Below are 228,682 nucleotides of genomic sequence, written 5' to 3'. Positions count from 1 at the left end.
GTATATATATATATATATATATATATATATATATACTCAGACACATGTATATTTTCATGTGTGTATATAGTTTTAAAAAATTGTACCTATAATTTCATTGATGTAATCTTAGAGAAATGCTTGGAATATAGGGAGGCTAGATGGCTTTTTTTGAGAGTTACAACACAGTGTGTGTTAAGAGTGAGATTTGGTTATCAGTTAGGTTTTCCTGACTCCAAGGCTGGGTTTCTAGCTACTACACACACTGCCTTTCAGAATACTATGTGCTGAAGTCATATCGCATATTATGGCTACTTGTGTCTTATCTATAAGTTCCCTGAGGACTGGAAGTCTTAGCTTATCTGGATTTTTAAAACTCCCCCAATACCAAGCACAGTAATCACTCTAGATAGTAAGCAATTAATAAATATATATATAATTAATGTGAAATGAAGCTCCACAAGCCTTCCCTGCCAACAAAAAGTCTCATCTTTTTTCCTTTAGTAACTGAAAATTTTGTGCCAATTAAGGGGGCAAAAAAAAAAAACTACTGAAGAGAAACAGTTGTGACAGCTGTCCTGCAATTCATGCAGGGGTCATACATGATAAAATGAAAAATACAGAACAAAATAGAGCCACTTATGTTGTCCCCAAAATTCACTTTCTACAGAAGTTAAGTCAAAAATTCTCTCATGACACAGGGAATTCAGAGAGTCAATTCAACATTTAATCAATCAATAAACATTTGTTAAATGTCTACTATGTGCCAGACACTGTGCTAAAGCACTAGAGATAGAAAAATAGACATAAGATAATTCCTGCCCTCAAGAAGCTTAAAATCTAATGAGGGTGACAACATGCAAACAAATAAATACAAAACAAACTATATATAGGATAAATAGAAAATAAATAACTGAAGGAAGGCACTGGAATTAAAAGGGACTAGAGATTTCCTGTAGAAGGTAAAATTTTAGTTAGGACATAAAGGAAGCAAGGGAGGTCAGTAGTCAGAACAGGTATGCTAGTGCCCTAAGCCTGCTGGATACATGCCCACTAAGGAAAAGATGCTAGGGGCCAGGTAGCTTGTATCTACACAGGGAATCTATGACTTCCTACTTCTGCTCTATAGTCAGCTTCCTCAGAGAAGATTTCAGACCACTTAGACCTACTTGCCTGCCAGTATCTTGTGTCTTCCATTTCCTTTTGGGCTTAGTGTCTCCTGAGGATAAATTGCTAGGAGTCAGATCAGGGAGTCTTCCAACTGCCCCAAAGTAAACACTTTTATCTGTGCCAGCACAAGGAAACTTCTGTCTCAGGCTACCAGCCCAATCTCCCAACTGGGATATGGAGAGTCCACAGTGCAAAGAACAACCCTCCATTTGATTTCAGGCTCCCTATCTCCTGCAGTACCTTCTTTGAGGGCAGAAGAGTAGTATCCTCCACTCAATGATGAACATTTTCACACCTGGCCATATCCTTCAAAATTCATTGGTTTGGAACTCCTGAAGATCTTCATCTATTCCACACACCCTACCACTTGATTCCACATCTCCATCACCTTCAACCTTCCTATTCTGAAGTTTAGTTCTAATTCCACCCAATCCTTCCACTGTTTCATAGGCAACAAAGTTCCCTTCTTCTTAAGTCTTTTCCTCTCCTACTCTTTTCATCTATTAGCCCTTACTGAACCCCGACTTTCTCTTAATGATATAATCTCCCTGGTCACCCTCATTTGCACTGGCTACACTTTTAATCTCCTTAGCTCCCTGGTCAAGGTGTGGTAGTTGGAGTACTGTTTGCTCCCCAAGGACACCAATAGGGTTCTCTCCCACCATTACTCAGTAATCTCTCTTCCTTTGAAATTCATACTATTCCTATCTACTCCCAATCAAAGTCCTGGTAGCTGGTGTGTGTGTGTGTGTGTGTGTGTGTGTGTGTGTGTGTGTGTGTATGTGTAATATTCTGTTTCAACCACCCTAATTGCTCTGTTCTTCAACCTACTCACCTCCACATCCTTCCTCCAACCTTAGCTACACCCAAGGATGGTCATACCTATCACCCATCACCCATGGTGATATGCTACATTCATATTTAAGAATTCTAAAATTTCCGTATGAGACCACAGTCTATTGGTTTTTCAGTTCTCCCTTTCTCTTCCCTTACATAACTCTACTCTCCATCTTCATTATGACCTCCAATCTCTTGACTCTTCATTCCTCCCCAAGTCATCTTCTCTGCCCTAGTCACTCTCTCCTCCTCTTCCCTTATTCATCTCTTGGTGAACCAGTTGAACTCTACACTGTTTTTCTGTCTTGAATTCCTACACCAATTATGACCTGTCAAGTCTCAACCTTGGATCACTTTGACCATTTGTTGCCTTCACCCTTACACATGATTTGCTGAATGAAGGTAGAGAAAATCTCACAACCATTTTCTGACTGGGTTCATTATAAATTTATGTTATAGAATCTCAACTGCTAATAGATGATCCTACTTTATCAACTCACTACCTTATTCTCCACAATTCTTTCAAAAGTTCTCATGCCTCCTCAAACTTCCCATGACTCCTTCTCCACATTCTTTCCACTGGGAATCTTTCCTCATATTTTACAGAAAAAAAAAATTGAGGAAGCCATTCATTGTGAACTACTCTTCTCTCCTCTTTCTCCTCTTTTATCACTCATATCTCTCCTTCTCCTATCTCCTCCTTCACCTGTCTCACATGGTGAAGTGGCCTTACTACTTATCAGCATTAACCACTTTACTTGTTCAAGTAATCCCATTTTGTCCTGTCTTTTTCAATTGTCCCCTCTGCCATCCCTACTCTTTCACATATTTTCAGTCATACTCTCTTTACTGGCTTATTTCCTACTGCCTACAAACTTTGGCCTTGTCAATTCTATACCTCCCAAAATAAACAAACAAAACCCTTATTTGATCTTTCCATCTCCAAAAACAATAATTCTATATCTGTCTTTTGTAGCTAAACTTGGAAAGGTCATTCATAATAGGTATCTCCACTTTCTTCTTTTGTTTTTGTTTTTTACAATTTAGTATTTTATTTTCCCCCAGTTATATGTAAAAATATTCTTTAACATTCATTTTTAAAACTTTGAATTCCTGATTCTATCCCCTTCTCTGTCCTCCCTTTTCCCCTCCATGGAGAATGCAAACAATTTGATATAGCTTAAATTGTGTAGTCATGCAAAACATTTACATAATAGTCATGTGAAAGAAAACATAGACCAAAAGGGGGAAAACCCTTAAGAAAAATTTTAAAAATAAAAAAAAAATACTTCAGTTTGTATTCAGACACCATCAGTTCTTTCTGTGGGTACAGATAACATTTTTCATCAGAAGTCCCTCAAAGTTATCTTGGAATATTGCATTGCTTAGAATCATTATATCATTCACAATTGATCATCTTATAATATTGTTGTTACTTTGTACACAGTACATTTAACTTTGCATGAGCTCAAGGAAGCCTTTCCAAGTTCTTCTGAGAGTATCTTGCTCATCATTTCTTATAGCACAATAGTATTCCAACATATACTATAACTGTTCGGCCATTCCCCAATTCATAGGTAGCCCCTCAATTTCCAATTCTTGGCTCCCAGAAAAAAGCTACCGTAAATATTTTTGTACATATAGGTTTCTTTTTTTTTTTTTAAATCTCTTTTGAGATATAGACCCAGTAGACTCATTTTCTTCTTAATCTCTTAAAATCTTGTTTCTGACCATATCATTTCACCAAAACTGTTCTCTCTCTCAGAAGTTCCTGAAGACCTTTCAGAAGACTTTACATTATGACTGATCTCTTACATTATGACTCTATCTCCTTTGCTGGATTCTCCTGGATCTCCTCCAGATCATGCACTCTAACTATGGGTATCCCTCAAGGCTGTGTCTATTCTCCCTTTATACTATTTCTTGTTGATCTTATCAGCTCTCATGAATTTAATCACCATCTTTATGCTGATAATTCTCAGGACCATCTGTCTTGTACCAGACTCAATTAATCTCCAATCTCACATCTCCAAAAGCTTTTCAGACTTTTTGAACTGGATGTTCAGTAGACATCTTAAACTCAATGTGTCCAAAACCAAACTACCTTTCCTCCTCCTCCCAATTATTGTAGATGGTATCACCATTCTCCCAGTCTTTCAGACTCACAAACTAGGAGTAATAGACTCCTCATTCTATCTCATTCCCATATTCAAGATATTGTTCAGGCCTATAGAGTTCACCTTTATAACATCTCTCAAATATGTCCCAATCTGTAATACAGGCTCTCATTAGCTCATACTTGGATCGATACAATAACCTGTTGCTGGGTCTGGCTATCTCAATTTCTCCCTATTCCAATTCATCATCCAATTAGATATCAAAGTGATTTTTTTAAAGCATAGTTTTTTTTTGCTTTTATTATTTTATTTATAAAATTATTATTTTATTGTTTATTATTGTTGTTATTATTTATAAAATTATTGTTATTATGCATTTTAAAAGCATAGAGACCATGTCTTTTTCGCTCTTTCTTTGTCTCTCTCTCTCTCACACACAGACATACACACAGCAGTCAGTAAATTTCAGGGACTTCTTATTGCCTCCAGGAGAAAATACAAAATGCTATTGAAATTCAAAGCCCTTCATATCTTAAGCCCCTTTTACCTTTCCAGGCTTCTTACATCTTACTCCCCCACATGAATTTTTTGGTACAATGGGCCAATGTATTGGCCTCCCAGCTGTCCCATGAACAAGATACCCCATCTTTTAGGGCATTTCTCTATCCCCCAAGCTCCTTCACTGAACTAGTATTATGCATTGAGAATATATGACACAAGAAATATTTCCTGTCCTTAACAAGATTCCAGTTGAAATTTTGAAATATACATTTCCCAGAGTTGATAGGCTAGCAGGGAAAAAATTAGCTATTTTCTAAATTAAATTGTATCTTTAAATAAAGTTTATTTTTTAAATAAATATTTTTAATTTATTTTTCCCTTAATAGTATTTCATAAAGATAGTTTTTATAATTACATATAGTTTTTATAATAATTTGATTTGATAATATTTTGATTTTGATTTTTTATCCCTTCCTCAGCTCCACCCTCCCCAAAACAGCAAACAATCTGAAAAAGATCATACATGTACAATCATATTAAACCTATTTCTACACTAGTCAGGTTGTAAAAGAAAAATCAGAACAGAAGGGAAAAACCATGAGAGAGAAAAAAATGGAAAATAATATGCTTTGATCTGCATTCAAATTCCCTAGTGCTTTCTCCGAAGAGGATGACATTTTCCATTATGAATCATTTAAAATTGCCTTAGATCATTATATTTCTGAGAAGAACTAAGTATATCAAAGTTGATCATCACCGAATACTGTTGTTACTATGTACAATGTTCTCCTGGTTCTGCTCACTTCACTCAGCATCAGTTCATGTATTTCCTGGTTTTTCTGAAGTCTGCCTAGTCATCATTTATTATAGAACAATAACATTTCATTATATTTAAATAGCACAGATTGTTCAATCATTCCCCAGTTGATAGGGAATTTCCTTGATTTTGAATCCTTTGCCACCACAAAGAGAGCTTCTATAAACATTTTTGTACATGTGGGTCCTTTTCCTTTTTTTATGATCTTTTTGGATATAGACTTTGTAGTGATATTGCTGGATCAAAGAGCATGAGTTTTTATGGTTCTTTAGGCATAGTTCCAAACTACTTTCCAAGTTAAATAAAGTTTAAACACTCCTTGAAAAAAAACAGATAGCAACAAAAAAAAAAAAGAAAGAAAGAAAGAAAGAAAGAAAAAACAGATAGCATAAGATATCTTATTAAGTTTAAAACCACATGGCCTGGGATGTCCTTTTTGAATTTTTTCCCCTTTATGTGCTATTTCTCCCAGTAGAATGTAAGCTCCTTGAGGCAGTAACTGTTTGGTTTGGGCAGTTTTTTGCCTTTATATCCACAGATCTAGCATATTGCCTTGCATGTTGCATTATTGATGGTAGATTCTATTTTTTCCTTGAAAAAAAGTCCTAGAAAATTTACTTTTATGGTTTAAAGCATATAGAGATAGGAAGTAGAAGACAGAGGGAGGTGGATGGTAGGTGATTATTAGAAAGAGATAGGTAATTAAGAGTTCTGGGTTCATTGATTTCTGAACTCAGTAGGTAAACCAATTTCTGGGACCAAGAAAGGTCAGAAAGCTCATATGAAGGTAACTTCCTTAAGGAGTCAGGATTCAGAGGAGTTTTAGTAAAGAGTATAAGATAATGTCCATTAACTGGAGAATGATAAAGCAAAATGTAGTACTCTAATATTATCACATCATATGTATGATGAATTTAGAGAAGAAATTTAGGAAAGATGTCTAGGATGCAGAACAAAGTAAGCAGAATTAGGAAAACAATAGACACAGTGACATAAATAGAAAGAATAATCAAATAAAACCAAATTCTATGTACTTATGATTAAGTTTTCTCCTTCTCCCCACAGAGTTGAGAAAATGTAACTCCCTGCTTCCTTTAGAGGGGTGGAGTACTATGGGTGGGGATGTTGCAGATGCTGTTGGACAATACAATGTTTGAGTTTGCTCAACTATTTTCGTTGAACACATAAATAAATGTGACACAGGTGCAGGTTATGTGTACGCTTGGTGGGTATCCCAGGTGACTTGAGGTTCTGTGATAATCTCCCATGAGATTACAGAGAGACATTCAACTATAATCCAGCACAGTTAAACCACCTGCTCCAAAGAACTGTACACAAAAAATCCCTTGATGATTGGATTCTAAATTTCTGTTAAGGCAGGGATTCTTCATTATTTTTATGTCATGGCAGATTGAGGAAAATTATATCATCTTTCTCAGAAGCATTTTTAAATGCTGAAAATAAAATATAGAAGATTGAAAAGGAAATAGATTACAATGAAATATAGCTCTCAAAAATATATTTTTAAAGTTCCATGACCCCAAGTTAAGAAGAATCTTTACCAGAGGATGAAAAGATATATCACTCCAAACTATTGAGGAGAGAAAACCAATGGATCTAGTTCTCATTCTTCTTCTGGGAAGTCTCCTGTCCTCATCAATCATAAGATTCAGATAAACAGTTTATTAACACAGCAGCCTCAATTTATTTAAATAATGAAAATGCAAAGGTTAACTGGATCTACTTGGACCTCGCTACCTGAGCATATCCCAGAATCCAATTCTTGGCCCCAGATTGGAATAGGAAAAACAAAGAAGGTGGGTGGTATTCCAGAGGCTCTGTCTCAATAATCTTCACTTCACTTGGGAACAAAAGGATGTGAGCATTCGCGACATGGTGAATAAAATGGGGAAAAGGTTGAATCTCAAGGGCCTTAGGAGGAAAGAGAGAGATTCAAACCTGGCAGTCTAGAGGCAATAACAAGTCCCCCTATGATCAATGGGGTATGTTAGGAATGGCAATTATCAGGGAGATTTCACTGCCTTTAGCTATTTTTTCCAGGCACCATGACTCTGGTAGGGTTTGGGGGGAAGGAGGACTAATGAAAATAATAATAATAACTAACATTTATCTAGCTCTTATAGTGCCAGGCACTATACAATTATGGTCTCAGTTGATTCTTCACAATGACCCTAGAAGGTAAGAGCTGTTATTATCCCCCTACTACAGGAGAGTAAACCAAGGCAGAGAGAAATGACCAGCCCAGTGTCACACAGCTAGTAAATATCTGAGTTGCATTTGAACTCATGTAATAAGAATAATGATAATGTTTGCTAGCATTTATATGGTACCATGTGCTAAGCACTGTGTTAAGCAAATTACAATTATCAATGACCATGGGAAATAAGTGCCATTATTATCCCCATTCTGTAGAGGGGAAACTAAGGCAAAAAAATAAATTTTAATTGTCCAGGTAACATAGCTGGTAAGTGAGATCAGATTTGAACTCAGGTATTCATGACTCCAGGCCCGGCACTCTATGAATTGCACCACCTAACTACCCAAATGACAATTCAGAGCAGATAAAGAAGTCTGGCTTGAGCACCGTAGTGTGGGCCCTAGACATGTAGGAGAGAAAAAGCATTAAAAAGTTGTGACATTAGGGAAGACCTCCTATAAGAGGGGACTGAATTCAGGCTGATTTCAGAAAAGCCTGATGCTGAGTGAAGTGAGAACCAAGAGAATATTGCACACAGTATTATCAATACTATGGGATGATCAACTGTGATAGACTTGGCTCTTCTCAACAATGCAATGATTCATGACAATTCCAATAGGCTTGGAACAAAAAAATGCCATCTGTAACCAGAGAACTATGGAGAGTAAACATGGATTAAAGCAGAACTTTTTTGTCTTTTTGGCTGTTTTCTTTCTCATGATTTTTTTCCCCTTTAGGTCTGATTTTTCTTGTACAACATGACAAATATGGAAATATGTGAAAAAGAACTGCACGTATTTATCCTATATCAGATTGCTTGCTGTCTGGGAAAAGGGGAAGATAGGGAAGAAGGGAGAAAAATTTGGAACACAAAGTCTTACAGAAAAGAATTTTGAAAACAATCTTTACATATGTTTGGAAAAATAAAATATTATTGAAAATTAAAAAGGGGGGGGGCAATCAAAAAACTTGGCCAGGATCATGAGTGCCTGAGGCCAGATTCAAGCTCAGGAAACTGAGTCTCCAGATTCCAAGCCCAGTGGTCTATTCACTACACACCTAGCTACCCAAATTACTTAATTCTTTTCCTTATGATTTTCTTTTTTTTCTTTCTCCTTAAGCTCAATGAGGGTTGAACTAGATCATCTGTAAAGATCCTTTCCAATTCTAAAATGTGATTCTATGATTGGAGATGAGGGAGCAAAGGGCCTTTCTTAAATGAAATCACTGCCCCTAAAATCATATTACCAGAATAGAGATGATACAAGGTACCATCGAGAAACCACATTTTAGTCTTTAACCTTGTGGTGTTCGTGGGAGGAAAGTCCCACCTGCTGGCTGGACTGGGAATAGCTACCTGTTTCCTCCCCCTTCATCGTTAAAGAATGCAGAGAACTAGAAAACTGGAAATAAGAGACTACCTGTGTCAATAAAAGGAATTTACTGTCCATCCATTGGGGAAACAAATATCCTATTACCAAGTTTATCACAATTCTTGACAGCATAGTAATAAATACTTGTTGACTATTATTGTGCCTTAAGAAAATATGTAAATGAAGAATTTCCTTGTGAATGATTAAATAGTAGCACATAAATATTATGCTGTTATAAGGAAATTATGAACATGAAGAATTCAAAGAAGCATGGGAAGATTTAGATGGAAGGATACAGAGTGAGGTTAAACAAAATCAGGAATACTGTACACAATGACTATAATAATGTAAATGGAAAGAAAAATTGAAATGTCTATCATTATAATGACCAAACTTGACCCCAGAGAAGAGTTCATATACCTTCTGCTCTTATTTGTGGAGGTGGAAGACTCTTAGTGCAGAATATTACATATCCTGTCAGACATGATTGTGGCGTTGGCTGGTTTTGCTGAATTGCTATTTTTCTTTAATTTTTGCTCTGTTACATAGGATGAATTGGTGGGTAAGCATAATGGGGGAGAGGTGATAAGATTCAGAAATTAAGTCAGGGTGTTTTGGGAAATGTTTAATAAGTCTCTCACTTTTAAATTCAATCTGCATTATTAGCATTTACAGCATTCCTTTCTTAAATCTGGAAATCAGCCCTAGTTTGTAACATTAGTTGATTTCCAAAGAGTACTCTCATTGAAAATTTAACAAACTGGTTTAAAAGCTGGTATCCCTGAATGAAAGTGATGTAAATATAAAATGTAATTTTGTTTTTTTAAAGATTTTTCAGATTTTTAAGAAAGTAATTTCCTTTTTGTTTTCTCTTAGGAAAAATGGGAATAGTAGGTCTAGCTACAACCTAAGTAGCCCTCTGGGATATGGAGGTCTAAGAGCCAAAAGAGTCCCACAAAATTCAACCCAGGAGCCAAAATAGTGGCTACCCTAACTGGAAAGTCTTGCTAATTCACATTGAATTTTTAGGGAGTGTTTATAATAACTTCCAAGGGTGAATTGCACAGTGGATAGAGTGTAAAACTTGGAGTCAATAAGACCCTAGTTCAAAACCTCTGGGAAATGTTTCTCTTTTCTTTGGTGAGGAAAGGAACTATGGGTAAGCTATATGTCATTAGACACTGTGTGATCTGGGCCAATCACTTAACCTCTCTCTGTACTTTTAAGTGGTATATAATAGCATCTATCATACAGAACTGTGGTAAGGATCAGATGAGTTAACATATTTAAAGTGCTTTTTGCAAACCTTTGTGGTTTGGTCTTGTTCAACTCTTCAAAATCCCATTTGGGATTTTCTTGGCAACAATACTGCAATTACTTGCCATTTTCTTCTCTGGCTCATTTTACAGATGAGGAAACTGAGATAAATAGGATTAACTGACATGTTCAAGGGTACACTTCTAGTGAGTGATTGAGGCTAGATTTGAACTCCAGACCCACCCTCTGTCCACTGTGCTATCTAGTACTTTAGAGTGCTATTATAAATGCTGTATTATCAGTCTCAATATAAATTACTCATTTTTAGCTCAGTTCAGTCCATTGGAATCACAGAAAAACTAAAAGAAAAAATGTATGGTTTATTTTTAGAGTTGGGAGGGACTTTGGAAATAATCTTGACTAAATCCCTCAATTTACTAATGAGGAAGATAAGACCCAGAGTGCTAACACAATTAGTGGTTGAGCTATTATGAGAACCCAGGGTCCTAACTGGACAATGACCTAGTACGCTTTCCACTGGAACATCCTGCCTGACTTAATTACTTGGCATTTTGAGGGTTTCTGCCTTACATAAAGGCAGCTAGTTAACTTGGGTGGGTATAGTGTCAGTCCTAGAATCTGGAAGACCTGTGTTCCAATGTGGTCTCAAACACTCGGATGCTGTGACCTTGGCCAAATCACTTCACTTTTGTTTGCTTCAGTTTCCTCAGCTGTAAAATGAACTAAAGAAGAGAATGGCAGACCATTCCAAGTAACTCTGTCAATAAGACCTCAAATGGGGTTAAAAAAGTTGAGCATGACTGAAACAAATGAACATATAGCTCTTCTCTTTATGGAAATATTGCCAAAGTAATATGAAAATATGTATGTAAATATTGCCAGAGTACATAGAAGAGTGAAAAACTTGTGACCCTCTCTTCTGAAACAAGTTTACTTTACTACTAACAGGTAAAAATTCTTTCTCAAACACCTGTTTTGATGAAAAGAACACTAAAGGGTGGATAACTATTTTTGCAACTGTAATGAACAATCTTGGCTCCTGATGAAATGCACCTTCATTTCATTAGTGAGATGGACTATGAACAAGAAATGCTGCATGTATCATCAGACAGGACTGCTGTATTGGTTGTTTTGACTAATATTTCTTTGTTATAAGGGGAGATACACAGGGTGGGCAATCAGGACAATAGGTGGGGTAATATCCAGAAATAAGTGTATAGGTTTCTCGTTCAGGATTACAGTTTTTAAAAAATTTTTATGCAATGTAAAAACAAAAGATGTCAACTAAATTAAAAAAAAAATAGAAAAAAAATTTCTGCTTTAGGATCCATAAGTACCTAGGAGTATTCTGACTGGAATCAGAAGAATCTTTAAATTTTTGTTTTATTTTTGTATATCAGATCCATTCTTTCATTGTTACACTGAATTCTTATTAAAAAATAAGAAATTCTTATTTCTCTACCAGTGAGATCCACATATGAACTGTGCCTACTGCCCTAAGTAATTGACTTGCTAAAGTCACAGAACCAGGCAAAACTTGAATTGGTATATTCCCAATCCTGAGTGGAATCCTTATCCAATGGGCCAGATTCAGTATCTTAGAATTATATAATCTTAGCTCTGTAAAGGACCTCAGAGGCCGTGTAGTCAGTATCGCCCCAAAAGTAGAAATTTCTTCTACAATAGCCAGTCCCCAGTAAATGATCAGATTGTCTCTCTGCCAATTTTGGGGAGCTCATTACCTTCTGAGATAATCTTATCCATTTCTAGACAATTCTAAGTGTGAGAAAGTTCTTCCACTTAGTAAGCTGAATTCTTTCTTCCTATAATTTCCACCCATTGGTTCAATGCTGCTCTCAGAGGCCAAGGAGGCCATGTTTAATCCCTCTTCTACTAGTCAATCCTTTATTTAAAGACAAAGGTCATATGCCCCCACTAAAATAAATAGACCAGATTCTTCTAACAGTATGATATATTTGTATAATTATTAGCCAGGAATATAAGACTAAAAATCAACAGTCAAGTAGAAAACATATTGGTTATGTCTGTTTTTCAGAAAAGATCCTTAGGGCAGAGAAATAAAAAAACAAAATGGGTACATGAATAAATAAGGTGAGGCCGGGTAGCCATCTGGACCGGCTGGCTGTGGATGGATGACATCTTTCTGGTAGATTCTTGTCTGGGATGCCAGTGCTTTGGATAGGCCTTTCATTCTGTTCCACATTCCACACCCACCAGAGTGATGAGGCTGTTATTTCTCCCCCATGAGGCTCCTTGTCTTAGAACAAACACCAGTGTAGATTTCCTCATCAGAAACTTTTTACAAAAAACGATCACCAGGTTTCCGTTGCACTGGGAGGTAAGAAAGCAGGCAGGAGAGAAAAACTGTGTGTTAAGCAGTAGTATAAGTTAATAGTATTAGTTCTGTATTAGCTAATAGTAAGATTACCTTGCATTTGGAAAAACATCTTATATACTTTTCTATGCTCTTTTGTGGGCAGGAAGGCTCTGAATCAGCACTCATGTGCTCATTCCATAAATACCATTATAGCACAATGAAATTCTCTGTATTAACAAAAGCCTCTTAAACCTCAGAGAATGACTCAAACAAAATAAAAACAGGATAAATTTCTAGCAGAAGAGAAGAACTGTGAAGGAGGGTTAGGGTGGGGGAAGAAGAGAATAATAATAATAATAATAGGTATTTATTAAGTGCCTACTACATGATCAAGATCTTTACAAATATTATCTTATCTGAGAATAAAGGCAAATTAAACCATGAAGCCCTTACATTCACAACAAAATGCAAATAATAATAATTAGGATTTTTCATTATTAAATAAAAGCTTTTTATTTTCAAAATATATGCAAAGATAGTTTTCAATATGCACCTTTGTGTTACAAATTTTTCTTCCCCCTTTCAACCTACCCACTCATCTAGAGAGCAAGTGATCCAATATATGCTAAACATGTACATTTCTTCAATACATATTTTTACAATTATATGTAGATATATCTATATATATGCTGCATAAGAGTAATCAGATCAAAAAGGGGGGAAATGAGAAAGAAAACAAAAAGCAAGCAAACAACAACAAAAAGGTGAAAATACTGTGTTGTGAACCATATTTAATCCCCATAATCCTCTCTCTGGGTGCAAATGGATCTCTCCTTCACAAATCTATTGGAATTGGCCTGAAACACCTCATTGTTGAAGAGCCAAGCCCATCATGGTTGACCATTACATAATCTTGTTGTGGTGGTGTAGTGTTCTCTTGGTTCTGCTCATTTCACTCAGCATCAGTTCATGTAAGTCTCTCCAAGCTTTTCTGAAATCATCCTCCTGATCATTTCTTATAGAACAATAATATTCCATTACATTCTTATCCCATAACTTATTCAGCCATTCTCTAATTGATGGGCATCCAGTCAGTTTCCAGTTCCTTGAAAAAGGGCTGCCATAAACATTTTTGCACATGTGGGTCCTTTTCCCTTTTTTATGATCTCTGGGATACCGACCCAGTAGAGATACTGCTGGATCAAAGAGTATATGCACAGTTTGATAATCCTTTGGACACAGTTCTAGATTGCTCTCCAGGATGGTTGAATCAGTTCACAACTCCCCCAATAATGTATTAGTCCTTCCAACATTTGTCATTATCTTTTCCTGTCATCTTAGTCAATTTGAGAGGTGTGTAGTGGTATCTCAGAGTTGTCTTAATTTGCATCCCTCTAATCAATAGTAATTTAGACCTTTTCATAGGACTAGAAATGGTTTTAATGTCTTTGTCTGAAAATTATTTGTGCATCAAATACTCCCTAGCTGAGAAAGTCCTTTGAAGTTTGTTAAGAGAATTTATAACAAAGCTACTATTGGAAGCATCTGGTGATGTAGGAGATAGAATGTTGGTCTTGACATCACCAAGACCTGAGTTCAACCACAGCCAAATCCACTCTCTCAGTCTCTGTTTCCTACAAAATAGGGATAACAAGAGCACTTGGTTTTTGTGAGGATTAAGGGGGATACTATATGTAAAGAGATCTGCCAGAGAGGGCTATATACATGTTGCTGAAGTCATGAAAAAAAATATTTCCACATTAGTTATACAACCAAGCAGCACACCCATGTAGCACCCAAAATTATTATTCTTTGCATTAGCATAAATATGATAGGCTACTTCAAAAGTCCTTAAGGGAATCCTGGGTGTCCTTTGTCTATATCCTCACATAGCATAGGACTATGGTGTCTTATACATATGCTGTTAACGACCTGATTTTGGGGGAGAAAGACCCTGTGATTCAGTTCATTGTGAAGGAAAAGCTTCCCCAGCAGCCTTTGTGAGATAAATTCAGGATTAGAACTAGAAGACATGCTTGTTTTTTTCTCTCATTTTCTTTCCTTTTTGATCTGATTTTTCTCATTCAGCATAATGTGAAAATATATTTAGATTGCACATTTAACCTATAATGGATTACTTGCTGCCTAGGGGAGAGGGGGAGAGGGGAAGAGGGAAGGCGGGGAGAAAAATTTGGAATACAGGATTTTGCAAGGGTGAATGTTGAAAACTATCTTTGCATGTATTTTGAAAAATAAAAGGCTATTGTTTAAAAAAAAAAAAAAGAACCAGAAGGCAAATCTGGCCATTCCTATGAAGGAGGGAGCTAGCTGGTATCATAGGGCTTTGTGTACCTCGCCTAGAATTATGAAGATCTGTGCTCTAATCTTGCCTGAGATACTCACTAGCTTATGTGACTCTGGGTAAATCATTTGACCTCTGTCTGCATTATCAATTGCAAAATAGGAGTAATAATACCATCCACCTCCCAGGGTTGTTGTGAGGATCAAATGAGATCAATCACATTTGTAAAAAATACTCAGTACAATGCTTGGCACATTTTGTTATTGTTCTGTTGTGGAAGTCATGTCTGACTCTTCATGACCCCCTTTGGAGTTTTCTTGGCAAAGATACTGAAATGTTTTGCTACTTCCTTCTCCGGCCCATTTTACAGATGAGGAAACTGAGGCAAGCAGGATTAAGTGACTTGGCCAGAGTCCCACAGATAATAAGTGTCAGATCAGATTGGAACTGAAACTAAGTGTTCCTCACACATTCTGTGCACTATGGTGCCACCTAGTGCCCGCTTGATACATCCAACACACTTAATAAATGCTCATTTTCTTCTTTCCTTTCATTGAGGCAGGAGATTGGATCACGCTGAAAGGATGACCCTAGGAAAATGTTTGGAGACAAATAGTGAAGGGTGGCTTCCTCCCAGGCAAGGTTCTATAACTCAGAGGGCAGAGAAGGATAGAGGGAGAGAATAAGGGGACACTAGATATCAAATACAAGAATGGTGCTTTTTATGAACCTTAGTTAATCTCATTCTTCGAATATAGTGAAGTTTTGTATTTGGTTTGGTATCAAAAGCCCTGGTTCACATGCTGACTTTGACACTTACTTTTTGTGGTCAGTTCATAGATATAACCACACAAACAAAAGCTATATGGGAGGGGGTCCTTAATAATTTTTAAGAGTGTAACAGGATCCTGAGATCAAAAAGTCTGAGAACCTATTACACTAAGAAAAGCAGTTTTGCATCTTCCGTCAAGGGTCTGCTCCTTTTTCATGGAAATTCAGGCTTTCTTAGGAGTCTCCTGACATACACTCAGCTCTCCCATACCCTCTGTCTCTCTTGAGTCCCAACTATTAAAATAGGGGCACTGCTTAATTGTCTAACATTTATGGCTTGATGTGGAAATATGTTTTTTCATATATTCATATGTATAATTTTTGTTATATTTCTTGCCTTCCCAATGGATATGGGAAGAGTTGGAGAAAGAAAATTCAGACCTGAAAATAAAAATGAAAACAAATAAAAAAGAATTATTTGTATTATTTTAGAGCAAAGTAATTCTGATGGTTGTTTTAGAATGGTGTTCAATTCTGACCTTTTATTCTTTTGCTGCCTCTTCTTCACCTTCCTCTCCTTGCTCTTCATCTTCTTCTTCGTCTTCTTCTTCTCCTCCTATTGCTCCTCCTCCTTCTTCTTCACTACCTTCTTCTTCATAATCTTTCTTCTGAAAGGCATAATGAAACTTAATGAAGGAAAAGCTTCCTTTATCAGGATCTGCCTTTCCCCAAGGCTGCTCTGAGTGAGTAGATTTTTTGGCAAGGGATTCAAAGTATTTGATAATTCACAGAATCCTGAAGATAGAGGGGACCCTGAGGCTATCTAATCCAAAATACATATAAAAATGAATTCTCTCTACAACATGCTGGAAGAGAAGTCATCAAACCTCTGCTTGAAGACTTTGAGGAGGAAAACACACTATCTCAATGCAACCTATTCCACTTGGGACAACTCTGTCAGGAAGGCTTATTTTAGAATAAGCCCAAATTTATCACTTCTACTCCTCACTGCCTTCAGGTTCTGCCTTCAGGTGCCAAGCATCTCTCTTACTCCTTCCAAGGGTGTGTGTGTGTGTGTGTGTGTGTGTGTGTGTGTGTGTGTTTTGAGAGAGACAGACAGAGATACAGAGACACAAACACAGAAACACACAGAGAGTCTGAGATAAAGAAAAGAGAGAAGAAAAAGAAAGAAAAGAGAGGTAGGGAGAGATGGATAGAGAGAAATGGATGGATGGATGGATGGATGGATGGAAAGAACATTTATTAAGCATATGTTCCAGACACATGTTAAGTATAAAAACAAGAGGTTCCTTACATTCAAGAAATTCAAATTTAAGGGGCAATGTCAGCACATAAAGAAGAAATGAAAAGAAACAGAGCTAGTGATAGAAAGATGACAAAGAAATTACAATAAATGGTCATATGATGGAGATTTAAGGGCCAGATGTATAGCTTTGTAGACAAGAAGACTGAAACTGAAAAATATTGGTCCTGAGGTCTCCCCTAAATGTACTCAACAAAGGTTTAAGGAACTACTCAGAAGAAACCTTTGAAGTCAGTTTTCTCATGGTTGAAACATTCTTTCTCTTGTGCTTTAATCACTGATCTTCCTGGCTAACTTTAAATCTCAATTAAAACCCACCTTCTACAGGAATTTTCTTTCCCTAACCCCTCTTTTATTTTTTTTTTAAATAATTATAACTTTTTATTGACAGAACCAATGCCTGGGTAATTTTTTTACAACATTATCCCTTGCACTCGCTTCTGATCCGACTTTTCCCCTCCCTCCCTCCACCCCCTCCCCAGATGACAAGCAGTTCTATACATGTTAAATATGTCACAGTATATCCTAGATACAATATATGTGTGCAAAACCGAACAATTCTCTTGCTGCACAGAAAGAATTGGATTCAGAAGGTAAAAATAACCCGGGAAGAACCAAAATGCAAACAGTTGACATTCATTTTCCAGTGTTCTTTCTTTGGGTGTAGCTGCTTCTGTCCATCCTTGATCAATTGAAACTGAGTTAGATCTTCTCTTTGTCGAAGAAATCCACTTCCATCAGAATACATCTTCATATAGTATCGTTGTTCAGGTATATAATGATCTCCTGGTTCTGCTCATTTCACTTAGCATCAGTTCATGTAAGTCTCTCCAAGCCTCTCTGTATTCGTCCTGCTGGTCATTTCTTACAGAACAATAATATTCCATAACATTCATATACCACAATTTACCCAGCCATTCTTCAATTGATGGGCATCCATTCATTTTCCAGTTTCTAGACATTACAAACAGGGCTGCCACAAACATTTTGGCACACACAGGCCCCTTTACTTTCTTTAGTATTTCTTTGGGGTATAAGGCCAGTAGTAGCACTGCTGGATCAAAGGGTATGTAGAGTTTGATAATTTTGGGGGCATAATTCCAGATTGCTCTCCAGAATGGTTGGATCTGTTCACAACTCCATCAACAATGCATCAGTGTCCCAGTTTTCCCGCATCCCCTCCAACATTCATCATTTTTTTCCTGTCATCTTAGCCAATCTGACAGGTGTGTAGTGGTATCTCAGAATTGTCTTAATTTGCATTTCTCTGATTAATAATGACTTGGAGCATCTTTTCATATGACTAGAAATAGTTTCAATTTCTTCATCTGAGAATTGTCTGTTCATATCCTTTGACCATTTTTCAATTGGAGAATGGCTTGATTTTTTATAAATTAGAGTTAATTCTCTATATATTTTGGAAATGAGGCCTTTATCAGAACCTTTGACTATAAAAATATTTTCCCAGTTTATTGCTTCCCTTCTAATCTTGTTTGCATTAGTTTTGTTTGTACAAAGGCTTTTTAATTTGATGTAATCAAAATTTTCTATTTTGTGATCAGTAATGGTCTCCAGTTCATTTTTGGTCACGAATTTCCTCCTCCTCCACAAATCTGAGAGATTAATTATCCTACGTTCCTTAATTTATTTATAATCTCGTTCTTTATGTCTAAATCATGGACCCATTTTGATCTTATCTTGATATACGTTAAGTGTGGGTCCATGCCTAATTTCTGCCATACTAATTTCCAGTTATCCCAGCAGTTTTTGTCAAATAATGAATTCTTATCCCAAAAGTTAGAATCTCTGTGTTTGTCAAACACTAGATTGCTATAGTTGACTATTCTGTCTTGTGAACCTAGCCTATTCCACTGATCAACTAATCAATTTCTTAGCCAATACCAAATGATTTTGGTGACTGCTGCTTTATAATATAGTTTTAGATCAGGTACAGTGAGGCTACCTTCATTTGATTTTTTTTTCCTTAATTCCCTTGAGATTCTTGACCTTTTATTCTTCCATATGAATTTTGTTGTTATTTTTTCTAGATCATTAAAATATTTTCTTGGAAGTCTGATTGGTATAGCACTAAATAAACAGATTAATTTAGGGAGTATTGTCATCTTTATTATATTCGCTTGGCCTATCCAAGAGCACTTAATATTTTTCCAATTATTTAAATCTGACTTTATTTGTGTGGAAAGTTTTTTTGTAATTTTGCTCATATAATTCCTGACTTTCCTTTAGTAGATAGATTCCCAAATATTTTATGTTATCAACACTTATTTTCAATGGAATTTCTCTTTGTATCTCTTGCTGTTGGATTTTATTGGTGATGTATAAAAATGCTGAGGATTTATGGGGATTTATTTTGTATCCTGCAACTTTGCTAAAGTTATGAATTATTTCTAATAGCTTTTTAGTAGAATCTCTGGGGTTCTCTAAGTATACCATCATATCATCTGCAAAGAGTGTTAGTTTGGTTTCCTCATTATCTACTCTAATTCCTTTAATCTCTTTCTCGACTTTTATTGCTGAGGCTAGTGTTTCTAATATAATACTGAATAATAATGGTGATAGTGGGCAACCTTGTTTCCTCCAATTTATGGGAAACTTTCAGTTTTTCTCCTTGCATATGATGCTTATGACAGTTTTAAATTATTCCTGACTATTTTAAGGAAAATCCATTTATTCCTATCCTCTCAATGTTTTTATTAGGAATGGATGTTGAATATAAAACAATATAATAAAATAAATACCCTTAAATTTAATCTATTTATGAAATTTTTTCTCATCATTGAGATAATCATTGTTTTTTTGTTAATTTTTATTATTGTCTTTGTAATAGTTTTTCCAAATTGGGATTCCTTTAAATCCTATTTCAAATGTTTATCTTGGGTAATGTTCTTAATTTTGTAAATTTTATTAAATTTTTCAATTTCTTAGGGAGTTGGTTATAATTTTCTTTTCTTTTTCAAAATGGATTTATTATCCTCTGTTAAAAAATTCTGGGACAACCTATTTTTTAAAATTTTTTCATTATTAATTTTTCAAATTTTGGTAAATTACAGTAAATCCATTTCCAATTTTCTTGGGGTTGGTTAAAGTTTTCTTTTTTTTTTTCTAAAAATTTTATTCTTTCCCTCTTTTTCCTTTTTTTAAATCCCATTTATTTAAGTTTCAAATTTTTGGCTGGTTTTAAGAACCCAAAATCATTTTTTTTTATAAATTTTTTCCCTTTTTATTTTTTAAATTTGATTCTCCTTTTTTTTTAAAAATTTTTAAATTTTCAGTGGTTTTTTGAAAACTCGTTTTTAATTTTTTCTTTTTTCTTTCAATTTTATTGCTCCCAAATTTTGGTTTGACCTTTTTTTTCCTTTTTAATTTTAGGCTAGAATTATGATTTCCCTTTTTTACTTTTGCCCCCTTTGGCTGCATCCCACACATTTTGGTATGACTTTTCATTATTGTCATTTTCTTGGGTGAAGTTATTAATTATGTCTATGATTTGCTGTTTCACCCAATCATTCTTTAGTATGAGATTATTTAGTTTCCAATTATTTTTTGGTCTATTTTTTATTGAATGGCTTTTTATTGAATATAATTTTCATTGCATCATGGTTTGAAAAGGATGCATTTACTATTTCTTCCTTACTGCATTTGAGTTTGAGGTTTTTATGTCCTAATATACAGTCAATTTTTGTATAGGTTCCATGAACTGCTGAGAAGAAAGTATGTTCCTTTCTGTCTCCATTTAGTTTTCTCCAGAGATCTATCATATCTAATTTTTCTAGTATTCTATTTACTTCTTTGACTTCTTTGTTATTTATTTTGTGGTTTGATTTATCTAATTCTGAGAGTGAAAGGTTGAGATCTCCCACTATTATAGTTTTGCTATCTATTTCTTCTTGCAGCTCTCTTAATTTCTCTTTTAAGAATTTAGATGCTACACCACTTGGTGCATATATGCTTCATTATCTATGCTACCCTTTAGCAAGATATAGTGCCCTTCCTTATCTCTTTTAATTAGATCAATTTTTGCTTTTGCTTGATCTGAGATCAGGATGGCTACCCCTGCTTTTTTGACTTCACCTGAACCATAGTAGATTCTGCTCCAATCTTTTACCTTTAATCTGTATATATCTCCTTGCTTCAGGTGTGTTTCGTGTAAACAACATATTGTAAGATTCTGGCTTTTAATCCATTCTGCTAACCGCTTTCTCTTTATGGGGGAGTTTATCCCATTCATATTTATGGTTAAAATTACCAATTCTGTATTACTTGCCATCTTGTTAACCCCTATTTATGCTTTTCTCCCTTCTTTCCCTCTTACCCCCCCTCCTCAGTATTAAACTTGTGAGCACCACTTGCTTCTCACAGCCCTCCCTTTTTAGTATCCCTCCTCCCACCTTAGAGTTCCTCCCCTTATTTTACTCCTTTTCTTCACAATTTCTGTATTCCCTTCTGTTTAGCTTATTCCTTCCCCTTTCCCTTTTCCCTTCCCACTTTTTAATGAGGTGGGAGAAGTTTCACCATAAATCGAATATGTCTAAAATTATTCTCTTTAAGCCAATTCTTATGGCAGTAAGATACACACTATATTCATCCCCCTCCATTCTTTCTCTCAGATATAATAGGTTTCTTTTGCCTCTTCATGAGATGTAGTACCCCCACTTTACCCTTCTTCTGGTACAATTTCCTTTCCACCTCTAGTTTCTATAACAAGGTAAACATGTATTCTTTATATATCTTTATAGCAGAAATATAGTTCCCAAGATTTCTTTTTACCTTTTTAGGTTTCTCTTGAGTTCTATATTTGCAGATCAAACTTTTTGTTAAGTTCTGGTTTTTTCATTAAAAATAGGTAAAATTCACTTATTTCATTGAATGTCCCTATTCTTCCCTGGAAAAAAGATGCTCATTTTGGCTGGGTAAGTTATTTTTGGTTGCATACCAAGTTCCTTAGCCTTTTGGAATATCATATTCCAGGCCCTTCGATCCTTTAATGTGGATGTTGCTAGATCTTGGGTAATCCTTATTGTGGCTCCTCTATATTTGAATTGATTTTTTCTAGCCGCTTGCAGTATTTTTTCCTTCATCTGATAGTTCTGGCATTTGGCCACTATATTTCTTGGTGTTTTGATTTTAGGATCCCTTTCAGTGATCAAGTGATCAATGAATTCTTTCAATGTCTATTTTACCCTCTATTTCTATGACTTCTGGGCAGTTCTCTTTGATAATTTCCTGGAAAATAGTGTCCAGGCTCTTTTTTCATCATATTTTTCAGGGACTCCAATAATTCTTACATTGTCTCTCCTAGATCTATTTTCCAGGTCTATTGTTTTCCCAAGAAGGTATTTGACCTTTTTTTCCATTGTTTCATTTTTTTGGTTTTGTTTGACTGATTCTTGGTGTCTCCTTGAATCATTCAATTCCATTTGTTCAATTCTGATTTTCAATGAAGTATTTTCTTCACTCACTTTTTAAATATCTTTTTCTAATTGTCCAATTTAATTTTTAAGTGAGTTGTTTTGTTCTATGGAATTTTTTTCCATTTTGCCAATTTTATTTTTTAGAGAGCTATTTTCTTTTTCCAATTCACTCATTCTATTTTTCAAGGATTTGATTTCTTTGTCCACTCTATCTCTAAATGAGTGGGATGACTTCTCCAGACTCTCTTGCCAAGCCTCCCTTTTCTTTTCCCATTTTTCTTCTAGCTCTCTTGTGAGAGCCTTTTTAATTTCTTCTATGAGAGTCATTTGTGTTGAGGTCCCTAATCCCTCTTAATTTCTTTCTGTTAATGATTTACTATTTGTTTTGTATATACCTTACTTTGTATATATGTATTTGCATGTTTTCTTCTTCATTATGAAGTAAATTCTTTGAGAGCAGGGACTATCTTTTGCTGCTTTTTGCATCCTCATTGCTTAGCAAAACATCATAAGTGCTTAATAAATGTTTATTGATTAATTGATTGATTGAACTCTATGAGTTTGGGCTTTGGGCTTAGAGGATGTTTTAGATGCATGTCTTAAGAAGACATCTGTCCTATCTCTATGAAGGGGGAAACTCTCTCCATCACTTAAGATTTTTCATTCATTGATAAGTTCTTTTGTAAGAGGAATCTAAATTTATGCTGGATATTCTGCTGGTCAATTTCTGAGATGCTTAATAATGAAACCTCTAGCCTATGATCTGAAAGACACACTCCTCTCAAGCAGACTAATACAATTCCCAAGGAACAAATTGGTGGAACAAGGAAGGTAATATTTTTTCTGTTACCTTCTATATAAGATGATTTTTAAGGTCCATTCCAATTCTGACATTTTTGGCACTGGACATCACTGAATCAATTGATACCTCATCCTCCCTTTGCTCAACTTCTTCATATTCCAAATTAGCTACTGGACACTTTCAGAAAAAGTAATGGTGGAATACAGGGTATGGGCAATCCAGTCAAAGCTCTGAGCCTCAGAAAGTTGACTACTTAGTGTGAGAAAAGGGTTTGGACAAAGAAGTAGGCAGAATAAGGGGCAGGAAGAAGTTGATACAAATTCCTTTTCCTTCCTTCAGAATCTTTTGATTATGAAAATCAGTCATAATGAAGTGGTTTTCCTCATTTGAATACTTTACATTACCTTCCCCTTTTCTTTTAAAAAATATTAAAAACCTTTCCAATAAGCCTCCTGGTCTGATATTCCCCAAGGTGGCAAATTTGGCTACCCTGTTATCTCAATTAAAGAGTCTCTATTCCAACACTGATGTATTTGGTTTATTTCAGGACAATGAGGAAAGAAACTCTCAATTTAACATTTTTCCTATTATGTCTTTCTCTATGCTGCCTTTCTCACAAAAAGCTCAGAACCCATTCCTATCTATTACCTTGTGCATTATTAGAATATTCATTTCTTCCATCAGTCAATAAGCATTTAAAAAGTGTCTAAGTAGGGGATGCAAAATTATAGAAAATTTGCAATTAAATTAGAAAATTAACAAATTGGCTGTGATTCCTGATAACGACTGGATTAATTACATTCCATTTTTCAGAGAGGTAAATTGAGGACCTATAAGACTAAGATCATTTAGAACATCAACAGACTTTCCAAGGCTATCCTTCCACCCCTTTGAATGTCCCTTTGGGCACTTACCTTTGCTTCAGATTTCCTAAGAGCAGCTTCTTTCCTCTTGATCTCATGATTGATAACATCAAAGTATTCCGTCTCAGTTTGGGCCAGCAGCTCTGGCCAGTTGACTTTAACTTCATCCCCTTCTTCATCCTTGACTTCAGACTTGCCTTTTTCTTTTAGGCGCATCTCTCTGTGCCGGGCTTCCAGGATCTTTTCTCGACGAGTTTCTCGTTCAAAGATCTAGGGTACCCACAGAAAAAGGGGGAGTAACTGAAGTGATTCAGAAAGGTGGGAGGAGAGTGTCTTTATGGGAAGAAGTTATCTGAGTGAATAAATCATATACTTAGCATAGTTAGGATTCTCAGAGCTAAAGGTTTTTAATTTGTATAGGAATATTTCTTTGGCTACCTCCTTGCTCTAGGGTGGGACTGCAGATCCAGAGTTTAGAGGTGTGCAGCTACCTGGAGGTCCTGCTAAGAAAAGTGATCACAAAGGATCAAAGAATATTAACACCTGCATACCTTTTGATCCAGCAGTGTTTCTACTGGGCTTATATCCCAAAGAGATTTTAAAGGAAGGAAAGGGACCACATGTGCCTAAATGTTTGTGGCAGTCCTCTTTGTATTGGCTAGAAACTGGAAACTGAATGGATGCCCCTCAATTGGAGAATGGCTGAATAAATTATGGTATATGAATGCTATGAATATTATTGTTCGGTAAGAAACAACCAGCAGGATGATTTCAGAGAGACTTGGGGAAATTTACATGAACTGATACTAAGTGAAATGAGCAGGGAGATCATTGTGCATGACAATAGCAAAATTATGCAATGATCTAATTTGATGGACATGGTTCTTTTCAACAATGAGATGATTCAGGGCAGTTCCCATGAGCTTGTGATGAAGATCTATACCCAGAGAGAGGACTGTGGGAACTGACGGTGGATCCCAACATAACATTCTCACTCTTTTTGTTGTTTGCTTGCATTTTGTTTTCTTTCTCATTTTTTCTCTTTTGATCTGATTTTTTTGTGCAGCATGATGATTGTATAAATATATATACATATATTGGATTTAACATATTTTAACGTGTTTAACATATATTGGATCACTTGATATCTAGGGAAGGAGAGGGGGGAAGGAAGGGAAAAATTTGGAACAGAATGTTTTGCAAGGATCAACGCTGAAAAATAACTCATGCATATATTTTGAAAATAAAAACCTATAATAAAAAAAAGAATATTAGCACTTGGAGATCAATACAGTTATCCTTTCCACATCATTGTGGTTGGCATAAGAAATTAAATGGGAATTTAGGGGTTGTTTTGGAGAAGTCAAAGAGGAACAGTGACAACACTGAACTAAGGACCAAATACCCCAAATTTTACAATAAGGTACTGTAAACATCCCCCCAAAGGAAAAAAAAACACATCAGATTTCTTCTCTGTAAAGAAGGGAATGCCAAAAAAATTTATGTGGATTTTTCAGAATGAGGGGAAGCCATGCCTTTAATTCCTGACATGTGGAAGGGATGATTATATAGTAATAGTGGAAGGAAATCCAATTTGGAGTCAGAGGCTGGGGTGTAAAACTTCAATCTGCCCTTTACTGCACCTGTGACCTCTCTGAGGCTCATTTTCCTTATCCATTAAAAAAAAAAATGAGGGTATTAGGTCTTAGATACTGCCACTGGAACTCGTAGGCAAATATATAAAACCCTAGATCCACATGGTGATGAAGAGTGATAAATTGTTTTGTTTTGTTTTGAAAAGCAATTGGAATTATGTGACTTGCCCTAGATCACATAACTGGTAAGTGTTAAGTATCTGAGGTTGGGTTATGAATTCAGGTCTTCCTGACTCCAAAGCCCATGCCATCTAGCTGCTTTGATAAATTGATAATAAACTGCCAGTATTTAATGACTATCAATATGCTGATTTTAAAAAAAGGGTCCTTGAGACCCACATTGCAAAAATGTTTGTAGCAGCTTTTTTGTGGTCATAAAGAAGTGAAAAATGAGTAGATTCCCAACAATCTGGGAATGGCTGAATAAGCTGTGGTATATGAAGGTAATAAAATATTATTGTTTTATAAAAAACGATGAACAAGCTAACTTCAGAAAGACTTTGAAAGATTTATAAGAACTGATGTTGAGTGAAAGAAGCAGAACCAGGAATACACTGAACACAATAACAGCAAGAATGTGCAATGATCAATTATGAAAGAGTTGATTCTTCTCAGTGGTTCAGTGATCCAAGACAATCCCAATAGACTTTGGACAGAAAAAGAACTATGGAGATTGAATGTAAATTACAGATTATGTTCACTTCTTTTTTCTGTTTTTTTTTTTCTCTTCCATGTTTTTCCCCTTTGTTCTGATTTTTTTCTCTCAACATCATTCATAAAGCAATGTGTATTACAAATATATATTTTTTTTAAATTGGGGGGGGGGGAGATCCTTGTGTTCCAGATCATGCCTGGAGGAAGAAGGATCACTAAACTGGATCAGATTTTGTCAAATGGAAAATAACAGAACAACCATAACAATGCTGGTTTCAAGGAGAAGAACTTGAAACATAAATGTACATTTTTTTTTGTCACTGTGCATGACTTTTTTGGTTCATAGCATAGTATCAAATTTAAAGTGTTTTTAAATTTTTTAATATTGATATTCCATGAAGTCAAATTTTCTGTTAAAAGGAAAATCCATTGATGATGGGATATATTTCTATTTTTGTAAGTTTCAATCATGAATTTCTGGTAAAAGAAGAAACCCAGGTTGATAATAAAAACCTAAAAGAAAGACTTCATTTGAAAAAAAAAAAAACATGAATTGATGCTAAATGAAATGAATAGAACCAGGAGATCATTATACACAGCAACAACAAGACTATCTGATGATCAGTTCTGATGGACGTGGCTCTCTTCCACAATGAGATGATTCAGACCAATTCCAATTGTTCAGTAATGAAGGCAGTCATCTACACCTAGAGAGAGGACTATGGGAACTGAGTGTGGATCACAACAAAAGCATTTCCACTCTTTCTGTTATTGTTTGCTTGCATTTTTGTTTTCCTTCTCAGGTTTTTTCTTTCTTTCTAGATCTAATTTTTCTTATGCAGCAAAATAACTATAAATATGTATACATATATTGGATTTAAGATATATTTTAACATATTCAACATGTATTGGACTACCTGCCATCTAGGGGAGGAGGTGGAAGGAAGGAGGGGAAAATTTGGAGCAGAAGGTTTTGCAAGGATCAATGTTGAAAAATTACCCATGCATATGCTTTGTAAATAAAAAGTTATAATAATAAAAAAGGAAAAAAAGACATTTGATTAGATGACTTCTATGGTCCTTCCCAGTTCAAAATCTAATCTGGTGCATCTCCTCGATTTACAAATGGGAAAACTGAGACCCAGAGAAGAAGGTCTGAAGATTATCTAGCTAGTTAGCAGCAAAATGGGGATCTCTTGCTTTCCAGCACATTATTGTTGGTTTTTTTACTACTTTATAGGTGACTACTTATACATTATTGTCACATGTGAATTCTGTTTTCACTGAAGGATTTACCTAATTTTTTTAAATCAGTTTTTCAACTTCAAATGTATCTAGGACTCTTGTCCTTGCATGGTAAATAGCCTTAAGGCCTCTTTGGGCACTTACTGATGACATGGTATTCTTCTCATTTCTCTGGAGGGTACATAGTCCCTCAGAGACTTCAAGAAGGGTTGCTGTCCCTAGTCGGGATCCACAGGCAAGGAAACAGCCATTATCTTGCACCTTGAGGCAAGAAAGGGATTCATCACACACCTACGGCCAAACAAACATTTCAGAATTATAAATCAGTCAATTAATAAACATTTATTAAGCACCCACTGTGTACTGGCCACTGTACCAAATATTGCAGATACAAAGAAAGGCAAAAAGACAGTCCCTGTCCTCAAGAAGCTTATAAATCTAATGAGAAGAGACAACATGCAAATAACTGCACAAATAGGAAATAATTGATAGAGGAGAAAAGTCCTAGAATTAAGAGAGATTGGGAAAGGCTTTCTATAAAAAGTGGGATTTTAACTTGGACTTGAAGGAAGCCAGGGAAGCCATGAGGTGGTAGAACATTTCAGGGATGGGGGAGAGCTAATGAAAATAACATTTAATAAAGCATCTTTAAAAACTTACAAAGCTCTTTGTGTACATAATAGGATTATTCTCCAGCAACTTTTCATGATAGCTTCTATGGTTATTATTATTTTATTTTTATTTTTTAAAGTTTATTTATTTAATATTTTCCCCAGTTACATTCAAAACAATTTTTTACTTTGTTTAAACTTTTGAGTTCCAAATTCTTCCTTTCCCCCTCTCCCAGACCCATTAAGAAATCATATGTGAAGTTATACAAAACATTTCCATAAAAATCATGTAGTGAAAGATCTCCCATCCTAATTTTAAAAAAACCTCAAGAAAAATAAAACTAAAAAAAGAGAATATGATTCAATCTGTTTTCATTCACAATCAGTTTCTTCTCTGGGTTTTTCATCATAAGTTCTTCAGAGTAGTTGTGTATCATTGTACTGCTGAGAATAGCAAAGTCATTTACAGCTGGTCATCCCAAAACATTCCTTTGTATACAGTACATTTCACTTTGAGTCATGAAGAACTTTCCAAGTTTTTTTCTGAGAACATCCTTCTCATCATTTCTATGGATATAATTTTTTTTAACCTATAAATTTATTGGTAGTAGTAGCAGCTCCCTATACCAGGTTAGAACTTCCTCCACCAGTTGTGAGCGAATCCAACCATTCTGGAGAGCAGTTTGGAACTATGCTCAAAAAGTTATCAAACTGTGCATACCCTTTGATCCAGCAGTGTTACTACTGGGCTTTTATCCCAAAGAGATTATAAAGAAGGGAAAGGGACCTGTATGTGCACGAATGTTTGTGGCAGCCCTTTTTGTAGTGGCTAGAAACTGGAAACTGAATGGATGCCCATCAGTTGGAGAATGGCTGAATAAATTGTGGTATATGAATATTATGGAATATTACTGTTCTGTAAGAAATGACCAACAGGATGATTTCAGAAACGCCTGGAGAGACTTACACAAACTGATGCTGAGTGAAATGAGCAGGACCAGGAGATCATTATTTACTTCAACAACAATACTATATGATGACCAGTTCTAATGGACCTGGCCATCCTCAGCAATGAGATCAACCAAATCATTTCCAATGGAGCAGTAATGAACTGAACCAGCTACGCCCAGAGAAAGAACTCTGGAAAATGACTAAAAACCATTACATTGAATTCCCAGTCCCCATATTTATGCCCACCTGCATTTTTGATTTCCTTCACAAGCTAATTGTACAATATTTCAGAGTCTGATTCTTTTTGTACAGCAAAATAACGGTTTGGTCATGTATACTTATTGTGTATCTAATTTATATTTAAATATATTTAACATCTACTGATCATCCTGCCATCTGGGGGAGGGGGCGGGGGGTAAGAGGTGAAAAATTGGAACAAGAGGTTTGGCAATTGTTAATGCTGTAAAGTTACCCATATATATAAACTGTAAATAAAAGGCTATTAAATAAAATAAAATATATAAAAAAAAGAACTTCCTCCATCTATGCCAATCAACACCATTTTTTCCTGATCTTTTGACAGAATGTATAGTTTTATGCAATTTTCTGGAGGGGTAAAAAGTTATCTGCTCAGGGCCATGCAGTTAATAGGTGTAGGAGGAAGGATTTAAACACACACACACACACACACACACACACACACATCTGTTCCCAGCTACTATAAACACACACTTGTCCCCATCATTAGGCAGTCCCAATTCAACATATGTAAAGATAAGTACACAACCTTGAGACTGAGAGCAGGGTCACTTTGTTTGAAAACAAAGTCCCAGATATCCAAAGTTCCATCCATTTTAGTTGTGAAGAAAACAGCTGGTCTCTGTGGGCTCCAGGCTCCATCAGTTAAATAAGCCATGTGGTATCTGTAAAAAAAAAAAATTAAATAAATTACAAGACTTTCAGGATTCATGGTGTTGTTTTTGGTTTTGTTTTGGTAATAGATTGATTGTTTCTGGCAGAATTCTACTCTCAGTAATATAAGAACTTAGGCAGCTAGGTGGTATAGTATGGATAGAGCACCTGGAGTCAAAAAGATGTGAATTCAAATCCAGCTTCAGACACCTACTAGCTGTGTGACTTTTGGCTAAAGTCATTTCACTCTGTTTTCTTCATTTTTCTCATCTGTAAAATGAGCTGGAGAAGGAAATAACCAAAAAACCCCAAAATGGGATCATGATGAATCAGACAGGATTTAAAAACAAATTAACAACAACAAATGTGAAAAATTACTGAAGTTGGAGTCCACTAAAACTTCTCATTCTTTTCTAACAGAGTGAAGGTAGTGTCATGGCTAGGACTATGAATCAGGAAAAACTGGGTTCAAATCCTACCACAGACATTTCTTGGCTATCATAACTGAGAAAATCATCCTCTTTAGGTCTCATTTTCTTCCCCTATAAAATGAAAATAATTCCCTCTCCTCTGTGGTCTTTTCCCAATTCTAAAACTATAATTCTATGACTTTTTCACAAAAACTGCATTCTATCTATATTTTTCCTAGTCTTGAGGGGCTAATTGTTTTGAACCTATATTGTTGTTCAATCATTTTTTTCAATCCTGTTCAACAATTTGTGAACCTATTTGGGGTTTTCTTGGCAAAGATACTGGAGTAGTTTGTCATTTCCTTCTCTAGCTCATTTTACGGATAAGAAAACTGAAGAAAACAGGGTGAAATGACTTTTGCCCAGGGTCACTGGACAAGTCACAGCTGGTAAGTGTCTGAAGTTAAATTTGAACTCAGGAAGATGAAAGTTCCTAACTCCAGGTCTGAATGCTATCCACTATGCACCTAGCTACGCTTTATATTTACTAGTATTGAGTTTTGTCTTGTTAGCTTTAGTTCTTCCTTCCTGTTATCAGGATCTCCTTGGATCCTGAAGATTCTGTTTTTGACAATATTAGCTATCCTTGCCAACTTTCTGTCACCAGAAATTTTGATCAGCATACCATTTATGTCTTTATATTGACAATAAAAATATTGAACAGGACAGAACCAAAGATAAATCCCTTTGGCTGCCACTCCAAGGCTCTCATATTAGTCATGTTGTGAAAGAAAACACAAACAAACAAACAAAAAAAAAAAAAAAGAAGAAGAAGAAAGAAAAGCCCCAAACAAAAAACCAAACCCAGAATAAAAATTTTTAAAGTGAAAAGTGTGCTTTGATCTCCATTCAGTCTCCATCAGTCCTTTTCTTTGGAAGCCCATAGCATTTTTCATCATTAGTCCTTTGGAATTGTATTGGATCATTGTATTGCTGAAAATAGTTAAGTCAAGATAGCTAGATGGTATAGAAGATATAGCACTAGCCCTGAAATCAGGAGGACCTGAGTTCATTCTGGCCTCAGACTTTTAAGTATCTCACTTCCTAGCTGTTGTGACACTAGACAAGTCATTTAACCCCAATTACCTATCAAAAAAAAAAAAAATGAAAACAGATAAGTCATTCACAGTTGATCATTGTACATTATTCTTCTGGTTGTGCTTATTTCACTTTCTATCAATTCATTTAAGCCTTTCCAAGTATTTTCCAGATATATTAGACAGCATAGTATCTTGGGAAGAGTACTGAATTTGAAGACAGAAGATCTCAGTTCTTATTCTGACTTTGTTACTAATTATTTGTAACAACCTTCTTGAGACTTCAGTTTTCTCATTTGCAAAATGAGCCTGTTGGAATAGATAACATCTAATATTCCTTTCAGCTGTAAATCTATGATGATTTCCTCTCCAGACACAATGTTTTCTCAGACTTTTTTCAGCATCATTTGCCACTTTCTATATTTATCTCAAAAAATTATCCAAACAATTCCAGTAGATTTTGGATGGAAAATGCCATCTGCATTCAGAGAGAGAACTATGGAGACTGAATATGAATCAAAGCACAGTATTTTCTTTTTTTTTTTTTTAATTTAATAGCCTTTTATTTACAGGATATATACATGGGTAACTTTACAGCATTAACAATTGCCAAACCTCTTGTTCCAATTTTTCACCTCTTAACCCCCCCACCCCCGCCCCAATGGCAGGATGACCAGTAGATGTTAAATATATTAAAATATAACTTAGATACATAATAAGTATACATGACCAAAACATTATTTTGCTGTACAAAAAGAATCAGACTCTGAATTATTGTACAATTAGCTTGTGAAGGAAATCAAAAATGCAGGTGTGCATAAATATAGGGATTGGGAATTCAATGTAATGGTTTTTAGTCATCTCCCAGAGTTCTTTTTCTGGGTATAGCTGGTTCAGTTCATTACTGCTCCATTAGAAATGATTTGGTTGATCTTGTTGCTGAGGATGGCCTGATCCATCAGAACTGGTCATCATCTAGTATTGTTGTTGAAGTATATAATGATCTCCTGGTCCTGCTCATTTCACTCAGCATCAGTTCGAAAGCACAGTATTTTCAATTTTTTTTGTTTTTTTTTCTTTCTCATGGTTTTTCCCTTTTGCTCTGATTTTTCTTGCACAACATGACAAATAAGGAAGTATACTTTAAAAATTGCATATATTTATTTAACCTATATCAGATTATTTGCCTTGGGAAGGGGAAAAGTAAAGGAGGGAGGGAGAGAAATTTGGAACACAAAGTCTTACAAAAATGAATGTTGAAAATTATCTTTACATGTATTTGGAAAATAAAATACTATTGAAAATTTTTAAGCAAATTAGGAGAACTAGGCATAGTCTACCTCTCAGATCTGTGGAGAAGGAAGGAATTTATGGCCAAAGAAGAACTAGAGAACATTATGAAAAGCAAAATGAATAATTTTGATAATAATATATTAAATTTAAAAGGTTTTGTACAAATAAAACCAATGCAGACAAGATTAGAAGGGAAGCAGGAAACTAGGGGAAAAAATTATGTCCAAGGGTTCTAATAAACCTCTTTTATAAAATATATAGAGAACTGATTTTTTTTTTTAAATTGTCCACATAAGGAATTAGAAACTGAGTGGATGCCCATCAACTGGAGAGTGGCTGAATAACTTAAGGAATATTATTGTTCTATAAGAACAATCAACAGGATGATTTCAGATTTCAACTTGGAAAGACTTATATGAACAGATGCTAAGTGAAGTGAGTAGAACCAAAAGAACATTGTACACAGTGGCAACAAAATTATCTGAAGATCAACTCTAAAGGACTTGGCTCTTTTCAACAAAGAGGTGATTCAATGGACTTCTGACGGAGAGAGCCATCTGCCTTCAGAGAGAGGACTATGGGGACTGAATGTGATCACAATACAGTATTTGTGCCTTTTTTGTTGTTTTGCTTGTTTGTTTGCTTTTTTTTCTCATTTTTTTCCCTTTTTGATCTGATTTTTATTGTGCAGCATGATAAATGTGGATATATATATATATATATATATATATATATATATAAGAATTACACATGTTTAACATATATTGGATTACTTGCCATCTAAGAGAGAAGAGTTGGGAAAGGGAGAGAGAAAAATGGAATACAGGGTTTTTGCAAGAGTGAATGTTGAAAACTATCTTTGCATTTTTTCTGAAAATGAAAAGCTATACTATTAAAAAAATTTAAATTAAAAAAAGATTTTTTTAAATAAAATAGGTGTTTCTAAAAAAAAATTGTCCACAACAGAGTAAAACTATAATATCTGAAAAGAGCTGCTAAGCACCAAGCTCACACTTAAACAACAATTTAAGGAGCCTATATGGTCTGGACTATCTATTACAATCTCAAACTTCTGCATTTGACTCAGAAATACAAAGGCAAATTTTGTTGTTATTGTTCTAGATTTGATTTTTGGAGCTACTAGTTTCAGGAAGACATTTTGAACACTCAAGTTTGGGGATCCTCAAAAGATGTACTCTGTATCATTCCTGCAATGGCTCCCAGACAACTTTTCAGGAGCATTACTCCAAGATGATGAAATACAACTTGTTCCCCACAGGAGTACCTGAACTACATGGTGAACTTCCACTCTGCCATCCTTAAGGTTTTATGTATCCTTGGCTGGTTTTGCCAATCATTCAATCCAGACCTACTGATTCAGGTGAAAGACTAGGGTTACGGTGTTTGATTAAAAAGAGGCAGAGAGAGCCAGAAATGGAGAGCCAGCTGAGAAATCAAACACAAGAGTCACAAATGCTGTGTGTGAGAATGTTGTTTGTCTTTCATTTTCAAAGAGGATTAATAACATTGGGAGGAGATGATTCATTGATGAATTAGATTTAAGTAAGGAGCTGCACTAAACTGTTAACCTTATTCTGTCTCGCAGAATCATCAAAGTCCAGAGGCAGGATAAAAGATGAAGGCCTAAAAGGCATGATACCTTCCATGTCTGACCAAGCTCTTAGCAGTGCCTGCTTCTGTCCCCTTCATGGCCATTGGAACAAATTGTTCTCATCTGTCCATTCTATCAGAGAATTTTGGTAGATATGTTTGGGGTAGACATTACCCTAATTTTGTATTCTATGATCCATTGAATACTCTGGACTCCTTGCTATTCCTTGAATAAGACATTTAATCTCTTGACTCTGGACATTTTGTCTGGTTGTCCCTCCTCTCCTCCCCTAGCCCATCCTAGAATTTCTTCCCCCTTCATCTGTACCTCCTAGTCTCCCTGGCTTTTTTCAAATATCAAGTAAATTTCACCTGTATGAAGTTTCCTAAATCTTAATGCCTCTTTTCTGAGATTATCTCCAGTTGATCCAACATATAGCTTTTTTGTTTTATTTTATGCTGTCTCCCCCTTAGATTGTTAGCTTCTTGGGTTCAAAAATTGTTTTTGTCTTTCTTTGTATGTCTTTGTATGCCTAGTATTTATTTAGTATATACCTTATAGGTTAGTATATAGTGCTTAATAATAGTTTACTTGTCATTTATTTGTTATTGTTGTTTAGTTGTTATCAGGAGTGTCTGATTCTTTGTGAATCTATTTGGGATTTTCTTGACAAAGACACTGGAGAGATTTGCCATTTCCTTCTAGCTCATTTGACAGATGAGGAAAACTGAAGCAAGCAGTGTTAAATGACTTGCCCAGGATCACACTAGTAAGTTTCTGAGATTAGATTTGAATTTGGATCTTGCTGACTCCAAATTGGACACTGAGTAATCTAACTGCCTTTGGCTTTTATGCTGAAGTTTAAATTTCCTAGGATCTAGTCTCCCCTAGTTTCTGAGAGAAATAGCTAAGAGTCACCTTCCTTGAGCTTCTGGCTTATTTTTCTGCCTTAGAAATACTGTGGAAGATCATCTTGAGGGGGAGGAAATAATCAATATACTCAGGCTAGGGACAGACTTACTGGCACCCATCCCTGCCTATGGGTTGATGGATCAGTGAACTCCTGTTGGGGATGATGGATAGTGTGTGATAAACATTGCTTCTCTCTCATAGATGGAACTCACATCTTGTTAATTAGTAATAGCAAAATTTGCTGATTTATCTACTGACTGAGCTGCCCAGAACAAAAGTGGAATAAAAAAAAAGGTAGATTTCTTACTGGCCTAATGAATATTGCTTTTTTCTGACTCAGATTAATCTGGAAACAGTACTGGGCACTCAGTTCAAGAAGGGAGCTCTTGGTGACAGATGGAGTACCAAGGTAGCAAGTGGGAATCATACTAGCTGATATAGCCCTTGTGAATGCTTCTGCACCTAAAGATGCCAAAAAAGGAATGGGCAACTAAGGGAAATGGGTGGGGTTTGGTGTTATAATAACACTGATAATAATAGCATGTATTCAGTGCTTTAGGTATATAATTTCATTTGATTCTCACAACCCTATGAAGTAAATTCTATTGTCATCCCTATTTGACAGATGAGGAAACCAAGAGGTAAAATAACTTGCCCAGGAACATACAACAGAGGGAATATCCTTCCTTAGAAGGATTTGAACTCCAAGCCCTGTACTCTATTCAGTCTATCATCCTCTGAGATCACTTTTCATTGACATTGTATAGCTCTTGTATGTACCAGGTTATTTACTTATTGTCTCTATCATTAGAATGTAAGGTCCTTGAGGGCAGGAGTCATTGTTTTGCCTTTCTTTCTGTCCCTGTTGATAAGCACAGCTCTGATATAAAGGCGGTACAGTGGATAGAACATTTGGGACCTAGATTCAAAAGGACTTGAGTTCAAATCCAGCTTCAAATATTTATTAGCTGTGTGACCCTGGACAAGTCACTTAAAGACTTTTGCCTCAGTTTACTCATCTGTCAAACAAACTGAAAAGGAAATGACAAACCTTTTTCTTTGCCAAGAAAACCATGAATGGAGAGTTGGAAAACAACTGAATAACAGAACAACAATGACATAAAAGAAGAACTTAATATGAGATCACTGACTTACTGAACAACAATTGATTTCAAGGGGACTTACAGCATCTCTCAGACTGCAAGAAGCATTGGTCCAAAGATGGCTATAACCTTAACTATAGCACCGTCTTAACTCACCATTCTTCCATTTCAGGCTACTAGGAAGGAGAGGGGAGGGAAGAAGAAAGAAAGAGACACAGAAACAGAGGGAGGGAGGGAGGGAGAGAGGAGCAGAGAGAGAGAGAACTTTAGATGTCAACTTATCCCAACCCAACACATAAAGAAGACAAACAGATAGGCAAAGAGATACAAAAAGAGCGGGAGAGGGAGAGGGATAGACAAAGAGACAGACATAAGGGGAGAGGGAAAGGGAGTAGGAGAGGGAGAGGGAGAGAGAGAGAACCACCGTTAGATGTCATCTTGTCCCAACCCAACACATAAAGAAGACAAACAAATAGGCAAAGAGATACAAAGAAAGCAGGAGAGGGAGAGGAAGAGACAAAGAGAGAGACAGACATAGAGGGAGAGGGAGAGGGAGAGAGAGAGAACCAACCTTAGATGTCATCTTGTCCCAACCCAACACGTAAAGAAGTTAAATGACTAGTCCAATGTCCCACAGTTAGTAAGTTACAAGGCTGAAATTGGGATCTGGGCCCTTTATTTCCAAAACCATCATTTCACCATGTTCCTTGAGGATATATAAATAATTTAGAAAATATTGAAAGAATCTAGAATATATTATGAATTCAATTCTAATAAGCTACAATTTTTATCAGTTTTATTCAATGAAATGCTTTTTTAAAAAGTTAAATTTATTTAAACTTTAAAGTTTAGTTTAATTCATAACAAAAATCTATCTTCTTCTTCCCATAGCCCCTGCCTCCATTAAAGAAAGAAAGAAAGAAAAAATCCATGTAACAAAATATATACAGTCAAGTAAAATAGATTCCCTATACTGGCTATGTCCAAAAAAAAAAAAATTGCACGGAGTAATTCCATGGAGTAGAGAAATGGAAAATGTGAGAGATCACAGGGAATATAACCCTTTCCCATCTGTACTGCTCAGGGAATTGGAAAGGAAAATAAATAGATGGATTGTTTTTCTTAAAGAAAACCAAAGACAAGAGGAGATGTCTTGTGATGTCTTGACTTGCAAGTGAATGTAAATGGGGCAGGGCTGCACAAAGTCATCAGCCTTTCTGTCTCCTCCAGAGTCATTGGGAGTCCAGTAGAGCTGATGGCCCCAATGTAGTGGGAGACCCTAGTCTTTTTAAACTAAGATCTTTCTCAGGTCTCAGTTTGTCTGAAGCAAAAGCCTTTCAGTGATTAAAAGCTAGGCAAGAATTGAGGCAAAAGGTGGCCTAGTTTGCCTTCACAAAAGAATCAATCTGGGAAAGCAAGATCCTCAGAGTTTCTGGCCAGAACAAAAACAATGGCTATTTACACTCACTCTGCACCATCAAATCCCTCACAAAGAGCAAGAGAGACTTGGGCTGGGAACTATAATTGGCCAATCAGTGAGAGACAGAGTGATTTGGGTTTAAAGGCATAGTTAAGTAACTCCATTTGAATTCCAAAGGGTTTTTATCAAAGCCTAGTTTTCCAGAGCTATATTTCAAGGAGACCTAAATGAAAACTATATGAGACAAAAAAAAAAAAAAATTCATTGTTACAGTTTTAAAACAGAACAGAACAAAACACAAAACAGTGACAGAATAAATAAGAGTCCGAAATTTAGTCCCCAATGCCCAAGATATTTTGTTAAGTATAAGTGATTAAAAATTATATTTCTTTGGACAGAGCATCTATTTGTAAGGGTATTCCTTACTAGTGAACAGAGGAAGTAGAGGAAGAAAAGCAGGAGGAAAATAAGGAAGAAGAGGAGGAGAAGGGAAGAAGGAGGGGGATGGAAAAAATGATAAGGAGGAAGAGAGGAGGGAGAAAATAGCTATATTGCCATAGTTTTCAAAATAGATGAGGAGAGAGGAAGAAAAGGAGAGAGGAAAAATGGATAAAAATGCTCATCCTGGACACTTTGGGAGGTGGTAAATAGTAGTACATTGATTTAGGAATTTTTTTTCAAGTAGCTGGATATTATTCCAGCTGATTGCTGTACACCCTTCCTTCTCCAAAAGGACCAATGATAAAAGTGAACACTAGATAGTATATCCTTTCCAACATCCCTTTCTTGATATGGGTACAGATGGAGTTGGGGTAAGGGCTGATTGTAGTAAAGGGAGATTTAGAACTAGAAATCTATAAAATGAACAGGTTGCGCTAGACCAGGGATTCTTAACCTGGACTTAAAAAAAAAAAAAACTTTTAATAACTATTTCTTTCTTTTTTTGTTTGTTTGTTTTTGCAAGACAATTGGGGTTACACAGCTAGTGTTAAGTATATGAGGCCACATTTGAACTCAGTCCTCCTGACTTAGTGCTCTTCACTGTAATAATTGTATTTCAATATAATTGGTTTTCTTTGTAATCCTAGATATTTTGGTTTCTGTTTTTAAAATTATTCTTCTGAGAAGAGAAGCTTTGGCCAAACAGGAAGGGTCCATGGCACGCACACATTAAAAATTAAGGACACCTAGGTAAAGCATCTCTAAGATTTTAGGATTCTAAGTTTTCCATTTTATAGAGGGTATGTCCTAGGATTCAGAGATCCAAAGGTTCTAGGGTTCTAGCCTACCCGACCCTTTCTTTGCCCTCCAAGGCTCTCAGATCTACCTACTTGGTCCACATGATACATGACTCCCTGCTTTCCTCAGACCAGATGCGGGCTGTCCAGTCACCAACAGTCAGGAAATTCTTGGGGTAGAAAGGGTTTCTTTGCAAGGCATAGATGGGGCCGTGGTGCCCAGAGAAGGTACATACAATCTTCTCAGCGGCAGTCTTGGCTTTTCGGTTGCAGGAGATCACCGTTCCTTGCTCAGTTCCCACCATGAACTTGGTTGGCTGTAGTTGGGGGAGACATACCATGGAGTTATGACTCAAGATTCATCTTGTACAGAGTGTATTTTAGATCTCACCTCATGGCTTTGGATGGGTCTTTGTTCATGTTCTCACACACACACCCCCCGTCAGAATATTCTCCTCTTCCTATTCCAGCTCTATCCATTCCTCCAGATCTTTCTCAAGACAAAGTCATTTCAAGCCCTTTAAAATTATAGATTAAGACTCAGAAGGGATTGTAGATGCTGTTGAATCCAGTTACCTTATAATAGCTGGAAGTGACATACCATTTTAAGGTTTGCACGGTGTCAGACATATATTATCTCATTTAGGTCTAACAAACAACAACTGCTTTGTCATGCTGTTATTTTATATTGTCTAAGTTTTATTAGTCCCGTTTTATACCTGGGGAAATTGAGGTTAACATGTTAAAATGACTTGCTCAAAGTCACATATCAAGTATCTGAGGTAGAATTTGAATTCAAGTCTTCCTGACTCCAGACCCAGCATTCTGTGCACCATGACACCGCCTAGTCACCTTTCTCATTCCTTCTAAAACTAGATTGTATCATTCATTTTGAGACAATCATATTGAATTATTTCATGTAGATAGGTCCTAGTTCTCCAAACACAGTATAAGCTCTTTGAAATTAAGGTGCTTTATTCCTTCATGTGTTTTATTCCTTCATCATCTTCCCACAACTAACCTGATGTTATAGATTATTAATACTCAGACTCTTTTGTTGGATGAATGGACCAGTCTTTGTTGTTAATAAGTGTAATAATAATAGTAATGGAGATGGCATTTATATAGCTCTTTAAGGTTTGCAAATGGTTACATGTACTAACTCACTTGTTCCTTTGAACAATCCTATGCTATTATTATTATTGTTATTCTCATTTTTCAAATGATTTCACTGAGGCTCAGGGATATGAAGTGATTAGTGACCATCAAGGTTAAGAATGAAAAGGAGAGAGAAGATTAATTTACATATCTTATAGGTGGTATTGGAGCTGACAGGGGTAAACCCTGACACTGTCCCCCTTGACTTTTGGGGGAAGCAATGGGGATGAACGCTGAAACTCTCCTCTGACAGAGGAGCCCTTCAGGACAGTTAAGTGATTTCATTAAGATTAGCCCAGCTCTCTCAGTAGCTGGAACTCAAGTGGTCTCATTCAGCTGGAGATCTCGATCTGATATTTCTAATGAATGAATTAGCCCAGGACCACTTCCAGTAGCTCTAACTCCTAGTTATTGAGTGGCTTGAAACTCCCAAGATAAGTACTTTTTTTTCAACTGGAAATCTAGACCTGGGGAAAGTGACAACATTGAAGGAATCTCATTCAATGGAAGCCCTACCCCTAGACTGCCAATAAAAAGACAACTCTGAACCCCAAAACTTTGCAGAAGTCCGAAGTAGGAATTATGCTTTGCCAACAAAGCTCTCTTTTTGGCACAGCTGCCTGCCAGGACTCCTGCCCACTGTGAAGAGACACTCTTCTTAGTGATAACCTTTTGTTATTTCTCTGCCAGGACCTCTTGCCACTGAGGAGTCTGTCTTCTTAGCAAAGCTGGCTTCTCGGTGCCAATAAAAATCACTTTTGCCATTCAGACTTTTTGGGTTTGTGAATTCTTTCACAGTGGACCTGCACCGACCAGAGGGGATTCCCACAACTCTCTGCACTACCACTAATTGCATCAGAGCCAACAAACTGTGCTGGGGGTAGGGGTAGGGTACCCACTGCCAGTGGATGAGCTGACAGAGGCTCCTTCAACAACTTGATCTCATTCATCCGACTTGGATACTCATGCCTTCTCCAGTCTTGCTCTTTGGCACAGAAGTTATGTTAGAGAGTTTGCTTATGTGTGGTCCCAGTGTTTGCTTCTTCTGAATGAAGCTCTACTATTGATTGCTGAGCCTGCTTCCTCCCTTAAGTCACAAATTCTGTTTTTCTCTCTGTGTCTTTCTCTGTGTCTCTCTCTTTCTTTGTATATTTCTGTCTCTGTATTCCTATGTTTGGAGTGTGTATCTTTCCTCCTCAAAAATATGACTCTTTTCAGATTGCTTGCTGTCTTGGGGTAAGAGAGTGAGGGAGAAATTTTGGAACAAAGTCTTAAAAAAATAAATGTTTAAAACTATCTTTACATGTGGCTAGAAAATAAAATACTATTGAAAATTTAAACAAAACAACAACAAAAACAAAAACAATGTCTCAAACCCTTTTGAACTGATTCTCCAAATGCTAGATAGAGTATCTTCTACTATCGCAAGTGGGAGAAGATAAGGTAGAAATTCCTTCTTGTTCCCCTATGAATGGGCTTCCTCCAAAGATAGGTCCCAGACACTATTTTCTCCACCTCTTTAACCTGAATTCTCTCCAGGGCTTAGCTATTTAAAGCCCTGTAGAGGCACAGCCAATTATTACTTGGATAATCTCAAACTATCCCTCTAATTCCATTTGAGTAATGTGTCATGTTTTATAAAGGGAAAACAATATATTTACACCTTTTAAACATATCTGAACTTCTTCAACTATGACTATATCAACTGAACTGGGGTTAGGATAGGGAAGTAAATCTCCCACTCCTTACAACTACTCCATTTTCTATTCTCAGGAAATCAACTAAGGTGTTGTTTTGTTTTTAACATGTCAGATACTAAGTTAAATGCTTTACAAATATCCTTTCATTTAATCCTCACAATATCCCTGTGAAGTGAGTGCTGTTACTATTTCTGTTTTACAGTTAAAGAAACTGAGGCAAACAGAGGTGCCCTGAGCCACATAGCTCAAAAACTTCTGAGGCTAATCTATGTACTCAGGTCTTTGAGGTGCTTTGGCAATGTCCCAGTGGCACACTTTAAAAATAATACATAAATCAACCTTCTTTTACAAGACTATAGGACTACTATAGCTGATTGGCCTAAATATTATACTGCACAAGTGAATTTGGAAATGAATATACTAACTACCTTGACTTGCTTGAGCTCCCCAAATATCCAGGTAACCAAGAAGAGCTGTATGAGTACTAGTTGATAAGCTAAGATACAGAATATCTTGACATATCAACAGTCCTTTGCAGTGACAGAATTTTTCCAGTTTGACATACAGAAAAACAGTCAATTAAGGTTGAAGCAGACCCTGAGCCATTTGATGGTTTATGGACCTTTAAGAGACATCCTTATCTTCAGAATAGTTATGGGGTTCTCAGATATTTTATGGTTTATGGAAACATCCTCTTATCTTATTGTTTGTGTTCAAGTCTAGAACTGTCAGGATTGCTTATCAAGAATGCCTTCTAACTCAAAGGGCCATAACTCTGATACTTAGAAATCCTTACTCCCCTTTTTTCCTGGATCTCACCCATACCTCAGGAATTTGGGTCTCTGCCTCATTCCTTTCTAGGATCTGCCCAGTTCCTGTCTTTCTTCCCAGTTCCTTTAGTTGAAAACCATGTATAGTCTCCCCATCCATTACTTAATTGAACTGTTCATCATTATGTCAATTGCTCCCATGTACATGCCTCATTTACCTGTTTAATAAAACTCTTCTTTAATTTTGCAGGAAGACAATTGTCTTCCTCTGGTTTTCTTCCCCTTAGGGAAAAGGGGGATTCAGAACTATATCATCTGGGTATCTTACCCCTTTGAGGGAAAGAAAGGTTTAAATTCACAAAAGAAAGCATCTTTTATAATATGCTTTATAATGTATAATATTTCCAAATTCATAGTTATACAATTTTACCAAGTAGACATCATTTTACAAAACTATCATGGGTTACTATTTTTCTTTGTTTTTGTAAAGATCTTTTCCCACTCAAAGATAATAAAGAGGGAAAAAAGAAAAAAATAAAATCTAGCTTTCCTATTCAAAGAGAAAACATGATCCCCACAATGCTCCCAGAAAACACAGAGAGCTTCTTATAGAAATTAGACACCTGGGGTCAATTGGAAGTCATTCCCTCATCTTCTGATGAAAAAACTAAACTATTTTCATGTGAAAATTCCTTTGGGTCCCAACCACACATACAAAAAAAGCCCAAATACCTCTAGGGATCACTGAAATACGTTAGGAATTCTAAATGAAAGTCTATACTCACTCCTCTAACTGAAGATCTAGATTCTAATTTAGAACAAGCAGACTAACTTAAAAAAAAAAAAAACTCAGAAAAGGAACTTCAAAATGATTAAGCAGTTTGAGTTAATTATTCAGAATTTCTAGGGCATCAGGCAAACTATGCTATGCATCTGCAGTCCCTATGGATCTCAGACAAGCATTGGGATTCATGTCACAAGGAAAAAAGCAGTCTAAGCTTCAAAAAAAGAATATAGAAAAGGTATATACACACACACATATAAACATAAATGATGTATTTGTGTGTGCGTATGTATGCATACATATATTTATTATTCAATTGTTTTCAATTCTGTGTGACCCCTCTCAAAGTGTGTCTCTCTACTCCTTCAACTCTGTTTCAACTACTCTGAACTGGACTCTCCAACCACTGCAATGAGAAGTCTCCCTCATCTACACCATGGTGGATGGAAGGGAGAAAACAAAAGTCCTCTTCTATCCTTCTCCCCTTTTGTAGAAGTCTCTTCCATAGGCAGCTCCTGCCCTGCCCTGTCAAACTCTTGAATTCTCTCTGGGGCTTAGCTCTTTAAATCCCTGAGAAGGTATGGTATGACAAATTACTGTTTAGTCAATCCCAAGATACCCCTCTAATTCCATCAGAGAGCTATGTTCACACTGCACTTAATAAAGAGATACCAAGATGTTATTCCCTTGTTAACACATTAAAACATTTTCACTTGTAAATACATTAGCTGAGCTTTGGAGAAGGGGAATCATGGGGAGAGGTGGGACTAAACTTATTTAAAACTGAGAAAAGTAGGATCCAAAGAGATGAAATGGTTTACTCAATTTCAGATCTTTGAAGTCTTCACATTCTACTGTATTACTTCATTTTAATAACTAAAGGGTCCGAAGAATTTTAAGAGTAACATTCCAAAGCTCCCAGCTCACTGGTCATTTAGCCTATGACCTGGGCTGTAGGAACTGTGTTCTATTTCAATTTTAGAAATTAGGAGATTAACAGATTCATAGAGATTAGGAGGGTAGAATAGACCAAACTGGCCTGACAATACCCCTCAGCTCATAAGGTCGTAAAGATTAGAAATTAAGGAGAAGCTATAGCTAGGAATTCTATTCTTTGGGGGCAAAATCCAGTTGACTTTCAGGGGAGTTTTATCTAAGACTTGACTACTATTCTTGGTTGAAGTAAACTGGAGACAGAGGTCTTTGGAAGGCTGAAGAAGTAGAAAGTAACTGTATTCAAAGTGACATGAAAAGACTGTGAGGATAGAAGAGGTGGACTCTGAATTTTGGGGAAACATCTCCCTAGAAAAAGTCATCTTAAAGGTAAAAAAAAAAAAAAGTATAAATACTCTAAGGTTGGCAAGGACAGGATACGCCTTACTGATTCTTTATCAAAGGAGGCTTCCATTATATTAGCGATCTCCAGCCCCATTAGGATAAAAATAAAATTAGGATGAACTATAGATACAGTGGATAGAGTGCTAGGTCTGGAGTCAGGAAAACCTGAGTTCAAATCTAGATTCAGGTACTTTCTAACTATGGATAAGAAAAAAATGGTTTTTGGGGTTTTTTTGGATGTTATTAGTCTCTATTTTACTTATCTGTAAAATGGGGATAATAATAGCACTCACCTCTCAGGGTTGTAGTAAGGATCAAATGAGATTATATTTGTAAAGCCCTTAGTACAGTACCTGGCATGAAGAAGGGGCTTAATAAATGTTTATTCTCTTCCTTGCTGGTAAGACTAACCCAGGGAAATGCATTCTCTCTCTAGGACAAACTTAACTCCTAAACTTAAATAAAGGTGAACATATTTTAACCCAAAGATTAACATATTTTCCCCAAAATCACCTGTCATTTTATCTCTATCCTTCAACTCCCCAAATAAGGAAAGTGATTGAATTACTTCATTTGCTAGACTCCTTCTTGACCTATTTCCTTAAGGTTTTGTAAATGTTTTCCCTTTGTTGGAGTACCTTGCTATCCATCTAAAAACTGCCAATCAGCTGATGCTAACTAAACTTTTAATCTAGTCTTGCTTCCTGATTTGTTGACCCACAGTTAAACAGTCTAAGGTGGGAGAAATCACTGCTTGGGAAGAATTTAGGATCTCTGGATTGAGAATTCTATGTCCCTCTTAAAAAAGAGGGAGAGAGAGAGAAGAGAAATTCCCTAACATGGTCCAAGTGATGAATTTCTAAGAAGGAGAGAGATGACCTGGTGTTCTTTTGATGGCAACAAGGCTCTGGATGGGACAGATTGAATTTTAAAGGAACCAAGGGAGTTGCTGATGAAGGTGGAAATAGCAGCTAGCAGTAAAACATTTGCTCATTTCTTCTCTTGGTCTTATATTGTTTTTTGTTCTTTGCTCTCAAAGAGGACCAATGACATCAGAAAAGTGATGTCTTGACTTGCAAGTGAATTGGATTTAAGTGAGGTAGAACTATGCAATATCATCAGCCTCATTGCCCCCCTTCCAACCCTCCCCTCTCCCCAAGCTGGATTTAGAGACAAGATATAGATCAGGATGACTGTATCCCTTGTATATCAAGGAAGTGAAAAAAGGAGCAGGCCATCTTTAAGAGATGATGTCAAGAGATAGAATGTTTTAAGGAGAAAACTCCAGAAGAGAGAAAAAATACAAGATGAAGACTTTTAGGATAAATGGGGAGTTCACTATCCTTCCAGGAGGATTCTATAACACTGGTCAGAGCTAAAATGAATCTGGATAGGGAAGAGTATGGGGTGAGATCTCTCTATACTAAAGTTTGATTGAATGGAATTCACCTGAGATTAGAGATTCCTAGTAGGGTTAGGTTGGATAAAGAAGTTAATCTCATTATCAGTAATTTTTAAGACACTAGACTTTTTACTTTTTAAAATCAGGATTTTAGAAGAATGGGAGAACTCTGGATTTCCTCAAGACACTGATTATTAATAATAATTTCTCTCATAACCATGACATATGTGTAGATGTATATACACACTTTTATATATGCAAATATATCTAAGATATGTCTATATACACATATGTCAGGGTCACATAGACATATACTACTAGAAATAATATCTCTCTGTACACACACAACACATATATGATGGTCACCAATTTTAACATCAGGAACCCACGTATTAATTGTGTGTGTCAATATATGTCTACATATACACACACATATGTCATAGTCACATAGATATATATAGAAAGACATAAAGACATGATCATATAGATATAATGCATCTAAGTATAAAGACAAAAATACACACATAATACACATATATGCCATTGTGTAGAAACATACATAATACACATATATGCTACTGTGTGGAATGGAGAGATAAAGTGAAGAACTTACAGGAATGTTTAAATTCTTTTTCTGTATTTTTTATTATTTCTATGTCTCTGTGACCTGCATAAGTACGGTGTGTACAAGCCAATATTTACTTAAAACTAGATATAGATTTACTTAACCAGAAATGATGACATTTTTCCTTGTTCAATGTTATCAATATTTAGATTATTAAATGTCATCAGTGTTAGAATCCTAGTGTTAACTCAATGGAATTGATACAATGCTTATTGGTTCACACATTAGAGCAAATCCTTACAAGGTGTTAAGTCACTAGTATTGATAGAAACAATGCTTGTGTTTGCACCTTTGAGAGTTCACACATTGGAGTTCACAAGTTCTGGAGATTCACAAGTCAGAAACCCACAATCCCACTCTCTCAGAGGAGGAGTCAACCTTTGGGTTCACACCTTTAAGAGATCATATATAAAGAAGCTCTTAGAGCTTCAGTAAGTCAGTCAGTTGAAAAGATTGAGAGGGGAGCACTCTGGAAGATTGAGAAGCCACGAGTCAGAGTTGAGCTAGAGGCAGAAGCTGGAAGAACTAAAAGACAAGCTGCAAAAGCTCTTGGAACCAAGGAGGGAGAGAGGTCTCTAAGAAAGCCAACCGGGGCCAAGGCAAGAGATAAGACTTGGAAGGAGAAAATAAATGTTTGGATTTTATCAGCTGGCTGCATTTGAAGTGATTATTACTTGAACTGAAACTAAGGCTGCCTCCAGAAAACCTCCCCAAGAAACCTACTCCCAGAGAGAACCATCATATATTATATAAAAGAAGAGAACACCACACGTCAGCTCAGTAATCTGAAGTTTAAAGGTCTGACTGATGATTCCTCTGGGAATCAGGGAAACAAAGCATTCTGTTCTAATCTGCCTTTGGCACCAATGTTTAACATTCAATTAGGAGAGAAGGCACCTATTTCTCAATGCTCCCCAACCTGTGATGTATTCCTTTGTAACCAAACCTATAAAAACTGTATATCTTTCCTAAATCTTTAGCCTTTCTACTGCAAGTTTTCTCTCTTTCCTCCTTGCAGTGGAATTGCTTATTCTCATGAGAATAATTAATTTTTCTGCTTTCTACTGAGTGATCTCTGAGTAGTCATTATGGGTAAGGGTCTTCTACATCCCTCACACCACGGTCACCAATTTTGACATTAGATATTATTGAATTCAGTGTGTGCGTGTGTGTGTGTGTGTGTGTGTGAGTGAAAGAGAAAATGAAGGAAAAAGTATCAACAACATATAGAATAAATCTTTCACAAAAGTCAATGACTGGAAAAGTGGTTTGATTTCTTTTTCTCCCACTTTATAGAAAGTCTTTTTGAGAGGAAATGTCACATAGTAGCCACAACATTGGCCCAAGAATCCAAAAGTCCTAGCTCTGCTATCATCTGGTTGTAGACCAGTTCTGATAATACATGGTTGCCTAACAGTTGATAATCTTATATTCTAGCTCCTGATTTCTGTAATTCATTCACATGGAACAAGACTGATTCCCCAGTCTGCACCTCCTTATATAAGTTTCTTTGCATCTCAGCACCAGAAAGAGCTTGTTACCCAGAGATATGTGTGCCCTAAGCAACCATGATTACAGTTCATGGGGAAGTACCTTATGTTAGTTACAAAAAGCTCCTCTCCTGGAAGCATCTTATATCAATTAAATCCCAGGTCTGATGAAAGCAACAATAACAAAAGAAACAAAAACTTTGAATTTGTTGATTTGTATACATGTTATATCTCCATCCTCCTGAGTAGGTTGTAAGAGATCTTTGAAGGCAAAGGTTATTTTCACTTTTAAAATTTGTATCACTAGTGACTAGCAGCATGCCTGCTGATATGGTCCATCCTTCCTCCATTTCCCTTTCCCAATTTCAGCATTACTAAAGACGATTAGAGAAGAAAAGGGAAGAACTCACCATAGTTGCCTCAAACTCAAGGGTGATGGCTCCCAGAGCATTTTCTAATATCCCTTTCCTGGAGATATCCATGATCAGGATCTCTGTGGGCTCATTAATTTTTCGGATATCCCACCACATGACCTGAGAAGAAAGCGGGAAGCAAGGAATGATTCAGGAATCAAGAATACCTTGGTGCCATGGCTCTTAACTTTTCATAAATGAACAGAATTGTTTATGGCTCTTTGCTAAGTTTGTAGCTTAAGTTGTGAAGTATAGGAAACAGATCCTTCTCTCAAACACTTTACTATTTAGGTGGAAAGCCAAGTCATATAATAGACTGGAATATATGGGGACCATATTTTAGCCAAGATCTTGATAATAGAGAATCTAGAGGAATGCAATCAGGATTGTATTCAGTATGGAGTAGCAAATGGAGTTCAATCGGGAACTCCTGGATTCAAATCCCATTTCAGATATTTGACAGTTTGTGATATCTTAGACAAGTCATTTAATTTCTCTGTGTCTGTTTCTTCATCAATAAAATGAAAGGGATTGAACTCAATGACCTCTAAGATCCCTTACAACATTATCTCACGATTCTCAGATCGGTTGAAGGAATGAAGAAGAGATGATTTAAGAGGGATATATATAATAGATGTCTTCAAATACATGAAGAACGGCCCCATGGAAGATTAGACTTCTTTTTCTTGACCCTAAAAGGCAGAATGAGGAGAAACTGGTAGAAGTTTTCCTAATAATTAGTTATTCAAAAATTAAATGAATAGCCTCAGGAGATTGGTGGAACATTCTTTCTATGTAAATCTTCAATCAAATCCTTGATAATCAGTTGTTGGGCATAATATATGAGAAGATTTTTTTTTCCAGGTATAGGTTTGATTAGATGACTTCTGAGGTTCCTTCCAACCATGAAGGTTTGTGACTCTTATGAGTAATAATGATATGTATTTGGGATTTACAGAAGGAATGCACCCCAGTAGACTGAGCTACTAGAGACAGTCTTTTGCCTTTGTTTGAATTCCTAATGGCTATCACATTCATAGGTCCTTAATGTTTAATTTAGTCAACAAATAGTAAATTATTTAAAATTTATATAAATATGTATTATATATTATGTTTAAATATATTAACACAAATGTATATATGTATATAAAATTTATTAAAATTTATTTAGCCCACTGACTGACTTTTTAAGAAAGTAGAGTTTGAAATATAGGAAAAATTGTTGGGGGAAATCAAGGTATTCCACTTGAGGCTTTAGGGTGTTGGCAGAGGAAAAAAAGAGAAAAAACATCCTTAGTAAAAGTAGAGAAGAAAACAGATTTGAGGACAGCACATATTTTTGATGACAGTGGAGATTTCTCTAACAATGTGAAAAGATGAGGAATATAAAGAAATGGAAAAATATGAAATAATGTAAAGAAATCAATTAATCAAAGAGAAAGGATTATAGAATCTTAGAAATCATCTAGTTGTATGCCCTCATTTTACAGATGGGAAAATCAAGGACTAAAGAAGGATAGTGATTTTTCCAAAGTCACATAATAAGTACTAAAACTCAAATAGAACTTAACCTTAGAACTACGATTTCAGGACTTTGTCCATCATTTTAAGGGGTTAATGGACAAAAAGGGGGCAAAGAACTGATTAGTTACAAGTTTTTAAAAGTTAGTTGTAATACAAGGCTGTATTGGAATGTTGGACCCAGCTTATTCCAGTTTTGCAGAACCAGTTGTTAAATTTTCAGTGTGAGTATTTATACCTCAGAAACTGGCACTGTTTTTGATTGCCTAGACTTTAGAAATTAATACTGTAAAGAAAATGTTAATTATGTAAGCACACTTAAAAGTGTGTTGTATGTACTTTTTTTTTTTTTGAGGCCAGTTCTTAAATTTCTACCAGCACATCACTGGTTGTGGGTATAAGTTTAGTTGGTTTTGTTATTGTTTGAAATTCAAAGTTAATTCCTTGACAGGAGAGGAAGTACTACAAAAATGAAAGGAAGAGAAAACAAGAGAGAAAGAGAAAAAGCAATCAAACAACAAAAAAGAAAAGAATGGAAGATTCACATTGGGAGGTTACAGAAGTAAAATAGGAAAGGTAGGCTGAAACCAGATTTTGCTACGCTGAGGAGTTTGGATTGTATTTGATTATAAGCAAAAAAGAATCAATAAAGGTTGACAAAAGATTTCTGGGGGAGAAATGTCCCTGCAATACTATCTGAAAAACTATTTTCTTTATGGGTGATTTCAACTGGCATTTCAAAGTCCTGACTACCAGGCTGGTCAAGGAGAAGAAGATGGCTGGCTAACCTCTGTCAAAAATCTAATTCCTTCCCTTTTACTTCATTACTAGTATTGAAAGTTAGATGGACTCAGTCAGTACCTCATTGTTCTCAGCCCAGTTTACCAATCAGTGTTGAGGGATGATCTAGTGGGACAGGAGATGAAGAAGTAGCAGGTACAAAATATCCAGGTACCAAGGAGTGGGAGAACATTCAGAATCTAAGTAATTCATACCAGCAAAAATTTACCATGGTCACAAAGGATACCCTTTATTGGAATGAAAATGTTTACAAGCTAAATGAAAACTAATTAAGCAATGTACTGTGGGTGAAGTGGAGAGAGAAAAAGAGGAAAATAAGGGCAGAGTCTAGGAAGTTAGGAGAGTTTAGGGAGGAGCTAGGGTGGATCATAATGGAGAACAAACAATATGAACAGCTGCAGAGTGAGTGAGTAGCCCCTTGAGAAGGTTGAATCTGTCTTCAAGACAGTCTTAGGAGCTGGTCTACCTTTGTGTGTGAGCATGGAAAAAGGATGGGTTGATTTAAGTTCTGACAATGGAGGTGGGATGGACTGATTAAAGTCCCTACTCCACATCAGAGACACCAAGACTGCAGTGTTTTATAGTACCTGCTCTTTGTCACCTGCAAATTGCTTGGGGAAGAACTGAGATGGAAGGGCCTAACCTTTTTTGTTGAGGTGAACTTCTCTGAATTGTCTTTAAAAATAAAAATAAAAATAAATAATAAATACATTTTAAAAAGAGATAAAAGCTGCCCCCACCTTGAAGTCAAGGATCAACCCATCAATGTGTTGATACCTTGAAGAAATTATAATAAACTCCTTTTAATTTGCTTTGTCCCGAGTTTTGTCTTGTTAACTAGGGTGAAAAACCGAAATAAAGAATTATTCTTTCAACACTAGGAATTCCAGCATTCAGGAGTTAGCAAGGAACTTTAGGGATGAATGAGTCCAATGCCCTTATTTTTCAGGTAATGCATTTCACAAAACATTTATTGACTAATATGTGCCCAGCACTGTAATGGTCACTGAAGCTACAAAAAAAAAAGACAAAAGATAGTTCCTACTCTCAACTTACAAAAGATTGATAAAAAAAAAAAAAAAAAAACCACTGAGATACCAACAGGTAGACCAACATGCCCAAGGTCATATTTAAATGGCAGAGCCAAAATTTGAAGCCACATCTTCTAACTGAAAATCTCTCTCTTTTTACTAAACCACAAACAGACCCACATCAGACTGGTGTTCTTTAAGTCTTCCAGGAGCCTGCGATTTTATAAGCTTCCTGGTTCTGTTTTGTCCTTTCTTTAATATCAAGGGGAAGTTTTGTCTTATATGTGGTCTATTGAACTCTCTCCCTGTACCCTATCCATTTTTCCCTCTTACCTGTCCATCAGTGGAGGCTGAGAAACATTCTGTTCCTGTCTTCGACTGTAGCCACAGGGCACCAAAGACAGGATCCCTGTGGCTGAACTCAATGGTGGACAGCTCCGCCACCAGGCTGCCCTTCCTGGTATCCCAGCAGGCTGGAGGCAGAGAAAGGGGGAGGAAGGGAGAAGAGAAGAGAGAACAAGGTTTAAGGAGGGGAAGAATCTAGACTCTAGAACAGAGTGATAGTAGAATCAGGGGAGACAGAAGTCAGATACTTTCACTTTATAATAGTCTCTAAAATAAAGAGTGTATGTGTGTGACTAGGGAAGATAGAGATGAATTATTCTTTTTCTGAATTAATTTTATAGATTATGAAGAAATCCTTCTGCATTTGAGGATAGAGAGCTGGCCTTCGTATCAGGAAGATGCAAGTCTTACTTCCCTGCCCTTTGTAGCTGTGTGACTCTACAACAAATCATTTAGCCATTCCAAACCCCAAGCAACTCGCAAGGACTTTAAGTGACAAATTCCAGATGAGATATTATTTGCATCTTGAAGGGAGTTTCCACATTGGGAGTTCCCACATACCATTAAAATTACAGGTTTGAAAAAAGGGGAAATGATTTATACAAAAATATAAGGAGCAGTTCTTTTTTTGTGGTGGCAAAGACCTTAAAATTGAGGGGATGCTCATGAATTGGGGAATGATTGAGCAAGTTGTGGGATATGAATGCAATGGAATACCATTACACTACAAGAAATAATGAATGGGCAGATTTCAGAAAAATCTGGAAAGACTTATATGAACTGATGCAAAATGAAGCAGAACCACGAGGACATTGTATACATTAACAACAATATTGTAAATGACAGGTATTCTCAGCCAAACAATGATTCAAGACAAACCCAAAGGATAAAAAATGCTATCCACATTTAGAATAACTGATAAGAGTCTGAATGCACATTGAATCTTTTTTTTTTTTTTTTCACGTTCTTGTGTATGTGTGTTTTCTTTTGGTCTGTTTCTTCTTTTACAATTTATGTCATACATGGTTGTACTTATATAACCTTTATCAAACTGCTTACTGTCAAGGAAGGGAGATAAGAGAGACAGAGAAAATCTGGAACTCAAACTTTAAAAAAATGGTAAAATTTGTCTTTACATGTAATTGGAGAAAACTACTATTAATTTTTTTAAAAGAGTAATTACAAATTTGAAACCCCTAACTATCACTATCAAAATGTGTATGTGGAGAAACATACATACACAAAGAGAACGGAGAGAGGGACAGAGAGACAGACAGAGAGACTGAGAGGCAGGGAGAGAGAGACAGAGACAGAGAGAAAGACAAAGACAGAGACAAAGACAGAGAGACAGAGAGAGACAGAGACAGAGAGAGAGAGAGAGAGCGCATTCCTGAAAAGAAATCTATGGTCTAAGCATTACCTAAAGTATGAATGCCACCCTACATAACCCAATAATTGGCCATCTAGCCCTAACTTGATAACCTCCTGTGTCACCAAAGATACTGTTTGTTAAAACAACATATTCAATTTGTGAGCAGCTTTTGTTGTGCCACATTTTCTTTTAATGTCCTGACCCAATTTCCCTAATTTTCCCATTTAGTTACTCTGTCTGAGGTTATAACCATTTCCTCTTAATGTTTGATAGGATAAAGGTCTTATATCTTAGGCCTTAGGCTATAGTTATTCCCTCTTAATGTTTGATGGAATAAAGGTCTTTATCCATTTTAGACATCATTATTATATCTGGAGCCTCTCCAGTACCTCCATTATGTCATCCTAGGTGCCTGCCCTCATTAGGTTATCCCCATCCAGGTACCTCCCCCATTATGTCATTGTTAAAAATCTCTCAGTTGCTCTGCCCCAAAACCCCAGGCTATAATCATTCCCTCTTAAATGGTTGATGAGATAAAGGTTTTATATCTTTGGGTTACAATCATTACTTCTTAATGTTTGACAGGATAAAGGTTTATCCATTTTAGCATCATTAGAATGTCAGTAACCTCTCCAGTACCTCCCTCCATTGTGTCATACTAGGTACCTCCCCCCATTAGGTTATCCCCATCCAGGTACCTCCCCCATTATGTGATTGTTCTTGTTATCCCATAAAAAAAGCTAGCTCTCTGATACTTAGGGCTGGATTCTTTGAGATGATAGTGTCCTCCAGCCCTGGAACTGAGACCCATTTGGTCCCAGTATATCTCTCCATTTAATAAACTATTAAATTTCTCTCTAATCTCTGTCTTGCTCGGTTTCTCCGGCATTACAGAATCTTGTATTTGACATTCACGGCTGGACTCTTGGAGACGATAGTCTCATTCAGCCCTGGGACCAACCATGAATCCAATTGGTCCCAGTAAATATCTTCCATTTAATAAATTATTAAATTGTTCTCTAATCTCTATCTTGCTCAGTTTCTCCGGCATTACACTTTAAGTTATAGAATCATAGTTTTAGAACTAGAAAGGGCCTTAAAAGTCACCAAGTCTCACCCTCTCGTTTTACAGATGAGGAAACAGATGTTTGGTAATAAATGGGGATGTCAAGATTTGGATTCAGTGGGCAGCTAGATGGTGCTATAGTGCAGTGATAGGATTAGAGTCAGGAAATCTCATCTTCCTGAGTTCAAATCTAACCTCAGGCACATATTAGGTTATGTGACTCTGGGCAAGTCATTTAACCCTGTTTGCCTCAGTTTCCTCATCTGTAAAATAAACTGGAGAAGAAAATGGCAAACCACTCCAATATCTTTGATAAAAGAAAACCCCAAAAGGCCTATAAAGAGTCAGTTGTGTCCAATGAAATGACTAAACAAAAACAAATTGTGACTCCAGATTCAGATCTCTTTATACTATTCTATCTCTTTATTCTATCTTTATTCTATCTCTCAAAAGTCTTGGTCAGAGTATGCTAAATTCTGATTTGCTATAAAGTGCAAACCTTGATCCTGGTTGTGAAAGAAATTGTTATTTTCTGTTATGTTAATATATTTAATTAGAATTCAGGTTCCCCCCCCACACACACACACACTTTATTTTCTCATTTAAGGACCAGCCCCTATAAGTCAATCAGTCTTTGAAAGTCATTGCTAATAGATGAGATTGCCTTCCTCCAGGTATATGCCTTGCAATCTTGGATAGGACCATTCCCAATTCGAAGACTTTACAACAGAATCTAATCTAGGTGAATTTTTGCCCTTAGGAAATAAGCCCCAGTCCTTAAAATGCTCCATTAGAATTTACTGTGGTCCACTTTATGAAGGAGAAAACCACCCAGAGGGGCCTGAATGGAGATACATTCCTTTGTCCAGAAGACTGAGAACCTTCTCTGCATGATCAAGTCTATTCTCTGCAAGATCTAAGACTTTTATCCATCCCCTCTTTAACTGTTTACCATTCAGGGTTGATTTTCACTTTTCAGGAGCATCAACTTTTCCAAGAGTATTTAAGCATTCTGTGATTTCCATGGCTTTGTTTTTGGTTAGTGAGAAACATGTCTGATCATCAATTTATTATTGGCTATCCAAATACATTATTAATTATTCAGAAACTTTGTTACTCAGGCTTTCCATTCTCCTCACTCCTTTGACTCTGAAGAGAAGAAATTTCGTTCTCTTTTCCATATGGATCAGGCTCATTTTTTTTTTCCTGATGGGTTGTGTAGCGTATGTACAAATATTATTTTTTGCCTGCTTCCAATATGTCATATGAATTTCTTTCTTTTCTTTTCTCCCTCCCTCCTTCCTTCCCTTTCCTTTCCTTTTTTCTTCTTTCCTTCCTTTTTCCTTCCTCCCTCCCTACCTCCCTTCCTTCCTTTCTTTCTTCCCTTTTCTTAATTTCTCTTTCTTTTCCTCTTTCTTTCCTTTTCTTTGTCTTTTTCTTCCGTTTTTCCTTTATTTTTTCTCTCCTTTTCTCTTTCTCTATTTTTTGTTTCAGGGAAGTGAGTATAGATAGATACCTACTTCCAGCCATGTAGAGAGTCTTGCACTGTATGATAATAAAGAACCCTCTCACTGGCTGCTGAACTGGAAGAGCTGATGACTCAAACGATTTTTTTAAAAAGATGATATGGTTTCAGGCTGGAGTGCCTCAGTTTTTCCTTTTTATATAATAAGATGTGACTCCAGAAAGATGTGAGGAAGAATAGGATGCTTGTCCATCTCAATTGAATGGTGATCTTTCCCATGGGGCAGCTAGGGCTACGAGACTTATCCAGGCTCCTAGATGCCTTTACTCAATGTATTTCTTCTTTATTGATCTTAAAAGAACAAGTATTTGAGATAGAAAGTGTCCAGGGGATCTTGTGAGTTTCCAAAGGTCTGTGACTGCAGCATAAATCCATCAGAACAGCAAACAGAAGTATCCACTGGCATGGCAGTGGTACCGTCCATTGGAACAATAGTAATTGACAGAGGGGAAGTTTCTGCATCATAGAGTTGGTCCACTGCCAAGAGAGGGGCCAAGCCAAAGTTCCAGGAGCAGCTAACTGAATGGTGAAAATGCTCATTGAAATGTGAAATGCCTAATTGGAAGTATTGCACAACTGCTTTATGTTCTGATAAGACTCAAACCATTAGTCTCCCAATGGGTTGTAACCATAGTTCTAAGTTCAATTACTGAATGCTGTTCTAATCATTCTTTTAATGCCCTCTGCAATTCTTTTATGCTTAACATCTCTCTCCATGCTGGAGTAAACCATTGTTCTTATTCCTTTTCAATAATGTATATTGAATGCCTCTTTTCCTATTCCTCCTATACATGCTACAAAAAGTAACATTGTGCTTAGGATGCCAAGGTTGGGGCTTAATGAGCCAAGAACAAAAATAAAGGGAGCCTAATTCCCCTAACTGGAGGTTAGACTTCCCCTAGCAATGGACTGGTCCATACCCAAATGCCTGATCATAGGACTGAGAGAAGTGGAGATCCCAGCACTACTCCTACCCTGGACTCTGAATTTCAGTATGTGTATACAAGATGTAAGAAGCCTCTAGAAGATGGTTATTATATTTTCCTGCAAAATCTCTTCTCCTAGCTAAAACACTTCAGTTCGTTCAACATCACTTTGTGTTCTTCCTACAACATAGGATCCAAAACTGGCCACTATATTCCAGATGATGTTAAACTAGGGCAAAATACAAGTTGACTCATCTCCCTCATTCTAGGCTTTCTGCTTTCATTAATGCCTCTTATTGGCAAATTAGCATTTTTCTCTACTATCATGTCACTCTTAGAGAGCTAGCGGTTTACCCACTCTTCCAGATCCTTTTCACATGAATTCATATTAAGACATGTCTGCTTGTGAAGTTAACTTTTCTTTTTTTAAACCAAGCATTCCAGTTTTATTCCAGCTTGTTGAGGTATTTTGGGATGCTAATTCTGGCATACTAGCTATTTCTTCAAGTTTCCTGCAATCTTCAAATGTGAGAAGTATGCCAGCTATTGAGAGATTTACTAGCTATGTGACTCTAGGCAAGTCACTTAACCCTATTTGCCTCAGTTTCCTCATCTATAAAATGAGTTAGAGTATAGAACCCTTAAGACGGCCCCAACACTAGAGAAAGAGAATAGCAAATCATTCCAATAGCTTTGCCAAGAAAATCCCAAATGAGGTCACAAAGAAACATACATGACTGAAAAAATGACTGAACACTCTAACTACATGTCTAAGTTAAATGGCATAATGAATCTGGAAGTCCTTAGTTCAAATTCTGCCTCAGAAAAATACTAGCCATGTGACCCTAAATACTAATCTGTAAAATTAGAATTGTCCTCTTTCAGTGGATCAGATTTAGTTGCAAAGGACCTTTAGAGGCTATTGAGTTCAACCTTCACTCTACAGATAGGAAAATGAAGCTCAGAGCTACTAAGAACAATTAATAATATATTACTATGTGCTAAGAGTTAATGACCATTATTTCATTTGGTCTTCACAATTCTGAGAAGTAGGTACTATTATCCCCATTTTACAGATGAAGAAACTGAAGCAATGACTAAGACCAATTTATTCATTAGATCACCTAGCTGGTGATGACTTGTCAGTAAATGAATTCAGGTCTCGGTAAATACATTCCATCACACCATCCACTAAACCATGCTGCCTTTCAGAATGAGCAAATAACTTTAGCCCAATAGTATATGAAACCTCCCAATGATGCTCCCTTAGAGCCTCAACTCTGAGACTTGCTACCTCCTGAAATGGAAAATAGGGTCATATTTTCTCTGATTCAGAACTGAATCTACTAAGTTATGATGACTATCTAGTACATTCCCAAATCTTCATTGATCAGGATAGTCCATAGTCAGGGCGTGATGATTTGACCAATAATTACCATGCAGCTCTGAGGTTCAAGGTTCTCCAGTTTTTTATACTTAGAAGTTCTCCCCGGAGGTCTATGCGAATGAATAGTTTCAGGAAACCAAGGAGGCAATCTAAAGCATGGGACAAGTTTATTGTCTTGATTGGTTGCAAAATTGCTTTTTCTAGTCTTTTCATATGCAAACGAACTACTTAAAGCCTCCAAGCTTTTGTGCAAATGAGCCTACTCCAAATTTTATGTCCTTTACCAGGAATATAAAGATCCATGTTTTAAACAGGCTCCATCTCTTGTTATTATTCAGTCTTTCAATTGTGAACATTTTGTTCATGGGATTTTCTTGCCAAAGATACTGAAGTGGCTTGCCATTTCCTTCTCCAATTCACTTTACAGATGAGGAAACTGAGGCAAACAGATAAATGACTTGCCTTTCTGTGAGTGTATGAGGCCAGATTAGAATTCAGAAAAGTGTCTTGCTGACTTCAATGCCCTGCACACTAACCACTGTACTACCTAGATACAAGTATCTGAGGTTGAATTTGAATGCAGATCTTTCTTACTTTAGGTCCTGTACTCTATTCATTAGGCCCCCTAGCTGCCTCTATCTCTTTTTTTGTTCAGTCATTTCAGTCATATCTGATGTTTTATGACCCCATTTGGGATTTTCTTGGTAAAGATACTGGAATAGTTTGACTTTAGTTTGACATTTTCTTCTCTGGCTCATTTGACAGATGAGGAAACTGAGGCAAACAGTGACTTGCCCAAAGTCATACAGTGTCTGAGGCCAGAGGCTGCCTCCACCTCTACTTCTATAGGATGCAAATTGCAACAGGAATGAGAGGATGCCCCATATTCCTTTTTGTCTACTTAGGACTAATAAACATGCCTTAAGATGGAAAGAAAAACTTTTACCAACCTAAACTTTCTCTCTGGTCCTATTTTCCACTGCTGCTTCTACAAGAAACAATTCACAGTATTCCTCACAATCATTGGGTGATTAACTAGGTTACTCTCCCTTTCAGTTTTACCCCAAGGGAAAGTGCACTTTATTTGTCTTTAATAGTAATAGCAAAGTTTTTTTTTTCTTAGAATTGAGCTGGGGGAGACCACTTAGTCCAAATCCATTTCATAGATAAGGAAATGAAGACTAGAAAGATGAATTATTAGTAGATGGAACATAGAACTAGGAAGACCTGAGTTCAAATCTAACCTGAGACCCTAAATTCGCGCTTGACAAACCACTTTATTATCTTTGTGCACTCCCACTGGAGGCTCAACCTGAGTGAAGCAGAAGCTTCAGAAGGACCAGTCTCACCCACACCCAGTCCAGTGCTTGCCTGGCCTAACTGCATTTTGAAAATGGCCATGAAAAGCAGCCAGATACAGTAATTAAAGAACAAGCCTTGAGGTACTGAATAAATAATGACAAAATGACTTCAGTTTAATATTTTAAAATTCTTACCAGTTATTTGGTAAATGAGATTTATGCAAACTCTTCCATCACTGAAAGGAGAAGGTATGTCTGGACATAAAAAAGAAAACAGGAATAGCCCAAGGAAGTTTATCTTGATGAAGGGAAAATTACTGGAAGTCTCCCCTCCCCTCCACTTTCTGAATTTTCTCAGAATTTGCTCTCTAACATTAGCAACCCTTTTGTTAAATATGAACTCATGGCTTTGAGGGGTGGTAGAGTACCTTGAAAGGCTAAAAGGATATGGAGTGTGCCATAAAGAGGCACTCACAGGGTACCAGTTCCTAGACTTGAACCTGGAAAGCAGGAATATGCAAAAGGTATGGTGGGGAAAGGTACAGAATAGACTACAAATTCAACTTGAGTTAGCCAAGTGATATGGCAGTTCCTTCTGAACATCCCCCCCTTCTCCCCAAAAACTAATATAATCTTGAAAATTAGGAGGAGGCTGGTTTCCAGAAATAGGGAGGTGATAGTCCCAGGGTTAAATCTCATTTGGACTATGGCTTTCAGTTCTGGGCACTAAGCTTAAGTCAATAATCAATAAACATTTATCAAGCTACTTTGGGACAGACATTATGCTAAGTGTTGAGGAACAAATACAAATAAAAAAAAAAAAACCAGACAGTTCCTGCCCCCAAAGACCTTACAATCCAATGGTTTAAGTATTTTAAGGACGATACTGATAAGCTGGAGAGGACCCAAATGAGGGCAGCCAGGAGGGCCTCAAACTATAATGTATAGTCAGTGGTTGAACAAAACATGTTTCTGACTGGAAGAAAAGAAGACTGGGATGGTAGGATGAGAAGAACCCTGCAGCAATGGGTAGGAGTGGCAAAGAAGCTAATTTAGGAGAGACATCAAGAAGGACTTCCTAATAATCAGAATTGCCCAGAAATGGAATAAGCCACCTTCAGAAATGATGAGTTAGTTTCCCTTCTTTTAAGGCCCTTAAATAGAGGTTGGATGATCCCTTGTCAATTATAGGAGGTTTGCCTTTGGTGTACAGTTTAGACTAAATGACTTCAAGGTCCCTTCCAACTTGCAAAATGTGATTTTGTAATTCTTTCACTTTTTAATGTAGTGCACAGATTTTTCCAGTGGTTCTATTGCCTAGCTCCTAGGAATCTCGAATTCCCTCTAAATACAATTACATAAAACCAAAAGCCATTCTCTGATAGATAAGCAACCAAATGATATGAAAAGTTTTCAAAAGAAGTGCATGCTATGAACAATCATTTTTAAAAATATTACAAATCATAACAAGAGATGCAAATAAAAATATCTATAAGATTTCACCTAAAACTCAGCAAATTGGCAAGATAGCAAGGAGACCAATGATAAAAATAAAGACTCCATATACAACCAAAATATTTAAAGCTGTGTTTTTTGCAGTAGGGGAAAAAAAACCTGGAAAGAAACTGGATGCTCATTAACTGGGAAATGGCTAAACAAATTATGATGAATGAATGGAATGGAATATCTGTGTGCAATAAGAAACAAACATGATGAAAACAAAGAAACATGAGAAAGCTTATATGAGCTGATGCAAAATGAAGCTAGTAGAACCAAGGAAATGATGCACACTGATTACAGTGAAGTAAATGTAAAGAACAACAAAGCAATTGAAACCAAATGCTGTGGAATTATAATGACTAAGCTTGTTTTCAGATGATAAAATATGAGAAGGTAATTCTTTTCTTTTTTTTGGCAGAGATGAGGCACCAAAGATATGGAATACTGAATATAATGTCAGACAGTTTCAAGGTATCAGCTTTGCTGAACTTTTTAATTTTTTTTTTAAAGTTTCTGTCATATAACAACAAATACTATGCTGTTATACTGCTAGGCCCAAGGAATTTATGTAACCAACCTCTCCAGTACAAGGTCCCTTTCAACTCTATGCTTATGCATAAGAGAGGATCAGGTTTAGGCCTGGGAGACTAGAAAAAGATTAGGGTCTTCCTGGCACTAGATGGCTCCACAGACCCTCATCCTTAGGGACAGTCATTTAAAGCTTATCTCTAGAGTCTACCCCAAAAGGGGAAATAGAAAAGGAAGGAAGGAAGAAAAAGAAAGAAAGAAAGAAAGAAAGAAAGAAAGAAAGAAAGAAAGAAAGAAAGAAAGAAAGAAAGAAAGAAAGAAAGAAAGAAAGAAAGAAAGAAAGGAAGAAAGGAAGGAAAAAAGAAAGGAAGGAAAAAAGGAAGGAAGGAAGGAAGGAAGGAAGGAAGGAAGGAAGGAAAGAAGAAAGGAAGGAAGGAAGGAAGGAAGGAAGGAAGGAAGAAGGAAAGAGGGAAGAAAGGAAGGAGGGAAGGAAGGAAGGAAGGAAGGAAGGAAGGAAGGAAGGAAGGGAAGAAGGAAAGAGGGAAGAAAGGAAGGAGGGAAGGAAGAAAGGAAGAAGGGAAGGAAGGAAGAAGGGAAGGAGGGAAGGAAGGAGGGAAGGAAGGAAGGAAGGAGGGAAGGAAGGAAGGGAAGGGAAGGTAGCAGCAGCAGCTGGAGCTTTGAATTCCAATCTAAAGCTAACTTAGGCCAGTACATGTACTAGCTGCCATGTTCAAATAGTTCACTATTTCTACCAGGGTGAGGGAAGCCATACTCCTCCCTTACTTCTCACAGAAAAAGCAAAAAAAACCCTCAAAAATCATGACTCATTTTGCAGGCAGGAAGAGAGATGTCTATAGAGTGGAGATAATTAACTCCAAGTCTACTGAGTAGGCCATTCTTTCTGGCTTAGTCTTCAATCCTGTCTGATGCAGCTTAGAGGCAGTCTTACCTGCTAACCTGAGCAAAGGACAATACAGGATTTGCTGCTTCATTCCATAACTCTTTCAGCATGGAGCCAAGCATTTCCCTGAAAATTATCAAGGGTATTTAGTATATGATTCATGGGACGGTTTCTGCAGGCCCAGTACCAGGCATTCTGCCAGGAGCCATGAAAAGGGAAGAAAAGTAAGGCAAGTAGTAATTTTGCAGTTATCATGTCCTTGATGGTACTTGCCAGTGGAGGACAGCAGAGGTTTGGAGACCAGGAGCAGAAACAGGGTGCTGATTAAAGAAGGATAAAACATGCACAGACTATGAAAAACCAGCCAGGGGAAGTGAGAGCACATCAGGCCAAAATACCAGACCGGAGGATAGAGAGATATCCAAAGTACAGCTACATTATCTATTCTTGTTTCCTCCTTGGTCTGGAGTACCATGTGGGAGAAGAAAAAAAACAAACAACAAAAAAACCCAGCTCTGACAATTTGCTTCTGACGGTGGGGAAGAAGAATATGTGTGGAGAGAAAAACCCAATCCTTCCAGTTGCAACTGTCATGGCCTGTTCCTTTGAATGAAACAATTTACCACAAATTTCTTTTAAGCCTAATAAGTATATTTTGAAGTGGGGGTAATGAGCCAATTAGAAAGAAAATATTTCTTCAATATTGTGTAACAAAGGCTCCTACCTCATGTTACAAGAGTAGTATTTCATAGTATATATGTGTATCTCCACTAGATAGCCTTTTGACCTGAGAGAGAAAAGTTAATATAAAGTGAGTTTGCAAGCAGAGTAATGTGTATGTGTAGAGGTAGTGGCTGGGAGGGATAACAGGATTCCAGTGCCCCTCTAAAGTTTTGCCTGGAATTAGAGGACTTCTAGAACCATAAAAACTCTACTCACTCCCTTATCTCCAGACCTCCAGACCCATCTCCTTCAAAAGGAATCTTCCTATATCATATTGCTGAAATAATCAGGATTATATTTTTTCTTCCTCTTCCCCCTGCCCCAGCTATATCTCTAAATTGAACTTTGGTAACATTTTTCTACTCCCCTCTCCCCCAAGAAAATGCTCCATGCTATCTCATTTTATTTATTTATTTATTTATTTTTTGCTAAGGCAATTGGGGTTAAGTGACTTGCTCAGAGTCACACAGCTAGGATGCATTAAGTGTCTGAGGCATGATTTGAACTCAGGTCCTCCTGACTTCAGAGCCAGTACCATCTAGCTGCCCCCTATCTCTTATTTAAAAAAAAAAAAATACAATGAATTTAAATGAATTTTGCTTAGGGAATTTAGGGATACCTCTTGGGGTGAGTGGGTAGTTAGGTAGCAAAATGGTGAGCACTGGGCTTGGAATCAAGAAGTCTTATCTTCCTGAGTTCAAATTCAGCTTCAGAAACTTACTGAGTGGCTGTTCTATTTTCCTCACTGGTAAAATGAGCTGGAAAAGGAAATGACAAACCATTCTAGGATCTTTGCCAAGAAAACACCAAATGGAATCAAGAGTAGACATGCTTGAACCACAGCAGCCTGAGGTTAGTGGAAGCATCTTATGAATCCCTGACTTTACTCATCTTCTATGTGTCTGCTTATGAGCTCCGGAAACTCCCAGCCTCCAGGTTTTCTTTGATACTAATAAATCCTTGGCTCAAATTGGCATTTATGTTTTGACTTGAGGTAGAAGAAGTTTGGCCCTAGGCAAGTACTAAAGGAGAAATGGGTAGTTAGTTGTTGAGTGTCCCCTTACCAATCTGCCCATTGTAGCAGCCTCCAATCAGGACATGTGCATCTTTGGGGTTGTACTCCAAGGTCACAAGGGGAGAAGATGGCTTCAGGGTGATGTCTGGTTTATTAGGATTTTCTATTAAAAAAGGGGAGAAAAGGTGACATTTAAATTATGAAGGCTTGAGAGATGGGGAGGAAGAAAATCTTAATTAAATTAACTATTGCCTCCAGGATCACATAAAAAATCCTGTTTACATATAAAGCTCTTCATGACCTGGCTCCTTTATAGCTTTCCACTCCTCTTAAACCTTAACTCTTATAATCACTGCTACTTGCAACACTGCAATTGGATGGCTAAGTGGTACCATGGTACATAGAGTGCTGATCTTAAGAGTCTGGAAAAACATCTTCCTGAGTTCAAATCGAACTCAAGAAGCAGTCTTCCTCAGGACTTAGGAAGATGGTTTTCCAGATTCTAAGACCAGCACTCTATCCACTGAGCCACCCCGTTGCCCATAATTTAGAATAGAAAATGTTATCTGGTTCTATGTGTGTCAGTGGTGTATAAACTCAGTAATACCTTAAAAAAAATCTCACTAATACAATAACATTACCTGTTCAAAGAAGTGGCTTTCAACGGGAGTTATTTTCCTTCAGCTGAGGGATGTTCTATGCCCAAGACTTTGGGGTACCGCCCTTCCCCTCCCACTCCCACCAGCCAAGCTGCAAGATTCTGTTGTGTTCTTTCCATTTCTTACCCAGGTCCCAGATGAATGAATCATAGCTCATGTTTGCATCAGCCCGCTGGAAATCCAGACAGCAATACGACACAGCTAACTTACGGTTTGCATCAGGGTGCCAGGACAGATGGCTCGCTGTACGTTTGATTTCATGTGGGTCCCTTTTGAGTAAAACAAAATCACATGCAAGGTCAGGCTTCCCCAGTGGGTAACAGAAGGGGAAAAACATCCTGCAAAGTCTGACTCTTGGGATGAACTGTGTCACTTCTCCATTAGTAAGGCTGGGAGGGATGATCAATGGGTAACCCAGCTTTCTTTAGCTCTTTAGCTTTCCTCCTGGAAGCTAGATGGAGCAGGTATGTGTGTAGAGTATTAGACTCGCAGTCAGGAAAATCAAATCTATCCTTAGACATTGAAGGTATGAATGAGAAAATCACTTTGCCTTTCTGGATTCAGTTTCCTCATAAAATGGAAATAATAATAGCATCTACCTCTTAGGGTTGTTTCAAGGATCAAATAAAATATTTGTAAAGTGTATTGCAAGCCTAAAAATATTACATAAATGTTAACTATAATTATTGTTATTATTACTATAACTTTATTAGTTATATTATATATAATATAACTATATATATAATTATATTATATATAATATAACTATATATATATAATAATTATATTATTACTACCTATAGTAACATTATTACTATAATGGGCCAGATCTCAGACTATATTTGTCCTGCCATCTATGAGCAATATTTAGACAACCCATTGGGGCCCAAAAGTATTACAAGAATTAAACCAAATGGAAGATGTTTTTCATAGGAGTAAAAACATAACTGACCTGAGCTTCTACTGGTCATGCTGCCTAGTGGCCTGACACTAAGAGAATGCTTCAAGTCTTCATGGATTCAGTTCTTTCCATCATGATTAGTTAAAAAGTCAGTCAACAAATATTTATAAATCACTTCCTATGTGCTAGGCACAATCAGTTGGCAAGTAGACTTATTCAGAGGCCAGAAACTCCTTTTAAATATACAGGGAAGCTCATTCCAACCAATTTATTGAGCTGTTCAGAGAGTAGTGACTAAACTTTATAAAGTAGTTGGAAGGCCACTGTAATTTATTTTTTAATTCTGAATTTCCAGAGCACCTTGAATGGCTTCCAAGAGCTTTTTATGATCAATTTTTAAACTCAGTGCTTTGGCATTTGGAGTGCAGGAGAAAATGCAGACTGGACTAGATAGAGAACTCTTGGCCTTCAAATTTCTGATGGTAGTTGCATTAGAGATTCCAATTATAAGGCATTTCAACCAATTAACTCAGATTTAACAGATTCAAACTTCTAAAGTCTGTAAAACATAAAGCTGTGCCAACAATGAATAGATTAGGAATGAATGTAGAGCTTTATAAAACAAACAAACAACCTTTTATTCCACAAAATAACAAAATTGTTTGTAAGCATGGTTTTAATTTTAGGGCAACTAAGGTGGCAGCATGGATAGCGTAGCCAGCCTGGAGTTGAGAAGACTTATTTTTTTGAGTTCAAATCTGATCTAGACATATACCAGCTGTGTGATGCTGGGCAAGTCACTTAACTCTGTCTGCCTCAGTTTCTTTATCTGTAAAATGAGCGGGAGAAGGAAAGGGCAAACCACTTCAGTATCTTTGCCAAGAAAAGCCCAAATGAGATCATGAAGAGTTGGACATGACTGAAAAGATTGAGCAAGAGCAACAACACATGGTTTCAATTCTCATTTTTATGCAGATGATCCTTAGATTTATGTCTTCCCCATCCTCCTATCTTGAATCTCTATGTGCTTATTAGACATCTCAAAATGGATTAAATTCAACATGCTCCAAACTGTTCATTATCTTTCCTCTCCCAACCTTCCCCTACTTCTTAATTTCCTATATTACTGTTATCACTCTATCAGACATCTCAAGGGTCAAACTCAACTCCTCACTTTTCCCCATTCCCTAATTATAAGGGTCAATGGTTAAATCTTATCACTTTTTGCAATATTTGTCACATGTATCCCTTTTCCTCTGACACTGGAGCAGGCCCTCATCACCTCATACCTAGACTATTGCAATAATCTTCTGAAAGATCTCCCTCTCTCTATTCTGGTACATTTTTTCTACTCAGTTGTTAAATTAACCTTCTGAAAATACAGATCTGACCATATCACTCCTACCTTCCCATTCAGTCATTTCCAGTGGCTCTCTATCACACACAGGATCCAATGTCAAATCTTCCTTTTGGCTTTCCAAACCTTTATAATCTAATTCCTTCCTACTTATGCAGTCTTTTCATATCTTAGTCCACTCCCTGCATCTTCATTCACTCCCAATCACTCTACCATCCAGTGACACTGGTTTTCTTGATGTTCCTCTCAAAAGACCCTCTATCTTTACTCTGTGCATTTTCACTGATCATCCCCCATGCCTAGAATGGGAATGCTCTCCATCCTCATCTTCATCCATTGGCTTCAATTTTCAGATAAAATCCCATCTTTTAACTAGAGAATATTATGAAATGCCAATTAGATCATTTTGATCAAACAAAACTAATGCAGGTAAGATTAGAAGGGAAGCAGAAAGCTGGAGAAAAAATTTTATAGCCAGTTTTTTTGATAAAGGCTTCATTTCTAAAATATATAAAGAACTGATTCAAATTTATAAGAATACAAGTCATTCCCCAAATGATAAATGGTCAAAGGATATGAATAGACAATTTTCAGATTTACAAATTAAAGCCATTCTTAGTCACATGAAAAAAAATTAGAGAAATTGATTAGAGAAATGCAAATTAAGACAACTCTGAGGTACCACTTCACACCTCTCATATTGGTTAGGAGGATAGGAAAAGATAATGATAAATGCTAGAGGGGATGTGAGAAAACTGGGACACATGTATTGTTGCTAGAGTTCTAAAATGATCCAATTATTCTGTAGAACAATTCAGAACTATGTCCAAAGGGCTATCAAACTGTGCATATTCTTTGGTCCAGCAATGTCTTTTCTGGGCCTGTATCCCAAAGAGATCATAAAGAGGGAAAAGGACCCACATGTGTTTTTAAAAATGTTTGCAAGCAACCTTTTTTGGTAGTGGAAAGGAACTGGAAACCAAGTAGATGCCCTTCAGTTGGGAAATGGCTGAATAAGTTATGGTATATGAATGTTATGGAATATAACTGTTCTAAAAGACATGATCAGCAGGATGATTTCAGAAAGACCTGGAAAGACTTATATGAACTGATGCTAAGTGAAATGAGCAGAACCAAGACACTGTATATAGCAGCAAGAAGATTAAGTAACCATCAACTGTGATGTATGCATCTCTTTTCAACAATGGGGTATCAAGGCAATTCCAATAGACTTCTGATGGAAAAAGACATCTGCATTCAAAAAGAGAACCATGGAGACTGAATGTGGATGGAAATTTAGCAATTTCATCTTTTTTGGTTTGTTTTTTTTCTTTCTCATGTTTTTGTCCTTTCTTTTGGTGTAACTTTTCTTGTACAACATGACAAATATGGAAATATGTTTAAAAGAACTGTATGTATTTTAACTTATATCTGATTGCTTGCTGTCTTGGGGAGGAGTGAGTCAGAAAAAAACTTTCATAAAAATACATGTTGAAAACTATATTTATATATATTTAGAAAAATAAAATACTATTGAAATTTATAAAAATAATAAAATAAAATCTCACTTTTTACTGGAAGCCTTTCCAGGTTCTCCCTAATTTTAACACCTCTTCTCTGAAATAACTCTCAATTTATCATGTATGGATCTTATTTGGACATAACTGTTTGTATGTTGTCCCCCTCATTAGATTGTGAGATACTTGAGAGCAAAGATTTTTTTTGGAGGGGAGGGGGGAGTGTTTGCTTTTTGCCTTTTCTTTCTATGTGCAGCACTTACATAATAGACACTGCTAGGTGACTCAACTGCTCTAGGTTGGCTCTTTTCTCCCCCTAGCTCTGTGAATAGTTTTAAAACATTGTTTTCTAAAGGGAATTATTGAATGTGTATAAGGGTGGGGATAGGTGGTATGGGATGGTACTAGATGACCACTGAAATCTCTTCTACTTCTGAAATTGTGTGAGTCTTCAATTACAGGGAAAGGTATCTTATCATTTCCAGATAGGAATGAGTCCAGTGTGATCTCTTCCTGAGAGTTTCTATAGTTCCTATAGAACATGCGGTGGTTATTTAGTCACTTCAATCACATCCAACTCTTCATGACTCCATTTAGTGTTTTCTTGGCAAAGTAGTTTGCTATTTCCTTCTCTAGCTGATTTTTACAGATGAGGAAACTGAAGTAAACAGGGTTAAGTGGCTTACTCAGGGTCTCACAGCTAGGAAGTATCAGAGGCCAATAATATTTCCATCCTCCCATTTTATCAGGCAAATATTTCCTAATAAGATTTTAAATTATTTGAGGACAGGGGCCATGCTTTCTACATCTTTCACAGCAATTAGTCAAATGCCTGAATGTGTATTGAGAAATTCAATATATTTTTTAAAAAGAAATCTGTCATGAATTTGTACATACATTAATATCTCTAGAATTTCAATTATAATCTCAATTTTTACTATAAAAGTATCTATTTAGAGCTAGGAGGTATACAATCTTTTCTGTGTCATACACCCTTGTGACTGCTGAAATCTATGGACCCTTTCTTGGATAAATATTTTAAAATGTATGATGTAAATTATGTAGGATTACAAAGGAAATTAATTAAATTAAAATGTATTATCAAATATTTTTAAAACAACAAGCTTGTGGTCTCTAAGTTAAGAACTTAATGAAATAGAACTAGATTGTGGGATCTGGAGAACAAGATGTGGATTCACATGCCACTTAGACATTTTAGGGTGTGATTACTTCTTTTAATATCATTTTTCTCAAATGTAATATTAGAATAATACAACTCTTAATACCTATCTCACAAGGATTTGAGAATCAAATAAGATAATTTCTGAGAAATATTTTTTAGGTTTTAAATACTTTATGTTTTATGATTATTATGCTTATTAGAGAGAGGAAAGAAATATTCAAAAAGACTATGATGACTAAAGTAAATATGTATTAAATAATAATAAATTTTTAAAAAACAATTAAAAATACCAGAGTTTGAAGCTAGGTCGACAAGCTTCAAATACAGCACCCTTTCCACAGTTCACACAGCCTCCCCAAACTAGGCTTATCACTCCATTTCAAGGAGTCTGGAAGCCCCTTTCCTGAATTTTTGAATCAGTTCAGAGATAAGAGTATACAACTGTCCCTGCTCCAAGTATTTGTGTTCTTACTTATCTGTTATTCTGTTAATATGACAGACTTCACATAATGAGAAGAGACATTAAAATATAGGTAGTCCAAGAGTTCTTAACCCTGATGTCCATGAACTTTGTTAAAAAAATTTTTTTTATAACTATATTTCAATACAATTGTATTTTTCTTTGTCCTCTTAAGTATTTTATTTACTAATTTTAAAATATCCTTCTGAGAAGAGATCCACAGGCTTTTGACCAGATTGCCAAAGGGGTCCATGGCACTAAAGGATTAAAAAGCTCCAATCCAAGACAACCCAGACTTTTTTTTTCCTTTTCTTTTTAAAGAAGGCAATTGCAATTACTTATTTATGGTCACACAGCTAATAAGTGTGTGAGGCTGAATTTGAATTCAACTTCTCCTTACTCAAGGTCTGATGCTCTATGCACTGAGCCATCTAGCTACCCTAAGTCTTTAATTTGTCAGAGGAGAAAACAGAATCCTAATGGTTGTTATGGCTTGATTTACTATAGATAAATAGCTTACAAAGGATTGAACTAAGGTTTGAATCTGGGGCTTCTGACTCCAAGTCCATTGCTCTTTCTCCTTTGCCACTTGCTTAAAAATTGCTTCTTTTGTGTCCTTAAAGCCTTTGTATATTTATTCTATCCCTCCATTTAGCCTGTATTTTCCCATGACAAGTTACCTTCCTATGATGAAAACCATATTAGACTGTGTACTAGACCTGGAGTCAGGAAGACCTGAGTTCAAATTCTGAACATTTAAATGACTGTGTGACTGTGGACAAAACATTTCATTTCTCTGGGCCTCAACTTTCTCTTCTGTAAAATGAGACAATTGGGCTCAATAGCCTCTGAGATCCCCACTAGATCTAAATCCTGTGATTCTCATGGTTCTCTGTCAAGAGTTTCACATTAAGTTCTCATGGTTGACTGATGAGGGCTCCCTATTCACTGGTAGCACCTCGTCCCTGGAGTACATGTGAGGGAAATCCCAAGATTAGAGAGAGAACTGGTTCTGCTGTGGATACCTGAAAACGTTGATGGTTTTGGCTGAAAGAATCTCATCAGACACTTCTACTGCATCCTCTTCTTCAAAATACTCCCCATAAATATCAATGGCATTGTTCTGTTTAATGCAGTGCTCCATCACCTGGGACACAGAGAACAGCTTCCATCATTCTTTTCATTCTATTCAGGTTTTGAAGAACAAAGACCTAGAGTGAAGGGGTAAAACTGGAGGAGGGGATATTTTTTGATCAGGATGCCCAGAAACTATTCAAGATAATGTCTAGTGCACTATGGAGTTCTTCTAGCTGCTGAGAAATGAGTAAAGGAGGGAGAAGGGGAAAAAAGTTAAGTCTGCTTTCTGAAGAGTGGTTCTGGAGTAACTATATAAGAATTAAGATGTCCTCTCCTTCCTTCCTCCTTTCCTTCCTTTCTTTTCTTTATTTTTCTTCCTCCTTCCTTCTTTCCTTCCTTCCTTCATTCTTTCCTTCTTTCCTTCCTCCCTTCCTCCTTCCTTTCTTCCCTCCTTTCCTTCCTTCCTTCCTTCCTTCCTTCCTTCCTTCCTTCCTTCCTTCCTTCCTTCCTTCCTTCCTTCTTTCCTTCTTTTCTTCCTCCCTCCCTCCCTTCTTCTCTTCCTTCCTTTCCTTCTTCCCTCCTCCCTCCTTCCCTCCCTTCCTCCCTCTCTTATTTTCTTCTTGCATTCCTTTCCTCCCTCTCTCATTTAAAGACTAAGTCTCACTCAGGCTAAGTGCAAGAGTTATATAAAAATTCCATTATTAATTGACATGAGAACTTTGGCCTACTTCCCTTTGCCACACCTTGGGCAATAGTTTGGGCATCTCAACTCTTTCCCCACATACTTCTTAGGGACTCACCATATTGTTCTGAAATTAGTGAGGACATCCAATTGGTTAATCTCATTGTAACTCCGAACTTTGGAGTTCCAGAGAGCCAACAATCTATCTCCCCAATAAACGGAATTATAGGTATGTGCCAAAATGTGACTGACATTTATTTTATGACTGTGAACATAACATATTTCTCCAGTAGAATGTAAACTCCTTGAAAATAGGTATTGTGTCACTTTTATATTTGTATGCCAGCTCCTACCATGGTGCCTAGCACACAGTAGAGACTTAGAAAATTAAATTTGTTGATTGATTGTGGATCCCTTAGGAAAAAGAGTTCCTTTATAACTTTTAGAGTCATCTTTGCAGAACTGGGGCACTAATCATTAAAATTTATTATGGAATTTCCTGCTAACTCTGATCATCTCTTGGGATAGGTCTGGACAAAGAGTGGAGAATGGGATAGTAGAGAGAAGGAAAAAAAAAAAAACTTTTCATCTCACATAACCAAGCTGCAGGATGGCATTGATATAATTTTCATCCTTTTCCACTTTCTTCCGGAATCGGATTGTCTGCTCCAACTCTAATGGGTTCACATCTTTGGGCCAGCCCCCTTCTAAGTGATTAATTCCTCGGGTCTCCATCTCAAATCTCTCTGTATTGACCTATAAAATGCAGAGCAGGAGGTAAACAAAACCAAAAACAAAACATTAAAGTTCAGGTTCACCTCACATCCATCAAAATGGCAAACAACAAAAAAAATTGAAACAGTCAGTTTTGGAGAGATTGTGGAAAGACAGTCACACAAATGCTTCATGGAGCCGTAAACCAATTCAACTGTTCTAAGTAGTAATTTGGAATTATGGGAGAAAAGTCACTAAACTGTTCATTCCCTTGATCTCAGTGGTCCTTATGCTGGGAAAACAGCTCAAGGAGGTCTGAGACAGAAGAAAGATCCCACATATAACAATAATTATGTGGTAGTATTGAGTTCCTTTGAGGCTTGAGATAAAAGATTGCTTTGCTTCAGCAAGAGCTCATTTGAAAAACTAGAATCAATGAGATACCCATTTGCTAGAAAACAAATTATGGTATATGCTATAGTGAAAATTTTTTTATTATGGTGAATAGAATATTATTAAGGAATGAGAACCATGAGAAATTTTTTAAAAATTGGAAGACATGAAGTCATGCAGAATGTGAAAGAAAAATAGGAACTCCAATAATTTCATTATATCTTGATGAACTAATAATGCAGAAATCAATCCCCCAACCTCATGGTGGTCTAACATTTAAAAGTCCCCAGCCCCTATTAATGGACATGTTAATACAGATGGTCTCATCCACTGCTGTAACAACTACTTTCTGTGTTTTAAATAAGAGACCCTGCTGTTTTGTCTGAAAAGATTGCTTTCACAATTATAAAAGCATTTGGTCTCTTTTTTTGTTTCTTGCTCTTGAACAGGAAATGTTTTCTTTTTCAGATTATAAATCCTTCCACTTGCATTCTCAATTACAAACCATCCCCTTCCCTACCCTCCTTTTCTCCTTTGACTGGCCTCCTTTCTCTACCACTCCCTCTCCTATGAAATTATGTTCCTATCCTAAGATGCCCTAGGATGCTACTTATTGGTTAGTACGCTGAGTGATTCTGTAATGTTAACAAAAATCAAATATTTATTATTGGCAAAGACAGATTACTTAGTATGCCAATAAATCTCTTTCAGTTTGGTCTCCTATTTTTGATCCACAATCACTGGAGTCTTAGTGATGGGTATTTCTCTTTCAGAAGATAAAGAGAATTCCCCCACAGAAGCAAAGAAAGCAGCACCAGAAGAATAATATACACAATGATGACAATAATATCAATGAAAACATCAAAAGGCAGGTAACTAGGCAAAGAACATCCTTGGTTCCAAAGGAAAGAGAATGTATTAAAGACCTATTAATACCAAGGCAAATGTTGCATAGGTGCTCTGACATGGTTACTTTATTGATTGGTTTTTCTCAGTAGCTTTCTTTGGCAGTGTGGTGTAGTAAATGGAAAACTTGCCTCAAAGCCTGAATTCAAGTCCTTCCTCTGACACATACTGGCTTTGTGACACTGGATAAATCACTTAACTTCCCAAAACTCTAAGCAATTCTAAGATGATAAATTACAGAAAATGTGCTGATTTTCACTGATGGAGGGAATTTCTTCATCGGGTATTTTTTCTGAACCAATGAAATCATAAGAATAGCCCCTGTCCCCAAACCTAAGGAAAGATTGGTTCAATGTGTGAAAATTGAGAAATTACATTATATTTTATTTGAAGGGATCATTAAAAACATACAAAACAAACCCAAACACTGAGTTGACTCTACAAAAACACTATTAGAAAGTTCAAGATTCCCTCTCCTCAAAGGTGTATGAGATGGGGGAATGACTTTCTGGTCCTGAAAAGGGTCTACATGACAATCATCATGGGAATAAGCACATGAGAAAACAAGAAGTAATCTTGCTACCTCTCCACTCTCTCCATCTACCCAAGTCTTGATGACCATACCACCCCACACCTTCAAGTAGACCCTGACTCATGATGGGGAAAGATGTTACCTCATGCTCTGACATATCATAGGAACACTGAATTCCTCTGTCCACAGGATCGCGTACAATAAATTGTTCATTAAGTTCTGGATTGGGCGGTATGTCGATGCTCAGCTCTGCCTGTCGGTCGCTGAAATTGCATTGCTTCCCAAACTCACTGCGTCTCTTCACATAAACATACACGATCTCCATGGTGGTGACTACAAGTAACAGTACAACAATAATAGGAAAGTTAAGAAGAGGGGAACCATTAAGGGGAAAAATAATGAGTTTATTTTGGGGCTTGTTGAGTTTGAGATTGAAGTTTCAATTTCTTTTTAGGAAAAACTAACTTAACCTGAATAAGATGGAGCATTAGGATACTATTCCTTTTACATCAGGTTTAAAACAAGCGAGGACGCTGACTTAGAATCCCATGACATGGGACACACTGACAGAGGATTGCTCTGCATGGCATTGAATTACTTCAGAAAAAAATGCATGATGTGCAAAAACTAGAAAAGCCACCCCAAATGTTCGTAGATACTATTTGTGTTTGACCTGTGACAGAACATTCTGAGCCATTATTGGTCTGATTAGCCACAGTCAGACACACTGACTTAATTCTAACATAATCATGAAATTTTGGTTCCCTTTCAGAAGGAAGCAAAACAATCAACTGACCCCAGTTGGGGTTTTCTTGGCAAAGACACCGAAGTGGTTTGCCATGTCCTTCTCCAGATCATTTTGTGTGCATTCATGCTTGTATGTGTGCATGTGCATGTATGTTTGTGTTCAATTGTTTCAGTGTACAACTCTTCTTGACTCCATCTTGGGGTTTTCTGACAAGGATACTAGATGAAAAACTGAGATAAACAGGTTTAAGTGACTTGCCCAATGTCACACAGCTATGAAGTATCTGAGGTCAAAGTTGAACCCAGGTTATTTTGACTCCAGACTTGATTCTTTATCTACTGAGCCACCCAGCTATCCTTAATGCTAGTTCTGTTGATAATCTCCAATTATTATTACAGATTTTTTTGTACATAGTAGTTTGCATGTTGTGTCCCTCATTAGACTTGTGAGCTCCTTCAGGACAAGGAGTGCCTTTTGCTTTTCTTTATATCTCTAGCATTAGGGCAGTGCCTGGTACACAGGTCGCACTTCCCATGTTTATTGATTGAATGGACAAATTACTTAATTTTTTTCTGGACTTTAGTATAAACTGGAGAAAGAAATGACAAACCATTCCAGTCTCTTTTCCAGGAAAATCCCATCATGAAGAATTGGAGAAAGCTGAAAAAACTCAACAATGACAAAAAAATTCACATCAACTTTAAATCTAGGATCCTATTATTCTCATGACAACCCTGAAAGTTAAATATTATTGTTATCACCATTTAACAGATGAATAAACTGGTTCAGAGAATTTGATAATAATAGTTAGCACTTAAGTATCACTTTAAGATCTGTAAAATACATTACATATATTTTCTAATTTGATTCAAGAAACATCCCTATGAGGGAGGTGAGATTATTATCCTCATTTTACAGATGAGGAAGCTGACGCTGACTTTCATGGTAGAGTAACTTGTCCAATGTCTGTAGTGGGATCCTAATCCAGATCTCCCTAATTCCATATCTATTGTCTCACTAAGGAAGAACCAGAGATTTATGGAAATTAATGTCAAAATTATTTTCTTGTTTCATTTATCACATTGGCACCAATTCTTTAAAAACAAATAAAATAGGGGGCAGCTGGGTGGCACAGAGGGTAGAGCCCCAGTCTTGAATTCAGGAGAACCTGAGTTCAAATCTGATCTCAGGTCCTCAGACACTTAACACTTCTTAGCTGTGTGACCCCAGGCAAGTTGCTTAATCCCAAGTGTGGAAGAAAGGGAGGAAGGGAGGAAAGAAAGAAAGAAAGAAAGAAAGAAAGAAAGAAAGAAAGAAAGAAAGAAAGAAAGAAAGAAAGAAAGAAAGAAAGAAAGGAAGGAAGGAAGGAAGAAAGAAAATGCCCCAGCAACATGGCACACATTCCCTGTCCTATAGGAGCTGAGGGCTACTAGTTGCTAGTCATTACAGAAGAAATATGTGTGTTTACACAGGCTCTCCTTTTAAGACAATTATTCTGAGTCAAAACTTCTATGGATTTCACAAAACATAATAGAACAGTTATCCTTCAGTACAAAAATTTCTTTTGCAGAGATACTATTTTTAAAAGATTCAATTTCATAACTTAAAGCTCCCCAGGCCAATGATAGGAACATCTGACAACAGCCACACTATGCCCTCTTTCAGAACAAAGACAGAGGCAACATTTAAAATCTAGGCATGAACAGTTACCAAAACCATTTATTTGGTATTGGCTAAGGAACAGAGTAGTTGATCAGTGGAATAGGTTAGGTTCAAGGGACAAAACAATCAACAACTATAGCAACCTAGTCTTTGACAAACCCAAAGACCCCAGCTTTTGGGATAAGAACTTACTGTTTGACAAAAATTGCTGGGAAAATTGGAAACTAATATGGCAGAAACTAGGCACTGATCCACACTTAACACTGTACACCAAGATAAGGTCAAAATGGGTTCATGACCTAGGCATAAAGAATGAAATTATTAATAAATTAGAGGAACACAGGATAGTTTACCTCTCAGACCTGTGGAAAGGGAAGGAATTTATGACCAAAGAAGAACTAGAGATCATTACTGATCACAAAATAGAAAAATTTCGACTATACCAAACTGAAAAGTTTTTGTACAAACAAAACTAATGCAGACAAGATTAGAAGGGAAGCAATAAACTGGGAAAATATTTTTACAGTCAAAGGTTCTGATAAAGGCCTCATTTCCAAAATATATAGAGAATTAACTCTAATTTATAAGAAATCAAGCCATTCTCTAACTGAAAAATGGTCAAAGGATATGAACAGACAATTCTCATGGATGCCCGTCAGATGGAGAATGGCTGAATAAATTGTGGTATATGAATACTATGGAATATTACTGTTCTGCAAGAAATGACCAATAGGATGATTTCAGAAAGGCCTGGAGAGACTTACACGAACTGATGTTGAGTGAAATGAGCAGGACCAGGAGATCATTATATACTTCAACAACAATACTATATGATGACCAGTTCTGATGGACCTGGCCATCCTCAGCAACGAGATCAACCAAATCATTTCTAATGGAGCAGTAATGAACTGAACTAGCTATACCCAGAAAAAGAACTCTGGGAGATGACTAAAAACCATTACATTGAATTCCCAATCCCTATATTTATGCCCACCTGCATTTTTTATTTCCTTCACAAGCTAATTGTACAATATTTCAGAGTCTGATTCTTTTTGTACAGCAAAATAACGGTGGTCATGTATACTTATTGTGTATCTAATTTATATTTTAATATATTTAACATCTACTGGTCATCCTGCCATCTGGGGGAGGGGGTAGGAGGTAAGAGGTGAAAAATTGAAACAAGAGGTTTGGCAATTATTAATTCTGTAAAGTTACCCATACATATAACCTGTAAATAAAAGGCTATTAAATAAAAAAAATCAAAATAAATCACAAAAAAATAAAAAAAAAAAATCTAGGCATGACAGTGCCCAGACAATCAAAGTTAAAAGCTAGCTTGCCTGCATTCATGAGGCCCAATCAGCCCCATTCTCCCAAATTTGCTGGTCAACCTTGTAAATGGGGAGGTCAGCCTCTCTTTTATTTCTCTGAAGTAAAAACCTATGGGTAAGATTCCTAACTTGTGGCACAATGCCTAGAGCTAGGGCCTAAAAGAATGGTAGAGATACTTCCCCTTCCTTGGAGGAGTTTACATCCTAAGTCAGATAACACTGAGGGGAAAAAAATTCTATCAAGCTTGAGTTTTCCTACTGTTTGTCTAACCATCTCATAGTCTCCTTTCCCCTCTTGTTTCCTTTCTCTCTCATTCTCTCTTTTAATAAATTCTTCCCTCATTCCCCATATTAGACTGTAAATTCTTTGAGAATAAACCTCAAAGAGTTTACAATCTAACATGCGGAAGGAAGAAATGTATACTAATAACTATAAAACAAGGGAAAGTGAGAATAACAAAACCACAGATATTCATCTAAAATCTACTATGTGCTGTGGCAGCTAAGAGGTACAATATATAAGCCAGCCTCACACATTTACAAGTTGTGCGATCCTTACCTCTTTTTGCCTGTTTCCTCATCTATAAATAAGGATATTAACACCTATTTCCCAGGATTATTGCTATTATCACTCAAATGAGAGAGAATAATTGTAAAGTGCTTAGCACAGTGAATGGCTCAGTGCTTAATAAATAATAGCTATTATATTATTGTTGTTGTGCAGAGTACTGTGTTACAGACATAAAGACAAAGTGTATATCCCTCAATATAAATTGCCCTCAAAGAACTTATATTTTGCCAAAACAGCAGTATTTTCAGACATGTAAATATTAATATAATATGTACAAGATAAATACAATAGAGGATAATGGGGAAGGGAGACCAGAGTGTAGCTTGCAGCTGGGTGGATCGGGGAAGGCTCCCTGTAGGAATTGAGCTGAGTGAACTCCAAAGGAAACTAAAGATTCTGGGAGGCACAGGTCAGGAGGTAGTGCAAAAGGGAAATAAGAAACACAAAGGAGAGGTTTGGACAAAGGGCTATGAGTCATCTGTAGAAAGAATGATTAACTTCCATGGGGAAAGGGGAGAGGTCTGAGAAGTAGGAAAGGAGCAAGGAAGAGAGTAGCATCTGAGTTGAATCTTGAAGAGATTTTAACAAAGGGAAATGAGGGGAAAAAAGAGTTTTTATAGACCCGTGCTTCAGTCTGAGCAAAAACATGGACATGGAAATATGCAGGATGTGAATAGGGGGTCCAGAGCAGTCAGAATTTGTTAGGAATGCAAAGTAGGAAAAGGAAAAATAGCCTAAGATAAGATTTGACAGGTCAATGGAGCCATATTATAGGTGGTTTTGAATGCCAAGAAGGCAACAGAGAATCACTGAAGGTTCTTTAAAGAGATTGTTTAAAATATTGCCTTGAATTAGGGATTAGAGAGGGACACAGAGTCTGGACACAGAGTTATCGCTTGGGGGGCTCATTCACACCCCAGGCCAGACTGTTACTATATCAGAGCAAATTTTCCTTCAGTGGAGCAAAGGTACCACCAAATTTTACCCGGAAAACTCAGCCACTTTGAACGAAACTGGTGCTGGGGAGATCGGGAATTTGTGAAGGGGGAAAATGTGAATGGAGGTGATGAGAAAGTGATTATATCTGTCCCATGCCAGATGAAGATGGAAGGGGAAATACCTCCGGGATCAAAAAGTTAGTTTCCCGTTTGGCACTTGAAACCTCACAACCCTGGCCTTGTCTCCAATCTTTTTGGATCCTCCATTATCCCGGTCTTTGCACTGGCTGTCCCTCAAAGATAGACTGGCTTTACTTATTCCCTCCGCTTCCTAAAATCAATTCCAGGCTTCCTTCGAGGGAATCCCCCTTCCTACAATGCTCCTTTCCCGTTCCCCACTTCCTAGTCGCTTATAAGAACCTTCTACTGTAAGATACCTCTACAGCTATGCGATATGTACCCTAACGGGTCCCTTATCTATTTCCATGTGTCTTTCAAAGGATGTAAGCTGCTTGAGGGAGATAAAAAGAACAATGTTTGCCCAGAAACCGAAAAGAAAGGAGTCTGATTTAGGGGAACTGGCAGAAAGGAGAGGGCTAGGTGGTTGAGGAGGCGGAGCCGATACGCCTAAATCTTGAGCTAATCTCTCAAGGGTGAGATGTCTCAAACAGAGCCTTTACAATCCCCCTCGTCCCTCCTCCTTACGGAATTTATTGCAACGCTATTAATTTATTACAATGATTGTGACTCTCAAATACTGACCCTCTCGGTGTCCCTTCCTTTTCACCCCCGCCGCCCTTCCCTTACCCTCTCTCTGCTCCGCCCGCCGGTGGGGACTAGACGGTCCGGGGTCTTAAGGGCTTCTCAAACGGCTGCAAGTTGCAAAGTTTACACGTTGCCTAGCAACCCTGGCCGGGGCCAGCAGAAAGAAAGAGGAGTCCCAGAGGCCACGTGACGTCCCCCCAAGTTGCTCGGTGGGGAGGCTGGGTGGACACGTAGTCATCCGGTCAATAAGTAGGCATTTATCAAGCACCTGCTCTGTGGCAAATACTGCTTAGCCCTGGGGGTTATCAAGAAAAGTAAAACAAAAACACTTCTCAAAGTGGGGGTTGGGGGAGAATGTTGAAAGGAGTAGAATGCTGGGGAGTTGGCATGTTGTGGCATTTCTGCTTTAAAGAGAGCTCCTGGAATAGCATCTTTGGTGAACAGAGATTTGCAAGCAGGACCACAGATTTAGAGCTAGAGGAGACTTTTGAATCCATGTAATCAGCTCCTCATTTTACAGAAGCTAGAAATGAGGTCACTTGCCCAAAATTAGAGAAGCAGTGCCTGCAGCAGGCATTGAAACTTCCCAGTCTAGTGTCTTATCCCCGTGGTGCATTTTCTCTCAAATATTTGTTGAGGATCTGGTATTTTCCATAAGACTTTAAAGTTTGCAAAGCACTTCACCTGCATTAAGTCATTTGAATCTTTCAAAGTAAGCAACAGGAATATCATTATACCCATTTTACTAACAAGAATACTGAGGCAGGTTACTGGATTTGTCCAAGGTCAGACCATTACCAAGTATCACAGGCGGGACTAGAACCAATTCCTCCTGATTTCCAATGTGGCAAATGATTCATATTATCTCTCACCAAGGGGTTATTCACAATGTGAAGATGTTAAACTTAGAACCAGAGGATTTGGGCTAAAATTTTGTTCTGGTTCTTCATTTCAATTCCTTGAAGCCTCAGGTTCCTCATCTATATGAAATAGTTAAGACTAAATGAGCTCTAAGTGTCTTTCAGCTCTGAATTCTATGAGATATCCATAGAAATGATGGGCTGCTTTGCCCAAGGAATCTAGTTGGGTAAGTGGGTGTAAATCTAAAGAGCATAAGGGAAAGAATGTAGAACTCAAAAGTTTTTTTTAAAAATTGTTTTAAATGTAACTGGGGAGAAATATTAAATAAATATATTTAAAAAAAATGAATGTAAGGAGCAGTCCAAAGCAGCTTATGAGAGAATCCTACAGGCTCACGGGTCAGGGAAAGAGTAAAAAGATCTTTGAAGTTGACTTTGAAGGATAGGACTTGGGACAGGGAAATGGAGTAAGATGTTTGATTAAAGGAAGATAGGAATAGAGAAAACATAGAGAAAAATAAGAAGCATTTAGCATAATGCTTGGGCACATTTTTGTTGTTGTTTAGTTATTTTTCAGTCATGTCTGACTCTTCATGATCCCATTAGGAGTTTTCTTGGAAAAGATACTGGAGTGGTTTGTCATTTCTTTCTCTCTCTCACTTTATATAGATGAGGAAACTGAGGCAAACAGGATTAAATGACTTGTCCAGGGTCACTCAGTACCTGAGGCCAGAAATGAACTGAAAGATAAGTCTTCCCCGATTCCGGGATCACTGCTCTATCCACTTTGCTACCTAGGAGAATGAAAAAGTATCCATTCTATAACTGAAATGACTAAGTTGAACTAGGATATTCTAGTAATAGAATATTTATCTTGAATGTATTGAATCATTTACATGTCTTCATTTAGAATGTAAACTCCTTGAGGTAAGGAACAAAATTTTTTCTGGCCTTTTTGTTGTATGATTGCTAATCATATTAGCATATTGCTGGCACATAATAAAAGCACTTAATAAATACTTATTGGCTGGCTGGACGACTGATTAAAAGATCTCCAGTTCTAATAATTTTGCAATTGTTTGGATTGCCACAATTTCTAATGCCTTTCTCTCATTCTGGAGTCCTTGAGGTTAAATGTTACTGATCTTGTGATTCAACACCACAAATATATTTCTGACACATTTTTCTTTCCTATTAGATAAATACTCTGTTCCTGAATTGAAACTTTATTGACAGTAATCTTGCTTTGTAATTTTGAAGTAATAGCTTAAAATTCTCTAGAAGTCCTTTCGAAAGCTCTATGAACCCTACTCTTCACTTTTAATTTGAGATTCTGGGCTGGAAAAGAAAAATCCATGGTCAAAAATATTCCAAGTAACTGATTGATTAATTAATATGTAACTTCTAGTGCATCTAGGGCAGCTAGGTACAGTAGTGGATAGATTGTCAAGAAACCATAAGTTTAGATTTTGCCCCAGAAACTTACGTAAGACTCTGAGCAAGTCACTTAACTCTTTCAGTTTCCAGACCTGTAAAATAAATTGGAGAAGAAATGACAAACCACTCCACTATTGTTGCCAAGAAAACAACCAAATCAGGTCACAAAGAATTGGACACAATTGAAAAACAATAATAACACATCAAATCCCCTAAAATACAATGTGGAGTAACTTATTTTCAGCAGTGGAAAGATAGCATTTTGGAGTCTGAGTACTCTGGTTAAACCTTTGTCACTTAAGTCCTCCCTGTAAAAGTTGTGTAGTATATTGGAGAGTAGGACTGAACTTGCATTCAAGAGAAACCTGGAATTGAATGCCAGCTCTAACACTTATTAACTCTAATTCCCTACGCAATGATTGAATTTCTCTCAGATTTAGTTTTTTCATCTGCAGGATTGTTGTAATCAAATGAGGTACTTTATAAAAACTTTAAGTATTATATAAATGTCATCTATTATCATTACCTGTCTTACAAAGTTGCTGTGAGAAAAGTGTTTAGTCTTTTTAAATAGTATTTTATTTTTTTCAATTATATGTAAAAATTTTTAGCACTTACTTTTACAAAATTTTGAAGTCCAATTTTTTCTCCCTCCCTTTTTCCCTTTCTCTCTAAAATAAGAAATTTGATGTTTTATATATATGAAATCATATAAAACATATTTCCATATTAGTCACAGTTGTGAAAAAAACTGAAAAAAGTGAAAATATAGTATGCTTTGATTTGTATTTAGAGATCATCAGTTCTTTATATGGATATGGATAGCATTTTCTTCAATGAGTCCTTTGAATCTTGGATCACTGTATTGGTGAAAAGCACTAAGTAATTCATGGCTGATCATCACACAACACAAGTTACTGTGTACAATGTTTCTTGGTTCTGCTCATTTCACATTGTTTCAGTTCATACAAATCTTTCCAGGTTTTTCTGAAATCTATTTGTTTTACATTTAGATTTTACATGTAAAACATTGTTTTACATTGAATTTTAATGGTATTTCATTATATTTATGTACCACAACTTGTTTAGCCATTCCCCAATTGATGGGAATCTCCTAAATTTCCAATTTTTTTTCACCACTACAAAAAGAGTTGCTATAAATATTTTTGTAAATGAAGGTCCTTTCTTCTTTTGGGGGGATTTATATTACAGACCTAGTAGTAATATTACTAGATCAAAGGGTATGTACAGTTTGCTTGCCCATTGGGCATAGTTCCAATGGTTCAGAATGGTTGGAACCATTCACAGCTCCACCAATAGTGCATTAGTGTCCCACTTTTCTCACATACCATTCATTATGCATAATTTTCCTGTTTTCTCATATTAGCCAACTAGATAGGTATGAGATGGCACCTCAGAATTAAAATAATTCTACATTTTTCTAATCAAAAGTCATTCAACTATTTTTAGCCATATGAAAAGATGCTCTAAATCATTACTAATCAGAGAAATGCAAATTAAGACAACTCTGAGATACCACTACACACCTCTCAGATTGGCTAGGATGACAGGGAAAGATAATGCAGAATATTGGAGGGGATGAGGGAAAACAGGGACACTAATACATTGTTGGTGGAATTGTGAATGCATCTAACCGTTCTGGAGAGCAATTTGGAACTATGCTCAAAAAGCTATCAATCTGTGCATACCTTTAGATCCGGCAGTGTTACTATTGGGCTTATACCCCAAAGAGATGCTAAAGAAGGGAAAAGGACCTGTATGTGCAAGAATGTTTGTGGCAGCCCTGTTTGTACTGGCTAGAAACTGGAAAACGAATGGATGCCCATCAATCAGAGAATGGCTGAATAAGTTGTGGTATATGAATGTTATGAAACATTATTGTTCTGTAAGAAATGACCAGCAGGATGATTTCAGAGAGGCCTAAAGAAACTTACACGAATTGATGCTGAATGAAATGAGCAGGACCAGGAGATCATTATATATTTCAACAACAACACTATATGATGATCAGTTCTGATGGACGTGACTCTCTTCAACAATGAGATGAACCAAATCAGTTCCATTCCCCGCCCCCCCCCCAAAAAAAGAATTGTTTTAGATCATTGTATTGCTGAGAAGACCAAAATCTATCAAAGTTAATCAGTTAATATGTGGTTAAGGCCAGATTTGAACTCACAAAGAGGAGTGTTCCTGTTTCCATACCTGGAACTCTATCTATTGCAGCATGAGCATAGAAAGTACTTAATAAATCCTTAAATTGAAATGAATTGAACTAAATTTCTTAGATCCATAAAAAATTACAATCTAATTTGCTCCAAAGCAAAACCCAATGGGACTACTGCTGCCCCATCCAAACCACTTTCCTACCATCTTCCCTGAGCCATGGACGCCAACAAAGGTTGGACATGAGAGAAATTAAGGTTGGATGTGAGAGAAATTAACTGAGGACTGTGATAAATAGAATCATTGCATTGTGTAACTAGATAACTACCAAATTCAGATGAAGCTTTTAAGTAAAGAAAAACGCTCCTCCCCAAATAGGCTTTTGTTCTGATTTTAGTTGCAAACTGCTTTCCCTCACTCCCATCTCTAAATGTGAGTACACAAGACTAGTTTCAGTTTTGACAGTTTTCAGATATATTCTGGTAATGGGGAAAACGGAATGCTGAAAGAAAAAAAAAAACTATTCATCTTTATTATTATTATTACCTGAGTGGTACCCCCCCCAGCACAAACATGACATCATAACTCTCATGTCCAGATTGGCAACAGACCCACTTCCCAACCTCTGCCCTTTTCATATTGGCTCCAACCTGGTTATACAATGCAACTGAGGAAATATAGTGTCTCTACTGGGTGTTGGGCTATTCCATAATCAACTGTTTACAATAGAAGGTTTAGTAAAATTTTTCCAATGATCCTGACTTGAAAGGGGAGAGCCTCTGATTGTTTAGTCTTGCTCAAACCAGGCTTTAGACCACTTGGTCAAACTCATGACCAATGACTAGGAATCCAACACATCCCTCAAAGTTTTCTCATATATCTGCTGTGGTACCACTCCCATTTCCCTCTCAATTTAGGTAATCCCTGCTTCCAAATTAATGGCTACTACCTTAATTTCATATACCTCTCTCATAGCAGGTGAAGATATCTATAAATCAAGCAAAATAGTATTTCTCAGGAATCAAATCTTCATAGGAGGATCCTATGGGATTAGTGGAAGGGACAAGCTATCAAAACTTGACCTTAATGTCTTAGTCCTTGGCAGAGTAGCAATCTATTCATGAAGGACACTAATATCTATGAAATTTAGAAAGTTATAATTTTTAATTTATCATTTCTTTTAATTATAAACACCTCCTGTGACATTTTATTAAAGAAGTTATCTTGTGTTACTGATTCATAATAGGCCATGCTCAATGAAAGTTAATTTATGATCCTGTTTGATACCTTCAGTAGCTCAATGCTACTAAAGATCCAGTAACAGCTTTTCAAAAGTAATATGGTGGGACTGCTAGATGGTGTAGTGGATAAAGTAGCCCTGGAGGACCTGCATCCAAATCTGGTCTCAGACACTTATTAGCTGTGTGACCTTAGGCAAGTCACTTAACCCTGATTGTCTCAAAAAAAAAAAAAATGTAACAAGTGGCTAGTTGAGAGAATTTGCAACTCCAGTAGCCTAACATTATTTTGCTCTGACCCACTCTACTAGGTGTCTGCCAAAGGCTCTACTCAGGTTTTTTTTAATGGACAGAAACCTTCAAAAATTTGGGTTCCAAAGGATCAGAAGAGCCCAGAGAGAGAAAGATGGCTGGACAACACACTTTAGGTCTTTTCCTCAATAGTATTTTATTTTCCCAAATACAAGTAAAGAGAGTTTTCAATATTCATTTTTGTAAAACTTTGTGTTCTAAATTTTTCTCTTTCCCTCCCTCCCTCACCTCCTCCCTCTCCAAGACAGCAAGCAATCTAATATAGATTAAATATGTGTAATTCTTTTAAACATATTTCTATATCTGTCATGTTATGCAAGAAAATCAGAAAAAGAGGGGAAAAAACACAAGAAAGAAAAAAAAAAGACAAACAAAAAAGTGAAAATACTATGCTTCAATCTACAATCTTCATAGTTCTCACTCTGCATGCAGATGGCTATTTCCATTTAAAGTCTATTGTAATTTCCTTAAATCACCACATTGTTGAGAAGAACCAAGTCCATCATAGTTAATTATTGCATATTCTTGTTGTTACAATGTACAATGTACACCTGGTTCTGCTTACTTCACTCAGCATCAGTTCATGTAAGTCTTTCTAGGCTTCTCTGATATAGGTCTGCTTGTCATTTCTTATAGAAGAATATTTCATTTCATTCATATACCATAACTTATTCAGCCATTCTCCAACTGATGGACATCCACTCAATTTCCAGTTCCTTGCCACTGCAAAAAGGGCTGTTATAAACATTTTTGCACATGTGAGTCCTTTCCTCTTTTTTATTATCTCTTTGGGATACAGACCCAGTCCACTTTAGAGCCATATCTAGGCCCCACTCAAAAAAGATTTGAAGATGACTTGGTAAAAGATAGAGGGGTGATCATCAGAATATCAATGTAGGGGATGTGGATTCTTTAAAGCCTTAGGAATCCAGTAAACATCTGAGCTTTTTTTTTTTTTTTTTTTTTTTTTTTTTAGATTATGTGAAAGTGAGTATTAGTAGCTTATTCCAGACTTTTAGATTCATCTGGGTTCTTCCCATCCACAATAACTCCCTATCTCCAAAGTTTGAATTGTCTGAATTATGTGTTTTCTTAGGATTGAAGCCCCTCAAATAGACCAGGACTTCTTAAATCTTTTCCACTTGTGACTGTTTTTGCCTAAGAAATTTTCTCCTGACCTTGGGCATATAGGAATATTAATAGGTATACAGATCAAACATTTACTGATAATAAATCACAATTTTGTGACCCCCCACATTCAGTTACATGACACCATATACATGATCCAAGAAATTTTGATATAGATCACTATCATTGTAGTAGTTTAACGATAATAATTCATATTTATATAGTACTTTTCTTACAAGATGAGGTACAACTTTAGTTATGTAGGATTCCTTACCATGGGTATGATACTTATTGGTAAAGATTTTACCAAAGTTCTTATGTATGAACAGGTCTTAGAATTTGGGGTAAAGTTCCCCCAAAGGGGAAATGAAATATGGAACATTTAGTAGAATAATAAAGATTTTCCAGGATATTTCACATGTTCACTTACAAGCTAAATATAGTCTTGATAGCACATGAACTTTATATGGTTTTATGGTATGGTACCCAAATTAGTCTGCTATAGTCTTTGTACGTTTTTGTCTCTGTTCCTATTCATAATGTCCAGAGTAGAATATGACTACTTTTTATAGATTAATATCTAGCTAGTTGTCTTAAAAAATTTCATTCCCAGTAGAATCCAAATTCTTTGAGAGCAAGGAATGGTTTATTTTGTTTTTATCTTTGTATCTCTCATACTCAGAACAGTGCCTTGGGCATGTGTTTAATAAATGCTTACTGAATTAAAAAAGAAAGAAAGATATAGACCACTATCCAATCTAGGACCTCAGTCACCTTAGCTTCATCCAACCTGGTCAACCTTATGTTGACCATAGAGTGATAGGTATCAATTCCCTCAAGAAGAGAAGGCAGTTTTAGGTTTCTGCCCACCAGAATGTGGCAATATGAACTAGAATTCATGTAGTTTTGGGAAAGAATAGCGAAGCTATACTAGATTTCTTGAATGCAAACTGCTCTTGACTAATATCAGATATAGAAGAGAGGAAAAAACCCCCACAAAATTCTCATCCACTATAAGCCATTAGGTACCATCTTCCTAATTTGTGGGTTACAGAGGGGTTGTAAGGGAAATGGGTATAGCAAAGTATTCTGGTATTTCTCATCTCCTTCACTTGAGAGGATACATCTTTCATCCACCTAGGAATCTGGTCTAGTTTCATGTTAACTACATAGGATAGCTCAATCACTCCAACCTCTAAGCAGTTGGAATTCCAAGAGTACACAGAACACTTCCATTTACTACAAAAAGTAGTTATCATTTTTGAGCAGCTTGTTCCTGACATTACAGGGTGCCACATGGTATCACACATAATTAGGATAACTCAGGGGGACCTAGTGAAAATGAGACCTGAAATGAAAAGCATTTGGTAAATCTCAGATTTCCTGCTGAAATCCAGATGCAGGACTAGCTGTTATCTTAGGCTCTAATTAACTAAAAGTAGATTTTAGCTTACTGCTTTGCTGGGGTCTACACTCATTTTAGCCATTTGAAGTTACTTCTTTGATTTTGTATGTCAATACATTGAAGACAGTGATAAATTGAGTGGATAGGTTATACAGAGAAGAGAATGCTGGGACTGGAGTCAGGAAGATTCATCTTGAGTTAAAATCTGACTTCAGATGCTAGCTGTGTGACCTTGGACAGGTCACTTAGTTCTAGTGACTTTTTTTCTTCATTTGTTAAATGAGCTAGAGTAAGAAATGGCAAACTACTCCAGTATGTTTGCCAGGAAAATCACAAATGGAGTCACAAAGAACTTAATAGAAGTAAAAATGACTAAACAACAGTGATACATTAGTATTTGTCCCTGGGACTCCCCACCAATTTAAAAACCATGCTGAGTATTCTTCATAAAGTCTTTTTTGATTTCTTCTTTTCTCATCTCACCACCATACCTAGAGAGTAGTGATTCCTCTCATTTTGCTTAGAATTCTTATGTACATATACATGAGTAAACACACACATATGTATATATACACATATGTAGCCATTTCTATAAAGCTATGAAATAAAATAAAATATACCTTATCTCCTTGACTAGGCTGAACAATTTTTGATGGTAATGAAGAAGGGGGCAGCTAGGTGGCACAATGGATAGAGCACCAGCCCTGAAGTCAGGAGGACCCGAGTTCAAATCTGATCTTAGACACTTAACACTTCCTAGGTGTGTGACCCTGGACAAGTCATTTAACCCCAATTGCCACAGCCAAAAAAAAAAAAGATGGTACTGAAGAAGTATCAAGTACATCCAGGTACCAAGTGATGGGAGAGCAGTTCACAATGTGAAGAATTCACAGGAGACATTTGTCACAGTGACAAAGGATACCCTTTATTGACATGAAACAGTCACAGGTTAAATCAATAATGATTAAGCAAGGTGCATGGGGTAAAGATGATAAAATTGGAGGGAAGTGAGAGAAGTAAGGTTAGTCTAGTAGTTAGGAAGGAGTTAGGATAGAATTAGGGAGGGGACAGGGAAGGACTTAAGAACAAACCTGAGTGTCAGCTACATGACCAGCTACATGGTGAGAACAGCTGCATGAGAAAGTTGACTCTGTCTTAGGTATGCTAATCAAGACAGTCTTAGGAGTTAGCTTACCTTTTTTTGTGACAATAAGAACAAGATGAGTGATTAAAATTCTGACAGTGGAGGCAGAATGGACAGATTAAAGCTCCTGTTCCACATCATTAAGGGAAAGGTTTTAAGTATCTTCCATAATCATTGTATTTTTATAATACTAGTCTCCTAGCATCCCAACCTGGAAAGCATTGTGATGGAGAGGTCAGACTCTAGAACAAAGAATGGATTCTGGTCCAGAATTCACCAGTTCATTGTTATCTTTTGAATTTGGCTTTACAGTTTTCTAGGAAGAGAAGGTCAGAGATCACTTTTTTGTTTAAATTAATTTTTTTTCCAAGAACAAAAATGTAATTTTTTTCCTCCCCTCGATTAACTAAGAAAGAACAGTTCTCTCTTCCTACTCCCATTCCAAACATGTATAGTTAAATTAAAATAATTTCCTACATTGGCCATATCCAAAGGACAGGAGACCATCCAGTCACTTTTGGCTATGAAGAAGGAAGAACAGAAGACAAGGTTGCTCAGTGGTCCTATTCTGGATGTATGACAGCTGGTCCCCTGACTTCTAACTCACTTTGAGTTTCAACTAAAATTCAACCTTCTATAAGAAGTTTGTCTCAATTATGATTAATGTCTGTGCTTTCTCTCTGAGATTATCTCCAATTCATTTTTTTATATATACTTTTTTTTTTACTTATATATATATCTTGTATGTACACAGTTGTTTGCATGTTGTAACCCTCATTAGATTATAAGCTCTTTGAAGGAAGGGACTGTTTTTGCCTTCTTTGGATCATGAACACTTTAGCACAGTGCTTGGCACATAGTAGATGCTTAATAAAAGTTGAGTTAACATAACTTGACTCTTTCTGTAATTTGAATGTAATGTGTAGAAAAATAATGATTAAAATTGCTGGGCATAAGAGAAACACCCCCAAATGAGTGTTGTTTGGTAAGGACACATATGCACCAAGCCTCAACATATTCCTCTCCCTTCTCCTCCCCTCCATTCACAAGATCTATGCTAGGTAAGGTACCAGTCTTCCACTAACTGCTCACAGAGACTCTATCTCTCCCTTCCTTCCAGTGGGGAAGGGAAGAAGTTGAAGTGAAAAAAGGCTGATTCTGCTTTCCTGGATGGCACTGTGATCCTTCCAAGCCAAGTGAAATATTCTGTCACCTATATTACTATCCATCCTATCATTCATATTGCTTTCTTCTAAACAAAATGAAAATGTGGCAGCTGATAATAATTGTGTAATTAATACTGACACAGGTCGAAATTTGGGAAAAGATTTTTTTTTATCCCTTTGGTCCTTTAAAGAACTAGAGAATAGGGGCAGAGTGGATAGATCTGAATAGTCCTGAAATCAAGAGGACCTGAGTTCAAATCTGGCTGCCCCAGACACTTAACACTTTCTAGTTGAATGACCCTGGGCAAGTAACTTAACCCCAATTCCCTCAGCAAAAAAAAAGAAAGAAAGAAAGAAAGAAAGAAAGAAAGAAAGAAAGAAAGAAAGAAAGAAAGAAAGAAAGAAAGAAAGAAAGAAAGAAAGAAAAAGAAAAAAAAAGAGAAAGAAATAGGAAATAGCTCCTCTTAACTGAGGGCTGAGGTGTAAGGGGAAGAGTAGATACCAATTCCTTTAGGAAGTATCAAAAACAAGAGGACCATATCAAGAGCATCATACCCCTAGGCAAACACAAGTTTCCATTAATTGAGAAAGCTCATGTAAAGTGTCACAAATTATATACCCCCCTACACCCAAGTGAGATAAGTCTTTGATCCTTAAAGGGAAGTTGAGGTCAGGCAAGGTCAGCTTCACTTGGGATGCCCATCCTTTTGGAAATACCTCTATTATAATTGAGATTATTTTGCATCCAAAAGATGTGGATGACAGCATTCTCTTATACCCACAAGTTTTCTATTCTGAAGGGATACTAACCATAATAGGTGGAATTGCACTCCACTGCTTACAGATAAAACACTCATTCTTGTCACATTCAATAGATGTTCAAGAATTGATTCCACATATCTTGCTTTGAGGGGCTTAATAAAGGCCTTCCTTATTCTTTATTACAACTTTGAAGGAAGAGGCATTTCAAATACATGGAGAGTTTTTATGGCTATAAAGAAACTCCCTACCAAAACACAAGGAATAATTTTTTATCTTTGGGAAAATAAAATCAAGAAAGAATAATACAAGGTAACAAAGATAACTGAAAACCTACAGTTGGAAGATTAGTTAAGATTTACAATAAAGATATGATGTGTAGCTGAACTACTTACCACTAGAGAGGGTGAGGGGTCTTGAAATTTTCAGAGAAACATAAACATTAATGGATAATTGATGACAATGAATTTACTCAAGCAAGTTACAACAAAGTTTCTACAGTTCTCCTTACAGATAGTATGCTAAGCTTTTCATTGAAATACACTTTCCCATACTTTCTTCTAGTCAGCAATACCTAATCTACCAAAGTCCTTTGCAATAATTCCAAAAAGAGACACAACCTAGAGAGTCCTAATTCCACATAAGGATCTAATAAACATTTAAATGGATAAATAACCAAAGGCTTACATCAGCTTCTTCTGATCAATATATTAATTTTAAGAAAGCTCAACCAAATCTGCAAAGCACTTTATTGGCAATTTGAGAGGGAAGGAAGATAAGATGGGCAATTCTTTGCTTTTCAAACATACATTTAAAGTGATTTCATTGACAATAAGGGCCCTTACATATTGTTTAATATATGGTAAAGCATGCATAAGTTTTCAGGAACAAATATATTAACTACAAAAGAAAAGGGAGACCAATTTGGATCAATACTAATGACTACTTATCCAACATAAACTCTTTTCTGTCATCTTCAGGGTCATCTTTTATAACAAATTTGGTAATATTACTAGGGGCCTAGAGGTCTCTGGTGGCAATGTTTCCTCTCTTTATTTTCCAAAGTTATAAATAAACCATACTACCTGAGCAGTCAAACACTGAGCATAGAAAGTAGAGTTTAATAAGTAGTTTAGGGGAGTTGTTAGGCAATAACCTGAATTCTCAGAGACTGTCAGTTCCTGGACAGGGAAAACCACTTAGGATTTGAGCTCTGAAAGAAATGACTCTCCCAGGGAGTAGCTTCAGGAGTCAGCAACCCGAGTTTAAAGTCACCCAAGAGAACAGGGTAGAAAAGCTATAGGATCAGAAATATTTCTCTATATTCAGCAGGAGAGAGGGCAAAGGTAGGTCATGAAGATGCTCTGAGACTTTGCTAAGAAAATAGTGATTTTGGGGATCAAAACAAATTTCCCAAAAGAGCCATCTGAGATTAGTCTTGAAGAAAAATTAAGGACTTTAAGGGGCAGAAGTGAGGAAAGAGCTTATTCTTAGCATGGGGGACAATCCATACAAAGGCCCTGGGGCAAGAGATGGAATGCCAAGTTTAGGGGCTGGTTTGGCTGAACCATTCATAAAAAGAAATAAAAAGAAATTTTTAGAGGAAAAAAAAATAAGAAAAAAAGAGAAATAGAAAGGTAGGCTAGGTTCAGATTGTAGAGCTCTTTAAATGCCCTAGCATTTAAAATTTATATTTTGTTACATTTCTATATAGATAATGGATGCAGATATACACATATGTATGTATGTATGTATATGATGTGGTTCTGGGTAGCTAGATGGACATTACCAGAGAAAGCTTGAAGCTAAGATTATAATACTCCCTGAGGCAAGTAGTGAAGGGGACTGATGGGATTCAGGTCAGCTTTACAGTCCCAGTCTTGTGGAGGTCTTAGGAAATCCCACTTTATTGAATCCAATTAGAAAGCCAAGTTATGATGTCATACTCCCTAGGTTAAATTTCTCCAACAAATCTTTCCATGATCCAGGCCATCTTTGCTGAATCCCTTTTGGAGTTAGCTCATCAATCAATGGTAAATCCTCTTCCCTTGTTAACCCCTTTTGGGATTAGTCTGCTAAACTCCTTGGAGGATTTAGTCTGCTAATCAATGGCATACTCCCACCTCATGGTGTATATTCCCTTTCTCCTGGTTAGTAATGAATTCCACTAGGGAAATTGTCTTTTCACTTATTAATTGTTAAAGCTCCTTTCCTTGCTAACTGTATGCTCTCTGGAATCTATTTCACATTTGCCATTCCTGGTATCTATTTTACCTCTTCATTTTTGTCCATAACTTCTCCTAAATAAAGGTACCTTTTGACAAAGAAAATGCAATTGTAAATTCTTCACATGTGCGTTGTATTTTGAACTAGGAAATGTTATCCCAACCTCATCATTTGGTGCCAAACTCATCATGAATGTGAGTGTGTATGTGTATATATAAAATCTATTTATCTATTTGTCAAGTCTTGAAATAAATCAAAGCTGTGAATTGATGAATAAAACATCTTTAACTGAAATAGATGGTGCAGTGGATAGAGACCAGCCCTGAAGTCAGGAGGACCTGAGTTCTAATCTGGTCTCAGACATTTAACACTTTGTAACTGGGTGACCCTGGGCAAGTCACTTAACCCCAATTGCCTCAGGGGGAAAAAAAAGAAATAAAAGCATAGCAAATCTGCCACCTTACAGGATGCCAATTCCAAAATTCAAGCAAAAGCTTCCTATACATTTAGGAGGCAGGGTGAGAGGTAGCAAGACCTAGTCATGAGATTCCAGTGGCCCATGGCAATCCAGGCAAGGAAAGCTACTTCACTTTAGCTGCCTTCTGTGAATCCCAATGGAAGGGGGTGAAGGCACTAGAAGTTCAGGTTGGGTTTCCCTATGAGGCAACATCCCTGAGTGGGGGGGACTTAGGATATGATTCAGCTCAACCTAATCAAGAGTAAATATCTTAAGAATAAGAATGTAAGGGTATTATTAAAAGGATTATTTAAGGGAGTGGCAGTCCATGATACATTTGGTATTAACAATGTATGTATATATGTATCTATCTATCTATCTATAAATAATTTCTCCCCCTGGAGTGCAAGCTCCTTGTGAGTGGAATGCAAGCTCAATGTGAGTGAGTAACATGGTAGCAAAAATAAAAAACAAAACAAAACAACAACAACAACAACAACAAAAAACAACCAAACAACCAAACAATAAAAAACTAACATAATTTGGAGTTGCATAGTTTCCACCAGGAAGAGAAAGGTGATAGTTTTCCTTTACTCTACTTTTATCGGATCTCATCTTAATCATGGCTTTCCATTCCGGAAACTATAATTTTGTAAAAGAACCAAAATGACATCACGATGTTATGTAATGCCGGAGAAACTGAGGCAGGAGAGAGATTAGAGAGTTTTTAATATTTTATTCATTAGCGAGCATAATTAACTGGACAGGACTCTTGTCTCAAAATATCCAGTCAGACAGAGATTAGAGACCAATTCAATAGTTTATTAAATGGAGAGATATACTGGGACCAATGGATCCATGTTGGTCCCAGGGCTGGACGAGACTGTCATCTCAAAGAATCCAGCAATCAATGGGAGAATCCTAAAGCCTTAAATACCTTTAACAAACAAAGAAAAGGGGAAAGAAGCAGGAAAGTTCTTCACAGATCCATTTGGCTCTGTTAGGATGGGGGGAGGCTATAAATTCTTACTAAAAGCCAGAGTCAGGATGTCTGAATAAACAGAAGTAAATTCTTGAGGACAGAAGGATTCAGGAAGTCTGATCTCCCCCTTATCTTGAGTCTTATATTATCAATTTATAACCTTAAAGCAGATGGTCCTCAGTCTTAATGGACCAGAGGGGGGTTTTACAACTAAGGGGGTCGAGGCAGAACTGAGATAGAACAGTTCAGGGAAACTAGTGCAGGGAAACTGAGGTAGAACAGTTCAAAGAGATTGTGGCATAGCAGTTAGAGTCAAGTTAGTGTGTCAGACCAATATGAGCTCAGAATGCTCTGCCACAGGTTGGTCACAAATAGCTCCTATAAACATTTGGGATGGATTCTCTGACTTTGTGCATCTCATAATTCTTCTAAGTTATTTCAATTCTGCTTTACTCATAGAACACAGCATCTTCTCTGATGAGGGTATGCCATGCTGGCTGGTCCTGTGCCAGTGTCTCCTATGTCATTACAATTAATTCTAAAGATCTTGAGAGATATTGAGAGTGTCCTTATATTGCTTTTTCTGATCATTTGTGAGTGCCTGTCCTGTGTGAGTTTTGCATAAAATAGTCTTTTTGGCAAGCATACATTTGGCATTCAAACAATGTGGCCAGAAGGCAGCTAGATGGTGCAGTGGATAGTGCACTAGACCTCAGACACTTAACACTTCTTAGCTATGTGACTGGACAAGTCACTTAATCCATCTGCCTCATCTCTCCACCCCACCCCACCCCCCCAAAAAAATTGTGGCCAGCCCAACAGATTTGGGCTGCGGTAGATTTGGAATGCTTGGCAGTTTAGTTCAAGAAAGTACCTGGTATCTGGTATCTTATCCTGCCAGCTGATCTTCAGAAGCTTCCTAAGACAATTCAAATGGAAGCAATTGAGTTTCCTGGTATGGAGCTGATATACTGTTCAGCTTTCACAGGGATACAACATCAGCATGATGGCTTTATAAGCCTTCAATTTAGTAGTCAGTCTAATACGTCTCCTTTCCCCCACTTTACCTCAGAGCCTCCCAAACACTGAGCTAGGTCAAGCAATGTATGTAATAACTTTATTATCAATGTGAACATCTCTGGAAAGTATATTGCCAAGGTAATATTCACAGCATTCAAGACTTTACCATTTGTTGTAACTAATGGTTCCATATATGGATGGTGTAGTGCTGGCTGATAAAGCACCTGTGTTTTCTTGGTGTTATTAGGTTAAAATTAGCACAAGCAACAGAGAATCTATCTATACTTCATTGCATCTCAGCTTTGGATGTTGCATTGAGTACACATCATCTGCAAACAAAAAAATCACGCATCAACACTCCCTCCACTTTAGTTTTGACTTGTCGCCTTTTCAAGTTGAAAATTTTATCATCAGTGCGATAGCTGACTGATTCCATGTTTCACTGGAGGCATTTGACAACATGGCTGAAAACATCATTCGAAAAAGCATGGGAGTAAGCACACAACCTATCACTCTATTGATAACTGGGAAAGCTCAAAAACATTGTCATATGAGGATTAGTTGAAAGAATGGGGGAACATTTAAGCTGGAGAAAAGAAGATTCAGGGAGAATTAATTGCTATCTTCAGATGTCTAAAAGGTTTTTTTTGTGGAGGAGGTATTAGATTTATTTTGTCTGGAGAAAAATGATTGGAAGTTGCAAAGAAGTTGATTTAGGCTTGATATTGGTGGAAAAAACCTCTCAACTTTCTCACAATTAGAATTGTCCAAAAGTAAACAGCTCTCTTGAGAGATGCTGGATTTCTTCTCCTTTGTAGTTATTTAGTTGTTTCAGTCATATCTTACAATTAGTGACCCCATTTTGAGATTTTGTTTGCAAAAATACTGGAGTGGTTTGCCATTTCTTTCTCTAGAGCATTACAAAAACTGAGGCAAACAGGGTTTATTAACTGGCTCTCACTAAACTATAACCAAAGGACTATAAAACTGCATCCCCTTTGACCCTACAATACCATCGAGGTCTTATATCCCAAAGAGATAAAAGAAAAAGAAAAAAGATCAGTTTATACAAAGATATTTATAGCAGCTCTTTTTGTGGTGGCAAAGAATTGGAAATTGAGAGGATGCCCATCAGTTGGGGAATCCCTGAACCCATTGTGATAGAATTCTTTGTGCTACAAGGAATGATGAAGGGGATGTTTCAGAAACTGGTGAGATTTATAAGAACTGATGCAAAGCCAAGTAAACAAAACCAGAACATTTTACCTAATAATAGCAATATCTTAATGATGATCAGTTGGGAAATTTTGGCTACACAGTGATCCAAGACAATTCTATAGGATTCATGATGAGAAATGCTATATACCTCCAGGTAGAGAACTGATTAACTCTGACTATAGATTGAAGTTTGGGGTGGTTTTTTTTTTTGTTGTTGTTGTTGCAAACTTGCTAATATAGAAATATGTTTTATATGAAAAACATATGAGTTTCTTGACAGCAGGGGCTTATTTTTCCATTTGTATCCCTAGGCATATAATACAGTTTTTGCATTGTAAGTGCTTTAATAGTAGTACAATGCATAGTAAGAGCTTAAATAAAAGCTTTATTCCTCTTTATTAACCTCCCTCCCAAGAAAAATCCCATAACCCTCTACTTTACATATAAGCATTCTAATCACCAGTCTTTCATTCCTTTAATAGATCATGGCATAAGGAGGAAGAAAAACAATTTGTTTTAGGACCTTTAATCACCATTTTGTAACCTCTTCATTCAGAGGGAGAAGACAATGTTTGATAATGATAAGAAGTGCTAGGAAGTCTGGGGAAGATGGACCAATGCTATCATTACTGATTAAAATAATTCTTAACTGATAATCTTGGGAGAAGCACACCATTAAAGGCCAGCCACAGATGATAGCAGAACAGCTGTTCTCAACATATTTTCTGTGAATCACTTTTAACAACAAAATGTTGGGAACCTCCAGGGTAATTCAATACACTACTCATAATATTCTGCTATTATTTACTGCTAAAGGAGCCATTAACAAAACTTTAGTACAATCTGCCCTCTCCCTCCCCCTGCCCTCCGCCTTAGGGATTTGCAAACTACCTCCTCGGGGGCACCCCAACAATTCTGAAGAGATGTAGTCTTGCTCTAGGACTGGAAACTTATCTTGATAGTGAGTTAAGTAAGGATCTTTAGAACTAATTCAGGCTGTGAGGAATATACTGTGAGCCAGTAAACATGACCTCCCTTTTAGGAAATTATTGGTCAGGATTTGGGGTAGAGATTATGATCATGGAAGAGAGTAGCTCATTGATCTAGAAGAAAAACAAACCAGAACTCTTCATTTCCTCAGCACTCACATTTCACATAAGTCGTCTTCTCTATTTGTCTAGGACCTGGGTTAATACCGTTTTGCTTCAGAGCCCAGAAAATATTCAACAGAATCTCACGTCTGCTCTCACATGAGAATTGGGTTGGACCATATTGGAGAACAATTTGGAACTGTGCCCAAAGGAATATCAAACTGTGCACATCCTTTGATCCAGCAATGTCTCTACTGGGCCCATATCCCAGAGAGATGGTAAAAAAGGGTAAAGGACCCAAAAGTGCAAAAATGTTTGTGGCAGCCCTTTTTATAGTAACAAGAAACTGCAAACTAAGTGGATGCCAATCAGTTGGAGAATGGCTGAATAAATTGTGGTATATGAATGTTATGGAATATTGTTGTTTTATAAGAAACGACCAGCAGGATGATTTCAGAGAGACTTGGAGAGACTTACAAGAATTGATGGTAAGTAAAGTGAGTAGAAACCAAGAGAACATCATACACAGCAACAAGATTAAATGCTAAATCAATTCTGACAGATGTAGTCCTTTTCAACAGTGAGATAATTCAGATCAGTTTCAATGGTCTTATGATGAAGAGAGTCATTTGTACCCAGAGAGAGGACTATGGGGACTGAATTAGATCACAACATAGTATTTTCACTTTTTTTGTTGTTTACTTGTGTTTTGTTTTCTTGCTCACTTTTTTCTTTTTGATTTGATTTTTCTTGTGTGGCATGATAACTGTATAAATATGTATAGAGGAATTGCACATTTGACATATATTGGATTACTTGCCATCTAGGGAAAGGGATGGGGGAGGATGGAAAAAATTGGAACACGAGGTTTTACAAGAGTGAATTTTGAAAATTATGCAAATATTTTGATAATAAAAAAAGAATTAGAATGGACCAGTTATCCTCAAAATTAGTAATGCTGAGAGCAGAGGTGCCCCACTGCTCTCATTTCTGATCTGCTGGGTCTTTGTACAAGTGTCCTCATGGATCAAGATTCTAGATTTCACTGCTTTATACAAGTTTTGAGTGAAAGACTTCTTTCTCACAGATCACAGGTTTCCATGCTCTCTACTCATCCTAGCTCAAAATTCCATCACCTCTCCTATTCTCTCCTAATTAGTCTCCCCAATTCAAGTGTCTCCCTATTCCAATACATCCTCCACACAGCTGCCAAGATTTTCCCAAAAAAGCAAATCTCACCATGTGACTTTAATACTTAATAAATGTCAATGGTTTCCTCTTGCTTATAGCATCAAATGAGTTCCTCTGGTTAGCCTTCAAAATATTCCTCCAAATCTAGTTCTTTAGCCTTATTATATATTACTACTTTTTCTGCAGCATGATGGTACAGTGGATCAAGTGCTGGGCCTGCAGTCAGGAAGACTCATGTTCAACGCTGGCTTCAGACATTTACTAGTTGTACAACCCTGGGCAAGTCACTTAACCCTTTTTGCTTCAGTTTCCTCATCTGTAAAATAAGCTGGAGAAGGAAATGGCAAATCATTCTAGTATCTCTGCCAAGAAAACCCCAAAAAGGATTGCAAACAGTCTAAAGTGATGGAATAACAACAGGTCTCTTCTGGCTCTAGGTTATATAATTAAGATAGCTGTATTACACAGAAAGGGCAGCTAAGTGGTGCAATGGATAGGTTCTGGGGCTAGAGTGGGGAGTTTAAATTCAGCCTCAGATTGAAATTGCATGATTCAAGACAAATCACTCCCCCTGTTTGGCTCAGTTTCCTCATCTGTAAAATGAAGAAATGGCAAACCACTTTAATATCTTTGTCAAGAAAACATCAAATGGGATCACAAAAAGTTGGATACTGAACACTTTCTTGGCACTTAAGGTCCTGCCAAATAGATCTTGTTATTTCTGGTTCATAACACACTAACTCCCATGTCTACATCCATTCTCCATACCAGTAATGTTCTCCCTCAAACTGGACTCTTAGAATTGTTTTCGTTTCCTTCAAAATTCTGCTCAAATGACTTGATTATGTGAAATATCCTTCCCCTAAATATACATCCTGCCATCCCCCAGAGAAAGTAGCTCTTTGAGGACTGCATCTGTTTCAATGTTATCTTTATGATTAGCGCTCAGCATACTGACTAGAACAAAATTGTTGCTAATAAATGCTCTCTGAATGACTGACTTAATGGATATGTGCCGTTCAAATATAGGCTTTACCAGGACCAGGAAGCAACAAACTAGGGTGAACAATTGCTAGCATAATCCTGTGTATGGATTGAAAGGAGTAAGAGAGTAAGAGTCACGACTCAAAGGCAGGGCCCTCTGGCTCCAAGACCTCTGCTACAAATTGAATAATTGATGGTAGCCATACCAGTAATCATAAAACTGCCTTCTTCAAGGCAAATTGGAGAACAAGATGGGACAGGAACCAAGGTGACGAATTTTTCTCTAAAAGAAAAGCCCACTGACATCTCAGGATATCAGTGATTTACTAGCACTTCTTGGCCATCCTTTGATTTAAAAAACAATAACAAGACCACATTTTATAATCTCTACCACTCCCAGAGAACCACCATCATATTCTAGAAAAAGCTGATTGAAGGTCTGATGTTCTTGGATGGCTGAGGAAGTTAAAAAGCAACTCCAAACATTGGTACAAGTTTTTATTTCTTTCTCCTGGGCAGGACTACCCACAATCAGGCAGAGGTTTCCCCATTTTGCTCCTTGAGGAGCTCCCCCCAAAATGTTTCATTTACATGCGTTAAAAATAGCTGTCCTAGTCACAACGATGAAATGTTAAGAAGCAAAATCTTGTGAAACTAGTTGCTCCTAGTTACATGGTCCAAGGTCATGGAAATACAAAGGATATTTTTAATGGTACACAGTATATACAGGTTAGTATAATACAGGGATACAGTAAGTCACTGGTAGTCCAGCAGCTCCAAAGGAAGAGCCCTGGGTTGCGGTGGCCTGGCTTGCCAATGCTGGTTTTTCCTGCCGTAAGCTAGCCAATACTTCACACCTTTAGCATCGTTCTTCCAACAAGGGAGGTCTTCCAAAACCACAAGAAGTCTCCGAATCACCAGCTGAGGCAGAATTTTATTTCTGTTGCTGAAGGGGCTTGAATGTGTGCACTTTGGGTTGGCAGGAGATTGGAAGCACCAAAGACCTTAACCTTCAATCCTCAGGAAAGGAAGGATGGTAGGTCATTATTTCCTCTTGGCTTAAGAGCCTATTTTCATAATGGAAGTAAAAGCTGGTAGCATGATATATGAAAGTTTAAAGGAAAATATGCCAGTGGTAGGAAAGAGGTGTTACACAGTGGAAGACACATTTTCCTTCTTCTTCTTCTTCTTTTTTTTTTTTTTTGTGAGACCTGATAGCTTCCTCTTGAAAAAGAGAGAAAATTTTGCATGGAAATAAACAGGAAAAAATAACCTGTCCCTCTCCCAGCTCTTCCCTTAATGTGAAAATTCAGTTCCACTGTCCTGGTTAGCTGCCTCTCTCATTAAAGATACTTTCTCCCTCAGCGGGATGAAACGAGGATTTTTTTTTAGGCATTAGTGAATGTCTCACTCTTAGTTTTCCATGCATTTTATTTAAAAAAAAAATTTCTGCTAAGCCCAGGGGTGTTGATCAATACTAAGAATAATATCAATATATATGTGTATATATATACATTTTTTAAATGTAGGAAAGGAATTCAAAATCCCACATCTTAAAAGAATGTACTGAAGGTTTCTCTCCTTTGGATAACTGATTAAAAAAAAAAAAAGATTATATACCTTTCCAAATGTTTCCCTGAACACCTGAGACCAGCCCCATATATCTAATAAACTCAGAGCAGAATTTCCATCTGAAGGAAACAAGTTGGTCAAAGGCATAGATAGAAAGGGTGGGTGTCCACTGGCAAACATGCATAATACATGTACATGATGGAAGAAGCCAAAGAGGTCCCAAATCCCTATCTTAAATTCTCCTGGAAGATCATCAATGTGCACTATCCAATACTATCCCTTTTTTCTGTCTCTATCATAATCCCATCTCCACGTTTCGTACTCAACAAATTTATACCTATATGGTAAGACTTATATTGGTATGTTGATACCAAAGAGTCAGCACGGCCCTATGGCCTATTTATTTGGATAGTATTAAACTACTTATTTCACATTAACTTTTCTTAAAAAGTTAAAAAAAAAACCAAACAAAGCAATTCTTCCCTTTATTTCAGACAGGTCAAAAAAAAAAAATCTCTCCTAATCAGTGCAGTTGGGAAGGAGGGGGAAGAGGAGATTAAGAGATCTGATGACCTATGCTTTTGACTCAGAGTAACTATAAAAATGTGATAGAAGAAAAGTCCTCAGTGAAGGTTCAAGGAGGGGTAGTTCTGTCCTCTGGACTGCAGCATCTGGTCTTGTCCAGGTCTCCCATCTTTTCTTTGAAAGAAGAAAATGACTGAAGTACAACTTAAGGAACAGCAGCTTCTAGGTTCCCACCATTGGGCATTTCCAACATGGAGAGGATGGCACTCGAGGGGGGCACACCACAGAGACCCCCAACGTCTCTCTGCCTATGGTTGGTAGTCTGCCATTTTCCAGCACGCCAGCCTTGCTCTGGAGCCTGCTTTCTCTTGAATCAGCTCCACTGGCTCATGCTCTGTTCAGTTGAGCTTGTTTCATTCCCTTAGTTCATGCATTTTTCTAGTTTCCTTTAATTTCTATTTAAGAAATATAGCTTGTGTTTTCTTTCAGGGAAAAAAAAAAGGAAGAAAAGAAACCACTTGAAGACTATTGGGCCGGAAACTCATTCCCGTAATGCCTCATATGTTCATCGGTGACGGAAAGGTAGGTTGCCCTCATGGTGGGAGTGTACTGCAGGGAGAAAAGGGGAAAAAATGAGAGCAGGAAATGCATTTCCATTATCACTCCTCATTAGGCACCTCGTTAGTTAAAGTTACATTAGAAAGTTCTAACTGTATAAAGATGTTACAGAAGCAAAGGAAGCTCAGTATGGCATTCACAATCAGAAATGCACATGAGGGAATAAATAGGATGCTTGTAGGGCAGTGCTCTCCAGGCTTTTTTTTTTTGGCAAAGGGTAATGAGGCAACCCATAGTGTCAATGTACAGAAAGAGCATTTCTTTAGGAAATACCAATCTCTGTCATATCTAGGGAATACAGGGAGCTCCTAATGTGAACCTTAAATACTTTGGAAGAGGGACAATAATTTTTATGAGATTTTTTAGTCATGAGCTCAAGAGGGACTAAAATTTGAGGCTTTTCAACGTTACTTAAACTTTTCCCACTCATGACATTTTTGTCTGAGAAATTTTTATGTGATCCTAGGTACATAGGTATATAAAGGTATGTAAAATAAGATAAAATAAAATCAAACATTTACTGATAGTAAATTATAATTTTACAACTCCCACACTCAGGTATATGACCCACAGTTTAAGAAGCTGGGATTCAGTCTCCGTTAGAATAGGTGTTCTTAACCTGGGATTTGCAAACTTTTTTTTAAAATAATTCATTGTATTTCAATATCATTGTTTTTTTTTTTTTCCTTTGAATCCCATGTATTTTACTTAATTCATCTGTAAACATTCAGAGAAAGGGTCATAGGCTTCCCCAGACTGCCAAAGGGATCTGTGACTCTAACAAACTGTTTTTTTTTTTCTTTTAGAAGAACACTATTAGCATCACACCTGAAGCTTTCCTAATCACCTACCCTCAAAAACAGTCTCAGCCTATAGTTTGTAAGGAGGAGGAGGAAAATGAACTTTCCTGCAGTACAGCTCTTTTAAGAACCCTCCTGCAAGATGAGTGTGATATGTGCTTCAGAGGAGAGATTATTCTGCCTTTGCTAGCTTAGAAATTTAAGGTTCATATTAGTCTCTGCCCATTTTAAATCGGGCTTATAGCCAAGGTTGGAGAGGCAGCTTTTGAAGTAGGAGACTGAGGCCACAGACCCATTTCTAGGAGACGGCCACTGGCTGTTTCCAGGTTTTCTCATGTAGCCCTTTCGGAAGCTCCTGACCTGTTCAGCCCAAACTCCAAGAGCAATGTCCACACCATAAGTGGACAGCCAGGTGCCTGCCCACTTCAGCTTGTAGGAAGCTAGCTGATCTCCAGGACTCAGGGATGAGGAAGTGGTCAGAAGTTACTGGAGAAGAATGGGGCTACTAATAATTAGTGTACCTTGAGAAAATGGTCGAGGGGCCAGGTGAGTGGACGAGAAGCCTGATCTTTTTAAATGCTATCAAAAAGCAATTATTTAATGAGATGTGTTAAATATTAAAGATCTTCCTGCAGTCCCCAGACATATGGTGACTGATGCAGTTTTTAAAATAATATCAAAGAACGCGTGATTCCTTAAGTGGCCTCAGATGACTTAAAATATCAATGGGAGTAATGCAAGTGAGGATCTCTGCCCTCTTCCAAAGGGCAGTACTGTAGACCTGGGCAGGTGCTGCTGACCCTGGGAGATGCTCTGGAGAGGACTCTGCTCATTTATAGTCTACATACACTATTAGGCCTTGGGGAAGGGAATATGTGTTTATATAGTGCCTTCTATGGACCAGGCACTGTGCTAAGTGCTTTACAAATATTTCATTTGATCTTCACAATAACCCTTTGAGGAGGTGCTGTGATTATCCGCATTTTGCAGGTGAGGAAACTAAGGCAGACAGGGTTAAGTTCAGGGTCCCACAGCTAGGACGTTTCTAAGGTTAAATTTGAATTCAGGTCTCCTGACTGCATACCTAGCACACCATCTGTAATGCCATCTTCACTCCCAATGCTACTAATTCAGTGGATGTGAATAATCTCCACCTGAATCCCCCTGCTTTTAAAAGACTTATCACCTGTGGAACATTTTAGCCCATTGTGTAGTGTGAAGCACTTTTAGCAAAGTGCACAGTACCTTAGCCCGTGCTAAGGGGAAAGTTTTAACCTCTGAGTTTGCAGCTGGCCTCCCTCTGGCGGTGGGGCACCTGTACTCTGCTATCTACATTGCAATTTTAGATGCCAAAAGCCACTCTCCTGCATCGGGGTAAATTTACTGTAGTCAGCTATCGACCATTGCAAATTTGGATGCCAAATGCTGCTCATCAGTCACTATATGTCTGGGGACTGCAGGAAGATTTTTAATATTTAATGCATGTCATTAAGTAAAATCTATTGAGGCAAAATAGAATTAAACACTGCTAAACATAAATTATTTTTGATTGCTTATTTTCTTCCCTCATAGGCATAGATAATCAACAGCTGACCTTGGATACTATGCTGAAGAGCAAACAGAATAAGAATTCCTTGCCAGAGTTCTAAGTTGCCTGAGACACCTCCTCCTGGACATGGGAAAGGCTGTTCACTAAGTATGGCCTGGACCAGCTCGGTCCAGCCCAGCCAGACCCAGGTTGAACCTACCATTCCCCTTCAGTCATTCTTTTGGATCTCTCCTTATCCTGAAGGTCACCAGCTCTAAAGGCCCCTCAGAAGTGGCTCAGATCTGCTCCAATAAGGCAAGAGCAACTGTGACAGTGGACAAAGCCCTGGACCTGGCCATAGTTGGGAAGGCCCGGGGTCAAATCAGATCTTGGACACCTACTAGGTGACCCAAGTCCAGGGTCCTGTCTCTCTGGGCTGTAGTTTTCAGTGTACATATTATAGTTTCTGTAACATGAAGGGGTTTAAATGTGTTTTTCTCTAAGGTCCCGTCCATCTCTAATGATCTTTCTGGGGTTGGGAGAGTGGAGGACAGAGAGGTGGGTATAATCACAGCTCTGCAGGTGTCTTAGATACAGCTAAGAGGCTAACCCTCAAATGGAAAAGACCAAAATAGAAGTTGACACACAATCATTAGGGAGATATGGGTTTGCATCAATATATACTGCAGGCAAACGAAACCTTAAGTGCACTTGGAATGGTGGGTCCTGTGTTCTGCCACAGTTTATTAGCTGGGGGCCCAGGATAAGTCACCTGAGTTCTCTACACCTCTTTTCTCTCTCCTGCAAAATGGGGTGATGCAGTGGAGAGACTGCAGGGCTGGAATCAGAAGCCTTTGTGAGTTCAAACATGGCCTCAGACGCTTCCTAGCTGTGTGATCCTGGGCAAGTCACTTAACCCTGTTTGACTCAGTTTTCTCATTTGTGAAATGAGCTGGAAAGGAAATGGTAAGTTAACCACCCCAGTGTCTTTGCCAAGAAAACTTCAAATGGCATCATGATGAGTTGGACACAACTGAACAACAACAAAAATGGCAGGGGTTGGGGAGGGGTGAGTGTTGGACTGGATGGCCTCTAAGATCCTTGCCAGCTCTAAATCTTTGATCCTTGGACTGCTCAGTGCCTCAATTTCCTGAGGGAGTTGGGCTAGACGGTTTTTGAAGTTTTTCTATTTCTAAATCCACAATCTTATGACCCTCTGATATTCCTTCATTCCTTCTCCCCCAAAATTTCCATTATTGGACCCTGTTAAAATACAGCGGTAAGAGGCATTGTGGATAGGGAGATGGCCAGGAAGACCCATGTCAAGCTCTTCCTCTGGCACACATTGTGTGACCTGGGATAATTCCTTTTAATTAGATCTATTTTTGTTTTTGCTTGATCTGAGATCAGGATGCTTTTTTTATTTCAGCTGAAGCATAGTAGATTCTGCTCCAGCCTTTTACCTTTACTCTATATGTATCACTCTGCTTTAAATGTGTTTCCTGTAAACAACATATTGTAGCATTCTGGCTTTTAATCCGTCCTGGGATAATTCCTTAACTTCACAGTGCTCTACCACAGAGGCACCAGACTCAAATAGAAACTGGTCCATTGTTCTTTAGTCCCTGCCACTTTTTGCCACCCCATGGACCACAGCACACCGATACTGTCATGGGGGTCTCTTGGCAAAGTTTGCCATTTCCTCTTCTAGTGGATCAAGGCAGATTGAGTTAAGTGCCTTGCCCAGGGGCACCACATTAGGAAGGTCTGAGGGCCTAGCACTCTCTCCACTGAGCCACCTACAAGCCTCTTGCTTGTAGACAGCACCTTGACTGAGAACACCACGTTAACACTCTTTATGTTCCACTGTATCTTTATATATATATATGTTTTTATCTGATTGCTCGTTTATCTTAGCACTTGTTGGAATATTGAGGGAATATTCCTCTCCAGGTGTCCCTGAAATATTCTCTTTCCCAGGTGGTCTCAGACCAGAATGGGATCTCCACCCCTTCTCCTTCTTTCACATGGCAAAGCTGTTGAGGAGGGAGAATTTGGGGAAAGGGGCACCAGTGCCAGACTTAGCTTCCGGAGGCCAAAGTACCGTGGGGGGAGGAGAGGCTCTTCCAATCAGCGGCACGTTTTCATAGCGCGGGTTCCCACCAAAGAGCATCGCTTGGTTCCTGCAAGGGTGGAAGAGACTGCTTAGGAGGGGAACAAGAAAACTAAAAAGCAGGGGGTAGGTGAAAACAAAAGGGGAGAGGAAGGTACCAACCCAAGTGGGGTCTAAGGGAGGTTCACATTAGGAGGGAGATGCTCAGATGGCAGCCTAGACATCTGCCTGCATCTAGAAATGCCTCCTAACAGCCAGCACTGCCCTTTGATCATCCAACAATGAATCTTAGCTCCTAAATATCACTGGCAGAGTAGAAGGGCAGAAGGACTGATAGTGAACACCTATGAGACCTCTGTCCCCTCCCCTGGATCTTGCTAGGTTTGGGGCTTCTTAACCGAAGGGCTATGGAACTAAAAAACAAAAAAAACCTTTTAACTGTATAATTTTCACAGGATAATTATAACTTTTATGACATAATTATTTCCTTTGTAATCTTATGTATTTTATTTTATACATTTTAAAACATTATTATTCTGAAAAGCGGTCTATTGCCTTCATCTTTCTATTCAGCCTTATATTGTCTTTATGATTCTAAATCAGGGCTTTGAAAATTTGTTTCACTCACAATTCCTTTTTGTCTAAGAAATTTTGGCATGACTTTGGGTATATAAAATAGGTATGCAAATCAAACTTTTACTGATAATAAATCACAGTTTTGCAACCCTCACTTTCATTTACGAGACCCCACATAGAGTTATGACCCACAGTTTAAGAAGCCGGCGCCCAACCCAAAGCCTGCTCATCTCTGGCCCGGCAGCTTTCATTGTACAGAGCAGGGCCGTTTTCTCTGTTCCTATTGGCCTGGTTAGACCCAGGGAACCCCTGGCAGTTCTTCTCAAGCAGCATTAGGAAGGGGTTATATGATAGTCTGTTTTCCTAGCTCGGGGAACGGAACCCAGCTTTCCCATACTCACATGTATTCTGAGACAGGGGCATTTGAGACTGTCTGCGCCGGGGGGTGCAGGCTGGTCTGACTGCCCAGGCTGCTACTGTAGCTGCAAAAACTTCGGAGCTGCCCCCGCGATGGGTTGTGGGCCGCGATGCGCCGGGCCTGGGGATTGAAAGGATCGTCTTCATCGATGTCATCGTAGCTGCGGTCCCTGGAACAAGAGGCAGAGCACACCTGGCGTGTCAGAGAGGGAGACATGGGGAGGAACTGGGCTGTATCTCCTTAGCCTGGCATTCAAGGCCCTCCACAATCTGGCCCCCAACCCAACCTGCTAATCTTGTTGCCTGCCAGTCTGGTCTTTGACATGTGCCATTCTCTATAACAGGAGTGTCCACGAGACTCCCCCACCCCCTCCTCCTCGAAGCCTTCCATGCCCCTCCCTGGCCCAGGAGGATTGTGTGTCTCTAAATATCAATAGCATTTATACCCTTCATTTGTCACTTCTCACACATCACTGTTACCAAATAGGACTCTAGGCTAGTAACTTTATTTTCACACGTACACCCCTTCTCTGCCTACGAGACTGTGAGCCTCCTGCAAGCAGGGAGTGCTCTATTCTGACCACTACTGGCCCACAGGTGCGTGCTCCTTCCCAGCCCAGGCTTCTGCCTGGAGGTTCCTTCAGGACCTCTATCCGAACATCTGCTTCAGCCAGCGCTCACACAAGCATCCTGCTCTCTTCAAAGCTAGACAACCTGCGATGCTCCAGGCAGCACCCCCCCCCCCCTTGCCTCTATAAGAATACCTTTCCTTCTCTGTCCACCCTGTGCTTAAGCTCTCTTGTAAGTGCTGTGAACATCATCAAGGCAGGCGCCTGTATTTGTGTTCTCAAGATTTAGCACAAAATCAGCATATAATGAGTATATTAAACATGCGCTATCCACCAATCTCCAGCTACTTCCCTGTATCTGAAGGGATAGAGTAGGACTGTGTTCTCATATCCCTCACTTGAGTCCTATGTGATCTTTATAACTGTTACATTTACTTTTGATTTTTGGGGGGAAGGGGATCATTCTTTCCATTTACATTGCTGCAGTTACTGTGAATATTGTTTTCTTGGCTCTACTGCCTTCCCTCTGCATCAGTTCATATAGATTTTTTATTCTTTTTTTCAGCACATATATAATTTCTTACATTACAATACTATTCCATTATATGCCAGAATTTATTCCCCAGTTATTGGGGATTTACTTTGTTTCTAATTCTTAGCTATCACACACACACACACACACACACACACACACACAAATGCTGCTACAAAAATTTTGGACTATATAAGGCCCTTTTTCACATTGATGGCTTTCTTAGAGTATAAAGCCCAGTAATAGGGTCTTTGGATCAAAAAATATGGGCATTTTAGTCATTTTATATAATTCCAAATTGCTTTCCAAAGTAGTCATACAATTTCTCAGCTCTACCAACAATGTATTAGTATACTTATCTTTCTATGAACTTTTCAACATTGGCTTTGGCTCTTTTTTGTCTCTCCTTTCCCTCCCCTCCAATACTCAGGGTGTGGGGTAAAATCTCAGGGTTGTTTTCATTTGCATTTTTCTTATTATTAGTGACTTTGGAGCATTCTTTTATGTATTTGTGAATTCTATACAGTTCTTTGAAAATTTTGTTTATATTCTTTGACCATTTATCTATTGGGGAATGGCTATTAGTCATATATATATGTGTATATGTGTGTGTGTGTGTGTGTGTGTGTATGTCTCTCTCTCTCTCTCTATGTGTGTGTGTGTGTGTCTATATTTATTATTTCTATCTCCTAGATAGCAAACTCTTATCAGAGAAAATGGATACAGATGTTTTCCCCCCATTTGACTACTTTGTTTTTTATCTTATATACATTATTATATCTTATAAGCAGAAGTTTTTCAGCGTCAAGTAATCAGAGTTATCAATTTTATCTTGTTTGCTTCTATGTTTTGTTTGGTTAAGAATACACTTCCTACCCATAAATGTGAGAAATATATGATCTGTTTCTCTTCTAATTTTTTAATAGCATGATCTTTAATATTGTAGTCATATATCCATTTTGAATATTTTGTAGATTGTGGTATAAAATACTAGTCTAAGACTAATTTCTGTCAGACCATTTTTCCTTGCTATTAAGATGTGCTTTTCCAAAGGAATTGTGTTATTTTTATTTAATCAAATTCTGTAAAGTATTTCTTTTGTAATCTGATTAGTTTGGCATTAAAAGTGTAAATTAATTTGGGTTGTATTGTTATTTTTATTAGTACTGAATATTTATATGTATATTTAAGTTCTTTATTTCTTTGAGTACTTTGTACTTGAATTTATACAAGTTTTTTTGTGTGCTTTGGGAGGTAGATCTCCAGATATTTTATGCATTTTATGGTTATTTTCTATTTCAAATATTATTTCTATTATTGTTTCTTTTATTTTACTAGTATTATATAGAAATGCTTTTGGTTTCTGAGAATTTATTTTGTAGCCAGCAGCTTTGTTGAAAGTATTATCTCAATTACTATCTTTGCTGATTCCCTAAGATTGTCCAAATAAACTATCCTATCATTAGAAAATGGGTATTTTTATCTTCTCCTTACTTATCTTTATTCTTTTAATTCTCTTCTCATGTCTTATTGTCATTGCTAGAATTTCTAGAACCATATCAATAAATGAGGAAACTGGGCGCCCTTGCTTCATGTCTGTATTTATTGAAAAAGATTCTAGTGTATTCCCATTGCTTCTGATGTTTGACTTTGGTTTTAGATTGATGTTTTTTATGATATTAAAAAGGTCCCTCTATGGCTTTACTTTTTAGGTTTTTAGCATTAAAAACATACTTGTCAAAGGTTTTTTTTTTTTTTTTTTCTGTGTCTACTGAAATGATCGTGTGGTTTTGGATACTTTAGTTTTTAATAAAATTAATTATGTTAATTAATTATATTAATGATGTTGAACCATTCTTGCATTCTTGGTATAAATCTCATTTGATCATAATGAATGACTTTTAGAATAAATTGCTATAGTATGTTTGATAGGTTTTTGTTTAAAAATTTTTAGTAAAAGTTCATTAATAATATATCGGACTATAATTTTCTTTCTGTGTTCCATCCTTTCCTAGTTTGGGGTTCTTTATTTGTCTCATAAAAGGATTCTGGAAGGGTGCCTTCTTTCTCAATTTATGAGAATAATTTGTGAAGGATGAGTGCTAACTGTTCTTTATAAGTTTGATGGAATTCTCTGTGAATCCATCAAGGCCGGTATGGTCCTTTGGTAATCTTTTACAGCCAGATCTTTCTTTTCTGAGATTAAATTATTTTAGATTTCTAACTGTTTTTTGGATAGTTAGTTTTTTTTTTTTTTAATCTTTAAAGGCATTTCTCTTTTGTGTTTTCAGTTTTCTTAGCATACAACTGATCACAGTATGTTCTGATTATTCTTATTTTTTCTGGTTTTGGTTTAATGTGTTCATTTGCTATTTTATTGATATAATTATGTGTTCTTTTATTTTTAATCATATTAACAGTGATTCATCAATTTTAGTGATCTTTTCAGAGATTCATCTTTTAGTTTTATTTCATAATTTGTTATGTTTCAAATTTATTTCTCCTCTAATTTTTAATAACTTCTCTTTTGTGCTTATTTTATTTGCTGAATTTCTAATTTAAAAAAAAAGATTATTTATTTCGCTTTTCTTTCCATTTTGGCATCTCCATTTTCTTTAACACAGAGAAATTATCCTGATTGGTTGATAGAGAAAGTGTGTGCAGTAGCGGGAAGCAGGGAGAATTGAGATTGATAAGAAGATACTTGTAGTCGTGCCCCATATTCCCCCTTCCCACTTTCATTCTATATTGTGAGATGTTTCTTGTAACACAAGACAGAACAGTGAAGGGAGTAACAGAAAAGGAGCTGTCTAGGGAATACTGTCTGCTCAGCTTCCTAGCAATTGTTTTCCTGTCTCTATCCTGGTTTTTCCTAATTAGCTTTAAAGCTGAACATCCAAGGGTTCAAATCTAAGGGGAAGGGCAGCTCAAAGATTAAAGCACCATGGTATGACTTTAATAAAACTATTCCTTAATTCAACTTGACTAGGGTCACCATCAACTTTCCACATTAAAGTGCCTAAAATTCCCTAGATATTTCATAGAAAACCAACCAAAGAAAACCACAGAAAAGGATCTTGTTGCTCAACTTCCAGATCAGAAGGCATAGAGTGATCACTATATTTCTCCTTATCCCTTTAAAGAAATAACAAACAGGAGGAGACTTCTATCCTTCTCCCTCCAATCAACCTACCTGACAACCAAATATTTCCAGGCCTGAGGCCCTGCACAGATCATAGTTGAGAAGGCCATGGCAGCCAAGAGGGAGAAGAGGCCGAGGTAGAGCAGCCCTTCCACACCATCATAGCAAACACCAATCAGGGCATCGAGATAATCCTGGAAAGGGATGGGAGAGGAGGGAAAGCTCATTCCAGAGTGAACACAGCTTAAAGTGCCGTTCTTGGTGAATACTTATTCCTGCCCTTCCCTCTGAAGTAAACATCTGCTGCGTATGTTTTCTTGTAGTCACAGACCAGTTTATTGTCTCCTATCATCTTATATGCTTTGGGCAGCCAGGAGGTGCAGTGGATAGTGTATCTGGTTTGGGTTGGGAAGGTTCATCTTCCTGAGTTCAAATCCAGCCTCAGACACTTACTAGCTTTATGACTAGGGCAAATCATGTAACCCTATTTGCTTTAGTTTCCTCATCTGAGAAATGGGCTGGAGAAGGAAATGGCCAACCACTCTAGTATCTTGACCAAGAAAATCCCAAATGGGACCTCAAAGGGTGAGATATGACTTAAATGACTGAATAATGAACATAGCTTTATATTTAGATCCTGAAGAAACTTTAAAGGCCACCTAGTCTGACCTCCTCCTTTTTAAAGGCTAGGCAACCGAGGATCTTAGAGGTTATGTGATTTTACTTAGGGTCACGCTGGCAGTTAACTGGAGTTAAAATTTAAACCTGGGTCTCATTCCCTATATTGGTATAATATGGGGAGCAGAGCCTGAGCTTGGGGCCAGGAAGACCTGAAAAAGTCACTTAATGTCTACATGTCTCAGAAAACTACGTAGATTTGATTTAAGTCATAGGGATCTGGAATTTTTATTGTGGGGAAGCTCTCAGACAGTTTTCTTTAGTGTCTAAACAGGTCTTCGAACAATGTTTTTTGGTGATAAAAATAAGCCTGGAAAAACAGCTGGGTAGATGAGGGATTGTGTGTCTGCAATATGGAGCAGTGACTCATCACCCCCGGAACAGAAGGCTTCAGTGATTTACCCAGAGCCCCCTTCTCCCAGCGGCTGGAAAGAATCTCAGGAGACTCATAGACCCCAACACCCTCCCCCTTTATTCTACAGCTGTAGCCCCTTCGTGGTGAAACCCAGCCTAGGGCTCAAGGCAGTTGCTCCCCATCTGCCACCCTCCATTAGTCCCTAGCTTAGGGCAAAATGCTAAGGAGTCCTTATTCCTACGGGGCTACCACTTTCCCCTCCCCAGCCCATGTACTTTGTGCAGTCCTCTGCAGTCTAACATGGCAGTCAGTTGGTGGAGGCTGGACTCAGAAGAGTTCAGTAGCAGCTGTATCCCAAGCAGATCTTTCTGAAGAGGGACAGAGGAGACAAGGTTTAGGATTTGCTTTTGCAAAGAAGCTTTTAAAACTGGGGGAAGGAGCCAACCCGCAAGGACGAGGAGTGGACAGAGGAGGCATTTACACATTCTCAGCATCTTTTCAAAAATACTGGAAAGCAAGTCTGGCCCTTGTAAGTGAGAATCTGGCTCCAGGGATCAGAGGGAGAAAGGGATTGGGAGGAGGAGAAAGGGAGGTAGAAGGAGACTCTTTGATGCTTTGGGTTCCAGGCAGCTAGCAGGTCACGATGGGATCACAGGCTCTGAGTCTGAGTTGGAATGGACCTTGGAGGCCATTCTGTCCAACTCTCATTTTCCAGATGGGGAAACTGAAGCCCCGACAGGCAAAGCATGGTTTGTCTAAGATCACACAGAAAGTTCAGCTCAGAGGCAGTATTCTAACTGCCTACAAAGTCTAAAATAATCCTCACACTTCTAACCATTTGAGGAGGGACAGGGGAAGTGTATTGTAAGGGGGAGAAAAGGTTTGAAAAACCTCCAAAATATCAATGGATACCTTGGTAAGAGGCATTTCCAGGTTAGATTTGGCGTCATGCCCAAAGAGCCTTTGTCAGTCCTCATCATACTCTATGACCCTCTCTGGAAGAAGACGGACTAAAGCCAAGAACACTACCCTTCTCCCCACATCCTCCCATCCTGCCTCCCCATCCGGATGTCCTACTCAGTGCACATTTCCTCCCCTCACCTCTGCTGTGGGGAACAAGGGCACTGCAAACTGCAGGAGGCCAAGGACTTGGATCTGCATCGTAGTCAACGATCGCTGGAAGATGGTCAGTGCCTGAGCCCAAGAGAGAAGCAGGCCATTAGCTGCAGTTTGCCATTTCCCCCTCACAGTGAGTAGCCAATGATCCATGGGATCACTCTGGGTGCCCTGCCATTACAGACCCCGCGGCTCGACTCTCCCCATGAAGCCTACGGTGACCCTCAGGATGAGTTCTCCAGAGCATCCTCAATCATGCATGCTCCCTTCCACTGGGATTCCCTTCCTCTGCAGTCCTGAGGCTTCTTAAAACCCTCTGGGTTCCCAACACAAATTATCCCAAAAGACAACAAAAATACCTACAGACTGCAGTATGTTATAATTATAACATCTGTATGTAAAAGTTTCCAAAGCACTTTATAGATATGATCTCATGTGACCAACAACTCTGTGATACTGTGGGTGCTATTATTCCTATTTTATAAATGAAGAAACTGAGTAAATCTCTTTGTACATATGATATCACGTGACGTTAGTGCTATTGTTATTCCCCTTTTACAGATGAAGAAACTGAACAAATCTTTTTCTAACGGTCAAAAATGAGATGGTAGCAAACCTAGCCCTGGAAACTACACCAACTCATTCTTACTGGCCAAGATGCTGGTAAATTTGATTTGATGGAAATGGCAGTGTCATGGAGGAACAGGGGCAGGAAAGGATGTGCATACCTGTTGGAATGGGTTACTCAGGCCCTGGCTGCAATACAGGTAGTAACGGGTTATCTCTGAAAAACAAAGGCAGTGGCTGTGATCAAGGTCTCAAGGGAGGAGCCACTGACTGGCAATCCAATGGCTCTCCTCTGTTTCTCAGTTAGTCTTCCTCCTGATCCATACAGATGACTTCCCTTCAATAACCTTTGCCTGGTTTTGAGGACACTGCTAAAGCTGCTCTTTCTGGAGATCAGAAGAGCAAATGAACCAACAACCATGGTATTATGCACCAGGCTCTGTCCTAGGTGTTGGGAGAGGAAACCATCAGAAGGAGAAGAGAACAGAATCACAAGGTCCATCAAAAAAGAAGGGCAGGGTAATTACCAGCACAAATTAATTGGACGTAATGTGGCTTCTTTGCCCCGAGAGAGTCATCCCATCACCTTGCTTACCTGTATTCACCTGGCCCTGTGTGACATTGAGGATGAACTTGTCCGGAGCTACACAAAAATCACTGGTGCCCTGTGGTAAAGAATGACAGAATTTCAGAGTCAACAGAAAGGGGTTTCTACAGGCAATGATAAGGAATTCTTACCCCTTAAACCATCCCATTGCCCTTTGGGATGATTCTAATAGAACATTTTTCTCTTTTTCAAACTAAAGTCTACCTTTCTCTAACTTCCATCCATTGCTATTAGTTCTGCCATTTAATGCCAAACAAAACAAATCTAATCTTTCTACTTGAGAGCCCTTCAAATACTTAAAAGCAGCAATCCTGTTCCATCTGTTTTATCCCACCCCACTCCCCATAAATCAAGAGATTGAGATAAAATTAGGTTTCAGGGGGAAAATCATAGAGTCCAAAACTCACAAAACAAAACACTGGCTGCTGCCACAAGAGAGTAATATGGCAGAGATGGCAGTGATTTGTGTCTAAGTCATTTTCTTATATCTGTACTCTGCTTACCCAACCAAACTATATACTCCTTTGGGATCAGGGAGGATGTCTTCTTTATTTCTTTTAAAATCTATCAGGACTCAAGGTAAAACTTTCCACTTACCTCCTGATAGAGAGGTGATTGACTCAGAGAACAGAATGAGACACACACACACACATCCTTGATATATACATATACATATGACATGGCCAATGCAGGAATGTGTTTCTTTTATTATTTATGTTTATAACAGGGGTTTTATTTTTATTTATTTTTAATTTTTTTTTTTTGGCTGAGGCAATTGGGGTTAAGTGACTTGCCCAGGGTCACACAGCTGGGAAGTGTTAAGTGTCTGAGACCAGATTTGAACTCGGGTCCTCCTGACTTCAGGGCTGGTTTTTCTTTCTTACTTTAACAAGCATGAGAAGGAGAAGGTAGGAGAAAGAGAAGATGGATTTTCATCGATTGGAACACATTTTAATTAAAACAGATTCTCTACACCACCTGATGTAGAACCTCATTATTTTCTTTAGTTCTTCTTTGTGAAGGGCAAATCAAAATAGGACCCATGTTAAAGTCAAGGGACTTCTTGAGAAGGCAGTGTGGTGCAGGCAAAGAAAATATTGGATGAGGGAATGAGCATTTGTGCTTGTGTGCCAGTGATGTGCCAAGTGCTTTCACAGTTATTATCTCATTTGATTCCACAACAGCCCTGGAAGTAAGTGCCATTATGAATGAGCCTCACCTTGCAATTGAGGAAACTGAGGCAGTTAAGTGACACGTTCAGGGTCACACAGCTAGTGTCTGAGTAAAGGAACTCGGGTCTCCTGACTCCAAGTTCAAGCTTGGCTATCAAGCACTCTTCTTGACCACAACCTGTGGGTGTCAGGGGTCAGGGTCTGGTCCTGGCCGGTCCCTGACTCACCATGGGCAAAGAGCGCTCCAGATGCCTGACACTTATTAGTTACGCAGCCACCGAACAGGTGGTTCTTCTGTAAAGTGGGAATAATAATATCTATGAGATGCTGGGGAAACTGCAGCTACTACATCTGTAATTTGTAAATGGTAGATGCTCATGCTTGTGAAGCCTGCTTTGCAGACGAGCATTCAAAGGAACCTCATGGCACGGCAGATTCAGAGCCAACGAGGGACCTCAAAGCTCATCCAGAACCTTCCCTTAACTTTACAAAGAGGGAAACTGAGGCCTGGAGAGCTTAAGTGGATGTTCAAGGTCCCTGCTCCAGAGCCACATCTACTAGGATCTGGTCTTAATCATTCCATCTTTTCCTTATACATTAATTCCACTGAAGGCAGAAGACCTGGCTCCCAACCCTGTCCCCTGTCCATCATCTCTGTGACCCTGTACTAGCAATTCAGGCTCCGTCTCCTCCTCTGCACAATGTCCTAGCTCTAAGCTTGGGAACTGTGATGCCCAACCCCATGCTCTTTGCCCTTGGCCCATAACCTCCATCTACGTGTGAGCCACCGGGGTGCAGAGGACTCCAAGAAGCTGCTGCATGCACGGCCTCCTAAGTCTAGTTCAGGATGACACTGTGCCTAGGGCTGGCGAGGGCTAAAGGCAACCAGTGCCTGGGGACACAGGGATTGCTTGTGACCTTTTGCAGCTGCTGTGTCCAGGCCTGTCATTGTAGTGGCCCCATTCCAACTTGGGAATTAGCTCCTCTCCACAGCTGAATGCTCTCCAGCCAAGATCCCTGCCCCATTACCACCGGTGCAATAGGCTAGCTGTCACATGCTTTGTCCTGATATAGAAGCACTGGGTGTCATATACTAGTGCAGTGGGGCACAGCAACAATTCAGTTTTGTATATAGCTGCCATCTATCTGTATTCTGCACTCACTCACATACCCAGAGCCAAGCATTTCAGAATATTGCAGGATATATTTAACCTACTTTGGATTGCTTGCTGTATTGGGGGAAAGGGGAGGAGAAAAATTTGGAACACAAGGTTTTGCAAAGTGAATATTGAAAACTATTTTTGCTTGTATTTGGAAAAATAAAATACTATTAAATTAAAAACAAGAATATTGCAGGAGAGGGAAGGGCTTTATAGAATAACTACAAATAATTGATAAAATAATTAATGTCCATTATAATCTAGGTTGGTGAGAGGCCACACCACAGAGACCCTTTTCCTTCTTCCATCCCTTTCCTATGAGTGTCTCCTCAAAACGAGAGAGGATTGCAATGATGAAATATGCTACCCACTTCTAGAGAGGTGATGGATTTGATGTAGAATGAGACATAACAAAATTTTGTTATTTCTTTTCTTTTTCATTCAGTAGGCAGAGTGGGGAGATGGGAGGAGAGAAAAGGTGCTTTCTCCATCCTTCCTCCACTTTAAATTGTAACAAGGATATAAGGTGAGAAGGAAATCACAGATAAGCAGAAAGTTACATGTTGAATGTATGAGATATTTTAAAAGAAAAGTCAATGCTACATAACTGTAGTTTCATGTATAATCCTCTCCTATTGTTTGTTATATAGTGTATAGGAAATACTCCTTTTATTTAGTGTTAGTTTTAGAATTAAAAAACAAAAAATGATTGTACTTGAGAGAGGGAAGATGAAAATATACCTAATTTTTAAAAAAAGGAGGTCAGATCAAGTATAAGAAGTTTCCATTCCTCTTTTGAACCTTTTTTCTTTTCTTCTTTTTTTTAAAAAGTAAAAAATACCTGCATTGAATAGATGCAAAACACAAATACATACACACACACATTCATTTATATATATATATATATATATATATATATATATATATATATATATATATATACACACACACACACACACACACATTTATCTATCTATACACTTCCCAGCAAATATTCAAACAAGTACCTCCAAAAAAGTCCCTTCCCTTAAATAACAGAATCAAGCTGCTTAGATAACATGTCATCTTTCTGGATGAATTTTAGAATCTAAGCAGGGTCAGTGGCCTCATGGCCACAGCTGCCGGCTGGGCTATTCTCAGTGCGACCTGGTTCTGCCCTCTCAAGGCTGACCCCATTTCTCAGTAGTCATCCACATTAGAGATAATCCCTGCCTTGCCCACCTTTTCTGAGGATGCTTCCTGCTGCAAGGGTGGGTGTAAGTAGGGAGAGAAGGGGCAGGGTTTGCCACCCTTACTTCCCCTCCCCCCCCAATGAAGCCTCAGGTGTCTGTCTCCTGCTAACGAAGACAAACGAGTGAGATCACAGCTGGTGCCTGTGGGAAAAATTACCAGATGATCAGCCCAAACTGGAAAATTTCTGACTAAGAAAGTAGGAGCCCACACATGGGGAATTCCCTCTAATCATCTCAAATTCCTACTTCAAGAAGACACAAACTGGGCGACTCCATTAACTGGTTATAGACTCCTTTTGTGTATGGGTCCTCATTCTGGGGTCCAGAAACTAAAATATTTTGATAACCGTATTTCAGTATCACTGGTTTCCTTTGTGATCCTCCTCGTTTTATTGTATGCATATGAAAACATTCTGAGAAGGGATTCCCTAGACCATCCACAGGGTCTATGGCAGAAAAAAGATTGGGAGATTCTGCTTGACCCATTCTCCTCTTGGGAGGCAGCTGGGAATAGTGGAAAGAGCTCGAGTCCAGAGCCAAAGAACACGGCTCCAAATCCTGCCTCCCCCACTTAGCCTATCTGTGTGCAAGTCACTCGATCGTGCTGCATCCCAGTTTTCTCAGTTGTAAAATGAAAGTGATGGCTCTAAGGCCTTTGAGGTTATTTTCAGTTCTTCATCTATGAACCTAGAACTCACAAGATGCTCTAAGGACCCCTAAGGAGGCCCAGTGGATAGAAGAGCAGACCCAGAGTCAGGACACTGACTAGGTGGGGCTTGGGGGAGCAGCCATTTTACTCTGTCACACTTTTCTCACTTGTTAATGAAGATAATGACAGTCCCTACTTCCCAGGGTTTTTGTGAAGATCAGATGAAATAACTGTAACCTGCTTAGCACAGTGCCCCGCACAGAGTAGGTGTTTAGTGAATGTCAGCTGCTGGTGGTAGTGTACCCAAGCGCACCAATATGTGCCCAAGCAGGAGTTCTCTTTACTTCATGCCCCCAACAAATGATCACACTGTCTCCGTCTGAAAATGGTTAGTGAAGGGATATACCAAAGTTGCTGAGGTTTTGTCTGGGGGGGGGGGGGAGTAAGAAGATTATTATTATTATTTTCACATTGAGTCAAAACCTGCCTCCCTGTAAGGAACTGTTCCTACCAGGCCCTCTGGGGCCACGCAGAACCTCCTGCCGTGCTCGAGCCTTTCCTCGGAGATGATGGTTCAATTACTCGGTACATGCTTGCTTGTACATAATTGCTCTCACAACATCTCAGTGATGCTGTTTCACCACCCATCCTAGAGACTTGACTAAGCTCATTAGGAAAACAGCATCTTCTTTGAGAGCCTTTCTTTGTATCCCTGAAAGTTAGCTGAGCCCAAGCAGGTTACGCTTCTTATTTCTAGAGATATATACTTTCAATGATATTCTTCTAGGATGGAAGCCTAATGTCCTTATTTTGTCTCAGGCTACCAAGAGTTAATTCTGCAGCCAGAAAGACTTGAATTCTACGACCACCATAATAATCCACTGGTTGTGTGGTTTTGGGGAAGTCACTTAACCTCTCGATGCTGGAGGCAGCTCTCTACCTAAGACTCAAAGACACAGGGAGGATGCTAACCTTTACTGAAAAATAGGTGTTTCCTCATTTTGGAATTCCCCATACCGCTGAATTACAGGTCTGATCCCTATCACCTAAGAATATCTTAAGCATTTTAGCCTCAGTTAAATGTTTTTAATGAGCAAATATCCATTTTCTCCCCCCCAAAAGGAAAAAGAACCACAAATCCTTAAATACATGTGCAGCCAAGCAAAACAAATTTCTGCTCCAATTGAAATATACAAATCTTTCATAACTTTTCTTTCCTTTAATCCTCAAAACAATCCAGTAAGACAAGTAAAATAGAGAACATTCGCTGTTGGCAGAAACTGAGATATAGAAAGGCAAGGCATTCAAGGTGTCGGTTTTCTGATTCCCAAGAACAGTGTTCTTTCTACTATTCTACCTCAGGTCAAATAGCAAGAATGACATGACACTGATGGGGGCTCAATTCTAGAGAGCAGACTGTAATTGCTGGTGAGGTGGAGGGTGGGGGAGAAGAACTGAGCATGGGGTCGGTGCAAGACACTTTAATGCTAGCCTTCTGGCCACATTGCTTTAGCAACTAGGCTGAGAGAGTTAGGCTTCGGCTGGGGAGGCAATACAAAAGCGCTCTTACACAATAACTCATTGACAGCATCACATCCCCTCCCCATCTCCTCCTCCCACCACTTCCTTTTAAAATGCATCTGTATTTCAAATCCTATCAAAGGCCCATTCAACTGGTCTTTCTCTGCTCAGCTCTTACACAAAGGCCTGACTAAACTCATTAGGGAAATGGCATCTCTAGTTCACTCTCTTGCTCTCAGAGGAATGCAAGCGATTAAATCAGGACTTGTTTCCTTAGAACTAATTGGAAAAAGGCTCCCCTTCCCCCCAAAAGGGGGGGAATCACGCTGGTACAAGCTGGAGTCTGCAAGTAACTCACAGGCAGTCCCGGTACCAGGCTTTCAGGACAGAGGAACAGCTTGGCAGCCTGCTCATTCCCCTCACACTCATGCTTCTTCATTTACTAATATGCCAGTAAGAGTCAGGGAGCTGTGAGTGCTGCTTTAGCGGCTGCCCAGCCTGGTCTCTCCCTTCTCAGCCTTCCTGTTCTCTGGAGGCATCCAGCAGGCACTTCTGGTCCCCAACCCTGCTTCTCTTCATTTGATTCACCGTGCAGCTGTTCACCACCCACCACCCCCACCACAGTTTTAAACAGAAAGGTGAGGCGCTTAAAGGTGCGGGGCTTTTTGACTCCCAAGTACAATGCTCTTTCCACTATTCTACCTTAGGTCAAATACCAAGAATGACATGACATTGATGGGGGCTCAATTCGAAGCAGCAGACTTTTATTCTCAGTTTATAGATCATAATATCTAACGTGCAAGGGAACTATTTTGGGAGGAAGGAAACACACATTTATTAAGCCTTACTCCAGGATCTCCTAGCATAAGATATTATACTAAGAGCTTTGTCAATATTTTATCTGAACCTCCCAAAAGCCTTGGGAGATAAGTACTCTTATGATTCCCATTTTACAGTGAGAAAACGAAGGAAAATCATCAACCTGTAAGATGAAATCAATTCTGAAACTCATAGTGATAGATAATTTTAATTCCATTCCTATTTGGTTCCAACAAGTATTGATTAGTTTAGTGTGATTCCACAGGGGTAGTGATTATTAGTAATTATCAGAATTACACTTGTCTATCAATATATACTTAGTTAACTAATTTTAGCATAGGAAAGTGCATGTTAACACACAATTTAGATTCAGGGATAATTAAATAAAAGACTTTTTCTTATAATAGGTCCCAAATTTTAATTATGATGATTTTAATTAGATCCCCATTTGATTCCAATCAGTATTAATTAGGTTAATGTATTCCATAGGGATAATGATTATTAGTAATTATTAGAATTACACTTGTCTATCAATATACACTTATTTAACTAATTTTAGCATAGGAAAGTCCACATTAACACATAGTTTAGATTCAAGGACAATTAAATAAAAAGCTTTTTCTTATAATAGGTCCCAAATTTTAAACTACAAGATTATAAATTCACTTACTTGTTATGAAGTTTATTGCTTAATCCCAGGAAACTAACTAGAGGACCAAACTCAGTGTTGCAGAGATGACTCAATGAAATGGAAAGCTCCCTAAGGTATTTTGCTGCCTCTTTGCTCCTCATCACCCCTCTACTGCCCAAGATGGGGAGATGGCCAGGAGCACTTGTCCAACAAGTGAACCTGTTTGCCAGCCTGTGACCTGCCTATCTACCAGCCCGTCAGCCCATGTGGATATTTTAACATCTGTTTACCAGCCCAGCCCATGAGTCTGCTCATAGGCTCAGCAGGATCCTCTGGCAAATCAAGAACCATCAACCAATAAGATTATTTTTGGTTTGTTTCATCTGGATATCTGGCACTATAAAACTAAAGCCCTTGGATTGTGAAAAAGATCTGAGCCTCATTCATTAAAAGGGTCCAGGTCCTTTTAATAAATTATTATTAGTTCAGAGCTCTGTTCAGTTTTTTTTTTTAATTGCAAATTGGACATTTTTTAGGATTAGACAGTTCCCAGTACCTCTCCCCTTCAGACACTAACTGGGTGGCCCTGGGCAAATTACTTAACTTCTGACTCAGTTTCTTTAACTGTAAAATGGGGATAATAATAGCATCTACTACACAGAGTTGTTGTTTTGCTCAAACAAGTTATATTTGTAGTCTTTAGCACAGCATCTGGTATATAATATCATGGGACATAGTAAAATGAAGGATAGATACTGGAGAGCTCCTCCCAGATTCTCCATCATTTTAGGAGGTCACCCTGACCTTCTTTTCAGGTGTGGTCTTCTTCCTTTAGATTATGAGCTCTTTAAAGCGGGTGATTATCTTCTGCCTTTTCTTTATCCCCAGCACTTAGCACAGTGTACATAATAGGTACCTAATTAACATTTATCACCTTTGATTCTGAAGAAGACAAAGGTTAGGTGACTTACTAGGATCACAAAGCTAGAAACTGAACTCAGAGCCAGAACTCTAACTACTGAATGACCTAATTGCCCATCAACCACCACTCCCAACATGGAAAAGATGTCTGCTCCCAGTACCGCCCTATGAGACAGGGAAACTGTAATATCACCCTCACAATATCACTGATCATTTCTGAAAATGAAGGAGGAACAGTTTACTTTTTGAAATGGGAGCATCTTTGTGGGATCATGGGTACAAAGTTGAAAGGAACTCAGGAGATCAAGTAGTCCAATCTCTTTATTTTACAGATGAGGAAACTGAGGTCCAGAGAAGCGAAGGTCCCACAAGTGGCAGAGAGCTGGGACTGGAAGCCAGTCCCTGGAATTTTGTCCGCCCAATCCAGTGTTTTTCCCATTGCCTCAATTATACACACAGCTGTGGATCATTTTTTCATCTAGCCAACAGGGAATCAATTAAGTCTCAAGGATTAAAAATCACCAAAATTTAATCAGCAATTAGCAGGATAGAGTGAAGAAACGTGGTGGTTTTGAGTCCCAGATATGCCACTAATTTTCTGTGTGAACCTAAGTAAGTTGTTTAGCTTCTCCAGAGCTCAGTTTTCTTAGCTGTCAAATGGGGGATTCCACATAGGGACACAGGAGACTGACTCCACAGAGGTCCAACGAGGACCCCAGAAGCAGGGAGTTTGGGCTTCAATCATATTCATTTCCCCCTTAGGCCATTTCTAGGGAATCACTGGAGAAGTCTGATTCACTGGTATGGGGCCTAAGCTCTGTGGGAGAGAGAGGAAATGACAAGAGACAGGGAGACCAAGGCAAGCTCCCCGCCATGACAGAACCACCCCCACTGCCTTTGAGGACTCACCACCGCCGCTGCTGTGTCTGCCGCCATGGAGGCCCAGCTGAGGAGCAGAGTGAGCACGCCGCAGCAAAGCATCCTGGAGAGAAATGGACACAGGTAGCAGAGGCTTCTCCCTGCCCTGGGCCAGCCTGATGGCAGGCTAAGTGCTGCCCAGCCTTCAGGGTCATGGGCCTACGGCTCAATGGGACCCCTCTTTTTTCAGAGGGAGAACTGGAGGTCCCAGAGAGATTAAGTGGCTTGCCCACCAGTGGGTGAGGGTCCCCTGCCATCAGGCTTGCGCCGAGCCTGCTCTGTCTATGCACCCTGGTGGGGAAGCTTCCTCCCAGTGGTTCTTGGGGCTTCTTAGAATTCAGCACTTAGGTCAGCCCTCATGACAGTACCCTGACACTGGGAAAGTCGACAGTGGGCTGGGAAGATTACTGTCCTGAAGTCAAGAAAATGACGATTTCCTTCTGGTACAAAGGAATATCAGAATCTTCTGAGTAGCCAGGACCTGGGATCTCGGTATAGTGGGAGGAGGAAAGGGTCTGGGACTTGTCCTGACTTCTTTAGACCCTTATGCGTCTCAGAGCTAAGTGAGATCCCACTGTGCTCCCTCTTCTTGGGCAAAAGGGCTGCAGAAAGCCTGGGGTGTTTTCAGTTTGCTGTTGAATTACTGGTACTCAGAGCTGGGGTCTTTCCTGCCCTCTTGTTTACTCCTGGGACTCTGTGGAGAAGACCCTCAATCTGGCCATAGCCACAGACTACTGCATCTATTTTGGCGGTAGCAAGAGACATTGAAAATGGTGGCCGTTTTTCTTTAGTATAAGGCATTTCAAATACAGGGATACAGGGAGGGATATAGCCTAGCTGTGGTCATACGCCCAGGAAAATGGCAAAGCAATATGCTGCAGTGGGAAAAGTACTATTTTTGTGATTAATAGGACTTGGGCCCCCAATCCCACCCCTACTACTTAATACAGTGAGCTAAGGAGGAAGCTACAAGGGATCTACTGTCCAGAAGCCACTGGGAAAACCCATGTTTTCTCCTGGTGAGTGTGTGGAGAATAGGGGCAAAACTCATTGAGTTGTTAAAACCCGACATGATCTCTAAGCAAGCCCCTCTCTCTCTGGACTTTGTTTTCCTTACCTGCAAAATAAAAGGCTGGACCCCTAAGAGCTGCCCCCTTTCAGCTCAAAAGAGATGATTCTATTCTTGGGATTTGGTACAAAGTTAGTTACTGCCCTCATTTGGTCTCGGAGGATTTCTTGGGTTCATTACAACTCGTTAACATTCTATTCTTAATTTCTGCTCAAGCAGCAAGACAGAAAATAGGCAGCTTTGGGAAAAGCATCAGTGAATCCTCCCAGACAGATTGGGGCTTGGCTTAGGGATGGGGTAATCATACACATCCAGCCATTCCCACCTCCTCATTTTATTGGACTTCCCATCCAAGGCTCTGATATTGCTTAGGGTCAAGGATACTCACGTAGCTAGGAGACACTTGGAGTGCTTAGCCAGCCCCAAGCAGGCAATGAGGCAGATAACCAGGTCCAAGATGAAAAGCAAGAGGTAAGAAAGCCACCTGGGAAAGGAGGAGAGGGTTACTGGTCAGAGAACGGAGAAGTATGAGATCCACAGACAGTCTGCAGGACACTTTCTGACATATCCCTTTCACTATCAATGAAATACTCATCATCTACAATTAAATCATTGAATCCTGACTGAGTAAACACAATCTCTTCCTTAAAATGTAAAATAATCAACATGTCATGAACCAGTGGGAAAGCCCAGAGCATGATTCTGGAGGAGAGAATCTATACTGGAAAAGAGGCATCAAGGTGGAGTAGGAAGAACTCAAGCCTGGGGTCAGGTGAGCTGAGATGTGTGCAACTAACTAGCTGTATGATTCTGAGAAAGTTACTTTCTAACTTGCTCTCAGTTTTCTCTTTCTAGCATCCCTAAAGCAAAGCAATTGAACTAGCTCATGGGTTGGTGGATAAGAGCTGATGATCAATTCTGGCTTTGTAAGGGCTGTGAGCTAAGAATGGTTTTTCATGTTTTATTTAAATATTTAATTTAATTAACTTAATCATTTAAATAGTTATTTAAATGAATTATTTATTTATAGAAGGGGAAATTAATTATTTAAATATTTAAGTTTATAAAAACCATCCTTGGGCAGCTAGGTGGTATAATGGATAAAGTAGCAAGAATAAAGTCTGGCAGACTCATTTTCCTGAATTCAAATCTGGTCTTAGACATTTATTCGCTGAGTGGGCCTAGAAAAGTTATATAATCTTGTTTGCCTCAGTTTCCTCATCTGTAAAATGAGTTGGGAAATCTTTGCCAAGAAAACTCCAAATGGAGTCACAAAGATTGAGACATGGTTGAAATGACTCAACAACAAAAAAACCATCCTTAGTTCACGTGGGGGCCAAGCTGCAGTCTAGTTGTGGACCCCGAGATGTTCTTAAATTTCCTTCCATTAGATAAGGGTCACAAACTTTCTGTCATTTAGGGATAATTTTGCTGTTTGGACAAGAACTGATATTTAACTATGAGCTCATGGCAAATTGTTGGAAACAGCCAGTGTCTCTTTGGACTGCAGGCCACTTTGGCTATCCGAAGCCCCAACGAAGTCCTCAGTGTGACGCATTTTTGCTTCACATCTTGGATCCAAGGAAGTAGCTGGTGCTCATTCTTCCCTTGAGCACACTCCAACATGAAAAGCTGGAACAGACTTGAGAGATCTTTCAGTAAAAGAACCACAGAATCTGGGAAATGGAAGGAGCTGCAGTGACCTTTTCTGTAATCTCCAGTGAAACCTAGCTAAGAAGCGTCTGTCAGCCTTTGCTCGGAGATCACCAAGGAGGGAGAACTCGCCCTTTCTACGTAAGGCAGCCGCCTGTGTCATTTTTTGGACTGTTTTAATTGTTAGAAAGTTTTGTTTTGTTTTCCTGATATCAAGCCCAAATTGGTCTCTTTTCCTGCTTCTATCCACTGATCCAGATTCTGCCCTGTAGGACTAAATAAAACAAAGTTAGTTCCCCCCTCCCCCCCCTTCTCCAAGCTAGCTTTAAAATACTTAAAGACAACTCACACATTCCCTTTGAATCTTCCCTAGGCAAAAACTAGTTCTTTCAAAACTTATTCTTTCAATAAGGACAAACTTTTTACATGTAGAAATGTAAACTATAGATTTAAAATTGTCATTAAGAATTGGGTAGCTCAAAAAAAAAATTGGGTAGCTTGAAAGAAAGACTGGGATAGAGGTTTATGTGAACTGTTGCTGAGTGAAGCAAACAGAACCAGGAAAACACTGTACAGAGCAACAAGATGTGTGATGATCAATTATGATAAACTTGGTTCTTCCCAGCAATTCGGTGATCCAAGGCAATACCAATAAACTTTGAATGAAAATACCATCTGCATCCAGAGAGAAATCTATGAAGACTCAATGTGGATCAAGGCACACTATTTTTTACCTATTTCTTTCTCATAGTTTTTCCCTTTTGTTCTGATTTTTGTCTCCTAAACTGAGTCATATGAAAATATGTAAAAAATAAATGTGTATGTATAACCTAAAAAAAAGTCTTCTGAATTCAGATAGAAAGAAGACAGTAAGGAGAAAAGGTAGGGGGAGAGAATAAGGGAGGTATTCTTGGGAGGTGTAGAGTAATAGGAGGGTAAAGTAGCAGACAGAAGTAAAGCAGAGGAGTCAGAAAGGACAGGGAATAAGAGATACAAACATAAAATAAAGATCAGGAATGGAACTTAAGGTAGTAGGAGTAGTAATCATGATCTCAGACAAAGTTTAAAACTAAAATAGATTTAAACAAAAGAGGAAAAATAGGGAAACTACTCCATGTGTTGGTCATATTAATCAATATAGTTTTAGACAATTTAAAATAACTAGACAGTGTAAGACTGGAATATTGCTGTGGCATAAAAAATAAGTTGGCAGACTTATGAAGGAAGATCAGAGAAAGCAAGGATAAGGTACTTATGCATCTTCCAGCAGGATACAAGAGGGGCACACTGTAATCTGTAGCTACTGTGACTAAGGACAACTCTCTCTCAGCCTGAGTTAGAAGCAGTCTTTTTTAAGTTTCTAGCCCTTGAACTTAATGAGTCTCCATCTTGATAGTTTTAGCTTCTTCCTTTTCCCCCTTTTCTTTGGATGGGTGTACTGAAGTGATCTATAATTGGCTTAGAAGGGCCAAGTGTTAAATTTGTGGTATGAAGCTAATTGTACAATATTTCAGAGTCTGATTCTTTTTGTACAGCAAAATAACGTTTTGGTCATGTATACTTATTGTGTATCTAAGTTATATTTTAATATATTTAACATCTACTGGTCATCCTGCCATCTAGGGGAGGGGGTGGGGGGGGTTAAGAGGTGAAAAATTGGAACAAGAGGTTTGGCAATTGTTAATGCTGTAAAGTTACCCATGTATATATCCTGTAAATAAAAGGCTATTAAATTAAAAAAAAAAAATTTGTGGTATGACCATTTATCCCTCAGAAACTGGCAAGTGTTACAAAATCAGGGTTGACTTACTGTTTTCTTGATTGCCTAGGCTTAAGAAAGTGATAATAATGTAGATCAAACTTCAAAGTGTATGAAGGATATTTTTTTTCCCCTCTGAAAAACCAATTACTAGCACACTACTGCCTCTGGCTCTGTCTCCCTCTTCAGTGTTAGGTTATTCCTGTGACAGCCTCCATGATGGACTACCAGGAAGCTGGACCCTAAACACAAGTTTGGCAGGTCTCTGGGGGATGGACTTTGGGACTGGGAAATGTGGAAATATGCAGACCTAAATCTACATATTATATACATTATTATCCATATATTCCACATCAACTAAGACCTCAATTCTACTATAAAACATTAAGAAAAAATATTAGTGGCCTGAAAGCTGAAATCCCTACTCTAACAAATCAAAGACCCCATCGAACTGCTTAATAGGAAACATAATAAATTCCAGAGAGGGTGGGGAATCCAAGGAAGAATGTTGATTCTCTGAAACTAGGATCATTAACTTGTTTCAGTTGTGGCGATCCAATTAAAATTAGAAATGTATTCTTATTTAATCCAATTAAAAGAAATGTCTTTTTGTTCCCCTTTGGCCAGATTGAAAAAGAAATCCTTAGGAGTAGTTTTAGAGAAAGTAACTGGTCTCAGGAAACCAATTTCTCTAAGAGTTCGCTAGCATTAATATTACCAATTTAAGCAAATCAAAAACACTCAACTTAACCTATATGACAGAGGTTCTCAAAATGTGGTCCTAGGATCCTTTGGGATCTCTAAGACCATTTCAGGGGTCTATGACATCAAAATTATTTTCATAGTAATACTAGAACATTTAAATTTCTAATATAGTAAATATATATGTATATATAATGTGTGAAGATGTATGTGTGTGTGTATGTATGTATGTGTGTATATAGGTATCTCCCACATGGTCCCCATAAAATATCCATTATACATATGACAAAAATGTCCTTGGGGTTCTTAATAAATTTTAAGAGTTGTAAAGGGGGCTTGAGAATAAAAAGACTGTGTGTGTGTGTGTGTATATATATACATTATGTGCACTATTGTTTTACCTTGCTGTGGAATTTTGTCTTTTGTTTCAAGGTCATTCTAAAATGTAAGTGGATATTGTTTCAGTCAGGAAATTCCAATTAGCAAGGAAAACTTTACCCTTTTGGACTTTTCTCCAACTAGGAATGTTTGTACCTTAAGAAATATCTCTGAAAGACTTTGTCTAAAATGCAGAGTACAGAATTTTTTTTTTCCACAATAGGAACCAAGGAAGGAAGGAAGAAAGGAAAGAAGGAAGGACTTATTAAGTATTATGTCCCAGATGTTGTGCTAAAGACAAATATTACCTTGTTTGAGCAAAACAACTGTATGCTAAGTGCTATTATTATCCCCATTTTACAGTTAAGAAAACTGAATCAGAAGTTAAGTAATTTGACCAGGGTCACTCAGTAAATGTCTGAGACTGGATTGTAGCCCCATTTCCTCATTTTTAAAAATGTGTTTTAAAATGTTGCCTCCACAATGGCCATTTGCCCATTCAGCCCTTTTTCTCTCCCCATTCACAAACAGAAATATGTTCAAAAATGCTTCAATACATCTTACAACCAATATGGGTATCTTCCCCACTGCTACAAATCACACTCTCTTCATTTTGTAAAACTCTTCTTATAAAATTCTCTCATAAAATTTGACCACTTGGCCATGGTCTTCCTTTTGTCCTTTTAACATTCTCTGGGTGTCAATATAGAACTTGGGCCATCCATCTGTTATTTTTTCCTCATAGTACATGACTAGCCCACCTTCTTTACTGACTAGTGATGTACATGCCACAGAATCCAAAACTTGTTTATAGAGAGAATCCAAATCTCCCTGTCTTAAAGAAAATAAAAATATAAGTAAAGGAGTAGTGGTCAGTGAATGACCCACCTTATGTTAATTTTTTTCAAATAAAGCATTTATTAAGTACTTATTATGTGCCAGGTTTTGTGCTTAGCATTTTACAAAAACCTCAAAAATAAAAATAAATAAAAGTAAATTTCTCTTTTGATCCTAACAACAAATCTGAGAAGCAGGTACTATTATTATCCCCATTTTACAGCTGAAAAAATGGAAGCAGACAGCGATTAAGTGAGTTGCTTGGAATCATATAGTAAATAAGTGTCTGAGGTCAGATTTGAACAGGTCTTCCTGACTCCAAGTACAGGGTTCTATCCACTGCACCATCTAGCTGCCTGTGGCCTCCTTTCCTAGAAAATTCTAAGCAAATTAATTGACTTTTGTGTTCAACCCTTTCACCTCATTTCTTTCTGCCTGATTGCCAAGTTCCTCATCTGGCCTTAATCATTCTAGGACCTTGGGACCCAACATCTTTCTAATTTCTTTCTTTTTTTTGGAATTAAGTGAGTTGCCCAAGTCACACAGCTAGGAAGTGTTAAGTGTCTAAGGACAGATTTCAACTCAGATCCTCCTGACTTCAGGGCTGGTGCCCTATCCACTGCACCACCTGGCTGCCCCCTTTAAATTTCTTTTATAATATGAGGAAATTAGTTTAGATCATCCTCTAAGATTTTGAGGTCAAGGTCATTTGTTAACAGCTAAGAGAAAAGCAGAAGGGAAGAGGAGAAAGATAAGAGTGAGAGAAAAGAGGGAGGGAATTTTTCCTGAGTCCCTAAAAATCCTCTAGATGCAAAAGTCTAATAACATTTTTTTCATTCTTCTTTTCTGCCAATGGTTTTTGGATTTATTTACACTACACAGACTAGGAGAGAGCTGGGGGTGGGGCTGGAAGGATGCCACAAGAAAGGAGGGAAGAAGGGGCCCCATCACAGCTGCCATCTAATGACCTAATTAAAATCTTCTTGATATACAAAATGAGGGTTCAGTCCTTCCTACAGAGGCTCTGGTATTCCCAAAGATACACTCCTAACCCCCCCCCCCAAAAGACCAGTTTTCCATAGATTTCCCTTTCTTCTAACATGCCTTTCACAGACAGAAAGGTATAAGGGTTCCATAAAATCATCTATATTTTATAGAACCAGAAAAACTGAGGCCCAAAGAACAAAGCACAACTACTTAACATTAGAGAGGTTACCCAAGGTTATATAGGTAATTAAGTGATGAGACAGCATTTGAATTCAGAGCCTCTGGATTTAAAAAAATAGTTTTTACTTCATAAATCCCCTGCCCTAAATGTTCTTGGGGATGCTCAGGGATATCAAGATCACACAAAAAACCGCAGTGTTCTCTCTGCTGCTTCTATACCACATCTGTCTTTAATGTTGTTTTTCATACTTCAAACTGAAAATCTATTGGGTTTCTTTTCCCCTTTCCTAAGAGACTGATATGTTTTCAGTATTTCATGTTAAAATACTTCTAAATCATTTTACAAGAGTATACATTTGAATTTAGTTTCCCAATATCAATGTTGGAGTTACTTTTTTCAGTCAAAACCTATCCTAATATTTTATGAAAAAAAGAGAGAGACAGTGAGAGAGAAACAGAGAGAAGGAGGGAAGGAACAAGAGAAGGAAAGGAATGGAGAGAGGGAAAGGGAGAGAAAGGGAAAGAGAGGAGAGGGAAAGAGAGAAAGAGAATGAGCACAACAAATAGAGATGTGAACAGATAAAGGGGTTGGACTATAGGTTAGGAACATTTGGATTCAAAGACTGCCTTTGCCACTATAATAGCTATATCACCAAGAATAAGTTATTTAATCTCTGAGATATGACAGGCAATTCCCTAACTCAACAAATTAAATGTATTATTTTTTTTACCTCAAATCTATCCCTCCTCCAAATTCCCATTATTTTCATTCTTCTAGCAACCCAAGTTCTAGTTACCTTCTAATCAGTGCCCCCATTCTAGTCATCCAGGTTTTGGTCATACCATCCTTCCAGTCATCAGTGTCCTAATCACCTGTGTCACCTCATGATGTCCCATCAAATGTCGAATCTTGATGCTTCTCCTTCACCACATCCCTCTACTGGGGATTCATTTCTTCTCTCCACTCATACTATCACTGCCCTAGCTCAGGCCTTCATCACTTCTTGCCTGAATTGTTGCAATAGCTTCTAAAGTCTCTCCCTACTCCAAATCATCTTTAACATAATTAACAATGTGACTTCTAATCATCTGTCAGTCTGTGGTGAATTTTAGGGTTTTGCTGGAGTAAATATAAATATATTTACCAGGTAGTTATCTAAGCAGGAGGCTGGACAGCAGGATTTTCCTTAAGTACTGGCTGATTGTCACTAAGTTCCCTATGGTGCCTAAGGCAAAAAATAAACTTCTTTGGCTTTTAAAGCTTTTCACTGCCTATTCTAACCTTCAAATTATATATTATTCCCTTTTTTTCCTCAATGAGTAAGAGAGGAGATGGAGGGAGGAAGAGAATTTGGAAATGAAAATAAAATTGCATTTTTAAAAATTCCTACTTCTAAAAGTAAAAAGGCTTAACTCAAGCTTTACCTCCTCTATAAAGCCTTTCCTAATACCACCCCCTCTCCAATTTAAGGTTTTTTTTGTTCAGCTAGATTAAGAACTTCTCTAGGGAAGGGGACACTTTCACTTCTGTCCTTGAATTCCTGACACATAGCAGTAAGTACTTAATAAATGCTTGTTGACTGGTTGATGAATTGGAGTCTATTTGTGTACACACAAACAAAAAAATAAAGATCAGGAGCAGAATTTATTATGTAAAAAAAAAAAAAAAAAAAAAAAAAGCCTGGGTAGTAATCATAATCTCAGACTAAGTTAGCTTTAAAATAAGTTTAATCAAAAGAGAAAAATAAGGAAACTACACTACACACCAGCCATATTAATCAATATTGTTTTAGACTATTAAAAATATGGAAAGACTTAAGACTTATGAAGGATGATGTTATTCATCTTCAGAGTAACAGGACAAACAAGCATAGTACAGTCTTACATAGATAGGCTGTAAAGCCTAGTGAACCCTACTTGCACTGCTTGCAACACATTGCATGTCATCAACAAAGATTTCTATATCCAGAAATGGAGGCAAGCCAGTCAGGTTAAGGGATAAACGAGATGAGGAGACTAAGAGTTCTATAGGTATCTGTGGCCTGTTTCCTCAGTGACTTATTCCAGGAACTAGGAATGGCATGGGTGAGTATGTTTAGTTGCCTGCCAGGAGATCAAATCTCCAGTAAAGAATTCTAATAACCACCCAGTCTCTGTTTTCTTCCTTCTCTTCTCAAAAACAACTGGATATTGTATGAGTTTTGGCACATTCTATTTTAGACAGGGGTACTTACAACAATCCCTCTTTTATCTACTATTTGAAATAAATTCCTATGCCTGATTTATTATATACATAGATTGGCTCACTCAATAAATACGTACTGAGTGCAAGAAACTAGTTGGAGAGAACACTTCTTTGATTCCTTTCCCTCAGTTGATATACTCCTTTCCCAGTCAATAATAAAAACAATCATTGTTTCTATGTTATGTTATAGTTCTATAACATCCTTGTATAATAGTATATAATCATAACTATGCCTATTTAAGAGATAGAGAAACTGAGTTAGAGAAAAGTTAATTTATTTAGAAATTACAGACTGTGGGTAGCAGAGAAAGCAAAACAAACTTCTTTTTTGTTTGTGGTTTCTCTACCTTGCCCCTATCTCAGGTTGTACTGCAACCCCTACCCTGTCTGTAGTCAGTCTTCTTTATGGCTGAAGCAATAGGGACAGTCTGATCTATTAAAATTGGATTACAAGAAATGATTTACCCAAAAAGAGCCTTTTCTATTAATAGTTCCCAGGAATAGGCCTGACCAATGACAAGAATGCCACATCCCCTATTCCTTGCCCAATCTTAAAGTACTCCATACCCAATTCACTTCCTCCTTAAACTTACTCATTCACACATATGCAAACTATATGTATACAAATTATATATGCTACACATATACACACATTTAGGCGTGTACATATTTATGCATACATACACATAAACTTTGTTCTTTTTGTTCTTTCAGTCGAGCTCCCTTGCCAGTGAATTCAATAAATCATCATTGGTTCCTAAATTTATGGTATTAGGTTTTTTTGTTTTGTTTTGGGGCTACTGATTCATTCAAAGCTACTTAAAAAAAAAGAAGTTGACAAACAATAAATATTTTGATATTTCTGAACTGTGAACTCATAGGTGTTTCCTGATTTTAAGAGCAAACACAGAGAATAAAACAAGTGAATAGTGAAAAGAAAGGTCAAAAAAATTAAGCAATTACAAGGTAATTCATAGCAGGATCAGAACTGGGGAGACCACTCAGGTTGTATTCTGTGAATTTCCTGATTGACTGATCACTCAAAAACACCATATACCATAATAGGAGACTTCATCTAGGAACTGATTTACAAATACCTCATTGAGGAAGAAGATTGGTTGAAAGAACAGAGACTTTCATGAGAAGAGGCCTGAAAGCAAGGAGACTGAAAGGAAATCAAACTGAGGCAATTAAGAACCAAAGCAAGGTTCCCTGGGGCAGAGAGAGACAGACAGAGACAAAGAGACAGTGAGAGACAGAGAAAGAGAGAAATGAGAAAGAGCCAGAGTGAGCATCTATGGATGACTAGATTCCATGAATACTGATAGGTGGCTAGGCTGAAATTTGATATAACATTGCAGAGAGATCTCATAGGTTACATAGGAAGCTTTTCTTGGAAATACCATATTCTAGGGAACAAACTTAGCAAATCTGTCAATAAGGTGACAGAGTGACTGTGGAACTGGCAGGTACCTGAGTTAGAAAGGATGAGTAGCTTAATGGAAGGTCTTAGAGGTCCACTTTTGACTTGGCATAATGTTAGAAGGAAATTCAGCCTGAAAAAACTAGAAAGATGATTTGATGTTGGTGGGATGCCATGTAAAGAGCCCATTGACTTTGTAGTTTGTGTGAAAACTAAAGAGATGTCTGTAGAATTGAGCAACAGTCTGAGGTAGGAAATGAGATTAGGAGGGAACAAATATGCGATCACTTGAAACAGAACCAGAAATAAACTGGAATCCAGCTGATGTTGATCTATGTTAGCCTAAACCACTTTTGAAAAATTAATGGATGTAGTTTTTGGAATGAAATGCACAGCAGTATTTGCCTTGCTAAGATTCAACATCATCTAGGTCCACAGCATCCTTTCTTGTATGAGCTAAAGAAGCACAGAAAGAGAATAATCTTGAATTGATGATAAAAGTTTACAGTGAGTATGTTACAAGGAAGAAATATAGACAAAATTGCCCTATTTCTGAAACCAAGACCAAGGAACAGAGGTCACAATAGTCTGATGCTAAATCATCATTAGCACAACACAGATGAAGAAGCAACTTTCTCTTCCTTCCTTCTCTCCTTCTTTCCTTCCATCACTAGCTCCCTCCTTCCTTCCTTTCTCTCTCCCTTCTTTTCTTGACCTGGATGGACAAGTGACAGATATACTCTAAAGAAGAAAGCAAGTTATCATGAGAAATTAAATTCTAAAGAATCAGCTTCAGGAGATGGAGACGGGCCAGTGCAAACAAAGGAGTGGAAAAGTGAAGGAAGTAGCAGGTTGGGGGCTAAGCACTGCCTGACTAGCATGCATTTCTTCTGTGCCCATGTCAATTGTGTGCTGCACTGCTGCACCCTTGGGAGCAATTACCCTCTGCTGTTGTTATCATCATTCTGCCCCTTTCTATGAGCTACCCTCTCTCCACTTGCCTGAGAACTGGGCAGAGGCTATCTGAACCCCTCCTATCATTTTAAAAATTTCTATTCCAGTAGCTTTTCACAAATATTTTTCAGTCAGTGTAGAAAACTAATATGAATTTGAATGAAAAGGTCATACAAGTGCCAATCAAGTGTCTTTACCTTATAAATATTGTCTCAGTTTAAAACAACAGGACTTGTAGCAGCTCTAATTTCAGTGACAGGTGAATGTGTTGCAATATACTTTGATAAGCAGCATACTTTGAAAAGACAAGTAATTTCCAACTCATGCATGTGCATAAGGAATTGTTTTGCTTATCAAACAGAGACATTTGTAGCACCCTTGAACTCTTCATGAAACAATGATTGATAACTACTCAAATACAAAGCAAATTATGAATTGGATTGGCTTAAAATATTTTTTTTAGCTGTATATGGATTTGAAAGAAAGTCGTGTTTTCAGGTAAGGCAAAAGGCCATTGTGGTTTAAAGAAAAATGTCTTAAAAGAGATTTCTAAAAATGGTTTTCTTTGGCTTGAAAACAGGAATTGTTTGCATCAGGGAAATAAATGCCATCTTCGTATCATTATATTTGGGTTTTTGTTTCTTTAACAGCTGTGTATACAATTGTAAATTTTTTTTATTGTGCCTAGTCTAGTTGAACCAGGGACAGATTTAAGAAGGAGACACTTATTAAAGTGATGGCATTAGAGGTTTATTTTTTTTTCTTGTAATGCAAAAACCCAGAGCATTTTTTTTTTTGTATTTATAGAAGGTTATATGAATTTTTCAAAGTCATGTGAATCTATTTGGGTAGCCAGGTAGTACAATGGATGAGTGCTGGGCCTAGTGTCAAGATGATTCATCTTCCTGAATTCAACTCTTGCCTCAGATACTTAGTACCTGTGTAGGGTTCCTAACCCTGTTTGCCTCAGTTTCCTCATTTGTCAAGGGAGCTGAAAAAGGAAATGACAAACCATTCCAGTATCTTTGGCAAGAAAATCTCAAATGGGGTCATGAAGGATTGGACATGACTGGAAAAATGACTGAACAACAACAAATATGAATTTATTACAATAAGGCTTGACTACTCACAATATGTTTTTTCTTCAGTGTTTGAGGCTGCTTATAAAGATTTCTAAAGGTAAGATAGCTAGACAAGTTTTGTCACATTTGTCATGCATTAATAAATCAAACTTATCATTTGGGAAAAAAGAATTGAAATCAGAGATCACTTATTTGGGATGGACAAAAGAAGATTGAATATATACACAAAGTTTAGTATATAAATAATTAAAGCCAAGGGGTTAAGTGGAAAGATAATACTAGGGAGGAAATAACTGCAAGCAAAACAAACTTTCTCATCCTGAAGGAAGGGGGGAGTAATAAATGAGAAAGGAGGAATAAAAGCGAAGAACTACAATTTAAGGAGGTCTGGGGAATGGTCGAACAAACTGTGGTATATAACCATAATGGAATGTTGCTGTACCACATGAAACGATAAAAGAAAAATCTTAGCGAATCCTGGGTATATGAACTGAAACAGAAGGAAGTGAGCAGAACCAAAAGAACAATTTATGTGAGGATAACTACAAAGTAAAAAAATAACTACTGAAAACTTATCAAATTAAGTCTTATCAATTCAATGACCATGCCTCTGGAGAACCTATGATGAAGCATATCACTGGCCCCCATATAGAGATAATTGATTAAGGCTTAAAGAAATATATATATTTTTGCTTGACTATGTTTATTCATTCTATGGATTTTCGTTTTTGTTTTTTTTTCTTGGTTAATTGGGAAAGGGAGCACTTACCAATAATGACGCAAAAAAAGAAGGTCATTTAAACATTTTTAGAAGCATACAGAAGAGAACATAAAGGAGTTCAAAATTTAGTTATATATATATATATATATATATATATATATATATATATATATGTTAAAAAGCAAGTATAATGAAATGGAGATTCATAGTTTCAAAGAGAATCTTCTTTTGGTATTCTGTGTGTATAGAGATGCTTATTTTTGGTGTTTAGGTTTAGAATTTTTTTTTTTTTCAACTAAAGAAGATATCAGAGAGGCAAAACTATTTTTTGTTAAAATGTAAATGATGTGGCTTGTCAAATTTTGTCAAATGCACCCAAGAATAAAATGTCTTTGTTTTAGAGGAAGTGGGTTCCAAGGATCCAATACTGAAATACTAGTATCAGGAATTTAAAGCAAGATAACAGCATTTTGCTGAAAAATGCCACCGATCAGAGAGTATGGATGAACTTTTAGTATCACATAGAAAGTAAGAAACATGAAGCATCTCAAATAAAGAATTAGAAAGCAAGGTAGAAGGTCTATCAATAATCTATAATAATCAATCAATATTTATTAAGCATCTACTATATATGCTAGGCATTGTGCCTATGAATATACAACAAATCATGATTTTCTTATTTTAGATACATAGAAATGGGCACAGCTGAAATCCATGGATTGATAGAAAAGAAACATTAAAAAAAATGTTTCAAAGAAAACTGTTACTTTAAAACAGCAGCTCAAGAATAATAGAGCAGTTTCTGTTCCAGTCAGCACAAGGAGTTCCTGAAAAAGGTCCTGCTTAAAGCTGACACTGAATAGAGAAACTAAATAACTGCTTAGGACCAAAAGGAATCCAGTTCAGATAGTTAAGTTAGATACTTAAACCATATACAAAAGTTAGAATCTCTGCTTTAGAGTTCCCTGAACAGAGGAATTTAGAAATACTGTAGTAAGCTTCTAATTGACTTAGGTACAGATGTAGAAAGGTTAACAAGTCACAAAAGAATCCTTACAGAAGCCAATCTATCAATAAGCTAAATTATGATGTTATGGGAGAAATGATTATCCCTTCAGCTAAATATAATTCACTGTTGAATTACATATTTTGCTAGGCTTTTTAAAATGTACATGCAGTACTATGAATGTATTGTTATTGTTATTCAGTTATATCTGACTCTATGACTTCCTTTGGGGTTGTCTTGGCAAAGATACTGGAGTGCTTTGCCATTTCCTTCTCCAGTTCACTTAACAGATGAGGAAACAAAGGCAAATAGGGTAAGTGACTTGCTTGAATCACACAGCCAGTAAGTGTCTGAAATTGTAATTATATTTAGCTATTATTATGATTACAATAGCTAGCATTATATCCTTTTTTTCTCCTTGTTTGAATCAATAAATATTTATTAAGCACCTACTATGTACCAGCACTGTGGTCTTAAATGCTGCTATTTGAAGCAGCCTGGTAAGTGTGTTGTGTAGAATATTAATGTGGATTTGATGTTCTTTTAAATCATTTTCGGGGATTAAAAATTTTGACTGTGGGGAGAAATTTAACACTAGCTTCTCCAAAAGTACAGTCCCAAAAACTGTATGTAGACATAAAATGTTATTGCATCTTTGAGAAGCAATGGAACTTTGGAATGTCTGTTGTTAACTGTCATTCAACTGTCAACAGTTCAGATGTCATTTTATGAAGAGTCTGAAGAAACAAGAGCTTGACTGATGCTCTGGAGAGATTGTTAATTATGACAAATAAAAAGAGGCTGGCGGAAAAGAATGAAGAGAATTGATTTCCTGAGAGAAGTGCATTTAACCCATGGAGAGAATTTTTGAGAAAAGATTGCTGAGAGGACTCAAGGAATTTGTGTTTTCAGAATTGAGGAGAAGTTAGTAGTAATAGCGATAGTTAAAGGTAACTGGCCATGATGTTTCTCACAATTGATACAATGGGAACCTTTTTTATATCTGGTTTGCTATACTGATAATAAATAGTATAGCCAATAACCTTGGGGGAGAAGGGAGAGAGTGAGAGAGAGAAACTGGTGAGGTTTCATAGCTAATTAATAAAGGAAATATAATATTTCAGTGTTAGTACTTATCAGAATATACTGCTTGATTACATTAGAAGGTGGAGTAAGAATGAACAAGAAAAATGGGTCAACAGTATGCAAGGAAAAGGGGCAATCACACCCCACATACTATACATGGAGCAGCAGAGACCTACTCTATATTTATAGTTTTCCCAATAGAAGAGAACCTTCATGAGGGCAGGGAAAATTTCATCTTTATGTATCCATGGCACTTGTTACAGTACCTGACACACAGCAGATGCTTAGTAAATGCTTATTTAGTAAAATGAATATTGAGAAACAGTAAAGACATAAATAAACTAATGGAAAATAAAGTAAGCAAAGCCAGGAAAATAATGTATTACAATGTGAATGGATTAACACACATACACACACACACACACACACACAGACACACTTTTTAAAAATTTTAAAAAACAAGAAAAAAGATATACAAATGTTTTCCTCACTTTTTGGAGTTGAGAGACCAAAGGGATGGAACAATATTAAGGTTAGCATTTTTTTTTTATTAATTGGCTTTACTCAGTTTCTTCTTTCCCCAGCCTTTGTAAACTCTGATGCAAGGGAATGGCTCTTTAGGAAGAGGCAGATATGGGGAAATATCAATAAAAATCTATTTAAAAATGCTTGTTGATTGATCGAACTCTTAGTACAGCGATTTCTTTCTGCTTGTAATACATTAGGTGTGTTAATGGGAAAGACAGGGGCCAGTTAGGAAAGCGGCTGGGGAGTAGCCAATCCAGAAATATGGGGTTAACCCTGAAACATTATCGGTAAATGCTTTCAGATCATTAGGCTGGAGAGCTTTCAAGCATTAGAAGGAGAAAGTAGAGTATATCTGCAGAGCTCGGACTAGTTATGTCCTTTGCTTATTTAGTACTGTTATATGCTATTATTGTATATTCTGTCTTGCCGCTACACTGGAAACTTCTCAAGGGGAGAAATATTTCATTCAATTTGATTTACTCCAACTCAACAAGCACTTAATAAATCCTAGGTGCTACATACAAAAACTAAATGGGAAAAAACACACCTGCTCTCACAAAGCTTACATTCTATCAGATCTGGAGATCATGATGAACGCTGGACTGTAAAAATGCAATGTTAACCACACTAGTCTCAAAACCAGAGACAGTACACATCTTCCTGGGAGGTAAGGCTTTTAGGATTGACATTGGATACTGGAAGGCATTTACAAGGCTTGTGAGATGTTTTTAAGACCAAAGGCTTTTCTGAATCAGCCTACAGAAAGGTGGAAGAGATGGAGAGGGAGGGGAAAAGGTAAAGAAAGCTGTAACTCACAACTTCTGTAAAGCAAGATTATGACAGAATAGCATTTAAGGGAGTGTGGGATTTGGGCTTTGGCAGTCACAGGGAAGGTTATCTCTAGGTAGTGAATCCATAATCTCCCCCAGCTCCCTCAACAACCTCTCCCCACAGCTGTACAGGAGCCTTGCCCTCACTGCCCTCTTCAACCCTATGTCCTGCATAGAAACACTTAATCCTATTTGTGTATTCATTCAACATCTTCATCCTATCCACTGTTACCAGATTAACCATTCTAGAATAGCACCGATTATTCACCAGGCAACAAGGTGCCACTGAGAATCTTTGAGCCTAGGACTAAACTTTTTGGCCTACCATTCGAGACCCTCCTCATGTGGCTCTCACCCTATTATTTTTTTAGGATTATCTCCTAGTATTCCTTTATCCATATACTCCAGCCACAATGCAATTCTATATGCTCCACATCCTCTTTAAAATGCTAAAATTCTCATTCCTGGACTAGTTCTAAATTTTATGAGTAGCCTCCTCTGAGGCGGGGCTCATGAAGTGATGAGAGAAATGGCTGTAGGCAAAAAAAAAAAAAAAAAACTATCAGGAGGTTATTGAAATAGTTCAGGTGAGGGGTAGTGAGTGTCTAAAGTTGGGTAGTGACTGTGTGAGTACAGGGAAGGGAGGGGACAGCTGTGTATTAGAACCAGCTCAAATTTGGCACACTTAAATTTTCAGTGTGAGCAGGATCTATTTTGTTTTTCTGATTACTTAGATTTAAGTAAAGGATAGAGAAAATGTTAATAATGTAAATTAAACTGCAGAAGTGCATTTGAAACACTTTAAAAAGTGTATCTGGAGGAGGTGAGGAAGAGGAGGTCTGGATGTTAAATAAATATTTACAGGTAAAACACCCTCTAGGTCTTAAGTTACTTTTTCCCTAATAGCAACTCAAGCCAACTTGGTACAGCATAGTACTTGGTATTAATTTATGCAAATAAGGTAAATGCTCGTTAAATTAACTTATTTTTTTTTTTTGTCCCTACATCCTTTCCAGAGATATCTTAAGACTCTTGTAAATATCTTGAGGACAGGAGCCTTGTTTAGGAAGTACTCAAATTACCACCACTGACAACCATCTGCTTTCTCTCCCTCTCAGTCTCTCTTCCAATCATGGTTTAGTGACTTGCTCAGAGTCATAGAGCTAGTGTTCAAGCCTTACTTGAATTCAGGTTGTCCTGACACTAGAACTGGTGTTGTATACACTGCCTCACTTAACCTGCCCTCAATCATCATTCTGAAGATCTGCCTAAAATTCAGTGTTCCGCCCCAGTTCCCTCCCCATCGCCACCTCTCTCTCACCTGTAATATTCCACATAGGTGGTCTTGTTGGCCACCTCCGTCAGTTCCATGCTGACATCCCTCCACACAGGTAGTCCTGAGAGCTGTAGGATGATGTTGCCTGACATCTGCTGCACAAACTTCAACGTCTGGATGTAGTCCCCCCGGGTAGCAAAGATCTCACTGAGTCGTGCCAAGTGTTGTTCCAAGTTCACCTTCATTTTTAGGGTGGTACCTGACACCTGGGAGTGGGGAAGGAAGAAGAGAGGGATGTGAGAGACTGTCAAATATGGGAGAAAGACAGCTGGCAGTTGTTGGGAGGTATGCAATGTAGGCAAACACTTTGGGCTCATTGTGTAGGAGGAACACTTTTTTTTTTAGGTTGTACTGGTCAAAATTATTTATTTTATGCTTTTTATTTTATTTTTATTTTATGTATTTAAAGCATTCTACTGAAAAGGATCCCTTATACTTCAAAGGATTCCATGACACAAAAAAGTTAAAGAACCTCAGAACTAAGTATATATAGGACTACCTCCATCCATAAAATGAGAATGAGATCTCTTATGAAAGAAATATATAGGGTTATGGTAAAATGGAATTACAATTTATGTATATACTGAGAAAAGGGTGCTTTTTTTTTTTTTGATAAAGAAATCATTTCTTTTCATCCAAATAAATGCTATTCATGCTCTTTTTTTTCATTATTGTTGTTTTTGTTGCTTTTGTTGCTATTCTATAAAAGCACAATTAAAGGTCTCCTTGAAATGATGCAAGTCAGATCTGAGGAAAAATTAAAATGAAAATTCAAACTCATGTGGTATTAGTTTTTAAAGTACTCATTTTTAGTACCAGGAAATTATATTATCTGTAGCCATAGATATTCATTTTGCATTCAGCTAAGTCATGTGTTACAGTAAAGATTCAAAATCACCTCTGGTGGTTTCTACCACATGAAAGACATACATTCCAAACACATTTGGGTACAATAATTAAACTATGCTTCAGGAATATAAATGGCTGATCCCACTTCTGGAAGTGGAAGTCTGGGAGAAAGAAGGTGCTCCAGGTACTACTTCTGAGTCAGGTCATTTCACAGCTGCTTACCCTCTTGCTCATGAGTACAGTAGGGAGCTGAATCCTGCCCCCTCCAACAGCAGGTTGGCAGAAGACAAGTATAACCAAGTTTCCCCCGCTATGTTCCATTTCCAAGAAAGGTAAAGGTTGGGGAGTGGGTTTGAGGTATAAGTAGGTAGAGAATGAAGTTTCTCAATCTGACCTAAACCAGATTGTTGTCCCCAAATTTGGCTTCTTACAAGAGAAATAAGATCCTTGATCAAGTGCAACAAAGGAAAAATTTTAAACCCCCTTCCCCCATTTTCTTTGTTTTCCTTTGTTAGGAGTAGGATAGGCTCAAGTTCTAAAATTGTTTTTATAATAATCTAATGCTTAAAATTGGCTTAGTTAATGCTTAACCTCACAATCTAACATCTTTACAATCCAATTCCTATAAAAATAATCTGAGCAGATCATTAAAACTATGACACAGAACTGAACTCCAAAGATTATGCCTTTTAGCTCACGGGCTTCCTCTCCATCACTTCTAATTTGAAGGCTGGTTGTTACATTCCTGTCCCCATGGATGGCAGCAGCATTTATTCAGGCAAAGGCAGAAACTGTAGGTGATGACAGTGCTGCTGTTGTCCTTGATTACCAAATGAGTGGTACATTAAGGACACGGTGTTAAGCAAGGCACTTTTCAATGCAGGAGATATAAGATTCTTCAGTCTAGGAAAGCAGCCTGGGATTCTGCCAAACACTTCTCTGCAGCAGAATGGTAGCCAGACATTTATTTAGAAGAGCAGCTGGCTTCTCTTTCTGTTCACCAGCTTTAGACTTCTTCACCTCCTAATACATGTTGTCAAAGGAAGGAGTCTGCATTTTGACATGAAGAAATAAAGGCATAAACTGAATAAAGGAAAGTATGTTCTAATCCAGACAGCTTTTGTAATTTTCAGAAATTGATCTAAGTAAAAAAAAAAAAAACAAAAACCTTTAAAAACAGTAACTGCTAACAATGACATAAAATTGCTTAGAAAATGAGACTAGTTAATAATGATAGCTTAGATTTATACAGGATGTCCCAAAAGTCTTGGTACTACTGCAAGTTTTTAAAAACCCTTTGTCAAGCTTTTGCAATAAGACTTTTGGAACATCCTCTATAAAGCTTTTAATATTTACAAAATGCTTTATGTAAACTTGATCCTTATGTACCCTGTAAAGTATTATTAAATTCTTCCATTTTTAAGAAAAACAAAATTGATAAGTTAAATAATTTGCTCATGATCATATCTGAGGAAGACTTTAAAATTAGGCTCTGTGTGGCATCTGAAAAAAAAATTTAAATATTGGGCGACATAATGAGTATTCCACCTGTACATAGGTCTCTTGAATTTAATTAATTACATTATATTTGCCTTCAAATACAATTACTAACTGACTCAAGTCCATTTTAATTGGAGGCAACACTAATGTAGCAGTAGCAGGGAATACACGATTACATTCTGCTGGCTGCAGTGGGTCCTAACTACAAGAAGGATATAACAATTTTCAATATGTCATCTCAGTGGAGGAAGCTTCTTCTCAACAAAGCCAATCTCAACCCATTTGCAATTTAGCCCTTAGAAATCTGACTGTGAGACTCAAAGGGGTTCCATGACTTGTCCATAGTCACACAACTAGAACAGTGCTATCTGTGGTAAGATTTCACAGAACCACAGAATATGAGAGCCGAAGGGAACAACAGCAGGCCAAGTCGAATGCCTGCACCAAAAGATTCCTCATTTAAACATACCCCGAAGTGGTCATCCAACCTCTGCCTGAAACTTCCAAGGAAGGGAAACTCACAGGTGGTGCAGTGGATAGAGCACCAGACAGGGAGTCAGGAGGACTTGAGTTCAAATGTGGACTCAGACATTTACTCATTGTGTTACCCTGGGTAAGTCATTTAACTGTGGTTGCCTAAAAAAAACAAAACAAAAACAAAAAAAGGAAACCTACCATCTCTTGCCCTTTCTCCTTCAGGACACTTCTAATTTTTCTTGATAACTCATCTAAAACATTTTCTATCTAGTACTTTTAGTTTCTGCCCTTTGAGGCCAAGCAGAATAAATAAAATCTCTCCTCCACAAAGTAGGCCTTCAAATATTTGAAGTTTCCTCAGGCTAAAAAGCCCTAGTTCCTTCAAATAATACTCATATGACATATACTTGACTCTTCCCCAACCTGGCTGCCCTCCTGGTGATAAATTTCATACTAATGAATGAATGCAGGCATTTTCATTCTAACTTTTTGGTCTAAGGACCTTTACACTCTCTTAAAAGAAAATTGGTTTTAAAAAACAAATTTGTAATTGTTATCATTTTTTAAAATTCTGGGTTCCAAATTCCTTCCTCACCCCCTCTCAAAGCCTTCTCCCATCCACTAAGAAGGCAAGCAAATGATATCAAATATACATGTGAAATCACTCAAAATGAAATCACTTCATGTCACAAAAAATAAAAATAGAGCATGAAAATTATACTTTAATTTGCACTCAGAGTTCATCAGTTCTGGAGGTGGATAGCATTTTTTTCATCATGAGTTCTTTAGAATTATTTTGGATCACTGAATTGATCATAACTGTCAAGTCTTTCACAGTTGATCATCATCACAACATTGCTATTACTGTACACAATAACCTCCCAGTTATTCTCCTTTCACATTGTATCAGTTCAAATAGATCTTGCTACATTTTTTTTCTGAAACCATTTCCCTTATCATTTCTTCTACCATAATAGTACTTTACCACAATAAATTAGTCATTTACCAATTGATGACTATTCCCTCAATTCCCAATTCTTTGCCACCACAAAAAAAGGGCTGGCACAAATATCTATGTCCATTTCTTTTAATTTTGATCTCTTTGGGATACAGATCTAGTAATGGTACTGTTAGATCAAAGAGTATACACAGTATTACATACCTTTAGGTATGGTTCTAAATTGTTCTTTAGAATGTTTGGACCAGTTTACAACTCCACCAAAAGCTTATTAGTATACCTATTTTCCCTCACCTTCTCCAGCATTTGTCATTTCTGATAGGTGTGAGGTAATACTGTAATGGGCCAGACCTCTGTACTTGAAACAAGGAGTCTTACAAGGTGTTAAATCAGTGGAATTGATGAGACAATTGTTATCTGGTTTACCATGGTGATTAATAGTTCTCCAGTTCAGTATGACTGATTTAATCTTACAACAAATAATGGTTCCCTAGTGATATAATGATTGGTTTATACTCGATGTAGAGCACATAAGCTGGGACAAACTCAGCCAGACAGATTCATTCCACCTCCCACCTTGTGGTGACTGGAGGCTGGAGCACAAGCCCCAGCCTCAGAGAGACATTCCATCTTTGATCAGACTCCTGGTGGCTCTCCTTCATTTCTCCACTGAAACCAAGTCCTATCTGAAGGACCTCCAGAAAGCTGGCCAGGCCCCAAGTGAAGGAGACAGCCTTTGAAGGAGATAATAAAGAATTTGGGCTTTATCTCTGGCTATTCTTATGATGATTACTCTGCTGAAACGAAGGCTGGTCCCAAGACTTCCAGAAAACCAACCAGAACACTACACAATACCTCAGAATTATTTTAATTTGCCTTTTCTTTAGACAATAATGATTTAGAGCATTTTTTTTTTTCATCTGATTATAGACAGCTTTGCTTTCTTCTTTTGAAAACTGTCCTTTAACCATTTATTATTAGGGAATGACTAATTCTCTCCCCTCCCCCCCTCAAACAGCTGGGGCTAAGTGACTTGCTCAGGGTCACACGGCCAGGAATAGTTAAGTTTCTGAGGCCAGATTTGAACTCAGGCCCTCCTGACTTCAGGGCTAGTGTTCTATCCATTAGACCAACTAGCTGTCCCATGACTCTAAATTTTTTTTAAAAAAATTAACTTAGCTTCCCATATATTTGAGAAACAAGATCTTTATCAGATATAAAAATTTTTGACACTTCATTGTCTATGGTACCTTTTAGCAAATTGTAGTTTCCCAGATTATCTCTTTTAATTAAGTCTATTTTTGCTTTGCCTGCTATCTCTGTCTTTTTTACTTTGGCTGAAGCAAAACGGATTCAACTCCAGCCCTTAATTTTAGTTCTGTTTTTCTGTTCCCAAGTTATGTCTCTTGTAAACAACATATTGTTGGATTCTGATTTCTAATCTATTCTGCTATCTGTCTCTGTTTTACAGGTGAGCTTATCCCATTCACATTCACAGCAATAACTGTGTATTTTCCTCTAGTCTGTTTTCTTCTGTTTATCCTTCTCTATTTTTATCCTATCCCTCCTCAAAAATCTGTTTTGTTTCTGAATACAGCCTGACTTAATCCATCTTTCCTTTTATCACTCTCACCCACTCCATCTTGTAAATCTTTCCCCTCCCATTTTTGTAATGGATAAGACAAGATTTCTATAACCATTTGAGTGGGTATCTATATCCTTCCTTCTTTGAACCAATTCTGATGAATGAGGGTCAAGCATTGCCTGCCCACCCCTTCCATTATAAAAGCTCATCCTTATGTGTGTGCCTTTTATCTGAGAAAATTTTCCTTATTCTACCTTTCCCTATTCCCTATTCCCAATGCATTCTGCATTCTTACCTCCCTCCTTTTTTGGAGATCATTCCAACATAACTGAATCACATTCCTACCCTTTGTCTTATGTAGATTCCTTCTAACTGTTCTAATAATGGTTTTCTTATATCATTCTCATTTCTTTTCCCAATTTTTCCTCTACCACCTTATCTTTTGCTTTACTTTTTCCAGGAATTCTTGTTGGGCTTGGGTCCAATTAGCATATTTCCTCAAGGCTTCTGTTGTAGCTGTTTTCACATTGCTGTCTTCCTCTTCCACCTTTCTTCCTTGCCACCGTCATAGTTTTTTTTTTTTTTTTTTTTTTAATATTTAAGGTTTTTAATTGTTATTGTTATTTGCTTTTTTCCCCCAATCTATTTCTTCACTTTGAACTTTATATTAAAGTTGGGTTCAACTCACCTGGGGACAGGAATGCTCTGACCTAAGCTTTAGACATTTTTGTGCTGCTATTTTCAGAGCTAGTTCTAAAGGTCTACAAGATTTCACTACTTCCAGGATGGTGTGACAGTGTGTTTAGTGCTCTCTTGGTCTGTGCTCTAGTCATTACCCAAGAAGAACTCTTGCTCCTGTGTAGCCACAAGAGCTAGTGCTCCTCTTCATCTTGGAACTGCAAGGAGGACCTCTGCTTTCTTGTGACCAACCATAAGTGTTCCTTGCAATTGTGATTCAGAATTGCATATGGACAATAGAGTTGCCAATCAGCATCAGCTGTACCCAATGCCAACAGAGAATCCCCTGTGATCTCTTTCTGACCAGTTGCCTGACTCATTTACCATCTCTGGAATACTGCTGCTATTGCAGTCCCTTCCTGGTCACAGATCTCTTCTCTTGACTTCCTAAGCTGTCTTAGGCTGGAAGAATATCTCACTGACCTTTTGTTAGCTATGATATTCCAAAATTTGATTTGAAGAATTATTTTTAAATTATTTGGTGGGAATGTTAGAAGACTTCAATTGTTGCCAGTTCTTTACCTCCACATTATATTCTGATAACATTTAAAAAATATTTATAAATTTGGAATACAAGTTTTTGCGAGGGTGAATGCTAAAAATTATTTTTGCATGTATTTTGAAAAATAAAAAGCTATTATTTAAAAAAATTAAAAATGTATAATTCTTTTAAAAAGACAATAATATATACCCATGTAATGTTATAATGGTAAATGTAATTTACATGTTAACATGAATAAAGTTTTAATGAAAAAATAATGAGAAGAATGGTATTGCTTTTCATATTTTTGTAGACTTCTTTAATATCTGGATTAACAAAACACAATTGGATTTATCTCTGTTTCTGCAATCAATATATTTCAATGTTGCTTTGGTTTAAGTAAACAAAGAAAATTTGGCCTCCCACCAATGTGTAGTTGAAAAGGAGTATTTTAAAAGGAAAATAATGTCTTAGTACTATTGTAAAAATAATTTCCAATTCATGGATTCTCTTGAAAGTCTCTGGAACCTCCAGGGGGCTTGCAGACCATATTTTGGGAATCATTACATTATACCATGCTGACTCTACTCTGTTATATATACTTGGGGAAAAACCTTTTCTGATAAAAATACTAAGCAGGTCTGACAGCAGTTAAGGAGGCCTCATTTGGCCCATTAAGGGCCCAGTGCAGATACCCAGAAACTAGACAAGTTCTGTGTACCAAAAGCTATATTTAATGAGTTTGGGGTAAAAAGTTCCCTTAGCTTTGTTTTGAAAACAAATAATTTTGTTATTGTTTGATATTGTGGAGGATATTGAGAAGAAAACCTAATAACTTTGCTTGTTTTATTGTAGTGCTGCTGGTATCTTTTCTTCTCAGCTTATCTTCATTCTCACAAGGGAAGAACAGGAGCTACATGCTTTGCTCATGCTTGAACATTTTATTTACCTGCCCCCCTCCCCCACTTACTGAGATTCTATTTGAGCTCATTTCCTAATGGCTAAGAAACTCCCAGTCCTTCTTATTCTCCCAAACACCAAAAAACTAGACTCTGCTCTCCAACCTTGTTGACCTCTCTCTCTCATGAGCCTACTCCCATAGATACTTTCTGTATGTCCATTCCTTACACTATATTCTATCTCCACCTCCATCACCCATCCTCTTTTCATTTTCTGGCCTTCTTTGAGACTTGGATAATGATGTGTCCTTGGTTACCCTTTGTTACAAGTTGTACCTATCCAAATTTATGATCTAATCCAGAGTCTGGTGGCTTTTTCTCCATTGTTTCCCAGGATAATTTCCAGCCTTTCTCAATGAATTCAGTGCCTGGCTCAGTCTCTCTCTATTCCAACCTTTCTCTTATGGCAAGGAATCTCAACATATGTGTTCAAACTCCCACAAAGGCACTACCCTAACCTCTCAGTTTCTCAATCTTCTCAATCCTTATTACCTTCACTCACCTACATAAAGTTATGCTCACATATTTATCTTGCCACCGTCCATAAATATTTCACTTCTATGAGTAAGAACTCTGAAATTCCTTTGTTATTTTATCTTTTCCTAAAATTATTTTCATGTTCACCACAAGCTCTGATCCCTCCACATCTCAGAGTTTTTCTAGGTCATCTCCCTTGTCTACAAGTACTTCCAACTCTTTTTTTTTTCCCCACATAATTCCCCTTCATGCCCTCCAAAGTCCAATTATAATGGTCTATTTTGATGGTGTTTAGTTGTTTTTCAGTCATGTTCAACTCTTTGCAATCTCATCTAGAGTTTTCTTGGCAAAATAAAAAAAATCTAGGAATGGTTTGCCATTTCTTTCTCCAACTCATGTGGCAGATGAGGAAACTAAGGCAAAGAGTTAAGTGACCCTTGCTTAGGGTCACACAGCAACTTGAATTCAAGAAGATGAGTATTCCTGACTCCAGGCTGGGGAGCTCTATGCACTATGGCCCCAGCTAGCTGACCAACTTACTATTCCTCAAACATGATGTTCCATTTTGGTCTCTAGGGCTCTGCAATGGCTCTGTCTCATGTATGGAATGCATTCTTTCCTCAACCCTTCTAAAAATTCATGGTTTCCTTCAAAACTCACTTCAAAACAGTTTTTGCACAAAATATTTCCTGATCTACCCTAGTGCCCTCCTTTCACAAATTAACTTGTATTAATTTTGTACATTTTGTATAGACTAATTATGCTCTGTATTTACGAATATAGGTACATGTTGTTTTCCCAGTTAAATTATAAATTACTTGAGGGCAAAGACTATTTCATTTTGGCTTTTGGATCTCCAGTGATTAGTACTCTGTCTATCATAGAGTAGGTGATTTATAAATACTTATTGATTGAAAAAAACACGAGTTTTGCAGACTTGTTCGATACCACAAGTTCAGGTCTTCAGACATTTATGCTCAGTTCTGTTGTATGCTACTTACTTCTCATAGGTTAGTAGCTTATAAATGCATTTATAAAAAACAAAAACTTTCACCAATAAATATAACTTGTCAATTTGCAATTATAAATATGCCATAATTTCCCACTTAATTAAGTCAGCTAATGAAGAAATGGTGTGATGGAAGTCATCAGAGAAATGAGCTACCAGAAAAGGTGGGTTGGCAATATGGCATCAGTGAAGAATGGGACGGGCCTCCTACAACACAGATTATCTACACCAAAGGTGATGAACACATGACCAGACAAAACCTAATTAAAATGTAATTGGGAAATGTTTTAGCCAAATAAAATTTTAAAATGCAACATAATGTTAATATGTGGTTTTCTAAGTCAATGAGGTCTACTGTACAAACTGCTAAAAAAAAAAAAATCTGCATAAAGATGTTGTGTTTGACAAAACCAGTGGAACTGCTTATGTAGCAGTTCTGTTCTGAAAGGCATCAGAACTGTGATCAAGTGATTATTTAGGGTTTCAGAGTATTGAGAGTGAAATATCCCTAGTTTCTCTTGGCAAGAAAATAGGGAACTATAGGTACAGAATGAGGCATATGATGTCAGACATGGTCAAAGTATTGATGCATTTATTAAAGTATTTAATAAATACTAAGCACTGTGCTAAACATTGGGGATATAAGAAAAAAAATTAAAATAATCTATATCTCTAGAGAGACAATATACAAACAATTATATGCAAATATACACATGTGTATATGTATGTATTTCTCTCTTTTTCTTTTTTTTTTTTTTTTTTGCCGAGGCATTTGGGGTTAAGTGACTTGCGCAGGGTCACACAGCTAGGAAGTGTTAAGTGTCTGAGGCCATATTTGAACTCGGGTCCTCCTGACTTCAGGGCTCGTGCTCTATCCACTACACCATCTAGCAGCCCCTTATTTCTCTCTTTCTTTCCCCCTCCCCCTTCTCTTTTCCTCCTCCCCCCTTCTCGACCTTTTCTCTCTCTCTCTGATAGAGACAGAGATACAACTAAAATCTGGACTTTATGACTTCCATTACACAACACTCCATCCACTTTTGCTGCTCTGAAACTGGCTCAGTGCTCACCTGCATTGGGCAAGGAACTGTACTAGAGACAGAGTAAGACCATGTTATCATCCTAGCCTTTACCAATCAGAGAACAAGCTAGAAAACTCTAGACCTGCTAAGGAGTTGAGTCGCTATGCTATCAGTAAGCAAAGAAAGGTAAAGGTTACTGGACCATGGGCTAGGATTATGGGTACAAATTTGGGACACTTTTTGTCTGCATAGCATCTCTTCTTAGACACAAGACTGCTGTTAATAAGAAAATTATGGTAGTATTGAAGGAACAGAAAGTCAAGGACTTAATCTTATTTGATCATTCTCACATATAGGAATTCCCTCTTCATCCCAGCTTCTCTTCCCTATCCTCTCTCTCAACAAATTATTAACAATAATTAGTTAAGGTTTGCAGAGTGAGTTTTATGTACTATCTCTCAATGCTACCAACTCTAAGATTTAGGTGCTCTTAGTACCCCAATTTTACAGATGAAGAGGCTGAATGGTTGCAGGATTCATTTATGGTCACAAAGCTTACAAAGTCAGAGCCAAGATCTGAACTGAAATCTACTTCTAATGCAATGATTTCTCCCAAAGACAGATTTGGCTTTTATGCCCTCCTCCAAAATAAAAAAAGAATTAGGATTAATCTGTATTGAAATTGATGAAGAAAGCAGGAAAGTAATCAATATTTCAAGGCATTCATAGGTTTTTCTCATTTCATGGCTAGAGGCAGCTGGTGACAGTGGATAGAGCACTAGAGTCTGAAAGACTTGGGTTTAAATCTGGTCTCATGCTTAATTTCTGTGCTCTGCCTCAATTTTCTCATCTATAAAATGGGAGCTAATAGCATGTACCTCCCAGGGTTGTTATGAGGACTGAATGAGATAATATTTGTAAAGTGATTAGTGCAGTGCCTAAAACACAGGAAATACTTAATGCTTGTTTCTTCCTTCCTTGCAGGGAATAAATAGACAAATGAATGAATTAAGTGTGTATTAAATATTCTTTCCTCCCACTCAATATCCAGAGTAGACTCACATGCTCTAAGCCCCTAGCTAGAACAATCTCCACAGACCCATCCCCAAATTTAGTTCCTTCCCTGTCTAATCTCACATTACTTATGAGACGCTCAATAGACTCATTCTTGGGACAAATGTCCAGAAGCTGAAATATAATGTCTCAGGAGGCTCAGCCTTAGGCTTTTTTCCATTGTATCCTGGGGACCTCAAGGTGTCCTCCAGTATGGGGTAAGGCTTTCCCCTCTATTATACTACATTTCCACAAATACAGGTATGAGGAACCTTTTGGGATTTTATCTTTCTGTCCCAAACTACCAGCAGACTCTCCTACAGTTGTTCCTCAAAGTTCCCAGTTTGAGAATAAGGGATGAGGGGTAGCTAGGTGGCACAACGCATAGAACACTGACCCTCGAGTCAGGAGGTCCTGAGTTCAAATTCAGCCTCAGACATTTTCTAGCTGGGTGATTCCGGGTAAATTGCTTACCAGTGATGGCCCCAAGGGGATACACACACACACACACACACACACACACACACACACACACAATTAGAGACTAAAGCAATGACACAGTAGCAATTTATAGACAGAAGGCTCTTCTCAGTGGTAATACATTCAGTTCGAATAGAAGGACATGGAACAGTTATAGGACAAACATATTCTTTGAGGATTTAGTGGTTTGGAGGAAAATAAAGAGAAATGTCCCAAGATTCTGGAGCTATACCAGTGCAAAGGTAGAGACTTTTGTTTCATGTCGTTCTCTTCAGAGAGATCCCCTGTATTATATATATATATATATATCTTACCCACAAATCCCAGGGGCCAGAAAGTCCAATTTTGAATGTATGTTACAAAATGGTAACAAAAAGGACATTTCATCTTTTCCCATCTCAGGGAATGAGGGAGTCCCTCTCTTCCCCCACTCCACTGTGCAGGAGACACAGTACATTCTCCACATGCTGGTTATATGTCTATGCATGTAAGTTCACAGCTGTGGGACTTCCCAGGGGAGCTTCCTCTTTCTGAGCCTCAGTTCCTTCACCAATAGTAAAGAGAAGTGGGGTTCAGTTCATACAAGACTTTCCATAATATTCAATTACATTCAAATATCTATCCTAGTTTGAACTGTTCCCCAATTAAAAGGCACCCCCCTTTTTGATTCCATTTCTTGTCATCACAAAATTTGCTGCTATAAATATATTTGTACATATATAGGATTTTTTCCTTTTTCTCTGATTTCTTTGAGGCACAAGTAAGGGTTGCTGGAGCTAGTTAGCCTGTGGCTACTCACAAGGGCCAATTGTTAGATTTCCAGTGTGAGCATTTATATCTCTCAAATCAGCAAACACTGCAAATCAGGCTTTGGTTTATTGTTTTGTTGATTGTTTTATGCTTTAAAAAGAAACAGAGAAAATGTTAATAAGTCAGATTAAACTTAAAAATACAAGGCACCACATATTTTTTCAGGAAAGCAGATTGTTAAACATTTAAAAGTATGCTCCCAAGAATATTGACCTAGCAGTGATATCATTGGGTCAAAGAGCATGCACAGTTCAGTAACTTTTTTGCATAATTCCAATTGCTTTCCAGAATGGTTAGACAGATTATTCTTAGTTCTACCAATGAGAGGTAGGGGTAGGGAGACCAGAGCTAGGCTTTTAAAACTGCTGGACAGCATTCAATATACCAATAGAAGAATTCCCATGGCATTTCTTCAGTGCAAAGCAGCTGGTAGGAGGGAGGTACAGGTGGAGCTGTCCAGGAAATTCATGCTCACTCTAAATCTTGAGATACATCAAATCCAGCTGTCACGATTGATTGTATCTGGAAGTGGTCATGGTAATTTGGAATCGGGAGGCCTGGGTTTAATCCTAGTTGTTCTACTTACTGGCTATATGTTATCTGATCTTAGGATACATACTTCACTTCTCAACCTTGGATTTTCCATCTGTAAAATGGAGACAATAATGTTTGCTCTCTACCTCAAAATTGCTGAGAGGACAAATGAAAAAAAAATGTCAAGCACTTTGTAAGTCCTAAAGTGCTATAGAAATGTAATTTATTATTACCAGATCCTTTTCAATTCTTCCTATCCTAGTGAATCTACTGCTAATTGTGCCCTTTCTCAAATTTCTTCACACCTACTTTACTCCTTCCCTCTCCTTTTATCTAACTGATCTATACCCAATCCTTTCTAGTCAATCTAGAATCTTCAAGATTTGGCAGTACATACTACTGGAAGCTGGATTGGATAAGGAATCAGCACATGAAAATTCTCCTTCCCTAGATAATGGATCTGTTCTTTACAATGTCATTCTTCTGCTGGTTTAACATCTCAGAGAAACAGATTTCTCTAGAGGTGGCCAGCTAATCCTGGTTCTCTGCTGAGGTGAACAAATCACTTCATCTCTCAAAGTTTCTGATTTTCCATATGTAAAATGGGGACAACTGCTAATTATCCTCTCTCTCAGCTCAGTTTCCTCATCTGTAAACTAACAGGTTTGACGCAATGGCCTCTAAGATCTCTTCCAGTTCTAAACCAGTGATACTTTGAATTTAGAAAAAGAACAGCGGCCTCTTTAAGATGAGCCCTTTCTGAGAGACCAAGGGATTATATTGTATGAGCAGCTTACAGGAAGAGGGATAGGAGAACATACAAATAAATATAGGTCAAACTCTGTTACAGTGAGCTCAAGGGCATAGTCAACTCTGATCACAATAGATTTCAATAAAGAGTCCATTAAGCATTACCCACAGCCTTTGGATTTTTTGGGGTTCAACATTTGACACTGCACTAATTATCAATCACAATGGGATCAAACCTGCAGGAGTCTTACAGAGAGGGTAAAAGGCCAATAGCTCCATTTTCCTTCAGTTCAAACCATTCCCTTTTCTTCCTGTATCCTTCTCCTTTTAATCACAAAGAATGAGACAAGTTATTGCATCTGGGAGAGCAGAAATCTCAGAGATGGATGGGGATACTTTCTGAATCCAGATACTTTGAGGTGAAGTATTCTCTCTTATGCCTAGGGTCAACATTTAACAAAATCTAGCTTCTTCTCTGCTTATTAAGAGGCCTACTGCTGTCTGGCAGCAATCAAGTTAAGACTAATTTACACTATAATACACAATACATTCAAAATAGATATGTGACCTGATTATTAAAGATCATATCATTAAAACTGGAAAGGAAGTAAATCAAGTATTTTTCATAGCTATGGGTAGTGGGAAATTTTTACTCAAACTTATGGCAGCAATTATATGAGCTAAAATGGACAATTTTGATAGAATAAAATGGAAAAGTTTTTGTACAAGAAAAACTAACATCTAGCATAAGAGAAGTCAACTGAGAAAAATATTTCTATCAATAACTCTGATAAGGGTTTGATATCCATTTCATACATTTTTAAACAATAAAAGTATGTAAGTCCAAAAGCCATTTCCCAATAGATAAGTAGTCAAATGAGATGAACAAACTTCAAAATAAATTACAATTAACAACTATATGAATGTTTCAAATCACAAACAATAAGAGTAGAGAACAACAACAAAAACTCAACCATTGTACATAAAAAATTGACAAAAATGACAAAAACCGGGAATAATCAATAGAAAGTTGTAGAAAGGCAAGCATATTTAACATTTGGTGGGCAAACTCATCAACTGCTACAAATGCTCTGGAAAACTATTTGGCATGCTGCAAATAGTGACTAAATATCCATGCCCTTTCTCAAGAGATTTGATTTGCTAAGAATATATTCCCTATGGAAGAATTGACTGGGGGAACTAAATAAATTGTGGTTAATTAACATAACTACTATTACTGTGTTGTAAGAAACATGATGAATATTGACAAGTTTGGAAAGACTCACACAAACTGATACAAAGTGAAATAAGCAGCAAAGAAAACAACACATAAAGGAGTATAAAAAATGTAAATAGAAAAAACCATCACCAGAAAATAAATGAAACTGAATGTTGCAAAAAAGAACAAACCTGCCTCAGGAAGAAATATGAGAACACATTTCCCTTCCCTCCTTCACAAAAGCTGGGATCCACACACATAGAACATAGCATTTTTTTCTATGTTGGTCAAATTTGCTAAATCTCCCTCTCACCACATTTTTTTTTTTTTTTAAAGTTTTTGTTATAAGAGGCTGCTTTCTAGAAAAAAGAAAAGGATATACAGAGGAAAGAAAGCAATATAAAAACAAAAGATCAATCTATTAAAAAAAAAAAGCTTACTGCTCAATTCAATCACTCTGAGGACCTTGACCCTAATAAGAATATGCCCAGAAACCCTAAATCAGAAATTCTTAACTTTTTTTATGTCAAAGATCCATTTGACAGCCTGATGAAGTCTATGAACTTCTTTGTAGAATCACGTTTTAAAAGAATAAAATGAAATACATAGGATTGTAAAGGTTTCTGGTAATCTTGAAATCATTAAATTTGTATGTTTATACATATATAAATTTCATGGATCCCTAAACCATAAATGCTAGATAAACATCCTATTCACATGTGTATTCTTTAAAGATTCTACTAGTATTCTACACTGAGTAAGAAGGCACTTTTTTGGTAAAAGAACTAGAATTTCTTGGTTCTCATTATAGTTTCAAGGTCTAACATTTGAAGGAAAAGAAAAAAAGAATTTGGAAAGTGATGTGAATTGCTCTCAGACAAAGACCCCTTGAGAGAATCATAAAGGGATGTCTTCAGGCACTTCTGAAAATAAGTGCAATTAACTTCTTCTTTAGGCACTATCTAGAGTCTTTTCTGCCCCATAGATTCTACCTAATAAGATCGTTCCTTTATCATTCCCGTTCCTCTTTTCTTTGTTGGACCTAAGAATAGGCCTATGGAAGGGGAAACAAACAAAAATTGGAAGAGACAAGTAGTATACGCCTCTGTGTTGGAATGAAGACCCTGGCAAATTATCTCCAAGATCTGTTTTACCTTTATCCTCACAGCAGCACAGCAGTGGTAGTGCCCATCCCAATATCCTTACCAGTTCATCAATCCCTGAGAAGGTGTGGTTGGCATTATCCAAGGAATAGATCAATTGGTAGACCCCATCATTGGTCTCGCTGTTTCCATAGAAACCAACTCCCACTGCAGCACTATGAATAAGGACCAAAATAAAAATTAGAGGTAAGGGGAAGGAGAATGGAAAGGAGAGAACCTGTTTCTAGGCTATGTCTTACCACTGGACCCAGGTAACTCCAGAGGAGAAAGCAAGGCTGGTGACTTTGTACAACCTACCCTTGCTTATTAAATCCAATTTACTTGCATATCATGTATCACTTCCCTGATGTCATGGTCCTCTTAAAGAACAAAAGACAAATAACAACCTCTTTGGGAAGGAGTACCAGCTGCTCCACTGGGGACTCAACTGGAACTAGCCAGTTGGGCAACACAGCTCCCTGTAGTCTTTTCTTTTCTTTCTTCTTTCTCTTCCCTTCCCTCTGTTCACACAGGGTTAGGGTTATCATACCCTTACCTCTGGAATGTAAACATTGATCACTGAAACCTCGAAAGATATCTTTGGCTTTAAGAACTAGAACCCAAATAACTCTAGTTCTCACTGACTAACTAACAATAGGTCCCAGGTTAAGCCCCACTTTGTTATCCCTGATTGGCTGAGTCAATGTAAAAAGCACGTCTCTGTTTAGGCTAGAAACCCTGAGGATCTTCCCTTCCCAGGCTCACACACATACTCACTTTTTTTCTTGGACTAGATAAAAGAAGCCATTCTTGGCCACATTTCTTAGCTAATCTTAATCACTGAATGGCCTGTTGCCTCAGTCAAAGGGAGACCTGTTAAGAATCCTTAGCTCTAAGAGTCCAATATCTCCCACTGCATCCAAGGCCGTCTCCACTCATCCTGATCTATATCTGGCCACTGGACCTAGATAACTCTGGAGGGGAAAGTAAGGCTGGGATTTTGCACAGCCCTTTCTCACTTCCATCCAATTTACTTGTACCTCATGACATCCCTGATGTCATGGTCCTTTTTGAGAAGAAAGGACAAATAACAACAGCAAACTTCCTACAGTAGACATTTTCGTTTCCTTCTTTGGCATAGGTTTTTTTTTAAAAAAGAAATAAGAGTTTGTAAGGGAGTTCCCTATGCAACCACACTAATTTTTTTTTATGCCTCCCTAATTGGGATTTCCCTCAATTAATGTCACTGTTTCACCATTTAAGATTTCCATTCCTCCCATCCCATATTTCCCACTGATCCAAATTGTGTTATATTTCAAAGTTGAAAAGGAACTTAAAAGATTGATTCCCAAAGCAGTAACCCTCCCTATAACATTCCTTGTTATAAGAGATAGCCAGCCTTTACTTGAATACTGTGGGTAATGAAGAATTTGCCCTTTCATTAGCCATCACCATTGTTGGCCAAGTTCTATTAGAATGGTCTTCCTTACCCAGTGAGCTGAAACATACCTGATGTCTTTTAGGTGATATCCTTGAAATAGCTGATGACAAACTCCACATCCCCCTAAATATTTATGAATATGTAAAATCTCTTTCCTTCTCTGGCTTCGTTTCCTCATATATAAAATGCTAAGATTAGACCAGAATTATCTCAAAGGTCCCTTCAACTTGTGGAGTTAGGATTGAAATGCGTCACCTGACTTAGTCCAACATTCTTTTCACTGTACCAAGTTACTTTCTTGATGTTTGTTACCAAAGGGAAACTAGATGGCACAGTATTCGGAATCAGAAGGAACCAAGTTCAAATTTCACCTCAGATACTTACTTATGTGATCCTTATTGTGCCTCAGTTTCCTCATTTGTAAAATGAGAATAACAACAGTACTTATCTCCCAAAGGTGTTGTGAGGATCAAATGAGAAATTATTTACAAAGCACTTTGAAACCTTAATGCACAATATTAACACTAGTCATTACTAGTGTTAAAGAGAACAATATTTCCTGATATCAATGTTTAAGGGCACCAGATATTCTTAAAAGGCATTAAAAATTCTAAATGGTGACCCTACTCCCTATTATTACTAAATGTGTGGTACTTCATTAACCTTTTGGGAAGAACCTCTGTAGACACCAACTGATCTGCAATCAGAAAAACTCATAGAAGGCCCAGAAACAAAGGGTCTTCCTACTATCCAGTGATGAAAGGGATGGGGAAGCAGAGTATTCAGCATTAAAATCTCAAATTTCTACCCTTTCATCCAAAGCATCTTGAAAGAACTGACTAATGCATTAAAAGGTATTGATCCACTCTGAAGATGAAATTGATTCTGGGATAAAATCTGGCTTTGTTTTGATCCCACTGTCCAAGAACAGCATTCAGAAGAAAGAAAAGGGAACACGTAGGAGTAGAGGTCAGAAAAGCAACTAACCCGGAGATAGCTGCCCAGTGAATAATCTGTTCAGCGTAGTGCCAGACTGATTATTTTAGAGAGCCCTTGCTGGTGGTTTTTGCTTAGGGTTGACAAAACCCAAGCCAACTGTGGAATGACCCATCCTTCCTGATTAATGAAGTCCAATCTTCATTCTACTCTCAGCTGACTTTCCAGACTTTGTCCTTTATTGAATTTCTCAGTTTTAACACTACTCCTCACTTGCATTCTCACCCTGAAACTTTCCAGGAACAATGACCTGCTCCTCTTGTAGCATTCTCAATCTGAAATAGTCTTCTGCTATTCTAGTCCCATTTTCCCTTCTCCCATTGATGAACTCCTGATTCTGGAAGAGGCCCAAGCTGGCTAACCTTTGCTTTCTGGACATCAGCACCAAGCTTGGGGCTTCCTTCTCTCCCCACCCCCTTTCTAGCTCTCTTTGGTGGGTTGCCTTTCTTCTTCAGAATGTAAGCTCCCTGAGGGCAGGGACTGGCTTTCTTATTGTACCCACTTGTACCTGGCACAAAGTATGCATTAAATAAGTGTTGGATGCCTGATCACTAAAGTTAAAAAACCCCAAATGGGGTCCCAAAGAGTCAGACCCAACTGAAGGTGAACAGCAACCAGCCTCATCATGAGGGGATCCTGGCAGGAGTCTGGGTGGGAAGAGCCCCTAAGGTGGAATCGGGCACCTCCTGGCCACGCCTGCCTGACTCAGATGGCTGCCAACCAAAACCCAAAGGTGACAGAGGAGCCCTGGCCCGCAGAGGCCTTTCCCCCCTCTTCTGGGCCGGGACACTCACCAGCAGATGAGACCAGCCACCACGGAGGTCCAGGTGATGCAGGAGGATCTGGGCTGCTTGGTCTGCACCTCCTCATCCTGGTTGCAGCAGCACAAGCAAATCAGGTAGGCTGTGATGAAGATCAAGTTCAGGCCCAGGCAGATGCCAGCCACGAGCCCCAGTAACAGCAGGGACTGAAAGAGAGTCACAACAAGGGCTCAGGTTTTAGCGAGGGGCAGCGAGGCTTGTGGAGGGCTATCCCTCAGGTAGGTGGGTGAGGCAGTCATTGCTACATCCATTTCTACATAAGAAAGCAATCCTCTGTGTGGAGGGGAGAGTCGTGAACCAGACTTCACCAGATGATTGAGAATTATCTCAATTCAGCTGATTTCCTTTGTAATTCCACACATTTTGTCTTAGGCAATGGTCATTATCCTGAATATGCTTTGTACATGGTTGTTTGCATATTGTCTCTTCCATTAGACTACGAAGTCCTTGAGAGGACTGTCTTGTGCCTTCCTTCGTAGCCCTGGCACAGGAATGCACATGGTAGGTGCCTAATAAATGTTTAAGGACTGGCTGAGAAGGGGTATAGTTTCACTGGACTTCTAGAGTGACTCATCATCATCATCATCATCATCATCATCATCATCATCAAAGCGAAGAATCCCCAAGGTGTGGTGACAGTCAACAAGCATTTATTAAGTGCCTACTATGTGTCACTTATTATACTAGGGGCTAAGGTTACAAAGAAAGGCAAAGACAGTTCTTTCTTCTGTTACATCTTTTGTACCTTAAGAATCAAATTCTTTAATAGGTCATTAGTTTTGTTTAACATCATTACATAATTTTGCGGATCACAACATAGTATTTTCATATTTTTTGGTGTTTTTTGCTTGCATTTTGTTTTCTTTCTCATTTTTTTCCTTTTTGATCTGATTTTTCTTGTGCAGCACATTTGTGGAAATATGTATAAGAATTGTACTTGTTTAACATGTACTGGATTACTTCCATCTAGGGAAGGGGTGGGGGGAAAGGGAAAGAAAAAATTTAGAGCACAAGATTTTGTAAGGGTGAATGTTGAAAATTATCCATGTATATATTTTGTTTTTTTGTTTGTTTGTTTGTTTGTTTTTTTAATAGCCTTTTATTTACAGGATATATACATGGGTAACTTTACAGCATTAACAATTGCCAAACCTCTTGTTCCAATTTTTCACCTCTTACCCCCCCACCCCCTCCCCTAGATGGCAGGATGACCAGTAGATGTTAAATATATTAAAATATAACTTAGATACACAATAAGTATACATGACCAAAATGTTATTTTGATGTCATGTATATATTTTGAAAACTAAAAGCTTTAATAAAAACCAAAATAAAATTCCTACAGATTAAAAAAAAAAAAAACACTTGCATATTACATTTTAAAAGAATGAACAAAATGAAAGATAGCTTAAGGGAAGACTCTGTAGATGATAAGGAAAGTGTGGGTCTTTTTATGAAAGACAGTTTGTTGACACATTCAAGGAGCTGACATTCTAATGGGGTAGTGGAACTGCACATAACTAGGCACTTAGAAGACACATACATGGCCAATGTCAAAGTCAGAACTCAAACTTTTCTTCTGACTTCCAACCTAGAGTTCTTTCCACCAGGGCATGAGATAAATTGCCACAACACAAGCAGGAAGAAAACAAATATTTATTTTTTTATTAAAGCTTTTTATTTTCAAAACATATGCATGGGTAATTTTTCAACATTGACTCTTGCAAAACCTTATGTTCCAAAATTTCCCCTCCTTTCCCCCACCCCCTAGATGGCAGGTAGACCAATACATGTTAAATATTTTACAATATATGTATACAGTTATACAGCTATCTTATTGCACAAGAAAAATCAGATCAAGAAGGAGAAAAAAACTGAGAAAGAAAACAAAATGCAAACAAATAATAACAGAGAGAGTGAGAATGCAATGTTGTGGCCCACACTCATTTCCCACAGTCCTCTCTCTGCTGTAGATGGCTCTCTTCAACATTGAACAATTGGAACTGGTTTGAATCATCTCATTGAAGAGAGTCACATCCATCAAAATTGATCATCCTATAATCTTGTTGTTGCCATGTACAATGACCTGGTTCTGCTCATTTCACTTAGCATCAATTCATCTAAGTCTCTCCAGGTCTCTCTGAAATCTTGGGGAACAAATATTTATTAAGAGTTATTATGTGCTTGGTATTGTACTTTGTACTGTGATCCAGGAAATAAGGGGGCCTTTTTGCCCTTGAAAGAGATGAAGGAAGAAGGAAGGAAACCAAACTATTAATAAGTATTCAACAAGCACTTATTGAGTACCTATTGTATGCAAAGCTTTGTGCAAGGCTTTGAGGTAGATATAAAAAAACAAAACCATAACCCAAACCAGATATGATGATCTCCATTTCTTAGAAATTTATGATATATAGCTGAGGCAGCCAGATACAGACAGGAAACATTTAAGCTACTCTACTAAGTCACTGTATGTGTGATACAGACAGTATGTGATAAGAGTTTAGAAAATGGAAAAATCACTGTGTGCTTGAATAATCACAGGTCTCCTGGAAGATGAGCTGGTCCTTGACTGGGTGATCACTGGGTAAGAGGAGGACAGGATTACTTTTCTCTCACAGTCAGTGATCAAGCACACATTCTTATAAAAAGTCCTAATACCTAAAACTCTTGGGCTGTGGGCTGACTCACAGAGCAGAAGGCAGTCCTTGAGATCCCATGAGACTCATGGTTCAGTCTGATATTATTCAAATATCACAGCATGTAATTCAATAAGCATTTAGTGAGTGAATGCTATGTATCTGACACTATGGTAGGCATTGGGAATGCAGAAACCATTTAGTCTAACTCCATTTTATAGAAAAGGAAACAGAGGCCCAGAGAAAGGAATTTATTTGCTTTAATTTTTTTACTTTTTTAAAACTTCAATATTTTATTTTTGTCCAATTACATGCAAAAACAATTGTTAACATTCATTAAAAAAATTTTTTGAGGTCCAAATTCTCTTCTCCTCCCCAAAATTCCTCACTGACAAAGCAAACAATTTAATATATTATACATGCAAAATATATTTCCATATTAGTCATAATTGTGAAAGAAAACATAGACAAAAAAAAAATCAACCACAGAAAAACAGTTCAAAAAAGTATGTATGTTACAATCTGTATTCAGCTCCATCAGTTCTTTCTCTGGGAATGGAGAGCATTTTTCATCACTAGTCCTTTGGAATTATCTCAGACTACTGTGTGGATGAGAATAGCAAAGTCATTCACAATGAATCATTGTACTATATTGTGGGTTACTGTATGCATTGTACTCCTGGTTCTGCTCACTTCACTTTGTATCAGTCCATAGAGTCATTAACTTCTTCTTGCCCAATTGTAATTTTTATGGAATTATTTTCTTCAATAAGCTTTTGTACCTCTTTTCTCCATTTGGCCAATTCTGTTTTTTAAGGAGTACTCTTCTGGGAAGTTTTGCACATCTTTTACCATTTGGCCAATTGTTTTTTTAGGTGTTATAGTCTTTAGTATTTGTACTTGTGATTGTGTTTGTGTATTTATCTCCTCCTTTACCATGCTGTTGACTCTTCTTTTATGATTTTCTTGCATTTCATTTCTTTCCCCAATTTTTTTTCTACTATGCCCATTTGATATTTAAAATCCTTTTTGAGCTCTTCCAAGAACTCTTTTTCAGCCTGAGATTAATTCACATTTTCTTTGAGGATTTGGATATAGTTGTTTTGACAGTTTTTTTCAGCATTTGTTTTGACATTCTCTGACATGATAGTAACCCAATTGGACAAGTTCTTTGTTGCTATTGTTGGCTTGTTTTCCAGCTTATTTCTTGGCTTTTAACTTTATGTTAAAGTTGGGTTCAATTGAGGTAGAGGGACACTGTTCCAAGATTCAGCTCTTTTGCTGTAGAGTCTAAGTTTTTAGATCTAAGGAGAGGTGTGGCCATTGCTCATCTGGCCTGTGCTCTAGTCTGTGACCACAACCACTCTTTTTTTTACCCTGGAATGTAACCAGGGTCCTCCTAGACTCTTCCTTGCCCTGAAACTGCAACTGAAAACCACATATAAGTAATGTAATAGAGCCCTGCTCCCAGTAGCAGCAAGAAATCCCCTGTAATTCCCTTTTAGTCAGTTGTCTGACCTACAAATTTTCTATGGGCTGAGAGCTTTAGAAACCAATTCAGTCATCTACCAAGACTTGCTGCTGACTTGCTGAGGCTTTGTCTCTATTCCACTTTTACCTCAGTGAAATAGATTGTCTAAGTTGTATTGGGTGGATTCTGCCGTTTCAGAATTCATTTTGAAGCATTATTTTAAAATTGTTTGGAGGGGAATTTGAGAGAACTCAAGTGTGTTTCACCACTTTGGGTCACCATCTCCCCACCTCCCGTCCCTACTGATTTACTTAAAGTCAAATCATACACTGTCCTTTTATTTCTATTATTATACTTTTGGCTTAAAAAAATTTATTGTATTTTTAACTCATGGAACAAAACAAGCATTTCCACAACAGTATAATAAAAAAGATGATTGCACATGAAACTGTACATTTACTATGTACAACTTGTGATTCTCTCCAAATATACAACAAAATTATCATGTGAATTTCTTTTTCTTCCCTCTAATTCCCCACCCTAGAAATGGTTATGTTAGATTCATATAGTAGGTGTGTGTCTGTGTACAGATATCTACATATACATGCATGTATATGTATTTATACATATAAATAATTATTCTATACAGCTATCAGTTCCTTCTCTAGACCTAGTATCTGTCTTCACATGTCCTTTATTTTTAATTTGTGTATTTATTATAATAAAAATGATTTAGTTTCTCAAAGTTGTTTTTAAAATAATGTTGTTGTTATTATATACAATGTTCTCTTAGTTCTGCTCACTTTGCTCTTCATCATCCCTATCTCCATTTCTTACAGTACATGGAACACAGCAACCTATAAGCCATGTCACCAAGTCACTAACAATGAACAGCAAAATATATCAACAATTAAATGAATTCTTGTCCTTTTGGGCAGGAGGTATAATCTGGTTACCTCAGCAACAGGTCATTTCCTCTGGCCTGCTCAAAACTCAAATACTTAATCTAGAGTGTTGTTACTATGATGAGGGCCCCTGAGTAAGTCCTCCTTCTTGCTACTGCCCCCAGCTACCTCCAAACTCTAACAATACCAGATGGACAGCATCTGGCATCAAGTCTAAGTACCTGCCAGCTGGAATTGGGCTAGTCTCCAACTGGCCACATGGACCTGGGGGCTTACCATATGCCCAGCAACACTCCTTGGTCCAACAACACCGCAGCCTTCCATTCTGTGCATGGGCTCGTTCAGCTTCAGGGAAGATTGTATATGGGGAGAAAGGTGCTCCTTTCTAATGCTAATCAAAAAGCCAATAGCATAGATTGCATTTCTATCCAGGGAATATTTTGACTATTGGGAACAGATAGAGAGTATCTAGCCAGAGAATATCTGACTAGTAGATACTCTCCTTATTTTCAGTGACCTCTCAGTTTAATGAGGGAAGGAAGAATGGACATACTGATGGATAAAAACAAAACAGTAATACAAATAACAGAAATATCAGTCAGCTTCTCTCCGCTCTAAATAACTTCTCTGAAAAGCTTAAAAGGTCGGTATGATCCCATCAGAAACTCCTCCTTCCTCTCTCTCCCCAAGGCATCCTCAACAACAAAGGAAATCATAGAATCTCTCTATTCAATCATTTCTTCTAAATCAGGGGATCCATGAATTTGGATGTTGGGGGGGAAATTACATTTTGAAATGGTTTTGCCTCCTCATTGCCAACACAAAGGTTGCTGTAACTCTTATGCAACATCTAGCAGAATAGTGCATACCCTGGCTTGGCCTGGTATGACTAAGGTGTAATATGGGAAATCACTCTCTGGTAGGATGAAAAAGAGAGAATGCTGGGATATCCCTTGAGAATCTCCTGGAGGAAAAGTGCTAGAGAAACAGAAGAGGACAAGGAGTTAGGGAAATGGTGCAAGGGAGAGGGGAAGGTTGAAGTGCCATTAATAAGTGTCCAGGAGGCAAAAGTAAAATGTGACTGGTACATAGAAAGGTAGTCCCGCAGCTCCAATTGCAACATGGATATGATATTTCCCAAAGTAGAAAATTAGGTATTGGAGGGAGGGGAAAGAGAAACGAATGCAGAAGACTCATATCCTTGCTGCCATCAAAATGTAGAGGAGATGAAACAAATACATACCATTAAAATTCCAGTGACTGATAAGTCTTAGGCTCTAGGTCAGTCAACAACATTTATTAAACATTTCATGCTAGGTAGTGTACTAAGTGCTGGGGATACAAAGAAAGACAAAAAAGAATCCCCATACTTCTTGTCCCCAAGGAAGACGTGTTTTAATGGAGAAGACATGTAAATGATTTTTGTTGCTCAGTCATTTCGGTTCTGTCCAACTCTTCATGATCCCATTTTGAGGGCATTTTCTTGGCAAAAATACTGGAGTGGCTTGCCATTTCCTTCTCCAGCTCACTTAACAATGAGGAAACTGAAGTTAACAGTTAAGTACCTTGCTCAGGGTCACAGAACTAGTATGTGTCTGACCCTGGATATAAACTCACAAAAATTAGTCTTCCTAACTCCAAGCTAGTGCTCTCTCTGTCCATTCATTGCCCTATCTACCCGCCCTATAAATGAATAGGTGCATACAAGATATAGGTATAGCTACATATCCTCTCCTCCCATCTTTTGCCCTCTCCTCCTATCAGTCTCCCTCTCTCTATCTGCCCCCCTCCCATCATTTCTGTCTGTTTCTCACTTCTCTCTCCCTCTCTCTGGCTCTCTCCTCATTTGTATCTCTCATCTGTCATATCTTTCTGTCTCTTCCCTCTGTGTATCTCTCATCTGTCATGTAGTCTGTCTCTCACTCCGTTATGTCTCTATCTCTCTCTGTCACGTCTGTCTCTTTCATCTTTCCCCTGTTATGTCTGTCTCTCTCATCTGCCCCTCTCTTTGTCATGTCTCTCTCTCATCTCCCCCTCTCTCTATCATGTCTCTGTATCTCTCTCCCCATCTCTGTCATATCTCTTCTCCCTTCCCCCTAGCCCCCACTGTTTGTATGCCTCTGTCTCTCTCATAGCTAGAAGGGGGTCTATGAAGTAAAGGCATGACCTCAGTAGCTGGGGAGGCTGGGAAAGGCCCCTGTTGAAGGAGGGATGAGTGGAGCCTTGAAGGAAGCCAGGGAAGCTGAAAGCAGGAGCTGAGGGAGCAGAACATTCCAGGGACAGTCAGCTGGCCTGTCAGAGCTATCACTGTCTGTCAGTAGAGCTCTTCTGGCTTGAGGTCAGACATTATAGGCTACAATTGGCTGCGTTCCATAGCAACCCCAGTTCCATTTGCTTCAGGGAAGGAAAAAAAAAGTCAAATGTTTCCTCCACATTCAATGTTCTGTCTCTCTTAGGAGCGCAGACTCTATGTTTCACTTCTGAATCCCTGCTACCAGGTATCCCTCCTTGGGCCAGCAGAACAAAGCCTTTTTCACTAAGTTCCCCTTTGTAATGGAGTCAGGGCTCCTCTGTCCCCCTTGTCTGATTCTTCACAAAGCGGCAAACCCTTCTAGACAAATCTCCCCTCACAGGGCTCTAGAACCTTGGATTTTTCAGAGTTGAAAGATACTCTTTTTAGCCTTTTGACCCAACTTCCTTAGCATACCAAGGGGAAAGTCAGTCTGGTAAGGGGAACCGATTCGGCTGGGCTGGCTAGAGGAAAAGGGGTTTTGAACACTAGTCTTTGGAAAACCACAGAAGCGGTCATGGGGAGAGCCAGCAGGGCTGGGGAGGGAAAGAAAAGGGACTCTTAAAGTGGTAAGAGCAATCTGCCACCTCAGCACTGGGAGGACAAGTCCTCTTGTTCTTCTGGGGAGGCAGAGGACTAAATTATATTTCATGGAGATGGGAGGGATTTCGGGACTATTTCCATTTCTCCTTTCTTGTTCCTCTAACATAAACAGTCAACAGGACGCTCTAATGTCACACACTCCCAAGTCCATTGGTCTAACATAGAAGCTGCCTATAGACAGGTTAGTGAAAATGCAATCCACACCTCCTGCAGCCCTTTGGTAGGATTTTTTCACCTCAAAGTCCTTCCTCCTTGGGGAGAACATATAGCAAGATGGGAAGGGGAAAGATACTGGCAAAGGCGGGGAGGATTCTGGATGGGAATGGAGCATTTACCTGAGAAACCATTTTCTGATAAGTCCCTGTGTCATCTGTCCCTCAGGAGTAGTCTACTATTTTTGTGCTTGTAATTAATACAGCAGGTCCTCTGAGTGGATATGGGGGGGGGGGGAGGGGGAAAAGAAGAGGGGAAAGGATGATTGTGTGTGTGTGTATGTGTGAATATTTTAAGGGGTGCAGAAGGGGATCACAAACTCTAAGCAGAAGCCAAGACCTCTTTTCTGCTACTGCTACACCCTGGCTAGCAAAAAGCTATTTAACTATTTCCCCTCCTCAGGATAGGATGACAGTGCCCTAGGGGTAAAGAGGAGGTAAAATAAATCAGCTAACTCAGACTACTCAAAAAAACTTGACACTTAAAGACATAAAGTGATTGCTAAAGATCAGATAACTAGCTATTAAGTAAAGGTGGTGATTGGTTAAGAATCTAAGGCTCTTGATTCCCTGAACACCCCCTTACTACCTTTTTGATACATACCCACTCAAACTACAGGTCTGTAATACTCATCTTCTCCCATGAACCCTCACTAATAACCAGTATTTATGTAGCTCTTTGAAATTTTTAAAGCACTTTACATATTTTATCTCACTTGATTCTCAAAAAAGTAAGAGTTTTTGCTATTTTGTTGTTGCTTTTGGAGGCATTAGGGTTAAGTGATTTGATGAAGGTCACACAGCTATTAGGTATCTGAGGCTGGATTTGGATTCAGGACTCCAGGTAAATGTTCTATTCATTGCACCATCTAGTGACTCTGTTCTATTGTTATTAAACTCCATTTTACATATGAGACTGAGGCTGAGAAAACTCAAGTGACTTTCCAAGAGTCATATAGCTAGGCAATATCTGTGGCAAGATTTGAACTCAACTTCCTGGTTCCAAGTCTAATACTCTATCCATTATACTCCAACTATGGTTTGCAACCTCACAAAGAATCCTGTAACTGAATGCAAGGGTGGTGAAATTATGATTTATTATCAGTAAATGTTTAGTTTGTATACCTATTTTATATACCAGGGATCAATTTAACATTTTCCCCCACGAGATAATTGGGATTAAGTGACTTGTTTAGGGTCACACAGCTAGTAAGTGTTGTGTCTGAGGCTAGACTTGAACTTAGGTCTTCCTGAGTTCAGAGCCAGGGTTTATCTATTGAGCCATTTAGCTGTTCCCATGTAAAAACTTTCTGGGTGAAAAGAAGTCCTGAGTAGAAAAAGTTTAAGACTCCCTGCATTATGCCAATTGTCTTAGTTCCAAATCTGATGCTCTATCGACTATATCACATTGCCTTCACCCATATATCCAACACCATGAACCAAATTCCTAAAACCCATATCTACAAATACAGCCTTAGTTCCCTTACTCATCAATTATAGGAAGGTTTGGTTTTACTTTTTTCATTTTTTAACAAAAAAAGTCAAGTTTTCCAATATTTCCCTCCAACAGGGGTACTTCAGAGCAGGTGAGCATCAGAGAAATACTGCCTGAGGACCAGCTGTGCCTCAGGTACCATTCAGATCATAGAACTAACTAGGAGGGACTCCTTTTCTTCACAAGACATATGATAGCTGGACCTAAGACAGTCCCTGCTCTAGGAACTTCACCTGTAGACTGAGGGATGGATGACCAAAGTCCTTCTTGGGAAGGCCTACAGAAGGAGAGATCCTAATACAGAATGAAGCTGTTGAGTGGAAATGAGCCTGTAAGAAGGGCAGGGATCATTCAGGAGAAGGGAACTGCCCCTGCCCTCTGTCCCCTTGGAGGGTGACTTGCTTTCTCGGGTCCAGGGAGAGCTCAGTGTGACAATCTAGTGATTCTGACTTCATGCTGGGGATGAATGCCATTTCCTCATCCATGACTCCAGGCACTTTCTGAGCTCAGCTATGCTGGGCATGGAGCCCAAGGTCTCCCTCAAGGCAACTGGGTAGCATGGTACAAGGCAAAGTGGTGATCTGCAAGCAGAGGGACTGGTTTCAATGCTGGCTCTCAGACACTCATCATTGTTTTGACTGTGGCCTCTAAAACCAGAGGGCTGAATTACGTGATCTTTCTAAGTTCAAACCTTGAGCCTGAGTCTCAATTTTAGTTCCCTCTCACCCCTTCTTAGATTTTTGAGAATGGGGGCACTTGATTCAGATTTCTGCCTCTGAATTATATCAGTAAACATGGGGGATAAAACTCTCTCTGCTATGTCCTAAAGAAATAGATGGTCTGTGAAATAAAAGTCAGGAGGCTAGCCTTCAGATTCTGAAGGAGAATACTCTATTTCTGAAGTTTTCACCATTCTTCCTCCTCTGAAGCCCTTTTATATACATCCATACTCTATTTTAGGCACCTAGGTGTCATGGTGGATAGAGCAATGGGCTTGAAATCAGAAAGACTTCAAATCTGGTCTTGAAACTGACTAGCTATGTGACCCTGGGCAAGCCACTTCACCCCATTTGCCTCAGTTTCCTCATCTGTAAAATGAGCAGGAGAAGGAAATGGCAAACCACTCCAATGGCTTTTTTGCTAGGGTCTTTGCCAATAAAATCCCAAAAGGGGTCATAAAAAATCAGATACAATTAGAAGGAATGGGCAGCAACAAAATATTCTAGTTTGCATTAAATTAATGTGTAAGCTGCGAGAAATATATAGTTGTCCTAAAATGCTAAATTTGAATTCAGGACATCTGGACTTGAATCAAAGCTCTGTGACTACATTTAAGTTACATCTCTCTATACTTCAGTTTTCTTATTTACATATGATAATATCTGACCTACTATCCCACAAGGTAGTGATAAGGAAAGAGCTTTGTAAACCTTAAAATTTTATATAATGTGAGTTAATACATATCTTTTCACACTTTGAATGGTCAAATTTCTTTGTATTCCATCACAATGGCTTCAAATATGTGGGACTTCCATAAATGAAAAGTAATTAGGACATTGAACTAGGAATAAAAAATACCTGAGCACGAATCCTGCCTTAGACACTTACTGTGTGACCTTGGATATGTTGCTTGGAAAAACAAACAAACAAAAAAACCCCAAATAAATCACTCCATGATTCAGTTTCCTCATTTATAAAATTGGGAACAGGGTTGGATTTGATGACCCTTAAGGTCCCTTCCAGTTCTAAAAGTGGGAGTTTTTTTCCTCTTCCATTTTGGCATCTTTATTTTGTGTTTATAAATTATCAAGGGGAAACAGCTTGCATTGTGTAGTTATCTGCATATACAGAATTTAATTTGTAAGTGTTCCTAAGTTAATCTCTGGATTTTTTTTTTGGTCTAAAATTATAGAGGCTCATCACCAGAAGCTATCGGGTAATAAATCTGGGGGCTATTGTAACTCAAAGATAATCTACCAGAGCAAGAGTTCTCAATCTGCTTTGTGTCATGTTCTTCTTTGACAGAATTGTAGAAGACTATGTCCCTATGGTGACATAGTAGATAGTCTGGAATCAGGAAGTTCAAATGTGATCTGAGATACTTACTGTATGATCCTGAGTAAGCCACTTAACTCTTTGCCTCAGTTTCCTTGTCTATAAAATGAACTGGAGAAGGAAATAGCAAACCACTCCAGCATTTCTGCCAAGAAAACTCCAAATGGGGTCATGCAGAGTTGGACATAACTGAAAAATGACTGAATAACATGAACCCCTTTTCAGAACAATGTTTTTAAGTGTATAAAGTAAAACACATGAGATTACAAAGTAAAATTTCAGTTATATTGAAATAAGAGTTACCAAAATATATTTTTTACACTTTCTTGGGAACTAGAAATTAAGTGGATGCCTGTGAGTTAGGGAATGGCTGAATAAATTATGGTAAATGAAGGTTAATGGAATATTGTTTTTGTATAAGAAATGATGAACAGGCTGATTTCAGAAAAGTCTGGAAAGACATACATGAATTGATGCTGAGTGAAGTGAACAGAACCAGGAAAGAATTGAACAAAGTGACTATAAGATTATGTAACAATGAACTATGATAGACTTGACTCTTCTCAGCAATTTGATGATTCAAAGCAATTCCAATGGAAAATGCCAATTGCTTCCAGAGAGAAAACTATGGAGGCTGAATGTGGATCACAGCATAGTATTTTCACCTTTCTATTCGTTTTCTCATTTTATCCCCCTTTTGGTCTGATTTTTCTTGTACAACATGGCAAATATGGAACTATGTTTAAAAGGATTGCACAAATTTAACCTACATTAGATTGCTTGCTATCTTGGGGAGGGGGAAGGTAAGGGAGAAAGGGAAAAAAATTTTAGAACACAAAGTCTTACAAAAATGAATGTTGAAAACTATCTTTACATGTATTTGAAAAAATAAAATATCATTTTAAAAAAAGAACTGACACTAGAAAAATAATAAAATAAAATAAAGTTCCTTGGAAACCAGACTAAGAACCCAAGTACTAGAATGTGAACAGGTATTAAATCTGTGTGGGTAAAAGGAATCAGGATTCTGGAATTTAGGCCTCAGAAGTCATCTAATCCAACTCATGCCTAAATGAGTCAGGATGTTCTTCTCAGACATTCCTAACAATTGCTTGAATCACCTGATCCTGAAGCTTTTAAGTGATGGGGACTACTATCTCCTACTACTATGATGGGATGTTTGTCCAGCTGAAATCTGCCTCTTTAAAGCAGATTTAACTCCCCTGACCTTGCTCCTAGTTTTGTCTTGGCGGCCAAGAGGAACAAACATTTCTTTCTACACAGAGAGCTGTCTCTCCCTTTCCCACCCAAGTTAAAGAATACATATATTATGAAATCAAGTTTTTTTTTTTCCCCTATCTTTTCAATTAGCTTCTTTTTATTTTGTGGAGGCAATGGAGGTTAAGTGGCTTGTCCAGGATCCAGTGTCTGAAGACTAGTGTCTCAAGCTGGATTTGAACTCAGGTCCTCGTGACACTAGGACTCTATTCATTGTACCAGTATCTGCCCCTTCTCAATTATAGATTCTAAAGCTCCTTAGAGCTCCTGGTCTACAGAGCTCTTATGGTGCTCAGTCTCTTATGTCAAACAACTGCTTAATGACAATAATGACAATTTGTTGTTTAGTCAGGTCTACTCTTTGCCACTCTATTTGGGGTTTTCTTAGCAAAGATGCTAGAGTGATTTGCCATTTCTTTCTCCAGTTCAAAAATTTGACAGATGAGGAAATTGAGGCAAATAAAGTCAAATAACTCAGGATAAGAGAACTAATAAATGTCTAAGCTGAAAATGAACTCAGGTCTTCCTGATTCTAAGCAGTTTCTACTCACTACACCATCCAACTGTTTTATTATAGTAATAACAGCTAGCATTTATACCAAATATCCCAAAAGTCTTAGTGAAGTTTTAGGATTCAGGAGCTTCATATAACTCCCAAGGTTGTTTCTCTAGGTACAGACTTGACTTCACCTCTTTCTCCTCCCCCTCACTAATATTTCAATAGCTTAAAACTTCATTAAGATGCAATTTGGGTCCACTCATCAAACTCTCAAGCTACTGTTCCAAGAACCAGTTCCCCAAATATCTCTTCCTTTTCTCCTCTTATCCACCCCCACCCCAGCTCAGTCTATATTCAATCTGTATATTCTCTGCATAGACAGCTTCAAGGTTTACAAAGTGATTTGCAAATATTACTTCATTTGAGCCTCACAACAAACCTAGGAAGTGTTATTATTACCTCCGTTTTACAGATGAAGATACTGAGGCTGAATGAACTTAAGTGACTTGTCCAAGGTCTCACACATCTAGTGTCTGAAACAGGATTTGAACTTGGGTCTTCCTCTATTTTTTGCCCTATGCCCTATATTACAGTATATAGCTGCCTCTCTGCTTCTATTATTCATTCCCCACTTGAAGACCCCCAAGGAAAGAGGAAATCAGATCTTTAGAGTGGAAAGAGGACAAATTCTGAAGCCATAAAATACACTCAGTTCAAATGTTGCCTCTGCTACTCACGACCTGCATTCCCTGCAGGAGTTTCAGTTTCCAAAAAAGAGATTCCACTAGATGGCCTCCAAGGTCTCCCACTTCTGGACCTACGATCCCATGTCCCGTCTTGACAAATTGGACCAAATCATTCTATGATGACCGATAGGAGGATTTGCCAACAATCAATTATTTACAAGCTAAGATACAGACACCTCAAAACTGACCCACTTCTCTCTTGTTCTGTTATTTCAGTCCTGTTTGCCCCTTTGTGACCCGCATTTGGGGTTTTAATGGCAGATACTATGGTGGCTTGCCATTTCCTTCTGCAGCTCACTTTATAGAGAGGGAAACAGAGGCAGACAGGGTTAAGTGACTTACCTAATATCACATGTAGAAAGTGTCTGAGGTCTTTCCTGACTCCAGATCAGGTACTTTCTCCACTATACCATCTAGCTGTTTTTTCTCCTAATTTACTATCACTGGCCACATGATCCTCAGAAGGTTTTAGGCTAAAGAGGACAGGTTATTCCAAGCTTCACACTGGCACTGGTAGCCAGAAATTGTTCTCCTGGTATGGTTAAAACTTTCACAACTTCTGTGTATGTCTGTGTTACAAAACATGGGAGGAAGGCCAGCCAAAGGCTTAAGAACGATGAGACTAAACCAGCAGTGGATTCAAACTAGAATTATACAATCACCAAGTACAAAAGTATATAAGGAAATTCAACTCAATGAAGGAACATGGGAAAACAGAGAGGGAAAGGTAAGGGGGCCTGACTATGAGAGACTCTGCCTTACTTTGTGAAAAGTCTTAAGTTATCAGAGTCCTGGATCTTCAATTAAAGGTGAACAACTGTCTAAAGGGGAAAGGGTGGGTTCAGTCTGGCCAGTAACAGGTGCTGGTCAGACAAAGGCTGTCTTTTGGTGCTAGTGAATTGGGTAGAGGCAAGTAGAGGCCCATTTCCAGCTGCCCCTCTTCTATCACTCATTCTCCTAAACTCAAAACAAATAGCTAAGTGCTATTTGACCAAGTCCAGCTGTTGGACCCTCCCTTGGGTATACCCAGAAAAGCCTGCCAAGGAGGGTTTCTCTTCGCCTGGGAAATCACATTTGATCACTGGAACTGCCTTTTTTCTTCCATAAACAGAGAGCAGAAGATTCCCTGGAGCTATCCTCAGACAGGAGGTTCCTGGGCAAATAATTCAAGGATCTCTGATTTCATCAGTGTGAAATCCCTACCCTGACAGAAAGGGGTTACAATTTGCATATACTGGTTTTCATGAAACTGTGGAATAATAATCAATCTCTTGGTAATGAGTTCCTTTCCCCCTGGATACCTGATGGAGCTCATATTCTGTTGACATAGCCTCCAAGAATTGAGGGAACCTCTGTGTTGAGATAAGGCACCCGGATTATACTCTTATAGAAGAATACAGACTGAATACAAACTGAGCTGGGGGAGGGGAAGAGAAGGAAGAGATATTTTGGGGAACTGTTCTGGAAACAGTAGGTTGAGAGTTTGTTGGGTGGAACTAAACTAGTTTTTGCTACCTGCTTCAGTTATTAGAAAGTTTCTTTGCTATTTTCTTCTCTCTCAAAGAGGAAAGGTCAAGTGGTCACCTGCCCCCAGGGGTCCAGAGGATACCAAACTCTCTTCTCACAGGGCTAAACTAAACCAAGGGGGAGGGGCATGGAAGGCGTGCATACATCCTTCATGAGTTCACACAGTTCCCTCAGCTATGGAAGAGAAAGGGAAAAGCCCTGTATGAGGGGGTCAGGGGAGGAGGTGGAGCTATCTGACCCTTAGTTAAGTCTTTAAAGCAGATTTAGTGCTCTTTCCGGTAACCTCTCAGTGTCAGCAGCTCATACTGTCCCACAGAGAGGAAGCAATTCTTAAAGTCCCTGGCATATTAGAGGGGTCAAAGAGCAGTGATTAAACAGATTAGGGCTAAATCAAAAGCCCCATCCTGGTGCTTCACTCCCATCCCTATAACATTGGTCCAGCTAAGGGAACACAGGCTCAGCTTGGTCCCAAGAAGCAGGAGAAATATTGAATTAGTGAAAGCTGGTAAAAATAAAAAAATCCTTCTCAGTTTCCTTTGCTGGATCCTAGGTTATATTCACTAACTGGATTTCTCCCAAGGTTATCCTGGAGAGGCTCCACCCTCTCGAGTATTTCACTTGGGGAATCTCCTCACTTCCTAAGGGTCCAATCATCATCTCCATGCAAATGTTTCTCAGAGCTATTTATCTACCTTTGCTCTCCCTCTGGGACTCCCAAACTTGCATCACCAGCTGTGTACTGGACATCTCAAACTCAACATATCCCAAAAGAATCATTTTCCCTCCGAAGTCCTCTTCTCTCCCCAGCTTCCCTATTACTCTTGTGGGAACTGCCCCCTCTACCCCCAATCCAGTAAAACAGGCTCACAACCCTGGTACTATGTCCAATCTGCTACCAAGCCTTGTTGTCCGACACATCTGGGTTCTCTGTCCCCTTCTCTCCAGTCACACAACCACCTCCTCAGTGGAGGGCCTTATCATCTCTACCTCAATTACTGTAATAATCTTTTGGTTGGTTTTTCTGCCTCAAGTCTCTCCTTACTCTGGCTTATTGTCCATTAGCTACTAGAGTAATCTTACAGATTAAAGACTTTTAAAATATCTGTATCACCCCCACAGGTTAGAGGATATGCTCAAAATATTAGAAATGCATAAATGTACTTATGAAAAACAAAAAAACAAGACAAAACTGATCTTAAAAACTTTAGGTCTGACATCTCTCTCCATTGAAAAAAGTGAAATGGCTCCCTAATACTTCTAGGATGAAATATAAAATCCTGTTAGGCTTTAAAAACCCTAAATAATCTGGCTCTTTTCCAATCTTTTCCCACTTTACTCCCCTCCACATGTTTCTCACATATAACACTTGTTCTCTCCTTCTCTTTTTTAAATAGGCTGTCTCTCATTCCTGAAATGTCTCCCTCACCTCTGCCTCCTAGTTTTCTGGCTTTCTTTCAAAGCTGCTCAAATTCTACTTTTTTTATATGGCCTTTCCTTACTTCCCATCCCAAATGCCAGTGCCTCTCATCTGGGATTGCCTTCTTATGTATCTATTAGAATATGAGCTTCCTGAGAGCAGAGACAGTGTTATTACTGACTTTCTTTGCAAGATTCTTTGACAAAATGAAGCTGTGGATTAGTATTTTAAAACTCCATTATCTCTTTTAGAGAAAAATGGGTGTTGATGATGGTGGGGAAGTATGGGGAGAGGAAAGGAATGTTGGGGGTTGTGTGATTCATGTCTTCTTGTAAAAAATGACTAACATGGAAATGTTTTACATGATTCCACATGTATAAACTATATTGGATTGCTTAGAGTCTCAGGGAGGGGAGGAAGGGATAAAATTTCAAACTCAAATTTTTTGTTAAAATGTCAAAAAATTGTTTCAACATGTAATTAGGAGAAAAATAAAATATTACATTAAAAAAGAAGTTAACAGGAAAACAGGTAGAAAAAGGGATGGGTAACACCAGCTATCTACTGGGGTATAGGTGTTGGGGATAGAACCTTAAGTTTTATTAGCCTCCCTCCCATACAGTTTTAATGCTTTCTGATTCAAATAAAAGAGGAGGGAAAGAAGAAGAGGAAGAGACTAATTATATTAATGAAAGGGAAAGAAGTCTAAAGCTTTTACTCAGTCCTATTTCCAGTAGAATGGCCATAAAGGCTTAACATCACTGCCAGATTTAGTAATTGATTACCTATAGCTCTCTTTTGACAAGTATCATATCTGAAACTCCATATGTCCACCAGGTTTAGTATCATTTCTTCACACCCAGTCTCAAAAGCAACAGCCTCTTAATTGGTCTCTCTGCCTCTAATTTCTTTCCCACTTTCACATAATAGCCAAGGTAGATTTTCTTTTAAGCACAAGGTTACTCTTTCTTCTCCTCATCCTCAATAAACTTCAGTGGCTCTCCATTGACTCTAGTATAAAATGCAAATTCCTACCTCTGTCTTTTAAATTCCTTTGAAACTTGGCCCCTTATCTATCTTTCCAGATTCATTATTTCCCTTCTATACTCTATGGTTCAGTCAAATTGGCTTCCTTGATGTTCCCAACAGGAGATGCTCTTCCATCTTCCAGTTCTATACTTTATAACCCCCAAACTTGGAATGAACTCTCTTCCTCATGTTCATTACTTAGAATCCCTTCCTTCAAGACTCAGTTCAAGCTCCATCTTCCCCATGGGGGAAAAACAATCTTTTTCTAACTCTCCCATTGCCAGTGCTCTTTCAAAACTACATTGTATTTGTTTTATTTCATTGTAGCCACCCAAGCTGTTGCTTCTCCAATAGTACCTCAAATGCAAGGAAGAACTGTATCACTATCCTCTTTGTACTCACATAGTAGGAGCTTAATAAATACTTGTAGTTTGATAATCTTATTACTGCAATGTCTTTAATTATTTGTCTTTAGACTCTCACCCAGTCCCAAGCACATAGAATAGCATACAATAGGAACTTAATACATGCTTGTTTATCACTATGACAATTGTTTGTCTTATCACTATAATGTCCTTCCTTAAAAGAGTCTTCAATTCAAGTAACCCCAAAATAGGCAAGCATCAATTCAAATGGAGATTTGGGAAAAGGGTCAAGGAAAGCAAGTTCCTTGTTCAGAAAGCTGGGAGTAGGAAAGATAATTGGAGGAGGGAGGAAGGCGTAGGACAAGAAGGAGGGTGGGAATGTTAGACTAGACTAGGTTTATAAGGGAAAGTATAGGAAAATTAGGGGGAGGCAAGACCACAATAAGTGAGAAAGGTTAGGAGATGGTGGAACCTCAAGAAGGAAGTTGGGAAAGAAAAGGGGATAAACGGGAGTACAGAGTTAGTCTAATCTCTTAAAATCAAACTACTTCCACCAAAGCAGGCCAAAAATCTGAAAGAAAATAAACTCTAAAAGACCTCCCCCTCTTATTGATTCCTACCCAGGAGTAGCTGTTTAAAACCACACTGGAAGAGGCGAGTCCTTCATATCCTCCAGGACCTCTCTACCCACCTTTTAGGGGCCCCCTAACTTCCTAAACTGATTGCAAGGAAACCCTGGGATAGAGAGGCTACCTCAGTTTCTAAAATGATTGCCTCTCAACGCCTTCGCCCCATGCTCCAGTCGCGAATTTCCAGTTTCCCATCTCAGAAGGAGTCCCAGAAGGAGAGGTGGGGAGGGAGAGGAGAGGAGAAAGGGGGAGAGTGAGGAGGGAAGCCGAGAGGAAGTAGAGGAGCAAATGGGGGAGAATCGGTATCCAGGAAAGGGAAGTAGAGGGGGGCTGAGGGGAAAAAGGCAAAGGGCTGGCTGCAGAACGGGGAAGGGACGGGGTCAGGCGCAGCCGGACGGGAGGGGAATCTTAGGCTGGAGACCTCGCCCGGGATTGCACATGGGGTGTGGGGCGGCTCACTGACCTCCTGGTAACTGGCGTCCTGGGGGTTGAAGGTGCTATCCACAGGCTGCAAGCGCAGGTTCAAGTGCGGGAAGCTATGCAGCCAGACGGCCCACCAGGGCGCGATGTAGTCCACGCGGGCGGCCGGCATTGCTGCTGCCCCTCGGCCGGTCCGTGCGTGTGTCCCGCCAGGCAGCAGAGCAGCCGCGGCAGGCGAGCCCACTGCTCGGGGCGCGCTCCCGACACCATCCCCGGCCGGCCCTCGGAGCCCTCCCTTCTCCCCCGCCCCCGAGCGCGCCCCCGGCCCCGCCTCGCCCCTCGGCTCTCCGGCGCGGCTCCGGGAGGAGGCGCCTGGGAAGGGAGGGATGGAAGGAATAAAAAGGGATCTCCGGCCGCTGGGAAGGACCGGGATCAGAGATTTAAAGCTGGATCCCCAGGTCCGCTCCCATTACTGGACACAACTGGAATCTCTGGGTTCCGATCAGATTAAGTAATTTACTCCAACTAGTTAGAACAGTGGCGTAAGACTATTACAGAGTTAGTTACAAATGAGGAAACTGAGGCACAGAGCGCTTAAATGGCTTGGACGCAGCTAGTATCTTAGGCGGGATTTGAACTCATGATTTTCTGTCTCCAGACCAGTACTAGCTAAGCCATGCTGCCTCAGGTTGACATGAGTTACTTTCCAAAGCCTTGTCATCCCCTAAAAGACAATGTGTCTACCCTCTGGGCTTCTTGCAGACATTTATCGTTACTTCCGTTCTTACTCACCATTATTTCACTCTGTTGATTATACTTATTAACTCGCCTGACCCAGAGGAGGGACTGACTACTCTTAGGCCCTGGGGTAGGGGATGAGAAGGGCCATTTAACTTATTATGAGCGTCCAGTCAATGTTAACTCACAATAATAATAATAAATATCTAGTATTTAAGTAGGGCTTTTCTCACAACCGTGTGAAGTAGGTAATGTATGGTTTATTTATCTATTTTACAGATGAAGAGACTGACTTGAAGATGAAATGATGGTCATAGTTGCATAGATATTACTCTGGCCCAGCCCTTACAGCCTTGTGTTCAAACTAAGGACTGAAATCACAATACCCTCCTTGCCCAGATAACAACAGACTTAAGGAAGTGGAGTTATCAAACAGTAAGAGAGGATATCCAGCAAACCAAGTTAATTCTGCAGAAAGCGGTTTCCCTACTTTTCATATGTAGATTGGCCTGGTACGGAGGACTTATTTACTCTTTGAGGTGAGTGGGCCATACTCCTAGAAGCTTGAGGGGCTTCTTGTTCTGGGATATTCATGTGTGTGGTGATTGGGGCACTTTGGTTTGAGCCTTAGTTCCATGAGTCAATTAAGTTTTGAAAAAGTTTTCATTAATTTTTTTAAAAGAAAAGCTTAGTTTATGAGGAATAGGTGTTACTATTGCCACAACTGCTAATCCAAGATACTTCCATATTATGAGTGATCCAACAAGGATATTAGAGTGTAAGGAACTAATAGATGAAGATCTGAGCAGGGACAAATAAGAAATGGACAACATAGAGTTTTTTTTCCCCTTTCATTCTCTGTTTGTAATGCCGAAGAAACTGAGCAAGACAAGAGATTAGAGACCAATTCAATAATTTATTAAATGGAGAGAAATACTGGGACCAATGGATCCATGGTTGATAGCAGGGCTAGACGAGACCATCTTCTCAAAGAATCTAGCCCCAAATATCGGGGCAGCAAACTTTTTATAGAATAACAAGAACAATGACATAATGGAGGTACCTAGGTGGGGATAACCTAAAGGAGGGAGGTTACTGATATTCTAAAGACATCTAAAATGGATAAACCTTTATCTTGACAAACATTAAGAAGGAATGTCTATAAAATCTCAACTCAAACATTAAGAGGGAAAGGTTATAACCTAAGGTAGAATAACTAAATAGGACCATTAGAGAAACTGGGTCACAACATTAAAAGGGAACTTTGGCATAACAAGTTCTCTTCTCTACCTCCTTCTCTCCCTTTCCCCCTCATGAATGTTAAAGGAAGATTCTTATTCAGTCATGGCTGCTGAGATTCTGCACTCTCCCCAGGTGCAGGAGTTCATGAAGAATCAGACATAACTAAACAATATTTATTAAACATTTACAGTGTATAAGACTCTGTGCTAGAGCATAACCTATATAGATGAAAAACACCAAAACCCTCACAGGTTATGCTGTAGCTTCCACTCCCTATTCCCCCATCACCAGTTGCTTCACTCCTTTCCTATTCCTCCTGGACGAAAAGCAGTACATTTAAGCCATGGCAAAGTATTGCAACTGATTCTCTCCCTTTCTCAGTTTCTTTCTATGCCTGCAGCATACTTGGGGTTGGTTTAGTTTGGTGTTTAACAGGTTGCTAATTTGTAATCTACAGATCTTCCACTCCCATTTCCCAATCACAGTTCAGTTTCCTTTTAATTAGTAACAATAATTTGCATTCATTTTTTTAAAAAATAGAACTTTAAGTTTATAATACACCTTTTTCCCAATAACACTGTGGGTTAGGCAACGCAAGATTTGTTCTGGTTCACCCAGAAAATTTCAGGGACAGGATGGAATCTTGGTCCCTTGCCCCATGGAGTAATTGAAACTGATGAGTATAGAATGAGCAGCCCGAGGACATTCAATCCTTTCTAAACCTTTGGGCCATGTGGATTGGGACCAAAGCTTAATCCTTCTCAGGATTTTTCCAATATTCTTTCCCGGGGCTGGTTAAAATAAGAATGTTTTCTCTGGTCCCTATCCTCTCTTCCCTAGTCCCCTCCCCCCTAACTGCCTACTCCCTTAGCTAGTCTAAGTTCAGAATTAACTCACTTTTTGGTCTGGGGGCAAACTATTGGCATTCAAGCCCAGGAATCAGTGGGAGAAGGGGTCAATATAACCCAAACCAAGTCTACAAAACATTTTAACAAGTCAACTAGGTGCAAGACACTGTTGTGAATACAATCAAAGAGAATTTGGTGAAATAAAAATGAAACAATGCCTGACCTCTAGGAGCTTACATTCTAAACATACAAAGTACCCTATAATTCGAAGGGGGAGAAATTGGATTAGCAGTTGGGGGCAGTGAGGTGGTAATCAAGGAAAGCTTAATTCAATTCAGGTAACATTTATTAGGGCAGCTAGGTAGCACAGTGCAAAGCTTCTTAAACTGTGGGTTTTGACCCCCTATGGAGTCTCACAATTTAAGTGAAAAGGGGGTACAAATGGAAAAAAGGTTAAGAACCTCTGGCATAGTGGATAGAGTGCTGGGCCTGGGGTCAGGAAGACTCGTCTTCAGTTCAACTCTGGCTTCAGAGACTTTAACTATATGATCCTAGGCAAGTCACTTTACCCTACTTGCCTCAGTTTCCTTATCTGTAAAATGACTTGGAGAAGGAAATGGTAAACCACTCCAGTATTTCTGCCAAGAAAACCCCAAATGAGTTCATGAAGAATCAGACATAACTAAACAATATTTATTAAACATTTACAGTGTATAAGACTCTGTGCTAGAGCATAACCTATATAGATGAAAAACACCAAAACCCATGTCCTGGAATGTAAGCTCCTTGAGAGGAGGAATTGTAAAAACATTTTTGTTTTTGTATAAGAGTTTAATATTGAATTGAAGTAGCTCAAGTTGGAATTTGAAGGTGGAGAAAGATATCTACTGAGATTTGAAGAGATTATACATATATTCCAGGAATTTTGAATATTCTTTGGGAAATAAAGAAACAGGAGAGTGCTTGGTGAATTCAGGTTTTTCTTTTTTTTTTTTTTTTTTTTTTTCCTACCAGGGAATGGCTAGGAGTCCAGTTTGGCTGGAACAGAGAGTGGGTGGAAGGGAATATAATAAAGTTGCAAAGGCGGATTGGAACCAAACTGGAGTATCTTAAATGTCAGGAAGTACTTTATTCTCAAGCCACAAAGGAGTCACAGAAAGATTTTGAACGGGGAGTCATACAGTAAGATCCCTCCTTTAGAAAAACTATTTTGATACCCAGGTGAAAGACCAGAAAGTGAAAAAATTAGAGACATGTCTGTGGTAGACTTCTTCAATATGAGATTCACACACTCTTCTCTGCCCACTCCCCAATAAAAAAAAACAAACAAAAAAAAAACAAAACAAACAAACAAAAAAAAAACTCCAAACATAGTGAACCTAATTATAGATATACTAGAATCTATCTTTGGTCCTGGGTAACATATAAAAAGATAGAAATAGAGTAGACCAACCTTGGAAGAAAAACTAGCACTTCTAAATTAAAATGGTAAATTAAAGTTTTGAGATTTTGCCCCTTCTCCCTCCCATTCTTCTTCCCCTCTCCTGTGTAGTGCACTTCAGTGAATATTAGTGACCTTTTTGATGATAAATATTCCTACCAACTGCACAGTTTTCCTTCTACTCTTTGTCATAACTATATAACTTAATTTTATGTTCTTCAATAAATCTGACTTGAGAATCCAACTAGCAAGCTGGTGGCCTTCTACTATGTCAGAGGTTCTTAACCTTTTTGGTATCATGAATCCCCTTTCAAAATAATGTTTTTAAATGCATAAAATACACAAATAGTACATAGAAAATCAATGATACTAAAATAATTTTCAAATTAAAAAAACAAAGAAGGAAAAATTGGAAGTATTTAGGAAGCTATTGCAAAAATTTTGGAGTGAGCTTAAGATAGGTGCTAACATGCTGTGATGGTAGGCGTGTAGGCAGACAGAGAAGAGATAGATTTAAAATATGGTGTAAAGACAGACCAGACAGGACTTGGCCACTAGTTCTATTAGGGAATAGGTGGTGATGGAAAAATCACAAGGTATTTGTTATCTTTTCAGGACATATTTGAAACATGATTCCAGACACTGGAATATACACTAGAAATTCACTTCAATTTACCCCACATGAAACAGTGGTAGGATTTGGGTTTGAAAGCTAAGTACCTCAGTTTGAATCCTGGGTTTGCCAGTTCCTAGCTGTGTGTTGTTGTCATGTCAAATACTTTGTGACCCTATTTGGGGTTTTCTTGGCAAAAAAAATACTAGAGTGGTTTGCCATTTCCTTCTCCAGATCATTTGACAAATAAGGAAACTGAGGCAAACAGGGTTAAGCGACTTGTCTAAGATCACACAGCTAGTAAATACCTGAAGCTGGATTTGAACTTAGGTATTCCTGACTTCAGGTCCTGTGCTCTATCTACTGTACCACCTAACTGCCCTTATTAACTGTGTGGCCTTGCACAAATGACTTAATTTCTCCAGAACTCCTCAGTTTCTTCAACTAAAAAATGAGCTGGTTTGACTAGATGACCTCTAAGACCCTTCCAGCTAGTCTATGGCTCTGTGAAAACATTCAATAAATATTTACTGTCTGTTATATGGAAGGTCCTGTGTAAGATGATACAGCATCAAAGATAAAAAATGGTTTCTTTTCAAGGTTTACATTCTACTGGAAGAATGCATTTATTCAGAGAACACATTTTTAAAGGAAGTAAAGTAGGAGAGAGTGTTAACAACTCTCCAAAAGGCTTTATCTATTAAGATCCACCTGAGTTGTGTATGGAAGGGAGCTGGAAAATCTAAAGAAGTCAGAAAGAAATACCTATATATACGGAGTAGTTACAAAGTCCTGGCTAGTAGGGCAGCTAGGTGGCTTTATACAGATCCCCCTTAATTCTAGTGTTCTACTGATTATTTCTCCCTTCAACTCCTTTCATTTTATTTAATTTTTACTTTTCTACATTAAAAAAAGCAATTTTATATAGATTATGCATGTGAAATGATGCAAAATATATTTCTATATTAGCCATATTGCAAAAGAAAAGACAAAAAACCCCAAGAAAAAATAAAGTTTAAAAAAGTATGCTTCAATCTGTATTCAAAATCCATCAGTTCTTTCTCTGGAAGTCAAGATTTTTCATCATAAGTCCCTCAGAATTGTCTTGGATACATTGATTATTTCCAATTTATCCTATTTATTCTTGTTTGGGCAGTTATTTTCATGTTACTCCCTTATCAGTCTGGGAGCTCCTTGAGAACAGGGAGTATCTTTTATCTTTCTTTGAATCCCCAGCACTTAGTGCTGTACCTGGTACATAGCAGACATTTGACAAATATTTATTGGATATTATTACTATATAATTATTAATGTATTTATTGGGAAAAAAACCACAAACAAGTTCTATTATGTTTTTATTCTCCTACCACCAATCTCCTTATCCTGTTTCTACTATGCCTATGGTAGGAGATTTAGGAAGAGGATGGGAGGTTTTATTATAACCATCATAGTGAGTATAAAGATGAAACTTGTTGATTCCATCAGATTTGGATGTGCATAGGAGCTGGGAAAGGACTAGCATGCAATTCTCTGAGAAATAAATTTTAGTTTTCTTCAGGTAAGGATGTCACTAATCATTGCCAGTCACCTCTGTATTGTGGAGAACACAATGCTTAACTGCTTAACTGCTACTGCAGAGACAGAAATTGGCTCCTGATTCTTGTTGCTTCCCCAGACTTGCTGACCGGGGGAGTATTGGCAATAATCAGACAGATTATAATTATTATAATTGTTACGCCCATTTTCTCCCTTCACCAACCATTCAATATTTATTGACTACTGGCCAGTGCTTTTGAAAGGGATTTCATCAAAGTCAACCAACTGATAGCTGATATTAAATGTCTCTGCTGTTTCTACAACACAGGCCAGGGCAGCCTTTTATAAATAAAATAATGGAATCTCAGAGTTGGTGGGGAGAGTCCTTCTATAAATCTGTCTTCCACAAAGCTGGCAAATTGATATCCCTAAAAAATATAGGTTTGACCATGTTCAAGTCAAAAATCTTTGTTTTATATCACCTCAATCTAGCACATAAAGCCTTCCACAGTTTGGCTGCTACTTACGTTTCAAGTCGTTTCCTATTTTTTTCTTCATACCCTCTTAGTCTTAACTATCATTTTTTTCCCTGCTTGTTTTTTCTTCACCTCCTTGCTTTTGCTCAGGTGGTTTTTCATGCCTACAAGGTAATTCCTCTTGACTTTTGCTTCTCAGAATCAATCAATCAAACATTTAGCAAATGTTTATTTTGCTGTTAGGTGACAGAATCGAAATATTCCTTCAAAGTATAGGTCGAATGTTACTTCCTAGAATAGTTATTTCTGGATCCCAAATTACCAGTGCGTGCACACACTCTCTCTCTCTCTCTCATTTACTTGATATATATTTTTTGGAAAGCTTTTTATTTACAAAATATATGCACAGATAATTTTTCAACATTAACCCTTGCATAGCCGTGTTGCAAATTTTCCCCTCTTACCCCCACATCCTCCCCTAGATGGTAAGCAATCTATGTTATATGTGTTAAAATATGTTAAATAATATATATGTGTATATATATAAACATTTATACAGTTATCTTGCTGCATAAGAAAAATCAAATCTAAAAGGAAAGAAAATGAGTAAGAACAAAATGCAAACGAACAACATCTAAAAGAGTAAGAATGCTATTTTGTGATCCACATTCAGTTCTCACAGTCCTCTCTGTGGGTGCAGATGGCTCTTTTCATCACAAGATCATTGGAACTGGCACGGCCATCAGAATTGATCATTTATAATCTTATTGTTTCCGTGTACAATGATCTCCTGGTTCTGCTCATTTCACTCAGCATCAGTTTTTTTAAGTCTCTCCAGGCCTCTCTGAAATCACCCTGCTGGTCATTTCTTATAGAACAATAATATTCCATAACAGTTATATACCATAACTTTTTCAGCCATTCCCCAACTAATGGACATCCACTCAGTTTCCAGGTTCTTGCCACTTCAAAAAGGGCTACTTGCCATATTCTTTATAAAACAGCTATTTCCTGATCCTAAGTTGTTAGTGCACTCTCTCTCCTCTTTCTCTCATTTATTTGTCAAGTTCTTTCATCATCCTGGCAACCTCTTTCTATTGTTCATTTGTTTCAGTCATGTCTGATTCTTTGTAAACCATTTGAGGTTTTCTTGGCAACAATATAGTAGAGGTTTGCATTGCCTTCTTTTTTTTCTTCCTTCATCTTATTTTATAGATGAGGAAAATGAGGCAAAGTTAAATGACTTGCTCAGGATCACATAGTGAGTAAGTTTCTGAAGCCAGATTTGAACTCAGAAAGATGAATCGTACTGACTGCCCAAGCAAGCTTGGTGCTTTAGCCACTATGTCACCTACCTGCCTGACCTATCTCCGAAGAACTGTCATTTGTCATTTACTCTGTAATGCAGCATTCAGAAAAATGATGAAAGCTCTTATCAGTATCATTAATATATCTGTTGAATTGAAGATTCTAGACAAAAGTATAGGACAGTTTTAAACAAAAGAAGTATATACAATAAATGCAATACCCCATGTCTCTCCAACTTCCTGTATGCTGAAGGGATGAAAAAGATGGCTGACAAAAGCACCTCAGGGTCTTCCTTCTACTTCCTCTCCCCGTATTTTTTAGAGATGTCCAGTGATTTCACTTTAATCATTCCACAACAATGATGGAGTCCTAAAATACTTACTCTATATTGGGTGTTTTAGAGATAAAAAACTAAATAAAAATAAGATATAGTTCTACTGGTGGAAGGGACATTAGAGGTCCAACTACTCCAACACCTTCATTTTATAGATGAGAATATTGGGCATTAGATTAAATGATTTGTTCAATGCTAGATGTGGTAGACATAAAGGCTAAAATGAAACAATTCCTGTCCTTGATGAGCTTACATTTTCTATCTGAAGAGACAATATGCATTTAAGAATATATATAAAATATGTTCAAAATAGAAGCAATGTAAATTTTTTTTGGGGGGGAGGATGCACTGATAATTGGGAGAAATCAGGAAATTTATTTTTGTTAATTAATTTGTTAATTTTGTTAATTAATAGTTAATTTAGAAGATAATACTGGATAATTCTGAAGGAATGAAGATTATAAGGAGCTGAAGTGAAATGGGAGTCAGCTGTTTTCTTTGTTTTAATGAAGAATAATAACAGGGAGGCAAAATCACCTAGGCCACACTAATGTATAGTAAGATAGTATATAGATATGTATAGTAAGAATGTATAGTAATGTATAGAATACTAATGTATAGTAAGATATCAAGAATTATATTATCAAGAACTATTGTAATATATCAATTAATATATATTAATAACATAAATAATAATATATATTAATAACATATAACATGATTGGAAACATATGTTAAAACTAGATTGTAAAAGGTCTAAATCTCTTCTCAGATTATGATCTATCTTTCCATCTCTCCTTATGCCAAGCCTTGCAATCTCTCCGAAGTTTCCTACATTGTTAACCCTAGTCTTACCTCACAACCAATTCTATCTTTTTATACTTCCTTTACTGGTTGGTTCTTTATCCTATTCCTCTGACTCCCAAACCATTCCCTATCCTGATTATCTCAAAAAATTACTGAGAAGAGGAACCATAAGGTCCCTCATCTAATTTTTGTTATGATTAGTTATATTCTCCAGTCTCCAGGAAAGATGTGACCCTTGTCATTACCAATATCAATCTCTCTACTTATACTCTTGGTCCTGACCCCTCCCATATTTTCCAATAGATTGCCCTCCTATAATCATATTTTCCTCTATTCTTCAGACTTCCTATTTACTGATTCCTTCCAGTTACCTACAAACACTCCTATCTTTCTCATCCTAAAAAACAAAAAATCCCTTCACTAGAACATAACATTTCCTCAAGGTATTGCCTCAAATCCTTTCTTTCAAAACCAAATTTCTAGAGAGGTGATATGTCTCTCCTCTTACTTCTAAATAATTAACAATCTCTCATTGAACTCATTCAACACTCTAATTGCCAAATATAAATGGCTTTTTTCAACCCTCATCCCAGCTGATTTTTCTGCAGCATCTGTTAGTTACTATGTTGTCTCTTAGTTTTCCTACCTGTGATTGTTTCTGCTAGATCATCATCCATGTCATGTTCACTAACTGTGAATGTTCCCTAGAGTTCTCCCTGGGCTCTCTTCTATTTTCTCTCATATGACAATTTTATCAGCTCCCTTGAGTTTAATTATCTCTATGCTGATGACACCTAAATCCATATATCTAGACCAACTCTTTCCCCCGAAAGCCAGTTATACATCTCCAAGTCGATATGCCCAAAACTGGAGTCATCTTTTCCTTAAGCATACCTTTATTTTGAAGATCCCTAATTCTATCATGGGGAGAACCATCCTTTTAGTCACTCAGGTTTTATAAACTCAATGTTTTCCCAGTCTCCTCATTCTCCTTCACTCCATATAATCAATCACTTGCCAAATCTTTCACATTTTTTTTCTATTGACAGTCATTAAAACTAGTTGAGATTTTTGTCACCTTTTGCCCTACTATTAGATTAGGATGCGCTGGAGAATCTGCATAAAAACTTTTGGCCCTCCTTTTTATTGGTGAAGAAGTTCTTTTTTGTAAATTTAGATTAAATATCTAGTCAAAGGCGTGCTGTAGTCTGCTCGTCTTTGCACCTATGGGTTCTGCAAAATTCTCCCAAAATTCCCATTTAATTTCTTACACCAATCTGTATTATATTAAAAATGCAATGTAGAAGAGATAACTGTGTAAGAGGCTCAAGACTACTTGGGTTTTCCTAGCTCAAGTCCCTCCCCCAACCCAACTGCCAAAGCGATTTTTCTAAAGATTAAGTTTGACCACAAAATTCTTGTGTACAATAAACTCCATGGTTCGGTTACCTTTCGGTTCAAATATAAGCTTCTCTGATTGGTTTTTAAAAGCAGGGTTGTTTTTTTTCGTTGTTGCTTTTGATTTTTCTGCAAAATTTTCTTTGAAATTCAAACAGCAGGTTGCTTTTCATTCATTATAACACAGCTCCACCTAGTGACCTACCAAAGACTTATGTTTCTCCTAGATCAAAGCTTCTTAAACCATAGGTCACAATCCCATCTGGGACCTTGTAACCAAGTGTGGGGGTCATGAAATGACTTATTATCAGTAAATATTTGATTTGTATATCTATTTTATACACCTGTATACCCAGAGTCATGTAAAAAATTTCTTGGGTGAAAAGGAGTCATGAATGTATAGTTTAAAAAAGCCCTGTCCTAGATTCAGTCTCTCCAAAGTGGGATGCCAAGGATGATCCATTGGGATATAAGAAAATATTACAACTTTAAAGAGGCAACTCAGTCTAAGCAAAGTATAACCCTCCACTGTATGGTGGATTTTGAACTTATACAAAAACAGAGCGTTTCGTTTTGTTAAGAACTCTCTGACATTAGGGAAAATGGAAATTTACTAGCCGAATTTCAAGAACTTCTAACATAATTAGTAAAAAATGAGTACTGTAATTTAACAAGTGCATTTCTTCTATTTAGATCTTCAGTTACTGAGTAATTTAAACCAAATATGAAAACAAATTTATAATGGACCTTTGAATTGCTGTATTATAAAGTATCACATTAATATCTAATTAGCCAAAAGGTTATTTAAAAATTCCTATTTTCATGCTGTATATATTAGTGTAATTATATATATATATATTTATATAAAAGTTTATTATTAGAGATTCCTGTTAAAAATTTTTTTTAACTGCATGTATGATTAAAAAGTTTTGGAGTCTATACTATACCAAAGGCCCACATCTAGGTAATACAAAGTAGAAACTATGGTCACATATTTGTCTAGATGTTATTTTGTTAACTTTTCTTATATAACACACATAACAAAGTGACAAACTGATTTTTCAATCTCCACTACAGGTACTAAAAATCTTCAGAAAACTGCAACATTTATTTTCAAGATTTTTTTAGGGGAAAAGGATCATATATCCCTTTACAGCAGCACTTTTTGTGGTAGCAAAAAAACAATTAATAAACAAAGGGAAACGTGTAAATTAAAAAATGGCTGAACAAAATATGGTATATAAATAATCAAATATTGTGTCAAAAGAATCTGAGGAATATGAAGAATTCAGAGGCATGCTGAAAGTTCTTTGAAATGACAGAAGTAGGAAAATAATATACTCAATGATGAAAATAATGTAAATAACACTACAATGAACTGGAGAAATGATAAGGAAACGTGCTGTCCTCCTTTCCTTGGAAAGGAAGGGGTAGATAACATGATCAAACTTCTTGGTTTAACTGTTTTTCCTACAAAGGATGGTTCCTGTGGTTATATGAGGGCAGATAATCAGAAACTCAGACTGGTGTAAAAAACAAAGGCAACAATAAAACATTTTTTGAACTGTTCAACTATGTTACATTGAGAAAAAAAAATCAGATGAAGAGCACATATTGCCTAGATTAAGAAAACTGGCTGGGAGCCCAGAGTTAGTGAATATGGACAAACATTGCAAACAGAAAATAAATGGTCCAGAAATGAGGGTTGAAGCTGGAATCCAGTTGAAAATGACCCGTTTTTAATTATCAAGAAACACATAACTATTAGTATAGATTTTGACCTCATAATTAAACCCAACCCTATAACCACAGGTAATCTAAAAGGCAATGGAGAGATCAAGTTTGCCTAAGTAAACTGTAGTATATTATCAATGACTTAAAAAAAAATAACAGACGTCATATAGCAATGTGCTAGACACTGGACATACAAAATTTAAGCTGTTCCTACTTTTAGGGAGCTTAACTGGAAAAAAAAAATGTATAGTGAGGGTAAAAGGATAACCAGGAGAGAAATGTTGAATACTGATTCACACCATCACTTGGAGACAAGCCAAATGTAGTCAGATGGCATTCATCCCCACCTCAGATCAATCCCACCCATCTTGGCAGTCCCCACTCTATAAACAGAAAGGACAGAATATGTGTATGTTAACTGACTCCCACACAAAGAAATACAATAAATACCTTAAGACAATTTTTTCCAATCAGATGATTTAGAATACCACTAAATCTTAAGGAAATCGGGGTCACAACTGAAAAAATCTTTCTACTTTTCTGTGGCTGTTGCCCAATTTATATTATCCCTTATACCTCCTGGAAACCAGTCCCATATCGCCAATAGGGATAATGGGTAATTCAAACTAAACATCACACACATATCTTGGTCAGCATCAACACAGTCCCTCTTATAGCTAGTGCACTTCTAAACTTTGCTCCATTTGTTGGAAACACCAGGATTCTTTTGGTTTCTAAAATGAACCTGTTTATCTCTGAACTCTTGAAACCACCCACACTAGAAATAGTTCCACTTCTATCTCCATCTCTCACATCCAACTTCCCAATAGAGGTACCATCTTAGTTCAGCCCTTATTTGCTTTTCTCAACTATTAAACAGCCTAGTTTTGTTTTCCAGCCTAGCCTCTTCCCATTCCCATCTAACTTCCTCATGACATCCTGTCCTATTTAAGTACATATTTGACTAACTAAAGTACCTATGCGAGCTAAACCCTAGGGATACAAAGATAGGCAAGATAGTCTCTGCTCTCTAACCCAGTCTGATGGATAAAGAATTATATACACACAAACAAGTTATACACACAGAATAACCAACAGAGGCATTAGAACTGAAGTTAAGAATGGCTTTCTGGGAGCGGAATTTTGGTTGGGATTTGAAACTAAGAGATGAAGATAAAGAGCACATTCCAGGGAGGGGGGACAACTAGCAAAAAAGCCAAGCTATCAGTGCTTTTAAAGTTAGTTATTAGATTTAAGAGGTGTGTCATAGTGGTTGAAGAGATTGTGAGGACCTGCATCAGGGTGCCAATACTATCAAGAAGGGGGTGTGGTATATTCAGGTTATAAAAATGAAATCCACAGGCTTTGGCAACTGATTGGATATGGGGCAATGGTGAGATAGTGGGGAACTGTGAACATTTAAGTTGAGCCTGGGGAATTGGGAGGAAGTTAGTGATAGTAATGGTGAAGATAGGTGTTGTTTGACTTTTAAAGCCCAATACAGCCAAGCCTTGTCCATATTTCCAGTCTCATATATTGCCCTATACATTTCAGCCAAACTAATATCAGAATTCTACTTCTTAAATGCTTACCCATACCTTGTATTTATTCAATACATACTCATATATACCCGTGTTCTTGTACACCAACCTCCCCCAACCACCAAGCATCAATCTAAGATACTCCATCTCTCATTCTGGCTTAAAGCTAAAATATTACCATCAGCCCCTCCCTGAAAAGTCAGTTTTGGTTCCTAGGGTTCATCTTCAGACTGAAGAAAGTCATTTCCTATCCAACAACTGAGATCTGAGATAGAGGTTATAGTAATGCAATTCAAAGACAAGAGGTAGGGGAGGATGACAAGCCATGTTCAAGGATTGATTCTTTAGAAGCAGTACCACAGGCATCACCCCCTCCCCTCAAAAAAAGACAAGACGCCCAAGAATTCTTTTTTTTTTCTATATTATTTTAATACAGGCAGAACATTGAATAATTCCTTCACTTCAGCTCCTTCACAGCCAAACCTAGAAGGAAGGAGACAGAAAGATGAGTCACTCAGCAGACAGACTTTTAGTTTAATTACCACTTCTGTCTAGAAACACTTAACATTTGTAGTGTAGCTAAGGGAAAAGTTGGCAAAGCTTAGAAAACAACAGTGGTCCCCAAAGATTTAATTTAAACAACTGTTAAGACTGACTATGCTGAAACAATGGAAATGGGCCTACAAATCCAGACTACAAGCAATTCCAATTAAGACACACAAGCTAGAGCTACACTGTCTTATCCTTTCTCAAGAGGAGAGCAAAGAGAGACAGGGTTCTAAAGGCTTCAGTTTAGCCCAGCCCTCTCGTGAACCACTCTTCTGCTTTGGCCAACTAGAAGATCTTTATTCCTATTAGGTATTTTATATCACTTAGGCAGGTTATATAAAATCTATATCCCCTAGTTCGGGCAGGTCCCAATACGCCAAAATGATATAACAAGAGTTCTTTAAGTAGTGGTGCACAGTAAATGAGTTTCTCCATAATCCTTTGCCAAGTTATTATTACAATTTACAGATTGAGGCAAACACCTGTGCTTCTGATTCATCTTTTTTTTTTTTTTTTTTTAAATGGAGTAATATTCTGGTAAAGGATGCAATAATATCCAAAGGAGAAATATATCCATGACATTAATCCCTACATATTAATAGGACAACCTCCCAAACATCATGGGTAGAGTCCTGGTCCTGGATTCAAATCCCACCTCTGTAACCAAGGGCAAACTTAGACACTAAGTTAAAACAGTTTGTGAACCCTCATACTAAGAAGTATTGTTTTATGTGAAACACAAAATGGGCAAACAGTCACATTTATGTAGTTTGTTCAGGTCTGTAAAGGTCTGTCTTCACAACCAAATCATGTGTTAGGAAGAATTTAATCCCTCCCCTATTTGGTCTTCTGACTTGGTCTGGCATGCTCTACTGGTCTCTGTAGACAGCATGCACAATGACAAGTGACAAGGCTCACCAGGACATGTCTTGCAGTTGTTTATAAGCACAAATTTATAGGTAAATCAAACTTCACAGTTCCTTAATAGCAAGTATCTTGGAAACACCTACTTTAGAAGTATAATTTATTGTCAAAACACAATCTAGCATTCTCTCACTCTTGGTTGGCTTTTTTAGAAAATAGCTTCTCATTTTTGCTTCTGTGCCCAAGACTTTTAAGTCAACTCACCAGGTGGCAAGGACTGTTTAAGTTTCTCTGCCTTTTCTTTGTCTGTGATGACCAATGTGTACAGGTACCTGCTGCATCGAACCTTAAACTTCACATTGTCCTTATTTTTCTTGATCTTGACAGCTACAAGAAAAAGGCCTCAAAATTAGTGAGAGACAGGACAATATCAAAAGCAAAGGCAGCAATTTGGGGTTCGAGAAGGAAGCTAGACTGCCCACTATTTATCTTTCAAGATCAAATGCCTCATACGTGGGACAGAACAGCAGGATTGTACACTCATTTCCCTGGCCTTCACCAAAACACAGCACTGCTTTTTCTAATATTCTCAGTCTATCTCCTATTTGAAGAGCAGAGTTTTTGACAGAACCACATACCAAGTTTTAAGACAAAATCTCAAATTAAAAACTAAATCTGCTTGAAATCTTACAAATCCCCAATAGCTAGACTAATGGGAAAAGTGTCAGCACATTTCCATACATTCTAGAGGTACTTAAGATGGGTAGAACACATCTGTTTCTTCTGATGTGGTTAGAGTAATTCCATCAGAATACTCAAACTCTTTTGTTTTACCCTTTTACAAATAGCATAGAAAAAAGTCCCTAGCTTAGCATTGCAAAAGCTGTTAGAATGCTAACAAGTAAGAAACAGGTGGTTAAGTACAGAATTTAGGTATTTGTGCCAAAGTACTCAAACACAACTGAATTAAGAGAAAAAGCAAAGACACACAAAATTCCAAAGGAAAACAGACTTACAATTAAATTAACTCAACATCAAAACCTGTAACTTCATTTATTTTGAACACTTTTAGAGGATATGAAATGTTACATACTGGTATCTGACAGGAAGCAGGACTCCAGTCATTTGAGGCCACAACCAAAATTTCATATAAATTCAGCAATCTAAATTTCCATGCAAATGAACAAATTCTTACATCCCAACATCTCTATTGAACATTATACTCTGAACAACAGATGTACTCATAAAAATCTGAATGCCAAATGAATTTCTGCAAAATACCTTGTACATGAACAACAGAATTCAAAAGTACTCATTAGTAACATGTAACCTAATTTACTACTTTTGTAAGTTGAGTACTGGATTAAAGATGAGAAAACTAAGGTTCTTTCACTTACTGGCTTTGTGATTGAGAAAAATAATTTAATGGCAGCTTTAACTCCATATCCCACACCTATTTACCTATATACACCCTCCCCCCCATTCCCCCACTGAACAGTACCATGTATTATGCCCCCAATTTAATTATTTGCCATTTTGCAATAGCTCTTAGGCTAGCTAGGTTGCACAGTGCATAGTGCCAGGCAGGGAGTTATCTGAACTCAGATACTTGAGTGACCTTGGGCAACTCACTCAACCCTGTTTGCCTCAGTTTTCTCATCTGCAAGGAAATGGAGTATCTCTGCCAAGAAAATGACCAGTTAACAGTTCCTTTTACAGGGTTTTTAATTAAAGAGGTAAAAATACAACAAAAACTTAGTGACTTGGCTTAGATCACAGAAAGAAATTTCCAGTCAGGATATGAACCCAGTTCCTCTGACTAAAATTCAGTAAATTTTCCAAGAAAGGAAAATACATTTCTTACTGAAGGGTGAGGAGGATATTAGTGAGAGCACCCATCCATTTAATATTTTGTTAGAGGCATTTCTGAGTTCTGTTATGTAAAAAGTTCACCATACCCTCTTCCCCCTATAATTACCACTATCCACTAACTCCTTGTTCCCTAGAAGCCCTCTCTTAATTCTTTCCTTTCCCTCACTTCCAAACCAATCAGATACAGATTGAGCATTCATACAGGGGACATTAGCAAAGGAACAAAACACAAACGGGCTGTTTGCAGGGCTTTTCTTTGGACTATGTCTCAAAGAGGCTGTGCTGAGAGGATGTTAAGACTGGAGTGAAAAGCAAGAAAGACAGAGAACCTAATGGCAGGAACCCTGAGCTGGAAGCTACTATCTGAGCCCTCGACTGGATCCAAACCCATAAGTGATATCTTCCCCTGACCTCAGTTTCTTCCCCTTTATCTATAACCACTTGTCGGCAGAATCAAAAGATAGCTGTAAATAATCTTATAACAACAGTATTGTGAAGTGCTAGACTCAGATTTTAGTGGCTACATAAAATAATGAAATATAGGTAAGCAATTTTCTTCTCCCCCTGGCTTATCCTGAGTAAAAGATACCGATTGTTAGCCACTGTTGATTCTTAACAGCACCGAGCTTCTTCAGTGCCTATTCTGCCACTAACAAGGCTGCTAAGTGGGTCAAACCAGATACCTCTTTTAAGTCTCAACTTAAAATAAGTTTAAGTTAAAACTTTTTAGTTCTAAAACTCCAAACAAGGAGTTATTATGGACCCAGTTGTCAGAATATTGATAAACAGTAATAGAACACATCGGATTACAAAGAAAAGCAATTCTAATTCTATTGATATAACTCTCCTAGATTAAGAACTTTTGTTCTAGGCCGACTATGTACTAGTACTAATAAAAAAAAGTTACTACCAGGAGACTTATCCCACTAAGTTTGAACAGGCCCGAGGAGTTCCAGAACTTGATTCACACGTACATGTTAAAAACAGCTTGCGGTACCTAATCTGGTTACTTCTAAATAAGTTTTTCTCTAAAATGTGCGCCCTACATTTTGGGGCGAGGAGAACCACAAATATTTGAAGCAGGACTTACATTTGGCATCCTTTCGCCTGGCTGTGAGCAGGAAGTCTTTTATTTCCTCAATTTTCCTTGGCTGCAAGGCAAGCAAAATGCGAGTTGGGGATCACTGCTGATAAAGAGCCCCCTCCGTAAGAAAGAACAAGACCAATGAATCGGCGGGCACCATAACTAAGCATAACTAAGCCGCCTCTACCGGCCACGAGTTTACTTGTACAACCAGTGTTAGGGAAAACCCAAGAGAGCATCTAGTTCAGGGATTCATCGACTCTTGTGTCAAGGACCCAAATGCACAAAATCTTTTCAAAGGAGGCCAATTATATTAAAATCGCTATCAAGACATTGTGAAAATAGATCCAAATGCTCCAGGTTAAGAAATCCTGATTCAGTCCTTTCGTTTTGGCGATGAATGAAAGGCCAGGACTTGGGCTCTAACCCCCGCCCCAGGAAGTCCTGCGCCGCCGAGGGCGAGCGAGAGGCTGTGGGGGGCGCGGAGGGAAAAGCGCCGGTCTGGGGAATCGGAAGGAAGCGAGCCTCGCGCGATCCCCAGCGGCGTGGGCCGGAGGCAGCAACCTAAATCTGCCTCAGCTTGCTCGTCCGCACAGTGGGGATAATACCGCCCGTCTCCCACCGGTGTCGCGAGGATGGACGATTATTTCGCGGGGCGTTTGTAAATGGCAGCGGTTATCCCGGATTTGTAAAAGGGGCGAGGCTCGAGCAGCCTTCCCTTCCCCCGTTTCTATGGAAAAGCAGGCCCGCGAACTCACCATGGCGGCGGCGGCAGGAGGGGGGGGCTGCGTGTGGCCCGAGACGTCTAGCCTGCAAGAGAAGAGGAGGAGAACATGGCGTCAGCGGGACCGGACCCCCTCACGTTCCCCCTCCGATCCCGGCCCCGCTCCAGGAATACAATCCTCGGTTATAGCCCAATTCCTCCCCAACACTACCCCCTGGAGAATTCCCGAGCAGGCCCGGCCCCGCACAACCTGAGGATGGCACTGGATTCTCCCCCGGCTTACCGCGAGAGAGATACTCACAACTGCTAAGAAGCAGAGGAAGACGGAAAAGGATGAGCTTCTACTTCCGGCCAACTAAGACCGCCCCCGGCAGCCCGGTGCTACGGTACCCGCGACGGACCAAACATCATAGTTTTGCGTTTCCCTTCTCTCGGTCTGGATCCGGTGTGTCTCAGGGAGTCTGATTTACCGTGTCGAGTATCTTTTTGAAAGGATTTTGCATTGACAAATCAACCAGCCCACCGCCCCACCGGGGATTAGTGTGAGGAAGCTCCCCCCTTCCAAACTCTCCTATTTTCTGCTGCCCGTGGAAAGAGTCCTGCCTACGAGATGGGGGCACCCGGGCCCTTGCCCTGAGGGGCTTAGGACCCCGTTGTCTCCCCTCCCCCCACAAAGTGAAGGGGAGACCGAACGCTCGCTTGCAACACTCGGCGCGATTCCGAGCCCAGAGCGGGCACTGGGCAACGCTTGCCGATTCTTCGGAATCACTTCTTCCTCGCGTTGTCACCGAGAAGTCCGCGCCCGGACACACACCCTCAGGGAGATTCAAAGCGTTCAGAAGCTGGGGTTTTACGGACCAGGCTCCCCATTTCCCACCCCGGCCTGTCCGTCGGCCCTCCTCGGGATGAGAAGCGAGCGCACGTCGGGCTGCCTGTGCCTTCGGCGCGGGAACGTCTCCCCTCGAACAGAGGCGCAGGGGGCGTTTCCCTCCGAACCCTCACCTCCCGGGGTGAGCCAGGCCGGCCTTTGTTAGTCTCCCGTCCCGAGGAAGGGTTAGGGCCCGCCGCCCACACTGGCGCGCCGTTAACGCGGGCTGTGGGGGCGCGAGGGGATGCTCTTAGTCCTTAGTTACAGAAAAGGCGCTCGCGTAGCCATGGCAACGCAGCAGGCGTAGCGGCAAGTACGCTTTGCCTCGTGATGGAAGTCTGGACCAAGTCCTTCTTCATTTTGGAGTCCTTACTAAGTCTGAGAGATCCGGATTCCACGTGAGTGGAACCTCTGATGATCAGGAAGCTGTGTTAAGAAAAGCAGAGGACAACCAGCCAGTGACAGCTAATTTTCTATTAAAGTTTGCAAAGCATTTAGCGTGTATTATCCCAATTAATCTTCGCATAATCATACATGCCTTCCCTTTTGTTTGGGGGAAATGGTTGAACCTTAGAAGTCTCGAAATGGGAACACCAACATTTTAACCTTCAATCACCAAGATTTGTGACTTTTATGTCATCCTTAACTTCTTACTCTTGCTTATCTCACTTATCCAATCAGTTGCTAAATCTTGTCATTTCTGCCACTATTCTCTCTCTCTCTCTCTCTCTCTCTCTCTCTCTCTCTCTCTCTCTCTCTCTGTCTCTTTCTGTCTCTCTCTTTCTGTATCCCTCTCTCTGTCTCTGTCTCTGTCTCTCTCTGTCTCTTTGTCTCTGTCTCTCTCTCTGTCTCTCTGTCTCTCTCTCTGTCTCTCTGTCTCTGTCTCTGTTTCTCTCTCTCTCTCTCTCTCTCTCTCAAATAGACCTCTTTTTTGATTTTTTTTTCTAACTGAATTTTTCTATTTGGTGATTCTTGACTCAAATCTCTCTCCACTTCAGTTCATTCTCCCCATAAGTGCCAAGTTAACTCCCTAAAGGCATGATCTGATTCCTAGTAAATTCTAATGGCTCCCTATTTCCTTAGGATAAGATAGAAATTCAATTTTGGGACATTTAAAATTCTTCACACTTTGTCCCCTTCCTTTACCAATTTCCTTATATATTATTCTCAGTCATACTGGCCTGTTTGCTATTCTTCACATGTATCGCTTCTTTCTCATCTTTGATTTTGGATTGGCTTTCCCCCATTTGTGGAATGCTCTTCCATCTCTCCTCTGTCTACTTGAATCTCTGATTTCCTCTAATATTCAAATTAAGTATCATCTTTGGAGAAATGCCATTCTTGGTCCTCATAGTTCCTAGTGCCTTCTATTATAAAGGTTACCTTATATCTGTTTGTATGTGTTTTGTACATGCTTAAATAAGTCCATGTTGTCCTCCATTTGTAAGTTTTTAGTCTTACTGCAGATCAGAGCATATTTAAAAAAGAAACTTTTTTATTTTTTAATCTGCATTTTCTTTCATAACATGATTAATATGGGGATATATTTTCCAGGATGGCACATGTATAATATATCAAATTGCTTGTGATCTCAATGAGGTGGGGAGGGGAGGAAGAGCAACTGGAATTCAATATTTAAGAGAAAATTAATTTTGAAAAAGTGTTTTTACATGTAATTGAAATTTTTTTTTTAAAAGAATGTAAACTCTTGAGAGCAAGAATTGTCTTACTTTTATTCATATATTCCCAGAGGTTAATATAATACTTGACATGGGATATTCAAGGAAGACTAGTACCTCTGGTGTGAGGGTTTACTGGTCCTTTTTCAGGGCTACTCATCCACATTTGGTATCAACCTGGCATTCAATTCTCACCTGTGGCTCCAGGAAACTGTAGCATGTCTGGTGCCACACCCTGGTAAACTGTCTCAGCAGACAGACTAAACAAGGTTGAATGCTTCAAACCTGTCAATGAGTTAAGATGGTATCTACCTCAAGCATGGGAAGATTTCACAGGTTGGGGGGGGGGTGGGAAGGGAATGGATGGGTGAGAGCACTTTGTTTCAATGTGAAAACAGCTGAAGCAGATGCTGTGGAGAACTTAGAGCTTGGTCAGACATTGAAGACTTCCGAGGTCATCCACTGCATCTCAAGACATTATAGTTATAGTGACTGGATTCAGGATGAGGAAGTGAGACTGATGACTTTGTGCACCTCAGCCTCATTTGAATCCAATTCATAGAGTCAAGACATCACCCATGATATCATTAGTCTTCACTAAACACATAGTAGGTGGTTAAATGTTTGTGGATTGAAATCTTGAAGGCGACTCTGGGGAATTTTCAAGGTCATTAGAGATTGACAGCCCTGGCACTTTATTGTGTCAGATTAAAGAGATAATAGTAGAGGGCAAGATATCTGTCTTTTAGTATTTGAAAACTGTCATGTGGAAGAGAGATTAGACTTGTTTTGCTTGGCCCCAGAGGGACAAACAAAGCAATGAGTTAAGATTTTGGAGAGGCAGATTTTTAGCTCTTAAATGGAAATAACCTTCTAATAATTAGACATGTCAAAAAGTCCATGAACTATTTGAGATGACAATGGATTCCTCAATCCTGGAGACTTTCAAGGAGATCCTAGATAACTTTTTTTTTTTTTTTTTTTTTTTTTTGGTGGGGGAGAATGTTGTAGAAGGTAAGTACAGGGACAGATTAAGTTAAATGGGCTTGGAAATCTTTATTAACCCTGGGTCTGAAATTCTGTGACTTTCTTTTTTCTTGGTCTTGTGTGGTAATAATATTAATCTTACATTGGGACTTATTTAGGGTTAGTTTTTGGCTTGCAAGTGAAACAAAAGGAGAGAGCAAGGGAGAAGATGAGAAAGTTGGAAGGGAGTTAAATAGGAAACAAAGAAGCAGGAAAGTGTTTTTGAGATAATTGTGATTGAGGCAGAAGAGAGGGAAAGAGTTGGGAGGTGTGCTTGAAATATAGTTCTCAAAGGAATAGAAACAGGAAATAGTAGCAGCAGCAGGAGTAGTAATAATAACTGTTGTTTTTGTTGTTATAGTAGTAGTAGTAGTCGTAGAAGAATGTAGGCAGTCTACACTGTAGTCCCATGTACTTTACCAAACAAACAAAATTATTAAGGGATTTTCAAAAGCTGTACTTTATTTTATATATTTTAGCCTGATCACTTACCTTCTGTAGCTCTTCCTGCTTTCCCTATGTGATGAAAGGATTAGGGGAAAGAATTTTGCGTCTGGAATTCCTTTTTAAAACATTAGGTGCTCATATCAACTTGAGGGCAAGAAAATATGGGAGAGTAATTTGTTTTCCTTCTCTCATGCTCTCAGAAGCTTTTAGCCCTGGTACCCTGAATCTGTATCTGTGCCAAACCTTTGCCAACATGGACTCCTATAATGTGGTACACTGTGTGCAGCTCACATTTCTGGTCCAGTTTTTTCAAACTAAATGTCTCAGAGTTGTCTTAAACTGAATATGTTAAAAACTGAACTCATTATCTTTCCTCTAAAATCTTTCCCTCTTCCTAAGTTCCTCATCATTTTCCTAGTCACCTATCAACCTAGGTGTCATCCTGTACTCCTCATTCTCTCACACCACTGCACCTCCATATCCAATCTATTGCCAGATCCTATTGATTTTACTTTCATATCACCTCTAGTATGCCCTCTTCTCTTCTCTAACACTAATACCACTTTGGTGCAGGACCTCATCATCTCACCTGGGCTATTGCAATAGCCTGCTGATTGATTTCCTTACCTTAAGTAACTCTGTGCTTCAGTCCAGCCTTCACTTAGCGGTCAAATTGATCTTCCTAAAGCATAAGTTTGATTGTATCATCTTCTAGTGGTTCAATAGTTCCATGTTGTCTCCAGGATCAAATATAAAATCTTCTATTTGACTTTTAAAGCCCTTCATAAAATGGCCCTTTCCTATCTTTCCAATCTTATTACAGTTTACTTTCTTCTTCCCCTTCTCTCCCCTCCAAACCCCTACACACACATATATATATATTTTACTCTCCCTCCTGTCTCAATGATTTATTTCTCTCAGCAAAACTTCTGAACAGGGACTATTGGGAATACTTGCTACACATTCATGATCCCTCTGAGGGGGAAAGGGAGGAGGATATTGGGAAGAAAAGTGAAGGGAAGAGATCTTAGCTCACTGTTCATTTGAAGACACTTTGTTTATTTCTTATCTGATGTTCCAGTCTTATAGCAGAAAGTAAGTCCAAAGGCACTGTACTTTACAAGAGCCTCTACAAGTCTATGTTCTAAATATCTATTTAGATTGAGATTACTTATCAATATAGGCATAGTAAGCAGATGTTAATGAACCTTAGAGAGTGGAGTTGAACCAACCCCATAATATATCAAATAGAAAACCATAGAGAACTTTAGAACTGGGAAAAACACCTCTTTCTCTGTTTTTCCCTATGTACTCTCTGAATCTATGATGTTTTTCTTTGGAGGTAGGTAATATATTTCATCGTGAAGTTCTTTGTTATTTATATCCATAAAAGTTCCAAGTCTTTCAAAGTGTACAGTTACTAAGCATCTACTTCATGGCTAGAAGTGTGCTAGGCCCTGTGGAGGATTTTAGTGGAATGATCTCTGCCTTCAAAGATAGTGTACCTTTATGATATCACATAACAATGAAAATGAAGTTCTTTCTTTGGAGTTTCACTAGAAGCTGGCAGGAATGGTATATATTGCCAGGATCCTGGCTGGCTTCAGATATTCAGAAAGCCAGGGGGAGGGCAGAAAGTGAGGACAGAGGGGTGGGCACTTCTCCAGTCTCTTCTCCTCAGGCATACATTGTACTGTTTCACTGCCAATTATTCACCCTTCTCATTTCTGGACTAATTAGGATGCTAGAAGCCAGGAACTGGACTTACAACCAGCAGCTTTACAAGAAGGCAGAGTAGCCAAAAGCTTACATGGTATGATTTGAGAGGTGCCAGAAAAATCCCTTTCCCTTCCCACAAAAAACAAAACAAGACAAAACAAAACAGAAAACAAAACACTTCCTTACCATCTGTTATAGGGACTGGAATTGTGTCATGAGATTAATTCCTTTGTACCTTTTCTGTTTGATGCTTGCCACTTTGGGGATAAAGCTGGACTTGTGCTGATGATCAGGGACATAATAGACCTAGAGGAAAGAAATTGCCTGGGTCTAGGGAGAAGTGTAGGGGCTATAGGAGAGTTTGGTCCAAGATATTATTATTATTATTATTTTAAGATTGGGTCTCCCCATTTCTCCCAGACCGAAAGAGCAAAACTACCCATGGACCTGATCTCCTTACCAAATGTCAAGGTAGCTTCACCTGTTCCATTTCCAACCTGGGCTATGGTCTGCCCCTTCATAATAAATCTGGTATCTCCCCTACAACCTGCTCAGAGTAGGTGAGGAATACAAGGAGATAGAAGCACAAAATTCTGGTAAAAGCCAAGGTCTTTTTGATTGCATAATCTTATTATTATTATTATGATACCTGTGAACACTCCATATCTTCCCTTCCCCCATCAAGCTTCTTAAACAGCAAGGTCTGTCATTTTTTATTTTTCTATAAGCCCCTAATAGTGTCTTCTTTATCATAGGTGCTTAATAAACCCTTGTCGATTTGAATTGAGGCAAGAATATGTTAGCTTTAAGTCTCTAAGGGCCTGCACATTTTTATTCTTTAAGATAGGAAAAGGAATTATATGAAAGGGAATACTCCTGAAAGATATAATACCTCCAATCATTATTATCAAGCACTTTAGGAGCAGGAGCACAGATTGGTATTATTTGGTGATCTGGGTTTTAGTATGGACTTTAGCACAACTCTGAGTCAGTTCATTTCTCTGGGTCTCAGTTTCCTTATCTGTAAAGTGAGGAGGGTTAGAATAAATTATTTTTAAGATCCTTTTAAATTATTATTATCAATTTACTATTATTTTAAATTAATTTATTTAATCTAATTAATTACATTAGCTTAAAATTTGATTTACTTTATTATTTTCTGAGCATGACAGCAACTCTGAGCAAAGCTCTACTAAAAAGTCATTCTGTAACTAGGGCAGGGCAACTGGGTCTCTGCCCTAGGGGGCTGAAGTTTAGGACTATTGGCTGTGCTTATACTCCATCAGCACCTAGAACAACTTAACTAAGCACCTTGTTAGCATCAATAATTAATCAAATGAGAAGCTACTGGAGACACTTCCTTTTTCTCCTCACTTGAGAAGCTACATCTTAGGTGAGCTGTTCCTTGTAAATCCCTCCCATTTCCAGTAGCATCAAAAGCAGAATTTGAGGATGTAAATTATGATATTTGTCCCTGTTGCAATGGGTACCATTTCTGTTAGGGAACAAAAATTTGCTAGTCATGATTCTCCTGGAGTAAGGTACAAGTTGGCATCTTCTGGATTGAAGGATATTGAGGGATTGGGGAAATGAAATAAATGAGTGGGAAAAAATCTAAACTTATTCTACTTCACAAGTTTACCTAATGCCAGTTCTAGGTGGTATTGCCCCTTTCAATCATCATAGCCACCACTGTTCATTCTCCTAGACACTGAACTTTAGCACTGTATAGCAAACACTGAATTTGAATACAAAAGACCTGAGTTCTAATCCTGAATCTGCAATTTCTGGCTATGTGTTCTTGGACAAGTAACTCTCTCTGGATTTCAATTTTTGTACTTGTGTATTAGAGGGAGGAGGTGACCTGTTTTCTTTCCTCTCTAAATTGGTACTAGGAGTAAGGAGGATAAATGGCCACAAGAGGGAGCAAAGGCATATGAATAGAGAAAAGTCCTGAAGGCCATGTAATTTAAGCCTTAAACTCTTAAGATTTCAGTTATAAGGTACTTTAAGGATCCTAAAATTTCAAATCAGGAAATGATCAGGGTCATTCTACTTTTCTATCTCTTTCAACTACCCCAGAAAAAGAGTTTGCAATTGTTATTGTTCAGTTACGTATGACCATGACTCTAATTGTAATTTCCTTGACAGAGATACTAGAGTGTTTGCCATTTCCATTTCCAGATCATTTCACAGGTGAAGAAAGGGAGGCAAATAGGATTAAGTGACTTGCCCAGGGTCACACAATTACTGTCTGAGGCCAGATTTGAATGAATGAAAAACTGGCACTCTATTCATACACAATTCCCTAGTAATGTACTTAGGATCTCATTAATAGGAAGGATTTCTAGGTGAGAACATTCTTTCTACCAATTACCACCATCCACAAGTTTTCTGCAATTTGTAATCTTAGTGAATTGCCTAGAATATTGAAGGAAGGGCTAAGTGGCTTGCTCAGAGTCACACTATCAGTCAATCAATGAAAATTTATTAAGTAGCTAGATGCCTCAGTAGATAGAGCACAGGCCTGGAATCAGAAAGATCTCAATCTGAAATTGGTCTCAGACAATTATTAGCATATATATATATATATATATATATATAGCATATATATATAATATATATAGCATATATGTATATATAGGCAAGGGATTCAGGATTGTAACTTGCCCATAGTTACATAGCTAGTAAGTGTTAGTTACTAAGGCTAGATTTGAACACAGGTCCTTCTGAAAACAGAACTGGTGCTTTATCCACTGAGCCATCTAGTTGCCCCTAATTAGTTTCTTTGCCAAGAAAACCACAAATGGATTTTATTACAAACCCATTTTTACATTACCCATTATAACAAACACAAAGAATCAGACATGACTGAAGAAGAACAGTAACAACCATGTGCCAGGTTCTAAGCACCAGGAGTAACAAAACATATTTCCTATCCTCAAGGAGCACATATTCTCATGTGTTGATAGTGGATATGAATACAGATGTTGCTAGTTTTAAGACTAGCTCTCTATCCACTACTCTATGCTGCTTCTATAAGTAAAGAGAATAAATTAAAATAAAATTTAAAAATAGTGGTTAGGGAGAGAGGTCACTCAAATTTGGTGATATCAGGAAAGATTACCTTTATCAAACTTCGTGTATCATGTAAAAAGCAGGTCTTGAGTTGCATGTTGAAAGAAGAGAGATTCTGTGACTTCTATGAATACTACTTAACATTCTATGAAATGTTTGCATATGCAGTGTTATTTGCAGTCTATGATGTATCAACTCTGTTTATTATGTAACTACATAGAAATGCTACTGTGGCTCTTGCCTCCTTTCTCTAAATAGACCACTAATTCCAGACTTGGTTTAGTCCTGGAGGAGCCTGGTCTTAATGAAAAAGATCAGGTTCTTTTTTTTTTTTTTTTTCCCTTTTTTGAATCCTTTGGGTCTTTATGTTGTTATTGTTGTTGTTTGTCCTTTATTCTTGAGAGAACAATGACATCAGGGATATGATGCAAGTGATTTGGATTTAAGTGAGGGAGGGCTGTGCAAGATCACCTGCCTCACTTTCTCCTCCAGAGTTATATGGGTCCAGTAGCCAAGTATATAGCAGGACACACCCTAGATCTTTGGGGGAAATCATTTAAAGTTTAGATTGGATAAATGATTAACATCTTCCCCATAGGGAGAAATATTTAATATATAATGTAGATAAGGTAAAAAGACAGTTATTTATTTATCCCACACAAAAGAAATGCTCAGAACACACACACAAAAAACCAAAACTCAATGATAAACTTAAATATGAAAAAGCAATAACCTAATTATATTACATTCTTGGAGGTTAGTACTTAAAACATTAACAAGAACTATTTGGTGAGATTGTTAAAAAGGTAGTTTACCTTCACCTTGGCTATGTGCTGACAGAACAATTCCATGGTCCATGGTTTTTGGGCAAGTCACGGCAGGACAAAATTTGTGGTTGTACCTCTTCTGAGAGTCATGATTATAGCTGCAGGGAGCTCCTTCCACTTAAGCAGCCAGCATGACTAAGGGGTCCAGGATTTTCCAATGTCTTAAACTCATGAGATCATCTCCAAAGCTGGAAAAATCCATCTCATGATCTTTATTCAGGTTTCTATAGTTATGGAAAGAAACGACCCAAAAGATCCTGCAAAGAGGACCAAAATCTAAGCATAGGTTCAGGTAGGCGTAAATGCCGAAGTGGAGAAAGGTTGGAAGAAATAATCTTTTCTTTCCTCACAGGAAGAGAAAGTTAGAGAGACAGAGATAAAGACAGTAACAGAGAGACAAAGAGACACACAGAGAAACAGAGACAGAGAGAAACAGACATACACAGAAGAAGGAAAGGAGAGAGGCTGGAGACGGATCCACAGAAACACAAAGGGATAGGAGAGAAAGGGAGAAAGAGAAGGAGATATTGATTTTACCTTCCCCATCTCTTAAAAGATCTTTGAGGTCTTGGGAATATTCTGAGGTCTTCCAAATATTTCTTCTAGTGCTCTGCAACCAACAGATTCAAGAAAGTATTGGTGAAAGCTTCTTAATAGCCTTTCAAATACCATAGCAAGAAGTCCCAAGCAATTAATTCAGTAGAGATCCTAGACAACCCCCAAATTAATATCTTCAGGGAGAGCTTAGGACTTGTAAAACTGGTGGGTCCAGAAATCACAACTCATCTTAAATGCAAAACTACACAAATTAAGCAAATGACAGTTTGTGTTGTTTATTTATTTGGGGGCATGGTTCTTAAGGATCCAGAGAATATTTGCAACTATCTCTGATTGTTGAATGCCAACATATCACTCTGGGTCAGTAGGGAGCCCCTTGTATGTAGCCAAAAGCATTATCCAAGGCATCAGAGTATCCATTATCTGGAGTTCCCTTTCTTCTATTTTACCTTTCTGACATTTCAACTGTAACAGCCATTCTGATCCAATGTAGCCAACTAATGCCAAATATTCTAGACCAGGCCTGACAGAGGCTGGCTTATTGGCATAGGTTCAAGATTGAAAAACAAATAAGACACTTGTAGCCTAACAGGTAACAAAAAGAACTTAACGATAGAATGGAAAGCTATTTAGTAGAGATAAACGCTGATTTAGTTAGGTACAGTTTTCCTCCAATAGTGCTCGTTAGACCTGTGGGAAGAACCCTTGACTCCTCATGTGCTGGCTTTTGTATTTAGCTGAAAAGGAAGCGACATCTATGATTTGAGCCTTAGTCTCCTCGATCAATTAAATCTCAAAGGCAGTTTCAATCCCTCCTTTCTTCCCTCCCTCCCTCTTTTCCTTTTTCCCTCCCTCCCTCCCTCCCTCCTTTCCTCCCTCCCTTTCTTCCTTCCTTCCTCCCTCCCTCTCTTCCTTTTTCCCCCCAAATCCCTACCAAACAAACAAACAAAAAATTATACAAATTGGTCATGTCCAAAAGTGTTAATCTCATTCTTACATGCATTTTAAGTCCATCTGGCAGGAGATATTTAGCATACTTCCTCTCTAGTCTTCTGGCATCATGGTTTATCATTGTAAGTTTTGATATATTTTAAGGAAAACCTAACCTTTTTTTGTCTGCATGGTGTAAATGTTGCTGGCTTAGTGAATGCCTTGTTCTCTTCAGAGTCCCATATAGGGGGTGGGATTAGTGAGATGGAAGATGTAGACTTTGCCCTTATTATAAGACAAAACACTTACACATGTTTGGGAATTCTTCCAAAGCAACATGCCAGGCAGTACAAGTAAATATAGTGCAAACAGAGAAATCCTGAGAAGTCAAGAATAAATGATCTCTGTAGGAAGAGTCAATCCTGGAAGGCTTCTTAAATGACAAGCAGTTAGTCAATAAACATTTTAAAAGTACCTACTAAGTACAGTTATCCCTTCCACATCTTGACTTTGTTGACATCTTTCTTTTTTGAAATATTGTGGGTAGGCACAAAAAATTAAATGAATATATTTTGGGAGTTTTGTAGAAATCACAGATTTACACAGAAAAAAGTTTAGAAGCCCCAAATATACTTATAGTATTATATAATATCAACAAATTTTACCTTTTAAATACCACATTTTAATACTAAATTTAAAAACAAAGATTGTAAATACCTCATAAAAGAAAAGGAAAAAAAATTCAGACTTTTCTGGTACAAAGGGAAGGTCAAAATTTTTTTACTCGGATTTTCCAAATTAAGGGAAAAGGTTCCATGTCCCAAATACCATGTGGAATGTATAACTGCTAGATACTTTGCTAAGTTCTGGGAATACAAATATGAAATAGAAAGCCATTCTGCTTTCTTAGGAGAGCAGTCTAATAAGGAAAGATAAGACACAAAAGGAAGCTGAATGAGGACAAGTTTTCCATGATGTACTGAAGGAGAGGAAATTAGAAAATGGTGGAGGCGACTATGTATGGGTGGGTAACCTGGAGCAGTAAGGATTCCTTCCCTTTCAGGAGTTCAGACACAGTGTTAGGTGAAATCTCAGAAACCATAGCTTCAGTCATGTTCATTCTCACTCATCAGGGGCCCACAGTTGGTGCTGCCTTCATTTTGACATAAACCCTTCTATGCTCCTCTGCTTCCCATCACTAACAGCTTTAACTTCAATGAGCAGTATGTGGGGCATCCAATCTGCCACTGTAAAGAGGATAAATTAGAAGACGTCCATGAGCAGGGAGGAAAATAATATTGGGGAGGAAGATAATCCATCATCAACATAAGGGACAAGCGCTACCTCTATACATCATCATATGCCAGAGAGAAGGGACATTAGATAGGGGGAAAAGGCAGAGTCCCTTTACAGTAAGGGACAGGGGGCCAACCTATCTGCTTATATATATCTTGCATTATGCAGTGGGAGAGAGGAAATCAATAGAGTTGTCAAGAATTTAATGCATTCAGCATTGCAAACCTCCTCATCTCAGGATGCTTCAGATGGATGCTTCAAATAAAAAAGGGGGGTGAGGAGGAGAAGGGAAGAGAGAGAGGAGTTAAATACCCTGACAGGCCAGAGGGGAAGAGGAGACACTTAGTGAGTCTCTGGGAAAATTAAAGTCCATAAATCATTAGGTTCTAGAGAGAGTTCAGAGAAGGGATGACAAGTAAGACTCTTAAAATTAGAAATGTTATCATATGGGTCTCTTACCTCTCCTTTATCAGCCAGAGGGCACCTAAGTGAGGCAGAATGAATAAGGCTGTGAACTTCTTCCCATCCCTGTCATAGAGGTTTGTCTGGGTTAATCCCAGGGAGCAGCTGAGGAAGATGAGGACTGGTTTATGGTGTCACAGTGAAGGGGACCATCAAATGAGGATTCTCACCATTTCTGATGAGAGGAGCCCACATGATTTTGCTGATGACAGGGATTGCCTGTTGAGGAAAGGGTATTGTTTCAGAGAAAAATTCATTATATTTCTATATCTTTACCCACAGGACAAATTTTCTGCTATCTAATCAGGTCTATGTTCCAGTTAAAAGTATTACTTACTACATAAGATTCATAAGATTTCACTCATCTAAAACATTTCATTCCATTAAGACATCTCTGACAAACAACAAGGTTGGAACTTTGACTGAAGGCTTTCCTATGTATACTACATATAGGATTTTTCATCCAGTTTGAATTCTCAATATACACAGCTATTAGGATAGGTCCCTGGAGACTAATTGTAAAGATCACACTACAGGATAGTTTGTGGGGACATACCAGTGCATCCAGAAGATGTCAGTGGTACATCAGGCTTCATCCTTGAATTGACTACGTCTGGACAGTTCTTGCCCATATGTCCAGATCCACTTTTCTCTTTGCCCCAGCCCAATAATCCTCATAAATACTTGCTTTCCCTCATTTGAATTGTACCCCCTCTTAACTTACTTAGCTTCTTTAGTTTCCTTCAAAGCTCAGCTCAAAAGCCAACCCCTTCAAGAGGTTGTTCTTGATTCCTCTAGTTATTTGACAATTACCTGATATTACTTTGTATATATATTGCATTTATTTGGGGATATATTTTCCCTTCAGCAGAATGTAAGGTTAGTTGAACTATTGAATTAATTAATACATGAAATAATATTGAAAATTAATTGAAATTTAATTAATATTATTGACTACTGAAAATTGATATTATAAAGCCCTTTTAAAAATCATGCAATTGATTTAATTTTGTTCTTTTTTTCCTTTTCAATAGTATTTTATTTTCCCCAATACATGTAAAGATAGTTTTCAATGTTCAGAATTGAATTCAGGTACTCTGGACTCCAGGGCCAATGTTCTGTCCACTATGCCACCTAGCTTCCCCATATCAATTTTCTAAACAGAAGTTTGGGGCAGCTTAATCTGTTTCTCTGCTTGCTTGATTCCCTCCCTTCACTTATTGACCTTGTATTGTCTATATTGTTTGCTCTAAACCTTCTTTCCTTTCTAGCTTTCTCCAGTACCACTCTCTTTCCCTCATGCTCTGCAGATAATTTGACCGAATTCTCTCAAATCTCTTCACTGATCTCAGTCATCCTTTCTGCCTTTTCTTTCAGTCATAGAACCTTAAAACACAAGTGTTATCAGAAAACCAACCCCTTACCGCAGGGGAAAGTTGATCATCTTTACCCAACAGAGATGCAGTGCACACAAGTTGTCCAGGAAAGGGAAAACTCATTTATTCCATTCCTCTAGGGTGAAATGAAAATAGTGCTGGCTTTGGAGTCAGAGGACTTCATTTGAGTCCAGCCTCTATCATTTTTTCCTAGGGAGACTTTGGGCAAGTTAATTCACTTTCCTCTGCTATTTTCTCATCCATAAAATAAGGGAATTGGATTAGATGTTCTTTAAGGTCCCTTTCAGTTTTAAATCTACAATTCTATGATCCTATAAAATCTCCAGGCTACATTCTTATGGGTCAGCACTTCCATGGAAGAGACACTAGTGAAAACCAGATTATGCTGTACCCTTCTTAAACCCAGGGGCTGACTTGGGTCTGATTCATGTTCTGCAGACAACTTGGTGCTCATAAAGGCAACAACATCGATGCTGCTTATAGCTATGCCTCCCTGCTCCTTCAGTTCTCTACCTAACGCCACCTTACTGCAGCAAAGCATTTCAGCCTCCTTCAATTACAGTGCTAAAAGCCTTGCTCCATCAATCATTGCCTCTCAGCATCTTCAATCATGGGAGAGAGCCTCTCTACTGGCTCCTCACCCTCAATTTCTATAAAGATGTTCAAGATTCCCCAATTAAAAAAAAGGATTTCCTTGTTTTTACTTCTCCTTCAAGTTGTTATCCTATATCTTGCTTCCCCCTCACTATCAAAGTCTTAGAAAGACTAATCACTCATGCTTCAATTTGTAATCTCTAGTTTTACCTTAATAGCACTCTTCAAAGTCATGAATGACCTCTTTTATTATTAAAGCCAATGTTTTTTTTCCCTTTCTTTCTGCCTTCCTTCTTGACATCTCTAAATGCTTAGAGAGCATTTGACTCTGTGATTGTGCTCATTTTTTTGCTATGTTTACCTCCCTTTACTTCCATGATTGCATGCCCGTAGTGCCTTTTATATCTCTCTAAGCAATCCATTGCTACTTTGTACTGACTATTCTCCTCCACAATCTTCTCTTTATTCCTTCAAGATTTTGTTCCACATATCTTTTCTTTTCTCTCTATACTCTTTGTGCTTATCTATTCTTATAACTTGAAATTTAAGGAAGGATCATAAGGTCAAAGTGGGAAGGGACCGCATCATTTGATAGATGGGAAAGATGAATCTAAGTCAAAAGACTTGTTCAAGCTCACTCAGATGAGTCAAAGAGCAGAGTTGGGATTTGGACAAGGCTCTCATACTCCAAATCCAGATCTCTTCAATCATCAGGGTACTATATTACTTCTGTTTTCAAAAAGATGATTCCTAAATTACTATCTCCACCCTATGTCCTTTCCTAGAACTCTAGTTCTATATTTACTGGACCATTGCCAGTTGTCTTGATTTTTGTCTTGCTACTGGATCTGATGATGATGATCTGAGGAGAGAATAAAGCTGATGACTTCGCACAGTTCTGCCTCATTTAAATCCAGTTTATGCACAACTCAAGATATTCCCCTCCTTAAGTCATCAGTCTTCTTTAAGAAGAAAAGGTGAATAATAACAAGTATTATCTTCCCAACTAAACTGGTTAGCTCTGCTTGTTGATACCTCAAATTCATTGTGTTTAAAGTTACTCACTTTCTTCCATAAAACTAACCCCCTTTAATGTCTATATTTCTATTAGTGTTACTCCTAGTTTTCAATTCTCTTAGGTTTATTAGTATCAACTTTGACTCTTTTTCCCTTTTCTCACATATAATTAAAATAATAATGATAAAAATGAACATTTATGTAGTAGTTCAAAATTTAAAAGTGCTTTACATATGTTATCTCATTTAATCCTCTAAACAACCATGTACAAGTAGGTACTATTATTATGCCCATTTTTACAGATAGGGAAATTGAGTCAGAGAAAAGTTAAGTGGCTTATTAGGGTAATATAGCTAGTATAATCAAATCAATAGCTAAGTCCTACTGTTTTCACATCTGCAATTTACTTTATATGTGGTGCTCTTTTCTGTGTTCACTGCAACTACTCTAATTCAGACCACCATCTTTTGAACCCTAAATTATTCTTTTCAAGGCCCAGTGCAAGTGTTGTCTTCTCCAAGAAGCTTTTTCTCTCCACCAGAATGTCTCCTTCCATCACCATGATCTCTCATACCTTGAATTTCTTATAGTACTTTGTCTGTGTACTTTCTAGACATTTACTTCATCCTCTCTTGTGTTAGTAAATTATGTAACAATTAGTTATGTACTTGATATCCTCATTAGATCAGAAACTTCTTACTGACAGTACCTGTTTTGTTCTGTTTGAAAATTTAGGTAAACTGAAAGACAAAGGTCTGAACATGATCAATTTACTAGTTAGACTAATAGTAACCAATAAATTGGATCAGTGACCTTTCTTAATGACCAAAGAATGGTCATTATTGACCTGAGGTAAGGCTCACCAGCTTTAATATGTTTTGGGGAGTACAGAGGTAGACAGTATCATAGGGGTTAGGACAACATGATTGGTGATTTTTTTAGTTATGTGTGAGGCAATTGGGGTTAAGTGACCATCCCAGGTCACACAGCTAGTAAGTATCAATTATCTGATACTGGATTTGAACTCAGGTCCTCTTGACTCCCAGACTGGTGCTCTATCTACTGTGCTACCTAGCTGCCTCCATGATTGGTGATTTCATTCATTCATTTATTCATTTATTTATTGACTTATTGATTTATTTATATATATAACATTTTTTATTTTCAAAACATGCTCATACTACTTTAACATATTTAACATGTATTGGACTACTTGCCATCTAGGGGAGGGGGCAGGGGGAAGGAGGGGAAAAGTTGGAACAGGAGGTTTTGCAAGGGTCAATGTTGAAAAATTACCCATGCATATATTTTGTAAATAAAAAGCTATAATTAAAAAAATACATGTATAGATAGTTTTCAACATTGACCCTTGCAAAACCTTGTGTTCCAAACATTTTTTCCCCTTCTTTCCACCTACCCTCTTCTCTAGACAGCAAGTAATCCAATATATGTTAAACATGTGCAATTCTTCTATACATATTTCCACAATTATCATGTTGCACAGGAAAAATCAGATCAAAAAGAAAAAAATTAGAAAGAAAACAAAATACAAGCAAATAGCAAAAAAAAAAAAAAAAAAAAAAGTGAAAATACAATGTTGGTGATCCACACTCAGTCCCCATAGTACTCTCTCTGGCTCTCTTCATTACAAGATAAGTGGAACTAGCCTGAATCACCCTGCTGTTGAAAACAATCATTTGGGTCAGAATTGCTCATCATAAAATCTTGTTTCTGTGTACAATGTTCTCTTGGTTCTACTCACTTCAGTCTCTCAGGCCTCTCTGAAATCATCCTGCTGGTTGTTTCAGAATGGTTATTTTAAAGAAAGTAGCTAGCATACCCACATGGGGCTAGTGACCACTCTTCTTTGACAATTAAAGAATATTGATTATTTTATGGAACCCATCAGCATCTTGCAGACCTTGTAAAGTAGATCTGAGTTAGTAGACTGCTAGTGTAGAAGGATTTGTCAGGGAGATAAGACTCTCCTTAATTGTACAAAGATAGGTAATATACCTATTAGGGATGATAACTCGTAACTTTAACTCAGAGGAAAAGCTGACTCAATTATAAAATTAATATTGCATAAAATCATTTAAACTCATACAGAAGAAAACAGAGGTAATATTAATTTTCATATCTATCTTTATAGCTCCAGCAAATAGTATAATGCATTGCATAGAGTAGAGATGTAATAAATGTTATTTATGAACTATGGCAATTTTGGTTGGCAAAAGTTAGCAGGTATATCACCTCCAACTGGCTTTTTTTTTTTTTTGGTATTTTTTCTAAGGTGATTTGCATGGCACCCAGGGGACATTATAAGGAATGCAAGGAAATTTGTCCAACTTCTATACACATTTGCTAAATGGAGTATGGAGATAATTTGAAGGAAATCCAGGGATATGGTTGGAGTTAGAAGCAATTTTGAAATCATACCTAAAAAAGAGTCAAGAATAAGGAAACCTCAATGACTGTATAAAAGGAGTTCCAAAGAGAGTTAAGCATCTACAGTTTTGCCTGGTTTTGACTTCACAGAATAAAATGCCCCTGAGCTGGTATCACTGCCCCTTCACCACCTTTCTGGCCTCCTTTTGTATATTGTTCCCCCCACACCTCCCCTATTGTAAGCTCTTCCAAGGGAGGAACTATCTCTTTTATGAATTGTATCCCAAGCACTTAGAACAGAGCCTGACATACAACAGGTGTTTAATAAATATTTATTAGATTTTTGGATTATTGGAGATGATAGCAGAAACCTAAGGATTTCTCTATCTGGCTAGTTGTCTGTCTGAAGATTTCATCACAGAACTAAAAACAGCCTGTGGGCTATTAAGTTTGATTTTAAATGGACTCTTTTCCCTTTTGGGGAAAAGTTGTATCAATCTAGGAAGGAATAATAGATGGTTTAGCGTACCTGCTTAGGGGTCCAAAACAGATAATAGCAGAGAGCATCAATAGAGACATCCAGCAAAGAAAACTCAGTGGAGATTTTGTTGTTCAGTCTCTGACTCTTTATGACTCCAATTTGGAGTTTTCTTGACTGAGTAGTTTGTCATTTCCTTCTTTAGCTCATTTTATGGATGAAGAAACTAAGGCAAACAGTTAAATGACTTGCCCAGAGTCTTACAGCTAGTAAGAGTCTGAAGCCAGATTTGAACTCAAATCCTGGCACTCTATTCATTAGGGCAATGACCTATCCACAGTGGATATACCCCATAGAAAACAATGCAACAGAGATTACACAGGAGCAGAGCATTTGTATTCCTTCATATTTGTTTCTATGTATATTACCCTTCATATGTGTCCTCTGATCACAAATCTCCATGAATGTGTCCCCTGTCCCACAGCTGGTGGGAGAGTATCTTGTGTATATAGGATTTTTTTTATTGTAGTTTATTATGCTGCTTGATTAAATGTCTTTTTATATTTAGAGCTGTATCTTTTGTTTGACTGAATGTAATTGGGAATGGTGGTAGTGGAGTGGTAATTAGGGAAAATACTCTGATCTGTCCTGACCAGAGCACATCCTGTGGAGCAATGTGGGAATTGGTCTTCTGGCAGGTATTCCAATGGGGCAATTGCAATGGATAAAGTGCTGGATGTGGTCAGGTTGATTCATTATCAGTTCAAATCTGGCTTCAGACACTAGCTATGTGATCCTGAACAAGTCACTTTACTATGTTTGCCTCCATTTCTTCATCTGTAAAATGAATTGAAGAAAGAAATGACAGTATCTTTGCACTCCAGTATCTTTGCAAGAAAACCCCAAGTGAGGTCATGAAGAGTTAGATATGATTGAAACAACTGAACAACAGATATTCCATGGAGCATGTGTGAAGTTGAGGTAGGTCCTCTGGCCACCTCTGGGGGTGGGGTGCTTTGGTTCAGTACTAAAGGACTTTTACTTTGGGATGATGTAGCAGTTCTTTTATTGGTCCCTTGGTTCTTGTGATGGCAGTAGGTGTGATGGCAAATAAGACTCCTACCTAGGCATTGGACTTTAAAAACAGTGCTTTCCCCATCCCTCTGTCTCTTTCTATATCTACTCTCTCTGCCCCTGTTTCTATCTGTGTTTCTGTGTCTTTGTCTTTCTTTCTCTCTCTTTTTGTCTCTGTTTATTTCTATCTGCTCTTTCTGTCTCTGTCAATCTGTATTTGTCTGTCTTGTGTGTCTGTGTCTCTCCACTAACTAAGCATATTAGGATCCTTTAAGATTTCCTTTAGACTTGCTGTAGGGGAGGACTACCCTCCCAACCCTCTGCAGCCATGGTAACTTCTAAAATTTAGCATTGAGAAAACATACTGTTTAGGTAAGCTTGAGACTTGATAGGAAGGGGCTTTGTGTTTCTTTCTCTGAACACAGGTGATAAAACAATGACCAGTAAACACAGATTTTTAAAAAGCCTAATGTCTATGTCAAGAGGTCACTAATTTCTGAGTTCTTTAGTCACTGCCAGCTACCCTGAAGCAGGTGTTCCTTATAGTTACAGCATATTGAAGAGATGAGTGCCAGGAGAATGGGTCATGAATGCCAGACTGGCTAGGAGATACAGATCTTGAATGAGCTACTCGGTCAGCAGATCTGAGGTAGAAGTGAAATATGTATTCTTAGTTTAAATATTTAAAAAATTATCAATATTATTTTATTTTTCCAAATATATGTAAAGGTAGTTTTCAACATTCATTTTTATAAGACTTTGTGTTCCAAATTTTTCTCTCCTTTCCATACCTCCCCCTCTCCAAGACAGCAAATAATTTGATATAGATTAAATATGTGCAATCCTTTTTTTTTGTCATATTGTACAAGAAAAATCAGACTAAAAGGGGAAAAACACAAGAAAAAAACAAAAAAAGGTGAAAATATTACACTTCAATCCACATTTAGTCTCCATAATTCTCTCTCCAGATGTGATTGGCATTTTCCATCCCAAGTCTACTGGAATTGCCCTGAATCACTCTATTGTTGAGAAAAGCCAAGTCCATTATAGTTGATCATCACATTATCTTCTTGTTACTGTGTACAATTGTTGAGGTTGGGAAGGGAGTCCAAAAGGTTGTGATCAAGGACTGGTGTCAAGAGGTGTCTCAAAAGAGTTTGCAGGCTTGAACCTATTTCCAAGTAAAGGGACAAAGTTTATTGTAACTAATGCAAGCAGTCTAAATTCCAAGAGAATTTAGCAAAGAAACAGATGCAAGGAGACACATTTATCTAGTTCTTCATGTTATAGATATGCTAATTTTATGGCCCAGAGTTAGAACCAAGGAGCCGTCTCTGGAATTTGGCTATCACTGACCATCTGACAGTCAGCAATGAATTGAGGCATGGTCTGTTCACCATTGTCTCAGGATCTTGATTTGTGGGAGTATCCTGAAGCCAGAAGACTTTAAAACCAGATAGAATCAGATAAATGGGGGCCTCCAAAACCGGAGGACTTTAGACAGATTGTTAGAATACAAACTCCTTAAGGTCAGGGGACCTTAAATTACTGTCTCCTCTAGAAGCTATGTTACATCACAATGTTCTCCTGGTTCTGCTCACTTCACTCAGCATCAGTTCATGTAAGTCTTTCTAGGCTTTTCTGAAACCAGCCTGCTCATCATTTGTAAAAAACAATAAGATTCCATTACATTCATATACCATAACTTATTCAGCCATTTCCCAAATTAATAGAACTTTCCAGTTCTTTACCACTACAAAAAGGGTTGTCACAAACAATTTTTATAATTTAAATATTAACACATAATATTAAATATTAACACATAACTTTAAGTTTTTGTCCATGTGTCTGTAACAACATATGGGGATAGGCCACATGTGCTTTCCTGCTTAAGTGGATCCTGATTCTGACCCAGAAAGTTCCTTTAATCTCTACTGTAGTAATCTGGGGAATCTGCTACTAGCATAATTAGTGGGAGGTGGGGGGGATAGCCAAAAACAAATACAAACAACTGAACTCAGAAACACACATGCCATCAACACATATATGTATACATACATACATATATATATATACACACATATACGAGATCATGCACATTTACTTCAGTTTCTACAAGAAGTAACTAGACTTGAGATTACTTCACTGTGTTATATTACCCAGCAGAAATTCTAGCAATTAAATGATGACCGAGTTTCCAAAAGCAATTACTAGAATGCTATCGTGTCTCCCAAGGTGAGGAGATTAAAGAAACCTTTTATGGCAAGCCTTTGGGATGCGGGAGCAGAGGGGTCTATTAGCAGCATAAATCAGGGGTGTGTGTGTGTGTGTGTGTGTGTGTGTGTGTGTGTTTGTATACAGATACATACGTGTGTGTGATTTTGATTATGTTATTCTTTTATGAAGACAGAGGGGAACACATAGTGATGAAGGCAGAGGTAGTTGGAAATAGAAGGAGACACAGAAATGGTGGAGGGATGGGAGGAGAGCTGGGAAATGTCTCAGAATATCAGTGAAGAGAATGGATTGATGTTACAGGCTTCCCTTTTCTTCCTTTCTCTTGTCTGGCATTATAGAGAGATTGGTTAGGGATGTGTATTGGATGGAGTTTTCCTTCCTTCCTTCCTTCCTTCCTTCCCTTCTTCCTTCCTTCCTTCCTTCCTTCCTTCCTTCCTTCCTTCCTTCCTTCCTTCCTTCTTTCCTTCCTTTCTTCCTTCCTTCCTTCCTCCCTCCTCCCCTCCCTCCCTCTTCCTTCCTTCCTTCCTTCCTTCCTTCCTTCCTTCCTTCCTTCCTTCCTTCCTTCCTTCCTTCCTTCCTTCCTTCCTCCCTCCCTCCTCCCTCCCTCCTTTCTTTCTTTCTTTCTTTCTTTCTTTCTTTCTTTCTTTCTTTCTTTCTTTCTTTCTTTCTTTCTTTCTTTCTTTCTTTCTTTCTTTCTTTCTTTTTCTTTATCTCTACATCTAGTTGTCCAGCAATCTTTCTAAAGAAAGAGATGTGGCTAAAGGGAGAACTTGTGGGAAGAAACCAAAATGCCAAGAAACTCACTAGATACTGAGATATTTGATGATAGAGTATGTTGAATATGAAGTCAGTATGAAGTCAACCTGAGTTGTAATTCAGCTACATAAGTATTTGTAGCTGTGTGCTTTTAGGCTAGTCACTAGCACCTGCCTTTTGAGATTATAGTGTAAATAAAAGGAGATAATATTTGTCTGGCACATGGTTGGCGCTTAATAATTACTTGTTTCCTTTCTTCCATTCCTGATTCAGTATTTAGGGTTGGTGAGTCAGACATAGAAACCTTGCATGGTACCATGCACATACCTCATGGTCAAAAAGCATTTGTGGAATGCATAAATCAAGATGTTGGGGATGTTCTGTTTACATCTAGAAAGGGTTACATCTTTAGTGCATGAGTCTTATTAGAGGTATGAACTTCTGTGTTGGTATAAAGGAGTGCTATGGTAGAGTGCTGGGTCTGGGATCAGTCAGGAAGACTCATTTTACAGCATTAAAATGAAGCCTCAAGCACTTTCTAGCTGTATGACCTTGTGCAAATCACTTAACTCTTTTTGCTTCAGTTTCCTCATCTGTAAAACAAGTTACAGAAGAAAATGGCAAACTACTCCAATATCTTTGCCAAGAAAACCCCAAATGAAGTCATGAAGACTAAAAAATGACTCAAACAACAAAATGGATTTAAACCCCACAACACTCATCAATTTTTCCTCAAGTTTGGCTATCTCTCTTAAGCACTACGTTCTCTAGGTGAGAACCTGGTGACCTGAGGCATAATTTCTGAGATCAATGTGAATTCTAGTTCCAGAAAGGTTCCATTCCTGTAAACCCTATACTCACTGATTCTTTCTTTTGATTGTTGAGCTGTTCTCAATTGTATTTTTCATTTTGGATCCCCAGGATTTGAATGGGATGGAAGGAACAGGATGTGATGGAAAGAAGAAAGATCCAGAAATGGGATATGATCAAATGGAATTTGATCCTCTAGTCCCTGTCCTATTTTTTTGCTTTCTTACCTGCTCTTTAGGTTTTCCTGCCATGCAGACTCCTGCCTGACAGGACTGATCTACTCTTAATGGAGCAAGACAGCTGCAGTTGGCCTCTTAATTACATTAGATGAAGTCTTCAGCCCAGGTCTCCTGGAGAGAGGGAAGGAAATTAATTGGTTGTCAACTCTGTTCTTCCCTTGGATTAAACACTCCAAGCATTGTGACCTTGGTCAGTGTTTGGATACTATTCACTCTGACTGATTCAGGGGGGATCAGGACTTTGAGCTGCAGGTCTTGTCCTGTGTCAAAAGAACAATAGGAATATCCTCTTACTCCAGGAAGGAATAAAGGTATATACAAGTCTTTATTATTGTTAGGAGTTCTGATGTTGGAATTTATCAAAACCTTCTTTTCTTCTCACCAGTGACCATCTTGTCTATGGGCTGCAAAAAACAAGGCTAGGATGGAGTAGAATAGTAGGGAGTTAAATGCGACATAGAGGTGTTTCTGAGTATGTGACTATTAAGAGGTGGGGAAAGATGAAGGAAGACAGAGAGATTGAAAGAAAGAAACAAATTATAGGAGATAGTATGGTGTAATAATAATGACATTTTCCTATATTTTCTTTTAGTTAATTACTTTCTTCCCTATTTTTTCCCTTGATGGAAATAGGGCAACTATTATTGTCTCTATTCTACGGATGGAAAAACTGACAGATAAAAAGAGAGAAAATCAGAAGGAGAAAGTTTACTTGCTGTTGGTCACATATACATATGACATTTTTGATGTTGGGTTCTGACAGAGCTGTTACTAGAAATTTTGGTGCCTGAAAATGTTCACAGGATGATTTAAAAATTAGAGATGTTTTAAATATCATTTGGCCCAATCTCTTCATTTAATAAATGAGGAAAATGAGATCCAGAGAAATGAATTGACTTGTCTAAGGTTAGTCACATGGATTATAAAAGGTAGAGCCAGGTGGCAAAGTAGATAGAGCTCTGGGTCTGAAGTCAAGAGTAAGGCAAACTCTTATTTGCCTTTGTTTTCTCATCTGTAAAATGGGAATAATAATAGTGCCTTTCTTTTAGAATTGTTGGGAGAACCAAATGAGATAACAATTGTAAAGCACTTAGCATAATGCACATAGTGCATAGGAAACACTACATAAAATTAACTATTATTATTATTATCATTATTATTTAGGTCACCTGATTCCAAAAAGAACATTCCAATGTATTACCCTATTTCTCCAGAATATCAGCCTTGAAAAGGGCTTTG

At 38.0% G+C, this 228,682-nt stretch overlaps 3 protein-coding genes across 7 annotated transcripts; all 3 read right to left on the bottom strand.

Moving 5' to 3' along the window:
• Nucleotides 1–12,250: 12,250 nt before the first annotated feature.
• DNAI2 (dynein axonemal intermediate chain 2) lies at nt 12,251–91,165 on the bottom strand. Of its 3 annotated transcripts, XM_031965747.1 has the most exons (15): nt 91,016–91,165; nt 83,603–83,645; nt 75,381–75,571; nt 73,288–73,449; nt 71,960–72,081; nt 65,643–65,785; nt 64,907–65,020; nt 52,602–52,741; nt 48,913–49,035; nt 39,329–39,552; nt 30,026–30,161; nt 27,821–27,967; nt 24,174–24,392; nt 16,241–16,369; nt 12,251–12,642 (listed from the first exon to the last, which is right to left on the bottom strand). In XM_031965747.1, exons 3-14 carry the CDS (start codon nt 75,561–75,563, stop codon nt 16,244–16,246), a joined length of 1,839 nt encoding a protein of 612 aa, XP_031821607.1. In that variant the 5' UTR covers nt 75,564–75,571; nt 83,603–83,645; nt 91,016–91,165; the 3' UTR covers nt 12,251–12,642; nt 16,241–16,243. The 3 variants fall into 3 exon arrangements, with proteins under 3 accessions (XP_031821607.1, XP_031821606.1, XP_031821605.1); XM_031965746.1 differs by lacking the exon at nt 83,603–83,645; XM_031965745.1 differs by lacking the exons at nt 83,603–83,645; nt 91,016–91,165 and adding an exon at nt 81,299–81,381.
• Nucleotides 91,166–102,541: 11,376 nt separating this feature from the next.
• Nucleotides 102,542–184,748, bottom strand: TTYH2 (tweety family member 2). The gene is made up of 14 exons (XM_003768550.3): nt 184,497–184,748; nt 164,847–165,019; nt 161,680–161,791; nt 145,558–145,778; nt 128,254–128,349; nt 126,788–126,860; nt 117,762–117,831; nt 117,328–117,383; nt 116,585–116,677; nt 115,759–115,851; nt 114,502–114,644; nt 110,192–110,377; nt 109,206–109,284; nt 102,542–104,764 (listed from the first exon to the last, which is right to left on the bottom strand). Exons 1-14 carry the CDS (start codon nt 184,623–184,625, stop codon nt 104,681–104,683), a joined length of 1,608 nt encoding a protein of 535 aa, XP_003768598.1. The 5' UTR covers nt 184,626–184,748; the 3' UTR covers nt 102,542–104,680.
• A 14,125-nt stretch (nt 184,749–198,873) lies between these two features.
• On the bottom strand, nt 198,874–204,434 carry RPL38 (ribosomal protein L38). 3 transcript variants are annotated; one of them, XM_003768538.4, is made up of 5 exons: nt 203,813–204,434; nt 203,597–203,648; nt 202,845–202,905; nt 200,147–200,269; nt 198,874–198,952 (listed from the first exon to the last, which is right to left on the bottom strand). In XM_003768538.4, the coding sequence occupies exons 2-5, from the start codon at nt 203,597–203,599 to the stop codon at nt 198,927–198,929; spliced, it is 213 nt and encodes a 70-aa protein (XP_003768586.1). In that variant the 5' UTR covers nt 203,600–203,648; nt 203,813–204,434; the 3' UTR covers nt 198,874–198,926. The 3 variants fall into 3 exon arrangements, with proteins under 3 accessions (XP_003768586.1, XP_012403993.1, XP_031821604.1); XM_012548539.3 differs by having other exon boundaries at nt 203,846–204,433; XM_031965744.1 differs by having other exon boundaries at nt 203,864–204,433.
• Between the last annotated feature and the right edge of the window lie 24,248 nt (nt 204,435–228,682).

This window comes from Sarcophilus harrisii, chromosome 4 (genome assembly GCF_902635505.1).
Source record: "Sarcophilus harrisii chromosome 4, mSarHar1.11, whole genome shotgun sequence".
NCBI lineage: Eukaryota > Metazoa > Chordata > Mammalia > Dasyuromorphia > Dasyuridae > Sarcophilus > Sarcophilus harrisii.
The sequence above is the reverse complement of the archived record's forward strand: the minus strand, read 5'-3'. Positions and strand labels throughout refer to the sequence as shown.

Bases quoted from the DNA above. Each gene is read 5' to 3' on its own strand.
- DNAI2 (XM_031965747.1), bottom strand. From the start codon at position 75,563: ATGGAGATCGTGTATGTTTATGTGAAGAGACGCAGTGAGTTTGGGAAG. The intron at 65,786-71,959 runs GTATCCACAGCA...TTTACTCAAAAG, and splicing joins AAAACCATCAACGTTTTCAG to GGACCCACATGAAATCAAAC. The intron at 16,370-24,173 runs GTAAGTGCCCAA...TATGCCTTTCAG, and splicing joins TTAGGAAATCTGAAGCAAAG to AAGAAAGATTATGAAGAAGA.
- RPL38 (XM_003768538.4), bottom strand. The intron at 200,270-202,844 runs GTAAGTCCTGCT...TTTTTCTTGTAG, and splicing joins CAGGCGAAAGGATGCCAAAT to CTGTCAAGATCAAGAAAAAT. The intron at 198,953-200,146 runs GTGAGTTGACTT...CCTTCCTTCTAG, and splicing joins TAAACAGTCCTTGCCACCTG to GTTTGGCTGTGAAGGAGCTG.
- TTYH2 (XM_003768550.3), bottom strand. From the start codon at position 184,625: ATGCCGGCCGCCCGCGTGGACTACATCGCGCCCTGGTGGGCCGTCTGG. The intron at 126,861-128,253 runs GTGAGTATCCTT...ATTTCTCTCCAG, and splicing joins TCCAAGTGTCTCCTAGCTAC to GATGCTTTGCTGCGGCGTGC. The intron at 114,645-115,758 runs GTACATGGGCTG...ATCCCTTTCCAG, and splicing joins ACTGCAGAGGACTGCACAAA to GATTATCTCGATGCCCTGAT.